Genomic DNA, 288,358 nt, shown 5'->3' with positions numbered 1-288,358 from the left:
AAAAATGCAGTATCAGGGATCTCGTTTGGAGGATGTGTTGATGAAGGAATGGGAAGGAACAGGGTCAGTTGAGTCAGTACTGGTCATCCCCAGTTGAAGGCAGGGTTCTGTTCTTATTAATTGTTTGTAACCTGAAGAGTTTGCAAGTTGGAAATGTGGTTGCAAACTGAGTTCCCAGGTGGTAGAAAATGCCTGCAGCAGCTGGCACGTCCATCCTGCTGGTCTCCCAAACAGTTAATTCGTATGGACAGCCTGTATGTAAGTCAGGTAGGTGTTTGTAAGCTGGGGAGGATCTGTCATTCTAATGTTGGTGACAGTTAAGTCCAAGAATTACTTGTCACTCTTCTTTGCAAGTCCATTACCTCTTTGCAGTTGTTGGAGAGGGGTTTAAGGGGTTGTTTGCAAAAGGCATAAAGGATGATCCAGACTTGAAAGAGGAATGAAAGTTCAGAAAGTACTAACTTTATTTTGTCTGACAATGCTGTATGATGGGGGAGTTTACTTTCATGGGTAGAGACCTTGATACAGAAACAAAACAAATTGTTTCCTTGTGTATTAGGTGTGGCCTACAAATTGTCACAGGCAGTTCCCTGGGTTCCCAGTGTTTTGGACTGAAATGAAAGTGAAAGAACGTCATTTCATGTTGTGTAATATACTGCAGTGTAAGATTCATTACTTCACTGTGAGCACTCTTGTGTAATTGCATTGGTCTGTTGGCTATGTTGACAGTACCTTGAAACTGAAAGACAGCATTTTTGTTAACATGTTTGAAAGGGTTTAAGGGGTTATTTGCAAAAGGCATAAAGGATGATCCAGACTTGAAAGAGGAATGAAAGTTCAGAAAGTACTAACTTTATTTTGTCTGACAATGCTGTATGATGGGGGAGTTTACTTTCATGGGTAGAGACCTTGATACAGAAACAAAACAAATTGTTTCCTTGTGTATTAGGTGTGGCCTACAAATTGTCACAGGCAGTTCCCTGGGTTCCCAGTGTTTTGGACTGAAACGAAAGTGAAAGAACGTCATTTCATGTTGTGTAATATACTGCAGTGTAAGATTCATTACTTCACTGTGAGCACTGTTGTGTAATTCCATTGGTCTGTTGGCTATGTTGACAGTACCTTGAAACTGAAAGACAGCACTTTTGTTAACATGTTTGAAACTGAGATTCCGTAACTCATTATATGGAGCTGAAAAACACAATGATACTGGAGTAACTCAGTAGGCCAGGCAGCCTCCGTGGAGAAAAGCAGGCGGTCAACAGTTCTGGTCAGGACTCTTCTTCAGGACTGAAGAGAGGAAAAGGGGAAGCCCAATATATAGGAGGGAAAAGCAGAGCAGTGATAGGTGGACAAAAGAGGGGAGGTGGGGTGGGCACAAGGTGGTGATAGGTAGATGCAGTTAAGAGATAGTGATAGCCAGGTGTGGGGGGGAGGGAAGAGCAGATCCACTGGAGGATGGGTCAGAGGTAAGGAGGAATATATATGGATTGAAGGAGCAGGGATTCAGTTTTCTGGATCATTGGGCCCTCTTTTGGGGCAGGTATGACCTGTTCAAAGAGGACTGGTTGCACTTGAATCCCAGAGGGTTTCAAGTGCAACCAGTCCTCTTTGAACAGGTCATACCTGGCGGGGAGGTTTGCTAAGGCTACTGGGGAGAGTTTAAACTAGAATTGTTGGGGGGTGGGATCCGTACTGGAGAGACTGGGGAAGAGGTGTTTGGCTGTCAAATAGAGGAGGCTAGGAGTAAGTAGCATAGGCAGGTGATAGAGAAGGGACATGCTCAGACAGGCTTGAGATGTGTCTATTTTAACGCAAGGAGTGTTGTGAACAAGGCAGATGAGCTTAGAGCTTGGATCGATACTTGGGAGCTATGATGTGGTGGCCATTACAGAGACGTGGATGGCTCCGGGGCTGGAATGGTTGATTCAAGTGCCGGGTTTTAGATGTTTCAGGAAGGACAGGGAGGGAGGCAAGAGAGGTGGGGGAGTGGCACTGTTGATCAGAGATAGTGTCACGGCTGCGGAAAAGGTGGACGTTGTGGAGGGATTGTCTACGGAGTCTCTGTGGGTGGAGGTTAGGAACAGGAAGGGGTTGATAATGGTGCTGGGTGTTTTTTATAGGCTGCCCAATAGTGACAGGGTTATTGAGGAGCAGGTAGGGAAACAGATCCTAGAAAGGTGTGAGAATAACAGAGTTGTTGTGATGGGGGATTTTAATTTCCCAAACATCGATTGGCATCTCCAGACAGTGAGGGGTTTAGATGGGGTGGAATTTGATAGGTGTGTTCAGGAAGGGTTGTTGACACAGTATGTAGATAGACCTACAAGAGGAGATGCTGTACTTGATTTGATATTGGGTAATGAACCTGGTCAGGTGTCAGATCTCTCAGTGGGTGAACATTTTGGTGATAGTGATCATAATTCTATCTCCTTTACGTTAGCACTGGAGAGGGATAGGAACAGACAGGCTAGAAAGGTGTTTACTTGGAGTAAAGGGAATTATGAGGCTCTCAGGCAGGAAATTGGAAGATTAAATTGGGAACAGATGTTCTCTGGGAAAAGTACAGAAGATATGTGGCAAATATTCAGGGGATATTTGTGTGGATCTTTGCATAGACATGTTCTGATGAGACGGGAGTCATGACAGGATACAGGAACCATGGTGTACGAAGGCTATAATAAATCTAGTCAAAAGGAAAAGAAAAGCATACAAAAGGTACAGAGAGCTAGGTAATGTTAGAGATCTGGAGGAATACAAGGCTAAAAGGAAGGAACTTAAGAAAGAGATTAGGAGAGCCAGAAGAGGACATGAGAAGGCCTTGGCGGGCAGGATTAAGGAAAACCCCAAGGCGTTCTACAAGTATGTGAAGAGTAAGCGGATGAAATGCAAAAGGATAGGGCCTATCAAGTGCAGCAGTGGGAAAGTGTGTATGGATCCGGAAGAAATAGCGCAGGTACTTAATGAATACTTTACGTCAGTATTCACCACGGGAAAAGATCTGGGGGATTGTAGTGGCCTGAAAAGCTTGAGCATGTAGATATTAGAAAAGAGGTGGTGCTGAAACTTTTGGAAAGCATCAAGTTAGATAAGTCGCCGGGACCGGATGAGATGTACCCCAGGTTGCTGTGGGAGGCGAGGGAGGAGATTGCAGAGCCTCTGACGATGATCTTTGTATCGTCCATGGAGACGGGAGAGGTTCCGGAAGATTGGAGGGTTGCAGATGTTGTTCCCTTATTCAAGAAAGGGAGTAGGGATAGCCCAGGAAATTATAGACCGGTGAGTCTTACCTCAGTGGTTGGTAAGCTGATGGAGAAGATCCTGAGAGGCAGGATTTATGAACATTTGAAGAGGTATAATATGATTAGGAATAGTCAGCACGGCTTTGTTAAGGGCAGGTCCTGCCTTACGAGCCTGATTGAATTTTTTGAGGGTGTGACAAAGCACATCGATGAAGGGAGAGCAGCAGATGTAGTGTATATGGATTTCAGCAAGGCGTTTGATAAGGTACCCCATGCGAGGCTTATGGAGAAGGTGAGGAGACATGGGATCCAAGGGGACATTGCAGTGTGGATCCAGAACTGGCTGGCCCACAGAGGCAAAGGGTGGTTGTTGAAGGGTCGTATTCTGAGTGGAGGTCGGTGACCAGTGGTGTACCTCAGGGATCTGTACTGGGACCCTTACTATTTGTGATTTTTATAAACGACCTGGATGAGGACGTGGAGGGGTGGGTTAGTAAGTTTGCAGATGACACGAAGGTTGGGGATGTTGTGGATAGTTTGGAGGGCTGTCAGAGGTTACAGAGGGACATAGATAGGATGCAGAGTTGAGCTGAGAAGTGGCAGATGCAGTTCAACCCAGATAAGTGTGAAGTGGTTCATTTTGGTAGGTCAAATATGTTGGCGGAATATAGTATTAATGGTAGGACACTTGGCAGTGTGGAGGATCAGAGGGATCTTGGGGTCCGAGTCCATAGGACACTCAAAGCGGCTGCGCAGGTTGACGCTGTGGTTAAGAAGGCATATGGTGTATTGTCCTTCATCAATCGGGGAATTGAATTTAGGAGCCGTGAGGTGTTGTTGCAGCTATATAGGACCCTGGTCAGACCCCACTTGGAGTCTTGTGCTCAGTTCTGGCCGCCTCACTACAGGAAAGATGTGGAAGCCATAGAGAGGGTGCAGAGGAGAGTTACAAGGATGCTGCCTGGAATGCAGAGCATGCCTTATGAAAGCAGGTTGAGGGAACTCAGCCTTTTCTCCTTGGAGAGATGGGGGATGAGGGGAGACCTGACTGAGGTGTATAAGATGATGAGAGGTACTGATAGGGTAGATAGTCAGAGGCTTTTCCCCGGGGCTGAATTGGTAGCCACAAGAGGACTTAGGTTTAAGATGCTGGGGAGTAGATATAGAGGAGATGTCAGGGGTAAGTGTTTTACTTAGAGAGTGGTGAGTGCGTGGAATGGGCTGCCGGAAATGGTGGTGGAGGCTGATACGATAGGGTCTTTCAAGAGACTGTTACATAGGTACATGGAGCTGAGAAAAATAGAGGGCTATGGGTAAGCCTAGTAATTTCTAGAGTAGGGACATATTCAGCACAGCTTTGTGGGCTGAAGGGCCTGAATTGTGCTGTAATTGTTCTATGTTCTATTTATATTGAGCCTACAGTGTTGGAGGCTTATTGCTTCCACGTGCCTATGAGTTTCAGCAACTGAGAAACAAATTATGGTTCAAGTTTTATTTTAAATGCTGAATACCCAGGAATGGCAGAGTATTTAACTGTTTAGCTTCACTTTAATGTTTAACTGAATCTAGAATCTATTTTATAGTAATTGCACTTTATAGAATATTCCTCTTATAGCCTTGGCTTAGTCTGACATTTACACCTTCACTGTTAACAAAGTGAGTCCAAGTCCATTTTAAGATTGCATGATCTAGGTTGATACTTGAATGCATTGTCATATTTTCTTCTGGACGAGACATTAAATTGAGGCATGAAGCAACAATGTTTGATTCTTACCAGAGAATATTGTTTCTATATTCTTGAATCCACCCCGTTTTAGCTGATGTGTGTATATTCCTTTCCTGTTTGATCTTAAGCTGAGCAACAGATATCAGAGCCAATTACCAACAACCTCCAAAGGTCAAGTGTACAGTATGTCCTTGCTGCAGTTTGCTTGTTTTGTTTGCTATTGTTTTTCAGTTCTAATAACTTAAACTTTGTTGTAATAAAGTCTTCACTATGTATGTTTTGGCATCCTGAATCTTTCTTCCTTCTGCAAGTCTCAACGTATAACTCATAACATTTTGGGTCACCTCCTTTAAACGTGCTTGGTAATATGGGACTATATGGGAATTTTAATTATCTTGAAAGTTATTTGAAATTCATTTCTTCCAGAATTCTTTGTGTTGTTGTTACACTAATAACATCATAGAAAAAGGCCACTTAGCCCATCAGGTCCATGCTAGCTTGCAGCGGAACATCCTTGTTCAGGAGGTTGGATTGAAAGACTTCTGCAGTGCTCTGAATAGCTCCTTTTACTTTCACAACCAATTTAGTGTCAGTTTGAAATATTTTAAGCTTCTATTGCCGCTGAATTTAAGAGTGTAAATCAGTTATGAAGGACAATGCTGGTTCTGAAAGGAAAGGATGACACAGCTATTCCAGTATCAAGTCAACCCCTGACTTGTGTTACGGACTCAGTGAAAGTCCCTTTAAGATAGAGAGTGTGTGTGTATGTGTGTGTGGGGCGTGCTTACGTCAATAGAAGATAAAGGACGTAATGACGTTGTTGAAGAAGTTAGAAGGAGAGAGAGAGAGAAGGGAGAGAGACACCAGCCTGCTTGTTTTCTCTACCGATGGATGAGTAACAATAACTGTGTTTGCCACTGAAATCCATGTATGGAAGTTGGAAGTAATCCGGTGGAGTTCACTTTGTTGCTGACCTGTAGAAGGAAACAGGTATTTGTGTGTGGACGACCACGGTTCGGATGCTTTTCGGGGTGAGGAAGTCACTACCGAGTAAACACTGAAGTGTCGTTTGGGTTCCATCGTGGAACATTTGGATTTCGTATGTACTCTCTCTATGTTTTTCTACATCTACATCTTATCTTCAGACAACGGTGGTTGTTGAAGAAGCCCTTGCTCATGTTTCACCTTATGGCTTGCGGAACTGAACTTTAAGAACCATTCAGGAACTGGGAGTTTTGGACTTTGTCACACACACACACGACGAGTTTAGTTTTGGGGTTAACGTTCGAGGTTTAACATTCTTGAATTCTAACATACTAACATTTTTTTTAACTTTTATTTTTCGTATTATCATAAGTAGTGATTAATAAAATAGTTTTTAACACTGAATCATGCTCAGTGTGTTTCTTTTGTTGCTGGTTTGTGACACTTGGATGCAGGCTGCAATATGTTATTCCAGTGATATTGAGAAGATTTTGTATTTTTCTTAATGTTGAACATGCTCTAAATGTGTATTATCTCCATTTTTTAGTAGATTGCAGTGTTTGGCCTTATTGGAGTATTCTTAAGATGTTCATTAAATTAGTTTGGTTTAATTTTTGATCTTGAGTTTAACAATGCATTTATGATAAAGAAATTATATAAAGGAAATTCTTTATCTTTTGGACAAACAAGAATATTGCCTTTTGCAGTTTTTATAACACAACACTTTGTAAAGAATGATAGAACATAGAACAGTACAGCACAATACAGGCCCTTCGGCCCACAATGTTTTGCCGACCTTGAAACCTCGCCTAAGACTATCTGACACCTTCCTCCCACATATCCCTCTATTTTAAATTCCTCCATATGCCTATCTAGTAATCTCTTGAATTGGACCAATGTACCTGCCTCCACCACCACCCCAGGCAGCGCATTCCATGCACCAACCACTCTCTGGGTAAAAAAAAACCTTCCTCTGTTATCTCCCTTGAACTTCCCACCCATTACTTTAAAGCCATGTCCTCCTGTATTGAGCATTGATGGCCTGGGAAAGAGGTGCTGGCTGTCCACTCTATCTATTCCTCTTAATATTTTGTACACATCTATCATGTCTCCCCTCATCCTGCTTCTCTCCAAAGAGTAAAGCCCTAGCTCCTTTAGTCTCTCCTCATAATCCATACTCTCTAAACCAGGCAGCATCCTGGTAAATCTCTGCACCCTTTCCAACGCTTCCACATCCTTCCTATAATGAGGCAACCAGAATTGGACACAGTACTCCCAAGTGGGGTCGAACCAGAGTTTTATAGAGCTGCATCATTACCTTGCGGCTCTTAAACTTGATCCCTGGACTTATGAAAGCTAACACCCATAAGCATTCTTAACTACCCTATCCACCTGTGAGGCAAGTTCCAGTGATCTGTGGATATGAACTCCCAGATCCTTCTTCTCCTCCACACTACCAAGAATCCTGCCATTAACTTTGTACTCCGCCTTGGAGTTTGTCCTTCTAAAGTGTACCACCTCACACTTCTCCGGATTGAATGCCATCTGCCACTTCTTAGCCCAGCTCTGCATCCTATCAATATCCCTCTGCAATTTTCGACAGTCCTCCACACTATCCACAACACCACCCACCTGTGTGTTGTCTGCAAACTTGCCAGCCAACCCACCCTTCTACCCCCTCATCTAAGTCATTAATAAAAATCACGAAAAGTAGAGGTCCCAGAACTGATCCTTGTGGGACACCACTAGTCACAGCCCTCCAATCTGAATGCACTCCCTCCTCCACAACCCTCTGCTTTCTACAGGCAAGCCAATTCTGAATCCACATGGCCAAGCTTCCCTGGATCCCATGCCCTCTGACCTTCTGAAGAAGCCTACCATGTGGAACCTTGTCAAATGCCTTACTAAAATCCATGTGGACCACATCTACTGTGCTACCCTCATCAACCTGTCTGGTCACCTCAAAGAATCCTATCAGGCTTGTGAGACATGATCTGCCCTTCGCAAAGCCATGCTGGCTGTCCCTGATCAGACCATGATTCTCTAAATGCCCCTAGATCCTATCTCTCAGAATCCTTTCCAACAGCTTGCCCACCATAGATGTAAGGCTCACTGGTCTATAATTCCCTGGACTATCCCTACTACCTTTTTTGTATAAGGGGAATACATTTGCCACCCTCCAATCCTCCAGTACCATTCCCGTGGACAATGAGGACTCAAGGATCCTAGCCAAAGGCTCGGATCTGAAATGAAAGTTATACTTTGCAATATTATATTTTAATAATAGTTATCATGGAAGTCTATTTATTGAAGACCATTTGGCAACAGAATTGACCGAATAGATGGAAGCAGATGGTAGTTATTATGGATGCTATAGCAAGATTTTGAGTGCTTTACTCATCCTAAACCTCAGTGGTGATTATAACTCCTTGTCCCTTAACTAGGGTCTTCTGGAGGTAGCATTGCATTTGTTTTAGCTGTATCCCTATCATCCTTTGCAACAAACTTGCAAGTTTTCAATATTTAAACTATAAAAGATCAAATGTGAATTTCCCACAAGATTCTATTAGATATACTTGTGTAAATCAGGAACTGAGAAGGTTTCATTATTCAATGAAATTTGAGCCATCGAAGTTCTCAAAGCTCACATAACTTTTCAATTCTCTTCTGCCATTCAGCCATTCAATATCATGGTTGATTTGTGAGTTCCCTCTGTTTCCTGTAATATCTTTCTGGTTCATAAATGTGTATCAGTCTCAGATTTTTCTAATATTATTCGAAATATTAGAAACAAACTAAATGTGGATGAGTTGCAGGCTTCTGCTACCCTGTAGATTTGTTTTGTAATTCTACTCAAGATCTAGTCTAATTTTGAGACTGACTTCTAATCCATGACTCACCAACTGGCAGAAATGGTTTGTCTCTCTTACAACTCTCCTTAATAAATTGAAAATTTTAATAAATCACTTCCTGAAATTTAGAAATTTCAGTTTGTTTATTTTCTCTTGTAATTTAACCCCAGGAGCTGAGGATAATTCTGGTGAATCCAAAGCCAATGCATCTAAACTTATTGTCTCACTCAGAACTGCACACAGTACTCCAACAAGCTATTTTAAAGAATTTTATCATAATTCTATCCATTATACTCCAGTTGTTGTACATACAAGTCTAACATCTCCTTAGACCTTTACTTTGTCCGCAACAACCATCTTGAGCTTCCGATTGTATGTCATTTCATTTCCCCTCACCATTCCCACGCCGACGTGTGTGTCCTCTGCTGTCACAGTGAGGCCAAACAGAAACTCGTATTCCACTTGGGTAGCCTACAGCCCAATGGTATGAACATGAAATTTTCAATATCAGGTAACCCACAACACCAGTGTTCCTTTCCCACTTCTACCAGTCCACCTAGGTTCTTTCTCCTATTGTTCACCTTTTCCATTCTCTGCCCATGCCACCTCCCCCTTGCCCAGCGTTACCCTCCCCAACCTGGTTCCATCTGCCCATTACCCTCGCACCCATCCATCTGGGTTTCTTCTCCCTTGGCCTACCCTTCCTATGCTGTCTTCCACAAGATTCCATCATCCCTCCCTTATCTGATACATTTATCATCTTCCTGCCTCTATTTCTACTTTCCCTTGCCCCACCTGGCTTCAACTGCCTATTTGCTTTTCCTTGTCTATTTCCACCTTCCTCTGTTTTTAACTTCCCTCTCCCCCATGTGGCTCCATCTGCCCATCATTCCCACACCTCACCTGATTCTACATATTGCCTATCAGCCCCTGTCTTACTTTTCCATCTTGCCTCTCTATACTGTCCTCAAACCTGATGCAGGGTCTTGACCTGAAATGTCAACCATCCATTTGCCCCCACAGATGCTGTTTGACCAGTTGAGTTCCTCCAGCAGTTTGTTTTTTGCTCCAGATTCCAGAATCTGCTGTATCTTGTGTCAACCTTTTAATCATGGTCAGTGGACAATGTACTGACCCACCTGCCTCCCTTTCGATAGTACCATTTTTGTATAAGTAATCCCACATATGTCCATGAATTGCTTGACCTAATTACCTATCATAAATTTTCATAGAAGTTTTGACAGCAAAGAAATAAATTTTTTTTAGCACCTTAAAGTTCTTACTCTAGTGAATGCTTATTTGTTGAGCTGAAAATTCTTTGCACCCATTGCTACAAACTCTGGAGAAACAAAAAGGTAAATTTTGTCCTGAGTTGGTCTTGTTTGTGTTTTGAAGAATAACTCTTCCTGGAGTCAGTTCAGCTCAGTCAGCTTTACAAGTTTTGTTTTAAAACTAAAATCCAGTGGGTCGAAGGGGAAATTTTGGATGACTTGGAGCTAAATGCACTTCTTGATGCAGGTTTTTGTTAGAGGAGCTGAATATATTCAAGACAGTTGGTACATTTTAGGATTCTAACGGAATTGGAAACCGTGTTGGTGCAGGAAATTGATGGTGAATTAAAAGGTGTTATTGAATGCTGGAGCAGCCACAAAGGATAAGTGCAGTCACAGCCAGGAGAAAAAGCAGGATGAGGAACAAACCTGAGCTAGTTCAGCTTAATCAGTGTTTCCCAGCAGAGAAACAATAAGTTAAGGCATGACTAACACATGGGAGACTAGATCATATGCAGCACAGCCAGTGTAGCAGGCCGCTGCAACAGTGGCAGTCACTGAAGTATGAAATTCAGGACTAAACTGGACGTGCTTTAGGAGAAAACGTATTCATGTTGAAGAATTGTATTGTGTCCCCTTCTCTCTCACTTTACGTAAATAGGGGAGTGACAATGCATTTTCCTATTCAAAAGAAATAGTTCCCATATCAGGAGGTTTGGAAGATTTTTATTGTTGCATTATAGTGTTTCCTCTTTTCAAGCCCAAGGATTAAAACATACATAACTTGTAAACTTGTCATTTCATTGCTATTTTTTTTCTTTGTTAGTTAATATTTTTACATTTCTTTTGGTGAGTTCACATCATTGAATCTGTCAGTGTTCATGGAATGTCCAGCATGCAATGCTTTATCTCAACTATAAACTATGTATCAAAGCAATTATTTAGTGTCTCCTATTTCATTATTTTCAGTATAATAATGTGGTTCATGGTTTTCAGTGTACCTAAACTGATCCCAGCTTTGCCTTTGTTTTGTCTAATATAACTGAGGGTGGGGGGAAGAAAGGGGAAGAAATCTCGTCCTTGGGTTACACCTAGAGGGCTGTTCTTTATTAGCTAGCCTTGCTAATAGTGCACATTCTTGGAATAAACTCATTTGGCAAATAAATATTTTTATCATAAGTTTTTAAATTTGCAGTTTAAAAACTTATGAACTGTTGAGATTCCCACACAACTCAAAACTTTTGTATTTTATGTATTTTGATCATTCTCTTTTTAGTGGCTGGTATTCTGCTCAAATTTTACCTCCTGGACTCTTCATTTCTTTGTTATCATTGATTCTTTTAGTCAATGCTAAGAACATGGCTGTTATGAATCTGCTCTGCCACTCAGTTACTTCCAGTTTTAAGGTGATCACTTCTAGTGTGCAATGCATAATCCTCCATCTGCCACTTTAATCTACTGGTGTATTTTTTTTTACTTTACAACTACATAACTTGTGGATTTAATTCATATTCTATTGAACCATGTCTGTTTCAGTGCTGATGTTTACATTTTATAGTGACAGACTCTGCTGCTCCAGCTCTTGTCTCATCTGTGCTAGTCCTGCATTCTTAGCTTTTTATATATAGTCACATAGCATAGAAACTTTTGGCCCACTGAGTCCATGCCAATCATCAGCTACCCATTTACACTAATTTTGCATTAATTCAAGCTTTTATTGTCCCCACATTTTCATCAACTTCCCCTTAAATTCTTCAGCTTACCTATACACTAGGGACAATTTACAGAAGCTAATTAACTTCCCCATTTTGTTAATGGTAAATTTCCTCCCACATTTTGGGATGTGGGAGGAAATGGCTGAACCTGGAGGACACCAACATGCTCACAAGGAGAACATGCAGTGTCCGTGCAAACTGTAGTCAAGATTGAACCCAAGTTTTTGGCACTGTGAGGCAGCAACTACCAGCTGTGCCACTGTGCTACTCCGCTCCTCTACTTATAAAATGTTCATTGTACTAAATTAGCTGGGGTTCCCATCTCATTCTGCTCAGTTTTCCAGTTTCCATTTACTTCTTGAGGTTGTGACTTCAGGTCCTCCAGAACAGCTCTATCGTCATCTGCTCAGTTGGCTACCTTTGCTCCCATGAGCTCTGATTGCTTTTCTTAGTTGCTTTTTTTAAACCTTGTTAGAGTATCAAGTTACAAGCTTCCAGATTTGTCTGGATCCTGTGAATTTACTGTTTACTATTCTCTAGAGTTTATTAGTCTCAGGATTTGGTTTACCTTAACTTTTCCCTTTGCACTCATTGGTTAGTGTGATGTTCTGAACATCCCAGCGCAATCCCTCTGGATGTTTCTTGACATGCTAAGTGTTTCCAGTACTTTTTGTTTTCCTTTGAGACACCTTAACAGTCTTTTTCTGTCCCATACCAGCTTCCTGTTGAATGTCTTGTAGTTTGTGTAGAGCTTCAGGATAGCAGTTTAAAGGTGACTGCCAATTTTTTTGTGAAAGTGAAATGAATAATGGCTTAAATTTTAATATCATAGCTTTCATTTAAGTTAAAATGATTTTGAGGATTTATACATGTAATACTCATTGCTTTTACATCCTGAAGAATATTTTTTGCTCTTATAAGGGTAAAAGATGTCAGAAGCAGAAAAAGACCTGGTGGCTAAGATGCTGCGAGCAGTGCTGCAGTCAAGCAAAGATGGTGTGGCTTTCACAAAGTTACAGGGCGAGTATAAGCAACTCACAGGTGAAGTGATTCCTCATAAACAGCTTGGATTTCCCACCCTTGAGAACTACTTGAAAAGTATTCCCTCAGTCGTGAAGTTTGGAGTTAATAAAAATGGAGAGGTAAGAGATGACTTGAAGGTTTAGTTGGGTATTGCTCTTTCCCTCCCCTCCCCTCCCCTTCCCCCCCCACCCCCCTCCCGCCAATGTTTCTTTATAAAACACCAGTCTTACATATTTAGTTCTGTGACACACATCTACTAATTTACAAGTAGTTCTCTAGTAATGGGCTGCTTTCCATTTGACTTGTATGTTGCTCAGATAGATACTGGATGATTTGTGGGATTGAGAATCTAGGATAAAGATTCTTTTCCATCTTTATGTATGTTTATATATGTAATTTACAGCTGTGGTCAATGAATAGCAGGAACGTCATATGATTGCTAAGGATTATGTAGTATGTCCTCTGTGTTAGTGAGATACTGTCTAACTCTATGCAACCCAGGAGTTGAATCCGTTTCTATTAATTATTATGATGTAATACAACAATATATGCTAGATTTATAGTGTTCTACTGAGAGAGTTAACTAGTGGGATTCGTTTATCAATTTGAGAAGTTAACTCTTGGGTGTATATCTGGATCTTGCGGAGTGTGGTCTGCTGCCCCCACTTGATCCTCAGATGCACCACTGCCTGCACTAAATGTGATTTGCATTTATCAGACTGAATTTGACTAAGTGCATTCTGGTCCCAATTGGTAAGACCCTGTGTGGCACATTTTGCCCTGTGAGATAGTCGTGTGCAGTGTTGTGACTGTGAGTAAGTCACTGGAGACACTGTAGAAGCTAGTCGGTCTTTATTCATCACAACAAGCAGATATTTTCTTGGAGATACTCTTATTCAAATCTCCTCAAAAGTACATGAAGATTTTCTACTCTTAGGAATAAAGATAGCAGGTGATTCAATACCATTTTAATAGCTAGAATGGCATTGTTTAATATTTTCTGTCTGACATTGGTTCCATTGAAGTACATATTTACACTGGGAACACACTGTAGCTGAGGAGATACCTCCTGAAGGTTCAAACGCCTTTGCTGGTTCAAAGTAATTTGTATGGATGGTCTAAAAGCTTGTGAGAATAGAGACCCAGACACCCAGAATGACTATTGTGAGGGCTCATTCTTGAGTACACAAATATCCCAATTATTGACAGTGGAAATATGCTTATGATCATGTTTGATGTGCTAAGTGACAAAATAACTTGGCTGGTGTCTGGTTTGATGTAGGCCAATTAACGTGGCCCCATTGTTTGGCTGATGCAGGTGAGAATGTCTCATGGTCATGTCACCTTACAAACAGTATCTCCTGAGCAGCTAACCTCCTGCTGTGGGCCAGTAGCCTGTGCTCTGTAGACAATACTGTTTGTTTACAAAGCTGTCCTTTTAATTAACAAGACTGTTTCCTGCTTGTACTTTACATTTCAACAGGTTTTTTTGAAGACTGGTTCTTATTTATATTAATGCCTGCTATCTCCATTCTGTAACCCCAAAACTATGTCCCATGTCTGACAATTCCCTAACAGTTGCCAAGCTTTTCAAATTAATACATTTTAATGCTAATTTCATTTTTAAAAAAATCATCAAAACCCCTCAATACTGCATACGTTATAACAAATAGTATTTTTTAAAAACTAAGTAACTTTATTTTCTTATGCAGCAATAAAATCTCCATTAAAATGAACTGACCATGCAGGTTCAACAGCTCAATTTCTGGGGAATCTCAGCAAGTTTGTGTTTTGCCGCTGGACTCCATGCAGTGCCAAAGTACCAAACTTGTATCCGTGCAAGTGCTTAGTGTCAGTTGATCATTGAACTGACGCTGCTAACAAGATTTGGCCCTTTTGTTTAAGAAGATGAGTTTTAATTACTAGTTTAATGTGCTTTTCATGAGAGGTCTGTAAACAATTAACTACATAATTTCATAAAGCTGTAGAAAGCAATAATTGGTTCCTATGCTGTTATATAGCTTGTGATTTTGATCCTTAAGGCAATTGATTTAATCTTTTTTAGTCCTTCTTAGAATATGTAAGGTGGATAGGTCTAGATCTGAGTTAGAATTAACTTATGGTTACAAGTTAGTCAGTTGCTACTTTCATAGTTTTCCTTTTGAGATTAAAATCTTCCTAGATGTCTTTTAGAAATGATTGGATATTATTTTATAAGGTTTTCTAATGGGTAAGTTGATTAAGGTAGTAGCGGGCTAAACTATGTGGGGTAGGAAAGTTCAAGTATTGGTGTGTCAAGTCTGTGCTGAGTTAAATGATCTTGATTAGAGTGCTACAGCAAATAATCTAGTTTGGTATCAGTAACTTAAAGCAGACAACAACAGATCTGGCTGCAAGCTATCTCCATTACAATAGCTTATAGATGTTTTGTTTGGTAGGTTTGTGTGTAAAATAGCATGAGTGAAATACTGAAGAGCATCCATCACTGTGGAATGATACCCCAGCAATGAATCTTTCAGGAGAAGGGAGTTGGATAAAGTCAAAATGAGAAGGAAAATAACAAATTAAATTCCCTCAATAACTTAAGTTAAATGTTTAGTCAGTCATAATGTCTGACCAAGTTTATCACCAGTAAGTGCTACATTAAATAAATGGAAGCATTAGCTGCAACTGTGATATACCTGTAATAGATTTTAGGAAGGGTGCTCACTTTAAGTAGTTGGATTATCGTTGCCTATTAACCTGTATAACAATAAATGATAATTATATGGCTTCTTTAACAGTTGCAGTTTGGGGTGAAGTTCCACAAAGGATCTTGAACACGCAAAATGTATTTCTGTATTACAAGAGCAGTTTCTAATGCAAGTATGGGCATAGGAATGAATAGATGGTAGGGAGGATGTTGACTCATGCTAACTAGATGTATATGGGAATGCTAGATTCAAAATATTTGTAGAAAGTATGGGCACACTTTTGGTTTTATTTCTGGAAGCATTAAGCAAATCATTAAGAGAGTCTGCTAAAACCTTTTTTGTATTTTATCCACAGATGGTTTGCTTTGCTACAATAAACAATGAGATTGCACATATTGCAAAACTAGTAGCTCGTCAGAGAAGTCCTAAGAAGAGACATGGTGGGCAAACACTGGTAAATTCCCAGTTACGATTAAAACGTGCCTTACCTGCTACTCAAGTAGGTAAGTCAACGTCAGTTATTTTAACTTTTTAGTGAGTGAAAATTGCTCCACGTAGTTTGAATCAAGGTTTTTGAAGATATTTAAGACATTTGACCGCACTAATTCCATCTTGGGATCTTAACAGGAACTTTCCAGTAATACAATGACCAAAGTTGCCTTTCGATTGTGAAAACCCATTCATTAAGAAAGATAATCCAATATGTACGTTTCATGGAAACATAGATTTAAATATTTTTAATCCAAATGTATACCTGTTGTGGGTTTAGAAAATTTAATTTTGATTGTGTTGAGGCCAGGTTTTAAAATTATCTGTTGCTGCATGCCACAGATGGATGATGATCCAACCCAAAGGACTTTGATCACTGCTTAAAACTGGAATTTGTTGTTTATGGCACAGAAGCAAATGAACTTGCATTTACAAAGTATTTTTCCCAAGTTGAGGATGTCCCAAAGTGTTCAAAGTTACTGTTGCATCTCATTTATTTTCCTGAGGTTTTTCAGGTAATTTGCTGTTGAGATTGTTAATGAATTTCTGCTGTAAACTTCTTGCCACAGGTTGTGAATTTCCGATATCCATGTATAGCTGCTAATGCTCCTCTTTGTTGGTGTTTTTGCTACACAGCGTTTGGACCCAAATGCTGTCAGCTTGCCATCTTGAACTAGAGCTGCTACCATTTGTTACGTATCGGAAGCAGCTTCCTACAAAATAGTTTTTCTTCCCTCTTTTTGTTTTATTATGGCTTGTCTCTGAGTACTGATATTCATCATTTCTCAACAGTGATCTTGGGGTTGCTGTAACTCTGATTTGTAAGGAATGAAAGAATTTATTATATTGGATAATCAAAAAAAAATGCTGGGAATCTGAAATAAGTACAGAAAATGCTGGAAAGACTCAGCAGGTCATGCTGCATCTGTGGGAAGAGAAACAGCTGATATTTCAGGTTGAAGATCCTTTGTCAGATCTCAGAAGGAGATAAAAGAAGCTTGTTAAGCTAGTAGGGCGTATAGAGCTGTTATAAGTTCTATGGGAATACATATAGCAGACGACCCATCCTGGTCAACTAACATCTCCTCCCTCGCCAAGAAGGCACAGCATCGTCTCCACTTTTTATGGCGGCTGAAAAGAGCAAACCTGCCCTCCCCCACCCTCACCACATTCTACCATTGAGAGTGTCCTGACTGGCTGCATCTCTGCCTGGTACGGTAACTGTAACATCTCTGACCATAAGTCTTTGCAGAGAATTGCGAGTACAGCAAGAAAGATCATTGGAGCACCTCTTCCCTCCATCTCGGATATTTACAATACAGGATGTACATGTAAGGTTTACAGAATCATAGACGACCCTTCTCATCCCTCCCATGACCTATCTGTCCCACTGCCGTCTGGCAAGTGGTACCAGAGCAACCAGGCCAGAACTACTAGGTTGCACGACAGTTTTTTCCCCCGGGCTGTCAGGCTTCTGAATACCCTGGTAGACAAATGCCACATCAAAAGCCCTGGTTTGCACAACGGCGTATAAGAACTTTGGCTGCTGCTGAACATGTTTAGACAATTAGTACAACATACTGAGCCTTGTATTTCTCTTTGTCCAACTCGGTTTTGCACTAAATCTGCACTAAATTTGTATTTTGTATATACCGTTTTTTGCACTATTTGTATTTGCACAATTTTTTTTGTTTTTGTTTTTTGTTTGTGTTTATTGTATGTCCTCTGTTGTGAGAGTCCGGGGGAAACAACATTTTGTTCTGCCATGTGTTTTTATAGCATGGATGAATGACAATAAAGTAACTTGAATCTTGAGGGTAACTTGAACTGGGGTGACCATGGGTGTAAACAGGAAACAAGGTTAACTGGTCAATGAGTTAAAGGAAGAATTCAATGAGTGACTTTTCCGGGCATTGCTTCACTCCTGGTGTTTTTTCCTTCCCTAAAAGATTGATGCATTTGTCAGCTTTCAGCTTTAGCTTAGCTTTTTTTTCCCCAAAGCCTCATGAAGATAATTTTTTTCGCAGACCCAACTATCATATCCTGTGTCCACCTTTGCACCTTTTATTGGTTTTCTCTGTTTTTCATGAAGCACAACTTGGTTTACTCTGAGGCCAAAAGGTAGACATTGCATCTTTTTTTCATTTTAAATATTGGCAAAGGTGAAGATATCTCTTGAAACTTCAAGATCGATTTCCAGATTAAGTTTGCTGAAAAATGCCAATGCTGTTGATTTTTTTCTCTGAAATTACAACATTTTGATCTTGGAACAAGCCAAGATATGGTTCAGCAGGAAACAGATTGAGATCTACCGAGGATGCAAAGGAGCAGTAGACTTAACAGATTACAAAGAGTACACATCATTTCCACAGAGCAGTGGATGGGACCAGAAAGTCTGGGCTCAAGCTGAATGTTGATTTAAAACTAAAGGAGAAAGATGCCATTTTCAGCAATAGTATAGATACCAGATGGGATGAAGCCAAGCCCAGAAAGATAGCTGAGATAGAAGCACCGAAGGACACATAACTAATATTTTCTTTGGCTATTATCCTTTTCTGCTCTTTGGTTCTTTTGCAAACTTTGTTTTCAGCTCAGTTGGGACTTTATGTGGATATTACTGGTTTTACTTGGATCAATTGTAATATAATATTCAATGCAGCTAATCATTTTGTGAAAGCATTCTGGATGCATAACATTTATGACAGCTTTGCTTTTTGTTGGAGGGCATTTCTGAATTGGAATGTTGCATTCAATTTTCTTTGTTGTCTTCCCCAGCTCATGGTTTACTGAGATCAGCTGTAGTTCTCAACTTCTGTTTATTTGATGTAGAATATGTAATTAACTCCTTTTCATTGTGTATCCCTTTTGATTTGGGTCATTCCAAATCGTGGAATTTTTTGGGGGAAAAAACCAGATACTGGAAATCTGAAATAAAAACAGAAAATGCTTTTAATACTCAACAGGTCAGGCAGCATTTGTGGAAAGAAGCAGGATCAATATTCCAGAATCTGATGAAGGTTCTTCAACCCGAAACATTAATCCATAGATCCTGCCTGATCTGCTGAGCATTTCCAGCATTTTCAGATTGTGAAATTTTACCACCACCCATATGCCATTAGTATGCCTTTCATTTTGTTTGAAAATATTTTCATTTTGGATGCCTATCTTCTTTCATATTTTCATGGAGAAGGTCTTTTGGTATAAGTGGAATGGCATGATGTTACTTTCCACTCCTTTAAAGTTTTAGCCTGTGGTTACCACATTTGGGCTAAACTCCTTTGAAGATGGTTACATTTAGGCTTCTGAGTTCCCAGATGTGGGTAATGAGATTGTGGGTTCATGACTGAAATTGTTTGCAATCGAGTTTTAGAACTTCATTGGGGATACTGCCTGCTCCTGAGGCCTTGTTATGCCAATAAGTATCTGCTGCACAACACTGCCCTCCACAATGAAGGAAAATGTTGACCACTACCTGAATCTCAGGTGTCATCTCTTGGCAAAGTCAGATGCAGCTTTTGCTTATGACCTCGAGATGTGCCACATAACTCATGGTCTACCATGTAGCAGTGGTCCCTACCCTCTTATCTGCTTCTGAGACTAGGCCTACTCGCCTTTGGGAAAAGCCTCCAAATTTACCGGAAGAATAAGCTAAATAATGTAATTGTCCTCTCCCAAACTAACATCCCAGTATTGATGCCTTAATTGTATTCACTTGGCTTTCTTGAGTGGCCATATTGGTTGCATGGTCAACACTAGACTCCTGAAACGAGCACTTTCGGGACAGAGCATGGAATAGAGATGAGCAGATGAAAATATTCAAGGATCATTGAGGGGAAAAATTGCAGCATCCTCAGTGACTCTTGAAATCACTGACCCAGGACTCAATGGAAAAACAATGTTTAGGTTTATATTGAGAACCTTGAGTCCATGCATCAGGAACATGCAAGCCTTGCATAAATGGCAGATCTTGTTCTACCTATGAAAGAGTCTGTAGTTCTCACAGTTAGCTTCCTTCAGTTACCTCAATCCACAAAACTAGACCCATTATTTACTTGATACTAATTTACGTTGCAGATGGCCTTTCTCTTTTAGAAAACCTACAGATTTCCTGTTTGCAAGAACTCACTTAATAATGCATGCAGTGTGATGAGTAATATTTGCTGGCTCGATGCCTACATTTGCCATGAGTATTTATCTCTTTTGGGATAATTTTGAAGTCCTTAAATTTGTACACGGTGAACTGTTTAGACAGTGGCCTGTAATCAAATTTCATTGACCCACTCAAATGTTTGAAGAGGGCTTTGTCCAATCTTTAACTTGGGTTTGAATGTCCTTTGTCCTCTTTCAGTTTTAAAATTTGTTTGGAGATCCATTATAGATGTTAAATAATGTTTAAGCTTTGATAATTCCTAGTTTGAGGGTAAATTTATTTCTTCTATACCAAGTTTGAATGGATCCAGGATCTGGACTGTGATATTGTGAGGTTTAAGAGGGTTTTTAAGAAATCTACACACAATTTACTTCATTTGCCCTTTAAAAGAAACAAAAAAGAATTTCAATTTGTGTATTATGCTATGACATGGTTGTATCACTGCAGACTTGTTTTCTTATGTGTGCTATAAGGTATGCTGCAGAGATCTGTTTCCCATCATTCTCTGATTGATTGGTGTGACTGTTCAAAGGATAACAGGGAAGTTCTCCAATGCCATGAACAACAAATTTCTTTTGACAAAAACAACCAAAAGCAGATTAATATAAATTTATCTTGGTGGATGTGGAATAATTCCTGCATAGTATTATTTACCACATTTGCCTTTTACAAAAGTATTTCAAATGTATTTCGCTGGGAGTGTCACAATTTTTGGGCTCTCTGGATGTTGGGAAAAGCACCTTATAAATGCAGGTTAGTTTCTTTCCTTCCAACTTGCTGGGTTTTAGAACTTGCAGTGGTGAAAATCGTGACAAGCATCAGGGTTAGGCTGTTAATAAATGTATTTTGTAATTCTGTGAAATTCCCTTTTTAAAATTGTTAAGCCATTTGTTTATGGCTTTTCATTGATTTTGAGCTTTTCTGTAATTGTTGCTACTGTCGGCCTTGATCAGCTTTTAAACATGGCTGCTTCATTTCAACTATTGGCTATTTTTGAATGAAATTGTTGCACGTTGAAGTGTAAATGGCTTGCAGGAACTTCCATCTGGTAGATAGAAGATTCTGTCTTTCAAACCATGTCGCGCTCTCCTTCATTGTTGAATGTTTTTTTCCCCTTGTACTACTTTATTCTTCCTGCCAATTAGACTCTCTTGGTGTTTGTGTTTATTCCTGTTTTGATGGCAGATGATTTGATGTGATGTTTGAGGAAAATTTATTTACCTATCGTAGTTTAATCTGGTAGCATTAATGTTATTCATTTTGATTGTCCTCATTTTAGTTCAGAACTTGATTCCTATTTTGACAACTAACTTTTGTACTTAATTAATCTCCCAAAAAATGAATGTATGCTGTTTGTTTCCTTTTCTATGTTGTGTCCTTCATTATAGTTTTAGTATTTTGGAAATGTTATAAACAAAGAGTTCATAACATGTATTTTAAAAGACTTGGTGCTAGTTGAGGTCCTGGATAAAAGATTCAAATTGTAATGAATTACCAGGCTATATCTGGTAATTTCATGCATCTTCACAAACTGTTTCGTCTAGTGAGCCCTCCTAATAAAACTATATAGATGGATGTGCATCATACTTAAATATAATTGAGTTATTATTTTGAAGAAGGAGTAATGGGATAAAGTCTCTCATTTTTGAAGTTATTGATTTACTGATCTTCTACTGAATATAATATTGACATTGTGACCTCATTTACATCTGGATATTACATTGATTATAATTTTCTTTATATAATTGTGATTCATATAATATGTTTGTCTAATTAAGATCCATAAATATCTTTTTGCCCTTGTATTTTCCTCAGGAAAACCTAAGGAAACTTTAAGACAACCAGATTGCTCTAACCAGCCAGGAAAGGGGACCCGGAGGACAAATAGTGTTACAAGAGGAAGAGGAAGCATTCAAGGAACAAAGACTGGCTTGGGAAGAGAGGTGCTTTCAGATTCAAAAGTACACGCACCAGCTAGTGCACCTAAAGATGCTTCAATTCGTAAACCTCTGTCTGTTGCAGTCAATAGGTAAGACCTAGGAGCAGAATTCGAGTCTGCTCTGCCATTCCATCATGGTTGATTTATTTTTCCCTCTCAACCCCATTCTCCTGCCTTCTCCCCGTAACCTTTGACACCCTTACTAATCAAAAACCTATCAACCTCCACTTTAAGTACATTCAATGACTTGGTCTCCACAGCCGTCTGTGGCAATGAGTTCCACAGATTCACCATCCTCTGGCTAAAGAAATTTCCCTTCATCTGTGTTTTAAAGGGATGTCCTTTAATTCTGAGGCTGTGCCCTCTAGTCATAGACTCTTGCACTACTGGAAACATCCTCTCCATGTCCACTCTAACCAGGCCTTTCAATATTTGGTAGGTTTCAATGAGATCCCCTCTCATCCTTCTAAACTCCAGTACAAGCCCAGAACCATCAAATACTTCTCATATATTCACCCTTTCATCCCTGGGATCATTCTTGTAAATCTCCTCTGGACCCTCTCCAATGCCAGCACATTCTTCCTCAGACACACACACACCACACACACCACACACACCACACACACCACACACACAGACCGTGCTGGAGGAACTCAACAGGTCAGGCATCGTCTATGGAGGGAAAGGGTCTTGAAGAAACGTTGACTATTTATTTCCCTCCATAGATGCTGCCTGACCTGCTGAGTTCCTCCAGCACTTTGTGTGTGTGTGTGTGTTGCTGCAGATTCTAGCATCTGGAGAATCTGGGGCTCAAAACTACTCACAATATTCCATATGTGGTGTGACCAACACCTTATAAAGCCTCAGCATTACACTCTTGCTTTTATATTCTAGTCCTCTCGAAATGAATGCTAACATTGCATTTTCCTTTCTTACTACCAACTCAACCTGCAAGTTAACCTTTAGGAAATCCTGCACTAGGACTCCCAAGTCCCTTTGCACGTCTGATTTCTGAATTCTCTCCCCATTTAGAAGATAGTCTACACTTTTATTCCTTCTACCAAAGTGCATGACCATACACTTCCCTATACTGTATTCCATCTGCCACTTCTTTGCCCATTCTTCCAATTTGTCAAAGTCCTTCTGCAGACTCCCTGCTTCCTCAACAGTACCTGCCCCTCCACGTATCTTTGTATCATCTGCAAACTTGGCCACAAAGCCATCAATTCCATCATCCTGACAATTAACATTTAACGTGAAAAATAGCAGAGCCAACACCAGTCCCTGTAGAACACCACTAGTCACTGGCAGCCAGCCTGAAAAGGCCCCCTTTATTCCCACTCTTTGCCTTCTGCCAGGCAGCCAATCTTCTATGCATGCTAGTATTTTTCCTGTAATACCATGGGCTCCTATCTTGTTTAGCAGCCTCGTGTGGCACCTTGTCAAAGGCCTTCTGAAAATCCAAGTCAACAACATGCACTGACTCTCCCTTGACTGTCCTGCCTGTTACTTCCTCAAAGAATTCCAACAGACTTGTCATGCAAGATCTCCCCTTAAGGAAACCATGCTGACTTCGGCCTATTTTATCATGTACCCCGATACCTCGTCCTTAATGATAAACATCTTACCAACCACTGAATTCAGGCTAACTGGCCTATAATTTCCTGCCTTTGCCTCCCTCCCTGTGGAAAAAGTAGAGTGACATTTGGGATTTTTTACCAGTCCTCTGGAACCATTCTCGAAAGATCACTACTAATGCCTCCATAATCTCTTCAGCTACCTCTTTCAGAATGCTGGGGTGTAGTCCATCCAGTCCAGGTGACTTATCCACCTTCAGACCTTTCAGCTACCCAAGCATTTTCTCCTTGGTAATAGTGACTACACTCACTTCTATCACCTGACTCTCTTGAATTTTTGGCACGTTGCTGGTGTCTTCCACAGTGAAGACTGACGAAAAATACTTAATCAGTTCATCCGCCATTTCCTTATTCCTTATTACTACTTCGCCAGCATCATTTTCCAGTGGTCTAATGTTCACTCTCGCCTCTTTTACTCTTGATCAACCTGGAAAAAAACTTCTGGTATCCTCTTTTATATTATTGGCTAGCTTACCTTCATATTCCATCTTTTGCTTTTTTAGTTGCCTTCTGTTGGTTTTTATCTCTGGAATCCTTCCTGACTCTAGTGATTCTTGAAAGATCACTACTAACAGGGTGTAGTCCATCCAGTCCAGGTGATTTATCCACCTTCAGACCTTTCAGCTACCCAAGCATTTTCTCCTTTATGATTTTTGAACTTTGACAAAAGTAGACTTTGGACAAAATTCAAAATTGTCAATGGCTAGTGTCTTAGACTTGCTGCTTGGGTAAATTAACTATATCACTTATGTTCTACACGTAATCTCTATTCTTTGCTGAGCGAGCTGATCTAACTGAGGCACAAAGGTGTTACAATTGGCTTCCATATTAAAGTATGTGGTTAGGAGAAGGATTTATTGCTCACGTTCTTGATTTGCTCTCTGGTGACCTTCACTGGAAATTTGCTGGAAGGAAATAATTGCTTCAGTTCTTTTCGATCATATCTATGTTTTTGTTTTTGAAAACAGTTGTATTTTTCTTCGACTCAAAACATTTATTATTTTTAGAATATATAGAGCAACTTTTTTTTCTTTTGCAACTGTGCACCAACATATAAGTGGGGGAATACATTGGAGAAAATGAATAAGTTATAACCACTGTTTAGTATAGAAGTCTATCAAGTCTGTTCTCTACTCAAAGTTGTTGTTTTCTCCTATTATTTTGTGCTTCAAGCATAATTATACTGATCAGGGTATTCTGTAGATCAGCAGATCAACTGATTACCCTGAAGAGAAAGAGATAGGTGGACACTACTTTGAAATATATAAATGACATGGGATATTAATCCAATGAGTATTCAGCTGTCACCAAGTAAAGTGCTAGCAGTGAGGGTAGATGTGACATTATTCTGGATTCTTCTTCCTGCTTGTAAAAATATTATGGCCTGAGAGCAGATAAGAGAAATAATGCCAGTGAAACTTCAAGGTGATAATAATTATAGCATGAGGCTTTCAGTCACGATTGAGAATAATCTGGAGGAGGGGAGGGCAAATTTTGAGAATGAATGGAGGGAAGGTAAATCTAAAGAATATGACTGATCAGAATGGATTAGGATTGGCAGATCATTAAGAATGTTCATTGGAATTTGGGATCATTATATCTCAGCTGAAAAAGAATTGTATTTGCAAAATACCTTGGACATAGAAAGATGAGGGTTAAGTTGAAGAAAATATATACATGATGCAATAGATCAATAATGGTATTTAAAGAAGTGCAAGAGCAAGAAAAACTGCAAAATTAAAATAATATATAAAGGTACATTTAAGGCACAAAAATAGCAAAACAAGGATAAGGTCACTAAGGGCTAAGCAATTACACATCAAAATGGAAGAATATTGAATAGTGTCTTGGATATTTATCAGGGAGACTAACAAGGTTGGTATGATATTAGAAGATGTATAAAGATATTTAAGATAAAAGGGCAAAAACTAATTGGTAAACCAATCAAACTTGGATGATAATGGAATACTTAATGGCACCTGTTACCTGCTGCTTAAAATACATTACAGAAAGAAATTAACCAAAACTCTGGCAGACAGCAAACAGGGATAGTAGTTAAGGAAACACAAAGCAGATGTTGAAAATCTGAAATCAAAGCACAAAATTGTTAAAATCTCAAGAGCTCAGGCAGTATCTGCAGAGAGAGATAAAGTGAGAGAAAAAATAACCTTTTCTTCAGAACTATCATCTTGATGAAGTATTAATTCCATTTCTCTTCCCAAGGATGATGCCTGACCTGCTGGGCATATTTTAAAGCAAACATATGAGTAGTTAACACAAACATCAAACTGTTAGGTCATAATTAACCAACCTTATTGAACTCTTTGAAGGAGTATCAAAGTGGTGGTAAGAGTGATGTTGTGGCTTTGATATATCTAGATTTGCCTAAGATTTTTGGTAGGATCAATGGTAAACTTATGCTGACTCCAAAATAAAAACTTAAGGTTTCAGGGCAACTATCCAGATCGACAAAAGGTAGGAAATAATGGTTGATAGAGTGGCACTGGGGTGACTATTGATACTTAACAGTGTCTTCGATTCAGTGATAACAAGTATTTCCAAGTTGGAAAGTGATAAAAGAAAATACAACAAAGTACAGGATGAGATTAATGCACTTGTGGTGGGCAAACTAATTTTAATATTTGTACGTGGTGGGATACTTGATAAGAATAACTTGGCCAAATGCTCTTTGGCTAATGATCTAAAAAGATTAGAAAAAAAACAAGGTTTTAGGAGGTGTAGATCTTATTATGTAATGGAAGTAAATGGGGCCATACAAAAATAACTGGGTTGTTTCCAAGATGGATGAAATTGAAAAGCAGAGAGAGAATTTTAAAACCTGGAAAGAAGCCATAATTGGAGTACTAGACATGGTTTTTGTCTCCAAACCATAAAAAGACAGTGGTGCAAGCGCAAAAAAGATCCATAATAATGATCCTTGAAAAAGGTACTAGATTGAAAAGGAACTGATGGGTGACATTCTAGAAGTCCTTAAAAATCTTATGAACATATTTCTCTGTTTATTATTTGTCTTGCTTTTCATTTCAGTTCTATCCCCACCCCACCCACCACATCCCCTACCCCCCCAAGAAAGGAACTAAAGTGCTTTAACATTTTTGTGTATTTGATTTGATAGAGAATACTTCTGCCTTATGGCAGATAATTAATGGTCTCAAAAATAAAGTAGCCACAAATAAATCCAATATAGGAATTGGTGGAAATCGTCTTTGCCCAAAAGATTGGCGAGAATTTGGAGAATGCTTCCACAAAGTAGTTGAGGCAAATAGCTTTTTTTGGGGGGAGGTTGTATGTGAAGGCAGAAAGACAGAAAATTGTGCTGATTATCAGAAAGGGCTCTTTGAAGAGGCTCAAGTGAGGATTAACACTGGAATACTCTGCTATTGAAGCCTTCTGTACTGTAGACTCTAACCCTGCTATGAGAAGAGAATCTTGATGTGGCAGACAAATTACATGAGTTCTTAGTGTCTGATTTTATTGTTGAGGATGATATTTAACCAAGATTAATAAGTTGATTAAACTGTTTAAAAAAAATTGATGCAGTACAAAAAAGCTATGGCTACTATTTACATATTACAGAAGAGAGCAGCTGGTAGATGACAAAATGGAAGCTGTAAATTGAGCATGTTCTTGGTGGCAAAGAGCAAGTTGATATAATTACTGGGTTTAGGCATTTCAAGGGAATAGTAATATCAACCATGATGAGATTTTTTATTTTTTTCCAGAATGGTAGAACCAGAGTACACAGGCTATGTTTGAAGGTGGGTAAACTCAAAACTAATCAGCAGAATCAATATTTAGTGAGTGAATTGTCCATGTCTGTACTTTAGACTCTAACTCTGCTATGAGAAGGGTTAGAGTCTACGGAAGTTTTCTTTCAGAAAATGACAATTTGGGAACAGTGCATTAGCAATCTGTAATGTGCTTGGGAGGAGCAAATGACTTTGGAACTTTGATTCTCAAAGTTATTGTGATTTTTTTTTCCTTATCTATCTGTCTTTATTGATTGGGAGGAATTGCTGTAACTAGGCAGCAATTCCATGTTTACTATTCTTCCATCTACAGGGAAGGTATGATATGAATCAGATGAATCTTGGTTGTCTTTTTATCATGCAATTCTTCTAAAAATATATGTATTATTTTGGAAAGTGTAAAGAATTTTGTGATATCAGGCTTCTGACCCAAGTGAGAGCAACCCAAGTGCCATTTCCCCCCTTTTTTTTAAAATAAAGTGTTAGTAAGCCTAAGGTGCACGTGTGTGTTCTCAAAACTAATTTGTTCCTATGGACTGAATAATGCAAGTAACTTAAAAAGATGAGGAAAAGTAATTACAAAACCATGTATTTCACATACAAACATAGAAGTTAGGAGCAGGAATTGGACATTCGGCTCCTGGAGCCTCCTCTGTCATTCAGCTCCTGGAGCCTGCTCTGTCATTTGGCACGATCACAACTAATCATCCAAATTCAGTACCCTGCTCCTGCCTTGTCCCTGTATCCCTTGAACACTTTAGCCCTGGGAATCATATCTAAGTTCTCGAATGTATTTAATGATTTTGTTTCAACTACTTTCTGTACTAGAGAATTCCACAGGTCCACCACTCGAGATGAAGAAATGTTTCCCAATTGTAGACCTACCTGGCTTAGCCCTTGCCCTGAGAGTGTGATGCTGGATTCTGGATTTCCCCACCATTGAGAACATCCTTTCTCCATCTAGGCTGCTAAAGTCATATTGGAATTTTTTTTGGGGGGGCTTCTGAGATTCCCCCCATTCTTCTGAACTGTGCAGAATACATCAGTCTAGTGAGCCTTCATTGCACTGTCTCCATAGCAAGAACATCCTCCTTCTGATAACGAGGCTAAAACTGCAAACAATACTCAAGGTGTGATTTCACCAAGGCCATGCATAATTGCAGCAAGATGTTCTTGCTCTTATACTCAAAACCCCTCATGATCTAGAGCATTATTCCATTCCACTTTTTCTGTCTGCTGCACTTGCATGCTTAATTTCAATGATTGGTGCACAAGGATACCCAGATCTCATTGCACCATTTCTTTTCCCAATCTATCAGCATTCAGATAATATGCCTTTGTTTATGCTATCACGGATGATAACCTCAAATGGATCCACTGTATGCTGCACTTGCTAGGCATTTTGCCACTCCTTCATCCCACACCTCACACTCCCACCTTTCTTTGTATTGAGTGCAAATTTGTTGCATTTAATTCCTTCATCTAACTCTATGTATATTGTCAATGGCCGAGGTCCTAGCACTGATCCCTATAATGCCCTTCAAGTCACTGTCTGCCACTTGGAAAGAGACCCATTATTTTCTGCTAACCAGTTCTATCTGTCTTGATATCTTACACCCAATCATGTGCTTTAATGTTGCACACTAATTCAATAAGGGGGACCTTATAAAAAGCCTTCTCAAAGTCCACATTAATTTTAGGAGTCCAAAAATTCCAGTGGACTTGTCATGCATAATTTTCCTTTCCTAAATTCATGTTGACTTTGTCTGATCCTGTTTTTAAGTGCTCTGCTTTTGTCTTTCATGAATTCTAGCATTTTCCTTATTACTACTGTTAATTCCTGTTTTTTTAAATCTCCTCTTGCCTTTTTTTTAATAATGGGGCTACAAAAGTACCCTCAAATTCATTGGAAGTAATTCAGAGTCTATAGAATTTCAGAAAATGACCAAGGCATCTACTGTTTCTAGGCCACTCCCTTAGAATTCAGGCATGTAGATTCTGGACCTGAGGATTTCCTTCAATCCTGTCAATTTCCCAAACACCATTTCCCTACTAATGCTGATTTCATTCTGTTCCTACCTCTTACTGAAGCCCTATGTTCCTATCATTTCTGGGGGTTATTTTTTATGTCCTTTATTTTAAAAGCCAACCAATTTACATTTAATTGGTCTGCCATTTCTTTGTTTCCTGTGATAAATTGCCCTGATTCTAAGGGACCTACACTTGTTTTTGCTAAACTTTTTCTCTTCACATATCTTTAGAAGCTTTTACAGTCATTTATTTTCTCTGCAAGCTTACTCTAACTCTTTTTCCCTTTCTTAATCAATCTCTTTGTCCTCCAGCAGTAAATTATAAACTACCCCTAATACTGAGATTTGCTGATTTCTCTGGCCATTTTATATTTTTCCTTGGATCTAATACTATCCTGAATTTCTGTAGCAAGCCACGGTTGGGTTATCTTTCCTGTTTATTCTTGTGCCAGGCACAAATGAACAATCCTTATAATTCATCCATATCCTCTTTAAATGCTCACCATCATCTGGTTGAGGAATTCTTCCTTTATAGTATTATTGGTAATTTGGTTTTTAGATCTTTATGGAGATTAAAGTAACCCATAATGCATCACATGCATCTCTAATTTCCTGTTTAATGCCAGACCCTACATCACTACTGTTTGGGGTCTGTATGTAACCCCTACCAATCTTTTCTGCTTGATGTTTATTAGCTCCACCCATACAGATGTTACAGCAGGATTTTCTGAGCTATCTCTTTGCTCACTATTTCCTATTTTACTAACAATGCCTTTCACTTTTTACCTGTCCTTTCCAAATATTGAATACCCCTCCTGCATGTTCAGTTCCTATCCTTCATCACCCTGTCACCATGTGTCTGCAATTACAACCATTATATGCACAGTCATTTCATCTACCTTACTGTGAATAGTCTGCACATTGAGACATAATGTCCTTAAGGTTGTCTTTTTTTTACATTTGTAGTTATGTTAATACTATTCCACATTATGGCCCTGTTTGTGTCCTGATTTTTATGCCTTCACCTTTTGCCGTTTGTTTCTTGTTTTTTGTTTCTATGCTTGTCTCCCCATGCAGTTTCCCATATCAAAACCATCCTCCCCAACAACATGAGCAAAAATACCACTGTGAGGGCATCAGTTCTGGTCACAAACCTGTCGTACCACCCCCAGATCTTGTCCCCAGAATCTAAATCCCTTCCTCCTGTACTAGTTCTCCAGCCTTGCAGACATGCAATCTATTTTCCTGTCCTCATCTTCACTAGGATCAACAGGATGCCAGAAGATGCCTTCTATGGCCACCTTTTAATACCTTTCAGGGATCGACTTAGTTTCTGTGCAACTGTCAACATTTATTTCCCATCACTAATTGCCCTTGAAAAGTAGGTGGTAAGCCACCACCTTGAACTGCTGCACTTCTGGTGAAAGTACTTCCTCAGTATGGTTGGGTATGGTGTTCCAGGATTTTCTCGCAATATGCTTCGAGGTCTGGACTTGGAGGGGAACCTTTAGGTAGTGATGTTCCTTGCCATTCTTGGCCCAATTGATATGTGTATCGTGGATTTGGGATGATGAGTTGGAGTGTCCTGGGAAAATAACTGCAGTGTACTTTATTGATGGTACACCATGCACTACTGGTGAAGGTAATGAATGTTTAGTATGGTTAATGGGGTGGCAGTTAAGCGAGTTGCTTTGTCCTGAATGGTACTGAGCTCTTAGAGAGCTGTAGGTACTTCACTCATCCAGATAATTGGAGTGTATTTCATCATACTCCTGAGTTGAACCTTGGAAAGGCCTTGGATATTAGAAGGAGGTCACTGTCTGCAGGATACACTGCTTCTGACCGATAATGAAGCCACAGTATTTGTGTGGCTGGGGAGGCGGATGCATTGTTTGTCTTGAAGAGTGGTTGAGGTGACCAACAGCTAAAGGGTATCCAGTTACATAAATTGGGGTTAATGTGATCTTCTCAAATTGATCACCTTAAGCTATTTTTCTTGAACTGGTCTTGAATTTTTGATCAGTAGCATACCACCTAGGCTTGATGTTGACTTAACAGTTTGTATTTAACTAGTATGATTCCTTCAGCAACAACTTGATCAACAGTTGTGATGAGAATGGTTGTCCTGGAGCCCATCAGATTTTCGCCGTGAATGAGGAGAAAATTGTGTGGGTTGAATTAGGTGTATTCACTCTTGTACCTGTCAATATTTCAATAATGCCAAGTGCAACAACAGGAAAATCAGCTAGAATTTCCTGTGCTTGGATTCCGTTGATATTTGTTTTTGCATTTATCCTCAAGGAGTTGTGTTTGTACCAAAGTTAATTTCAGTTAGACAGGCAACAAATGTTAATAGTTTTCTGGTGATTTGAAATTTAGATCATTGGTATAGGTATGCAAGCTCTGTGGGTTAAAACAAATTTGTTGAATTCATTTGTTTAGTCAGCTTGCCTTATTGACATGTTAATTGTTTTTTCTGAGAGTATTGTTGAATTTAATAGAAGCAGCAGGTTTATTGTGCGTCGGAGAGGTTGGTGTTTGACAATAAGCAGATTGACCTTGTATTTAATCAGTATGATCCAACTAAATCCATTACAATACGCTGATAAATCCTTCTTTGGAAATGTCCAGCTGCAACTGCATAAATGGCCCAACAGTCATTGAACAACATGCAACGTATGCAAGAAACACTTTTTGCCCAGTATGCATAAAGTATAATGCCATCCATTTCAAAGACATTGACTATTTTTTTTAAGGCCAGTGGCTTAATTTGGGTCCAACCAGTATCAATACCCAAATCATTCACTGGCATCTCATTGGGCTCCAAAAATACTAATCTTCCTGATCATTGCCTATTCTGCAGTACAGTCTCCTGCTCATTCCAACACAGGATCTTTTGAGTCAGTTGCATATATAGAAGATGAGGCTTGACTGCTTGTTCACTGCAAATGGGCCATAGTGTCCTTTGCGGAAAATCAAAAGTACTTAAGGTTCAATATTCAAGATTCACGAGGATGTTACTGGGACTGGAGGGCTTGAGCTGTAAGGAGAAACTGGATAGGCTAGGACTTTTTTCCTGGGGTGTAGGTAGCTGAGTGGTGACATTAAAGAGGTTTATAAAATCATGAGCAGCATGGATAAGATGAATGATCACAGTCTTTTTCCCAGACTCAGGGAGTCTAAAACTAGATGCATTGGTTTAAGATGAGATGGGAAAGATTTAAAAGAGAGGGAACAAAGAATAGTACAGCACAGGAACAGGCCATTCAGACAACAATGTTGTGCTGAACTAATTACATTAGTAAAAAAAAGCCCAACTAAACTAATCCCTTCTGGCTACACAATGTCCATATTCTACCATTTCCCTACACTCATGTGCCGATCTAAGAGCCCCTATTGTATTTGCCTGTACCACCACCCCAAGCAGAGCATTCCAGGCACCCACCACTCTGTGTAATAAAAAAAAACTTGTCCTGCACATGTCCTTTGAACTTAACCCCTAATCACCTTAAATGCATGCCCTCTGGTATTAGATACTTCAACTCTGGGGGAAAAGATACTGGCTGTCTACTTGATCTATGCTTCTCATAATCTTATAAACGTCTATCAGATCTCCCCTCAGCCTCTGCTGCTGCAGAGAGAACAACCCAAGTTTGTCCAACCTATCCTCATGGCACATGCCCTCTAATCCAGGCAGCATCTTGGTAAACCTCTTCTGCATTCTGTCCAAAGCCTCCACATCCTTCCTATAATGGGACGACCAGAACTGAATGCAGTACTCCAGATGCAGCCTAACTAAAGTTTTATAAACCTGCAGCATAACTTCCTGACTCTTGAACTCAATGCCTCGACTTATGAATGCAAGCATGCCATATGCTGCTTTCACTGCCCTATCAACCTGTGTAGCCACTTTTAGGGAGCTATGAACTTGGACCCTAAGATCCCTCTGCTCATCAACACTGTTAAGGGTCTTGCCATTAACAGTGTACTGTCTCTTTACATTTGATTTCCCAAGGTGCAACACTTCACATTTGGCCAGGTTGAACTCCATCTGCCATTTCTCCGCCTGTATCTGCAACTGATCTATATCCGGCTGTATCCTTTGCCAGTCTTATAAGCTATCCACAACACTACCAACCTTTGATTCATCTGTAAACTTACTAACCCTCCCAGCTACATTTTCATCCAGGTCATCTAGATACACCACCAACAGCAGAGGTCCCACTACAAATCCCTGAGGAACACCACTAGTCACAGACCTCCAGCTAAAATAAGTCCCATTGACCACTACCCTCTGTCTCTTCTATGGGCAAGCCAGTTCTGAATCCAAATGGCCAATTCACCATGGATCCCATGCATCTTAATCTTCTGAGTGAGCCTCCCATGAGGGACCTTGTCAAATGCCTTACTAAAATCCATGTAAGACAACATCCACAGCTCTACCTTCATCAATCACTCTTGTCACCTTGTCAAAAAACTCAATCAAGTTAGAAAGCCATGCTGACCATCCCTAATTAGGCCATGGTTTTCCAAATGCTCATAAATCCTGTCCCTAAGAATCCTCTCCAGTAATTTCATGAGACTCACCGGTCTGTAGTTACCAGGATTATCCCTGTTTCCTTTCTTGAATAATGGAACAACGTTAGCTACTCTCCAGTCCTCTGGGACCTTGCCTGTGGCTAGAGAGGACACAAAGGTATTGGTCAAGGCCCCACCAATCTCCTCTCTTGCCTCTCTCAATAACGTAGGGTATAACTCATCAGCCCCTGGGGACTTTTCCACCTTAATGCTCTTTAAGAGACCCAACACTACCTCCTCCTTTATCTCAAAATGCCCTAGCATATAAGCATGCTTCACATCTTCCCATCGTCTGCATCCTTCTCCTTGTAAATAAGAACTTCGCCCACATCCTCTACTTCCAAGCACATGTTCCCTTCCTTTTCCTTGAGTGGTCCTACCCTCTCCCTAGTTATCTTCTTGCTCTTGATGTAGGTATAGAATGCCTTGGGATTCTCTTTAATCCTACTTGCCAATGACTTTTCATGGCTTCTCCTGGCTTTCCTAATTCCTTTCTGGCTTCTTTATAATCCTCAAGTGCTCTGTTTGATCCTAGCTTCCTAAGCTTTACATACTTTTCCTTTTTCTTGACTAAATTCCCCACCTCTCGTCATCCAAGGTTCCCAATTAATTCTCCCTAGTTCCTGCCTAATGCTCTCGTAATTTGCCCTGCTCCAATTTAATACTTTCCCACAAGGTCCATACCTGTCCTTATTTATAACCATCATAAAACTTAAGGAATTGTGATCTCTGTTTCCTAAGTGTTCTCCCACTGAAAGTTCCTTCACCTGGCCAGGTTCATTACCCAACACCAAGTCCAGTATGGCCCTCCTCTCGTTGGACTATCTACACATTGATTTAAGAAGCCCTCCTGGATGCACCTAAGAAATTCTGCCCCATCTAAACCTCTTGTACTAAGGAAGTCCCAGTTTATATTAGGGAAATTGGAAGTCCCCCATGACAACAACCCTATTAGTTTTACACCTTTCCCTAAACTGTCTACATATCTGTTCCTCCATTGTGGCTACTGGGGGGTCTGTAGTAGAATCCATCATAGTGATTGCACCTTTCTTATTTTTGAGTTCTACACGTATAGACTCAGTGGACGAGCACTTCATTATGTCCCCTCTGAGTGCAGCTGTGATATTGCGCCCAGATTAGTAGTACAACCCCCACCACCACCCCCCAACCTCCTTTAGCTCCCTCTCTATCTTTTCTAAAGCATTAAAACCCTGGAACATTAAGCACCTATACCTGTCCCCCTCTCAACCAAGTCTCTGTTATGGCCACAACATCATAGTTCCATGTACTGATCCACGCTCTAAGTTCATCACCCTTACCTATAATACTCCTAGCATTCAAGTACACACACTTCAAACTGTTCGTCCCATCATATCTATTACTTTGCTCCTACCTGTTTTTACTGGCCCCGACATCTACCTCCCTCTTAATCCCTCCACTTTCTGACCCGGTGCTCTGGTTCCCACCCCCCTGCCAAACTAGTTTAAACCCTCCCGAGTAGCACGAGCGAACCTCCCAGCCAGGATATTGGTTCCTCTCCTGTTAAGGTGGAACCTGTCCTCCTTGTACTGGTCATCCCTGCCCCAGAAGAGGTTCCAATGATCCAAGAACCTGAAACACTGCCCCTGCACCAATTCCTCAGCCACTCATTCATCTGTTCTATAATCCTATTCCTGCCCTGACTAGTACATGGCACTGGGAATAATTCAGCGATTACCTTGGAGGTTCTGCTCAGCCTCTTTCCAAACTCTCTATACTCACTGCGCAGGACCTCTTCCCCCTTTCTACCCATGTCACTGGTGCCAACGTGCACCACCACCTCTGGCTGCTCACCCTCCCCCTTGAGAATATTCTGCAGCTGCTCTGAGACCTCCTCGACCCAAGCACCTGGGAGGCAACACACCATCTTGGTGTCTCTTTCACAGCCACAGAATCTCGTCTCCGTCCCCCTAACTATCAAGTCTCCTATCACTATTGCTCTGCCTGACTTTACTTTCCCTGCTGAACTGCAGAGCCAGCCACAGTGCCACTGACTTGGCTGCAGCTGCTGTACCCTGATAGGTCATCCCCTCCTCCCCACCCCCAGCAGTATCCAAAGGGGTACACTTGTTGCTGAGGGGTATGGCCACAGGGGAACCCTGCACTGACTGCTTACTCCCCTTACTTCTCCTGGTGTTCACCCATCTATCTGAAGCCTGTATCCTGGCAGTGACCACCTTGGTAAAAGTCTCATGAGGTTTTCAGCTTCCTGGATGGTCCTGAGTATATCCAACTCCAGCTCCATTTCCTTGACCTGGTAAGTCAGGAGCTGCAGCTGGGTGCACTTCCTGCAGATGTAGTCACTGGGGAGACGGTGAGGTTCCTTGACATCCTGCATCTTGGAGGAGGAGCATTCCACTGCCCTAACTGCCATCCTGCCTACACTGAATCAAGGACTAAGGATTTACAACAACAAAATGAAGACCTTACCTGTGCCTTCTTACTGAAATCTTTTTTTTAAAGAGCTGCTCCTACACCCCTCACCTAGGTCATTTACTCAGCCTCTTCTCGCTGAAGTTTCTTGAGCCAAAGCCTCAGTCCCCCACTGAACCCCTCCAACAATGGCCACTCCGCTTAACCCTAGCTGCTTTGTATTGGCTGCCCTGGCGGGCAACTTGTTCATGCAGCACGTGGTTGGTATATGGAATGAGCTGGCAGAGGAAGTGGTAGAAGTGAGTATAATTACAACATTTAAAAGGTATTTAGACAGTACATGGATAAGAAAGGTTTAGAGGGATATGGGCCAAATGTGGGGAAATGGGACTAGCGCAAGTAGACAGCTTGGTCGGCATGGACGAGTTGGACTGAAGGGTCTGTTTCTGTACTGTGTAACTCTGACTTTGAACACCACAATATTTTGAAATTTAATCAAATGATTGGTGGCCAGTTGTGTAATTAACAGTAGCAGGGCTTTTCTATTTGAGGGTCTTTTCTTTCTTATCAATAATTTTGGAGGAAGCTGCGTAAGCATGAAACTGCCAAAAAAGAGGGAGCATGGATGTTATAAAGGATTGCGTAAAAATTAATGCAGTTTAGATTGTTAACTTCACAAACCATTTATGATGAATTAATTTTGACCACATTCCCTACTCAGCCTGCCAACCATTCTCCTTGCTCTGGTTTGCTCTGGGGTTGGATTGAGGTGCTCTGCTGTAATGGAGCTGCATGCCCTTGAGTTGATAGTTTTTTTTCTCTGCTGGTCTTGCAATGGCCCACTCAGCTTGGCCTTCACCATCTCTGTGAGCTTGTAAGTAACTATGTTGGAGATGTCTTCTTGCACCAATTCTGGATGGCACAAGGATAAAGGATGATTTGCTTCCATTTTGATTTGTGGTCCCCTATAATCCTCAAGTTTCAATCTTCGGAAGAGGCCTCAGCTTCATTCCTCTGGGTGACCACCTCAATCATTTCTGGGCCCAACAAAATGTTGTGTTCCTACTGCCTCAATGCTTGTAAAAACAATCCTGAAATGAAAAAAATGTAAAACTAGTAAAATGCAAGTGTCAAGTGATTTGGATGTTTTGAAACTTGGTTCTGACAAAGGAATTTCAACCTGAAACATTAACTTTGTTTCTCTTCCCGCAGATGAGGCCTGACCTGAGTTTTTTTTCCAGCATTTTCTGTTTTCCTTTACTGTTGCCAGCAAAGTTTGGACAGTTTTTCTAATTGTATTGAAGGTTAACTGTATTAGAAACCTGCTAGCTGTTTCTTTCTCAAGTTCAAGACTACATTATCATGGGGGGGGGGGGGGGGGGGGGGGGTGGAAAAAATCTTTAGCCGGCTTTCTAACTCCTAGATTTTATAGACTTAACTTTAGAATAGATTGCAAGAAAAAGCTTCTCTTCAAATGGAGAAGATTTTTTCAAATAAGTCCACATGAGTTTCTGTTGGGAATTAAGGAATTTTAGAGAAAGCATTTAGTTTCTGCCTTTGTGCTTGTTACACAGTCAAAATTATTATTTGTTCCCTCCTTCACGGGATTAGTTTTACAATTAGCGGTATTTTAATAAAATATGCATTTTTATTTGTTTAGCATGCATTGTCTAGATTGATTTCAAATTATTTTCGATCATTTTATCTGCTTGCCCATAATTTATTTGCTTACATTGATTAGTTCCTTAAATTGTTATACTGTGAATAGTTTGGAACTACTGACAATGTGTCAATATTCCTGTGGATCCATACATTCAATGCATTTTGGTCAATAAAATTGCTAATGGAGTTAAACGAATAAAACCCGGACACTTGCTCTCAAAGCTAAAGAGAGCATCGTGCATTGTAATCACCACGCCCGACCACAAACACCATTCTTTTATTCTTTATACTTCTGACCTTCCATAAACCAGAACTTGGGGGTGGGGGGGCTGGATGGGAAAGACCCGAAACCTGATTAATTAAGATTTCCAGTCAAAGTATAAGTTTGCTTTTCTTTCATCTTTTACAGATCTGAGAAAAGACCAGCTATGACATTTCCTCCAAGATTTCAAAAGGAGCTGCAAGTGCATTTGGGAAAAAACATTTCAAGTGAACAAAATGGTACGCAGGTTTTTATGATCACAAATACTTAATGCAATTCCATATTGCAGTTTATAATGCAAGGCTCCTTTTAAACATTAAAACTGGATCCTGTACTTAGAAATAAAATGCAGACATTTTGTAATGAGTAGGCAATGTGAGTGTTTATTAACATGCTGATAGAATGTAATACAGAGCAAACTCTACACAACACTTGTATTACTGTTTCAGATATATAGTGGATATCACATTTCTTAAGGTGTTTGACTCTCTTCCTTTATTAACTGAAGTATATTATGATAGATTTACAAACAGAAATTACCAGATTAAATAATTGGGCAAAGTTGTGACGTGGATTCTAACACAGCCAAATGTGAAGTCATGAGAATCTGTGTCTGTGGGACCTGTGAGTTAATGTATGCAGGTGTGACATTCTGTATGTGGAACTGTACAGGAGTGAGCTATTGTCTGAAACCCATTTCCAAATATTGCAATGAGTTGATGTCTGTGGAGCTGAACCGTAGGGAGAATCAGTGTGGGTTTTTATTTTGGGTCACATGGAGACAATGTTCCCAGCAGATTCCCAGTAGTTTCTGTTCATCTGACACTGGCACTAGTGAGGAGGAAGGAATAGATTCTGGAAAAGGATTGGCATTCCATAGCTGGGGATCTGTTTTAAATTTTGAAGTAGTGGGATACAACAATGAAGATTGACTGGAGAGAATGGAGATAGACATTACAGAAATCTGTTCAAGTTGTGTATGTGTGTATTGTGCTTTTTTTTAGCCACCTTTTTTTATATCAGGTAAATTTTAGTTATGATGCAGGTAGCTTAAGTTGTCTTCTGACACCTACGATGTATTGGGGTTGAACTGTACAAGGGTTAAGTGTTATCTCAGTAAACAAAATTCCTAGTATCCAAACCAAGATTGATTTAAAAGGCAAAAAGTATTACATATGTTACAGTCATGTTTGTATTGTTTGTTTGTATTTTATTAGCTTTGTTAAAGTTTTTTCAATTACTTGTGGTATGTCAAAAGTCTTGGCCTTAATTTGATAATTCTTAACTTTTAGATAAAAAAATATGTTCCTGTGGTCTGCACATTTGCAGTGCACACGTTTTCAAGAATACATCAACACAATTTAAGCAAATAATTGAATATTTCTTTGCCATCCAGAATTATTTCAAGTAATAATAGTTTATAAATTGTGCAAGCGTATGCTGTTAATTTCTGAAATTACATCTGTAGTTTCAAGCAATTTGAACATTTTGGATCAAGCCTAAAGTGAGGTGTTACCAGAATTGAGAATGACAAAAGGTTGAGAGAGGAGGCAAAGGTAAAGCAGAGGAGAAGTGGGAGGGTAGTGAATATTGAAGGGTCAAAGGGAGGATGATTTCAAAAGGGCAGAAAGTAATGTTAGATGTCCATTCAATCACAGAGTACCATTCAATGAAAAGACTAACTTTCGGCTATAGTACATCAGTACATAAACAGAAAATTTTTCAAATTGTCTTGTGGCTATGTGAGACATAACTATTTTTAAAACTGCTGTGCACAACTTGCATGTTCTGTGGATGGTTAATTACGTATATGCTAGGGCATCCATTCCAAGTGTTCATTTGTTTTATCCGTAAGACACTACTTAAACATGCTCATTATTGCGCTGCATCTTTGTCTTCTGTAAACACAATGATCTTGTATCTCAAACTTTAAGCTGTCTTAAGTTGCACTTTGCATTAATGTTTCCATGTAACAAGTTATCAAGTGAATGCAATATATCAATTGTGAGGCTTTCAAAAGCTTTTCAGTTTCCCATGTTTAAGTGGATAGAAAATAAGTTTGATTTTAATGAGTACATCTACCTCCTTTCAGTGAAAGAGTAAATGTGAGGAGTGAATGAGTAATATACTCTTCTGCCTCATCCTAGGTCCAATAGCTCTGATCTGTTCTTTGGCCTTCCAAAATGATTAGTTTGCTTTGTATTTACTGATGTTATGAAAAGAAGCCTAATGGGACAATAGTACAAAAGAATAAAGTGACAGTGCTCCATTTCTCATAATGGACAACTATGACTGGTATATCTTGGTGATTAAACTTAATTCTTTAAACCTGTGCTCCAGAACTAGTTGTACCTCTAGCCAAGCTGTAGCAGTACAGTTACAACACTGGCAGCTACCAATTCATGTGGAAAATTGCCCAGGTAGATGCTGTTTACAAAAAGTAGGGCATATTCATTCCTGCTGAGTCTATTCTCAATCATCAAAGGGATCGAAGCACTCATAGACAACGCTATAAAGTAGCACCAATAATGTAATAGAACTGAAGCCCAGTTTGGGTTTTGCAGGACCACTTGGATCCAAATGTCAGCACACTGTTGGCCCAAACATGGATCAAAGAGCAGAATTCCAGAGCTGAAGTGAGAGTCACTGCCTTTGACAGCACCTGACTGAGTAATAAACTTGAAGACAATGGACATGAAAGGGAAAACACTTAAGTGGTTGGAGTCAAACCTGATGTTAAGGAATGTGGTTGTTGGAGGTTAATTATCCCAGTCCTAAGGCATCACTGTAGTTCCTCAGGGTAGTTTCCTCAGCCCAACCGTCTTCAGCTGTTTTGTTAATGACCTAATTCTCCATCATGAGGTCAAAGGCAAGGATGTTTACTTGTGCACTGTTCAGTCTTGCTGCATCTCAGCAAATGAAGTAGTCCATGACTGCATGCTGCACGACCAAGTTAACATTTGGGCATGTGCTAATGAATGACAAGTAACATTGATGCCAGAGATTTGCCTGGCAATGACCATCTGCAATAAGAGTCTGGCCATCTTTCCATGGCATTCAAAGGCATTGCTATTGCTGAGACCCCATCAATATCTTGCAAGCTGTCATTGACCAGAGCTCAACTGGACAAGTTACTCAAATACTATGGCAACAAGAACAAGTCTGGGTATCTAGCTATTGCCACTCTAGGTCATTTCTTCATCTACAAGGCACAAGTCATGAGTGTGATGGAATACTCTCCACTTGCCTGGATGAGTACAGTGCCAGCAACTCTGAAGAAGCTCAACGCCACCAGGACAAAGCAGCCTGGGTGACGGACATCCTATGAACCACCCTCAATATTCATTCCTTCCACTAGCAGCGCATGGTATCTTTTCATTTTGAAAATCACAGTGGCATCTTTTGTATCAAGTTCCAGTTTATTATTGTCATAGGCATACATATGCAGGGTATAAATGCCATGAGAAATGGCTTTTTGCAGCAGAACATGACAAGATGAGGACAAATAAGTTAACAAGCTTAATTTAACATAAATTATATATAATTTACAAAATAAATGTCATGACACCAGCACAAGATAGAATAAAAAAATACTGTCAGAGGTAATATTAAGGTTTCTCAGGTCAGTTCATGATCCTGATGGTAGTAGGGAAGAACCTCTTATTGAACCTTGAGGTGTGGGCCTTCAGGCTCCTGTACCTCCTGCCTGATGGCAACATCAAGATGAGGACATAGCCCGGATAGTGGGGGTCCCTGATGATGAATGCTGCCTTTCTGAGACATCTACCAAAAAGGCAAAAAGAGCCAACAGTTAATTTCTCACTAAAAAGATGGCCGTGCTTGCTTTGTACAGTACTGGCTTGACACCATAAGTTTTGTCCTTGTTTCCTGGGGTTGGAATTGAACCCTGTACATTTTGACTGTCTGACAAGAATTTGACCACGAGCTATGGCTGACGTGGCAAACCATGGTCAAATAATTGAATTAAGTTCCTAATTTTACATCAAAGGTGATTCTGGTGATATCAAGAAATTAAGCCTGACACCGATTTATGTAGTGTTTTCCCTGAAGTTCAAAATCTAGTGCTTATGTGGGGAGAAACCACAGATTAACACTCAAGTCCAAAGGACATGGTGTATGTCAATGGCAGGAGCATTCAGCCATCTATTTATGAATATTCCATAACCACCTGAATTGCTATCAGATGATGTCCCTCGTGACTAAACAGATCACAACTTCAGGATAGCTGCAGCTGTTTTCTGTCCTACCCCTGTGTGTCCACCAGTGTCCATCTTAAGCATGAGGAGTTTGTTGGTTTCTTTGTCAATGAGACATAAAGCAGCTCTTTAACTGCTTCCCTTTTCTACAGGTCACTGGGTCAAACCTTCCTGCAGACTCTTTGTCCTCCTTTCTTCCACAAGACCTGCACCTTCATTGGGCCCCATTTCCAATAATTTCCTTTTCTGGCCAGTGTGATGTCTGTTTTTCCCCAGTTGGCACCTTGCTTTTAGCATTGTACTACTGGTATGCACTTCTCATTAAAGTAGGGTAGGTCCCCCATATATGTAATGGGGGAATGAAGAAATAGAATTCTGCTGCTGCCCACAGGTCCTCATGATGTCCTATTTTGAGCTTCTGAATCTATCTCGTATAGTAGTGGGTAGTGCCACATAACCCAATGGAGAGTGTCTTCATTGTGAAGGTGGAACTTCATCCACATTAAGGAGTGTTGGAATGATGTGAACTAGGAATTCTGTCATGGATTGATGCATTTGTAACCGCTAGATTGAGGATGAGATCAACTGGATTTCTCCCTCGTGGTTTATGCAATACCTTTCTCGGTCTAGAGTCACTGTGCGAAGGACGTGAAGACTTTGGAGAAGGTGGTCAGGAGGTTCAGCAGGATGTTGCCTCTTCTGCAGTGCATTAGGTATAAGGAGAGGTTGGACAAGTTTGGATTGTCAGAGGCTGAAGAGTGCCCTGAAAAATGTATAAAATTGAGAGGTATAGATATGACCATGGTCAGAGTCTTCACCCAGGGTGGAAATGTCAAATACTAGAGAGCATAGGTTTAAAGTGAGAAGGGGAAAGTTTAAAGGAGAAGTGCAAGGCAAGTTTTTGTTTACAACAGGGTGGTAGATGCCTGGAAAGAGCTGACAGGGAGGCGGTAGAAGGAAATACAATAGCAACATTGAAGAGGCATTTAGGCAGGCACATGAACAGGAAGGGATTAGAGGAATACGGACCATGTGCAGGCAGATTGGATTAGTTAGATTGTCATTATGGTCAGCACAGACAAGGTGAGCTGAAGGGCTTGTTCCTGTATTGTACTATTAGGGGATAGGTGAAGGGCAATTGGAACCTAATGGTTCCCATTATCACCTTCCTGACTTATTGGATTCCAGCACTGGTAGCCTTTGTTCCTGTTTGTCACACTCCTAATGTCTCCACCTTCACTGTCCCCTCTGTGCCAACTGCCTCAATCCAACATCCACTTCTGTCTCCCAACTCTACTCCTCCCTCTTCCCTATCTGGCTTGATCTGCCAATCATCTTTCACCCCTCCTCAGTCAACCAATCACCTACTGGCCCCTCTCTCACCACCCCCCCCCCTCTTTATATTCACCTTTTTGCCCTTCTACTTTTAATGCTTTTTAGGGTTTCAACCCAAAATGTTGACAGTTTCTTCCCCACCCCCCAACAGATGCTGCTTGATCTGCTGAGTTCCTGCAACAGATTGTTGCTCCAGATTCCAGCACCTGCAGTCTCTTGTGCTATTTGGTTCGTCTGCAAGGCATCTTTCCCAATTTATGTACACCTCTCCAGATATTTAGTGAGGTTAATTTTGCAGGGTTGACAAGTTTGGGTGAGCTCTTGTCCTAGGGTTTCATTCTTTATTTTTGATGCAGTGATTTAGTGCAAATGGGTGATCTTCTGAACTGATTTGGTGTGGAGTGACATATGGGCTAATCTGACTTAAAATAGCAGATTTTCTTTTCTCAGGAACATTGAAACAAATGGGTTGTGCACCAGTCTGATAGCTTTATGATCACCATCACTAGTTAATTTAATTCCATGTTACTTAATTGAATTTAAGTTTCCTAGTTGCCATGCAAGGAATAGAATTTGTGCCCCTGAATCACTGTTTAGAGGTTTAAATCACTAGTACAAGTTCACTGTTACCTTTTTTAACTATAATTATCTCTGAAGTCCACATGATCTTTGTGACAAGATCAATGTATTTCAATGTTTAAAGTTTATTTAATACAATTATATATAATATATGCAGTTCTGGTTGCCTAGCTATAGAGGAAGGATGTCATTAAGCTGGAAAGGGTGCAGGGAAGTCTCATAAGGATGTTACCAGGACTGGACTGCTTGAGTTATAAAGAGCAAATGGACAGGCTGAACTTTCCTCCCTGGAGCAAAGGAGGCTGAGGGGTGACTTCATAGAGGTTAACAAAATAATGGAATGAATAGGGATGTCAGTCTTTTACCTAGGGTAGTGGAGTCTAAAACTAGAGGGCGTAAAATTATTGTGAGAGGGGAAAGATTTAAAGGGGACCTGGGGGGCAATGTTTTCACACAGGGTGGTGAGTATGTGGAACGAGCTGCCACATTTTTACAGGTACTTAGGAAAGGTTTAGAGGGCTATGGGCCAAATGCAGATAGGCAACTTGCTTAGCATGGACAAGTTGGGCTGAAGGGCCTGTTTCTGTGCTGTTTAACTCTGATTCTATAAAGAAATGTCCCAAAATGTATCAAAGCTGTCAAGTTGAAGAAAATTAGATGCAAGTAGCATAAGGAGATTTTGTGCATAGTGACCAAACACTTGGTGAAAGGTTTTAGAGAATTTTGTTAAAGTTAGGGTTAGCAGCTTCAGTTCAAAGAAGAATTTCCATAGATTAGGACTGCATAGCTGTAAAATTGTAATCATAAGGCATTTTTGGGAGGTTTGCCCAAGTAAATTAAAGGTTAAAGAAATGTGTAGCTCATACGTAAATCACACAAGTGCTGATGTTTTGGTTAACTGCTATCACGATTTTTGGTATGGTAGTTATCTGAAGAGATGCTGCAGAACTATGACGTTGTAAATGCTTCTTTGTTGATTAAATGTGGTATCTTTGTTATTTGCAATTGATACTTTGGAAGCAAATATACGTGCCTGTCTTCATGAAAGAAGATGCACAAAACCTCCCAGAAATGCTGAAGAACCAAGGGTCTTGTAACGAGGAAGTAAAAGGTATTAGTAGAGGAGTACTACTGGAGAAGTTAATGAGCCTGAAAACTGATGGATCTCAAGGACCTGATAAGCTTCATCACAGACCTCTGAGAGAGGTAGCTGTGGAGTTATTCTAAAATTCTGTAAATTGAGGTTTGGTTTTTGCAGATCAGAGGTAATAATTTGAGAGGGAAAGCAACCTATCCATTTGCCTGGTAGTTGATAAATGCTGAAGTGTATAATAAAGGATCATGCCAAGATAATTAGAAACCAATAACATCAATGAGCAGAGTCAACATGGATATATGAAAGGAAAATCACATTTAACTAAACTGCTGGAGCCTTGATAGATCCAGTGGGAGGAATCAGTGGAAGTGAGGGTATTTGGAATTTCTGAATGCTTACAATAAGGTTGCATAGTAGATAAGTGAATAAGTTTGAGTATATGGAATTGGTGGTTATATTAGTGTGGATTGCTTTGGTTAAGAGAAAACAGTTAGAATAAATGGATCCTTAGGGTTGGCAGGCTGTGACTAGTAGAGTACCACATGGATCAGTGCTTAAGTGAGAATGTGATTAGTGATAAGGATGCTAAGAGGCTTCAAGAGGATACAGAGATGAGTAACTGCTCAACAACATAGCAAGATGGTGCACAATGTGGAAAATAAGAGACTATCCACCTTAGAAGAAGAAAAGAGATTGCTAATTTCTCACCATTTACAAAAAAAAATGCTGATGTTCAAAAGGATCTGTGTGTCCTTGTAAACAAGTCACCATAAGAACTAATACTTAAGAAAAGACAGGTGGGTAAACAGCATGATGCAAGTTAGGATATAAGCAATGCAATTTTGGATGACCGAAAGTTTACCAAGGACACGGTGGGAAATAAGCCAGGAGAACATTGAAACAGTAAAATATAGAATTAAGTGTTGATAAACTCAGGCCTGCAGAAGTGAAAGTAGTACTTTAGGCAAAGGGAGGGATGTGGTATTGGAAGTTCTACTCAAATGGTATAGATGCAAGTATTTTAGTTTGGGGTCAAACATCTGCCATGGAATGGAATGGGACTGGAAGTTTAGGTCTGTTGTGGGAGGTGAAAATGCAGGTTTTGGTCTTTCTGATAGTAAATTGGGGGATGTTTCTGCTCAACCACAATTTGGGCAAGAAGTCTGACAAATGAGGCAGTGCAGATAACATCAAATGAATAAAAAGATGAGCAGTTCAAAGGATAGTCCTTGGATTTAAGAGAGAAGGATTTGAGAATGGGAAGAAAAGGAACTGCAACTGATTCTCCAGCAATGTGGTCTTGTAAAAATGGAACTAAGCACGCGTTGTCTTGCCCATCTTGAATAATGGACAGGATATGGAGGAGGAGGATGTGGTCAACCACGTAAAAAGTTGCAGACATTGAGAAGGAATAGTTTATTCTGCCATAAGGCACATGGAATGTAATTTATCACTTTTGACTAGAAATTGTCTCTGCCACAGCATTGAAACAGAAACTTGATTAAAGAATTCAAATATGTAGAATAGCACATTTGTGGACCTGGAAGAGAACATTTGAAGTCTTGGGATGTGAGCCTGTATTTTTTCAATCTACCTCTTCACTTCTCTTAAGCCCACTTCCCCCCTCCCATTTACCATCTCATTGGGAATGTCTCAGTCTTCATTATTTCCTTCATTTAAACTTTAGGAGGACTAAAATCATTTGCTTTGGCTCCAGCAACTGACTGCATACCATGATTATTGAATTGTCTCCCAGATCTGGAAGCATCTCCATTATGCAGCCAGCCAAGTTCTACTTCTAACATTACCTGTCTTAGTCAGCCCATTCTATGTTGAAACTCTCATGTTGGAGACAGTGGATGTTTAATTAACTTGTTCCTCATAATAATAGGGTTCCCAGCATTCATATTATAATACATATGGTGAACTTGCCTAAGAATCAACACATTCAGTGGAGTTGTTGACTACTCTGGCCTTGATGAATTTCCAAGTCTCTTCCAACAGCCACGTGTTGCTGTATATTTTTTCCTGATGTTTGTTTTAGTTGCTCTCAATGTTCCTTTCTTATTCCTTTTAAATTACATTTATATTCTGCTTAATTCCTTGGCCAAATCCTTCAGATGAAATTGGTTTCGTGGAAATTCAAGAACATTTTCACTGTTTTGTGAATGTTAGTTTTTCATCACTCTGCTTTCTTCCTTTGGCAAATGTTTACCAGGTGGCCTTTGAGCATCATTGTTTAAGTATAAATTCAACCACCCTCACCTTTGAAGACCTGTCTTTTATTTGCTGTTAGCTTCACAAATACTCTGAAAGATACTGCTCTATCTGCACCCTTGCTCTAATTTGTAAGGATTTTTGCAGGATCTGTTAATATTAATAGGATATTAGATATGTTGGCAAGATGGTTTCTGATTTTAAAAAATTAATGTAACAATAAAATAGTAGTGCAACTTGATTCATTGATCATAGCCAATGTCTTAGCCAGCCTATCATAGCCATTTCAATGTTGTTCTGAGCTTTCTATCTTCCATATTAAGCAAACTTAATTTCTTCCAAAATCCTCCTTTTCACCCATGTCATGTTTTTGCTAAATGTACATTGGCTCCCAGTCACTAATCTTTAAAGGAACATTACACTTTTATAAAGTCTTTCAGACTTCAGGATATGCGAATTCATTTTGGAGCCAATGGGTTTTCAAATCTAATAACTATTTTAAGAAATATGGCAGCTAAGTTGTGTACCGCTCTCTCCTATGAACAGCGGTTTGATAGTCTTGTTTGAGGAATGTTCAGTGAAGGTAAATACTGGCTCGGACAATGGGGGAAAAGTTCTTGATTTTCAAGAGCACCAATTGGACCTCATACATATACAAAAAAAGACTCATTGAGGAAAGGCAGTGTCACAGAACCTTCAAATCTGCATTATGGTTCTCACAGAATTCTGTGCTTGAAGTATCTGTCCCTCTGCCTGCCTCTCATCCACAGCTGTGCATGTCTGTCTTTCTAGGCCCCAGACATGGAATATGCTCTAGCCCTTCCACTTCCTAGGAGTTATAAAATCTCTGCTCGTTGACCAAACATTTGGTTGCTCCCAATTTTTCTTCCTTGGATTCAACATTTTTTTTTCCTTTTTAAATCTTAAGAATTTGCGTGACCATTCTCATGTTTCATTGCAATCATTTTTTTTGATAGGGTGGTGATCATGTCCTTAATGTAGATGTATAATGATGGATTTAGTAATTCACATTGTAGTCAGACTTTTGCACTTACTGGATGAAAATAATATTGAATTTTGAAAGGTTCATTGAATTGATGCTACACACTTTGAACCTCATTTTACTCTTGGATGAGTGGATTTTAATAATGAAGTTTCTTTTAACCTACACTTTGTTTAAACTTGTGCAGTTTTGATAAGTTGGCCAATAAAGCACTGTGTGCAAAGTTAGTTACAATCGCCCAGATTGTTGTTTCATCCCTATGGAATCGAGGCTTCTAGTGCAGACTGGCAATCAAGGTGAAGTGACTGGCCTGCACTTTGCCAGTGTAAGCCCCAATAGCTCAATATAACAATTTTATTGAATATTAATTATAACAGCCCATATCATTGGTCCTGTGATTTTTGGTTTAGTAAAGGCAGCTTATTGTGGGTTTTGATAAACTCTCTTTTTCAAATTTGTAGCTGTTTGGAGTGATGCCGTGGATACGGGAAAATATGATTCATCAGCTCTTCAGTCAAACTACAATAGTGAGTTGGTGCAGTCTCGACTGAAGGAAATCATGTGCAAATATACCAATGGAATTTGGTTCTCAAAATTGCCACAATTGTACAGAAAGATGTTCAATGAGGATCTCCAGCAAGATGTTTTAAAGCAGTTAGAACATTGGACCCATGTGTGCACAGTGAGTGGGTATTATAATATCAGACAAATCATTCCAAAAGAGAATTTTGAATGCGTTTTACAAATTTTATACTTGCTTATCTTTTTTCCTCACTCTACCTCTTTCTTATCCATCTACTATCCTTCCATGTTCTTGCCAGTTGTTATGGGCTGGGAGGAGGGAAGAATTAAAATCTTTGCATAATCTTGAGTGGTAGATTTAATAATTGAATTTTTATCATCACTAATGAGTTCATGAGAATAAGCTGACTGAGAAATGTGTACTGAAATCGGTCAATGATTGCTGCTTAATGTTTATTGGAATAGTTTTTGAATAGCAAGTTTTTAGGTCTGTAATCAGCTTGCAAATATATAGCTACTTTAATGTAAATAAGCTTACAAGGCTGTTTTGAAGGGAACTTTGTGCAATTAGCATTTGATGAGGGTTGAACTTTTTTTAAAAAATTAATTCGGTTTGGTTCTTTATCAAGATTTTTTTGTTTAGCAAAGTTTTTTTTAAATTATTAAAAGTTTAGACAATTGGTGGTGATAATAAATAACGTAAGCATATTCAATGTTATGCAGTGCCCCTCCCCCGAACTACTTGAAATCTAGTTTTTGTCTATCCCCACCTGCTCATGCTCAATACTACCTGTCACTTCAATGACCAGGCATTTTATTTTATGCAGACAAATGTGAGATTGGCTAATATTTTGTGCTTAGTCAGAGTTGTACAGCACAGGAACAGATTTTGTTGCTCATCTACACCAATTCCAAATGCTCACAAAGGTTCTTATCCTTCTATGCCTTGCCTAATCAAGTACCTGTCTAAATGACTCTTAAATGAAGTGATTTGTATTTGATTTCACTTCCTCAGAGCATTCCAGGTAACAACCGCTCTGTATAAGAGAAAAACTTGCCCCTCAGATCCCCTTTAAATCTCCTTCTCACCTTAAACCTGTGCTTTCTTGTTTTTGATACCCCTACCACGGGGAAAAGATTCTGACTGTTTACCCTATTTATGGCTCTTAATTTTATATACCTTTTGTCATGTCACCTTTTGGCCACCTTGGCTCCAGGACAAAGAAGCCCAGCCTATCCAATCTCTCTCCATAACTTGAGTCCTCCAATCCAGGCAACATCCTGGTGAATCACCTCTGCACTCTGTTCAGCACAACCACATCCTTTCTTTAGTGTGGGGACCAGAACTGCACGTAGTGTTCCCAAGTGCAGTCCAACTAGTGTTTTGTAAAAGTGCAACATAATGCCAACTTTCATATTCTATACCCTTACCTATGAATGCAAGCATGCCATATGCTGCCTTCACCACCTTGTGTACCTGTGTTGCCACTTTTGAGCACTATGGACTTGAATCCCAAGGTCCCTCTGTTCATTGACATTCCTTAGCGCCCTACCATTTATTGTATATACCCTATGCCTATTTTGACTTCACAGAATGAATCTCCTCGCACTCGTTGGGATTAAGCATCTCCCAATGCTCTGCCCAATTTTCCATTTAATCTATATCCTGCTGTAGCTTAAAACAACGATTAGTTAGTTAATGGTTTTAAAAACTGAAAGTTTCATTCTCTACATATTGAGAATAGTAAAACTCTGATAATCTGGCATCTGATTGTTCTGATGGTTTGGCATCTGGTTCATTCGTTGGTCTGGAATGTGAGCCTGGGATCCAGAGTGCGAGTGATTGTGCGGCAAGAGCTGAGGGCCTGGAGTGCGGCCGGAGACAGACGTTAGAGTCGAGAACGTGAGGGATTAGGGATGTGGAGAGGTTTTCAACTGGAGCTGGGGTCTGAAGTGTGTGTCTATTTCCCACTCCCTTTAAATTCACTGGGTTCACTGGAATGTTTATTATATTATTGTGTAACATTTAAAAAAAAATGAAGTATTCTGTATGACAATAGGAGTAACATCCAATAGTCTGGAAAATGCTAATCTGGCACTATCAATGTCCCAAAACTGCCAGATTATCAGTGATTTACTGTATTGCGAAGTCCACCAATAGGTCAGAATGTTGCTGAGTACTAATCTATGTGTAATAAAATGGAATCTTCCTGATGGACAACAAAGAAATCTTGTACTTAACATTTTCTTGGTCTTTTATAATAAGTTATTATGTTGTTTTGGTTTATTAGCAGCATGCTTGCACCTTTACAGATTGGATACATCTAGAAAAATTTTTAAGCCATTCATTCTTGTTTAGCAAATCTGAAGAAAATGTGCAGGTTAACTCCACAGCAATTCCAAAGGATCCCTCGGCAAAAATAGGCAATGGCATAACTTCAGTTATATCAAAAATCCTTCAAATATGGAGGAGAGTGGTTTGAATCCTGTAGATTGTTGCTATTAATACAACAATAATGCCCAAGGACATTTTTTTTAAAGAGCCCTGTTTTGAGGGGATTAACACAATATTTGGTTCAATGGGCAATAGGTAAACAACCAGCAATTTTTCCTTGTATTGGAGTAAAAAGTGAAAATGACTTTCAACCTTGTTACATTTAAATTACAAGAGTGAAAGTGAGATTCTTGTGTTTTGTTTGAATATAATCATGTATATAATATGTCTGACTAGAGCCTATCAGTATAAGAAATTATCATCTGCACAAGAGCATGCAACACAAAAATGACTTGCATTTATATAATCCTTGATCACATTGTCGGTGTCCCAAACTGCTTTGCTTCTGAAGTTTCAAACTTACTTTTTGCCTCAAATTATTTTAATTTAACTTGTTTGATTTAAGAGTAGTTGTATACTTTCGAACGTTTTCCACAGTCATGCTGATTTTATGCACAATGTGTTCTATTAAATGGGAAATGAATCTTTGCCCAGGAAACCATTTTTTTCATTTTAGTGGGAGGAATGGGACCTTTATCATTCTTCTGGGCATGCAGGCAATTTTACTTTAATATAATGTTTTATTCTAATGTGGTTTAAACCCACAGTGTTCTAACTTGAGTGCAACCGATGCAAACTGACTTTAAATTAGGAAAGGCAACTATATTTAGTTGACACAGTTACTGTTAGCAAACAAGTCTCCTATTGCGGATTGCTATAGATATCAAAGACAATCAGAATGTCCAGATTTGTCTAAATTTTCCATGGTTATCAATTTGGTGAGATGTAGGTTTTGTGTGCCTATTATCAGCAAGGCTATTTAAGAGTTTCTCAATATCTCTGTTTCCCCAACTGAATAATGTGTTTATTCAAATTGAATAGTGGGTTTACGTTGCATGAATGAGACTACAGTTCCTCCAACTTTAACTGCACATGTTTTACCCAGGTTACACCACCAAGGTTGCTGCTTGAAAATGCTTCTTTAAGTATCACCCTGAGAGTAAGCATCAGGTGTGACAAGTTGTACCCAGCAGGATCATGAACCACTTGATCAACAATTGACCTAACAAAAAGTATTGTAGTCAAATATTGCAAGCAGAAGTTGTTCCTTGTGAATACAGTAACTACAACTGTGCTTTTGCTATTTTCATACAAGTCAGGTGTATGGATGCATATTCTCCACTTTGCCTGGATGAGTGCAGCACCAACACTTGCAGCTTGACACTTTTTTTTCCAGGATCTGTGTATTGGTGGCAATGCCAGCATTTAGTGCCCAACCCCAATTGCCCCTTGAGCTTGTTATGACAATTGGTATTTCAGAGGGCATTTTTAAGAGTCAACCACATGAGGTTGATTTAGAGTCACATGTAGGCCAGACCAGGTGAACCAGATGGGTTTTTACGAAAATGTTTTTTTTGTGTGGTAATTAACGATGGTCACAAATTCCAAACTTAAATTCCACAACTGGCTAGAAGGGATTTGAAGTTCAATCTCTGGATTGAAAATCCAGGCCCCTGAGTTACTCGGATGATAACTCGATCACTGCGTCACCACCTAGGATAAAACCTCCTGCTTGATTGCCACATCAACAAATACCTTGTGTTTACTCCCTCCTGATTGATTTGCTGCAATGTACACAGTTTGTCTACAAAATGCACTGCAGAAATATATCAAGGTTTCTTCAATAGTACTTTCAAACATAAGCAATAGAAGCAGCAGTGTGCCATTTGGCTCCAAGCATCTGCTCTGCCATTTGGCAAGATCAGCATTTATCTTTTTATCTTTATCATTTCCTTCCACTAACCCAAATCCCTTGATGCTAAAAGATCTTGCTATGTCTACTACAAAAAAGAACAAAGGCAGCAGCCTTTGCGAAGACCATTATGTGCAAATTCCTCTCCTCTCCTGACATTGACATTTATTCATACTTTGTTCCTTGGCTGCTATTTTCCCTGTTCAGGTTGTCACAGTTCACAAAGGTGGCTTCCTACCATGTATACTCAAATAATTATGGGTGCTCACTTCCCAAAACAAAATAAAACACACTTCAAGAACACTAACATTTTTTCCAAAAAAATTAACTCCATGACCATGCACTTTTTCAAATGCCGTTCATCTCATCCTGCTACTACTCCCCTGAGCTTTAGTAGCTGTACTAATTTGTCATTTTGCATCATTCTATTGCTTGATAGTATATATTTTACTTCAGCTTTTAAGAGTGATATTCCACCAAAGATTTTGTATATATCCAGTGAAGGAAACTCTTGTGTTGAGGTATTGTGAGCAAGTATTTCATGTGAACAGGTTTCCAGCAGGCATTGCAATTTTGCCTTTAACTGTGCTGTGTGCAAAAACAACGTCACAGTGATTGACGGGAGAATCTAAGGCAATCGATTATAACAAAACCTGCATTGTACAGCTGTGAATGTAGAATCTTGCTGAAAGTGTATGAAATCTGTAAACAATGGCTACATATTTTTTGAATGTGGTGAGTTGACAAACTATTCCTGTAACAAATTTGATGGGTGTGTGTGATGTGGTATTAATTGATAGTATTTTAAGCATTTTTTTTACACATAGCTTCTTTAAATGATGCTCACATGCAATGAAGACTTTTCCGGCAATTTTCCATGAGAGTTCATGTTACAAGTAATTAAAGCAAATATTTTTCATATGTAATTTGGAAAATGAAGGAGGACTAATTTGGGGGAAAAAAAACTAGATTGGCTGCATTGTTTTTAGTCATCACCTTTTTATAAAAATATATGCTAAATCCAAGTTTTTGTTCACCATTAGTTAAATATGTAATAGATAAAAATAGTAATTGGTTCTTAGTACATTGTATTACTGTTTAAGCTGCCTACACCCTAATGGCTGAAGTGTGTTCTGCTACTGCATCCGAGTTTAAACAAGGCTATTAATCCATCTGACTGGTAGTTCTTTGTGCTTAATTACATGCTATTAATTATCCAGATTCAATGCCATTACCTGTGCAGCTTTTTTGTTACTTCATTTATATTTAGCTAGTCCTTGTCATTGATTTTATTTGTCTACATCTTAATCCTTGTCTTTGCTTCAGGGGAGCCATTTCAGTTTTAAATATTTTCAGTTCTCCAGAAGCTTCAATACTTAAATACGATAAGGAAAAGTGATGTGTTAATGTTTTCATGATGTAATATTTTAGCAAAAGAAATTTGTCCTCTTATTTTGAGAAAATGAGAAGCTCCTGATGCAATGCAAATATTGAGGAGAGTAGATATGCATGACCCCAATGATTTAGCAAATTTGTCCAGTGCGCTACTCTGCCATATCTAATTGAAATTCCCGGTGACTGATAAATTGGCTGATCTCTGCAATGGTTCTACAGTTAAATGTAGCCTTCAAGTAGGTGTCAGGGGATGAATCTGGGGACTGTGGGTAAGGGGAAAAAAGATATCAGCAGTGTTCCCATTATCAATTAACATATGCTGAAACTGCAAGTATGTGAATTTCAGGGGAGGATTGGGATCAGATTTGGATGTAATTTCAATTACTGTTTAGGTAATAAGCCCTTAAGCAATATACTAAATAGCTATGATTGTCCATAATACTCTACTCAAAAAAGACTAAGTGACATCAGAAGGGAGGGGGAAACAAAAGTAAGGAAAGAGAATAGGGAGAAGAACTGAGAGGTGTGAGATGAGTGAAATCTGGTAGTAAAGGTTAGGTTTACAATCTTTTTAAAAGCTGTAGGTCATAACAAAAAAATAAAGCACAAAGAAGATCATTTGAGTTACTGACATTTGTTACAATACGAGTAAAGAAAAACTGCAGATGCTTAATCTCCAAATATGAGAAAAGCTGGAAGTGAAAAGTCAAGTAGTATATGTGGGGGGTGCAGAAGATTAATTAAAATTCCAGGAACTGCAAGGCGAGGATATGTAGTGCCCTACTTGTGACATTGCAGTGCTTGTTCACTTCAGCTACTGATCCCTGTATTTCAAAAGGTCACCAACATGCCTTGGTGCTCTGGCCACTTGGCCCTTCACTGACTATTGCAAGTTACCACAATTAATAGAATGGAAATATTACTTTTCCACAATTTTATCAGATTTGTGTGAAAATCAGCTGCATTTTTTTTGAAGTTCATCCCATAACTAAGATGGGGCCTTAATGGTAAGCAATTAGTTTACTGTTAGGAAAGTAGAAAGATAAACAAAAGGAGAGAGATGGAGCCTCTGGATTGATTGAACTATAATGTACTTAAGAGAGAAATGTTATTTCATATAACAGTTTATTAATAGTTAAACATGTAAGGTCCAAGTAATGATATGTCATCTTCTGATGCAGATTTCTTTTCTCCATTGTTATCTGGTTAACCCTGTCTCTAAAAGTTTCTGATAGACTTGTTGATTTGAATAAGATATGCTAAAACCAAATCCTGGAAATGATGGAAATACTCAGCAGGGCAAGTTCCATCAATGGGGAAACAGTTACGATTTTGTTAAGGTGCCTTTTGTTTTAATCAGCACACAGTCATCAATTGGACTGATTAACCTGAATACACAAGAGACTGCAGATGCTGAAACCAGCAGCAAAAAAAATTGCTGGAAGGACTCTTGTTGGGCAGCATCTGTGGATGAAAAGGGGTGGTCGATGTTTCGAGTTGAGACCCTGCATCAGGACAGAGTGTAGGGGGAAGATGGTCAGTATACAGAACTGAAAGGGAGGAATGAGATGGAAGGCGATAGGTGGTCCTTCCCACTAGACCCTGCATCCAGCATATCCTTCGCCATTTCTGCCAGCTCCATTGGGATCCCACCACCAGTCACATCTTCTCCCTCTTCCCCACCCCTTTTCCCTTTCTGCTTTCCACAGGGACCACTCCTTCCCTGAAGCCCTCGTGTGCTCATCCCATCCCATGGCACTTTGTCTGCAACCACAGGAGTGCAACACTTGTCCTTTTCACCTCCTCCCTCACCACCATCTGGCAACCCTTCCAGGTGAGACAGCGATTCACATGCACCTCGGTCTGGTTTATTGCATTCGGTGCTCATGATGTAGCCAACTCTATATCAATGAGACCAAGCGTAAACTATATAGACTATTTTGCAGAGCCATCTTCAGCTTCTGGTCACATGTCACAGTTCACCTTCCCATTCCCACATTGACTTGTCTGTTCTCTGCCTTCTCCACTGCCATGATGAGGCCAAATGAAAACCAGAACAGCACCTAGTATTCCACTGGGGTAGCCTAGAATCCAATGGTATGAACATTGAGTTTTGCAATGTCGGGTATCCCACTCCTCCCACTCCCACCAATTCTCCCAGATTCCTTCCCCACTTCTGCCCCCTCTCACCCCCCCGATTACCAAGATTTATTATCCTCCCCCCACCTGATTCCATCAGCCCAACACCCACTTACCTTTTCCCTTTGGTCTCTCTACCCCCCCCCCCCCCCCCCCCCCCCCCCGGTTCAATTTTCTTATCCCCTCCTTTACCTGATTCCATTCACTCATCATCCCTCCCATATCTAGCTTCACCTTTCACCTATCACCTACCAGCCTCTGTCTCTTTTCCCCACCCCCACCCACTTCCAACTGCCTAATTTTTTTCCCTTATCTGTTCCACCTATTGCTTGCCAGCCTCTGAGTCTACACTTCCCCCTCCCCCGTCTGGTTTTATTTGCTCATCATCCCTCACCTCACTTGGTTCCACCCATCACCCACCAGCCTGTCTCACCTCTCCCTCACCTGTTTATACTGGCTCCCTTCCCTCTGCACCCTCGGTCCTGATACAAGGCCTCAACACAAAATGTCACCCATCCCTTTATCTCTACAGATGCTGTTTGACCTGCTGAGTTCTTCCAGCAGTTTTTATTTTTGGACTGATTAACTCAGTTTTTATGTCTATATTTTGCCCAATTTTTTTTCCATTGTTTTCTTTGGATAAATATCCAAATACAGAGGCTGAATAAAATTTATTAACAATGTATATATAAAAAGTTTAAGCAAATTTTACAAGATGTGTTTGAATGCCTCTTCGCTGTCCTTCAGACAGCAGTGACTTGCAAACTTCTTAAGTTTTCTAATAGTTTCATCAAGCACACCTGAAATATTTTCTGTGTGAGGTTAGTTTTTAAACTGTGTGCGATGGAAAAAAATTGTAGAACTCAACCATAGGATAAAAGGCCCAGAATTTTAGCCTCGGTGCTTTTGTTTTGCAAAACTGTCTGAAAAATCACCATCCCTTCACAACCACCATCCCCACTCCGCCCAGTGGAATACATTTGGAACATTTTTAAGTTGAGTTTTGATTCTTAAGAATTTTGGCTGTGCATTTGTGGTCTAAGTAAATTTTGTACATCTGGTGCAATGTCCTTCTCAGATGCACATCAAATGATAGTCATTTTCATGCAACGCTCCTTTTGGATGTTGTTCCAAGGAGTACCCGGCATTGGTCATGCTTGGAACATCCAGGTTTTAAGATGGCTACTTCATACTGGACACAACTTGAGTAAGTACCATTGCTTACATTTGCTCCATTTGGGTTCCTGCTCTATCCCAATCTTCCCCTTCCAACAGCCTTACCACTCACCTAATTGATCTCACATTCTGCTCAGTCTATTGCTTTCCCTTTTTCTCAATTCTCCCTGCCCCTCTTCTTCAACAACCTGACAATCTCTGACTGGGATTTTCCAATTCTGCATTTCACAACTCCTATATTCATTTGTTAATGTTCTTTTGTGTATATTCTCACTTTCTAACTGCTCCCATTCACTCATTTACCAGATAACTTTGTTTACAGGTTATCCCCATGGTCACCCCGTTTGACCATATCAGAGACACTCCCCCTCCCCCACCCTCCCTGCAGTTTATCTAGTTTTTGTTGTCTCCTTCCCACTTCTGCTGAAGAGGCTTTTGCCTGATCTGGTGAGTATTTCCAGCATTTTCTATTTATAATTTGGATTTCCAGCATCTGCAGTTTTTAAATTTTGATTCTCTGACTAGGGCCAGCCTCTTGCCCTAACTGCTCACCCCTGTGCAATATATTTTCTTTCGTGAGCACTGCAGTGTGCAAAGGTAAGAATACAAGTGGTTCAGTTTGCAGCCTCAGGTCCATAACTAAAATAGTCATTGACACTATGACCATATTATCTGAGTTTTAGAGGATACTTTAATTTCTAGAGTAAAATGTCATTTCGTTTGTTTGCTTTGAGGTGTAGAGGAACAAGGTAAAATACATTGAGAGTTGACCATAACTGGAGATTCATTGTGAATTATAATAGTTGGGTAGAGTGGTATTATTTAGGGATATTGTGGTGGAGGTGTGACAAGGAACAATATTCAGATTTGTCTTGTATGTTTGATTTGATGAGAATTAAGTTGTGCTTTGTATTTTATATTTTAATATTACGACAGGGAACAAGACCATTCAGCTCATCAAGTCTATGCTGCCAATTCAATCAATCCCTTTTCCCCCATTTATTTCCCTGTAACTTTCTCTCATAAAAGGAGATGAGAGAGGATATGTTTTTTCCCCACAGTGCTTATCATGGATTAAGGTACTGTGATGTATCAGCATGTAAACAAGCAAGTGGTGTTCTGTGAATGGAAGTTTTATTCAAAAATGCAGATATTTTTGTGCTTCCTCAGGACTTGTACACTGATTTTTAGAACGTGTTTCTAACTATCTCACCATTCATCTAGACCTTTAAGAGCTGCAGTAAATACGCAACGTATTTCCTCCATTTGGTTGACCTTGAATTGAGCACGTCACTTAGACTACAGAAAGTCAGTGTTTGGGAGAATCAAATTAGCGTTAATGCTTCATCCGTCAGCTTGGCTTTTTGTAGGATAGATCTATTGAAAGCACTCCCAGTTAACCTATTCTATTAGAGATGGGTCTCAAATTGAAATTGGAGCTGACAGAAGCATAAGAACTGATGTTTCAAGTAAAAAGAGAAAGTAACATTAGATCAACCACAAAAATCACTAAATTTTTGTTGAAATTAGGAATGTAACATCCAAGACATCCGATTATCAAGACATTTGATATTGGGTAACGAACCTGGTCAGGTGTCAGATCTCTCAGTGGGTGAACATCTTGGTGATAGTGATCATAATTCTATCTCCTTTACGTTAGCACTGGAGAGGGATAGGAACAGACAGGCTAGAAAGGTGTTTACTTGGAGTAAAGGGAATTATGAGGCTCTCAGGCAGGAGATTGGAAGATTAAATTGGGAACAGATGTTCACTGGGAAAAGTACAGAAGATATGTGGCAAATATTCAGGGGATATTTGTGTGGAGCTCTGCATAGACATGTTCTGATGAGACAGGGGAGTCATGATAGGATACAGGAACCATGGTGTACGAAGGCTATAATAAATCTAGTCAAAAGGAAAAGAAAAGCATACAAAAGGTACAGAGAGCTAGGTAATGTTAGAGATCTGGAGGAGTACAGGTAATGTTAGAGATCTGGAGGAGTACAAGGCTAAAAGGAAGGAAATTAAGAAAGAGATTAGGAGAGCCAGAAGGGGACATGAGAAGGCCTTGGCGGGCAGGATTAAGGAAAACCCCAAGGCGTTCTACAAGTATGTGAAGAGTAAGTGGATGAAATCCAAAAGGATAGGGCCTATCAAGTGCAGCAGTGGGAAAGTGTGTATGGATCCGGAAGAAATAGCGCAGGTACTTAATGAATACTTTACGTCAGTGTTCACCACGGAAAAAGATCTGGGGGATTGTAGTGGGGACTTGCAGCGGCCTGAAAAGCTTGAGCATGTAGATATTAGAAAAGAGGTGGTGCTGAAACTTTTGGAAAGCATCAAGTTAGATAAGTCGCCGGGACCAGATGAGATGTACCTCAGGTTGCTGTGGGAGGCGAGGGAGGAGATTGCAGAGCCTCTGACAATGATCTTTGTATCGTCCATGGAGACGGGAGAGGTTCCGGAAGATTGGAGGGTTGCAGATGTTGTTCCCTTATTCAAGAAAGGGAGTAGGGATAGCCCAGGAAATTATAGACCGGTGAGTCTTACCTCAGTGGTTGGTAAGCTGATGGAGAAGATCCTGAGAGGCAGGATTTATGAACATTTGGAGAGGTATAATATAATTAAGAATAGTCAGCATGGCTTTAAGGACAGGTCCTGCCTTACGAGCCTGATTGAATTTTTTGAGGATGTTACTAAGCACATTGATGAAGGGAGAGCAGCAGATGTAGTGTATATGGATTTCAGCAAGGCGTTTGATAAGGTACCCCATGCGAGGCTTATGGAGAAGGTGAAGAGACATATGGGATCCAAGGGGACATTGCAGTGTGGATCCAGAACTGGCTGGCCCACAGAAGGCAAAGAGTGGTTGTTGAGGGGTCGTATTCTGAGTGGAGGTCGGTGACCAGTGGTGTACCTCAGGGATCTGTACTGGGACACTTACTATTTGTGATTTTTATAAACGACCTGGATGAGGAAGTGGAGGGGTGGGTTAGTAAGTTTGCAGATGACACGAAGGTTGGGGATGTTGTGGATAGTTTGGAGGGCTGTCAGAGGTTACAGAGGGACATAGATAGGATGCAGAGTTGAGCTGAGAAGTGGCAGATGCAGTTCAACCCAGATAAGTGTGAAGTGGTTCATTTTGGTAGGTCAAATATGTTGGCGGAATATAGTATTAATGGTAGGACTCTTGGCAGTGTGGAGGATCAGAGGGATCTTGGGGTCCGAGTCCATAGGACGCTCAAAGTGGCTGCGCAGGTTGACTCTGTGGTTAAGAAGGCATATGGTGTATTGTCCTTCATCAATCGGGGAATTGAATTTAGGAGCCGTGAGGTATTGTTGCAGCTATATAGGACCCTGGTCAGACCCCACTTGGAGTATTGTGCTCAGTTCTGGTCGCCTCACTACAGGAAAGATGTGGAAGTCATAGAGAGGGTGCAGAGGAGATTTACAAGGATGCTGCCTGGAATGCGGAGCATGCCTTATGAAAGCAGGTTGAGGGAACTCAGCCTTTTCTCCTTGGAGAGACGGAGGATGAAGGGGGACCTGATTGAGGTGTATGAGATGATGAGACATATTCATAGGGTAGATAGTCAGAGGCTTTTCCCCAGGGCTGAATTGGTGGCCACAAGAGGACATAGGTTTAAGATTCTGGGGAGTAGATATAGAGGAGATGTCAGGGGTAAGTGTTTTACTCAGAGTGGTGAGTGCGTGGAATGGGCTGCCGGAAATGGTGGTGGAGGCTGATACGATAGGGTCTTTCAAGAGACTGTTAGATAGGTACATGGAGCTGAGTAAAATAGAGGGCTATGGGTAAGCCTAGTAATTTCTAGGGTAGGGACATGTTTGGCACAGCTTTGTGGGCCGAAGGGCCTGAATTGTGCTGTTATTGTTCTATGTTCTATCTAAATTTTACATTATTTGATTGTTAGTTGTCAACTAGATATCAGCATCATCCAGCACTCTGCTGGCTTTATGTGCATGCTTTGAACTAGTTTCTTGCTCTTTGACTATAAACAGCTAGAATAATCTAGCCCTTTGTTACATCATAATAACCTCTATCTCCCTCCTGGGTGGTGAGTTACCAGCACACACAACCTACTTGCTTTCTGCAACACAGTATCTCAGTTCAACTTGGCTTGACTCACATATCTTCTCACATTGCTGCATGTATATCCAAAGAAGGAAAGTATGTTAGTTAATCTTAGAAGTCGAATTTAGTTTGTTAGTTTGTAGACTTTACAATTTATATTTCTTCAAACGGGGTGTTAAGTGGATCATCTGCAGAAAAATCTGGGAAGGCAATAAGGCCTGTAAAACAGAAGGGCTGGAACTACGGCATGCCACTACTAAAGGGAAGATGCTGGATTCTACACAAATCCAGACTGTCAATATTGGAGCAAATTGTTGCACATATTGGCAAGTATAGGTACTAAGGGTGTTGACAGTGTAGATCTCATGTCTGAAGTTCAGACATTGTAGGGTGAATCTAACTATATTCCAAGTGCATATCTGATGAGGTGGCTTACAGTTATTAGGATTTTAGTTAAAATGGTGAGAAGTAGGGAATGGAGAGATCAATGAAGCACTTTCACAATGATTTTACTTTACTGCATTATTTTCAGTGCTGAGTTTACAATCATCTGACAGACAAAAGCAGCCTTGTAAATAGATTACAAATTTGGGAATATATTTTGAGATTTGAAGCGACAGTTCACAAGTGCAATGTTTACAGTATATGCTTTGCTCTTGAGGATATCACTGGGATCAATTGGTGTCACCACCCGGTACGTGAAACTCTATAGCACTTGTTTTTTTTTTTGCCTCCTTTTTACTCTGTGTAGATGTAACTAGAGAGCATGTATTTCTTCCATGTTTCTTGTCCTAGTGCAGTGATGATTGGCTGCTGCTTTAACTCTTGAAGGAGAGCTACCATCATGGTGTTAGGGTATTCCAGTGTATTGACTCAGAAATAATGAAGGAAGAGTTTTATACTAAGTTAGGATGGAATGTGACTTGTACGTAATGGGCTTCACATAGTTTTAATGCTGGTGTGCTTTTCAGTGGTAGAATTCATAGGCTAGAAGTTGCTGTCTGAGTAGGCTCAATGAACTGCTGAGATGAAGCCTGCAGATGGTATTGCAGCCACAGTTTGTTAGTAGTAAAGGATGTTAAATCCAATCAAGTCTTGTAGTCAAGTTTTCTGTTGCAGATGCATGCATCCAGGCAAATAATATTCCGTTATACTCCTGATGTGATCCTTCTGGCTGATGAGCTTTTGAGGGGACAAGATAGGGGTTAGTTATTATAGATCATCCAGGTTCTGTTCATTTATTGAAGTGGTTAGTCCATTTTGCTTTGGTTCATGGCAATCACCAGGATAATAATAGTGGGGGACTTTTTAAAGACAAAGGTGAAGACACAAAAAGTGATTACAAGAGGAGAAAACTGTTGTGGATTGCAGGAAAACATTAGTAGACTTATAAGGTGGGCAGAAAAGAAATTAAATTCAGTCTGGAGAAATGTAAATTGGTGAGAATGCACAAGGCAAAGGAATACAGTAAATGAGGGGGTACTAAAAACGTAAAGGAACCAAGTCCACTTAGAGTGCATGTGCACTTGTATTGGCTGAATCTCGATTTAGGCATATGGAATATTTTGCTTTCTTGGCTAGTGTATAATGAAAGAACAGGGAACTATTGCTAGAACTAAAAACATTAGACCATCGCTAAAATACTGAATACAATTTTGGTCACTGTATTACAAAATATGATGGTACAAGTATATGCTGTGAGTTATAAGACTTTCCAATGTTAGTGAGGTGTAATTTTGAGAAAAGACTGGGTTTAGGTTTTCTTTAAATGGAGAAGAGATTTGATATGTACAAAATAAATTCCCAGATATTGTGAATAAGAAGGGCACATTTCCTTTTTGGCACAGATTTAAGGTTTTAGAACAATTAGAGGGGTGGAAAATTTACTTAATCCAAAGGGTGTTGTTGGTAGTCCGCAACTTACTGTGGTTGAACCAGAAAACATCATTGCATTGAAGAAGTACTTGGATAAGTAGTTGATGTGCCAAATTCTACAAGGCAATGGACTGAGAAGTGGGACACATGCTGAGTTACTCCAGCAGACTGGTTGTGGCTAAGAAGTGTAATTAGTCTGGATGAACTAGATGGTCTTCAGTGTCATAGCTTTTTAAGAATATTTGGAGCAAATACTAACTGTTACTTTGTTGCAGAAGGAGGCCATCCACCCCATCACAGCCATGCTGGATCCTGACAGACCAATCCCATCATTCCCATTTCCCCTTCTCTTTTTTTTCTGTCTATTCTTACAACTTTCCTTCTCTCATGTGCCAATTAAATCTCCAAAAATTCTTTTGCCATATACCTACACTGAGGGGCAATTTACAGTAACCAACTGACTTAATGGCACAGCTTTGGGATGTGAAAGGAAACTGGATCGTGGGTCGTAAACCCACATAGTCACTGGGGTAATGTGCAAACTCCATACAGACACCTGGCATCAGAATTGAACCTGGATTCCTGGAGTTGTCAGGTCGTAGCATTAACTGCTGAGCGCTATGCTGACTACAAGATCAAGCCCTGCTTCTTATTTGAGGAATTTTTTTTAACAGCTGAACTGGTTGGTCAGCAGCCTTTTTGATCACATAGTAAAGCAAAAAGTTTGGCTGAGGACATTGCCATTTGTTTAATCCCACCCACTGCAGTTTTGCTTTATCAATCTGCTTGGATGTGTCAATACAGTTGCTTTTTCTTATCTGCTACTAATTACCTTTTTATTTTACTTGTTTACATTATTTTTATGGAGTTTATCTTTTATACTTAGTGGTTCCCATTCTTTTTTATTATTTCCTTTCTGAAATTTTGAAGCTAATACTCCAGCTGCTATTAGTAGCTTTTTTTTAAAGGACTGGCATGACAAACTAGAGATATCAAGATTTAAAAATCTCTATTTAAAACATTAATTTAAAAAATTTGAAGATAATCATCAGAACAACACACTGCAGGAAGCCAAATGTTCATATCCTGGAATTTGGCTTCTTCTGAGCTATTCCCTTTGTACCATAATATTTTAGAATTCTAAAAGGGGAAGGGCTAACTACGAGGCTATAAGGAGAGAACTTGGGAGTGTAAATTGGGATGTCCTTTTTGAAGGAAAATGTACCATGGGGATGTGGTCGATATTCAGGGATCTTATGCAGGATGTTAGGGATAAATATGTCCCGGTGAGGCAGAGAAGGAATGGCAGGGTGAAGGAACCGTGGGTGACGAGAGAGGTGGAACGACTTGTTAGGGAGAAGAAGGTAGCATATGTGAGGTATAAGCAGCAAGGTTCAGACAGGGCCTGTGAGGAATATAGGGTAGCGAGGAAGGAACTTAAAGAAAGGGCTGAGGAGAGCTCGAAGGGGACATGAAAAGGCTTTGGCTAGTAGGGTTAAGGAAAATCCCAAGGCCTTTTTCAAGTACGTGAAGGGTAGGAGGATGGCTAGGGTGAAGGTAGGTCCGATTAAGGACAAAGGTGGGAGAATTTGCCTGGAGGCGGCGGAAGTGGGAGAAGTTCTGAATGAGTACTTCTCTTCGGTATTCACCAGGGAGAGGGGTCTTGATGATGCGGAAGGGAGTGCTGGTAGGGGTAATGTTCTCGAGGTTGTTGATATCAAGAGAGAGGATGTGTTGAAGTTGTTAAATAATATTAAGACAGATAAATCTCCGGGGCCTGACGGGATTTTCCCCAGGCTGCTTCGAGAGGCTAGGGAGGAGATTGCTGAACCGCTGGTAAGGATCTTTGAGTCCTCGTTGTCTACGGGGGTGGTGCCGGAGGATTGGAGGATTGCGAATGTGGTCCCCTTATTCAAAAAGGGTAATAGGGATAGGCCGGGGAATTATAGACCGGTGAGTCTCACGTCTGTGGTGGGTAAGCTGTTAGAAAGGATTCTAAGGGATAGGATTTGTGAACACCTAGAGAATCATGGACTGATTAGGGACAGCCAGCATGGCTTTGTGAAGGGAAGATCTTGCCTCACAAGCCTGATAGAGTTCTTTGAGGAGGTGACCAGGAAGATTGATGAGGGCAGTGTGGTGGATGTGGTTTACATGGATTTTAGTAAGGCGTTTGATAAGGTTCCTCATGGTAGGCTTCTTCAGAAGGTCAGAGGCCAAGGGATCCAAGGAAGCTTGGCTGTGTGGATTAGGAATTGGCTTGCATGTAGAAAGCAGAGGGTTGTGGTGGAAGGAGTGCCCTCGGATTGGAAAGCAGTGACTAGTGGTGTCCCGCAGGGATCGGTTCTGGGACCTCTACTTTTTGTGATATTTATAGATGACTTAGATGAGGGCGTGGAGGGCTGGGTTAGTAAGTTTGCGGACAACACTAAGATAGGCGGTGTTGTGGATAGTGTGGAGGGCTGTCGGAGCTTACAGAGGGATATTGATAGAATGCAGAGCTGGGCTGACAAGTGGCAGATGGAGTTCAATCCGGAGAAGTGTGAGGTGGTACACTTTGGAAGGACAAACTCCAGGGCAGAGTACAGGGTAAACGGCAAGGTACTTGGCAGTGTGGAGGAGCAGAGGGATCTGGGGGTTCATATTCACAGTTCGTTGAAAGTTGCCTCACAGGTGGAAAGAGCAGTTAAGAAGGCCAATGGGATGTTGGCTTTCATAAGTCGCGGGATTGAGTTTAAGAGCTGCAAGGTTATGATGCAGCTTTACAAAACTCTAGTTAGGCCACATTTAGAGTACTGTGTTCAGTTCTGGTCGCCTCATTATAGGAAGGATGTGGAGGCATTGGAGAGGGTGCAGAGGAGATTTACCAGGATGCTGCCTGGATTGGAGGGTATTGAATATGAGGAGAGGCTTAAGGTGCTAGGGCTTTATTCACTGGAAAGGAGGAGGATGAGAGGAGACATGATAGAGCTATATAAAATATTGAGAGGAATAGATAGAGTAGACAGTCAGCGCCTCCTTCCCAGGGCACCAATGCTCAAGACGAGAGGTCATGGCTTTAAGGTTATGGGTGGGAGGTTCAGGGGAGATGTCAGAGGGAGGTTTTTCACCCAAAGAGTGGTTGGTGCATGGAATGCACTGCCTGGGGTGGTGGTGGAGGCAGATACATTGAACAGGTTCAAGAGCTTGTTGGATGGGCATATGGAGGAATGTGAGATAGAGGGATATGCGGGAGGAACGGGTTAGGTAGTGTGAGGGTGGTCTGATGGACGGCACGACACGGTGGGCCGAAGGGCCTGTTTTGTGCTGTATGGTTCTATGGTTCCAAAGAATGTGTCACTCCGTCGATCTATTCCATTTATTGTAGAGTCTGTTGTTCATTGATGATTACTGAGACAGGATATCCTTTATTGGAGGCACAAACTCTCTCAACTGAACCGTGGTGTCCAGTTATAACAATGTATCAGATTCCTACCATGTGATACAAACCAGTTCTTAAAGATGCTTTGTATACACAGATAATACACTAAAGTAGTCAAAATAATTAATTGCCTTCCCAATGTTTTTTTTAAAAAGTTAAGAATTTCCCTCTGGTTTTCAACACTTTTGTGCTTAGATAATGGCTGGATTTTTTATTTTCCCCAACCACACAACCATTTTACCACACTTCTGTCTTTAAAGCATACTGTTATGTTAATACTATGGAACTCCCATAAAGAATTGTGCAGGCTGTCTTGTTTGGGGAAGTCATTTCAATGCACAGTGAAGGTCATGTGTGAAGGTAGATGATGATTTCCTGAAAGGCACAAACCCACTACCCTACAAATTGGAGCTTTCTAGTTTTTTTTCCAGGAGCAAGCTTGAGGATTGGCAGGTGTTTATCTTCGTATCAATGCACAAAGCTGCAATGGTCATGTATGTGCAGAATGTTATGCTTGTTGGATTTGAGTGTGTTGATCTTTGGGTTTCCAGTTTAATTTCGTCTTAATGTCATTCCCAGGTGACAATTTTCCCCAGGAGTTGAACATAAGACTTAACGTAAACTTTGGCATTGAGGTAAATTTGAAAATCACATCAAAACAGTCAGTGTTTTACTTTGAAATTTAACAAGTGTGTTGGGAAAATTAACTGTTTGAAATGGGAAAATCATTAATTCACATTAAAAAAAGCAAGAGAATGAACATGGTTATTTCTATTGTCAATTGACTGACTGGAGATAATTGCTTGCTTCGCTGCTCTTCATGACACCTTTGTGTACTGACTCAGATTGGCACTGCCAGGATCCGTAATAGTAGAGACCAGATATGGATGTTTTCTGAAGAGCTTGGCATCGTGATGCAAGCACCTCAAGATCAGGGTCTGCAGTTTGGAAGGTTGGCACACCATTTAAGCACATGCCTTTGGTGGCATGCTAGTCTTCTGAGCAACTATGCCTGTAAGTGGGCTGATCACTATTGATGTGTCACAGCTCGCCCTCATTTGGCTCCCAATAGCAAACACAAGTATGCTTCTTAGACAATTTTCACAGGATGGTGGTTCTTTAATTGATAACTGGCCAAATACTTTTACCTTTTCTCAAGCACTGGAGTATTAAATCCAAATCCACTGCTGTTACCACAACTTTGGAATGGTTTATATGATGCAGACTATTGCATTAAACTGAGGCCTACGTTCCTGGTTTATCTGTGGCTCAAATCACAAAGCTGTTGCAATAGCTCATCAATTTTTATTTCAATTTATTCTTCAGTGGCATTCATCACTGAGAGACTGTTTTAAGAATTGGAATCTGGTTAGACTGTGGCTTGAATAGGGCATCTAAAAAAGGTAATTGTACATGTGCAAAATAGCCTGGAAAGTATTTTTACCAAGCCTTCTGGCTGTAGACCCTAGAGATGGGACACACTACATGTGGGGAGAGTTTTATTCTAAGGAATTTTAATCTTTTGCAAACAGCTTTTAGTGCTGAATTTCTTAAAAGTACAAGTATTTTAACTTTTATATAATTTTATGCAATAGTAAATTAATGCGGCCCCAAAGTGTAAGGTTCACTGAAAGAACTGGATATTAGTAACTTTTCAGCAGGTTGGTTTTGAGCTGATTGTGAATTGTTGTTTTCCTATTCACTTTATATTTGACTGAATAAGAATAGTTAATTATAGATATAAATTACAGTTAGCCAAGAAGTGCTCCTAAAATGATGCCTTGAACTATATAGGTATGTGCCCTAATATTTGTCTCATGTCACCTTTGTTTTGTAACTTTACAATAACCTCATAAATGCTCATAGATGAGGGATTGTGACGCTGATCTAGCTCATTACCATAGCACATGATGCACTTCCCTACTGAGCCATTAAGGCTCATCTCAAGGTGAGTTTTATCAAGTGCTAATCACCTTCATATTGGCATTTTGTAGAAAAACAGGTAGACTAATTTATTTTTTAAGTCAGATAAGTTGGCTTATATGTGTTTAAGTGTTTTGGTTAGCACTGCCTGAGAATTTTGGCACAAGGCCAATATTTAACTGGTCTTTTTGGATGTAGCTAACAGTTTATTTCAAACATTTTACATTTAAAAAAAAATAAACTTTAACTTAAATATGTTGTTCCATTGTTTCTCTTTGAGAAGAGTTTATCATTTGTTACTGTTGCAATCCTCAGAGTGCATTCATTGTTGCTGTTAATCTTTTTGTCCTTTTATGAAGTAAATGCCCCTCAATGAATTCATTACAAGTTTCCTTTTTTTTTGTTTAGGTTGAAAAGTCAGGATCTAGTAATTTGGCAGAATTGCTGCTTTATCCTCCAAAGAGTGGCCAACAGCAAAGGAAGCTGGTTTTCAACCAGAAATCAACTGACAAGAAACAAGAACCATCAGTTACTAATAAAACTGTTGCTCAAGGAAGAAAATCAGTTGCAGCTAAAAGCCTAGTGGCAAAGGATACAGAAGTGAAGCAAAAAATCACTCAGCTATTGCAAAAGTACACCAGTGGACTCTGGGCTAACGCACTTCCAAAATTGTTTGAAGAGACTTACAAGATGCAGTTCCCTCAGAATATTTTGGATGACCTTGATTGCTTGTCTGACATTTGCTCTGTGGATTATGCAGTGTCAGGTGATCGCAAAAAGGCAATTCTCTATGCAAAAACAATAAAAACTGATGAGCAAAATGCTAAACCCAAAGAGACGCTTTCTCCTGTGGTGACACCCACTGCATTGGTGAAACCAGAACCAAAAGAAGTCATTAATGAGGAGCGTACTGATGTAGGACTTCATTCAAACAAGACCTGTTTGAAAACTGAACAACTGGCATTAACTGAAAATGAAGTAACGCAGATTGCTGATGAATTTACAGAAAGTTGCTCAATGCAACCTGCTCCTCCCCCACTTTGCATTCCAGCAGACCAATTCCCATCTGTACTGGTAGTGGAGCTTCATAACACTGTCGAAGCCGTTATCAGGTGAGCCAGAATTAAAATTTAGACTAATGCAGGAAGGAGAGTTTAACTTATTCAAGTGTTTGAATATCTCACTCAAGACCAGACACTTGGGACGTTTAGACTTTGGGTTGCGGATGTTGTTCCCTTATTCAAGAAGGGGAGTAGGGATAGCCCAGGAAATTATAGACCGGTGAGTCTTACCTCAGTGGTTGGTAAGCTGATGGAGAAGATCCTGAGAGGCAGGATTTATGAACGTTTGGAGAGGTATAATATGATTAGGAATAGTCAGCACGGCTTTGTTAAGGGCAGGTCCTGCCTTACGAGCCTGATTGAATTTTTTGAGGATGTGACAAAGCACATCGATGAAGGGAGAGCAGTAGATGTAGTGTATATGGATTTCAGCAAGGCGTTTGATAAGGTACCCCATGCGAGGCTTATGGAGAAGGTGAGGAGACATGGGATCCAAGGGGACATTGCAGTGTGGATCCAGAACTGGCTGGCCCACAGAGGCAAAGAGTGGTTGTTGAGGGGTCGTATTCTGAGTGGAGGTCGGTGACCAGTGGTGTAACTCAGGGATCTGTACTGGGACCATTACTATTTGTGATTTTTATAAATGACCTGGATGAGGAAGTGGAGGGGTGGGTTAGTAAGTTTGCAGATGACACAAAGGTTGGGGTGTTGTGGATAGTTTCGAGGGCTGTCAGAGGTTACAGAGGGACATAGATAGGATGCAGAGTTGGGCTGAGAAGTGGCAGATGCAGTTCAACCCAGATAAGTGTGAAGTGCTTCATTTTGGTAGGTCAAATATGTTGGCGGAATATAGTCTTAATGGTAGGACTCTTGGCAGTTTGGAGGATCAGAGGGATCTTAGGGTCTGAGTCCATAGGACGCTCAAAGTGGCGGTGCAGGTTGACTCTGTAGTTAAGAAGGCATATGGTGTATTGTCCTTCATCAATCGGGGAATTGAATTTAGGAGCCGTGAGGTGTTGTTGCAGCTATATAGGTCCCTGGTCAGGCCCCACTTGGAGTATTGTGCTCAATTCTGGTCGCCTCACTACAGGAAAGATGTGGAAGCCATCGAGAGGGTGCAGAGGAGAGTTACAAGGATGCTGCCTGGGATGTGGAGCATGCCTTATGAAAGCAGGTTGAGGGAACTCGGCCTTTTCTCCTTGGAGAGACGGAGGATGAGGGAGGAACTGATTGAGGTGTACAAGATGATGAGACATATTGATAGGTAGATAGTCAGAGGCTTTTCCCCAGGGCTGAATTGGTGGCCACAAGAGGACATAGGTTTAAGATTCTGGGGAGTAGATATAGAGGAGATGTCAGGGGTAAGTATTTTACTCAGAGTGGTGAGTGCGTGGAATGGGCTGCTGGAAATGGTGGTGGAGGCTGATACGATAGGGTCTTTCAAGAGACTGTTAGATAGGTATGTGGAGCTGAGTAAAATAGAGGGCTATGGGTAAGCCTAGTAATTTCTAGGGTAGGGACATGTTCGGCACAGCTTTGTGGGCCGAAGGGCCTGAATAGCGCAGTAATTGTTCTATGCTCTATGTTGTAAGTCTGTTTTTTGTGAATCTCAGTTTTAAAGATTGATTTAAAGAGTCAGTATAAAATTATTAAAAGAAACAGGGTCTCGGGTAAAGTTTTTACTGAAATGCATTTAGGATTTTCTATGTACCAGATTCTACCACCCACCCATATGCGGGAGGCAATTTACTGGTGCTAATCAACTGGTAATTAGCATTTGTTTTATTATTTTCACATGTACTGAGACCTTGCCATGCAGACAAATCTTTCCGAATCATTCATACTGACCCACACATCTCGGTGATGTGGGAGGAAACTGGAACATCTGGAGGAAACCCCCATGGTCACAAAGTGTGCAAATTCCACACAGTTAATGCCTGAGGTCAGGACTAACCTGGGTCTCTGGCTCTGTGAGCAGCGGCTCTACTAACTGCACCACCATGTTGCCCAGCATTATATATATTTTAATTTACTTAACTTTTTCCAGAAGTATCTCTTCTAGCTTAGTATATGCTCTCCAAACTCTTATACAATCTTCCCCTTCATTTGTTTCTTCTAATCTTCCCTTTGCTTATTAATGTTGCTACAACATGGTTCTGTTGTATGGGGTATTTTCCTGACAGTATGCCAGCCTGTGCATTGAATGCCATATTTAATCTCAGGGGCATGGAAACCAATTTCAATTATGTCCATTCCTCTGCATTTCCACCAAGAGGTATTGGGGAATGATTGGGAGGAAGAATCTTGCCTGATTATCCCTAATCCTACAGGGCCAAGGTCAATTGTAGCATTAAAAACTACTGCTGGAATTGAGAAATGCAAATAAACTAGGAATCAAATCTGGAAACTTATTTTTTTCAGAAGAAAAACAACTTGTACAAGAGTCACATGCTTCTCCAAGGTATCTTAATTCCATTCCACTGGAAATTGATTGTGGTTAAGCAGTCTGTTTAATTTTTGAACCAGCCTTGTGGAAGCCCACCCTCACATCTCTGTATTACCTGAACTCAGCTTTTTAAGATGCTTTTCTTGATCATTGCTCACCTTACACATATCAGTCTCCCACCTTCCCTCTCTATAAGCACAAAATCCAAGCCAGCACCAATAGAGTTCAATAGTCTGGTGTTACCATCTTCTGGAAGAAACATAAATGAAGCTTGTAGCAGCTCTCTTCATGGAATACAATAAAATTCCATAATTGAAAGTAGTGTATGGGAGTGTATGGAATCACCTGAAAGAGAGCCACCCAGTCTGAGGAGTCTATGCAAGTTCTTTCAAAGAGCATTTTAGCTGGTCCAGCTCCCCCACCTTTTTTTCTCCATTGCCCTATAAATACTTGCCAACTCCCTTTTGAATGCTCTAATTGAACCCACCTCCACTACTATTCATGGTAATGCATTTCAGCTCTGCAAAGATTTTCCCACATGTTACTTTTAGTTCTTCTGACAACCACTTTCATTTCATGTCCCTTGATTCTTGACCCATACACCAATGGGAATTGTTACTCTCTGTTTATTCTGTTCATATCCTACTTGGTTTTAAATAATTCTGAGATAACAACTTCCTCTGCTCTGCAGAGAACAACTCCAGTTTATCAAGTCTATCTCAATAACTAAAGAATCTCATCCCTGGAATAATCTTGAGTCTCTTCCGAACCCTCAAGACTTTATGCTAAGATTGCGACCAAACCTGTGTATTGTAAAGTTTCGTCATGACTTGCTCTTGCCTCTTCTTGAAACTACTTATCACCTTGCCATTTTCAATGATTACTGCACAGATCTGTGTCTTAATAGCCCTTTTAAAGTTGTGCCTTTTAGTTTATATTGCCTTCTCTACCAAAATGTAATACTGCTTTTCTCAGCATTAAATTTTATCTGCCATCTATTTTCCCTTGCCTTTTTTCTGTTACTTCATCAAAAGCTCTATCAAGTTAGTTGGACACAATTTGCCTTCAACAAATCTATACTGGCTTTCTCTAATTGTGACTGTGATCTGAGTCACTGGAGAGACACTGAAATTGGTGATATAAATGGTCTTTATTCATCACAACTTTTTTATTTCAACAGTAAACTTTATTTATAATAAAAAGTATATACCAAAGAAGAAACAGTGCAAAAAAAACCCCCCAAAAACCTTAACATTCCTGGTTGTTACATTCAGTAGTGTAGTAAAGAGGGAAGAAAAAGCATCACAACAAGCTGGCATTCTTATGGAGACCCTCTCGGTAGTGTCCCAAACTCAAAGTACATCACATTTGTATAACCTTATGATCAAAGGTAACAGAAGGTGATTCAATACAACTTCAATAGCTACAATGACATTGTTTGCTTCAATATTTTGAACCCGACAATGCTTCCATCGAGTTGCTTATCTACAATGGAAGACACCTCTGAGTGTTCAAACACCTTTGCTGGGACAAAGTAATTCACACAAATGGTCTCAAAGCTTCTGAGGACAGAGATCCCAGACACCCAACATTAATGTTGTGAGGGCTGACTGAGTACACGTATATCCCAACTGTTGATCAATCAAATATGCCAATGACCATGTTTGATGTGCTAGGTGACAATATCAGTCTGGTCTGCAAGCTTCCTTGAACTCGGTCACAATGGTGCAAAATAACTTGGCCCATGTTGCCTGGTTTGATGTAAGCCAATTAACATAACCCCATAGCCTTAGGTTTGGCTGATGCATATGAGAACATCTCATGGTCACTTCATTTTGCAAACCATATCTCTGGAGCAGCCAGACCCCTACTGCGAGCCAGCAGCCTGTGCTCTGTAGGCAGTACTGTTTGTTTACAAAATTGTCCTTTTAACTTCCAGACTGATTACTGCTTGCAATTTATTTTAAGAACTGAAGATTGGTTCTTGTTTGAATTAATGTCTGCTATATTCACATACTTCTCTAACACTAATCAATACACAATGTCTGACAACTAATTCTATCCCTGATTGTTTCTACAACTCTTCCCAACACTGAAGTTAACATTTTTAATTTTCCAGTGATCAGGCACCATCCCAAATCTATTGATGTATATAAGATTATGGTCAGGGCCTTGGTAATTTTGGTGAACGTTGACTGCCTGCTTTTCTCCACAGATACTGCCTGGCCTGCTGAATTCCTCCAGCATCATTGTGTTTTTCATCTAGATTCCAGCATCTCCAGTCCTTTGTTTCTCTTTCCATTTTTTGTTTTCCCTCTACTTCCAAGGTCTTGATCACAACTAAGGCAATTGCTGATGCTTTCTTCTCCTTCTCCTTCTTCTGAACTTGTATATTTTTCTTTGTTAGTAGAGAGAATTCACTGCAGCTGCACCTTCATTCTCCAACTTTGGCTGTTGATCTGCATAATCATTCCCCCACAACTGCTGTCTTTGCATGCAGCTAAGCTGTTACACTACAGCTTTGTTGTCGGCCTCGAGTCCATCATAATCATTCTTCCTTTCACTCCCCCCTTCCCCCAAATGCCTTGCATACTGCATCCCTATCTTTCTGCCCTCCCCGATCATAGTCATTTCCTTGTTGATCAAACCTTTCCTCACAAAACTAGCTTTCCTGGCCCCATGCTGGTGGATATTCCAAATGCTGCTGTCTTTGTTCCTTTCAAAACCACAATTCTCATCTCTTCAAAGTTTCACTCTCAAAACCCTCTGAGTGCAAAGGACTGCGGTTACATGCATTTTGTTTTTAGGCATTCTTTCCATATCTCTATCAGAATCTGTCCAGTCAGGTTTTTTGTCCAATATTTCAATATTGAAATAGACCTCAATAACTCTAACCAGAATCATGGTACATTTTGTCTCCATCTTTGACATCCTTAACCATGTAGTTTGTACCAATCATACCTTTCTTCCATTCTCCAGCTTGATGTCCTTGCCATTGTTTGGTTCCAATCTTAGTTATCTGATCATAGACAAGGCACCTCATTCATGAATTAGCTTCCTAATCCATATCAGAGCCTCCCAAGGATTTATTCTTGCTGCCACTTTTCAGTTATGTTTTCCCTGTCGGTGACATCCGCAAATCCTCAATCTGAAGGAAGAACAAAAGTATTGGCAATTGTTTGGTGGGCCAAATGGTAGCTGTGAAATGAGAAACAGAGTTAACAATTCGGGTTGAAGACCTTTCAATAAGAATTGGGAAAAGTTAGTAAAACATGTTTTAAGGTGCAGAGAAGGGGCGTGGATAGGAGGGAATAAAAGGAAATGGCGGTGATAGATTGGAGATGAGGAGAGATGCATTATGCAAGAGGTGGTGTTGGTTGAAAGAAAGTAGCAGTAAAGATAAACCTGGAAGAGGGAACAATTGAAATATGAACTTAACAGGAGGGAAAAAAGAATGCTGCAAATGCATGGCAGAAGGTTGAAATAGCTGATTATGTTCAATTGTTGAAATTTCACCCCCCCCCCATCCTGTCCTAAACATGATGTTGTCATGTGATGAGTGGCAGTTTTCTCCATTTAAATATTGGGACAAGTTATTACTGTCTTGAGACCCAATCATTAACTATGTACATTGCCTTCGCATCTGGAGGGTTGATACAATCGATCAAATGCATAGCTGTATCCTAAACTATTTTAGAGCTGCCTTGGAAGTCTTTTCCAGAAATGGTACATTTTAGAGGGAAAGACTGAAATATTTAAAGACTGAAGTACATGACAAAAATTGCCTTCTTTCAGATACATCGGGCCAGAATATTCTGGAGCTCTTGAGCAAATGGAAGATTCCATGAAAGAATACTACACTTATACAGTTGACCTAATGCCATTAAGTTCACCGAATGTAGGGCAACTTGTGGCTGTCAGTGCTGAAGAGGATTCCTGGTTAAGAGCGCAGATTGTTGCTGTGGAAGCAGAAAAAGCCAAGGTACTAGGAATTACCCTGAAAGCTGCAGTTTTTATATGGAAGGAACAGTTTATTTAAATTTCCACATCTCTGCTTTCTAATGAGGGAAATTAGTTTCTACGAAGTCCCGTTTAAAGGGAAAAGTGGGTTTGGGAGAATTTTTAAATGCTTTTCCTACAGATATCATGATTTCCTGTGATAGAGTAACCAGGTGCTGATGAAACCAATTTGACATTGTAACCTCTGCTCTTTCTAATTTAAGAGTCATAGAGTAATACTCCATGGAAACAGGCCCTTCAGCCCATCTCATCCACATTAAACATGTTGCCCACCAAGCTAGCCCCATTTGCCTCTGTTTGGCCCTGTTCCCTCTAAACCCCTCCTATCCATGTACTTAAATATCTTTTAAATGTTGTTGTTCTCCCTGCCTCAACCACTTTCTCTGGCAGCTTATTTCATGTATGCACCACCCTCTGTGTGAACAAGTTGCCCTTCAGGTCCCATTTTAAATCTTTCACTTCTCACCTTAAACCTATGCTCTCCTGTTTTTAGTTCCCCTTCCCTGGGAAAAAGACTATGTGTGTTCACCCTATCTATACCCCTTATGATTTTATACACCTCTATACGGTCACCCCTCAATTTCCTACCGTCCAAGGATTAAAGTCCTAGCCTGCCCAGCCTCTCCATATAACTCAGGCCCTTGAGTCCTGACAGCATCCTCATAAATCTTCTTTGTACTCTTTTCAGTTTAGTGATGTCTTTCTTACAACAGGGTGACCAAAACTGTACACAATACTCCCCTTCTCACTGACATCTTGTACAACTGCAACATAATGTCCCAATTCTTATATTCAGTGCCCTGACTGATGAAGGCCAGAGTGCCTAAGGCCTTCTTCACCACCCTGTCTCCCTGTGATGCTGCTTTCAGTGAATTATATACTTGTACTCCTAGGTCCCTCTGTACCACAACACTCCCCAGGGCCTGACCATTCACTGCACAAGTCCTACCCTGGTTTGACTTCCCAAAATGTGACACTTTGCACTTATCTGAATTGAAAGCCATTTGCCAATCCTTGCCCTATTTACCTAGCTGATCAAGATCTCCCTGTAATTTTTGATAACCACCTTCACTGTCTATGATACCACCTATTTTAGTTTCATCTGCAAACTTGCTAACCATACCTTGTACATTTCAGATCCAAATAGTTTATATAAATAGCGAACAACAAAAGTCCCAGCACCAACCCCTGTGGCACACTTTGGGAGCGTAAATTTTGAGTTCTTTTCAAAAAGATTTTTGTTAAATGACAGTAGATTTTTGGCTACGTGGCTTTACCTTGTTTAAGAAATCTGAAGACATTCTCATCTTGCCCTGGAACTGATTGAAGAGGAAATTGTTCTTTTGATCACTCCCAAAGTGTAGTACTTGACAATGCAGGAAAAGTATTTGTTGAAGCAGGAGTTGTTTTTGTCATTGCACTTAAGTAGCACTTTAAAATTAGAAAGTGTATGTATGGTAAGGGATAGCATGCAAGAAGGAAAATGGAGAACAAGGGATAAAATGTATAATATAGCAGGTAACAGGCTAAGGTGCAAGAATTGAAAGTGCACTTGGGTTAAAAGAGAGTTTGTTTTTTTGGGTGGAAAGAACCATTAGTTTTAAAGAAAGGCCATTAGTTGAAGGTGCTGCCATCAGTGGTTGATAAGGGAAGGGTGTATACATTTCCAAACAAAATAATGAAAGATGCAAGATGAAGGCAAGGTCAGAGGCGTTTCTAAAACACAATTGTGGGCAGGATTCTAATTAGAGTATGTGTTCAAACATTGGAATGAATAGCAAACCAGAGTGTTGGCTTACTGGTTATTGTAATAAATCACACCTAGTCCTTCATTTAAATGGCATGAGATTAATATAGAACAAACAGGTTACAATGTTTTTGCACTGAGTAAATAATAACAAAGTTCAAGTGTTTCACTTCAGCTCAGTTATATTATTCTCTCCTAAGTCAGAAGATCATGGAATTGATAAGTTGTGAACGTCACAAAGGTACATTTGTACATCATCCTTCCCTGCAGAGTTTTATCAAGTTAATCGCAGCCTCCTTCACCACCACTTCATAATTACCCAGCTGGATGGAACTACAATATTCAGTTAGAGAATTCCCTTCAATAACTTCTCCCATACTTGCATACTTATCCTTGGAACCCTGCAGGGATCTATTTTTTAGGCTATTTCTATTGTCATCTAAGTTCCACATACAGTGATGACTCCAAATTCTTGCCACCACATCTCTTGATTTGCCTCATTAGCATAATATGACACTATTTATCCAACAATCTTGTCCTGAAAGTGTTAAAATTTCTCCAGTTAAATATTGTCAAGATTTCATCAGTGAGGGTAGTCGAGTATCAGAGTTGGGGTGATCTTTTGCAGTTATACAAGACATTTGAGGCTGCACCTAAAGTATTGTATACAGTTTTGGGTTATCCTGTTAAAGGCATCATTAAGCAGAAAAGAGTGAAGAAAAGATTTACGAGTATGTTGCCAGGACTTGAAGGCTTGAGTTGTAGGGAGAGATTGGGCAGAGTAGGACTTTATTCCTTGGGGTGTTTGAGACTGAGAGGTGACCTTAAAGCCGTATGAAATCATGAAGGGCATGGATAAGGTGAATGCACAGTCTCTTCCCAGAATCAAAATCTAGAGGGCATAGGTTTAAGGTGAGAAGGGAAAGACTTAAAAGGGACCTGTGAGGCAACAACAACACGCAGAGGGTGGTGCGTTTAGGAAACGAACTGCCAGAGTAAGTAGTTGAGGCAGGTACATTAACAACATTTAACAGGTGCTTGGCCAGGTACATGGACAGGAAAAGTTTAGAAGGATATCAGCCAAAAACATGGGCAAATGGACTAGCTTAGATGGGCATCTTGATCCACTGAGTAGCACTGAAGAGCCTATTTCTGTGCTATATTACACTATAACTGTAGCTCTATTACCAACTACAAAAAAAAAATCCTGAGCCATTTGTTCTGTTCCTTGTGAACTACTTAGGGAAATTTTTACTATGTTAAATGTGCTATTTGCATTGTTTTCTGTAGTTTGGAAGTAATATTCACTGAATCTGCTTGCTTGGCTGGGGTGTAAGACATCACAGGGTTCCAGGGAAAATGACGTGGGTGTGCTATTTTCTAAAGTAACAAAAAATAGGAATGCCACCATCAGTCAGCATCTGCAAAGAAATAAGGGCATTTTAATATAAAAGGAAAATGGGTGGGAATATAGGAGAAATCAGTAACAACCTATCACAAAGGATATTAATAGGTTTAAGACCTTGTTACTACTTAAAAATTCATCAGGCCATTCCATTGAGTATAGGAGTTGGGATATTATGTTGCAGTTGTATAAGTCATTGGTGAGGCCACACTTGGAGTACTGTGTACAGTTTTGGTCATCTGTTATAAGAAAGATGTGGTTAAACTGGAAAAAGCACAGAAAAGAGTTACAAGGATGTTGCCAGGACTAGAGGGCCTGAGGAAAAGGGAGAGGTTGGCCCGGCTAGGTCTTTCCTCCTTTGAATGGAGGGGAATGAAGGGCGACCTTATAGAAGTGTTTAAAATTATGAGAAGCATAGATAAGGTGGACAGTAACAGTCTTTTCCCCAGGGTAGGCAAGTCCAAAACTGGGGGTGGGGTGGGGGGGGGTAGATTTAGAGTGAGAAGGGAATGATTTTAAAAGGGGCCTGAGGGGCAACTTTTTCAAGCAGAGGGTGGTGAGTGTAAGGAATGAGCTGCCAGAAGAAGTGGTTGAGGCAGGTACAATAGTATCATTTAAGAAGCACTTGGATAGGTACATGGAGGGATGGGGCTTGGAGGGATATGGGCTGAACACAGGAAATTGGGACGAGCTGGGTGGGCACCATGGTCGGCACGGACTGGTTGGACCGAGGGGCCTGTATCCATGCTGTATTGCTTTATAGCTCTGACTCTATCTGACCTGTGTATTTCCAGCAATTGCACTTTTTTTGGAGCCATTTTCAGATAATTGCCACTCATCTATTTGTAACATCAGCATTCTTCTTTCAGGTGTTCTTTGTGGATCATGGGTTTAATGAAGTTGTTGACAAGGCAAAATTGTACAAGTTAGATCGAAGATTTTGCTCCTTGTCCTTTCAGGCTGCAAAATGCAAACTGGCAGGCAAGTAAAACTTTACGTTTTGTTTGAGACTTCATGCTTTTCATCCAGTTATGTAACTTCCAGGCCAGAATTCAAAACTGACATTTCATTCTCCTTCACTTCAGTGATAAGTTTGCAAGTTGCTCACTCACATAATGTGCTAACCATGCTAAAATGTTTATGCTGCCTTGATATCGTGACTTGAGTGTCTCAGAATATATTGCTACAGGGAAACTGGAGGCACTTTGTGAATGGTTTTGTATTGCAATTGATGTGAAAGATTAAGTAATGAAGAGGAGTTAACTTTGTTGACCTATAATAGTTGTGATTAATGGTAAATTATTTAAAAAAAATTTTATTTCTCCAGCAACAGACAGTAATTGCTTGTGAGGACAGAAAATATTTCCTGCTTTGTTCAATGTGCACATACGAATTATAATCAAACTGAAAATGGTCAGATACTGCATTCAAACTCATTAGCTATGCAAGCGTGTGTTTGGCAAAGCTAATCTATTTTCATTCTTTTGGCACCTGCAAATACTTGGTTATCAACATTGGCATTTATTTATTTCCATCCAGTTACATGAGCTCTTATTACAAGTTGTCATTTTTGCAAAGTTTTTGGCACTTCAAAAATCTAATTAACTTCTGGTTGTAAGGTGTAAGTTTATTTTCTACAAAATTGTTTTTGTGGGTTAATACTGGCTGTAGAATTCTTGCCTATCTGCAACTGGATCATCAGATTGTTCTGTGCCAGGAGCTAGATTTAAGATCTTCAACCCTGTGGTCACAACTGCAACCAACGGATTAGCTTGATTTCCACAGAGCCACTTCATGGCCACGAGATATATTTAAGGTGGCAAGATTCAAGTTCAACAATGTGAAGTAGGAACAGTGATCTTTGTGCACCCATCAACAACAGCCTGTAACAACCTGTACAGGGACATGGGATTAGTTTGGATTGGTATCATGGTTGGCGCAGACATTGTGTGCTGAAGGGCCTGTTCCTGTGCTGTACTGTTCTATGTTCTATATGTTAACACAGAAGGAGACCATTTGGTCACTTGGGTCCATGCCATCTCCCAGGGGAGTCGTCCTATTTCCCCTCATTTCCTCATACCCCCAGGGAATGTGAATAAACTGTTTACCCAAACTTGAGGCAAATATTCTCATTTCTAAACTACTACACAATACCTAACCTTAATTCTCCTTTTTGATTAACCAGTATTTTGTCAGCAGTGATATTTCCCCTCAATCCTTGGATAAATTACAATATCATAAATAACAATAACACAAGTGACTTGCTCTACTGTTGTCAAGAAAATTTTTAACCTGTTGGAAGTTGGCCGGCCAGCCTGTAGCACTGGAGTACACATGTAATCAGTTGTTGAACATCCAGCAGAGAATTTTTAGCATGTGCTGTATTCTTTTACTGGTAGTTCTTAGTAAAAGTTCTTTTACTGGCAGGTTTCTAAAATTAACCCTACATCAACAGCATTAAGGTCAATACATCATTAGATTTATTAACCTGCAGGAACAATGTATAGAAACCTAGAATCTCCATCAAATTATCAAGCAGAATCTTCCACTGAATAGCCACCAGTCCTCAATCTGCTGCCTAGAGTAAAACATCCGGCATGGTCTTCTGCTGAGAGACTCTCAGTCTATGCACAGGAACCAGTGTAGAAGGAGGCCTCTGAGTGTAAGTAACAGGTTTCCACTCCCTGGTGACTTTGATAGCTTGTGAAGTCTTGCCCCAGGTTTATTAGTTGTCGAAACTGCCTTTGGAATTGAATGTTTGTAATGTACTTCATGTTTGCAAACGTTCAAAAACACTAAAACCATTGTAAATTGTCTATAATTTTAAATTACCATTTTTAAAGAAGGGATAAATTGAGTCGTTGTAGGCCAATGGGTTTAAGTTTGTTTATATTGGAATCAATTCTAAGTAACAGTATAAATCTCCATTTTTGAAAAGGACCAATTAATTGGAGAGTCAGCATGGATTTATCAAGGGAAAGTTGTGTCTGACTTCCTTCCTCTTATCTTTTTCGGAGTTGGCCAAGAGTTGATAGACAAGATCACAGCTGGTAGGCAGAGCAGAAAAGTTAAAGTTAAAGGGATCCAAGGGATAGTGGCAAATTGGATCTAAAATTAACTGAGTAGCAGGAAGCAAAGGGTAAAAGTTGAAGTGTGTTTTGTGACTGAAGGATCCTTACCAGTGGGGTCCTAATGGCCTCGGTATATGGTCTCTTCCTGCTGTTGTTTCTTGAATTCAATGAGCCTGCTGGACTTGTGACGGGTTCAATGGACAGTTTTCTAGTCAGTGTGCTGAAAAATTCTGTCAATTTCCCCCATTGGACTCGAAAGCACAGTACAGGTATCCTGGGTTCATTGAACAGCTCAACAGGAAGCAGGACTTTGGTTAAATAGGTAAAAGTTGATGGTTTTGAGCAGAACTGTCAGCTTTTAAGCAGAAGATCCAGCCAATTAACTCAAGTTTGAATCAATGATTTCAGATGCTTCACCATATTAAAGACAATTCTGCAGATTGCAGAGTAATAATCTTGAAGTCATAGAGCAGGGAAATAAGCCCTTCAACCCACTGAATCCATGCTGACCCCAACCACCCACTGACACTAATCCTGCACGTTCCATATTACCCGTCAACTCCCTCTGGATTTTATCACTCACCTATAGACAAGGGGCAATTTATAGTGGCCAATTAGCCTACTAACCTGCATGCCTTCGATACAGGAAGAAACCAGAGCACCTGGAGGGAACCAACACAGCAGCTGTACTAGCTGTGCCACCATGCCTGCCATGTTAATTTTAAAGTTCAAGGTTGTAGAAGGATCTGTTGCAACCAACTCTTAAAATATCTAAGGATGTTTAAACAAGTATGCAATTACTCAGTAACTTCCCAGACAAAACTTTAAATCAGTGGGTCTCACAGGTTTTAAATTAACAACCCTTACACTTTTGTGTTATCACTATTCAACCTAAAAAAAACTAGCACTTTATCAAGAATCTGCACAGGATATTGTAGCATTATACAATTTCAAACCTAAAATCAACTGCTGCCATATGAAACTACAGCCTGTTTGTGATTAGTTAAATCAGCAATATCCTGAAGAGGAATTTGATGATTATTTGTTCACGTTGTTATCTTGGCACTAACTTTGAAAGTATTTACTTGAAGCATGTTTTTTTTCTAAACAAAAAATAAAAACAGAATGTTGGAAAAACTCAGCAGGTCAGGCAACATCTGTAGAATAAGAAAGTTAATGTTTCAGTCTGAGACCCTTTATCAGAACTAAGTGAGAGAAACAACTTAGTCTTGGGAGCAGAGAAAGTGGGACAGGGCATTGGGTGGTACAAAAGGAATTTTTCTGGGGTGAAATAATGTGGCAGTTAAGCTCTTTGTCTGTGTAATGTGTTGCTGATCTGTTGTCTGTGTTGTATTGTACAGTCTGGACTGCTGGGACATGCCCAGCAGGCAAAAATGGCCAGTCCTGTTACAAACAGTTAGGGAGACTGAGTTACTTAATGTTGGACAATTTGATATCCTGCAAGGCCGCAAAATGCCAAGAAAAACAATTGTTCCTTGAGCTTTCCGTTGGACCTCTGGTAATAGTACAGGAGGCCAGACGGGTCAGAATGAGAGTGGGATGATGAATGAAAGTGGCAGACAACCTGAAACTTGGGATCACTCCTGCAGATTGAGCACAAGGCGCTCTGCAACACAATTACCCAGGCTGTGTTTTTTAATGTAGACGCCACATTGTAAACACGGATTGTAGTACACTACTTTGGAAATGCCTAGAATGTTTTTTTTCTCTTCTTTGTTTTCTGTCTCTCTACTACATGTGTAAATTGAACATTTTCAACCCTTTTGTGTATGAAGGCTTGCAGAAGGGAAATGGAGAGTTCAAATGTAATTCTTAAATAGTTTAAGCATAATTTTTTTATGCTTGTGAAAATGCAGTTAATTTTTAGTGAAAATATGTTTGTGAATACAACTGATTAGATAAGATGGTGTTATTTGTGTTTTAGGTCTTGAAGCATTCTGCAAAGAGCCATGTGTGTTGGAATCCTTTGAACTCCTGGCCAGTGGAAAGATATTGCTGATGGAAATCTTAGAAAGGAGTGAAGTCCCGCTTGTTCTTTTGTATGACACTTCAGGAGATGATGATTTTAATATCAATACTGCATGTCTGAAGGCTTTGTATGACAAGACACTTGAACTGAATTTGAAGGTAAATTTTTTGACTTTCTTATATTGGCAGCTCAGTCTTCATTTGAAACAGTGTCACCAAAAGATGGAATGTTCATATAGTTATTTTCTACATTGTTCAAAAAGGCAATCTTTGTCTTTCTCAGACCTTGCACTCTACCTCCAGTTACTTTAATAATGACCTTTCTCCGGATGTGCATAGTTTTATTTCAGGGTGTTTAAATATATTATTCATCTTAAGAATGGAATCAAACTTGGTATCTTGCTTTCCTCTTATGTCATTCTGTAATTTCCTCACCCCACCCCATCCAACCCCATCTTCCTTCCTTCAACCCTATTTCTTCCCTCTAATCCTCCCTTTGCTCACGACCCTCTCCCGTGTTTTTTTTATGCCCCTTTTCTCTTTCACAATTAAAAATGAGACCATTTGTGAATTCATTTTGGATTGATTACTACATCCAGATCTGGGTTTGAACCTGCCTCTACACCCATCACTGTCTCCCTCTTGTGTTTAATGCATTGAGCTACTGCTGGTGCTGCAAACATTCATTTGTTGTATAGTTTTTGATTATTAACTTTTGGATGTTTGGGAATGAAACAAAATGCAAGTGCACATTGTTTACTAAAAATTAAATGTATGAGCAACTGTAATGAAATGAAGACGATGAGTACTGCAAAGCATTTTGATGAATGCAAATTAATTCAAAACATTAATTTGTGTTCCGAATTTCTGCTGTTACAGGAAAATGGTGTGTACCTCAATGTAGTAGTTACCAACGTCTGTTCAGATGGGACCATCTACTGTCAAGTACCCTCAAAGGGTTGGACCCAGCTCAATGCCTTACTTGATAAAGTTGAACAATATTTTAACTATCGGGTATGTTTCACTTTTAAACCCTTAAGTATATGAATATTTTATGAACATGTGAATTTAAAGATTGTTAGTGCTGTGGATTTAATTCAAATATTTAACATGAATGCTAGATATCATTATTAACTTTTTTTAAAGGAACCCTTGAAATGTTTGTTAATCAGTTACATTTTGTTTAAAATTTTCGGCTTCTGCTCATCTTTTTGACCCCCAATTTTGTCATCTCTATCTTGTTCTGTTTTATTTGTTGACTTCTTCTGCTATGTCTTCATTTTCCACTCCATAGTTTTGTTTCATTCCTTTTGGACTCTTGCTTTATTGCTGTACTCAATTTCCAACACTTAAATGAGTTTTGTGATAAGATTATAACTAATATGTACTATCTTGCATGGATAAATGTGATTGGATGGAGATTGATTGTTGGGGAAGTTGGGTAGATGACAGAGCATAACTTAAGTTGAGGATGACTTAAAAGTTATCTAAGATTTGGGGTTTAAGTGATCTCTGTACTGGATTGAATTTTTGATATCCAGACTCTGGCCCCTGTAGTTCTATGTGGAGAATGGTGGGGTAAGATACCACACCAGATATGGAAGGAGAGAAGAAACTTGATGCCCAAGAGTACAGTGAATGCCAACATCTCAACATCCACCCACTTGAGCACATAATCCCCACCCCAACCTTACCCACGCACACTCCTAAAATTTAATTTGAGCAAGAGAGCACAGCTTGTGCCATGCTAGTAAGTGTGTGATTGCAAGGATATCAGGTTGGTTATGTGAAATTGGGGAGGGAGGAGGATAGACTATCCGTATATTGTTTTGATATAATTTGGTTTGATGTGGTGACTTAAAAATAGTTGAACTTTTGTTATAAGGACTTATTTGGTTTTGTAGTTAATTTTTGAGTGAATAGCTTTTTAAAGATTTTACAGAAGCTTTAAGACACTTATTGTGTGACTTGTACATTTAGATTGCATGTTGTTCACAGGTAAGAACATGAAGCAGACTTGGCTGCTATGTAGCTATGTCACATGTTAATTTTAACTTGAAGTGGTTTGTTCTTAGCTTTATTAGGAGGTGTATTTACTGTTCAATAATGATGTTGTTTTTGCTCACCATAGGTTGGACAGTGTTGTGTTCTCTCAAGGTGTCTTTGATATTCAGTTACTTTGTGTTTTTTTTCCTCTACTTGTCAGTGGAGGACAGCCATCACTCATTCTATTTGTCCCAGAAAAATGTTTCATCTTTGGTACTTTTGGTGGGGATATTGCCCTCTGCCCTCTGGTTCTAATTCCTTTATTAGTAGAAATGCATACTGTATTAGTAATCGATTTGCTTTTATTGACAGGAAAAAGTAAAATAGTATTTATATTTTTGTGCAGTGTTTGAAACACATTGATTCAGTCAGACCATGCTACGATAAGGGCCCTTCATCCTTGCTTGAGCATTATCAGGTCAGCTTGCTCATAGGATATAAAATGTATCCCACACTTATTTGTGTATTAGCAATATTTAAATTTTGAGTTTCCATTGTGTCCAATTAGCATTTTCACTTCTAGTGTCTAACATCCACACCACTATATTGTTTTTAATTTCTCCAACTTTTCATTAAGCATTAGAGAGAATGAGATGGAGAGAAATGTCCCAATATCAGTTTAATGCTCAAAAGAAAGCTAGCAATTAACAGTTCATGCCAGATATCATGTTGGTCACATGAATACAAAGTCTGCTGCTGCATGGTACATTCTCCAGATGCAGAAACCAATTTTAAGAAAGTAAATATTTCCAATCTGTATAAAGTACCTTGACATGCTAATATATTTTTTTTTTAAAATGCACGATTCTAATACCAGTGCACATTTTTTTGGCTTCAGGACATCTTGCTCTGTGAATATGTATAGTATTTACAAGGGCTGAGTTCTAGGGATGGATATTCAGAACCTAATTGGACAAGATTTTGAAATGTAAACATTTTTATTTTAAAAAAACATGCTGGAAAAACTTGGCAAATATGGAAAGAGAAACAGAATTTTTTATTTTAGACTGAAACCAATTGAAATGCATCCTCTAATGGTGCGCCTTCCCCTGTCTTTTCCCAGTTCCCCCTCAAGGGAAGGGGTTGGTTACCACTGAACCAGTTTGTTTTTTGGAAACATTGATGTGCAATATCATGCATCTAATTGATCAGACCTGTTATCTGGCGCTCTGTCATCCCGTTGAGAAGTCAAAGTGCTTAATACAAGGATTACAGTACTTTCGGAGGGAAGTCATTGAGATATACCAAACATTAGCAATTTGCAGAAAAAATTGATTAAAGGAGGGGAATTCTGACCCCTCCTTTATGCTGCTTCCATCTTTTCCCCATCCTCTTGATGGGTAATACCTCTTTGCTTTCCTAGTTGGCAGATAGCTCTGCAGAGAACAGCAGAATCAAGCCAGGACCATCTGGTCCAAATAACAGAATAAGCACAGTTGATTACTCAATGATTAAGCAGCTCCAAATAGTTACCAGTTTTCTTTCAAAATTTTCTTTGAAAATTCTACCAATTTCTACCAGCATTCAACTACACCTGGATTTGTATACAAATTTTTACCCCATCCTCCAGCTGTGGTTAAATTATTTTGATCCGATTTCCTCATGGAGCCAGAAGTTTCTTACTGTTTCTTATTTCACGTGGGAATGTTGATTACTTGGGATTGATGTATAGTTCTTTCCTATTTCAAAGAATAGGATGAGCCTCTTTCATGTCCTCTTCCAAACATACACTGAAGATTCATTTCAGAAATTGTTTGCCCTCATCTTCCTATAAAGTAATGTTGCTATGCTGAGGCATCCAATATTTTCTGTATATTCATTTATCAATCAATATATTTCCAACTACAGTAGCTGTTTCAGGATTATTTTATTTAAGTTGGGCTAAGCAATCAAATGTTGGATGGCTTATATTTATTGTATAGTCCTCGTCACTTAAACTACCCCGGCCAAAATCAGACAAATAATGTCAATCAATTTCCATCATCATTGTTGTCAGTTGCTAAGTTGACACTTAGTTTTTAAAATAGATTATTTTGGGCGTAAACCTTTGAATAGTCAGTAGCATGCACCTTGTTCTGGTGTACTTTTTTGATAAATGATGTGGTAATAACCCAACTAAATTGTTCACGTGCAGCTCATCTACTCATCTTTAATTTGCATTTTTTTTCCAACTAACCCTACCAGGCCTCAAGTGGAGGAATTCAAATTCCCAAACTGCTCAAAGCATGGAATCATTTTTGGAGAATGAAATTACAGTAAATGCACAGATTGTGCTAAGGGTGCCATTTGTATCCAAGGGCATGATTTTCAAAGATTTTTTTTTCCATTTCATAGTTTTAATAATGTCAATGTTTTGATTTGCATAAATTATAAATAGTGGGGACTGCACAAATGAGTTAATAGGTATATTTCATTGGAGAAGTAGCACTGCATGTAGCATGAAATGGGTCATGTTTGAAATACTTTTCCAAGATCAGGAGTTCACTTTTTTTTATTGACCTTGTTTAATTACAGCAACTCACGTCAGAATATTTTGTCTCATTACCTTTTTGTGGTAAGCGCTGTTTAGCACGATGGCGAGGAAAGTGGGCACGAGTAGAGGTAAGTTCTTGTCAATTAACATGTACCTAGATTTTTGATTTTTCTCCGATATTTTTTTCTCTGGCAAATAACAAAAGTTAGCACCATTTTCAAAAATTATCCTTTCCCTCCTGATATTATGTATTATTCTGGGTTACAGCTCCCAAATGCTGATTGTGTCCATTTGTGTTATCATTTGAGTCTGAGCAATCATAGCTACTACAGATGATTTTTAAGTTGTACATCAGCATACTCCCTGCAAGGACATGGAGTAGAAGCTCTAGTTTCTGGTTACCACCCCTCTTCTTCTTTTATACCCCAGAACTCAAGAATGAGATGACATATTATAATGCTGTCATGACTGTGTGTCAACATAGGCTTATTAGACCCGGGCCACCTTACTGCACATGATGTAATTTAATTGTCCTCAATTACTCAAACAATTTGTAGTTTATTCTGTGAGAAAAGTTGATGCCAATATTGCAAATGTATCAGAGCACATGAAAATGACAGACAAGCAAAGAAGTGAACTGATCCATGATGCCTGTCCTCACCACAATTTCTCCTTCTTAATGGCTATACATGCCTTTTCTCCATCACTTTGACCACTCTCTCTCTGCTTCACAATCACAGAAAAGGCTAAAGAAAACTGAGGGTGTGAAAATGGAGGTCAAGTACTATGTTTAAAAAAAAAATTCCCTTAAACCTCAGTGATTGTGTGTATTTACCTTCTGTAAAATGTAACCTCTGCCTCAGGTGGCATATAATCCAAACCCCTCAAAGCATACAGGGAGTTGCCATCAACCATACCAGCCAGCAACAAACACATTCCTGAGGCTCTAATCTGTTGAATTATAATAATCTTTAGGAACATTATCCAGTCCTTCAATGGTTTTCTTTGTTTCTATGTCTATATTGCTCTAACATAAATAGGCTAAGGAAATTTGATTCATCTGATTAGCTGAAGCTCGATAAACTAGGAATCATTTTTATAAATCTGGATTTTTCCAAGGCTTCCATACCACTTGCCATATATAGAGCCTAAAATTACACACAGCAATGCAGTTGTGATCTGAATGCCAATTGGACTGCATCAAAGCATTCTTGAGTGGGAGGGAAAACAGCCAGAAGTCATGGTACATGTTGGTACCAACAACATAGGTAGGAAGAGAGATGAGGTCCTGAAAAGTGAGTTTAGGGAGCTAGGCAGAAGGCTGAAGAACAGGACCTCAAAGGTAGCAATCTCAGGATTGCTGCCAGTGCCACGTGATAGTGAAGGTAAGAATAGGAGATGGCAGATGAATGCATGGCTGAGGAGTTGGTGCAGGGGGCAGGGTTTTAGATTTTTGGATCATTGGCATCTCTTCTGGGGAAGCTGGGACCTGTACAGAGTGGATGGGTTATACCTGAACCCGAGGGGGACCAATATCCTTGCGAGCAGGTTTGCTAGTGTAGTTCGGGAGGGTTTAAACTAGTTTGCGAGGGGGATGGGAACCAGAGGGGTAGGTCAGAGAAAGAAGTGTGTGGGGAAAAGTCAGATCTAACATGTAGAGAGGCTTTGAGGAAGGAGAAGCAGAGTAGAGGGTATAAAAGTAGAAAGGTGGATAGGCTAAAGTGCATTTACTTGCAAGAAGTATCAGGAATGAACTGAGAGCTTGGATAAGTACATGGGACTATGATATTGTGGCTCTTGCAGAGACTGGGCTGTCACCAGGGCAGGAATGGATATTGAATATTCCTGGATTTCAGTGTTTTAAAAGGGATGGGGGGGGGGGGCTGGGGAGAGAAGAGGAGGAGGGGTGGCATTACTGGTCAGGGATAATATTACAGCTGCAGAAAGGGTGGATAATGTAGAAGGATCCTCTCTAGAGTCAGTATGGGTGGAAGTTAGGAATAAGAAAGGAGCAGTTACTCTACTGGGAGTATTCTATAGGCCCCCAGGTAGCAGCAAGGATACTGAGAGGCAGATTTTGGAAAGGTGCAAGAATAACAGGGATGTTATCATGGGAGACTTCAACTTCCCAAATATTGATTGGCACCTGCTTAGTGCCAAAGGTTTAGATGGGGCAGAGTTTAAGTGTGTCCAGGATGGATTCCTGTCACAGTATGTTGACAGGCCAACTAGAGGGAATGCCATATTAGATCTAGTATTAGGCAATGAACCGGGTCAGGTGACAGATCTCTCAGTGGGGGGACAGTGACCACAGCTCCCTAACCTTTAGCATTGTCATGGGCAAGGATAGGAGCAAAGAGGACAGGAAGATAAATAATTGGGGAAGGGCAAATTATGAGGCTATAAGGCTAGAACTTGCGAGAGTAAATTGGGATGACATTTTTGAAGGGAAATGTACTCTGGGGATGTGGTCATTGTTCAGGGATCTCTTGCAGGATGTTAGGGATAAACTTGTCCCAGTGAGGCAGAGGAAGAATGGCAGGGTGAAGAAACCATGGGTGACAAGAGAGGTGGAACAACTAGTTAGGAGGAAGAAGGCAGCCTACGTAAGTTGTAGGCAGCAAGGATCAGATAGGGCTTATGAGGAATGTAGGGTAGCAAGGAAGGAACTTAAGAAGGGGCTGAGGAGTGCAAGAAGGGGACATGAAAAGGCTTTGGCGAGTAGGGTTAAGGAAAATCCCAAGGCTTTTTTCACTTATGTGAAGAGCAGAAGGATGACGAGAGTAAAGGTAGGACCGATTAGAGACAAAGGTGGGAAGATGTGCCTGGAAGCTGTGGAAGTGGGTGAGGTTCTCAATGAATACTTCTCTTCAGTATTCACCAAGGAGAGGGGCCTTGATGACACTGAGGACAGTATTGGTAAGGTTTGTTCTAGAGCATGCAGATATCAAGAGGGGATATATTGGAGCTGTTAGAAAATATTGGGACAGATAAGTCCCTGGGGCCTGACGGAATATTCCCCAGGCTGCTCCGCGAGGCAAGGGAGGAGACTGCTGAACCGTTGGCTAGGATCTTTGAGTCCTCGTTGCCCACGGGAATGGTACCAGAGGATTGGAGGGTGGCAAATGTTGTCCCCTTATTCAAAAAAGGTTGTAGGGATAGTTCAGGGAATTACAGACCAGTGAGCCTTACGTCTGTGATGGGCAAGCTATTGGAAAGGATTCTAAGAGATAGGATCTATGAGCATTTAGAGAATCATGGACTGATTAGGGACAGCCAGCATGGATTTGTGAAGGGAAGATCTTGCCTCACTAACCTGATAGGGTTCTTTGAGGAGATGACCAGGCAGATTGATGAGGGTAGTGCAGTAGATGTGGTCTACATGGATTTTAGTAAGGTGTTTGACAAGGTTCCACATGGTAGGCTTCTTCAGAAGGTCAGCGGGCATGGGATCCAGGGAGGCTTGGCTGTGTGGATTCAAAATTGGCTTGTCTGTAGAAAGTAGAGTGTTATGGTGGAGGCAGTGCATTCAGACTGGAAGGCTGTGACTAGTGGTGTCCCACAAGGATCGGTTCTGGGACCTCTATTTTTCGTGATATTTATTAATGACTTGGATGAAGGGGTAGAAAGGTGGGTTAGCAAGTTTGCAGTTGACACAAAGGTGGGTGGTGTTGTGGATAGTGTGGAGGACTGTCGAAGATTGCGGAGGGATATTGATAGGATGCAGAACTGGGCTGAGAAGTGGCAGATGTTCAATCCGGAGAAGTGTGAGGTGGTACACTTTGGAAGGACAAACTCCAAGGCGGAGTACAAGGTTAATGGCAGGATTCTGGGTAGTGTGGAGGAGCAGAGGGATCTGAGGGTTTGTATCCACAGATCACTGAAAGTTGCCTCACAGGTGGATAAGGTAGTTAAGAAAGCTTATGGGAGGTTAGCTTTCATAAGTTGGGGGATCGCGTTTAAGAGCCACAAGGTAATGATGCAGCTCTATAAAACTCTGGTTAGACCACACTTGGGAGTACTGTGTTCAGGTCTGGTCGCCTCACTATAGGAAGGATGTGGAAGCGTTGGAAAAGGTGCAGAGGAGATTTACCAGGATGCTGCCTGGTTTGGAGAGTATGGATTATGAGGAGAGGCCCATTTTTGTGCTGTATGACTGACTCAGTCGAATGTGTTTCTTACTACATCCCTTTCCCAATTTCTATCATCCACCCCTTAACCTATTATGAACTATAGATTTAATTGCTAACCTTAAGTTTAAAAAAAATTCTATTCCAAAGATTATTTTTTAAATCCTCCAATTACTGATCGGTTTCCACCATCTCCTATCTATCATAATTAAAAATGCCCCTATTGTATCACTTTGCAGCCCCCTCTGTTGTAATAAAAATGATTTTTTTTTGCCTTATTTAAAAGCTGAAGACACTCCCCCCCCCACCCCCACCGTTTCTCCAGTTTTGCCCTGTCTTGGGTTTCACTAATATCTTAATGCATTGTGTCCCTTTATATGGGTCTCTTTAATCTACTTTAAATATAATGCCTAGCAACTGATGCCGAATGCTTGTACTAGCCTCGTGCTGAAGGAAAAATGTTAGATTTAATTTAATCTTTCAATCAAAAAGTCTTTGGTATAAGTTTGTGAGTAATCCATTTTATTTCAAATTCCTTATTTCTGGTCATCAAAAGAAATTTACCAAGTTGGAGAACCCAAGCATTTCTCCATTGTCAAAGAAGGTAAAGTAGAAAGCCGGTAATCCTGATGGAGTGGGAGGTGATCCGAGTAGAATTGCTTTCTCACACTATCAAAATTTGCACAAGAGAAATAGTAATTTTACAGCAGAACAAACTAAAGGGAATAAGGGTCTACTCCTTTTTGCTGAGTTCCTGTACTGGAAATTTTCTTGTTCCTGTGGAATTGGACCCCAGTAACAGTCAGGATGTGAAATTCAAAGTTGAAACAAGTACTCAACCGTGCTGCTTTCACCTTGGCATTTCAAAGAGTTCTTGGTCAAATACTGCAGTTCAAAATCTCCAAAATGAAGCAACTTTGAACTAATAATATTATTTCTGTAATGTTGATTAGTTGTATGGATACTGCAGATAAGGTTTTTCTCAGTTCATAGCATTTTGCATAACTTTTCTGTATGCTGATATTTATAATAACTTAAGCACCATGTATTTCAAGATTACCAATGTACATGGTACACGAGTTGTGGATATTATATTTTTGGACACTGGAATGGTTGCATCTGTTGCTGTATCGGAGCTAAGGGAAATTCCACCTCCACTTCTGCAGGACTCTGTTTCCATACCACCTCAGGTAATGATTTTCTGAAATATTTTGCTATATTACAGTGTACTTACAGAATAGCAGGACACTTAGTCAATTAAATTGTTCCTTATATTAATATTTGTATTGAACTGCCTCCTACCCTCCATTTATCTCCCAACATAGTTTTCTCTTCATTGTTATACGTCCAAGTATATTCCTAAATGCATCAAAGCTGTTTGCTTCAACCATTCCTTGTGGCAGGTAGTTATACATTCTAATTCTGGCAAGGGAACTTAGGAGAAAATTCTTTAATGATTATATTATATACATAGCCTCCAGATCTGGTTCCACTCCAAGTGGAATCAGTTTACACCAATATTCAAACTTTTGACAAGACCCTTACAGTTATTACATTTTACCCGATGGGTGTAACTTCTCAGTTCTGATTTCATTTTAGTATATCAATTTTTTTTTTACATAAAAGTGCCTTATAATGTAGAGAGCAGAATTGCATGTGTTACTCCAAAGTTGTATAACCAAGTTCCTTAAGTTTAAGTAACTTTTTGTTTGCCTTGCAGGTCTGCCTGTGTGTGGTACTGCACCAGAAGTTTTGTTTGCATCTCTTGTCAAGTCATTTATCTGTGTCACTACTTTTAAAGTTTTGTATATCTGTAGTCTCAAATCCCTCTGTTCCTGTAACTCAGTTATACACTTGTAAGATAAGTTGTTTGTGGCCACCTAATTCTTACTGGCAAAATCCTATAATCCACACTTCCCTACATTGAATTTCATTTGCCGATACTATATTGATGCTCAAAGTTAATTAATGTAAGTTAGCAAATTGGTTTATTATTGTCACATGTATCGAAGTACAGTGAAAAACCTATCCATACAAATTAATGTCTTTCCACAAACTGTCTCAGTAGAAAGGATAGTTTATATTTCAGAATTTAACTATCAGTTGTTTTATTTTAGGCTATTAAGTGCTGCTTGGCAGACCTCACATTTAACATTGGCATGTGGACACCTGATGCAGTATTGTGGCTTAGAGATACTGTGTTAAATTGCTCTGACTGCAGCATTAAGGTAAGTGTGAATGTGTTGTCTTTTCATTTGAAACCTCTGATTTGAAATCTTAAAGGTACAGTTATATTTATTTGAATTTTGTTGTATTTCAGATTGTGAAAGTTGATGATGCCAAAGGACTAGTTCACATTTACTTGTTTACTTCAAAAAATTTCCCGAATCCTGAACGTAGTATCAATCACAAAATAACAAATGCAGATCTGTGGAAGCACCGGAAAGATGTTTACCTGGGTGTTGAACGAAGTTCTACTGGCTTTCCAAGCAATAAAGGTGATGCAAACATTGCATCGGAATTTGAAACAAAAGGCCCGGTGAAGGACTTTGGTATTGCACCAATCAAAATGGTTGCTCCACACATTATACACAATGCCCTTCCATCTCCTTTTGTTTTGCCACAGCCTGGAGAGCACATGGATGTCTTCATTTCAGTAGCTTGTCATCCAGGCCACTTTGTTTTCCAGCCTTGGCAGGAACTGTATAAGTTAGAGGTTCTTATGGAAGAAATGGTTCTTTATTACAACAGTACTGAGTGGCAGTCTGTGTCAGTGGAAAAGAACAAAATATTTGTTGCTCAGCTGGATAACAAGTAAGTATTTTAGATTATTTATTTCAAGCTAAGAAATTTACCAAAGTTCATGTTATAAGGAAAATGCAGATGTTATTTATCTCTCCCCAGTTGTGATGGATGCTCCAAAGTTTACGGCATTTTTGCATCAGCTACCATTATCAGGAAAAGAAAGAAACCTTTCAAGGGATGACAGATGGCTGGTGGGCTAACATTAATACTCTTGCTACAATTGCAAATAATTTGGACAGAATTAGTTGGCTTTTAAAGAAAAGGTCACTATGGACAATCCACCATATATTTGTAACATGTTCTGGTGCCACAATGTACAAGCTGACAAAAACATCTAATAGCTTAACATTAAATTCACATTTGCCCATTAGTATCCATCTTTGTTCAATATAGTTTGGTGTTTATGTACAAAAGGACAATGGGATTGGTTTAACGGGGAAGTGAATGTAGGGAGCTACAGTTGTGACTCGAGCTGCTTAACGAAGAAGTGGCTACTTCAGAGTGAATTCTCACTTAATGTGAAGAAGTGCAAGGTTGATCTGTTTATACTATAGTTAGAGTTTGCATCTCAGTAAAGTGCCTTGGGCTACCTTTTCTACAATGATTTAAACGTAACTTGCTACTTTCATATCATCTTATCAAAATTCCTTCCAAAAATGGATCAATTCAGGCAGGTTTTGCTATAAACAATACACATCAGTAATGCTCAGGAATGCAGGATGTTTAAGGTCTTACCAGGGCAAGGTTTTAGAATAGGGATAGAAAAGGTATCAGCACAAACATGGTGTTTATCCTTTTATTTATCGAAGTGTGATACCCAAAGAAGTATTGGGACAAGCGAGATGTAAAGAGCTATGTAATTCCATTTGCCTCTTCTTTCCTCATAATTGCTAATTTTATCTTTTCAGTTGTATATCAAATTGACTGGCTGAATGGCCTCCTTCCATGCTGTTTCTTTCTGAAAATTCCCTTAATCTGTTTCAACTGCCTTTTCAAGAGTATTCTGGCTCATAACTGACTTGAGGAAAAAAAATCTCCTCTGCTCTTGCTAATGATAAATCCACATTGTCTGGAGGTTGGTGACCCACTCCAGCACAAGAACATTAGAAGACAAAGTAGGGGCAGGAGTAGGCCACCTTTAGCCTGCCCCACATTTAATATGATCATGGCTCATCTATGTTGGCCTTAATCCTTTTCTTGTGCCAGTTCTCTATTACCTTCAATTCCTCAATCTTTCAAATAATTATCCACCTTGACTTTTTTTAAAAAATCTAATGATCTGGCTGTTGCCACCTTCGGGAGCAGAGAATTCCAAAGATTCACTATCTTCTGAGAGGAGAAATTTCCACCTACTTCAATTTTAAATGACTCTTATTTTGTAGCTACATCTCCTTGTTCCTGACCCACACTAATGAGAACATCCCAACATCTACCCAGTCAAGCCCCCTTAGAATCTCGTATGTTTGAATAAGGTCACCCTTCATTCTTTTAAACTCCAAGCTATACAGACCCAAGTTGTTTAACCTCTCTCGATAGAACAATCCTCTCATCCCAAGAATATACCTTGTGTATCTCCTTTGGACTGCCTCTAATGATACTATATCCTTTGAGGTAAGGAGCCAAACCTATGTGCAGTATTCCAGGTGTGGCCTCATTGACACCCAGTACAACTGTACAAAATCTCCAAATTCTTAAACTACAACCCCTTCCCAATAATAGCTTGCATGTTTTTCACCTTCTAAATCACCTGTTGGACCTGCTGCTAGCTTTTTGTGATTTCGTGGCTTAGAACTAGATCCCTCTGAACGGCACTCATTTGCAGTCTCTCTCCATTTAGACGATCCACCTTTATGATTCCTCTTACCAAAGTGTATGACCTCACACTTCCCCACATTAAACTCCATTTGCCACTTTTTCTCTGAACCATTCAATCGATCCTATCTATTCCTTTGCAGACTCTCAATGTCCTTACCATCTATTTTCATATAATCTGCAAAATTGGAAACCTTGCATTTCATTCCCTCCTCCAGGCCATTGATGTAAATAGTAAACTTTTGAGGGCTAAGAGCCTATTCTCCCGGGATACTCTACTGGTTGCATCCTTCCAGCCTGAAAAAGACCTATTTATTCCAATTCTGTTTTCTATGTGACAGCCAGTTTTCAATCCACACTAACACTTCCTCCAATACCTTGGGCTCTTAATTTATGCTCTAGCCTCTTATGTGGCACCTTGTCAAATGCCTTTTGGAAATCTAAATACACTACATCTACAGGTTCCCCTCCATCAACTCTCCCTATCATATCCTCAGTATTTGAGAAAGATTTTAAGATTTACCCTTTTTAAAAACCCGTGGGTGCAGGCCATTGGATCCTGGTGACTTGTTTGCCTTTATCCCATGGGTTTCCCTAATACAAGTTCTTTACAAGTTCTTCCCTTTTTTTTAAAAAGCCCATCTGTTATCTTGGGGATATTTGCAGTGCCCCCAAGTGAAGACTGATGCAAAACAAAAATGATTTAACATATCAGCCATTTCTTTGTTTCCTGTTATTAATTTATCAGCCTCATTCTCTACCCTCTTCCTATTTAGATATCCATAGACACTCTTACTATTTGCTTTGATATTATATGAAAGTTTTCTCAAAATCAGTTTTCTTCCTTGAGGTTTTTAGTTTTTTTGCTGCTGCATCCTGAAACTTTTGCAGTCCTCTGGCCTACCACTGTCCTTGCCACTTTGTATTGCCTGCTTTTCAATTTAACATCCTTGGCCTTTGTTAACCACAGATTGTCTCTGTCTCTTTCTCATGGAATCCCTCTTTCTAATTAGGATAAATTCCTGCTGAGTGTTATGGACCAGCTGTTTGAATGTTTGCCACTGTTTATCTACTAACCTACCTCTTAGCTTATTTTCTCAGTCCACCTGAGTCAACTCTACCTTCAAACTGTTCTAAGTAGTAGTCCCTGACACACTCCTCAAATTCTTCTTTGATACTCTTGCCAGTTTGGTTGGTCTAATCAATATGTAGTTCAAAATCTCCCATGACAATTGCAGTTCCCTTCAAACATGCCCTAGATATTTCCCCATTTATCTTCCATGTCAACAAGAAGTCACATTTTGGGGGCCTAAAGATTACATCTGCTCATGTCTTCTATCCACTGCATCTGTGTCACAATTCAACACTATTGATTCCTTCCTTGATTCATCCTATAACCTGGATTATTGAGCATCCAGTCCTCGTCACCCTGCAACCACTTATCCATAATAGCAATTAAATAATATTAGTTTATCTGTGCTGTCAAATCATCTATGTTATTACAAATGCTATATGCATTCAAATAAAGGTCATTCAGCTTTGATTTTCTTTATATAATAGTTTTTTTTTTACTAACTCTGGAACTTTTTTTTTTGCCTATATCCATCTGTAAGTCTGTTCATTGATAACACAAGAAGTCAAGTCTGTGAAGATCCCAGACCACAGCAGATCTCATCTGGTGCTGTGAAGTTAGTAAGACTGTAATTGGTATCCTTCCAGCTTGATTGCAAAGTTGGCCAGACTCTGCACTCCACTGTTCAAGGACACCTTGCACTATCCATTACTATACTCCTGTCATTGTTGCACATGTGTGGGTAATACCTATCAAAGGAAATGGGGAAAAATAAACATGTTTTTAATGGTCATCTTTATATTGTGCACCTTTGATCTGGGCAAAAACTTGAGGGATACAAAATGCTACATTCATTTTCCACAGATGATTCCTGACCTGCTGAGTGCTTCTAGCATTTTGTTTTTATTTCAGATTTCCAGTGTCTGCAGTTTTTTTAATATTTTCAACAGACGTTAGCAGGCTTTGTGCCCGTAAAGGGCTTTTGTTGTAAAACCTGGACATTATGATACGGCTGCCTTCAGATGGCCACTTTGTCAAACTGCTTTTGTTCCTTGAGAATATATTTTTAATGGCCTCTGATTTTTTTTTTCCGTGTATCATGGTTCAGGTGAATAATCATTTATTTGTGAATGCTGAGGAGCAGTGCTGAATGATTACCAAACTGGGTGTACATTGAGACTTTGGGAACTATTTCTGCTTCCATTAATAACTAGACACAAGAGATTCTGTAGATGTTTTCCCTTATTCCCATGGCCCACTCACCCCTTCTCTTTCCCTTCCCCTGCCCTCATGACCTGCCCACCTCCTTCCCTTTTCCCCATGGTCTACTGCCCTCTCCTACTGGATTCTTCCTTCAGCTCTTTGCCTCTTCTACCTATCACCTTTTCAGCTTCTTGCATCACTCCCTTTCATTTCCCCTCCTCCCCCACCCACTTACCTTCTCCTTCTCACCTGGACTCACCTATCACCTGCCAGCTTGTGCTCCTCCCCCTCCCCGACCACCTTATTCTGGCTTCTGCCCTCTTCCTTTCCAGTCCTGTTAAAGGATCTTGACCCAAAACATCGACTGTTTATTTCCTTTCATAGATGCTGCCTGACATGAGTTCCTCCAGTACTTTTGTGTCCATAATAACTTAGTTACTTCATGCTTCATATATTTTCTTGGTGTTTTGTTGTAATTCAAGGTGGTATCGTGTGCTGGTGAAAGGGATTCTTACAAATGGTTTGGTGTCTGTGTATCAATTGGATTATGGCCGGCATGAGCTGGTGAGCTGTAGGAAGGTGCAGACACTGGTGCCACAATTCCGTCAGTTGCCTTTCCAAGCCATTACAGCGCAGTTGGCAGGTGAGTTAAGAGTATAAATGTTACTATTGTTCAGTGGCTACTTTATAACATTGCAAAGAAATAGACTAAAGTTGATAATTATCAGTCCTCATAATGGTTTAAATTGTAAAAGGTAACTTTCACTGGATGGTGTACATTTCCTGATGTGTATTGGGAGTACAGTGAGCCCTTTGTTTTTTGTCCACCATTCCTTGAAATGAAATTATTTGTAAGGGTAGTTGAATTATCATATTTCCTGACTTTAAACCAGTTTTAGATTAGTGTTCATTGTATTTTAGTGTCCTATTAAATAAAAATTGCAATCTATGATCAAAATGTAACAAGTTGAATGTAAGTGCACTGTTTTCATGAGTGGAAACTATTGTAATAATTGTCTGGAGCTGTAATTGTGCTCCATAGTAAACCCCCCCCCCCCCCAAAAAAAAAGCAGAATGTAAATTTGTTAAGGAAAGCTAATGATATGATGACTATAGGACAATAACCTCATTTAAACACTAAAAATTCTTTAAGGTTCACTACAAAACAGGCAAGTCTTACGATTGGTCCTAGGTCTTCAAAGGGTAGTTATCATATTTCCTGGTTTAAAATCAGGAAATATGATAATTCAACTACCCTTTTTTATCTGATTTTCTTTTCAACAGGTGTTGATAATGTTTATGTGCAAATGTTAAAATTAATATTTGAAAAAGATTAGGAGTGGCAAGTTTGACATTGCATTTGCTATGTTTTCACATTGGAAAATGACTCTGAATTTCTGTTGGCCAGAATCATTGACCCTTGCAATTTGTGCAGAAGCCACTTAGCTCATTGTTCCTGTGCTGGCTCTTTGAAAGATCTATCCAATTATTCCCACTTCCTTGCTCTTTACTGGTTGCTCGACAGAAGTGTCTTTTATGGTTACATCTGCATTACTAAGTCAGGATCATTTGTGACTTGGACTGGAACTGGCAGGGGATCATGTTTCAGTGAATCTCCTGTCCTTATCCATGATGCATATTGTGGGTTTGGGAAATGCTGTCGGAGTAGCCTGTGTAAATAAGCCCAGTGCATTTGTAGATGGCAGCTATTGTGCATCAGTGGTGGAGAGAATAAATGTTTAGTGTGGTCTAATAAATGTCTAATGGCATTGAACATCAAGGGTAGGTGGTTAGATTATTTCTCGTTGGATATGATCATTGCCAGGGGCTTTTGTGGCATGAATGTTACTTGCCACTTATTATCAGCCCATGCCTGAATGTTGTCTAGGTCTTGTTGCATGCAACCATGGATTGCTTCATTTCTAAGGAGCTGTAAGTGGAATTGAACATTGCATAATTGTCAGCAAACATCCCACCTCTGGCCTCATGACAGAAAGATCATTAATGAAGCAGTTGAAAATGGTTGGGCCCAGTACACTGCCCTGAGCAACACCCACAGTGATGTGCTGGGCTGGATGATTGACCTCCAACATCCCCAACCATTTTTCCTACCCACCTGGTGGTGAAAAACACCTTATCCCTTTAAATTTATCAAAAACACTCCATCTTGAATGTGCCTTAATTTTTTCTTGCTCTATACTAAGTTTAAAAAGATCTAGTTGTTCTAGTGTCTCCATGTGGCTGAGTTCTTTATCCCAGGTGTAAATTCACTGAAGACCTTGAAGTCATTTGTAAGGTGTGGCGCCCAGAATTAGACACATGCTGCGGCAGAGCCTTAACCAGTCATTAATAATGGCCAAATCTTACTATTTTTGTATTTTATGCTTCTATTTATAAAGCCAAGAATTGCATAGGCTTAAGAGCATAAAGACATGAATCCAATGAACTTTGGAAACATAAGAGTCAGAAAATATCATTCTTGGTCTTTACAACCCTTTTGAGGTAGAAAATTCCACAGATTTATAAGCCTCTGCAGAAAAGAAATTTCCCATCTATGAACTCGGGATAAGAGGGCTTGCCAATTTAGCACTGTGTTCCCTGGTTCTCAATGCTCCAGCCGGGTGTACCAGCCTCTCAGTATCCACTTTCTCAATCCCTCTTGGAATCTTATGAGATCACTTCATTCTTGTAAACTCCAATCAGCATAGGTCACTCTTCCTTAATTATTTCTGATGGGTAAATTCCTTCAAGACAAGTATACTAATTGCTAACTTCTAGGAATGTATTTCTAGTTTACATTCTAATAAGTGGGAGAGAACTTGGAATTCGTAGTTTAACATCTTGAATTTGTTGGTATTTAGTTATTTGTTCTTTGGAAAGGTTGAGTTTTTCAAAAACTAATTCTAATAAATATTTGTTGTTTTATCATGTTATTTTGCAGGTGTGAAATGTGAACAATGGTCAGAGGAAGCATCGATTGTCTTCCGTAATCATGTTGAGAGGAAGCCTCTAGTGGCCCAAATACAAACTGTTCAGGGGAGTGCAAATCCCTGGGATCGGAAAGTGGTTACTTACCTGGTGGACACATCCCTTCCAGATACAGATATCTGGATACATGATCTGCTGACAGAATATCTTGCAGAGCTGTCGAAAGTTGCATAATCATTGTTTACCTTAACACTTTCAAAGTAACTTTAATTTCTGACCATTAGCAATAACTGAAATGAGAGCACAACACATAATCTAGTTTGCTGTTATTTACAAGGGTTCAAGATAATTTGAATGGTATGTTGGTGACATGATAAGATTTGAAAGCCTCATGCTTTTTCTGTAAAAAAAAACATAACAGAATGATTTGTTTGTTCACTTAACAATGTTTGGATTACTGAAGAAATTTGTTTATTGAAATGTGCTATTGGTTTGCCATCAGCCTTTGCCATTGGCCATGTATTTGAAGTGAAGGGTTGTGTAAGAATAAAAAAACTAATTAACCATTCTTCTGGTTATTTACTTGTGCAAAGGTTAACTAGAAAAGTGCTGTTTGGGTTCTATATGCTGATTCACTTATCACTGAAATTGAATTTTCCAGTAATCTGAATTAAACAATGTGAATAAGACAGTACAGCAAGACTTGAGTTTTCTAAATAACAATTGCAGACAGTAGGCTGCTGATCCTTTGGCACTCATTTTCACCCAGATGAAATTTGAGGCAGCTCTTGGCAAGTTCAAATATCTGAATATCAAATATTCAGAATGAGACTATTATCATTAACATCTTTCACTCCTTCAGAAAGTATCCTAGTGTTTTACAGTCAATGAAATACTAGTGTAGTCACTTTGTAATGTGGACAACTTGTGGACACCAAGCACCCACAAACAGTTACGTGATGATGAGCAGATACAGGTCCTCCCCAGGTTACGAACACCTGACTTATGGACACCCTGTACATATGAACAAGTAGTGGGACAGATTTGCCAGCTGCTGTGGAATGAGGCATTTCCACATGCCTTCTCTTTTCCCCCAAAGCTGCAACTATTGGGGGTTGGGTCGCACTGAGCAGACTCACTCACTCTGTCAGTGAGGGCAGCTGCTCTTCCCACACCTGCTTGCTCTCCCATCACAATTGCTTTTGTTCACTTCCAACTTAAGAACAGTTCAGGTTATGAACAGTTCTTGGGAAAGGAACCCTGTCATAACCTGGGGGCTGCCTGTAATCAGATTGTTTTTGGTGGTTGAGGGATATAAATATGACTCTGGGGACAATTCCTCTGGTTTACCCTGAAATTTTGGCAATGCACCTTAACAGAAGTTGAGCATTTAGTTAGTTTACGAACCAGTGGTTTTCCCTCCAATGACATTGCAACCCCTGGGTCTTTCCAACCTAGGCCAAATGATCTATGCAAATACTAAATTGGAACATGAACCATGAACAGACCTGTTGCTACTGAGCTAAATTCTAGACTATGGGACTGTCTATTATGACATATTGATGCTGCACTAAAGATTTGCATTGCAGTAGAAGGCAATGGGGGATTCTGAGAAATTGATGACTTCAGTGAACCAGGTTGCTGAAAACAGCAAATCCTCTGAAGCAACTTGCCTTATTGTTGGAAAAGGACAATGTGTAGAATTGCACTATATCCTTAAATATCTAGTTAAAATTCTAGAGTTTACTCAGATTCTGCAGATATTGTCCAGTCAGCAATGGGAAAGGCCAAAACTGGTTTCACCAGCAGACTTCTGGAGTACCGTCACCCATTGTATGTTTCTGAAAGGATCTGTAATCAACAGAATCCACAATGAAACAAAACTGAATTTCACATTTATTTACAGAAACTTTCTAGCAAGGTGGTTGAGTTAAGAGAGGGAGCTGAACCTGACATTACACGTAAATATTAACATCTGATTCTCTGGGGCAGTGTAATTTATGTAGCATTTTAGAGAAAAAAAATAAATTCAAAGCTAAATGTGCCTATTGAGGATAGTTTGGAGTTCAAATTTCTTTGTGGAGTTAAACGATACATCTACAAAGAACGAAAACAAAATTGAAGTAAAACGAACATTCAATGCTATTTTGTTAATGCAGAGATTGTGCTGTAATGCTACATCAAATATCAATGGTACAATACAAATGCTGAAACCATTATCCACACAGCCTATTTCCTACTATTACAAATGATAATGTTTTATTTTCAAGACCATTAAATAATTTTGCTTGGATTAAATGTACCTGAATGCATTTATATTTTAACTGAACAAATGTCCACCTTGCTGTGGTCAGTATATTTACATAAATCTTTATCTTGTGCAAACAAATCTTTATACTGACACATCATTTTGGATCAAGCTAGCAACTTGGCTGATAGCATACAGCGTTTGTTCTTCATTACCCATAGTAGCAATTGCCAGTTAGTATCAAGTTTATAATCCCAGCAGAATTACAACATGGTTGAGTGCTGATACGAAGGTTTGCAATTTGATTCTTTTGCTCCTCTGACCTTATTTAGTTGCATTAAATGGCGTAGTTTGAAATTCTTAATTACCAATAGTTACAAGGAATTTGCAACATTTAAATATTTAATCTTGCAAACCACTGAGGTTGCACATATATAAAAATCTTATCCTGTTAGGAATAATTGATACAGATAAATATTTTTTAAATTATAATCTGTTAATTAGCCAATCCTCCATCCATGCTAGCACACTACCCCCAATGTCATGATCTCTTTCTTTGTGCAGTAACCTTTTAAGTACCTTATCAAATGTCTCCTGGAAATCCATTTATGACATCCACTATTTCCCTTCATTCATCCTGCTTGTTGCATCATCAAAAAGCACACTAATTGGGTTAAACATGAATTACTTTCATAAAACCAAACAGTCTGCTTGCTTGCATTATGATTATTCTAAATACCATGCCTATTCTAAATCTTGTTTTGGGGATCTCTTTTATTGGCAACCATATCATAATTGCTTGTACCTTAGTGCACTACAGACATTGATATGTTTAAAATACAATATAATTCCTCCTTTGCTACTGTTACCTTGCTTTCAGTTCCAATAACTTAAAAAATAATTTTTTGTGCTTCACTTGAACACCCTGGTTGTGAATATATCGATGCATAAAAGAACATATGAAACACTCAACTCCTACAATTGTTGGGTTGTCATTGTTCAATTTACTAAATGGACAATAGTATTGTAACATGTAACACATTGTTTTATTCTATTACATTGATACTAAGTTTAGTATTTTAAGACAAAATCTCACACCTAGCAGAACCCTTGAAAGCCATTCATGCTAATGGACAATTAAATAGCTATGAGGAGGTGTGTGAGATAGATACCACTCATTTTATCTCCAATCTATACCTCTTCCAATTCTCTCTCCTTTGTTCTTCTGCACCAAATCTGACTTTCTCATGGGTGCTTTTGGTGCATATGTTGACCAAGAAGGCAGCAGTTACAATTATTCAGGTGAATAGGACTAAAGTTTAAATCATCCTGCTGAATTACAGAAATAATTAACAGATATTGATTACTCCTTGGAGGAATAGAATGAAGAAAAGTAAGCTGCCAAACTGTGGTCTCTATTTTTGTTTGAATGAAAAACATCTTCACTGAATAGTCCAAGACAATCCTTGGTTGGGCATCATATTAAAAGATGGCTGCAATGAAAAGACTGCTATTGTTTCCAAGGATATAACCAATAAATCAAACTGGATTAAATCAGACAGTAACCCTCACATTTTTAAAAGCTAAAACTAGCCAAATGCTATGTTTCAACACCCATTCAGCTTTGTTTTAAATTTAATTTTAAACAAATTTGCTTCCAAGAGATAAATAATTCCATGAAGAAAATGCATTCAAAATGAACCATTCAAATTTCCCTTGGAGGCTATTTTTTTCCCTCTTCCCTTTTCCCACAATGTCTAAAGGCCACTGTAAAGAAGAGGAACAAATACTAGAAATACTCAGCTGTCAGACAACTGTGGAGAGCACAGACAAAATATTTTAACTATGTAATCTTCCTCAGAATGGAATGATACTGCAAATTATAAAGTATTTAAAGAACAAGGAGAAGAAAAGGAATATTCTGTAAAATTCTTCAATATAAGAAGTGGCGTTAGCCTGAGAATCCTCTGAATTGAGAGTAAATCTTTGATTTTTCATATTTCTTTAAATCAAATGTTAATTCTGGAAGTTCATTGGAGCAAAGGATCTGCATCTGCTGAAGATCTAAAACAAAAACAGAAAAAGCTGCAAGTTCTTGCAGAAGTGATGCGCAAAGTGACCCTGAGCTTCCAGTCACCTGGCCCTTATTCCAGTCCATTCTGACCCTCCATCTTCAGCCACTTACGTTGCTCCAATGATGACCTAAGAACATCTGAATATTCTGTTTGAATATGTTAGTGTACTTGGAATTCAACACTGAATTTAATAATGTCAGCCTCTCTATTCCTTCCCTCTGGGCAGCTGTACTTCCCTGTTTCAATTTGTTACTTTTTTTGACTCCCATTGCAGTTTTTTTTTAGTCATTGTTACTTTGACAACTTTGGTCTGTGCTCCATCACAGACATTCTCTCCACCCATCCCCCTCTCCCCAATTTAAAACGTGCTTGTTTTTTTTCAGTTCTCCACTTCTGTTGAAGGGTCCTTGATCTAAAACATTGACTCTAATGCTGTTCCATTTGCTGAGTGCTTCCAGCATTTTCTATTTTCATGACATAGTGAATGTTTCATTGACCAGTATTGTGTGCCATGACATCGTATTTGTAAAGCCCCAACCTGTGAAGATATTGAAAACAAGTCTACTGACAGGGCTTAAAATCCAGGAAACTCAGAAGACAAATATTTCCAAGGCAGAAAATTTTTGCAGAAAAGTAACAAACTAGAGTAAGTTATGGACTCTTGATAAGTTGCTTAAGGTAATGTTGACAGGGAAAAGCAGTGGAATAGTAGAAGATAATTCATTTGCACATTGGCTGCTACCCCAATTACAAGACTTAAGATCTTTGTCTCACTTGATTCCTGTCTGAGATTAGGGGAGCTGCTATTAATCTGGATAATTTAGATATGACTATCGCCATAATTAGATAGCAACTTTACAAAAGGAGTTTCATCAAACTAAGTCCCTCAGTTTCCCCCATCATCATTTCTTTCTGACATCCAGCCACGACCTTTCATTTCACTCTCAAAGGCTTGAAGCCTCTTTCCGTCAGTTGATTTCTGCCATTCTGTTTGCCTGCTGGTGTTCCAGGCTTGAGTTGCCCTAAACAAACTCACAGTCTCAATTTTTCCAAAAGGCTGCTGCCTCCTTTCAAGCTACCCATATTTTTTCCTGCTGGCCATCCAATCCAGGGTACTGCTAAAGGATAACCTCATTCTTACACTGATCATTTCACATCACTGTCACTTAAAAATCTGACCATCTCTGTCCCGCTCCACATTCCCCTGCATAATGTTAGTCTCGATGTGTACAGTGCCTGCACTTTCTTGACTTCAATGTGAATGAGGACATTCGCATTCAGGAGTTGACTAAAATTAACTCATTGATGATGTCACCACCTGACAATTAGCATCTTACGCCAACTGTGCTGCCCAAACACCCATAACGACAGTGTGGTCCTTATCAGCAAATCATACCCTGGTCTCTCCCCTTTAATTAGAACATAGACCATTACAGCACAGTACAGGCCCTTCAGCCTACGATAACGTGCCGACATTTCATCCTGCTCTAAGATCTACCTAACCCTTCCCTCCCACATAGCACTCCATTTCTCTATCATTCATGTGTCTATCTAAGAGTCTCTTAATGTCCCTAATGTATCTGCCCCCACAACCTCTGCCGGCAGTGCATTCCACGCACCCACCACTCTCTGTGTAAAAAAAAACTTACCCCTGACATCCCCCTTATATCTTCCTCCAATCACCTTAAAATTATGTACCCTTGTGTTAGCCATTGTCACCCTGGGATAAAGTCTCTGACTGTCCACTCAATCTATGCCTCTTATCGTCTTGTACACCTCTATCAAGTCACCTCTCATCCTCTTTCTCTCCAAAGACATGCTCTCCAATCCAGGCAACATCCTGGTAAATCTCCTCTGCACCCTCTCTAAAGCTTCCACATCCTTCCTATAAAGAACAGAACTGAACACAATACTCCAAGTGTGGTCTAACCAGAGTTCTATAGAGCTGCAACATTACCTCGTGGCTCTTGAACACAATACCCCGACTAATAAAGGCCAACACACCATATGCCTTCTTAACAACCCTATCGACCTGCGCAGCAACCTTGAGGGATCTATGGACGTGGACCCCAAGATCCCTCTGTTCCTCCACACTGCTAAAAGTCCTGCCATTAACCTTGTATTCTGCCTTCAAATTTGACCTCCCGAAGTGTATCATTTCACACTTTTCTGGGTTGAACTCCATCTGCCACTTCTCAGCCCAATATTCTATCAATATCCTGTTGCAACCTACAGCAACCTTCTACATTATCCACAACACCACCAACCTTTGTATCATCAGTAAACTTACTATCCCACCCTTCGACATCCTCATCCAAATCATTTATAAAAATCACAAAGAGCAGGGGTCCCAGAACAGATCCCTGCGGAACACCACTGGTCACTGACCTCCAGGCAGAATATGCTCCATCTACAACCACCCTCTGTCTTCTATGGGTGAGCCAATTCTGAATCCACACAGCCAAGTTTCCCTGGATCCCATGCCTCCTGATTTTCTGAATGAGCCTTCCATGAGGAACCTTATCAAACGCCTTACTAAAATCCATGTACACCACATCCACTGCTCTACCTTCATCAATGTGCTTTGTCACATCCTCAATGAATTCAATCAGGCTCGTGAGGCACGACCTGCCCCTCACAAAGCCATGCTGACTGTCCCTAATCAGCCTATGCTTCTCCAAATGCTCATAAATCCTGTCTCTAAGAATCTTCTCCTGTAATTTGCCCACCACTGAAGTAAGACTCACTGGTCTGTAATTCCCAGGGTTATCCCTACTCCCTTTCTTAAACAAAGGAACAACATTTGCCACCCTCCAATCATCTGGCACTACTCCAGTGAGGACGCAAAGATCATTGGCAAAGGCACAGCAATCTCTTCCTTCGCTTCCCATAATAACCTTGGATATATCCTGGCCTGCCCCGGTGACTTATCGATCCTAATGTTTTTCAAAAGTTCCAGCACATCCTCTTTCCTCATGTCAACATGCCCTAGCGTATCAGCCTTACATACACCATCCTCACGAATGTCAAGGTCTCTCTCTCTCTGGTGAATACTGAAGTAAAATATTCACTAAGGACCTCCCCTACCTCTTCCAACTCCAGACACACAGTTCCTCTTTTATCCCTGATTGTTTCTACCCTCACTCTAGTCATCCTCCTGTTCTTCACATACGTATAGAACGCCTTGGGGTTTTCCTTGATCCCACTCGCCAAATACTTCTCATGCCCCCTTTTAGCTCTCCTAAGTCCATTCTTAAGCTCCCTCCTGGCTACCTTGTAGCTCTCCAGAGCCCTGTCTGATCCATGTTTTCTAAACCTCAGAAAAGCTTCTTTCTTCCTCTTGACAAGAGATTCTACATCTCTTGTCAACCACTCTACCATCCTTACCCTGCCTCAATGGGACAAACATATACATAACACCATGCAAGTACTCCCTAAACAACCTCCACAATTCCGCTGTGCACTTTCCCAAGAACATCTGTTCCCAATTTACGCTCCCAACTTCCTGCCTAATAGCATCATAATTCCCCCTCCCCCAGTTAAATACTCTCCCATATCATCTGCTCCTATCCCTCTCCAAGGCTATGGTAAAGGTCAAGGAGTTATGGTCACTATCTCCAAAATACTCTCCCACTGAGAGATCTGAAACCTGATCAGGCTCATTGACTAGTACCAGGTCCAGTATGGCCTCTCCTCTAGTCGGCCTGTCCACATACTGTGTCAGGAATTATTCCTGGTCACTCCTAACAAACTCCGTCCCATCTATCTCCTTTACATAAGGAGGTGCCAATCAATACTGGGGAAGTTGAAATCACCCATGACAACAACCCTGTTGTTTTTGCAGCTCTCCAAAATCTGCCGCCCAATCTGCTCCTCAGCATCTCTGCTGCTATTGGGGGGTCTGTGGAATACTCCCAATAGAGTGATCGCTCCCTTCCTGTTTCTGACTTCCATTCACACTGACTCTATAGACAATCCCTCCAGGACATCCCCCCTTTCTACATCTGTGATACTGTCCCTGATCAGCAAAGCCACTCCCCCACCTCTTTTACCTCCAGTCCTGTCCCTTCTGAAACATCTAAACCCCAGAATATTCAGCAGCCATTCCTGCCTTGCGGCAGTCAAGTCTCTGAAATGGCCACCACATCATAGTTCCACGTACTTACCCATGCTCTAAGTTCATCACCCTTGTTCCTGATACTTCTTGTATTAGACACACTTCAGCCCATCCAACTGACTGCAATTTTTCTCTTTCAACTGCCTATCCTTCCTCACAGTCTTTCTACACTCTGCATCTACTTGTACACTAAATGCACCAACCTCTGACCTATCACTCTGGTTCCCATCCTCCTGCCAACCTAGTTTAAACCCTCCACAACAGTTCTAGCAAACCTGCCCACAGGAATATTGGTCCCCTTCCAGTTCAGGCGTAACCTGTTCCTTTTGTACAGGTCATGCCTTCCCCAGAAGAGATCCCAATGATCAACAAATCTGAAACCCTGCCCCCTGCACCAATTTCTCAGCCACACATTCATCTGCTAAATCAACCTATTCTTACCTTCACTGGCGTGTGGCACAGGCACCAATCCAGAAATTACTACCCTTGAGGTCCTGCTTTTCAGCTTCCTACCTGGCTCCCTATATTCCCTCTTCAGGATCTCATCTGTTTTCCTACCTATGTCATTGGTACCAATCTGTACCACGACCTCTGGCTGTTCACCCTCCCCCTTCAGAATGCTGTGGACCTGATCCAAGACGTCCCTGACCCTGGCACCCAGGAGGCAACATACCATCCGGGAGTCTCTTTCACGTCCAGAGAATCTCCTGTCTGCTTTGCTATTTAATTCTTCGAACACCTGACATTTTACCATTCTATTGCCTCTCCTTCAAAAATCGTTCCTCAGCAGCCACCCCAAGTTTTTCATCAAGATATTCTTCTTCCTTTCCTCCCTCACCCACCGCATTGGGAAATTTCGATCTCATTTCCCTCACCTCATGTCCTCTAGCACCCACAGCCTCTTAGACTCTACAACTTCATTTCTTTATGTATCCATTATTGGGAAAAACACTTACCCACCTCTGTGTATTTGTTATTCAGGCACCCCTTTCTCTTATTCTTTACAGTATATCTTTACCTATTTGTGTATAAAATGGAACAAATAGGTAAAGACATATTATAAAGAATATGGGACACATAAACTGATCAAGCCTGAAACAGTCACACTCAGAATCTTCTATTACAATACCCTAAGTCTATCCTGATCCACCAGCAGGACAGACCCATCAAAGGTGGTTGATGAGCAGTATACAATCAGGAAGGACCTCTTCTGGGAGGATTTAATATTAACTCCAGACCACATAATACCTCATGAGATCAAGTCAACCCAGGCAAGGTAAACCTCTGGCTGATTATCACCAACCACCTTTTCAGCCAATGAATCAGTGCAGTGAAACTCCAATAATCCATTACCTGACTACTCAGAAATCCCTATGGCTCAGCATTGGGCTCGCCAGGTGGTGTTGGCTTGAGCTTCCTGACCAGGGGTCCCTGGTTCCATTTAAGTAATACAAGTTGAAACTCTCTAGTTCAGCACCCTTGGGGCCTGACTGGTGACGGACCACAGAAATCCAGACCACATATATCGCCCCGCGATCATCTTCCTCTGAGCAGGAGAACTGTTTAAAGTATAGACCACCCTGGGTCATGTAAGGGTTCCATGAGCTGTCTGTAACCTGAAGTTTTGAAAGCCGGAAATGCTGTTGGCTGAGATTGTGAAAATTGCACTGGTAGGTTAATTAGCTACAGCTTCTACCCCACTGTGATAAGACTATTGAACGGTTCCCTTACATAATGAGATGGACTATGACCTCACGATCTACCTTGTTGTGACCTTGCACCTTATTGCACTGCACTTTCTCTGTAGCTGTGACACTTTACTCTGTACTGTTATTGTTTTTACCCATACTACATCAATGCACTCTGTACTGACTCAATGTAACTGCACCGTGTAATGAATTGACCTGTACGATCGGTTTGTAAGACAAGCTTTTCACTGTACCTTGGTACAAGTGACAATAATAAACCAATACCGATACCAATTAGTACACATCTGTGCTACAGATTCAAAACATGCCACACCATGGGAACTGCGGGACCACAGGATGCTGAACCAGAGAGTTACCACCTGTACTCCGATCTTCCTTCAAAAATGAACAACTTTACATTTTTCCATATTATATTCCACCAAGTTTGTTGATGCCACCGCAGTACCAAGTAACGAGAAATGCAAAATTGATTGACAAGGATTCTTAATGGCCTGGCATAGTGCTCAGTCTGCCATTAGTCTCAAGTCAGGTGACCAAAAATTGTCCAATGTAAAGCAAGTAAAAGCAATCCAGGAACTCTGAAAAATGAGATGCTACCTGGTTACACAACATCACAGCATACATGTACGCAAAATAACAGGACCACATGTTGTAGATAGCAGTAAGCCATCTCACAACTAACAGATGCCCTGAAATTTCTGTAGACTTGCCATATCCAGATGTGCATGGTGATGGACAATTCAATAGCCATGTGGAGGAGCAGACTCCATGGAAATCCCCATCCTCAGTAACCACAGAGCTCAATGCAAGAGTACAAAATCAAAGCCAAACTACATGCAAGTATCTTCAGCCAAAGTGGTTTGGCTTTTATTTTGTACTCTTGCATCGGGCTCTGTGGTCACTATAGTTAAGAGGCTTGAGCCACCATTACTGTTGGAACACTGAGTTTTGGACCAATAAAACTGTACAGTCAATGATATATTCCCAAATAAAAGTGTGTCCAGATTGCTTATGTATTTCAACTACTTAGGCTTCTTAAGTATTTTGCTTGTAGCCAAATTAATTAATAACCTATAAAGATTTTAGATTATTTATTAATTTGTAGACTTATTCATCATAATTACACAGGAATGGAGTGGAATATTAACTGAACCTGAAATTGTGTACACATTGTAATTTGTACTACATGAACCATTGGTTTACCATTTAGCCATACTCCTTTCTGAAACAGTGTATGATGAAAGCTCAATAAAAACATGCCTTTCCGATGTGTTAATACAGAATATAAACAATACAGATTACAATTCACGAACACACACACTTCCAGATCACAACCATCGTCTGAAAGTAATTTTCAAAAGTGAAATTCCCATTCATTTTTCCTTATTCCAGGCAAATGTATAAGCTTGACTCACATTTGTTGGAAAGTTTCTTACTAACACCTGTTAAAGTTCCTGTTTTGCCATCACTGCTGGTAATTTGTTCCACACGCATTCCAGTCATCTGATCACGGGGTTTTGGTAAATCAGTCACTAGAACAATGTCGACTATTTTAGGTTAACTTTTGCTTCTCAAGATGACTCCTTCTATTATCCTTCACAATAGTTTCAAACACATTCCCAACAGAGTTAAATAAAGCTATCAGTGTAACGGTCTGATGCCTTGATTTTTTGAAGAGAGGAATTACATTTTGTTTAGATGTTGTTTGACCAATCCAGAAAATAATCACAGATGGATCATATTCATTTAAATCTATTCTTTCAGAATCAGGGTGAAAACTTGTCAAAACCATCAGCTTTGTCAAATACTGCTCCTCTTGTGATTTTAAAATATTTTTGCCAGGTCAGGACAAAGATATTGAAAGATTCAGGGACATGTAGGAGGTTGCACCAGGCTCAAGGACAGCTTATATACCGCTGTTATAAGACTATTGAACGGTTCCTTTAAACAATAAGATGGACTCTGACCTCACAATCTACGTAGTGATGACCTTGCACCTTATTGTCTACCTGCATGCACTTCCTCTGTAGCTGTAACACTTTAATCTGTATTCTGTTATTGTTTTACCCTATACTACCTCAATGCACTATGTAATGAATTAATCTGTATGAACGGTATGCAAGACAAGTTTTTCACTGTACTTCGATACAAGTGACAATAATAAACCAGTAATCAATCTCAGGGGTGGGGGTTGGGGGGGAAATTAAGATGTTGGGGTGGGGCTTAGCAACTGGAAGGACCAGATCAGAGGCAGATAGTGATGATAGGGACCGATCCAATTTCAGGAGCAGGGCGGTCATCCAGCTGCTGGAGTGGTTTACAGGTAAGCTTGGTGGGTCAACGATTCACACACTCCCGTTTTTAAGTCAGAGAACAACAGCAACCTACTGGATCCAGCAGCTTTCTCCTTCCTGGGAGCCAGGAAACTCACTGGCTGGTGTAAAGCTTAAGATGAAAGGAAAGCTTGAAGCACAACTTACTGAAATATTTAAATGTAAACCTACCAGGAGTGGGTTGGTCTTTCACCTGTCAGTTAAAGGGAGTGATAAGGAAGTAGTTATTCAGATGCCTGTAGTGATCTGGAGGCATGTTGTGAAGATTAAATAATCTGAAATTTAAAAACATATAATCAAGATAACCATAAAACTGTTGGTTATCACTTACAAACCAAACATCTGGTTCTGTATTGTCCTTTAGGGAAGAAAATTTGTTGTTCTTATCCTGACCGACCCGAATCTGATTCCGGGCTCACGCCAATGTGGTTGACTGTGTAAAGTGACCCAACAGGCCATTCAGTTGTACCTAAAGGTTCAAGAACAATTCAGGATGGACAATAAATGGTGGCCTTGCCTGAGCAGTCCACATCCTGTCTATCCATAAATTTGAGGTGGGTTGGGTCCGATTTTGGGATTTTCAACACTTTTATACCCCAGCTGACTCAAAGCCACCAAGTTTTGGGAATCAAAACCCCTCCCATCATTTCTGAATCCTATTTGATATATTTACAATTTCTTTCAACATGCCTCAATGACTACCGACCAGTGGCTCTGACATCCACCACCATGAAGTGCTTTGAGAGGTTGGTCATGGCACACATCAACTCTAGCCTACCAGACAACCTGGATCCATTGCAATTCGCCTATCGCTGAGACAGGTCTACAGCGGATGCCATCTCCCTGGCCCTACACTCAGCTCTGGAGCTTCTGCACAGTAAAGACACCTACGTTAGACTATTGTTTATTGACTACAGCTCTGCCTTCAATACAATAATCCCAAGCAAGCTTGTCACCAAACTCCGAGACCTAGGACTCAACACCTCCCTCTGTAACTGGATCCTTGACTTTCTAACAAACAGACCGCAATCAGTGAGAATAGGCAGCAATACCTCCAGCACGATTATTCTCAATACTGGTGCCCCACAAGGCTGCGTCCTCAGCCCTCTACTCTACTCCCTATACACTCATGACTGTGAGGCCAGATTCTGCTCTAACTCCATCTACAGGTTTGCCGATGATACCACCGTTGTAGGCCGTATCTCAAACAGCGATGAGTCGGAGAACAGGAAGGAGAGAGGGAGCTTAGTGGAATGGTGTCATGACAACAACCTTGCTCTCAATGCCAACAAAACAAAAGAGCTGGTCATTGACTTCAGGAAAGGGGGCGGTGTACATGCACCTGTCTACATCAATGGTGCTGAGGTCGAGAGGGTTGAGAGCTTCAAGTTCCTGGGAGTGAACATCACCAACAGCCTGTCCTGGTCAAATTACGTAGAAGCCACGGCCAAGAAAGCTCACCAGCGCCTCTACTTCCTCAGGAGGCTAAAGAAATTTGGTTTGTCCCCTTTGACTCTCACCAACTTTTACAGATGCACCATAGAAAGCATCCTATCTGGATGTATCACAGCTTGGTACGGCAACTGCTCTGCCCAGGACCGCAAGAAGCTCCAGAGAGTTGTGGACACAGCCCAGCACATTACAGACACCAGCCTCCCCTCCTTGGACTCTGTCTTTACCTCTCGCTGTCTTGGTGAAGCAGCCAGCATAATCAAAGACCCCACCCACCCGGGACATTCTCTCTTCTCTCCCATCGGGTACAACAGAGGTTTTCAACCTGTGGTCCATGGACCCCTGGGGGTCCGTGGCGGGTTGCCAGGGGGTCCGCGAGCAAGCCAAGAAAAATATGGAAAAGCGACCTGTTACAAAGACATACCTTACTTGCTTGCTCCAGTTTTCCACTATTCAGAAAATCGGCCATACCTATTCTATCTTAGAGACTCAGACGGTGTTCCCTTCTGGTAAGCTGCCACTTAATATTCAATTTGTGTAGTCAGAGTAGTCAGTAGTGTTCACTACTCACTACTATTCTGTTGTGCACTGTAGTGTTAGTGAGACTGAGTGACGTTGTTGGTGTGCCTTAATAATATTGCTTACTTACCGTGCATTTACACCACAGTGACGTCACTGTTAGACGAAAAGTGCGCAAGCATGTAAATTTTAGATTGGTTTTGATAATTTTGTTTATCAGTAATAGTAATTAAACTGTCCAGCATGTATGGAGAAATTTCTGAAGAGAAAAGCTGACCAGAAACTGGAAGATTCTGATGATGAAGGGGATAAGGGTGACCGAAAGAGAAAACAACGCAAGTACGATCCAGAATACATTTCATATGGCTTCATCGCAGTGGGGACAAATGTGGACCAACCTCTCTGTGTTGTGTGTTTGCAAACACTGTCCAACGATGCAATGAAACCAGCGAAATTGAAGCACCATTTAACAACAGTGCATCCAGATATTGCCAGTAAGCCAAAGGAATATTTTGAGCGGTAAAGGGAGCTGTACCTCAAGCAGAAAGGCAAAATGACAGCCTGCGCCACTGTAAATGAGAAGGCTCTTCGCGCATCATATTTGGTAGCATTACGAATAGCATGTTCCAGAAAGCCTCACACAATTGGAGAAGAGCTTATACTGCCTGCAGCAGTAGATATGTGTGCAGTTGTACTGGGAAAAGAATCCAGTCAAAAACTGAAAGCCATTCCACTGTCTGATAACACAGTAAGCAGAAGAATTGGCGATATGGCGGAAGATATACAGAGCCAGCTGATAGCACGTCTTCAGCAAGTCAGATTTGCGATTCAGCTCGATGAAAGTACTGATGTTGCCAGTGCTGCGCAGCTGTTGGTTTATGTTCGATATTGCTGGGAAGGAGAGGCTTTGGAAGACTTTTTGTTTTGCAAGGCACTCCAAGGGCGTACAACTGGTGAAGAACTTTTCCGTGTGCTTGACACTTTTTTTGTACAATCAGCATTGGCGTGGACACAATGTATTGGAGTATGCACGGATAGTGCTGCTGCAATGACAGGACGGAAGTTGGGTCTAGTCACACGAGTGAAAGAAGTAGCGCAACATGTAGCAGCAACCCACTGCATGATTCACCGTGAGGCTTTGGCAGCAAAGGATATGGATGAAAATCTTGTGGATGGGTTTTCCACGTGCATTAAAATCGTTAATTTTATCAAAGCTAGGCTGCTCAATCATCATTTGTTTGAAAACATATGCCGTGAAATGGAAGCCGAGCATAAGCATTTGTTGCTACATACAGAAGTCAGATGGCTGTCACGAGGCTGCGTTGTGCAGCGTGTATATGAATTGCGAGATGAACTGCTCATTTTTCTAAATGAGCATAACGGGTCATTGGCACAGTTCTTGACAGATGAGATGTGGGTTGCCAGATTAGTTTATCTTGCAGATATTTTCAACATTTTGAACAGCTTAAATCTATCATTGCAAGGACCTGGCTCAAATGTTCTGAAAACGCATGACAAAATCAATGCCTTCCAGAAAAAACTCCGTATCTAGAAGGAAAGATGCGAGCAAGGCATCTATGATATGTTTCTGTTGCTGGCTGACTTTCTGACACTGAATGAGACTAAGACAGAGGCCATTGCGATCACCGTTTTGAACCATATTCAATAGCTGTCACATTATTTCCATGAGTATTTCGGCGACGATGACACGAGCATGTTTGATTGGATTCGAAATCCGTTTTGAATGCATGCTTACTGATTTAACTAGATGTGAACAAGCAGCATTGACTGAACTGTCATCTGACAGGACTTTGCGCTTGCGGTTCAACCGAATGTCACTGTTGTCGTTCTGGATAGCATGTTCCCAGGAATATCCACTGCTGTCCGGCAAAGCCGTCAATGTTCTGTTACCATTTGCAACCACTTACTTGTGCGAAATAGCATTTTCTGCAGTCACTGCCATGAAAACCAAATACAGATCAAGACTGAATATTGAAGATGACATACGCGTATGTTTGTCGCATATACCACCACATTTGGACAAATGCTGCAGTGCAAAACAGGCACAACCTTCACATTGAACTGAACTCTGAAAGAGACTGCTGGTAATTATCGGTGATTGAAATAGTCACTATTTCAATAGGGCCTATGTGCAGTAATATAAGTGTTGTATGCATGAATTATCGATTGTTTGATTTTGTGGGCTTTTGGGGGTCCGCCATCTAACAAGGACATGTTCTGGGGGGCCGCAGCATGAAAAAGGTTGAAAACCACTGGGGTAGAAGATACAGGAGCCTGAAGGCACGTACCACCAGACTTAAGGACAGCTTCTACCCCACTGTGATAAGACTATTGTACAGTTCCCTTATACAATGAGATGGACTATGACCTCATGATCTACCTTGTTGTGACCTTGCACCTTATTGCACTGCACTTTCTCTGTAGCTGTGACATTTTACTCTGTACCGTTGTTTTTACCTGTACTACATCAATGCACTCTGTACTAACTCAATGTAACTGCATTGTGTAAAGAACTGACCTGTACGATCGGTTTGTAAGACAAGCTTTTCACTGTACCTCGGTACAAGTGACAACAATAAACTAATACCAATACCAATATTATTTAATTAAATGTCAACGGTTCTGCAGGCAGACTTGACAACGGTGTATAGCTCGCTATGTCTAACCTCAATCCATAAACAGATCTGTCATGCAAAAACAAAATATTATATGTGAATTCTAACATCTCCCTGCAGCTGACAGCTCTGCCCTGCAAAAAACATGCAGGATATTGGCTGGGAGTTAAGCACTGGGGGTAACCTTCTTCAGAACTGTTCCCAGGAGTGGAGTTGTGTTTACAAGCGGGAATGTTGGAGGATGCGGTTGTTCGGTGGGCGGGGGTGGTTGAGCTCAGGGATTTAAAGTGGATGACAGTGGTAAATCTGGGAATATTAAGAGAGTGGATAGGGATGTGGGGTGGGATTGCTTTGGGAGGGATGGGGAGGGGTGAGATGTTCTGAGGGTAGGGGAGGTTGGTCTGTGGGATGGGGATATTCCGGAGAGGGGGTGGGGTTACTCAGGAGCGAGTGGAAATACTCGGGGGCTTGGAGATCTCCGGGGGGGGGGGCTACCTTCAGGACGACGGGACGGAGAATGTTGTGGCGCGATTAGTCCGGTCACCTGCCGTCCGCCCCGGGAGCCAGCTCCTTGTCACCGGAGCCCTAGCCTTGCCCAGGACAGTAAGGATGGTCACTCTCTCTCTCTCTCTGCCTCACCATATCTGGTCAAAATATTCACCGGGCGCCAAAACAGAGCAGAAGCTGAGCGACCGAGATTTTCACCAGCTCCGCCGCATCAACCGCCAAAACCCGCGCCTGTGGCCGAATTTACTTGTTCTGCAAACATTAATTTTGCTACGTTTAAAAATAGCCTCAGAAAGGCGGCGCCGCGCGTCACTTGCTTTAAATGGCCAAAAGTCTGATGCCGTGAATCGGATTGGGAACCAAAGCACGGCAGCCCGGCTCCTCTCTCTCTCTCCCCCCCTCCCTCCCCTCCTCTGTGTGTGTCTGACCCAAACCGGTGTCTCCCCAGGAGAGAGACGCAGGGCAGCAGCGCGCCAAGGCTGGGTTCGCATTAAATGACTCCAGAACGGACTTTTACGTGACCGGTAAGAGACGACACTCCTGTGTAGATTCTTCTAAATAAAATAGATTCAAATGAAGCGTTTAATGTGGGGAAGTTGTAATGAAACATGTGGCGAGGCGCCGGGGTCCTCCCTCATGGTGAGTGAGGTATCTGCCACCACCCTGTGGGTAGAGGGCTGGCCCCCCTTTCACCTTGTCCTGGTCGAGCTGCCCTACCTGCTTGGAAAACCCCTAGAGAGTTTTGTTTGTTGCTCTTGATTTGTTTAAAGATTGCCGTTAATCAAAAGAAATGCACAAAGTTTTTGTCCCATTTAAAGTCACTACTGATTTCTTATTAAACACCCCCCCCACCACAGAAGTGTGTCATTTACTTAAAACATGAGGATGAGCATTAAGTTCTCCAGTGTTTAGCCGTATGTACGGCAGTTTTAGAGTGACTCACTGGTTTCGTCAGTCCTGAGGCTGAAGGGCGTGAGTTCAAATCCCACAGGAGAGATTAGAGCACAAAGTCTAGGCTGAACCGAGGGGAGGGCATTACACTATTCGGATGAAAAACTGAACCCTTCTCCACTGGGTGGACCTAAAGTGATCCACAGCAGTAGTTCAAAAAAGAACTGGATGTCTTATTTTATATTTCTTCATCAACCAATATAGTGAAATAAAATCGTAATGCTCTGTGTGTATGACCTTGGTGTGTTGTATTTCCATTTTTGTAATAACCCCACTTCAAAATACTTTACTACTGGCCATTTGAGATTGCCTGAAGTTGCTAAAAGTGCTGCATAAATGCAGATTTTTTTTATATGGTTGTCTGATCTATTCAGGATCACACATTGTGCAGAGATATTAACTACAGTTGTGTTGACTCGACCAAAATGCACTTGGCTGCCATTTAGCTCACTATGTGTTTATTGATTTAATGTAGTTAACACCAGAGAAGGATAAAGGACTGTTAGTGTCAGTGACCTTCACAAAGTCCTGGAGCTTGTAAATGACCTCAAACTACTCTGTTGTGATCAAGGGTGAGGTTTGGCATTTTACTGATTGAATCTGCTGGATTTAAGTTTCTGGTAGGTTAACATTTGAACAGGCAGTCCTATTTTGGAGCATTTTTGGTCTGACATATTAATTCTATTGAAGGGGAAGTAACTTGCCAGCATTTCTGCATGGACAGAGGCCAGAACGAACTAACCAGTTTACTCCACAATAATGACGAACACTGTTATTGTTGGTCATTATTTTACTGGTGGCTGAGTTTGCATCTTTCCCAACTCTACTCCATCAAGCTGATTGATAATTTGCAATATCTTTCATTAGATCACCTGTAATTATTCTTTTCTAAAGAGAGACCACTAATCTGTTTGGTCTCAGATCTGTGGATCAAGAAATTCAATCTAAGAACAATGTTGGAACATCCTTCAAAAGGATGACTCCTCGCAAGGCGTCAGGCCCGGATGTTGTATCTGGCAGGGTACTGAAACTCTGTGCTGACCAACTGGCTGGAATGTTCAAAGACATCCTCAACCTCTAACTGCTACAGTCGGCGGTTCCCACCTGCTTCAAAAGGGCAGCAATCATACTGGTGCCCAAGAAGAGCAGGGTGAGCTGCCTCAATGACTATCTCCCAGTAGCACTTACATCTATTGTGATGAAGTGCTTTGAGACGTTGGTCACGGCTAGAATTAACTCCTGCCTGAGCAAGGTCCTGGACCCGTTGCAATTTGCCTACCGCCACAACAGGTCTACAGCGGATGCAATCTCACTGGCTCTCCACGCGGCTTTGGAGCACCTAGACAACAGCAAAACATATGTCAGGCTGCTGTTTATCGATTATGGATTGGCGTTCAACACCCTCATCCCTTCAGTACTAATCAACGAGCTTCAAAGCCTGGGCCTCTGTACCTCCCTCTGCAACTGGATCCTCAACTTGCTTATTGGGAGACCACAGTCAGTACGGATCAGTAATAACATCTCCTCCTCGCTGACAATCAACACAGGCACACCTCAAGGATGCGTACTTAGCCCCCTGCTCTATTCTCTCTACACTCATGACTGTGTGGCTAGGCACAGCTCAAACACCATCTATAAATTCCCGAATGACACCACTGTTGTTGGCAGAATCTCATATGGTGATGAGTAGGCATACAGGAGTGAGATAGATCGGCTGGTTGAGTGGTGTCACAACAACAACCTCTCACTGAACATCAGCAAGATCAAGGAATTGATTGTGGACTTCAGGAAGGGAAAGTTGGGAGAATATACACCTGTCCTTATTTGAGGGGTCAGCGGTGGAAAGGGTGAGCAGCTTCAAGTTCCTGGGCATCAATATCTCAGAGAATCTATCTTGGGCCCAACACATTGATGCAATCATGAAGAATTTCTACTTCATTAGGAGTTTGAGGAGATTTGGCATGTCATCAAAGACTCTTATAAATTTCTACAGATGTATGTTGGAGAGCATTCTAACTGGTTGCTTCACTGCCTGGTATGGAGGCTCCAATGCATAGAATTGAAAGAAGCTGCAGAGAGTTGTAGATTCAGCCAGCTTCATCATGGGCATAACCCTCCCCACCATCGAGGACATCTTCAAGAGGTGGTGCCTCAGGAAGGTGGCATCCATCATTAAGGACCTTCACCATCTGGGACATGCCTTCTTCTTGTTACTACCATTGGGGAGGAGGTACAGGAGTCTGAAGACCCACACTCAACGTTTTAGGAACAGCTTCTTCCCCTCCACCATCAGATTTCTGAATGGTCCATGAACACTACCTCATTATTCCTCTTTTGCACTATTTATTTATTTCTGTAATTTTTATGTCTTGCACTGTACTGCTGCTGCAAAACAACAAATTTTGCGACATACTGTATGTCAGTGATAATAAACCTGATTCTGATCTGAATTAGAGCAAAATTATGATCCTTTCTGATTCACTTAGCGTCATGTGCAAAATTTAACTCTTAACTTTCCGGCGGGATTTTCATGAGCAAGAAAAGTGATTCAAGACCCATAGAATCGTACAGGGCAGAATCGGTGGCCCAACTCATCCATGCTATCTGTGATACCCATGTACGCATTCTGCATTAGGCCCGTATCCCTCAACATCTGTCCTATCCAAGCACATGTCCAAATGCCTTTTAAACAGTATAGAGGCAGAAACAATTACAACTTCCCCTGGCAGCTTATTCCAGATAACCACCACCTTGCCTTCACCAATTTTCTTATTTACCTCCTCAAAAAACTCAGTCGGACTTGAGATACAGGATTTCCCCTGCACTGAACCATGCTGACTCCCCCTAATCAGACTCTGCCTTTTCAAGTGAACATTAGTTTTGTCCTTTAGAATTTTTTCAATAATTTCCCTATGATTGATGTGAAGTTCACCGGCCTGTAGTTTCCTGTCTTATCCCTGCTGCCTTTCTTGAATAAGGGAAGAACATTTGCTTATCCAGTGTGAAATCCTCCCCAGTGACTGGCATAAGGGGCAGAAAAGTGGCAGATGAAACTTAGTACAGAGAAAAGGTATAAGTGCTACACTTCAGCAGCTAGAACAAGAAGAAGATCATAATGACTAAATGGCCCAGTCCTAGATGATGTGCTGGGTCAGAGGGATTTGGGTATGTGTATGCGCCATACAGGATCTGGCAGGACACATTCAGTAGAAATGAATGGGATCATGGGATTCAATAATAGTTGCAGATACAACAGCAGGGAAGTAATGTTGAGTCTGTATGAAGATTGGTTTGGCCAGAACCAGAAAATTACATCCCCCTATCCTCAGGAAGGCTGTGAAAATGGGAGGGAGGGTGCAAAAAAAATATTAGAACTTATAAGAAAAGTGATTCTTGGGATGTGGGCTTTCAGCAACGAGGTTAGAATGAAGAAGCTGGCGTTCTCTTTGGAGCAAAGAAGATCGGAAGGAGATATGATAGACATGTGCAAGATCATGATGGGTATAGACGGTAAATAGAGGTGAGCTGTCTCCATTAGTAGTGGGACATGGACTTGAAGTTTTGGTAAAAGGCACAAGACAGCTGCAAGGAAAGAAGGAAAGACCTTTTTACACAGAGAGTACTTAACATCTGGAACCCATTCCCTGTAAGGGTGATGGAAGCAGAATTGATTAGTGCCTTAAAGAGTATTGGATAAGCAATGAGAGAGAATAATTTGAAAATGTGGGGGAGCGGCACAAGTGGGATTGCTGTACTAGCAGTTGGCTTAGCTTTGATGGTCGTAGTGGCCACCTGTATCATAACAATTCATTGATATAACCAGTGGTGCAGTGCCCTTTCAGCCTTCAATCAGGCAGGCATGGTAGCGTAGCGGTTAGTGTAACACTATTACAGCGTCAGCGATCCGGGTTCAATTCCAGCTGCTGTCTGTAAGGAGTTTGTATGTTCTCCCCGTGACTGTGTGGGTTTCCTCCGGTTACTCTGGTTTCCTCCCACATTCCAAAGACGTACAGGTTAGGAAGTTGCGGGCATGCTGTGTTGGCATCGGAAGTGTGGCGACACTGGCAGGCTGCCCCCAGAACACTCTATGCAAAAGGTGCATTTCGCTGTGTTTCGATGTACATGTGACTATTAAAGATATCTTACCTTCAATCTTGTTGGTCCAAAAAAATGACAGAACCAGTTTTTGATAATAGCTTCCTCTGGAACTGCACCATTTAAAGGGCCAATCCCACTCAAACTGTGTTCTTTTTTTGACAGGCTAATATAATTTAATGCTGATCCTTGCATGCATCTCTGTGCTGAAAACTGTATTTCTGTACTCAAAGTTGACTTCCAGTAGATTTTTTTCTGGACCTAACACTCAGCTTGCAGGATGACGTAGAACTAGAATGTAGTGCTTGGAGCCATCACACAGAGCTAAGGGGACAAAGTGGAAGGAGGGATAGATGGTTCATCATTTTAGAATTTATCTACCTGGGATTTCTAGGGATCGAGACTTCTATCTAGACACTCCCATAGAGCAATGTTTGCACAGGCTATGGTTCACTGAGATGACTTTGCTCCTTCTTTGTGACTTTAAATGTAGCCTCACACACACATGATTGGATCCCCTCACAATCAAATTCAAGGTAGCCATTGCTCTCGCCTTTCATTTTACTCATTCCCTCTTCTAGAGAAGCAGTGGAACTAACTTTGCTCTCCCTTAGCAACAGAGATTTCTAAATGTGGTCTCACCAAGACCCTGTATAATGGCATCAAGCTTTGTTACCAAATTACTCCTACTCCTTTGCAGTTAAGTCCAACATACCATTTGCCTGCTTGCTGTGCCTGCATCATTACTTGGTGCACCAGTGTACTTAGATTCTACTGTGTTACTAGTTTATCATCATTTAAAATATAACCTGCTTTTCTATTCATTCTACCAGCATGAATAACGTAACATTTATATATTATATTTCATCTGTTAATTTCTTATTTACTCACTTATCTACATCCTTTTACAAACATTTTGTGTATTCCTTGGAACTTACTTTTACCTTCAGCTTTTGACAGAAAACATAGGAAATGACAATTGGCTCTTCATCTTGTAGTTGATACAGATTGTGAGCAGCTGAGATCCCAGTTGTGATCTTTGAGGCAATTTATCAGTTACAGCCTGCCAACTAATAATGAGCGACTTATCCCTCCACTCTTTTCTCTGTCCTTCAAACAATCCTTTGTCTGTGACATCCCAGCACCACAAACATTTTGGTGGCAGGCTCTCATGTTGCATATAATGCATTTTGAAAATTCTGGTATGTTACATTGACTGGTTACCCTTTTCCCTGCTAGTTAATCCCCAAAACAGATTAATTTTAGTAATGATGACCATGAAAGACCACCAGATTATCTGCCTAACCCACTGAGATCCTCCAGCAGTTTGTTTTTTGTCCCAAAGATGTGTTGGTAGGTTGATTCGCTACAGCGATTTTTTTTTTTCCCTAGTGTAGGTGGGTGGCAAGAATATCAGGGTGGAAATTATGTGCATGTATGAGAGGATAGTTTACAGGGAAAAAACTGCGGAAATGGGATTGATGGTTTTGGTCTGAGAGCTGGCAAAGACTCTCTGAAGAGTAGCTGTGCATGATTACAGCAAAACTGTGTCAAAACTCAGGCTTAGGCTGTTATTGGGAAGTAATGTTCATGCTACACAAGTGTCAAGTAATGACCACTTACAATAACAGTTTTTGCTTAACTTGCAATAGAGAGAATGCAGTGAAGGTTCACTGGATTGATTGTTGGGATTATAGATCTGTCCTGTAAAGAGAGATTAAGCAGCCAAGGTGTGTACCTTCTTCAGTTATGAAGGCAGCCTACTGCTTCCATTTCTTATGTTCTTATAATCTGACAATCAGTGGCTCTCCTTTCCCAGAATCAAAATTTAGAGATTGACTGATGATCAGAATCCTAGAATGTTTACTGCATCTGGCCCATCATGTCTGTACCAGTTCAAACCTTGCAAATTCTTCTTCACCGTATATATCAACCGTACACTTGTTTTTTAAAGAAGTTTTTCCTCATGTCACTCAGTTCTTTTCCCCCTCAATGTATATCTGTGAACTTCCTAGTCCTCAACCCCTCCATCAATATGGACAGCTTCCCATTATACACTCTATCTAGACCCTTTATCATTTCTATCAAATCTCCCCTTGCCCTTCTCTTCTCCAAAGAAAAGTCTCAACCTCTCTTATCCTTGCTCTCCTTTTTGGACATGAGAGTAACATTTGTTACACTCCATTTCTCTGACACCAGCCCCATATCCAAAGAGAATTAAAAGATTACTGTCAGCGTCCCCACAATTTCCTCAAAATCCAGAGATGCATCCCATCCATCCTTACCTACTTTAAATTCGGCCAACTTTTCTAGTGCCTCAATGGTATCACTTTTTAAGGTACCCAGTATATCAGATATCTACTCCTTTGGGAGTATTCTCCTCCCTGGCGAAGACAAATGCAAAGTACTCATTCATTACCTGTACAGTGACCTTATTTGCAAGTTTCTATTTTTGTCCTTACTGGGCCCACATCTCAATGTACTATACCTTTATTACTTACAGGCCTTCGGAAAACTTTTAGGTTCCCATTTATGTTATATTTTTCTCATACACCCTTATTGTCTTTCTTATTTAATTTTCACTTCCCTTCTGATTCTTGTGTATTCAGCCTGTTTCTTGCTGCTATTTGGAATCCCGTCCTTGACAGACAGCCTTTTGTTTTCCTTTCTCTCTCAACTTAATTGTATCAGCCACAAAAATACTGGAGCAAATGAGAGGCTGGGCTTTTGCCCGTTGATCCCAATCCTTTCCACCAACAAGGTAAATGAGTGTGAGGCAATAATTGTCCTGGCTGGATAATTGCAGCTATAAGAGTTCTCATGAAGGAAGCAGCTAATTTAATTGGTGTTTTTCCACTCTTTCCTCTACCACTGCCCTGAGGCTGCAGTGTGTGATGACCTACAAGCTACATGCAGGTATCTGCTACAGCTACTTGGTCAGTACCTTCCAAACACGACCTTTACTAGCTGGGAGAGCATAAAAGCAGGCACGTAGGAATGCCACTATTTATATTTCCCTCCAAGTGGTACACCATCTTGATTTGAAAATGTATTGCCATTCCTTCTTTTGTTGCTTGTCCAAAATTTTGGAACAGTAGGAGTATCTCAACTGCATGGATTGAAGTGGTTAATGCACCTTGAGCACACACAAAACTCATTAATTAATTTTTAAAAAATCAAGTACATGAAGGTTTGCAGGGCTAGAATTAGAAATGGAGACGAGATTCTGCAGATGCTGGGATCTGGAGCAACACACACAAAATGCTGGAGGAACTCATCAGGTCAAGCAACATCTATGGAGGGAAATAAGTAGTCAATGTTTCGGGTTGAGACCCTTCATCAGAATTAGAAATGTCATGTAGGCTTGATGGGATACATCCTAAATTGGTGACCAATGTAAAGATCGAAATTGTGGAGGCTCTGGCCACAACCTTCCAATCTTCCTTGGATATCAGGTAATCCTGAAGGACTGGAGGGTGGCAAATGTTTTGGCACCTTCATAAAGGGAAAAGGGTCAAACCCAGCAAATTAAAGACCACTTGATCTAAAATCAGTGGTGGAAATGTTTAAGAAAAAATGATTTGGGACGGGATTATATGGGAAAACAATTGCCAAGTAAATGACGGCAAAGATGACTTTGACTAATTTGATTGATTTGTGTAATGGAGAGAAGGATGGGGATAAAGTGGTTGATACTAAGCACATGACATTCCTGAAGATGTTGAATGAAGTATAGTGAAACATACTTCTAGCAAGCTAGAAGATGGTGAGATGTTTCTGGGCAATAGCCCATCATCGGAACACACGAGATATTTCTTTTCAATCCATTGTAAGGTGCAATGGTGCATTCAGGGTCCAATGTTGGGATTATTGCTCTTTTTGATATAAATTAATGACCTGGATTTGAATATATAGATTACAGTTTCAGAGTCTGCAGTTGTGATAAAACTCAGAAATATAGTGAGGCAATAGTATCAGGCTGTTGGTGAAGTTGGCAGACTTGAGACAGACAAAATCTAATATGTGAAAATCTGATGTGATTCACTGCATTTATTGTGCACTGATGGTGGGGTGAATAAATGTTTAGAGTGGTGGATGAGGTTTGAAGAAAGTTCGCTGTTTTGCCTGGTGGTAGCAAGCATCTTAAGAGTTGTTTATGTTGCACTCATCCATGTAGATGATGGAAAGGTTTTGGGATGATAGGAAGTGCATTACTCACTGCAGGATACTCAGCATCCAGGATGTATGTGGCTAGTGCAGTTGAGTTTCTGATCAGTGGTTATGCAGAAAATGGGGATTCAGCAATGGTATTGCCATTGAATGTTAAGAACAAGTGGTTAGACTCTCTCTTGTATTGGAGATGGCCATTGCCTTGCACTTTGTGGAGTGAATGCTACCTGCCACTTATTGGCCTGTGTTGAATGTTGTGTAGGTCTTGTTGAAGTCAGGCATGGACTGCTTCATTTGCTGAAGAACTGCAAATGGAATTGAAAATTGTGCAATCCTCAGCGAACATCCCACTTCTGACCTTTATGATTGAAGGAAGGCTGAAGATGGTTGAGCCTAGGACACTGTCTTGCAGTGATGACTTGGGGTTGGAATTAATTGATATACTTATGATGGAAGGAAGCAGCAGAAGATGGTTGGACCTAGGACACTGCCCTTCAGTGATGTCCTGGGTTGGGATGATTGACCTACAACAGCCATCTTCCTTTTTGTAAGGTGTACTCTACCAATTAGAGTTATTTCCTTTTGATGCCGATTGACTTCATTTGTACCAGAGCTCCTTCATGCCACACTCAGTCAAATGCTGTCTTGATGTCTTTAATGCTGTTTGCCCAGAGATTACCTTTTACTTTGGAATTTTGTTTTTATTTGACACACTTTTATTTGGAAACTCCATTAACTATAGACTAAATTACATCAGATTCCCTTGTACTTCTCCTTTACCAAGTACCCTTAATCTTAAACTGTTCATTATCTTTTTCTATTTTTGCATGAGCAAATGATTATTTTTTAAAATTGTTTTTCTATTTTCACATCAGGTCATTAGTCCACTTCAGTTAGCAGAACTAAATTAAGTGATGCTGCTTTCTTTGTCAGACTTGAAGAAAGCATTCAATCAAGACCTTTCACAAATTCGGTCATCCCAAAGATCTTTGAGTCAATGAATTACTTTTGAAACATTGTTATTGATGCAAAGTAAGAAATTTGGTAGCTAATATACAGCGAGGGTCCACGATCCGCAATGTAATAATGACCAGATAATCTGTTTCTAATGATGATGTTTGGGGGATAACCATTGTAAGATCTAGGGGAGAATGGTTCTCCTCTTCTTTGACTAGTACCTTGAAATTGTTTACATTCACTCAAGAAAACAAATAGGGCCTTAATTTAACATCTTGTTCTCTTATGTTGCAGCACCTCTTCAGTACTATACTTGCATATCAGACTAAGTTTTGTATGCAAGTCTTGGAAATGGATTTAAATCCACAACCACCTTATTATAGGCGGGAGTACCAATTGACTCAGGGTTAATACACTGTTCAAGCAAACTATCCTGGGTGCTTTGCAGAGCTATTTCTTTATTCCAGGTGATTTTTCTGGACAATTATAATCACCCATTATTGTTCTAGTCTTGAAAATCAGAACTCTCTTACCTGCTTGCTGATCATTTCTATTTCATTTCCTTGTTTTTATGAATCCATGTTTAAGTATTGTGTCATTTTGCTTTCTGTTTCTTTAGTCTACCAATGTGGTTTCAGTTTTAATAAACCTAAAATGCAATGCTTTTGTTCTAGATAATTCCAGTAGAATTTTTCCTAACACTGCTGGCGTTATTTTTGCTGCATCCCTCTTTTGAAAATATTGCAGTTGGAAATATTAAGTTCCAAGATCAGTCCAAATCTGACTCTTGTAGCTGCTACATTAAATTGTTCCATTTTTAGTAATGCTTGCAACACTCCTATTTTGTTTTGAATACTTTGCCCACACCAAAAAAATTCTTCACTCCAAATTTTGGAATAATTGACCCCAGCTTTCTTATTTAATTTTCTTCTTTTTCCCCAATAGTGATTTTTTTTTAAAACCTCTCACTACCTCCAATGATGTTATAATGACTGAAATTTTGCCGTCAGTATTTGTCAAGATATGACAATGTATCGTTGGATTGAATCATCGCTGCCGGAGAAAAGTGCTGTCGACAGTCCAAAATAACTTTTTACCAGCTGTCTATGTATCAGTATATTATGTACTTATTTTATAAATGTTTAACATGTCATAAATTTCAACAACTGCAGCATTTTAACGAACACTATAAACTTGCTGCCATTTGATTTGTCCCTCTGTTGTACTTTTGGGTTTATCTCCCGCCAGGGAAATATAAATTATGGTGGATCCTCTTGTCTTTGAAGTGGGTAGAAGCAATCATTACTGCCTTGCAGTAGCCTGGACTACATGTTTACTTTGTATCTTGCAGTTCTTATCCTGGCAAATGTTTGCTGGAAGCAGTTAAATACTACTTTTTTAAATTGAAAAAAATGTTTATATTTTTAAGTATTCTGTAATATTGGCTCAGCTCTGAGATTTCTCCTATTTCTTTGTGACATAGAAGGAGGTAATTGAATCTGTCAAATCTATTTGTTATTTCAAAAATAAACTTTATTCCTAAATATATATACAGGAAATATACAGTCAGTATATGTCTTCCTTTACATTCATAGTGTTATCAAATCAATACATTCATAGTGTCATCAGATCAATATATTCTGTATACAAAGCACCAAAGCCATTCATGTTGCCTCTTTGAACAGTACACCCATCAAATCTTTGGGAAGCTGTTACACAGGAGCCAACCCCTCAGTGTCCAATGGCAGCAGGACCTTAGCCTGTAATCCTTCCCCATAAAGCCTTTGTGTTGGCTGCACTGAGCTTCAGTGCATCCCTTAACATGTACTCCTGCAGTCTGGAATGTGCCAGGCAGCAGCATTCGCTTACAGACATCACATTGTACTGGAAGACCAACAGGTTTGGTGCAGACCAAATTTGTCTTTCACTGAGTTGATGATATTCCAGCAGTCCCAGTATGCATCTCTTGGAACTGTGCATAGATTAGACAGTCCTCTGTTACACAGCTGCTCAGGATGAGTCTTGACAAGGACTCTTGCATCCTCTTCCAGACCTTCTTGCACTGTCCACAAAGAGATGGACAATCATCTTTTCCTCATTGCAGCTGTCTCAAGGGCAGCGTGCATTGGGAGTGAGACTTTGGCAGTGCAGGGGGGACCTGACGGGGAGGGCCATTCTCACTGCTGGTCAAATGAGGTCTGGGTGCTTGTTGGTTAGTTCTGTAATGAGGCAGTCTACTAAATGGTTTTAACCGTCTGCTTGGGAAACCATCCCACAGGATCCATTGTGTCATTACCCTGCAGGGCCTGCAAGACATTCTATGCTATGGTCAAAAGTGCTTTTGTGCAGAAATTTTTCTACAAAGAACAGATAGTATGGTAAGGTCTAACTGAATGGAACATTGCATGGCAATAAGGCCAGGTCCATGCTTCACAACACCGGGGAGAGGTAGAATAATCAGCATGTAGGTGCTCGAGTACTTCGATTCTATGCACAGCTTGATGCAGCCACACACAAAGGTGGTCGTCAGAACAAGGACAACATTGGGTACACTTTACTCCCCTGTTCTCTGAAAACCTGTGCATTGTGACCCATCAGACATGCTCCATCATGGATCAAGCTGCTAACAATAGTAGTTTAACCCAATAAAATTAGATAATTTTGGAGGATTGCTTTAAAACTGACATCAACATGTGCTAAGCCTGGTCACATGGTCTTCAATGCTAGTAAGGCCAGTGACACCCCCTCCCCCCCCTCCCCACCCCCATGGATGCCTCTCAAGCCAACTGCCTAGGTCCATCGGGAATTCGGCAAGGACAACGGCTGAGAGACTAGCAGTGATGTGGCTATAAATATGAGAAAGCCAGCAATCGCTATTCCTGGAAATCTGGTCCAATGGGGTGTTGTTGATGGACACTATTTATTAACGTGAAAAACTGGTAACAGTTTCAGGGGATTAAGAGATGTGCAGTAAATTGCAAATCTCCAGAAGTTGCTTGGAAATGATATCTCACGTCACCTTCCTTATTTAACTGCCACGGAAAGTTAAGCCTAGTAATTTACTCTGCAAGTCCCCTTTTATAGTGATTTTTTTAATGTCATGCCGTTCTTCCTCTCTGGCCCATAATGGGATGAATAAAAGTGTTTAATCTAATTCCTGTACAGGTTAACGTATTAGAGATTTTAAAAAATTCATTTTTAATGTCACGTTTTATTCCCTTTTTCTTTCGCTCTTTCTCTTTCAATGCCTAGTTTGTCTCATTCACCTTCCTACTACATCACTCCTGGTTTTTTTCACTCCTTATTTCTCATGGTCTTGCAGTCAGTCTTGATATTCACCAAGGATCAAGTGCCTGTTGCCCTTGGATTGGTGTCATTAGCTCCCCCTTTCAGCAAATTACAGCACAACAGGATTTTTAAACTGAAGAGTACAAAATAAAGCCAAACAAATGATGTGCCAAGATGCTCTGCTTCAGTAAGACTCAATCTGATATTTATCTAACGTCTACCAAATTTCCCCTGGGCTTATGTGAAAGTTGAACACATGGATACGTGTAATTGAAATAAAATATGAACTGGATTATGTATGTTGATACTCAAGTAAATAAATCTTTCTTTTTCAATCTTTTTATTAATTTTCAAATTAATACAGAATAATACATAAAACATTGGTAATTATACACGTAATACAAAGAGATCGGGAGGACAATCATGACGTATATAGTGATAAAGAATAAAAAAAGATATATTCTAAGCCCACGGTTTCTTAGTAAATGAATATATTACAAAAAAAATCAAAACGAGAAAGAAAAACATTTATTATATAAAAAAAACAAATTGAAAAAAAATTGTAATAAAACAAAACAAACCAGAAATAAATTTCAAAAGAAAAAAAACTGAACTGACATTTCTTGATAAACAAAGAGCATTATTATGTCGTCAACTCCGCTCCTCTAAGTTCAAAGATTATTGAAAAGGGATCTATATCATATGAAAATATTGAATGAATGGACTTCAAACTTCCTCAAATTTAAGCGAAGAATCCACAGTACCACTCCTAATTTTTTCTGAGTTTAAACATAGTTTGAGAAAACCATTGAAAAGTAGTGGGAGGTATTGGATCCTTCCATTTAAACAAAATGGTTTGCTTGGCCATTAATGTAACAAAGGCAATCATACGACAAGCAGCAGCAGATAAGTGGCCAGATTCCATCACTGGTAGCCCAAAAATTGCAGTGATTGGGTGAGGTTGTAAATCAGTATTCAATACAGTTGAAATAATATTAAAAATGTCTTTCCAATATTTTTCCAAAAGAGGACAGGACCAAAACATATGTGTCAGGGAAGCCACCTCCGAATTACAGCTATCATATATAGGATTTATATGGTGATTAAAAACGGGCTAACTTGTCCTTCGACATATGGGTCCTGTGAACCACCTTAAATTGTATCAAAGAGTGTCTGGCACACATTGAAGATGTATTAACTAATTGAAGAATTTTCTTCCATGTCTCTCTGGAGTTCTCTTTCCCATTCATTCTTAATTTTATCAAGTGTCTCTGGACGTATTTTCATAATTACATCATAAATTATTGCTATCAAGCCCTTCTGATAGGAATTAAAGCCTAAAATTTTTTCCATAATTTCAATTTTATATGGAGTTGGAAAAGAAGGCATAGTAACTTCTAAAAAATTTCTAGTCTGTAAGTATCGAAATAAGTCTGATCTAGGCAAATTGTATTTATTAGACAACTGTTTGAAAGGTAAAAAATAGTTATCAATGAATAAATCACGAAAACATGTTATTCCCTTCATATTCCGTAAAGAAAAAGCTGAGTTGATTCTGGATGGTTGAAAGAAAAATATTAGATTGAATAGGGCTTGATAAGTTAAATTTATTCAGTCCAAAGAATTTACGGAATTGAAACCATACTCGTATTGTATGTTTAACTATTGAGTTAGTCATATGTTTACTCAATTTAGTAAGTGCAAAAGGGAGTGGGGCTCCTAAAATAGAAACTAATGAAAATCCTTGCACTGATTCATACTCAAGGTATGCCCATTTGGGACATTGAATTACATCTAAATCTTGTGCCCAAAAAATTAAATATCTGATATTAATTGCCCAGTAATATAATCTAAGGTTAGGCAAAGCCATGCCACCATCCTTTTTTTAATTTTTGTAAATATTTCTTACTTAACCTTGGGTTTTTATTCTGCCATGTATATGAAAGAATTTTTGAATCAATAGTGTCAAAAAAGGATTTCGGGATGAAAGTTGGAATCGAGTAAACAAATCTATTTTGTTTTGTGCTGATATTGTAGATTGTACTTCCTTATAAAATACACCATCATTTTAAGTGACATCTTCATTCTAATGATCCCTTTTGTTTATTCAAATTATAGGTACACTGAGGTATTGCAAAGGAAGTGCAAGAAAAGATTGATTTAACATGTCTACACCATTTAGAAAAGAATTAGAAAAGTATAGAGATGTTGATGAAGATGACCTCCTCCGAAAATTATCAGAAGAGGAGATACAACAGTTGGAAGATGAGTTGGAAGAACTAGACCCAGACGTATGTATAGTTATTGCTTATACGTGCACCCATATAGTTAGTTTCCAGTACAAATTGCTGCAAAGCCCTGTAAATCAGCTGTCAACCTCAACCAGACCAATTTTCATTTGACTTTCTTCTTTTCCAAATATGACTGCAACTAACTAAACACCTATTACTTTTATGAATTACAGCCTTAATCTGTAAAGCTCAGCTTCATGAACTTAGTTAAGCCATCAAGGAAATAAAACAAATGGAAATTGATGATCTATTGCTTCATGATCATTGTTGATTATGCATGACCTCCATACTCACAATAGTAGCATTCTGGATCGTCTTGCAAAGATCATTTCTGAATAGATAGTGGAATAACTACTCTGAGGTCCTCAGTTTAAATGTTACTTTGAATAATTATTAGTCATATTTGTTGTCCACAACTTTTGAGTCTGCTGTTTATGAAGCTTTGCTAAAATACAAAATGGAGGATTGTTCTATCTTTACTCCATTTTTCTGAAAATTCTGAGGTACATCTTGTCAGATGCAGGGACACAGTTGTCTTTTGAGTTGATCTTCTACTTGCCCATTAAAGAGGATATGACACATTTGAAATCTGAAATATATTCAGATCCGAAGCAGTTGAGCTTGGTTGGAAGGTTCAGATATATTTCTATACCAATGACAAAATGAATGGTAGTCTGTGCAATTGCTGATTCAAATATACCTAAATCAACAATACTTTTAGTTCCAAAATCCACTAATTGCTTATATTACATCATTACTACACTTTGAGGCAAGAGAGCAAAATTGTGGCAAGCGAGCAGTGCAGTGACTGGGGCACTGATTGGGGCACAGTTTGGACTTATTTAAGGAAGGGTTACACAGAGTTTCTTTTGAATGTTCTTCATTGGTAACATTTCAAAGAAAAGGGTGATAAATGCATAACACGAAGATGTTGGCAGCCAATCCCTACTGTTAACAGTAATCTTTTATAGCTAACTGGAACATCAAAAGTATCATCAGTACAGAAAGTACAATAATCCACGTTCTGGACCAAGTGTTATATAATGCACAGAGCAGGGTAGTATCCTGCTAAAGAGTTACATTAAAGATGCTTGGGCCATCATTGACCTGAGGAATTTCATGCACATGCTCTAGGACTGAGATGATTGGCTTCCAACCACAGCCATCTTCCTGTGTGCTAGATGTGACTACATGTTGAGGTGCCCTCTCCTCAAATTCCTTTTTGAAGTAGGATGTATAAAACTAACACTAACCTTTTGGGTAATGGCCCAGAATTCACAGGAGTCATAACTCGTCACACTGATACTTTTCTCTTAGATAGGGAATTCTAGGATTTTGCTCCAAGATGAAAGAATGTGAATCCAAGATAGGAATGTATGTGATTCGAATGGGAATTTGGAGTCATTTGTATTTCCATATGCCTACTGATCATGTGCCTCTCAGTGGTAGATTGGGAATGCTTAATTGAAGCAGCTGAGCTAAGTTGCTGCAGTGAATCTTGTGGAAGATACAAGCTGCAGCCACAGTGCAAAGATGATTGAGGTATTGGCTGTTTAAGGTGGTGAATAATCATTGGGCTAATTTGTTCTGGATGGTTTGATGTTCTTATATTTTTGAGACTGCATTCAATCCAGGCAAGTTGAGATCACACTCTTGATGTACCTATGACAAATGGTGGAAACACTTTGGAGAGGTGAGTCACTCGTGCAGAATATCAATCTCTGACTCATTCTTGTGCTCACAGTATCTATGTGCTGAACAGTTTAAGTTTCTGGTTATAGGTGACCCTCAAGCAGATTGATATTGTGGGATTTGACAGAATTAATTCTGTTGAATTTGTTGGACATTTTTTGATATGGTCGCTGCCTGGAACATAAATGGCTCATCATAGCATCACCATATATGTGCCTAAAGCTGAATGTTGTCTGGTTTTGTAATAAGAAGGAGGTAGTATGGCTGGGGAAATGGTTGTAACTCAATGTCGAGGTTAGCAATCTATTCAGTGGCATTGGGTAAGTTGGCACAAATGGTTTTGATGCCACCAGAAATGGATCTCATGGGGCAGGAGTTCATTATGGACCCTGGTGTTTTTTGGGTGGCTATCGCCACAGTTTGAGCTGTTCTTCATGTTCCATTTATGGGTCAGGTGGCCTTGTATTCCCTGGAGACACAAGGGACTACAGATGCCACAGAAAACAAACTGCTGAAAGAATTCGGTGGGTCAAGCAGCATCTGTGGAGGCTGAGGGATAGTGGAAGTTTTGGGTCAAGACCCAACAGTTTGTTATTGTCCCAGATTCCAGCATCTGTAGTCTCTTGTGTCTCCATTTTACAACTCCACTGCAAATTCTCTTCAAGGTTTGCTAACTTTGAAGAGGTTCTCCTGGTGTCTTTGATGGGAGTTCTGTGAGACCCTCTCTTACTGTTCTCCCACTGTCGTTTCTTCTGCTATTTCCACCTATCACCTACCGGCCTGTGTCCCACCTCTGCTTCTCATCTCTTTATACTGGCTATCCTCCCTCTAACTTACAGCAGCCAAAGTACCAATCAGCACATCCTGGGATGTGGAAGGAAACTGGAGTGTCTGGGGGAAACCCACATAGTCAAGTGGCGAATGTGTGCAGACTCCACACAGACATTACCAAAGACCAGGATTGATCCCGGTGGTTTGGAAGACAGCAAATGTCATGCCACTGTTTAAAAAAGGATGTAGGCAAAAGGCAGGTAACTATTAGTTACCTTAATGTCTGTAATTCGGAAAATGTTTGAAGCTATCATTAAGGAAGAAATAGCGAGACATCTGGGTAGAAATGGTTCCATCAGGCAGAAGCAGCATGGATTCAGGAAGGGCAGGTCCTGTTTGATAAACTTACTGGAGTTCTTTGAGGATATAATGAGCACAGTGGATAGAGGGGAACAGTTGGATGTTGTATACTTAGATTTCCAGAAGGTACTCGATGAGGTGCTGCATAAAAGACTTATCCATAACATAAGGACACATGGAGTTGAGGGTAATGTATTGGCATGGATAGAGGATTTGTTAACCAACAGAAGGCAGAGAGTTAGGATAAATGGGTGTTTCTCTGGTTGGCAATCACTGGTGAGCGGAGTGCCACAGGGGTCAGTGCTGGACCCGCAACTGTTCACGGTATACATTAACAGTTTGGAAGAGGGGACTGAGTGTAACGTATCTAAATTTGCTGATGACACTAAACTGAGTGGAAAAGCAAATTGTGCAAAGGATGGGGAGAGTCTGCAGAGAGATATAGATAGGTTAAGTGAGTGGGCAAGGGTCTGGCAGTTGGAGTACAATGTTGGTAGATGCGAGGTCTTTCACTTTGATAGAAGATCTATCAGAAGATAGAAGATCAAAAATAGAAGATCAGATTATTATTTAAATGGTGAAAGATTGCTGCATGCTGTTGTGCAGAGGGACTTGGGAGTGGTTGTACATGAATCACAAAAGGTTGGTTTGCAGGTGCAACAGGTTATCAAGAAGGCAAATGGAATGCTGGCCTTCATTGCCAGAGGGATTGAATTTAAGAGCAGGGAGGTTATACTGCAACTGTACAAGGTACTGGTGAGGCCGCACCTGGAGTTCTGGTCTCCTTCCTTGAGAAAAGATGTACTGGATTTGGAGGCGGTGCAGAGGAGGTTCACCGGGTTGACTCTGGGGATGAGGGGCTTAGCTTATAGGGAGAGATTGAGTCACCTGGGACTATATTCACTGGAATTCAGAAGAATGAGAGGGAATTGGAATTGGTTTATTATTGTCACTTGTACTGAGGTACAGTGAAAAATTTGTCTTGTGTACTGTTCCTACAGATAAATTCATTACACAGTGCATTGAGGTAGTACTAAGTAAAACAATACAGAATGCAAAGTGTCACAGCTATAGTGAAAGTGCAGTGTAGGTAGACAATAAGGTGCAAGGTCATAACGAAGTAGATTGTGAAGTCAAGAATCCATCTTATCCTACTGGGGAACCATTCAGTAGTCTTACAACAGCTGGATACAAACTGTCCTTGAGCCTGGTGGTACATGCTTTCAGGCTTTTGTATCTTCTGTCTGATGGGAGAGGGGAGAAGAGAGAATGTCCCAGGTGTATGAGGTCTTTGATTATGCTGGCTGCTTCACCGAGGTGAGAAGTATAGACGAGCCCATGGAGGGGAGGCTGGTTTTCGTGATGTGCTGATCTGTGTCCACAACTCACTGCAGTTTCTTATGGTCCTGGGCAGAGCAGTTTCCATGCCAAGCCGTGATGCATCACATAGGATGCTTTCTATGGAGCATTAGTAAAAGTTGGTGAGTGTCAAGGGAGACATGCCAAATTTCTTTAGCCTCTTGAGGAAGTAGAGGTGCTGGTGAGCTTTCTTGGCTGTGGCGTCTACGTGGTTGGACCAGGATAAGCTATTGGTGAATTGGTGAAAGCTCCTAGGAACTTGTAGCTTTCAACCCTCGCAACCTCGCCACCATTGATGTAGACAGGTGCATGTGCACCACCCCCCTTCCTGAAGTCAATGACCAGCTCTTTTGTTTTGCTGACATTGAGGGAAAGGTTGTTGTCATGACACCATGTCACTAAGCTCTCTACCTCCTTCCTGTACTCCAACTCATCGTTATTTGAGATATGGCTCACTCTGATGGTATCATCTGCATAGAAACATACAAGATTATGAAAGGAATAAATAAGATAGAGCCAGGAAGATTGTTTCCATTGGTAGGTGAGACTAGAACTGGGAGACATAGCCTCAAGATTCGGGGGAGTGGATTTAGGATGGAGATGAGGAGGAACTGCTTTTCCCAGAGAGTATTGAAGCTGTGGAATTCTCTGCCCATGGAAGCAGTGGACGTTACCTCATTAAATATATTTAAGACACAGTTAGATTGATTTTTGCATAGTAGGGGAATTAAGGATTTTGGGGAAAAGGCAGGTAGGTGGAGCTGAGTCCATGTTCAGATCAACCATGATCTTAATGAATGGCAGAGCAGGCTCGATGAGCCAGTTGTCCTACTCCTGCTCCTATTTCTTATGTTCTTATGAACCCAGGTACCAGAGCTGTGAGGCAGCATCACTTCCTGCTGTGCCACTGTAACACCCATTTCCCTATATCCTTCCAGGAGCTGGTCACTTTCTGGGGTACAGCAAGGGATGAAGGTTTTTTTTAAAACATGGGGAACAAATGTGAGTGCTAGTTTGGGAAGCTGAATGAAGCAGTTGTAGTTTTAAGGAGTGGAAGGTTTTGGTTAACAATGCTTTCTATGTGTTTGCTGTAGGCATCTAATTGCCCTTCTGCTGATTTTAGCGTAGTTTTGCCTTTGACTGTATGGATGGTAATTTGGGGCCAATGTGAATGAAACCTGGTCAATGTCAAGAATGGGAGAAGATGGGTTGTACAGGTGGAGAGTATATCAACAGTCGGCACTTAGTATTGTGAGTCATGAAGCAAAAATCAGGTATGGAAGATGCCAGGCTGCTTTGCATGGTGCATGAGTCTTAGGTTGTACATAATGGCCTAATCTAACAGCTCTTCTCCGTGTGCTGTTGTTGTAGTGGCCGCACAAGAGAAGTGGGCTGTTGAGATTGCTTTTAAAGGTGGTTGGGTGGGCTGAAAGCTGTAATATGATGTTAGGCTATTAGTCATATGTAGGCTTATGGATGTTTCTGATGGTCATCTTGTTTATTTGGATGGAGATGCAGAAGACCTTTGTGCTCTCCCCTCCTTCCCGCACCTGCCTATCACTGTCTCTTACCTGCATCTACCTATCACCACCCTGTGCCCACCCCGCCTCCCCTCTTTTGTCCACCTATCACTGCACTGCTTTTCCCTCCTATGTATTGGGCTTCCCCTTTTCCATTCTTTGGGCTAGGAACTCCGTGGTCAGCGTTCAGTTGACAGTACTAATTCATGGGGTTTCAAAGTTGAAATCTTGCTTTAACAGGAGGACCATGTGAAAATCGCAGCCTCCCTACAAGCAGACAGCATGACCATTGCTTTATCTGAGGAATAACAAATGGAGCCCAACACTCAGCGGTCATCAGTGAACATGCCCACTTTTGACCTGATGGAGGAGAGGCCATTAATAAACCAGTTGAAGGAGCTTGGGCTGAGGACATTGCCTTAAGGAACTTTGCAGTGAACTCCTGGAATTCAAATGATTGCCGTCCAATAATCACAACTATTTTCCATTGTGTTCTGTATGACTCTAGCCAGTGAAGAACTTTTCCCCTGATTCCTATTGATACCAGTTTCCAAATTTCTCCTTGATGCCAGACTCTCCAATGTTGCCTTGTGTCAAGAGTATTCACTCTTACTTCATCTCCTTGAATTCAGCTATTTTGTTCATGGTGTCAAGTAGTTTGGATAGAAACCCAAACTGATCATCCAGTTACCAGGTTACTGATGAAAGGCATCAACTGAAATGTTATTTTTTTCTTTCTCACTCCTGAGGATTTTCAGCACTTTTCTATTTTTATTTCAGATTATTAGTATCTGCAGTCTTGCAGTTTTGTGACCATCTTATTGATGAGTAAACTTATCACTGGAGCTGCACTCATCCAGGCGAGTGGCAAGAATTCCACATGCTTCTGACTCGTGCCTTGTGGATGACAAACTTTGAGATGTCGGGAAGTCAGACACTCACCGCAGAATACCCATGCTCTCACCTCTTGTAGCCATAGTGTCTATGTGACTCGACCAGCTGAATTTCTGACCCCAGGTTATTGATAGTGAGGAACTGTACAATGTTGGGACTTTCTCTTGTTGGAGATGGTGATTTGTGTAGCCTTTACATGAGTTATTTACAAAAGTTATTAGTCACTGCCTGAATCTGGTCTTGTTGCATGTAGGCATTGACTGTTTCATTTTCTGAGTTGTTGAAGGAATCGACTGTTGTGCAATCATCAGCAAACACTCCCATTCATTCTAGGGTTGAAGCAGTTGAAGGCAGTTGGGCTGGATACTGCCCTGTGGAGCTGCTGCAGTGATGTGCCAGGACTAGAATAAATGACGTAGAACATAGCTAATCCCTCCTACCTGCAGGATGCCCATATCCCTCTATTTTCCTCTCATTCATGTGCCCATCCAAGACCCTCTTAAAAGTCACCAATGAATTTGCCTCCACTACCCTATCAGGCAACGCATTCCAGGCATCCGCCACTCTCTGAGTAAAAAATGTACCCCTCACGTCTGTTCTGAACCTACCCCCCTCACCTTAAATGCATGACCTCAAATAGCTGCTTCCATTTTGCAAGGTATGATTCCAACCACTGAATTATTTTCATTTTTACTCTCACCAGTTTTACCAAGGCTTCTTCATGCCATACTTTGTCAACTACTACTCTGATATCAAGGGAAGTCACTCACTTTCCTTTTGTGGACCTTACCTCTTTGGTCCACTCTTGCTTGTGCTGTTGAACATGCATGTTGTGCTATATTGCAGTTTTACAGGTTGGGATGTCATGTTTAGGCATGCCTGGTGCTGCTCTTCTGCACTCTCATTGAACCAGGATGGATCCCCTAGCTTGAAAGTAGTGGTGGAGTGATGGATATTGTAGGGGAACACAGTTCTGCTGCTGCTGCTGTAGAACGTTTATAATGTCTCACTTGTTTTGAGCTGCCAGATTCAAATCATCCCAATTGGCATAGTGTAGTAGAAGGATAACATGAACAATAACTCGTGGATTTGCATGTTTAACTGCCAGTGTGTGGTCTCCAGAAGATGGAACCTGATGTACTTCATAACAGAACTGCTGTTGAGCTTGGTGCTCTGATCTAGGCCCATGTCAATTACCGATTTATAGCCACAAGCAATGTTATGTATTTCTAGCACTTGGTTATGCTTGAGAATTATTTTCCTGGATGCAGAAGTTCTAAGATTATTTCATATTTTGTATATTTTCTGCAGAATTTTCTTTAAAAAACACATGGAAACAAGTGTCTCCCAGCATGTCATTGTTGAAGTTAAGTGGTTCTCTTTCTTAATAAGAATTTAAGCTAAGAATAACTGGATGAAAAGGGAGCCAGTATGTCTTCTGTTTTTGTCACCTTGCTGTCCAATCTGTTGGGTGTAGGCAGCAAGTTAACTTGCACAAGTTCCATGTATTGTTCTTTATTGAAATTGCAAGGAAAAGCCATGTAACCAAGTACATGTGGACACGTGAAAGTTGTATAGTGACATTCTTGGGCACTGTGTCTAGGGCTTTGAGGAATACTGCCAGTTTTTCTGTTACATTTCTAGCCTTTATTGCCCAAAGTGCAGTACTGCACATGTAAGTATTGTTATTTCCCATGCTAGTCACAATTAACCCCATACAGAGTCTAACCAAACTAGGAATTTGTCATTAAATGAACTTTCGCAGAATGTTGATATCAAGAGGTTAAAATTCTAGCCCCGTATGTCTGTGGAATCCATCCCAAAGTTAACTCTCTCCATGACTCACTGCTCAACACCTCTACTCATTATCCTGTCACTGTCTTATTTTAAAACCAGCAGTTATATGGTGTAAGTGACTTGAGTCTAATTAGAAAGACTGCACTGTGGTGGAGCTCTCACTGATAATGCTCTGAGCTGTAGAGTACTCAGTGATTGAACCTTACACATGTGCCTCAAGGAAAATTCAACATAATGCAAGAAAACTGCTAATGTTCTGGCATTTAAATATTTTGTCAGGAGACAATGCAGAGTAAATATTTTGTTACAACATAAATACTGACACTTGCTGTTCACAAGATGTTAAATATTTACTCAAATTGGAAACTTCAATTCCCGCCACTGTCTGTAAAGAGTTTGTATGTTCTCCCCGTGTCTGTGTGGGTTTCCTCCGCGTGCTCCGGTTTCCTCCCACATTCCAAGGACGTATGGGTTAGGAAGTTGTGGGCATGCTATGTTGGTGCCGGAAGTGTGGCAACACTTGCGGGCTGCCCCCAGAACACTATATGCAAAAAGATGCATTTCACTGTATGTTTTGATGTACATGTGACTAATATCAAAGGAAAAACACTCCACAGAAAAGGAAATCTATTACAAAGGATCAGATTGTTTGAAGCAGTTTCTGGTTGCTAAGGAATTGATTCTGGTTGCAGTTTTGCTACTTTACATCCAAGATATGCTAATGTACCCAGACTGATTGGACAGAAGCTAACAGTAGGTGTTAAGATTTGCAGTTACCAAATAAGAGAATGTATTTTTTTAAAGAATAAACTTTATTTATACAAAGAATACAGTACGTGGCATTTTTTTACATTCACAGTGTTGTCAAATCAATACACTTGTAGTGTTATCAAGTTAATACATTCTTTGTACAAACCACCAATGTTACTCCTGTGGTCTCTTTAGATAATATACCGTTAAGTGTTTGTGGGAGAATGTAATTGCTTCCTTTTGTTGCGCTTCTGCATTTTAATGCATGAGAGTTTTTAAAGATGTTCGGAGACAGTTAAGAGTTGTACCTCAAACTACTTGTGATCCTTCAGACCATGAAAATCCTTAAACTGATTCTGCTTCAGTCAGAGACTTTAGCAGCTAACATTCTGTTTTAGGAGGATGTTAAATCCAGGATATGATGACATAATGGATATAGATGTAGTGAGATCTTTGTATCTTTATGTGCTGTGCTTTATGTACTGAACAAGAGAAGAAGCAGATAGCTACAAATTTAACACCTTTCATGTGGGTAAAAATAACAATGTATTGAAAATCTAGATCAAGTATTTCTGAGCTACTTAAAAAATATTGACTGAAAGGTTGGGGTGTGGGTCACTAAAATCATGGTGTGTTGCTAGTTTCCCTGCAAGAGTTGCCTGCCTAAAGTTAGTAAAAAATCTTAAAAGTTTTCCTCAGAATTTAGCTTTCTGGCTGATTTCTTATTTCTCTCTAATTATTTTAAGCTCGGCCTGTTTCCAGTTTTAGGCCCAACCAGTTCTCCTCCACCAGCACACTTATTCACTGGGCCAAACTTGTCCTCACATTGAACAACTTCTCCTCCTTCAACTCCACTCACTTTCTCCCAATCAAAGGTATGGCATTGGGCACTGACGTGCTCTTTTTGTGGGAAGATGGAAAAGTCTTTGTTTCAGCTATACTCGGGGTCATTCCCTTAACTCTTTTTCCAATATATTGATAACTTCATTGGTGTTGCTTCATGCACTCGTACAGAAATCGAATTTCATCACTTTTGTTGTCAATTTACACCCTGCTCTCAACTTCATATGGTTGGTCTCTGGCTCTTCCCTGCCCTTTTTGGATCTCTCTGTCTCCATCTCAGGGGATAGGCTAGCCACAGACATCCATTACACACCCAAAGAATCTCATGGCTAACATGACTGATCTTCCTCCCACCTTGCCTCCTGTATGGACTCCATTCCATTCTCCCTGATTTCCTCATCTCCAACACATTTGTCCAACACCTTCTTCCTGAACTGTGGCTTCCCCTTTAGCGTAGTGGACAGAGCCCTTGACTGTGTCTCTTGTTTCCTGCTCTTCTGCTCTTGCCACTCTCCTGGACAGAGCAAGAACATAGTTCTCTGCTCCTTGCCTTCCACCCCACCAACCAATGCATCCATTGGATTATCCCAAGTAATGTCTGTCAGCTCCAACAAGATTCCACCACCAGATACATATTCCCCTCTCCCCTCAACATCTTAAAGCAATCACTCCCTATGCAACTCCTGGTTTGCTCTTTTATTCCCTCTTACCACCCCCATATTATGGCACTTTCCCAAGGAACTGCATGAGATGCAATACTTGCCTTTTCAATTGGAATTGGTTTATTATTGTCACATGTACTGGGGTACAGTGAACAACCTGTCTTGCATACCATTCGTACAGATTAATTCATTACATAGTGCATTGAGGTAGTAAAATGATACAGAATGCAGAGTAAAGTGTCACAGCTAAAGAGGAAATGCAGTGCAAGTAGCCAATAAGGTGTAAGGTCATAACAAGGTAGATTGTGAGGTCAAGAGTCCATCTTGTCATATAAAGGAACCATTCAATAGTCTTAACAGTGGGATAGAAGCTGTCCTTGAGCGTGATGGTACATGTTTTCAGGCTTTTGTATCTTCTGCCCAGTGGGAGAGGGGAGAGGGGAGAAGAGAGAACATTTGGGGTGGGTAGGATCTTTGATTATGTTGGCTGCTTTACCAAGGCAGCGAGAAATTTAAATAGAGTCCATGGAGGGGAGGCTGGTTTCTGTGGTCTGCTGAACTGTGTCCACAATTCTGCAGTTCCTTACGGTCACGGGCTGAGCAGTTGCCATACCAAGCCATGAAGCATCTGTACAGTATGCTTTCTAAGGTGCATCAATAAAAATTGGTGAGTGTCAAAGGGGACATGACTAATTTCTTTAGCCTCCTGAGGAAGTAGAGGTGCTGGTGAGCTTTCTTGGCTGTGGCATCTATGTGGTTGGACCGGGATAGGCTATTGGTAATGTTCATTCTTAGGAACTCAACTCTCTCAACTTCAGCACAGTTGATGTAGACAGGAGCATGTCCATCACCCCACTTCCTGAAGTCAATGACCAGCTCTTTTGTTTTGCTGACATTGAGGGAAAGGTTGTTGTCATGACACTATGTCACTAAGCTCTCTATCTCCTTCCTGTACTCTGACTCATCGTTATTTGAGATATGGCTCTCTCCGGTGGTATCACCTGCATAGAAACATATAAAATTATGAAAGGAATAAATAAGATAGAGCCAGGAAAGTTGTTTCCACTAGTAGGTGAGACTGGGACAGGGGGACATAGCTTCAAGATTTGGGGGAGTAGATTTAGGATGGAGATGAGGAGGAACTGCTTTTCCCAGAGAGTAGTGAATCTGTGGAATTCACCTCTTCCCTACATCTACTGACTCAACAGTCTCTCCAGGTAAGGCAACAATTCACTTGTACTTCTTCTAATCTACTGCATTCAGTGTTTACAATTTGGCTTCCTCTACATTTGGGAAACTGAATGCACATAAGGTTATCGCTTGGCAGAGCACCTGCATTCCATCCACAGGAGTGCCGACGAGCTTCTAGTTGCCTGCCACTTTAAGGCACCGTCCGACTCCCACTTTGACCTTTTCTGTATGTGACCTCCTTCACTGTTGTAACAAGGCCCAATACAAGCTTGAACAAAACCTTGTCTTCCATCTGGGCACATTACAGCCTGCAGGACTCGATATTGAATTCTCCCACTCTTTCTTTCAGAACTAGCTATTTGTGCCTGTCATCATTTTTGTTCTGATTTTCTTTTTCTTATTTATGTAGTCTGGCCTGCTGGGCCTGTCGTGCAGCATTGCAACTAACAACACATTACATGGACAAAGAAGCTTAATCTGATCCTCACTGCTACTGCGATATTTATTCATTTGGTCTCAACCTATCAGAGATGCTCTCTTTAACCCAATCATTCCTCCCCCACCTTCTCTGCTACTGAAAACTGACTTGTTTTCTCTCTTTTCCAATTCTGATGAAGGGTCCTGCACCTGAAGTGTTAACTGTTTCTCTCGCCACAGATGCTGCTTGACTAGCTGAATGTTCGCAGTATTTTTCTTTTCATTTCAGATTTCCAGCATTGCAGTCTTTTGATATTCTCTTAGATTTACTTTTGATGCAACTATTTTTTCCAAGAACAGTCTACTTTTCTCAACATTACATTTAGCAGCCCTGTCAGTTGCTATCAGTGTCACTCATAAACAGTAGAAACCAGGCACACTTGCAAAGTCAAAATAAATCTGATTGATTTGCACATCTTTAAATTGAATCTAATTGAACTGCTAAAATTATCACCAAGATATGAGCATTTTTTTTTAAAGAAGTAGTAGAATCTCATGCTTTCATTTAAAGAAAACAGTAAACATGCTGCTGATTTACTGCAACCATCTGATGTAACACATGTCCAGAAGAATATCTAATATATTACATATTGGCAATTCAGTGGCTGTGGGTGTGTGAAATAGAGTTAAATAGAACTTAAAAAGACTAAAGTATACTGCTGTATTTTGGATTACATATTTTGTGTTAGAGGAAAGAATTTGCACAAAAAAGGAAACATAGTATTTCTGTATTATCTGCCTACAAGTTGAACCTTTCTGTCCCATTTTAGTATATTTGTGATGAATGTTTTGTATAAAAGGGATAAGATAGATTCCTGTTCCTGACATTCCTTGCAAGTCAAGACAATTTATTGGTGGACAAATGATGCATATAATTACATAAATGTTATTCTTAATGATTAAAGGCACATATTCCATACAGCAGTACTGTCGGTAAAGTTCCATTAGCGATTTTGCATTTTATTTGGTAGTTCAGTGTACAGAGATGCAAGCCTTGATTCTAACTAAACCAAACTGGTAGAATCTCAGTCTGGGTGGGATTGGTGGATTAAAATAATTGGTGTCATTTTCCTCCTTCTGTTTTCCCTCTTCTATCCTGTGGTGCGTATACATAAATATAAGTTTTTAATAACTCTTGGCCAACAACAGTGTCTGGTGCAGTGATGTATCAAAAGTCATACCACACAGCTTTTAAAGAATGTTCTTCTCATAGCTCTACCCTTATCATTTGCCATTATGATCAGCAAAGCTACAGAGACTTCACTTCCAGTCCTATTCCTGTATTGTGTTTTTTTTTCTCCTGCACAAGAGAGCAGTTCACCTGCAGGAAGGAATCAGGCCTGCCAGGACTTGACTAAAACAGCCAGACTTGGAGTTGGACAGAGAGGCAGAGAAATAGCGCCAGTTCCTCAGGTCAAAACCATCTTTTCTCACAGACCGGGAAGAGCAGGAGAGCTTTTCTGATCTCAGAAGGGAACCTTAAACCTCTTTTAAATGAGGCTACCCAATCCTTTCCTCAGTCTGATTCTATTCCAAGCCCTACACTGTCCTCAGGCCCAATGGCAGTCTTGATCTTAGCACTGAGTTTTTCCTGACTTCCCTAACTAGCTGCAGTAGCTTCTGATTTCCTCTCTTGTACTCCTGGCCCACCTACTGGACTGAGATCAGGCCAGCTGTCAGGCAGGGCAAGGTAGCATCCTATTTAAATGAGGCCCTGTTATTAAGGCTCCACACCCTGTACCTGGCTGGTTTTGCATCCAGTTATGGGTTCCCCTGAACCGTCTGCCCTTCCTATTATCAGAACTGTAAAAGATAGTCACAGAGATAATTGATTTTTTAAAAAAAATAAACAATAGTGCCCTTGGTGTCACATTGACTAAAAATGGGTAATTGTCAGATTACATGAAAATGTGATATTTTCCTGGACAGTAAGGCTTCAGGCTTCCTCATACAGGCAATTTTGTGAAATTATTGCCAGTGCTAATGGCATTTGGGGGTACTCATGTCTAACAAGGGGTGGATGGGCATGGAAACTGGCAAAGTGACAATTTGTGTGCAATTGAACTGAATCTTGGAATGCACAATGTCAAATACAAGATGAAACTACAATGACCAGTGTCAACAACACAAGATCACCAGCACCTTAGGTTATTTTTCTGTGATCAAGGCAGAGCATGAACACAAGTTGCTGCAGATACTAATAAAATCCATTGTGAGCTGGCACATGAGTTGTCCCTTTAGAGCATTTCACCTTTGGAGATCTATGAAGGAGACTGACAATATCTTAACCAAAGGGTCTGATTTTTGATAATAACCATAACAAACACCATTCTGAGAAAAGCCCATGATTAATTCAATTTGTTCTCTCTGCTAGCATGGCCTTTGGCCATCTGAGAAAAAGGACATTTTGAAAATTGCAACCTGAAACCTGGCCCAATACTCATTGCCTATCAGTGGTCCCAGAGGCAGGGACTACCTACAGTGATCACCCTAAAGCACTGGAGGGATCCCTCTATTGCTGCCTTTGTGAAATCCTCCAAATATACTGGACCTAACAGCCCTAGCACTAAGTCTCTACTTAATGTTCAGTCAGCTCTGATAGGCATGCCGTATTATTCCTGTGTCCTCAGGCACTCTACTGTTATCACATGAGATCTCCATGAGAACAGAAGCATTGATTCAGGGATGTCCTCAATGTATCCTTAGGGGTTAAGGGAGTGTAACTTTCCCGGCAATCAGAGGAGATCATCACCAAACTACGAGACGAGACCTGGGACTCAACACCTCCCTCTGCAACTGGATCCTTGACTTTCTGAACAATAGACCGCAATCAGTGATGATAGGCAGCAACACCTCCAGCATGATTATTCTCAACACTGGTGCCCCACAAGGCTGCATCCTCAGCCCTCTACTCTACTCCCTATATACTCAAGACTGTGTGGCCAGATTCTGCTCTAACTCCATCTACAAGTTTGCTGATGATACCACCATAGTAGCTGTATCTCAAATAATGATGAGTTGAAGTACAGGAAGGAGATAGAGACCTTAATGGCATGGTGTCATGACAACAACCTTGCCCGCAATGTCAGCAAAACAAAAGAGCTGGTCATTGACTTCAGGAAAGGGGCGGTGTACATGCACCTGTCTACATCAATGGTGCTAAGGTCGAGAGGGTTGAGAGCTTCAAGTTCCTGGGAGTGAACATCACCAACAGCCTGTCCTGGTCCAACCACGTAGATGCTATGGCCAAGGAAGCTCACCAGCACCTTTACTTCCTCAGGAGGCTAAAGAAATTTGGCATGTCTCTTTTGACACTCGCCAATTTTAATCAATGCACCATAGAAAGCATCCTAATTGGATGCATCACGGCTTGGTATGGCAACTGCTCTGCCGGGGACCACAAGAAACTGCAGAGAGTTGTGGACACAGCCCAGCAACATCACGGAAACCAGCCTCCCCTCCATGGACTCTGTCTATACCTCTCACTGCCTTGGTGAAGCAGCCAGCATGAGAAAAGACCCCACCCACCTGGGTCATTCTCTCTTTTCTCCTCTCCCATCAGGCAGAAGGTACAGGATCTTGAGGGCACATACCACCAGGCTCAAGGACAGTTTCTATTCCACTGTGATAAGACTATTGAATGGTTCCCTTATAAGATGAGATGGACCCTTGACGTCACAACCTACCTTGTCATGACTTTGCACCTTATTGTCTACCTGCAATTTCCCTGTAGCTATGAAACTTTATTCTGTATTCTGTTATTGTTTTTACCCTGTACTACCTCAGTACACTGTGTAATGAATTGATCTGTATGGATGGTATGCAAGACAAGTTTTTCACTGTACCTTGGTACAAGTGATAATAATAAACCAATACCGATACCAAGATCCCTGGCCTACGACTGCTTAAAATCAAGAAGGAGCAACTGGGATGGCATTGAGAACCTTGTGGCATTGAAACCAAACAAATGGAATTTACAGATAACAGGCTGCCAAAACCAGGCAGGAGCCATGAAATGGAGCTGAGCACATACCCACTCCATTTCGTGTCTAATCTGGTTGACTGCAATTTCAAATAGTAGTCAACATTCACTCCTGATCCCAACCAGCAGAGTAATCAGTAACTATACAGATTGGGCTCAGTGATGTCAGCAAAGTCATTCTTCTCCTTCAGTGAGTGGAGCAGCATTGGTGGGTTCCCTTCAGGAAACTGCTGGAAACTGCATTTCAACCAAAATGGACCCAGTGATTGAAGTTGTCACATGCTTTTAGATGTTTGTGTGGGCCCCATAAGAAAATCTGAGGCTGGCTTATATCCAGTTTTAATTGGAGACCACTGCTTCCTGATTATTTCCTTGCTACTTTGGTCAGGAAGTCGCCAAGCACCGTGTCAATGAGGTTTGGCACTAAAATTAGTTGATCCTCCTCACATCATCTCTGGACAGGCCAGTTCCCTGATTTGCCATGCTCATGCCAAGGAATTAAATTTGATACTTCCAAAATTTCCAAAATCCTGCATACTTAATTTAAATTTGAACTTCTGGATCTGACTTTATCCAAGTTTGGTCACTTACTGAAACTAACCAAAAAAAAATAGAAGAGTCCCGGCTTCACACTGAGGACCCTCTCCATTCTGTAGTTTGGCACTATAATCATGCTGAATGGGATGGACTCAGTTGATCCAACAGGTGAAAATGGGTATCCATTAGGCACTGTGGACCATCAGGAGCAGCAGAGATGTACACAACTTATAACTTCATGGCTCAGCATGTCCCTCACTCTACCGTTACTCTCAAGCCTGGCGATTAACTTTAGTTCAATGACGTGTGCAGAAGGGCATCCTGGGAGCAGTGCCAGCACCTAAAATTGAACAGGTGCCAATCTGGTGAAGTTATAACAAAGGACTATATGTATGCTCAATGGGAAAAAAAAATGCAATGGACAAGGCTAAGCAATCTCACAGCAAACAGGTCAGGCTAAAGCTCTCCAGTCTTACCACATCTTGTTGTGGACACAGCCCAGTACATCATGGTGGTGGACTATTAAACAACTAATGGAAGTTGGAGGCTCCAAGAACATCTCAATCCTCAGCAGTGGCAGAGCTTAGCAAATGAATGTTAAAGAGAAGGCTGAATTTTTAAAAGCATTCACTCAGGAATACCGAATAAGTAATCCACCTTGACTTCTTCCTGAGAACACCACTTATCACAGAAACCAGTCTCCAGCCAATTCAATGCACCTGGATGAGACCAAGAGATGATCGACAACTTCAAGTTCCTTGGCATCCATATTACCAGCAACCTCAGCTGGTCCCTCTGATACTGTGATCTCTGATACTCTGATGCAGTGATCAAGAAAGCACATCTGCGTATGTACTTTAAGTGTCTGAGAAGATTTGGCTTGTCCACGAGGATTCTTTCAAACTTCTACAGATGCGCTATTAGAAGGTATCCTGACAGGTTGCATCTCAGCTTGGTGTGGCAACCACTTTACTCTGGAACGATGGAGCTTGCAGAGTTGTAAACACTGCCCAGTCCATCACAGGCTCATCACTTCCTTCACCATTCTATTGTTTTGCACTCGTTGCTGAATTTATTGTTGTATTTGTGATTACCATGTGTACTTTTTACTCTGTGAGCTTCATGTGAGCAAGGAATTTCATCCACTCTGATCTATATAATAATAAACTAATCTGAATCTGAAACTAATGTGATTCTCAGTCTGAAATGGCTGAGTGCACTGGATACGGCAGAGGTATTGGGAACAAGCAAATTTCTTCACTGTAATACTGAAGACCTGGACTCTAGAACTAGTTCCACCTCTAGCTATTGCTACAACACCAGCGTCTACCTGACAAATGGAAAATTGCCCAGGTATGCCTGTTCCCAACAAGCTGTACAAATTCAATCCAGTGAATAATATCCACTCTCAATCATCAGCAAAGTAACGAAAGATGTAACTGACAGTGTTATCAAGCGACACTAACTCACCAATAAGCTGCTCACCATTGCCCAGTCTGAGTTTCGGAGAAGGACCAAAGAGCAGAATTCCAGAAGTGAGATAAGAGTGACTACCCTTGACATCAAGGCACCATTTGATTGAGGTGTGGCATCAAGGCATATGGTGAAACTGAATTCAGTGGGCATTAAAGGGCTTGGTGGAGTTCTACCTCGCGCAAAAGAAGGTTCTGGTTGTTGGAAGTCTTTTATCCCAATCTCAGGACATCACTGCAGGAGTTCCTTGGGATGTTGTACTAGTTCCAACCATCTTCAGCTGAATCCTCAATGATCTCCCTTCCATCATACAGTCAGAGTGGGGATGTTCGCTGACGATTGCACAATATTTAATTCTATTTGCAGCTTCTCGGCAAATGAAACAGTCAATGCCTCAATGTAGCAAGATGTAGACAACAGTGGGGCATGGGCTGATAAGTGGCAAGTAACATTCACACCACAAGAGTTGCAGGTAATAAGCAACCCCGATAAAAGAATGTCTAAGCACCTACTTTGACATTTAATGGCATTACCTTCACTGAATTCCCCACTATCAACATCCAGGGGATCACTAATAACTGAAAACTCACTGGTCCAGCCACATAAGTACAATGGCTACCTGAGCAGATCAGAGATTGGCATACTGTAACAAGTGAGTTGTCTCCTGGCACTGCAACCCTTTCTACAATCAACAATGCACATTTCACAAACATGATGGAAAACCCTCCGCTTGCCTGGATGAGTGCAGCTCCAACAGCTCTCAAGAAACTCAACATTATCCCAGACCATGTGGCCCAACTTTTGGGCACCCCTTCCAGCACTCGAAGCATACACTGCCTTTGTGACCAGCATACAGTGGCTGCAGTTACTCACCAGGGTACTGTGAAAGCACCTTCCAAGCTCTACCACTAAGGAGAACAATAACCCCAGATGTATGAAAACAATATTGGCAGATTCCCCTCCAAGCCATACACCAGATTGACCTGGAAAATTATCACTAGACCTTCACCGTTGCTGGGACCTTGGAACCCCCTATCCATCCACAAGGATAACAGGACCTAAAGAATGGGCTGACATCTACATATTTATCTATCCAGATCCCTTCTAGCATCAGCTGATGGAGCATAAACTATTGAAGTGTAAATAACCTTGGTCACTTGGGTTCAGTTATTAGTTGCACTAACCAGGTTGGTAGCTATTTTCCTTGTTCCACCAAAATCAGAGATCTGTAGGAAACTAATCTTGTACTTGCCAGGGCTAATGCAGTTCTGTGTTCATCAGCTGACACCATGGTGATAACTGACAACTGCTCTGAGAACAACCAGTCTGAATTGTAAAAATAATTTTTATATATAAAATTGTTTTTAAATAAATCTATGATTTGAGCATTTCAATTAATCCATGAGGTATCAATTGTGTTCTTTTGCTGAAGTGGGAAGTCACATCAAAGTGTTAATGGCACCTGCTAACACATGCTCACATTTGAATCCACATGAGCTCATACCTGAGCTTGGGTTATGGTTGACCAAACTGAGATTTCACACAGATGAAAAGCAGTATATAACAGTGAGTAAATGAGATTGACTGTGCATTTAGGGAAGGTCCATGCACTGATAAAACTCTCCTATAAGAAAATTGTGAGGATATTTTCAACAGCATTGAAGGTTTAATGTCTTGGGTTAATTTCATAGGTCTGACAACTACTGCTTCCTATTTTGTGAACAGTTAGAAGGGCAGGCATTACAAAGGGTTTCCAGTTCTGATTTCATGGGGTCAGCTGGCAATTGTTAAATGTTCAAGAGCATTTGGAATAGATTATTCAATTTTTGAGAAAATAGTACTTTCCTCTGATGCCTTTATGTGTTTTTGAATTTGAACACAAATCCTTTTCACTAACTGAAGAGACAAAGGCTTAGACAAATGTATGTTTGATGATGGAATCACAGTGCCCCAAATGATGACCTTCTCTTGGTGAATCAGACCACACAGTTTCCCACTGAATATCAAGAAGCTTTAGAATAAAGTTCCAAAGAAATTGATGCCAACAATTTCAACAAATTTAATCCAGTGAATAATATCTAAGAAGATATTCACTTGTTAATTGTGAAGAAAAGATGGAATGTTGGTTTGAGTCTTCAGTAAGTGAAGAGGACTAACAATGAATTCCTGGTGTGATTGTAATAAGCTGATGAAGCCATTGGATCTGTCTCTTTCATGCCTAATGGGGAAAAGATAAAATTATAGTTTTGTGCAGTCTCATCCTGCTCTTCTAGGAACACTGACACATTTCTCGTTGATTAGCTTCCATTACTTCACATTAATGCAGGGTGAGATCAGGTTTGTGAGATTAATCATTGCAACTGTATACTTCTGCTCCAACTGAAGCATTTAAAATGGAGCTCTTATCCTGCACCTTGCATTGCTCATTATTTTTTTTATTTCCATTTTAGAATGACCTTCTACCTGCAGGACTAAGACAAAAAGATCAGACAAAAAAGGCGCCCACAGGTCCATTAAATAGAGATCAACTTCTGGATCACTTGGAGAAACAAGCAAAAGAATGCAAGGACAGAGAGGACTTGGTTCCATATACAGGAGAAAAGAGAGGTATGTGATATTTTTATGCAATTACAGAGGTAGCATAAAATATCTCGCTAAGTTTTTCTTTGAGTCATTGCCTTCTGTTTAATAACTCATGTTATAAATTATCATGGATAGATTTACACAACAGTTATTTTCTGAGTCACGTGTTAATACTGTAAAGATTTTGCATGCAAAGTCCATTAGATACACATGCATCTGATCTTTTTCTCTTACTCTGCCATTCCCTTTCTCTGTAGAAACATCCCATTTACTCAGGTCTGGAGGATTTATGTGATACTTAGTTGAGCCATAGCTTCAGCACTCCATGGGTATTGTACACTTTATCAGAAAAGATTTCTGATAAATTTCCCCATTGTTTGTGTAGATATTTTCTTTGAGGATACTCTTATTCTTCCCTGCCAAGAAGATATTCACTTGTTAATTATGAGGAAAAGACGGAATGTTGGTTTGATCTTCAGTAAGTGAAGAGTACAGACAATGAACTCCTGGTGTGATTGTAATAAGTGGATGAAGCCATTGGATCTGTCTCTTGCATGCAGCGGTATTCTCTTACTGCATTTCTAATTACCTATTGTTCACCAGATCCTGTCTAGTTCTTGAAGTTTTAAATAATCACCAAAATCAAATGGCAATTAGTAATCTATATGCAGACTATGTGACATAGTTGGAAACCAGAAAGTAAGATAGCATAATTACATCAGCTGTCAAATATCTTTGTGTGAGTATTTACATTTTGATGCAACAGAATAAGTTATTCTATGTCTAAACTGAAATGTTGATCCTTTTAATTTCATTGTAATGTTTGCAACAAAATCATGGGCAAAGTTGTGAATTATTTTTCAGCTATTTGTACTACCTATTGTGGAATTTAAATTTGTTCTCTGAATTACCCCAGTATAAAGTGTAATAATTATGTTATTGGATAACCTAGGTGCCTGGATTGATAACTTGAATTTGGTTGCTTTTAATTTGTAAAATGACCACGAAGTTATTGCATTATCATAAAAGATCCATTTGTTTCACAAATATTACTGAAACAGAAAATTCCTTCTTCAATAGGCAAGTCAAGTTCCACAATGTGGTTGACTATTAGCTGCCCACCGAAGTGACTTAGAAAGCCACTAGTTCTTAACACTTTCCCAGGGCAATTGGACAACACAGTGGCGCCTCAAAGCGCTAGAGTCCCTGGGTTTAATCCTGACCCTTGGTGTTGTCTGTGTGGAGTTTGCATATTCTCCCTATGACCATGTGGGTTTCCTCTGGATGCTTTAGTTTTCTCCCACCTCCCAAACATGTACTTGTTGGTAGGTTAATTGGCCACTGTAAAATTGCCCTTCATGAGAAGGTGAGTCGTAGAATCTGGGTGGAGTTGACAAGACTATAAGGAGAATGAAAAAATAGGGTTAATGTAGGATTAGTGTAAATGGGTGGTTGATGGTCAATGCAGTCTTGGCGGCTTGAAGTGACTGTTTCTATGCTCTGTCTTAATTAAAAAAAGTGCCAGTCTTGCTGTCAAGGTCTGCATATGAAGAATGAATAAACAAAAACTGCAGCTAGCACAATCTGAAGCTTTGAAGTTTTTTTGGACAGGGTTTCACTTGATATGGGGTTTATTTTAATTTTTTCCTGAGAAAATATCATACGGATTTATATTTTGTCTTTGATTCCCTAAAAGATAAAGTAATTGTTTTACACTTTATACAAACCTATGCTGTGTAAACAGTTTATAGTTTCTTTTAAAATTGAGTGCCTGTCAGTCACTTACTGTAATCTGGGTCCATTTGCCAATTTAACTATGACTATTGATGGCAATGCTATTTATTCACATAGTGACTCTGAAAGAAGTCATAGACTTCTACTCTTAGAAAGGTATGAGGGCTTGCGGGGAGAAAAATAAACATTTTTATTAACTTTTCCAAAGCACCATCTGTTATCGCTATCAAATGATAGTTTTTCCATCATAAGTAAATGTGGTTTCCATCAGATACCACATAATTGTTTTTAGAAAATACAAACTATCTTGTTTTGCTCTCAAACACACCCCTTAATTGCCTTTGGCTCTCTGCCTCCTCTTTGCTGCCTTTAGAAGCTCTCTCAAAACCAATCTCTCTATCTAAGCTTTTGGAACGTCTCTCATTTCTCCCACTTGAGGATCTGCTTCAGTTCCTTTCTTTCTCTGAAGCCTCTTGAGATTTCATTCTGCAGTAGAGATCCTCTACAAATGTAGATTGTTTAGCAGTTTAGTGAGCCGTTGGTGATCTCATACCAATATTTCATTGGAGTTAGGCAATTAGTTTGTTTAGTTTAATCTGACTGATTGGAGATTACAGTTTTGGGAATTTTATAAAACTGGTATATTTGGGGAAAACTATATCAGTGTTCAGAATTTTTTGGGACTATTAATGAAAACCTTTCACCTTCAGTCACCTTGTGTGCTGGTGACATTAGAAGGGATAACTTATCTTCTTATTGTTCTCCAATCAACTACCAGCAGCTCCACTGCCTTGACAAAAATAGCGGTGACTGCATTCCGTCCTCAGCTGTGTATTTATTTCTTGAAGAGATCTGCCAGCCAGTTGTCAAGAGGTGTTATATTGCACATTGCTCCAGGAGAGCCTCTGTTTCAGTGTAACCACCAGCCCCAACCAACCCTCTTGCTCCTATTCTCAAATTACTCACAATTTCCTGGTAACTGACAGATCATCTTGCTAAATTTAGTCTCAGCATGGAATGCCTGCCTGATTGGAGCTGAATTTTCACATTTGTTGGACTGAAAATGTTTACACTTTTCCCCCACCTCCATTCCAACACCACTCTCCCTCCGCTGCCTTCCCCGACTACAGCCCTCAACATCACCTCAGCTCCAAAGGCTGGAAAATTGAGCTTGTATGATATCAAGTACTTCACTCTTCTCTGTTAAAAAAACACCTCTTCAGGAAAAGCATTTTCCTCTACAACCATCATTTCTTCAAATTCCTTCATCCTCACCTGCAGGAAAAAAGGAGCTTATGGGCCCCTCTGATCTTAGGATTGAGACCATCCATTCAGCTGTGTCTGCCACATATCTCTCTTGTGACAAAATAAACCCCCACCCTGCTGCCTGACTCTGAATCCTCATTTTGCTCCAGTTTCTTTCATGTCTCCCTTTGGTATCTTCAAGCACATTTTGTTAATGATTATCTCAGTTAATCTCTACCCGATTTCCACTAAATTGATTGTCATTCTACTTCGTATTCCTGGTCCCTATGCAAGGTGATGCTTAGCAATTTCCTTACACAGATGGACTGACAAACTTCCTCAGTGCCAACAGTTCCAATCCCTACACTGTTTCTGTGTTGTCAGTCCTGAATCAGACTAGTGTTTAGAATCATTGAGTCACACAGCTTGGAAGTGGGCCTTTACGCCCACCAAGTCTGCACCCACCATCAAGCATCCATTTTCATCCTACATGAATCTCACTTTATTCTCACCACAATGAGGAGATCCCCTCAACTCGCCGCAGATTCACCTACACACAAGAGGCAATTTACTTACTAATCTTACTAATCCACGTGTCTTTGGGATGTGGGAGGAAGCCTGTGTGGTCACAGAGAAAACATGAAAGCTCCACACAGACAGAACAATGTAACATGCTTTAATTAGAACCTCAACCACCACCCTGAATTTTCACTTCCTCTCCCATCAGCACACAGTTACAGTGTATACCATCTATAAAATTCACCACAGTTTCTTGCCTAGGCTGTTCCACCTATACTCCCCTAACCACAACCTGTATCACTGCTTAAATTAAACAAAAGATGAAGGTGGGAAAGGGAAAGATATTGCTGTTCATCCATCATTGCTTGGTCTAAATCCTAAAAGTCCATCCCCAACAGCATTGTGTTGCATAGGGACCAACCTTCACTTAAAGGCTACAGTAGTTCCAGAAAGCATCTCAGCACCACCTTCTCAATGCAAATTTGGATAGGCAATAAATGCTGACCTTGCCAATGATGCCTAGATCCTGAAAAAATAAATGAATTAAAAATAAACACCACCTGATGTTGGTTGAAATTATCCCAGGCAGTGGTTGTTCCAATGACTGCAGCAGACAATAAGTAGTCTAGAATTGCCTGCATTCACAGTAACAAAAAATTTGTAAATCCTAACTTTTGTGATACCTATTTATGGGTAATAAAGAATCTTGCATCAGTCCTCCCTTTTTAATTTTTTAATCATGATACCCAACTTTATAATTTAATCTGCATCTGTACATTTGTCATACTGTAGTATTTAGCTGCTATACTCATTGGCAGGAGGCTGTATTACTGCATTACATGTTTACAGATAGCGTCCATTATTAAAGTGGAATATAGGAATTTATAATAGAATTACAAATAAATGAGAGAATTAAGATTAAGATCTGGACTGACTTCCTGATTGTTCCCACTCTAAGTTCTATTGAAGTCTAATCTTTTATTTTGACTCTCTGAAATTAGCTGGTAAATTGTAAAAAGTAACGCAAAACAGGGGGGAAAGAATCTGGTGATTTCAGACCTGAAGCTGATTTTTCCAAACCCTTGCCAATCTACAAATTTCCTGGTGAAAGTATCCTGACTGGTTGTGTCATGGTCTGGTATGGCAATTCAAATGCGCAGGAACGCAAGAAGCTGCAGGGAGTAGTGGACTCAGTTCAATGCATCATGAGCACATCCCTCCCCACCATTAAAAGTACCTACATGAGGCACTGTGTCAAGAAGGCAACATCTGTCATCAAAGATCCCCATCATCTGGGCCATGCCATCTTCTCGCAGCTACCATCAGACAGGAGGTAGAGAAGCCTGAAGTCCCACACCACCAAGTTCAAGAACAGCTACTTCCCTTCAACCATTTGGTTCTTGAACCAAATGGCACAACCCTAATCACCACAGTATAGCAACACTGACTACTTTGCACTAAAATGGACTTTGGTTTTTTTTGTTCTATTTGTGTTCTTTCTTGTAAAAATTGTATATAAATTATGTTTTTCTTGTGAATGCTGCTTATATGATGCTATGTGCCTGTGATGCTGCTGCAAGTAAGTTTTTCATTGCATCTGTGCATACATGTACTTGTGCATATGGCAGTAAACTCAATTTTGACCTTGACATTTTTCCTCAGCAGCAGTTGAAAGCATAAACCTATTTACAATAATTAGCCTTAGTGATCATTCAAAGGACAAGGCATTAAACATGGGAGAATGTTACATCATCCAACAAGCATGCCAAGACTATGGAAGAGAGTAGGGCCGTAGGATTAGATTTAATAATCATCAAGCACGGTCAAACAAGGGGAGGGCCATCTGTCTTTTGAAAATTTTAAAGTAAGGCAAGAGCTACTGAAAAGTGTTGTCACTTTTTGTAAGGTTGGTTTCCATGTTTGAATCTTGCACAACCAAACAAATGCTAATCCACTCTAAATGGATGTCACACCACTTCATATTCCACAAGAAGGGAGTAATTAAAGTTTAAAAAAATCTATGAAATCAACCATTTTCTTTATCATCCTATGGATTTGGGCATTTCTGATAATGTCAGTGTTCATTGCCCGTCCTTTGCTGCTCTGCAAAGGTGCTATTGAATCTTTTCCTTACTGTAGCCCTTGTAGTGGCGGAGTGCAGACTGTGGTGTTAGGGAGGGAACAGAAGTTCATCTTGATTATTTTTCTTAAATTGATTTCCTGTTCTGTTATGAACTTATTGTTGTAGGGAAGCCTTTTATCCCCAAAGAGAAGCCTGTCCAGACGGTAATGGATAGTGTTACCCTGGAGCCAGAGCTGGAGGAGGCCTTGGTCAATGCTACTGATGCTGAACTTTGTGACATTGCAGGTAAGGGAAACTCCGCCTACAGAAAGGATTCACTTCACACCACCACTCACTGCAATAGAGATAGAAATACATCTGCACTAAATGGGGTAGATAGTAACATACGTGCTTGCAATTCTGCTCAAATAATGGAATGGTATCTTAGTGGCAGAGTTCACTCGACATCTTAGATTGTCATGCATTTAGCACAAACAACAGAATAAATTACTGCTCTAAAATTTTAATTTTAATGCTGTTGCACTGTTTCTTTTGTGTTTATATTGTTCTCAATTTCAATGTGCCAGATTAGTCTCTTTTAGCCTTCCCAACTGCTTTAGTTCCTTCATCAGTAACGCCAGGTGTAAAAATTGTTTACATTGAGATTTTCTAAGTAGGCATGTTAGATTAAGTGGAAATTACAATATGAAGACAGACTTGTTGGCCCAATCAGACTGTGTTAGTTGCTGTACTCCATTCAAACCCCAGTGCTAATTCCAGGTTCCCACTGTGTTTCCATAGCCATTTGTCCCACTTTTCTTCAACAGCCAATCTAACCCATCCTTCAGTGTTGACAAGGTCTCTGCTTCATTCAGTTTCCCTGAAAACGCACTTCAGTTAAATCACTCATTGTACAGAAATTTCTCATCCCTGCTGAGTTCCATTTAATCTTTCATACGTACTTCTCATGTTTGGAAAAAATTGTATCACCACTTGTTATTCTGCCATTAATTATATAAGATTATCTGCACGGTCAAATCCACTCATTTTTCTGCTGTTCAAATGGATCTTCAATTAGAAAAGGTCCAAGTTATGATTGTGGATCAGTCATACACCACACCTGGCTATGGAGCATACTTCAGTTTAGAACTGTAATCTAATATTGTTAGTAGAATTAACATTGATCACAATAGAATGAGAGAGGAAGCAGGTCTCCATTTGTCTTTCAGCAGAATCTCTACAGAGGCTGGTAGACAGAAAGTTAAACCAGTGAAGTACTTGAAGAAGGACTAAGTGGCAAATGAATAGTGGAGGAGACCGAGTATCACATTGGAGTCCCACAACACCACTTACTGCAGTTTGGGTGGGGCAGGTGATAGAACATACATCAAGCTTAAGGAAGATCCAAGACCTCAAGCTTCAGTCGAATGTTAATGGTTATGTATAATAAGGCTGAAGAAGGAACATATTTTGGTGATGAGTTAACAAGATTTTTGAGAGGATTGCGCTGAGTGGGTGATTTTCTTAAATCTGTTGGCCGTGAAGGTTTGACAAGATGAGTGGGCTTGAGTGGAGATTGGGTAGGATATACAACCTTGGTGAATATTCCAGGCAGACAATTTGTGAAGGCAGAGGAGGGCGCAGTTGGTGGTGAAACAAAACGATATATATGTAGAAACAATTTCAAAATCAATCAAGTAGATTAAATTAAAAATGGATTTTCAGTTATCTTAATTAGGAATAAATGTTAAAATTTGGACTGTTCATTAAGCTTCACTGTTTATTTTTCAGCATTCATTCTGTTCTTTCGCAAATCCATATCATCATTCATTTCATTCGCAGTGTTCCATGGAGTGTAAGATCATCATCAGCCAGAGAAATTATTTACATTTGCTGTCATTTTGTTGCTGTTTAATGTGAGATTGTAGTAGCTGCCAAATTTGAGACTGTATACTTTAGTGTGAATGTGAGCTTGTACCAGCTGAGCAACAGGAGACTATTGCAGGCTATGGTGTTTTATAAGTTGCTACGTTCTGGCCTGACTGCTGTGTGCTGTGGAAAAGTGCTATTGCTGCCTGTATGACCAATAGGCAAGTTTTCTTTTGAGATCCTTCTGCTTGGCTTATAAGCTTCAACGTGCTGGTGAGAATGTTGACACAACTGCATGGTAGGGTAAAGTTCCTCTCTGCTAATTTACTAGTAGAGTAAGCACAAATGTAAAATTAGCACAGGCAGGAATTTGACCCTCTATTTTTATCATGTGCAGCATCTTGTTACCAGAGAAGAAATTTTAGTTTGAGCAAGCTGAAGTATAAATTTGTTACCAACAATTCAGTGACATAAAGAAATGTGAACTACGCACTCTGCTTTGTGATTTTAATTATTCCCAGTTTCTTTTGGATCTCTCCTCTTCAGGTGATAGGATGTTGTTTAGCAGTCTTTAGTACTTCCCACAAGTTGTCACAAATAAACAATTTGACAACAGAGCACACATTACAGCCACATCCAATACTGTGCTCATCCAATTAAATATATTTCCCAGCAGGAGTTCAATGCATTGGGAAAACCACACATGCACGCACACGCGCGCACACACACACACACACACACACACACACACACACACACACACACACACACACACACACACACACACACACACACACACACACACACACACACACACACACACACACACACACCCTCTTAGTGGGGCATTGAGGCTAAATGTAGCCAATAATTTCTAAAGTGAAGTTAGCTGAATTGTTACAGGCCAATTCATAGCTGTGAACATTTGATCTATATATTTTCATAAAAAAACATGATTCCTTAATTTCCCTGGACTTTGAAGGCGCTTTCTTCAAGGCTTAAAGAATATTGTACACCGGGGAATTACTAAATGATTCAACAAGGATTCATAGGCTGATTAACAATCTGACAGGCCATAACCAGAATAGTTCTTCATGACCATAATCATCTTTATTCTGGTTCAGGAAGTAAGATTTTATGGGTTCCTGCAACTTATGCATCTTAAGGGACCAACCATATCAACAGGTTGCAAAAATTCTGATAGGTTTATAAGGGCCTTCTGCAGTGGGTTCAAACCCTGGACCCTGTACTATTGCCACAGGGACAAAAGCTTGCTCCCCTGCCAGTAATGTTAGTAATGGAATGCTAATGACATTGAAAGAATTCAGAAGATTTTCTCATTCCAGCAGTCTCTGATCCAGAGATTTAGACAGCATTCATCAGTCGGGATCCACAATAATTTTAACTACAAGTGTAAGCCACAGCATGTATTTCCTAATCTCAACCTAGGCAATAGCTGGTCACTGCTTTTGACAGGTAGGAAAGACTGGGCAGAATTCACATTCCTAACTCCTGTCCACTGATACCTTTGTGTAAACCTAGAGCTGGAAGAAAAATCATTGTATGTTTGTGAGAATTATGTGGTCAGTAAAGCTGCTACCACCTATCATCTAGACTCAAACATTTTGATGTTTGGACAATGTGGTGGTGCAGCAGATGGAGCTTCAGTGTCTCTGCATCAGGAACCTGGGTTTGATTCTGACCCCTGATGGTGACTGTACGGAGCTTGCATGTTCCCCCTGTGACTGCATGGGTTTCCCCTGGGCACGCGGGTTTCCTCCCACGTCTCAAAGACATGCTAGTTGAAGAATCTCGGGGAATCGATGGGCATGTGAGAAAGAATAGGTTGCAGGGAAATAAGTGTGGGGGAATGGGATTGATGGGGTTGCTCTCAGAGCTGGCATAGACTCAATAGGTCAAACGATCTCCACCTTTGCTGTAAGGAAATATAAATGTGAGAAATATGGCCATTCATGGAAGGAATTAAGGGATGACCATGCATCTGTACAATCAGACGTGTTTCATACCAGAGTCTGTAAATGGAATTATGTTAAAAGTGAATAAATCCAATAGAGATAATTCCCTTAGGTGTATGAAGGAGTAAAATGCCAGTGGTTTTACCTGGAGGGGAGATGGGACTTAACAGAACACTTTGCCAGAGACTCATCATTGAAAAGAATGTTGCCCTGTTTCAGTAACATAGTGCTTCTGAGTTATCTGGTTGTACACTCAAATGACATTGGGGGCCAATAATATAAGCAAATGTTTTTATCCAGTTCAGAGTGCTGCACAATTCTTTAAGATAAGACATCCAATATTGATCCTAAAAAGATTCTGTCGCACTTTCTGAAAAAGAACATGGGTTTGTTTTGGAGGTTGTGGCTAATATTCGTTTCTCAAACAAATACAAAGTCCCTGTTGATCTATTTCATTTGCTGGGGTTTTTGGGAACTTGCTGTATGCAGATTGTTTGCTGTGTTTGCAAAGAAGTAATCCGTTGCTGTAGAAATGCCAATACTATATTTTGCTTTACACTAATCAGTATATAACGGAAGTACAGAAAAGAACATTTTAAAAACCCTTTTCTCAAAAATGTTGATTGATTCATTTAAAATAACAAAAATGGTTGGTTGATATTTCATGATGAATTTTATGTAGCTGCTTTCTGCACTTTGGATCAAACTGTTGTCAAAAATTATATTTCACAGTTTATAACCTTTTTGAGAATGTAAGTGGTTCTCTGATTTCAAATTTTGAAAAACAATATCCTCCAGGTTATCCAGGTGATAGCCCACCTCTCTCACTGACTAGTAAGCTGAGAGGAGTTCACATATTTGCATGTCATTAAGCAGAATATCTGCCATGAAGCAAATGAACACTGTTTTAAAACATAATTCAAAAATGTACATTTTTAAAAAATTAATAAGTATGATTCTTATATATGTAATGGGAAGAAGAGAATCACCTGCTCTTACTCCATTTCCTCTTGAATTCCCCAAGGATTTACTCTGTTGCTTTTTGTTTCTCACCTTTGTGCTGTCCTTTTGCTACACCATCCAAAACAAAAACATTATTTATTACTTACTATCATATAATGATACTGCCCTGCTCCAACGCACTACCACTTTTGATGACCTCTCTAATGCCTCTGAGTTTAATATTTCTTATCTGTTATCCAGTATTGGCTACAGTGAAATTTCTCCAATTTCGAAGAACAAAGTAATTGGCTTTGGTTCCCACCACACACCGTGTCCTAACCATCAACTTCATTCCTCTCCCTCATTGCAGTCTGAGTCTGGACTGGGCCATTTGCACCTTTGGTGCCCTAATTGAGACGAACTTCCAAATCCATGGCAAAATATGTCACCAAGATCTTCTACTTCCATCTCCTAAATATTATTTCTATCTGCTTTGCTTAGGCTCAACTACTGCTGAAACCATCATTAGTGCTTTTATCATCTTCTGACGATGATTCCTGTTTCTCTTGGCCAGCCTCCCATCTTCCATAAACCAATGACTTTAGAACTCTTCTGTTTGAATCCAGTCACCCTTGTGTTCACTGCCCAGCAATGGCTTAATTTTAAATTGTTCATTCTTGTTTTCAAATCCCTCCATTGCTTGCAATTCCCTTTCTCCGTAATGTCCTCCAGCCCTAATAATCTCTCCTCTACTTTCCTGCAACTCTGGAGCCTTGCACATCCCTGATTTTAATTGCTCCACTATTGGAGGCCATGCTACAACTGTCACAACCCTAACTTTTGTAAGCCCTTTCCAAAACCCCTCCTTCTCTCAATTGGGACACACCTCAAACTTGCCTCGCGACCTGACTTGAGTGTGAAATTTACTTCCATGAAGCATATTGAAACATTTTACTATGTAAGAGGCATTGCATAAAGCTAAGTTGTAATTGTAGAACGCAAGATAGCAGATGCATTGGAAGTGCTTTACCTCAAATTTCCCTCCAAGTCACATGGCTTCCCAGCTTAAACAAGTTGTTTCTTTTTCATGGCTGTCCCAGTATCCTTATATTTCCTAATCAACCTTATTGGTAAAAAGGAAGCTCAAGGCTGCCACTGAGATTTATGAATAAGTGGGTGGCACAGTGGTGCAGCTAGCGGAGCTGCTGCCTCGTAGCTCCAGCCAGGTGCTGCCTGTGTGGAGTTTGTACGTTCTCACTGTGAATGCGTGGGTTTTCCCCAGGAGCTTCGGTTTCTTTCCACATGCCAAAGACAAGTGGGTTGGTAGGTTAATTAGTTACTGTAAATTGCCTCTTGGGTGTAAGTGAGTCGGACCATCTGGAGAGAGTTGATGGGATTGTGGGGAGAATAAGAAAGCTTATGGTAAGATTTGTGTAAATAGGTGCTTGGTGGTTAGCATGGATTCAATGGGCTGAAGGGTTGTTTCTGTGCTGTATTTCTCTGACTTTATGATTAAATGCTGGCCTTGCCAGCAATGCTGTAACCTGAGAATTAACCATTTTAAAATTGCGTTTGTGAACTGGCTGGAAGTTTTGGGCTAACAGTATGTATCATGACCTGCACATTAGATTGGTCATTTGGGAGTTATTGTGTATGAAGCTCAGCACTCTGGTTATTTTGCTTTTTGAACTGCAGTGTAGTTTCAAAGTGCCTGCTTTTTCTGCATCAAATGCAAGTGTCTGCAACTGAAATACTTTAGTTTCTGGTTCTATGAATACTGTGCTTTTTTTTAGCCATCCTTGGTATGCACACACTGATGAGCAACCAACAATATTATGAAGCCCTTGCCAGTAGTACCATCGTTAACAAGGAAGGCCTTAACAGTAAGTAAAATCTGAAATAATGTTGAGCATAAGAACATGTGCATTGTAAGGGCTGGACTATTCTGTCCCAGACTGGCACATATGTTGAATATGTGGTAATATAGAAAAAGTGACCTGGTTTTTTTAGTACAATGCTAGTTCAATGTGTATAGGCTTTTAACTGTTTTTGTCTGTTAATTATTCAAATGTTACAGATTCAATATGTGGATTGGGGTTGATGAGCCATTATTTAAAACACTTACCTTTAGGATGGAAGGAGGAATCTATATCTAACTCCCTTTTACAGCAGTTTTCAGAAGGGAGCTGCCCACAATTGGAAGGGAAAACTTGAATGGTTTCTGAACTATTGTCATCTTTCCAATGCCTCTGGATTTGCTTTTAAAATTGTATTTGGTATTTAAGTGAGCTGGGTTATTCCTGTTAACATTCCCCATTATCACATAGGTTCTGTTTTGTGCTATATGGAATATTTTTTACTTTGTAGACCATTCATTTTGAGGATTATCATGTTACTAAATGATTATTTTGCAGTATTCACATCAACGCTCACTTTGTTTCTCTTGTGCAGGTGTCATACAACCAACTCAGTATAAGCCAGTCCCTGATGAACTGCCGAACTCCACAGATGTTGAAGAAACCCTAAAGCAAGTTATAAGAAATGACCCTGAACTTGAGGAGATTAACCTCAATAACATAAAGGTGAGTGTAGATGGTTTGTTGTTCTTCCCCATTAGCTATCCTCCAATCTTCTGGTACCTCGCCCGTAGCTAATGAAGAAGCAAAAATCCATATAGAAAAAGCTTAGTCAACTCTGGATGGTTGAAAAAAAAATTACATTGAATGGGACTTGACAAGTTAAATTTATTCAATCCAAAAAATTTATGAAATTGAAACCATATTCGTATTGTATGTTTAACTATTGGGTTAATCATATGTTTACTTAATTTGGTAAGTGCAAAAGGGAGTGAAGCTCCTAAAATAGAAACTAATGAAAATCCAAGTACGGATTGATGCTCAAGGTGTATCCATTTGGGACATTGAATTACATCTAAATCTTGTATCCAAAAAATTAAATATCTGATATTAATTGCCCAATAAAATAATCTAAAGTTAGGCAGGGCCATACCACCATCCTTTTTTAGTTCTTGTAAATATTTCTTACTTAACCATGGGTTTTTATTCTGCCAAATATATGAAAGCTTTTTCCATATGGAAAAGGAAGGGAATAGTATGTTTTCATGATTTATTCATTGATAACTGTTTTTCATCTTTTGAATAACTGTTTAACAAATACAATTTGTCTAGATCACACTTCTTTCGATATTTGCAGATTATGTAGCGGTTGCTACCGCGGAATAAAACAAGACTCACTCGGAGGATTGCCAAACAGAACTGGTTTATTTTCCCGCCTTGCGCGGGCCCTTTAAGGGAGAAAACTCCCGCCCAAAAAACCGGCAATGACGTAAGCCCTACGTCATCAGGACTTTCCCGCGCGCGGGTTCTCCCCCTCGCTCGGAAAGACGAGGCCCGCCGCCATCTTGGGCCTCGTTGCTCCGACACCGCGCGACCCGACTGCCGAGCCGGTTCGCCCGACTAGACGGTGAGTCGCCACACAACCCCCCCCCAGAACCGGCGAGACGGTCCCCAAGGTCCGTGGGCTGTGCCAGCTGCCGCTTAGGGGGGCGGCCTCTGCGTCGCGGCGTGGCAACCTCGACAGGCTGTTGCAGATCCAAATGGGCCGGTTTGAGGCGGTCCGCCGTGAAAACCTGTTCCCTGCCTCCAATGTCCAAAATAAAAGTGGATCCATTATTCCCTATGACTCGGAACGGTCCCTCATATGGTCGTTGCAATGGCGCCCAAGGTGTGCCCCTGCGAACGAAAACAAACTTACAGTCCCGTAGTTCCTTGGGCTGGCAGGATGGGGCTTGACCGTGCCATGAGGTGGGAATCGGGGCCAAGGCGCCAAGCTTCTCGCGCAGTCTGTGTAGGACTGCTGGGGGTTGTTCCCCTTGGTCCCGAAGGGCAGGTATGAAATCCCCGGGGACAACTAGTGGCGCCCCGTATACAAGCTCAGCTGACGAAGTGCGGAGGTCTTCTTTGGGGGCAGTGCATATGCCGAACAGGACCCAAGGCAGCTCATCAACCCAGTTAGGACCCTTCAGGCGGGCCATCAAGGCCGATTTTAGACGGCGGTGAAAACGTTCCACCAACCCGTTTGATTGAGGATGGTAGGCCGTGGTGGTGTGCAGCTGCGTCCCTAGCAGGTTCGCTAATGCAGCCCAGAGACTGGAAGTGAATTGGGTGCCTCTGTCTGAAGTGATGTGGGCCGGAACGCCAAAACGTGAGACCCAAGTTGTGAGCAGCGCTCGGGCGCAGGAATCAGTTGTGATGTCAGTCAGGGGGGTTGCCTCAGGCCACCTCGTGAACCGGTCCACGATAGTAAGGAGGTACCGGGCTCCTCTTGAAACCGGCAGAGGGCCCACGAGGTCGACGTGTATGTGGTCAAACCTCCTACAGGTAGGCTCGAACTGCTGTGGTGGGACCTTGGTGTGTCGCTGGATTTTTGACGTCTGGCAGTGCAGACAAGTCCTGGCCCACTCACTGACCTGTTTGCGCAGGCCATGCCAGACAAACTTGCTGGCGACCAGTCGGTCAGTAGATCTGATGGACGGGTGCGCCAACCCATGTACCGAGTCAAAAACGCGTCTCCGCCAGGCTGCAGGGACTATAGGGCGGGGCTGACCAGTCGCAACGTCGCAAAGTAGGGTCCGCTGACCTGGACCAACCAAGAAATCTCGGAGCTGTAGACCCGAGACTGCAGTTCTGTAGCTGGGCAGTTCGTCGTCGGCTTGCTGTGCGTCAGCCAGGGCCGTGTAGTCGACACCCAAGGATAGGTTGTGGATGGTTGGTCTGGAAAGTGCATCAGCAACAACATTATCCTTTCCGGAGACATGTTGGATGTCAGTTGTGAACTCGGAAATGTGGGATAATTGTCTCTGCTGACGAGCTGACCAGGGATCAGAGACTTTGGAGAAGGCAAAGGACAGAGGCTTATGATCGGTGAAAGCGGTGAAAGGCCTGCCTTCTAGAAAGTATCGGAAATGCCGGACCGCCAGATACAGCGCTAGAAGTTCCCGATCAAAAGTGCTGTACTTCAGTTCGGGCAGTCTAAGGTGTTTGCTGAAAAATGCCAAGGGTTGCCAGCGGCCTTCGAGTAGCTGTTCCAGTACCCCACCCACCGTGGTGTTGGACGCGTCTACCGTGAGGGCAGTCGGGACGTCAGTCCTGGGGTGTACCAGCATCGTGGCGTCTGCCAGGGCGTCTTTGGCCTTAACGAAAGCAGCCGCAGCCTCGTCAGTCCAGATGATGTCCTTGCCCTTACCAGCCAGCAGCGAGAACAGAGGGCGCATGATACGGGCTGCTGCAGGGATGAAACGATGGTAAAAGTTGACCATCCCAAGGAATTCCTGTAGGCCTTTGACTGTGTCGGGGTGGGCAAAATGGCGGATAGCATCCACCTTGGCGGGTAGGGGTGTTGCCCCGTCGCTGGTGATTTTGTGGCCGAGGAAATCGATAGAGTCAAGTCCGAATTGGCACTTGGACGGGTTAATCGTGAGGCCGAAATCGTGGAGGCGGGAATACAGCTGGCGGAGGTGGGAAAGGTGTTCCTGGCGGTTACGGCTGGCGATCAGTATGTCGTCCAAGTAAATGAACACAAAGTCCAGGTCTCGGCCTACCGCGTCCATCAGCCGCTGGAAGGTCTGCGCGGCGTCCTTAAGGCCGAACGGCATCCGAAGGAATTCGAACAGGCCGAATGGGGTGATAATCGCAGTTTTGGGGACGTCATCCGGATGGACCGGGATTTGGTGGTATCCCCTAACGAGGTCCACTTTGGAAAAGATGCGGGCCCCGTGTAAGTTCGCTGCGAAGTCCTGGATGTGAGGGATGGGATAGCGGTCCGGGGTGGTGGCGTCATTCAGCCTGCGGTAGTCGCCGCAGGGCCTCCACCCTCCGGTGGCTTTGGGGACCATGTGCAGGGGGGAGGCCCAGGGGCTGTCTGACCTGCGAACAATCCCCAGCTCCTCCATGTGACGGAACTCTTCCTTTGCCAGGCGGAGCTTGTCTGGAGGTAATCGTCGTGCTCGGGCATGAAGGGGTGGCCCTGTGGTAATGATGTGGTGTCGTACCCCATGTGTGGGCCTAGAATTTGTAAACGAAGGTGCCAAAATCGATGGGAATTCGGCTAGGAGCTTGGCGAAATCGTCGCCAGAAAGGGAAATGGAGTCCAGGCGCGGGGCTGGTGGGCTGATTTCTCCCAGGGGATAGGTCTGGAGAGTGCTAGAGTGGACTAACCGCTTCCTTCGCAGGTCAACTAACAGGTTGTGGGCCCGAAGGAAATCGGCTCCTAGGAGTGGTCGGGCGACGGTGGCAAGGGTAAAGGTCCAGGTAAAACGGCCGCCGCCAAAGTGTAATTGAAGGGTACGGGTGCCGAAAGACCGTATCGTTGTACCGTTGGCGGCATTGAGTAGAGGACCTGGTGGCCTCTCACGAGTGTCGCGGCCTGTCGGGGGCAAAATCCTGACCTCCGCTCCAGTATCAACGAGGAAACGCCGTCCAGATTTCTTGTCCTGAACGAAGAGGAGGCTCTGTCGGCGGCCAGCCGCCATAGCCATCAGCGGCGGCTGGCCCTGGCGTTTCCCTGAAACTTGCAGGGTGGGCGGCATCGACGGGCCTCCGCACCCCACCTCTGATGGTAGAAGCACAGCTGGTCACCCGTGTCGTCGTCTGCGTTCCTGGGGCGTGGCTGCTCGGTTGCTGGGGCCGGGCGAGGCGGGCGTAGGGCTCGCGGCCTGGTAATTTGACTGACGGACGAACCGCTCTCGCGCTTGGCCCTCCACAGGACATCTGCCCGGGCGGCCACCTCACGGGGGTTGCTGAAGTCGGCGTCAGCTAACAACAAGTGGATGTCATCGGGGAGCTGTTCGAGGAAGGCCTGTTCGAACATCAGGCATGGCTTGTGTCCCTCGGCCAATGCCAGCATCTCATTCATTAGGGTGGATGGGGATCTGTCCCCCAGGCCATCCAGATGAAGCAGGCAGGCGGCGCGCTCACGACGGGAGAGGCCGAAGGTCCGGATCAAAAGGTCTTTGAAAGCCGGGTACTTATCTTCCTCCGGAGGCGACTGGATGAAGTCTCCAACCTGGGCGGCTGTCTCCTGGTCCAGAGAGCTAACCACATGGTAGTACTTCGTGGAGTCGGAGGTGATCTGCCGAAGGTGGAATTGCGCTTCGGCCTGGTCAAACCAGACGCTGGGCCGAAGTGTCCAAAAGGTGGGCAGCTTGAGGGCCACTGCGTTGGCTGCTGCGCTGTCGTCCATTTCGCGGGTCCAAAAGTCGTTTGGACCGTCGGGGTCACCAATGTAGCGGTTGCTACCGCAGAATAAAACAAGACTCACTTGGAGGATTGCCAAACAGAACTGGTTTATTTTCCCGCCTTGCGCGGGCCCTTTAAGGGAGAAAACTCCCGCCCAAAAAACCAGCAATGACGTAAGTCCTACGTCATCAGGACTTTCCCGCGTGCGGGTTCTCCCTGTCGCTCGGAAAGACGAGGCCCGCCGCCATCTTGGGCCTCGTCGCTCCGACACCGCGCGACCCGACTGCCGAGCCGGTTCGCCCGACTAGACAGTGAGTCGCCACAATTAGAAATTTTTTAAAAGCTACTATACCCTCTTTTCCAACAGCATACAAAACTGAAATTTCAGAAAAGATTTTAGGTCTTAATCCTTATCAGAAAGGCTTGATAGCAACAATCTATGATTTAATTATGAAAATACGTCCAGAATCACTGGACAAAGTTAAGAATGAATGGGAAAGTGAACTCCAGACATCTTTACCTACAGAGACCTGGAAGAAAATTCTTCATTTAGTTAATACATCTTCAATGTGTGCCAGACACTCTTTGATACAGTTTAAGGTAGTTCACAGGACCCATATGTCAAAAGATAAGCTAGCCCGTTTTTATCACCATATAAATCCTGTATGTGACAGATGTAAATCAAATGTGGCTTCTCTGACACATATGTTTTGGTCCTGTCCTCTTTTGGAAAAATATTGGAAAGACACTTTTAACATTATTTCAACTGTATTGAATATTGATTTACAACCTCACCCTATCACTGCAATTTTTAGATTACCAAGGATAGAGTCTAGCCATTTATCTGCTTCCGCTAACCGTATGATTGCCTTTGTTACATTAGTGGCCAAACGATCCATTTTGCTTAAATGGAAGGATCCAATACCCCCTACTACTTTTCAATGGTTCTCTCAAACTATATCATGTATAAACTTAGAAAAAATTAGGAGTGGTACTGTTGATCCTTCGCTTAAATTTGAAGATATTTGGAGTCTATTTATTCAATATTTTCACATGATATAGATCCCTCTTCAATAACTTTCCAATTTAGAGGAACGGAGTTGATGACATAATATTGCTCTGTTTCTATTGAGAAATTTCAGTCCAGTCTTTTTTTTTCTTTTTTTTTTCTTTTGAAATTTTTCTTTTTAGTTTGGTTTGATATATTGTTTATAATTTTTCTTATTGATTTGGGGATTTTTTTTTCTTTTCTTTTATATACACAATAAATCTTTTCCTTTCTTTTATATTATATTCATTTACTAAGAGATCGTGGGATCTACAGATTTTTAAAAATATTTTATTGTTCTTTATGATTATCTATGCCATGATTGTTCTCCTGATCTCTTTGTATTACATGTATAAACATTGTTTTTATACAGTAATCTGTATTAATTTGGAAACTAATAAAAAGATTGAAAAAAAAGAAGCAAAAATCTCTGTCAGAGCCCCAGCTTCCTCCTTCCTTGTTTTCTGTAGAATTCTGGGATGGTTCTCCTCTGGCTCTGGGAACTTATCCACACTTATGTGTTCCAAGACAACTAACACCTCCACCTTCTTAATGCTGACGTGCTCCAGACTATCAACATTGGTCAGGCCACATTTGAAGCTCTGGTCATCGCATTACAGGAATGATGTGGAGGCTTTGGAGAGGGTGCGGAAGAGGTTCACCAGGATGTTACCTGGATTAAAGGTTATTAGCTCTAAGGAAAGGTTGGACAAACTTGGATTGTTTTCCCTGGAGCATTGGAGGCTGAGGGGAGACCTGGTAGAAGTATATAGAATTGTGTAGGGCATAGATAGGATAGATAGAGTCTTTTTCCCAGGGTAGAAATGTCAAATTATAGAGGGTATAGCTTTAAGGTGAGAGAGGTAAAGTTTTAAGGAGATTTACAAGGCAATTGTTTTTACACAGAGAGTGGTAGGTGCCTGGAAACTGGTGGAAGTAGAAATGCAGGCACATGAACAGGCAGGGAATGGAGGAATATAGACTGTGTGCAGGTAGATGGAATTAATTTGGATCGGCATCATGATCGACACAGATGTTGTGGGCCGAAGGGCCTGTTCCTGTGCTGTACTCTTCTATGTTCTATGCTCTAATCTGGGTTGCTATCTTCAATATAATTGAAAAATAGAGAAAAAAGACAAGAGTACTAGATATGGGGGAAATTAAGAGAAATTTTATTTCATGTGTTTGAGATAATGAGATGCATTGAGTTATGCTAAGAAGTTATGTAAGGGAGGGAGCCAAATTAATACAATCTAACTAATTATATATAAAGCTATTCATGAGGTCAGGGGGTTAGATTTTTAGCTTTGCTCCACCTTCACTTGTTTCTATATGTTCGGTCATTTAATTTGCTATCTATACATCTAACAACAGAAATGCATTGTAGTGTGGGCTTTAATAATTGGGTTGAAGTTTGAAGGGCATCTTCCAGGCACATCCACCCACTCCCAAATCACTTTTTCATTTAATTGAGTTGGAACACTTAAATAATACTGGTCAAATTTTATATAATTTCAACTTTTAATAGACAGCGTTATGGGACATCACAGAGGTGCAGCTGGTGGAGCTACTGTCTTGCAGCTCCAGTAACTCGGGTTCAATCCTGACCTCAGGTGCTCCCTGTCACTGCATGGGTTTCTACTGGGTGCTCCAGTTTTCTTCCACATGCCAAAGATTGCAGGTCAGTAGGTCATTTGGCCACTGCAAATTGCCCCTAGTATGTAGGTAACTGTACTTATTGGCAGGATCTGAGGAGAATTGATGGGAATGTGGGGAGAATAAAATGGAATTAGTGTAGGGTTATTGTAAATGGGTGCTTTATAGAACGGATTTGGTGGGCTGAAGGGCCTAGTACCATGCTGTATGACTAATAGGGAGGCAGTCTTTTGTGTTCGTTTTGGGCTGGATCTTCCCAATGCTGCAGACGAACTTTTCATTTTCCTTTTCAGATGTGTGTTATTTTCATACTTGAGTAGTTCTTGCTGAGTAACTAACCTAGCATATGAGTTGTGTTTTTGCCATTGACATTGCTTAATACTTAACACCAATTTCTTCCCATTATCTGTGGGTATATTCCAGAACTAGTTAAACCTGCATAGAAGATCTGTTTTCAGACTGCCTTTAAGACAATAATTGGGGAGGTAGGGTTGAAGGAAGGCAGCATTACAAAGGTGGAATTTGGAATTCTTTGCTATAGGAAGGATATGTGGTTGGAAGGTCAGCTTGAGGTCTAACAGTGCAAGGATGTTCTCTACCTGATAGGGATGAAGTCAGTGGGTGTTTGTGGTGGTAACGAAAGGCCATGTGTTTAATTGGAGGAATTCCAGTTCATCTAAGACTGTACATTGGAGAAGCTGACTCAAAGTACAGAGCTAGTGAAAAAGTTGAGAAAGGTTATGATGAGGTAGAGTTGAGTATCGTAAATGTATGTGTGGAATCTGCCCAACTTTTCAATTCAATGTGGGCAGCATGCAAGTTAGAAGAGAACAACCAAAGGATACTTGGGGGACTCCAGAGCAAACAGCAGGAAGATATTGAAGTCACTGCTGGAGATGCTTTAGCTGCCAGTGGATAAATAAGTTTGAAATTGGGCAAGGACAGTTACACTCAAACAAGGAATGGAGGAGATCTATCAGAGGAGGAAGTAAATGTCGGAGGCTGCAGGCAGGTCAAGAAGGATCAGAAAGGAATAAAGTGTCACGTTCACTGTCACAGAGGACAAGATTTGTGACTTTAATTAGGCTTATTTCAATGTGGTGGCAGGTGGAAAAATCTGACCACCAAGGTTTAAAATGAAATTGTAGAAAAGGTTACCAAAGAACTTACAATGCAGTCTTGGATCTTGGAGAGGAACAAAAAGCTCAAGAAGAATGCAGGTCTGTAATAATCTTCATTAGCTAAAGTTGTTCTGCCTTGCACCATTTACTGTTCATTGGCAGTTAATAGTTACACTATCTCTCAATTTCTGTGTATATGGTGGGGTAGTTGATGAGGGGAGGAGGAGGTGAATCATTTGGAATCTCACAGGTATACAGATACATGAAAAAAATAAAAAGTAGAAGGATATAAACTGAATATAAGTTAAGATGCCCAAGGACATAAAATTGGTTAAAGAATCCTAGAGGTATGTAGTTTTTGGTGAATACATGATCCAAATAAATGGGTGGTAAATATTTTGAAACAATAGAATGGATCAGATTTAAGCTGCAAAAAATGATCCCGTTTGATATTTTTATCATATTTGTAATTATTCTGAGTAAACTTTATTTCTAGAACATTCCCCTTGCCACACTGAAAGCATATGCTGAAGCTTTGAAGGAAAATACACATGTAAAGAAGTTCAGCATTGTTGGAACCCGAAGTAATGATCCTGTTGCTATTGTAAGTATGATTAATAATTAAAGATCAATGGATGATTATTCTTATTAAAATACATATGTAGAAAATGATATTAATTTAGCACAACAGTACTAAAAAGTGATAATAATTCAACATTAAATTGCTTGAGGAATGAGGGATGCTGCAGTTGATGCAGAAGAGGCTGTGGCAAAATATAAGAAACTGTATACAAACGCAGAATATGAAACTGCAAATGCGTTAAAATAAAGACAATATAAGGCAAGACAATTTTACCAGAAGGAATAAGGATGTCATGTATTGCTTGGAAAATAGAGTCCAAATAAGGTAGATGATCACAGTGGCCAAATTCATAAACCATTACAAGCAGCAATTCAAATTGAAAATGTTATAAAAATCAAAGCATTGGTTTATCAGAGGAATGGCACGGAAAAGCAGAGAAGTTATATTGAACCAATATATTATCCTCATTTGCTAGCATTTGGAATACTGTCACTTTGTAACAAACTGAAAAAGAGCCACTGGAGAAGGTAGAAAATGAATTTACTAAAAAGGAATCCATTGCTCTGAAAATGTAATTGTCAGAAATGGCCAAATAAACTGACAATAGAATTGATATTGTGAAAGTGTTTGTTTCCACTTCAGAGAATACAAAGTGCAATAAATCCAATAAGGAATTCTTTCTCAGCAAGTGGTTATAATTTGGAAGTTGCAAGGGATAGTGAGGTTAATAGTACAGATGCTTTAAGGAGGAGGTTATATGAGGAAGAAATGAATAGAGGGGTGTTGATGGGCTGAGAAGAAAGAAGGTCGGAGGAGGCTGCTACTGCATATTAGAAACTTGCAAATGCATGAAGTGTATGTATAATACATGTAAGTTATAATGATTTACAGCCATTCTCTACCTTTATCTACCCAGCCATCTTTTATCATTATACGATTATGTGCCCACATTTATAGTGGCCACTGAAATACAGACAATGCTGGAAATAGTCAGGAGGTATTAATGTTGGTTAATAGTCATTGTTTAGGGTTGGGGATCTTTGCTTGTATTAAGTAGCCAGCATTGTCGAAACTTTGACTCCATTTTGGCAAGTCCATGGTATCTTGTCTCGTATAATAGGATCTGGGCTGACCATGTAACCCTCCACATTGTTTACAGCCCAGGTGACCATGTAGCCCAGCTGAACTTCTCCCCATTCCTCAGCCTGTACTAGAAAGAATTTCCTGTGTTTCACTCTATTCAGCTTCCAGATTGCTATAAAATTGCTATTTAACCACAACAACATGAAATTAAAATATATCAAAATAGAATGTGAGACTTTGAAATGGGTACGCAATAACTTTTAAGGAGCTTAGTGCAATAACTTTTGGCCTTTTAACACAAACGACTGCACCTGTATTTGGCTCTCCTACTGTGATAATTTGGCAAATTGTAATATATTAAAAATATTGTGTTTAATGTTTGTTTGACACCTTAAATGCCACTAGTGCAAAAGGTTTGTTTTGCTTTTCTGAATGGTTAATTTCCTCAGTAGCAATTTAAAAAAACTTCATTTTCACGCTTGGATCCATTACTTCTCTCACAGCAATGCCCCTCTAAATCCCCTTCTCATCCTCATATGCATACTCATATTTCCAATAGCATGCACGTACCCCACATTTCAGAAGTGGAGATAATAATCTGGGTACTTTGAAGTCTTTGGATTCATCTTGATTTAAAACCTTAGTTTGAATGACCTGTTTCCTGTACTCTTGTCCCCTTCGCCTCCTGATCTCTTTTCATTTCTTTTACCAATTAGCTGTTATTTCTGGATGAGCTCGAAGCAAAATTATCCTGGCCTTTACTCAGAAGCTGTGTGTCTTCTCCTGCTTCTTTCCTGGTTTTTAACTATCTACTTTTTCTATGCATAAAGCTGCAGAGAAAAACAACAGAGCCTTAGCAAGTGTCTTCAGAACTGATTAGTTTCTGTTCTGCCAAATCTCAGGAAAACTAACTGAGTACAGGATGTTACTAACTGAGTACAGGATGTGGGAAGGATATATATGAATAGGCAAAGGATTGCTAAGAGAATTTTAAGACAGAGCAGACAGATGAGAAAGGGGAAAATTAAAGAATAAGTTGAGGTAAATTAAGATGTGCAAGTGGTAAAAGAGAATGATGCTGAAGGGGTTGTAGATTTATTACAAAACACATACTAAAAGTGGGAGACCAGAAGTGACAAGTGTTACAGGAAATCAATCAGAATTCGTCTCTAACTAGGAAACTTTTCAGATTTTCTCCACTGACTATACTGCTGAAAACTTATTTCTAACCAAAATGTCACTGGGAATTCCTGCCCAACTTCAATATCACTAGAATTTTATGAGATTTTATAATAATATTACAGGCTCAAAGCAACTCTTCACATTAAAAACTGTTAAATGTTATTACAGGAATAAAAATGTCACATAAACATTACAGGAAACAATGGATCTTGGAACCTGGAATTCCATTGGATTGACAGTGCGATAACAGAGTTATTAAATTCCAGAATTAATGTTATGTAGAACAGTTTGCTGTAGTAGGCACTTGCAAACAGTTTTCGTCATGGAAATGAACAATTGATATTTAAAGCAGATGTTGTTCAGTGTATGGTATTCAACAGTATCATCTATGATGATTGATATCTTTATAAGTGTTTTACTCCCTCTCAAGTCTTTTGCAGAAATGCTGAAAGTTAACAAGACATTGAAAAGTTTGAATGTGGAGTCCAACTTTATCACTGGTAATGGAATTCTGGCTCTAGTGAAAGCCCTCCAATACAATCACTCGTTGGTTGAACTTAAAATTGATAATCAGGTCAGATGTGTTCTGTTTTGGCTTCAAAATTGTTTTAACTAATTTCATTTGTAAATTTTATATGGTTTGAAAATATACAGCGGGGATCCTTTTGTGGGCTAATCCCAAATGAAACAATTGGCTATATTTAGCTTTTGGCCTGTATAAGGAAAATCGGTGCCATTTATTGCATCCAGTGCTCCTGGAGTGGCCTCCTCTACATTGGTGAGACCCAACGCAGATTGGGGGATCCCTTCGTCGAGCAACTTCGCTCCGATCTCCCAGTGGCCAGCCATTTTAATTCCACTTCCCATTCCAACACTGACATGTCTGTCCATGGCCTCCTTAACTGCCAAGTTGAGGCAGGACGCAGATTAGAGGAACAGCCCCTCATATTCCGGCTTGGTAGTCTCCAACCTGACGGTATGAACTTCGATTTCTCTAACCTCCGGTAACTATTCCCCTCTGTCCCACCTTTGTTTTCCCTTATCCCACAGGTCCCCATCACCCCTTCTCTTTCCCCTCCCCCGCCCTCTCGATCTGCCCATCACCCACACATTCTTCTCTCTGGTTCCCCTCCCCACCTCCTTCCCTTTATTCAATGGTCCACTGTCCTCTCTTAGCAGATTCCATCTTCATCGGCCCTTTGTCACATCCACCTATCACCTCCCAGCTTCTTACATCATTCCCATTCTCCCCCTCCCTCACCTGCCTATAATCCCCCTCTCACCTGGATCTGCCTATCACCTGCCAGCTTTTGTTCTGCCCCTTTCCCCAACCTTTTTATACTGGCTATCTCCCCACTTCCTTTCCAGTCCTGATGAAGGGCCTCGACCTGAAACGTTGACTGGCCATTTCCCTCCATCGATGCTGCCTGACCTGCTGAGTTCCTCCAGCAATTTGTGTGTTGCACAAGGAAAAGACGATTGTGTTATCTGTCAATGCTTCTTTACTGTGCTCTTTTAAAGTGCCTTGGGACATTTCCTATGTTAGGGTTATCATATAAATGCAGTTTATGGAAGTATATGATGCATCTCTTTTCTTTATTCTTAGTGCCAGCAGCTGGGTAATAAAGTAGAAATGGAAATTGCGGATATGTTGGAACAAAATCCAGTCCTTCTGAAGTTTGGCTATCATTTCACCCAGCAAGGCCCAAGGCTTCGAGCTTCCAACGCAGTGATGAGCAACAATGACCTTGGTAAGAAGACTTCCTTTGTTGCCACAATGTTGTTGTTAGATGAGTTCAGGTATCATGTATAATTTTAGTTTTATTTCATTTTAGTATTCAGACTAACATAAAATACCAAGGAATCTTTATATTTGCCATTTATAAATTGGAGTATTGGAACAGTTGTAATATTTAATGTAATGCTATAACTGTTATGGACCAACATTTTTTTTATTTTGTTGTGAGAATTTCAAATACATTTTGCTATATTAGAGCTCCAGGCTCTCATTGTAAACTACCTGATTAATATAGCTGTTCCAATTCTTACTGATAAAGTGCATATTGTCTTTTTTCACAAATAAAACCCAATTATTGTTGACATATGATTGCCATGTAATTTATATAAAAGAATCATCCTGCTTAAAATGTTTTCACAGTCGTTGAGCTCAGAATTCCAGCTCCAGTTCCCCTCCTGTTGGATTTCCACTTCCAACTGTGCTGTTCTTCAGAGTACTGGGTAGAGAAGTTATTTTACATAAGAAGGGAGACAACATCAAAATGGAGTTCATTACATGATGCATTCTCATATTTCTGTATAATTGCTATAAAGCAGCACTTGCATTGAGCAGTAGGTCTTCCAGCTTGTCCTGAGAGACAGATGTAACGCATAATATGGGAAACCTTTACAAATAACAAACGACACTTGTACATATGTAGCAGCCTAACCTTGGGAATGCAACATAGAAATGACTCAAACCAAAGTGGGGAAAAATGGAAGAAAAACCCAAAGCATAGATAGATTTGTAAAAATGTTTATAGGCTTAAGCAGTGGAAGTGGGGTGGGTGGTTTTCAGGAAGAACTTCACTGAATTCAATTTAGCTGAGGGTTGAAGTGAAAATAAACTGACTGATCAGAGCTACAAAATCAGAGCTGGTTACTATTTATGTACTTATGACAATAATGCTCCACTACTTATTTCATTATTGGGGTGGAACATGTCTACAACTCTGCTGAATGGGACTATGTATGAATCTTAGTACCTTCAATATGTTGATTTAAAGCTGGATTTAATCCATAATGGAAGTAAATTGGCTTAATGGCAAAATATAATAAAGGCAATTTAAGTCCATGATGTTTGAATAAAACAGAATCTGATGGTTGCTGCTAGTCCAATATATTAATATCCATTATATGTGGGAGTTCCAAAAGTTGTTATAAAGCATTCTTAATGAGTTTGAAGCAAAAGCAGAAAGTACTGAGGATGCTCAGCAGGTCAGGCAGCATCTGTGGAAAGAGAAACAGAATTAATGTTTCAACTTGATGATCTTTCACCAGAACTTTCACAGATACTGTTTGACTTCTAAGTATTTTGAGCATTTTCTGTTTTCTTATTTCAAATTTGCAGCATCAGTGGATTTTTTGCTTTCTTAATGAATTTCTTAGATTCCCTACAGCGTCTTGTTTCGCAGGAGTTCTTAACAATCCAATTTTTGTTGCAGCTCGCATTAACAGAGCAGATGGTTCCTGGCCTAGATTCTCAGCTTTGGAACTGGAGGAGATATAAGTATATAGTATTTTTTGGTCATAGCCTCCCTAATTGAATTGGCAGTGCTTTACACTGCCTTTCTGCTGGACTACACCAACTTTCCCTTCTCTGAGTGCAGATTTATTCCCTTCCTTTCTCCTCCACTGCTTCTTCCTGCTTTTCTTGCTGACACAATTATTTTTTCTGATTAATAATTCTGGATATCCTTTTTTTATATAAATATTGATTGCATTAATTAGCAAATCTGTGTCTGCTGCAGTGAGATTTCTTCCTTTATAATACCTTTTTCTTAGCTGAGAGTTTTTTAAAATTTCTGTATGTCATCACTTTTTTAAAGAACTGCAAAATGCCACTTGGAAGCAATTTCTCACATAGAGCATGTAGTGGAGTCAAAGAATGTTGCAATAACCTCCATTCAGAATTACCACGCCTTTCCTTAATCATTTTGTTTCTAAGCCTTATCTCAAAATTGGACAGTGCTGTTTTTACTAAATAATTCTCTGCTTTTTAAGATGTGCATTATTTCTGAGATAATTCCTGGAAACTCAGCTTCTGTGATTGACTGTCATTGAAAAGGGCATTAAGCTGAGAATCTGAGATTAGTGAAGTCTCTGATCATTTGAATTGGGCTGCACACATGTCCCAGTGGACAACGTTCTTTGCCAGGATGGACTCTCAAAAAGTTCATGCTGTGATAAAACACAGAACTTGGTACTTCACACATTTTCAAACAGAAATCAGCAATGCTGTATAATTTATTTTATTCTCAGCAGTTAGAGATTATAATGACATTTCACCATCTATTTCATAAAAAAATGATTGACTAAAATAGATTTCAGCTGTAGATTAATTATAATAATTTTTGGATACTGTTTGATTCTCCAGTATTCACACCCAAGTTGATGGAAAGTGTCAATACTATGCTGGGCCCAGGTGAAATTGGTTTGTGCAGACATGATTAAAAAAAACATTTACATTGTTTCATTAATTTGAATTTTGGTAGCTCTAGTATCAAATGGTTAAACACATTTTATAGACGAATGGCAGAACTTATTCAAGTGTATGACATGGAAACCAAAAACTGAGTTACATAAAGCTCAGGTGCTGGTTCCCCAATGCCAGCCACCTGGAATCTAGTTACAGTAAGGCCAAAACAGGTGTAGCTTTAGTAAGAAAAGATGTACAGCAAAAAATTGACCACAGTTGGAGAGGATTCTAAGAATGGCTTGTGTAGTTCATAGGGGATCTTTTATAGGGAGGAGGAGGAGAGGAGAATGAGTGAGACTAAGTAACTGTAATTCCTGACCTAAGAGCAGTGCTACCAGTTGCAGAAATGTCTGTTCTCTTGCATGGATATGCCTCATACAGCTTTACATGTAGAATTTTTAAAAGTAAATATTAATTTCATTTGAGATTAATGCAGAAGAGATTTACAAAAGAAAATGCAAAGTGAGTAAAGAATTAGCATTTGAGAGGATGCAGAAGAGAGTTCGAATCCTTGAATGATGCAGAACAGAAAGAATCTATTTTACTGGCTTCTGTCGGTTCTTTGACTGAGCTATCCAGAACCAGCAGTGGATTTGAACAGGCAGACAAGAGAAGAACGTAGACAGAAGGCTGAAAATGCTCTTGATCACTTTCATAGATTGCTTTAAAACTAGCACTTCAGAATGCTGCAATTTCAAATGTTCACTGCTTTTTAAACTAAAAGAATACATTTCTTAAGACTTTTATGCCTGCACTTTAGAACACATGCAACTATTTTGCATGCATGATAGTATATTTATGGTATGATCTTTGTTTTTGTTTTGGAGATAATGACACACAGTTGAGATTACCTCATTGAAAGCACTTTGAAACTTCATTCAAAGGGTTACATGAGCATATAGGATTGTTGGCTTTAGAGACACCAAGAACAAAATCAGGTAGTTATGATTAACCTGTATAGAGTGGAGTATTTTGTCAGGCATGTCACTTTAGGAATGACATTAAGGCCTTGAGATGATGCAGAAGAGAGTTAGAATCCTTGAATGGTGCAGAACAGGAAGAAGCTATTTTACCATTGTCCTTCTGCCGGATCGTTGACTGAGCTATCCAGTTAGCCCCATTGCTTTACTCATTTTCTATAGACTTGTAAATCATTCCTTTGCAGATGTAGTAATTGAATATGCTTCCCTCACCCAATGCAGTGCACACATTGCATTCTAGATCATAACTTGCTGCAGAAATATCATTTTCCTCATTTACTTCAGGTTCTTTTCTGGAGGACATTAAATCTGTGACCTCAGGCACTGAAAACAATTTATCCTTGTTTACTACACCAAAGCCATCCAAGATTTTGAACATCTGTCTTAATCTTCTTTGCTATAAGGAATACCAATTTGTCTAATAAAACCAATACTCAGCAGGTCAGGGAGTATCTGTGGAAAGAGAAACAGATGCTGCAATGACCTTTCATCAAAGCTGGAAAATGTTATAAAACAAGTATGTTTTACGTTGCAGAAAAGGGATAGGATGGAACGATGCAAGGGAATGTCTGTGAAAAGGTGGAGACCAAGAGAGACTGAAACATGTGGTGAGAGAGGACGGTGAAGGCTTGTAATCACAGGTCATCTGTCTGAATGGAGTCAGATAAATGAATACTGAGGAGACAGGGAAAAAACGATGCTAAAACTGTGGGACTTACCGTAGCTGCTAAAGTTCTTAAATAAAAGAGAATGCTGAAAATACCCAGCAGGTCAGGCAGCATTTGTGAATTGACAAAAACTGAGTTAACATCAGAGGCTGATGCCTTTTCATCAAAGCTGGACAGTTCTGTCACTAACTAGAAATACTGGTTAACTGAGATTCTTGCCTTGTTAAGGATGAGATGCTACTCCTTGAGGTGATGTTGGACTTCATTGGAACAGTGTAACATGCCAAAGGTTAGAGTGGAGAATTAAAGTAACAGGCAACTGGAAGGTCAGGGTCATCCTCACCCAGGGTCATTCACACACATCCACCCTCTAGTACTTCATCAAATAACTACAAAAAATGTTTAGTCGCACAACATTTGCCTGGCATTTTTTCCATGTGTCGATTTGTAATCCTCAAATCCACTGCTGCATTCAAGCAGATTGCAAAATCATAGCCAAATCCTCTCCAGTTTTTTCCTTTTGAATTTCTCAGCAAATTGGGCAGCATTTTCCCCTTTCCCCAAACACTGGACTGACTTTTCTAATTTTGTGTACTGGCAACATGTTTAAGCACTTCATATTTACTTATTTTTATCCTATCCAATTTGTCTATACTTCCTCCTTTTACGAGAATGATTCCTGCATTGAGGGACATCAGTTATATGGAGAGATTAGAATAGTTGAGATTGTTCTTCATAAACTAGAGAAGGTTAGGGAAAGATGTAACAGAGGGGTTTAAGATTGAAGGATTTTGATAATTGCTAATGACAATCTGTTCCACTGATGAGGGAACACAGAAAATAATAGAATATTATTTAGTGTGGCCTAAAGGTACAGAGCATGTAACAGCAACAAATGAGATCAGAATAGGGAAAAATGGTTCAAAATTATGGGCTCTATCTGAATGCACAAAACACTCATAAAAAGACAGACAAATCAATTGCAGGAATAGAGATGAATGATATAATCTAATAACCAGCATTGAAACAAGTTTGCAAGATGGCCAAGACTGAATATTCCAGGGTACTTGGAATGCTTCAGGATAGGCAGAATGGAAAAGGAAGTGGGTAACTCTGATAATAAAAGAACACACTAGGACAGTGGTGAGAAATGATATTGGCTCTGAAAATTCTGAAGTAGAATTAGTTTGGATTCCAGATTAAAAAGAAAATTTGCCCAAAAGGAATTATTGGTGAGAGTCGTCTTTAGATCCTGAAAAATGACAATATTTTTGGACACATTATCGACCAAAAAATAAAGGGGACTTCCAACAAAGGTGGTGGTGGTGGGGAGGAGGGAGTCTGCAGGGACTTATAGGCCAGGTGTATTTCCCCTTGTATTCCCAGAAGATATTTGATTAGATGCCACATAGGAAGTTACTCCACAAGATAAGGTCTCATGATGTTGTGGATAGCATGTTAGCATGTTGGTTAACTGACAACAATGGATCATTTGCAGATTATCAAACTGTAACAAATGAAGTGCCGGAGAGTTCATTGCCTGGACCTCAACTATTTAGAATTTATATTAATGACTTATTTGAAGGAACCAAGTGTACTGTGCCAAGTTTGCTGACAATAAAAAATGTGAGAAAATTCTATCGTGAAGAGGACACAAAATTTCTGCAAAGAAATAGTAACAGGCTTTGAGTGATCAAACAGATGGCAGGTGGAGTATAATTTGAGGAAAGGTATGGCTATTTACCAAAGAATAGAAAAGCAGAACATTATTTAACTTGTGTGAGATTAATGAATGCTAGTGTTCTGATTGAATTAGGTGTCTTCATGCGTGACACACTGTTTTGATATAGGTACGTTAAGTAATTAGGAAGACAAATGAAATATTGACCTTTATTGCAATAATGATGAAGTACCAAGGCCAGGAAGTTTTACTACAATTACACAGGACTTTGGTGAGACATCAGAGTACCCTGTACAGTTTTTCAGATTCATATTTCCATACAACATCGGAAGCCATTAGGACCATTCAGCCTATGCCTGTTCTCAAAGCAATTCCATGCCTCCACTTACTTTGCTGTAACCTATTTTTTTCACACGTCAATTAACACCTCCCAATATTCCTAGTGTAGAAGGATGGTGGGAGAAATTTACAATAGCCAACTAACAACCAGTACATCTTTAGGATGTGGGAGGAAACTAGAATGCCCAGGAGAAGCCCACCCAGTCAGTGGGAGAATATGCATAGACAGCACCAGAGATTCGAATGGGACCCAGGTTGCTGGAGCTATGAGGCAGCAGTGCCAATTGAAGCACCACTATATTGTCCACATCATTAACTTATGTAGGGAAGGATGTACTAGGACACAGTGCAAAAGATGTAGGTTGAAGGGATTGTATCATGAGGAAAGGTTGGGTAGATGGGCCTTTAATCTAGACTTTAGAACAAGGTACTTATCCTCATTGGAAACTCAGGATTAAGGAGCCAATTGCATTATCAAAAGGACAAATCTCACCAATACAGGAAAATTCCATGACTGTGTTCCTGAATTTTTATCAAATAATTCACGTTGTTCATTTGTTCAGGGAACTATTCTCTATTGATTATGCTCAGGCAAAAGTACTTTTAGTTCGTAGAAGCTGATGTTTAAGAGTATGAGGTGAAGAAGTGTTAATTGGGAAAACTATGAGTGAAAGACTGTTGAGTTTTAAAATTGAAGAAAATAAGGAAGTGATAAAATTAGCATATATCTCCCATTAGGCTACATGTATTTGTTAATGAGGACTACAGTTTACAGTATAGTGAAGCTTATAAATTGTCTGCAAATTAAAGGTAGTGCAAGTTAAATACTTCTCATTATGAGTACATCTTGGCAATCCAGTTTTCTATCAAAAAATTAATTGTTGGTCTGTTGATCTATTTTAGTGAGGCAAAGCCGACTTCAGGGCCTCAATGGCCCCATCTTCCCCAGGTGCCGGACGACAGTCTAATCTCTTTGTGAAGACTTCATGCCTCTACAGAGCACACTCTATGCTGATGATTTTTATGTACAGCCAGAAGTGCCTTCTCAGTTCTCTGTTGTGTTTCCATTTTCTTTTTAGTGTTGTATAATGGGAGAATGTACCAAACTGAAGTTTAGCAGGAAGTTCAATGGCAGTAGCTTGTACAGATTGTGGTGTGCTTTGTACTACTAATAGCACTCTGTACTACCGATTAATTTTTCAATCCAATTAGTGCTGTGTGCAAATAAACCAAAATCATCAATTCTAAATCCATTCATTAGTTGATGTGTATGTCCCTGAATGGATTATTGAGTGAAACTATAGCTATACTGTGCATGAAAGAGACTGCTATTCTAACATTTACTGTAGAAGCATAAGTATTCATTTTATTTATATTATTTGATGCCAGAGAATTACCTCGAGTAAGCTGCTGTTCTGTTCTTGGAGGAACTCATTCTTCATTTATTGACATTGTGACAAAAAAGTACTGCTTGGGAATTGTGTGCGTCACCCTTATGTTTGCTGATTTACAGAGCTTTCATGTAATCCAGCACCTCCACTGATTTGTGTTACTTATGACAGAGAAATTCAAAAGGTGCCGAATAGTTTTGAGTTTAAATCAACATATCTAAATACATTTAAAATTGTGGAAATTCATACAGTTGGCTTCTCTTTTTTCATTAGAGAACCTCCAGATATCCTTCATTTTACTGCTTATGTCCTTGCCTTGGATTAATTATAGGGCAGGAAATAAAATTACAATTATTTATATTCATTTTTTGGCTGTATTTCCATTGTTCGCTGAAACAAAGTATTTTTAACGATCCAAAATAACTTTTCAAGGGTTTTTATTTAATCGTGCAGTGTCTGTTCTAAAGTCACAAAAGATTTGTCAAATTATATTAATTCATTGACAAACTCCATCTAGACTGCTTGCACCATTGAACTATATATAGCAGTCCATGGACACCAGGCTTCTACTTACCATGAACTAATTTTATTTCTTCAGCCAAGGGATTTGGCCAAAAACGAAAATGAATAACTGAAAACTTTCGGGTGGTTTGAGGAACAGAACTGTGATGATTAACAGAGCATGCTCTAAACAAAGCAGGTCAAAAAACTCTGTTTTAAATCTACACTGTTGTGGTTTCCAAAAAAAAAGGATGTGTTTGATTGTTGCACTTTATGATAAATAAAACATTACAGTTTTGGGCATTCTATAGCCTCACATGCTTTGACAAAATCAGTAGAACTTCCTGATGTACCATTGTACAATAAAAGTTGTGACATTTTGCTTATCTTGGAGTAGTTGTAACTGTCTGATTCAGTTGCTGTCCTATCCTTGAAGGAACACAGAGTTCATTTACTGTGGCAAAAAATAGAGAATGAAGGAAGGTTTGAGAAATGTGAAACTTTCAGATTCAACTGGAGTGTGCCTTCCACTTCCACACTATTAATTCCGAATTGAACAATATGATGCAGAGAATTCTCTTTACCTAATCTATGGTTTCAGTATGTGAATTCACTAAGATATCCCGCGTTAAATGGTCCCAGGGTTGGGAACAAGGAAATCTACATTTATTGAGTACAAAATGGTCTGTAGGTAAAGACGTTAATTAGGAAAGTAAGAAGTGAATGGTTACTTTTGGGTGAAGAAATTTATTCTTATCTGAAAGGCTGATCCGTTATTTTAAGACCAAGCCTTGTCACTAAACCCAACCCAGGAAACATCCCAGCATCCACCTGTAAAGCCACATAAGCATTTTGTACATTTCAGTGAGTTCACTTTATTCTTCTTAACTCGATAGCATAGGTCCAGTCTGCTCACCTTCATACCACTGACCTACCATACAGGAATACATCTGGTAAACCTTCACCATACTCCCTCAATTGCAAGTATATTCCTCCTGGGGTAAGGAGACCAGATATGTACACAATATATTGGAACAAGTCATTTGTACTTACTGTAGGTGAAATGCAACAAAGATTCAACAGATTGATTCATGGGCTGGCAGAACTGGGATGAGGAAAGAATAGGTTTTCAAATAAGATTTTATGGTCTTCAGTCTCCTTGATAATCAAATTGATCTATTTACTTTGAGTGAATCTCAATGAATTTCAATAGCCAGAGACAGGTGACTAATTTGAAAGTCTTCGAACTTTTTACCTCTTCTGAGTTTTTTTTTGAAAACTTGCCACTTTTCAGAATTCTTGGATTAGTACAAGCCTACTGAACTGATGACTTTAACTAGAGGAGTCATCTCCCATGGTTGTTATTCTATGAAGTGTTTATTCCTGTGAAGAACTGTACCTGCTTGTGCGTGTGTGGAGATAGTGAATGAAGTACACATTCATTTGAAATTGCTTTGATGGGACTCTAAAGTTTCCTGTAAAAATAACTTTTGCTCCACATGTATTTTGCCTTGACTACAGTGAAAAACAATATTTTGATCAGAAAGTGAATTAGATTTTTTAAAAAATATATTACGCCACAGAAAAGCCACCTTTCAGTTCCAAGAACCCATACGTAGGTTCTAAAAAACACAGAACCTGAATAACACTAAAGCATTTCTGAATAGTTGGATTGGATGTGAAAAAAATAGTTCAATCACAATTTGAATTCAGATTTTTAAATTAATTCCTCAAATGGGAAATTGTTTAACCTAAATTATATTATTTAATTTTTCTTTAAAATGCACAGAATGAATTATCACAAATTGCAGAGCACTCCATTTCCTAGCTCATTATTTTTTGTTGAACATTAGAACACCACCATAAATTGAAAATGTCTTCATCTTAAAACACTGGAAATGGAACAAACAGATTATGTAGTAGTTGTCATAAAGACTTGTGGTCCTGAAATTAATGGTAAATTTGGACTGAAGTCTCAGCAACTACCACTTAAGATTGACCTCAAGTGAGCTCATGTGAATCATAATTTATGAAAGACTTGATTCCTGCCAGACTGCTGAATTTTTCATGGGAGATGCAATTGGATATTTGGAGCCAAGCCATGTGAAATAAGTTGATCTATCTACAGGCTTTTGAATAGCTAATATGGGCATAATCATAATCTCAATTCATGATACACAAACATTTCAAAATAGAATGAATATGAAAACAGAAAATGTTATTGATTGAATGCATTTTAATTCAATTGATTTAAAACATGATTGTTCTCAACTAAAGTAGCATGCTGATGAAAAGATACACTTATATTAATAAGTTTTAATAGACTCTTTTAAAGGATTAATATAAAATGAACCTATTTTGTGTAACAGAACTTAAATCTTTAAAACATATGATCTAGTCATTTATCTCATTATTGGATATGGGAACTTACTGTGTACAAACTGATTGCAGTGTTCCCAATATTACAGTGCAGACAACTAAATATCAAAAGAACTTAATTGGCTGTTAAGAATTTTGGGACATCCTGAAACTGTGTAGGTTTTTATAGAAATTCAAGTCCTTTTTCTGATCTGATTTAATCCTTCTGGTTTGAGATGTTGGATAGCTTGAACAAATTATCTAATGTGGAAGCATAACAGGGATTCGTACCCGTTTCTCAGTACATTCACATTGCTCTTTTCGTAGAGGTCGTGATTGAGTTTCAGATGAAGCCTTTCCTTTTTCTTGGCACACAGCACAACAGGCTACAAGGCCTTTTTCTCTACAGTGAAGACAGGACAAAACAAGCTGACAGCAAGAAGCAGTACTGCAGAGTTTGTATTCATCCCAAGGGGCACCACAATATCTGCACTCTGGAAGGAGAAACACCAGATTAGTTTCATTAGCATTAGAGCACAAAGGCAGAATAATTTAAAACAGTGACAACACTCTTAGTACAAGTAATCAATGTGCTGAAGCCTGCATTTGTGTATCAGCAGGATACCTTAATCATTGAAGGTCATGAGACAGATTGAATAACTTGGAAAGTAACGCTGAAGGAGGCTATGCATGTCCCAGTGGACAAAGACATTTCTTTCCATTTAAGTGAGGCTATGTGGAATATTGTGTATATGTGTGGTTTGATTAGAGAAAGCCAGCAGGGACTTGTTAAAGACAAATAGAGGTTTCTTTGGATGGAACAGAGCGGGTTGATTGAATTCCAAAAAGTATTTGATGAGGGGGCCACACAATAAGCTCGTCATTAAGACTGGAGCCATGGAATAAAAGTAGCTTAGCAGCATGGATAGAAAATTGGCAGAGTAACAGGAAACAAAGGAGAATAGTGGAAGGTTAATGGTCAGTGTAGAGTTCACCAGAGATTGGTACTCGGACTATTACTTTTCTTAATATATATCAATGACTTGGATATACAGGGCACAATTTCCAAATGTGCAGATGACACAAAACTTGGAGGCATAATTAGCTACGAGGAGGATAGTAACAGACTTCAAGGAGATATTGTCAGGCTAGTGCAATGGGTGGTTAGGTGACAGATGAAATTTTATGCTAAGAAATGTGATGTGGTACATTTTGATAGGAAGAATGAAGAAAGGCAAGTAACCAAAAGACAATTCCATTGGTGATACAGAAACAGAAATCTGGGGCTCTGTGTGCACAGTCCATTGAAAGTGACAGAGCAGGTTGAGAAAGTGGTTAAAAATCATCTGGGATCTTGGGCACAGATTACAAGAACAAGGAAGTCATGATGAACCTTGATAAAACATTGCCTTGGCCACAGCTGGAATATAGTCTCCACTTCTGAGCACCATACAGAAAAATGTGATTGCTTAGGAGAGATTTACTAAATAATTCAAAGGATGAGAGACTTTAGTTATGTGGCTCGATTGGAAAAGATGGACTTATTCTCCATGGGACAGAGGAAGCTGTGAGGAGATCTGATAGAGGTACTTAAAATCACAAAGGTACAGACAGCAGTGAGAGTCTGTTCCCATTGGCAGAGAGGCCAAGAACTAGGGAACATAAAGATGACCTACAAAAGAGCCAAAAGTGACATTAACACAGCAGTGGTTACGGTCTGGAATGCAGTGCCAGGTGTGGAGGTGGAGACAAATTCAAATGCAGTGTTCAAAATGGAGCCAGCAAGGAGTGGAATTAGCTGGATTGCTCTTGCATGAACCCAGCATGGACCCAATGGACAAAATGATCTTCTGTAGTGTTGTAACCATTGTAATTCTGTGTGGGAGGGGAAGTAGGAAGAGGAGGAGAGGGTGGGCTTTCAGGCCAGGGATGTCCCAGCCAACATTCCACCCTCTCAAAAAACATCAAAAACATCTGTCTAGCTACTCTTTTCGATTACTCTTATGAAGTCTGCTTGTTCACAAATCAGTTACCACTTTTAACATCACAAAAGCAGTGACTTTGGTTGTAAATTTTGAATTGCCTGCTGTACAGAAATGCAAACTTTCATTCTTTGCTGCTTAAACCAAATTCCCTTTCTTCTTGTTTGTGTAGAATATTGCTTAGGAAATTTCTAGTGAAACTAACAGTGGAGGTCTAGCTGCAAATGAATTTTTTTTAAAAACTGGACTGGAACATTTGCATCAGTACTGGAGTTCTGTGCTTGGAAGGCACCATACTTCTGAAATGCATATTCCACTATGAGGAGTCAGAGAATAATCACTGAAAACCAATAGAAATCTTTTAATCTAAACCTTAAACCTGGAATTGGCATTAACTGCATGTTGATAATAATTTGAGCCAGCCAGTTCTGACAATGGCCTCCGTAAGGCAGTAACATATCTAATTCAATGAGACAGTGTTAGTAACCTCCAAGCAGAAAGTAACTTATGCCTTCTAAACCAATTTATAAGATTGCAACATATTGCTTGGATTGCAAATATTCTATTTTACAACACAGAAAAAATATTAAGCAAGACCTTTTCACTCTGTGTGAATAACATATTTGCCACTGGCAATAATAGCATCAAGAGAAAACAGAACTTAATTCACAACTGGTCTCAGGATTAATATCTAATTCTGTAAGACCTATGTAAAGTTGGAAAAACAGTTAGCAAGTTTGAATTTTGTTTTGATTTAAACTAATAACACAAAAATAATATTTTTGATGCTGACAATCAGCTCAGTGAATATGGGAAATAACTCTTCCACAGCCTTGCAAAGTCAAACATACAAAGTGCCAAAACACCCATCCACATTGTATGCCGGCGAGGATAAAAGGTAACACTTCCAACTTATTTTCTTAGCTAGGAAGGTTTCATACCCAAAAGAATACCAAATAAAACAGTTGTCATAGTAGTGATTTTAACCTTCCTAATATAGACTGGGACTGCCATAGTGCTATGGGCTTAGATGGGGTGGAATTCATTAAATGTGTTCAGGAAAGTTTCCTCAGGCAACGTATAGAGGGCCCTGCTAGGGAGAGGGCAAAGAGTGACCTACTCTTGGGAAATAGGGCAGGACATATGACTGAGATGCCAGTGGGAGAGCACTTTGGAACCAGTTACCATAGTTCTATTAATTTTAAATTAGTTATGGAAACGGACAGATCTGGTCCATAAGCTAAAGTTCTAAATTGGGGCAAGGCAAATTTTTACTGCATTACACAGGAACTTGCAAAATTTGATTGGAGTGGGTTGTTTGCAGGCAAAGTGAAGTCCAGCAAGTGGGAGGCTTTTAAACATAAAACAAAACAGTACAGCACAGGAACAGGCCTTTTGGCCCATGATGTTGTGCTGAACTAGCAATTAAACACCTAACTAAACTAATCCCTTTTGCCTACACAATGTACATATCCCTCCATTCTCCCCACATTCATGTGCTATCTAGGAGTCTCTTAAACACCTCTGTCTCCATATTTATAAGATTTATAAAAATCATATTTGCCTCCACTAGCACCCCTGGCAGTGCATTCCAGGCACCCACCAATCTCTGTGCAAAAAACATACCCCGCACATATCCTTTGAACTTATGCCCTCTCACCTTAAATAAATGCCTCAAGTATTAGACTTTTCGACCCTTGGATAAAGATACCAGCTGTTTATCGATACCTCTCATAATCTTATAAACTTCTATCAGGTTTACCCTCAGCCTCCGCCACTCCACAGAAAACAACCCTGGTTTGTCCAACCTCTCCTTATATCACATACCCTCTAATCCAGGCAGCATCCTGGTAAACTTCTTCTGCACCCTCTCCAAAGCCTTCACATCCTTCCTATAACTGGGCAACCAGAATTGAATGCAATACTTCAGATGTGGCCTAACCAGAGTTTTATAAAGCTGCAACATAACTTCCTGACTCTTGAACTCAATGCCTCGACTAATAAAGGCAAGCACACCATAAATGCCTTCTTTACCACCCTATCAACCTGTGCAGCCACTTTCAGAGAACTAGGGACTTGGAACTCATCCATCCACATTTTCATCCAAGTCATTTCTTTTATATATAATATATATCACAAAGAGCAGAGGTCCTCCAGTACGCATCCCTGTGGAACACCATCAGTCACAGACCTCCAACCAGCAAAAGTCCCATCAACCACTACCCTCCATCTTCCATGGACAAGTCAATTCTGAATCCAAATGGCCAAGTCAGCATGGATTCCATGCATTTTAATCTTCTAGATAAGCTTACCAGGAGGGACCTTGTCAAATGCCTTACTAAAATCCACGTAGGCAGCATTCACAGCTCAAACTTCATCAATCACTTTTGTCACCTCCTCGAAAAACCCAGTTGTTAGTAAGGCACGACTTACCCCACACAAAACCATGCTGACTACCCCTAATTAGGCCATGGTTTTCATAAATCCTATCCCTAAGAATCCCCTCCAGTAGCTTCCCTACAACTGATGGGAGACTCACTGGTTTATAGTTTCCAGGATTATCCCTATTTCTCTTCTTGAATAACAGAACAACATTAGCTATTTGCCAGTCCTCCGGGACCTCACCCGTGGCTAGAGAGGACACAAAGGTCTTGGTCATGGCCCCAGCAATCTCATCTCTTGCCTCTCTCAATAACCTGGGGTATATTCCATCAGGCCCTGAGGACTTATCCAGCTTAATGTTCCTCAAGAGACCGAACGCTACTTCTTTCTTTATCTCAAAATACCCTAGCATATTTGCAAGCTCCGCACTGATCTCACTATCCTCCACGTCCTTATCCTTGTTAAATGCAAAGTACACATTTAGGACCTCATCCATGTCTTCTGCCTCCAAGCACATTCCCTCCTTTATCCTTGAGTGGTCCTACCCTCTCCCCAGTTCTCCTCTTGCTCTTGATGTATGTATAGAATGCCTTGGGATTACCGTTAATCCTAATTGCCAAGGACTTTTCATGGCCCCTCCTGGCCCTTCTAATTCCTGTCTTGAGTTCTTTTCTAACTTCTTTATAATCCTGTTTGATTTTAGCTTCCTAAACCTTACATACGCTTCCTCTTTCTTCTTGACTAAATTCACCACCTCTCTCGTCATCCAACGTTCCCTTACTTTGCCATCCTCGTCCTTCCTTCTTACTAGAACATACCTGTCCTGAACTCCATGCAGTTGGCCTTTAAACACCCTCCACACGTCAGATGTGGACTTGCCCAAAGACTGCTGTTCCCAATTAACTCTCCCTAGTTCCTGCTTAATGCTCTCATAATTTGCCCTGCTCCAATTTAATATTCACCTGCAAGAATCATACTTAAGCATTAAGATATCTATGAATAAGGATTAAGGAATTGTGATCACAGTTCCTGAAATGTCCTCCCAGAAGTGAGATAATGAGAATTCAAGATCTGCATATTCCTGTTAGAGTGAAGGGCAAGACTGGCACGAGTAGGGAACCCTGGCTGACGAGGGATATTGAGGTTCTGGTCAGGAAAAAGGAGGCATGGGTCAGGTACAGGCAGCTGGCATCAAGTCAATAGGTGATGCAGGAGTATGCCAAAGTGGAAGCTTTTTGTGGACTTGTGGGAGATGGGCAAGGTCCACAATGAATATTTCTCAGTGAATATTTCTCAAATGTTTTTACTGTGGAGAAAGACATGAAGACTTCGAAACTTGACATAGTTAATGAAGATGTCTGGGGAACAGGCCACATTACAGCAGAGGAAGTACTAGATGTCTTAAAATGTATGAAGATAGATAAATCTCCAGGGCTTGATCAGGTATATCCAAGAACACTGTGGGAAGCTAGAGAAGAAATTGCAGAAGCCCTGACTGAGATATATGCATCATCATTAGCGACAGCAGAAGTACCAGCAGACTGGAGGATGGCTAATATTGTGCCTTTATTTAAGGAGGGCTGCAAAGAAAAAGCCTGGGAACTATAGACCAGTTAAGCTGTGGTAGGTAATTTACTGGAGGGGATTCTGAGGGATAAGATATACATGCACTTGGAAAGACAGGGATTGATTAGGGATAGTCAGCACAGCTTTGTGCATGGGAAATCATGTCTCACAAATTTGATTGGGTGTTTTTGAAGAAGTAACCAAGAAGGTCAATAAGGCCAGGGTGGTAGATATAGTCTATATGGAATTGCCTTTGATAAGGTTCCGCATGGTAGGCTGCTATTGAAAGTTAGATCGCATGGGATCCAGGGTGAGCCAGCTAATTGGATACATAATTAGCTTGATGGTAGGAAGAAGAGGGTGATGGTGGAAGGTTGTTTCTCGGACTGAAAGCCCGTGACTCATGGTGTTCCCCAGAGGTTGGTGCTAAGCCTATTGCTATTTGTCATCTATATCAATGATTTGGATGAGAATTCACAAGGCATGGTTAGTAAGTTTTTGGATGACAATAAAATAGGTGTTGTAGACAGTGAAGATGGTTATCAGGAATTACAGAGGGATCTTGATCAGCTGGGTAAGTGGGCTGACGAATGGCAAACGGAGTTTAAGTTGGATGTGCAAGGTGTTGCATTTTGGGAAGACAAATCAGGGTAGGACTTTCACAGTGAACGGAAGGGCCCTGGGGAGTGTTGTAGAACAGAAGAACCTTGGAGTACAAGTACATGGTTCCCTGAAATTGGTGTCACAGGTGGACAGATTGGTGAAGGTGGCATTCATTGGCACATAGGAGAGTGAGGGTGATATTACAGAGGTGTATAAAATCTCTAGGCGCACAGATTGTGCGCATTCACTGTCTTTTACCCAGGATTAGGGAATCAAGAACTAGAAGACATAGGTTTACTGTGAGAGGGGAGAGATTTAATAGGAACCTGAGAGGAAACCTTTTCACCCAGAGGGTGGTCAGTATATGGAATGAGCTGCCAGAGGAAGTGGTGGAGGCATTAACAACATTTAAAAGGCACTTAGACAGCTACATGGATAGGAAATATTTAAAAAGATATGGGCCAAACCTGGGTAAATGGAACTAGCTTAGATGGGAATCTTAGTCGGCATGAACCAGTTGAGCCGAAGGGCCCATTTCCATTCTGTATGACTATATGAGAGTATGTTCTCAAGTCTTATGACATTCCACCATGCTATTAGATGTGTTCACATCTCCGTTGATAAATGTACTCAGAAAATCTGGATCACTTTCAACAGTTTCAATCACCTAATATTCTAGCTTGTTGGGGATAAAGTTCTGGATTTTCACTACCTTGTGATGTGAAAGCAATTTTTGAATAGCTTCCCTTATTTTACCATTGTGGCTCTTTGTTCTGAATTCCCACAAAGACTAAGGTAAAACAATTCATTCACTATTATCTGCTGCAGAGATACTTACCTGAAATGATGTCATCATTAACAGAAATAGCATAGCGATTGTCAAACACAAACAGTTTTCCCCTGTAAAAACCACTTGGGAATTGTTCAAGATATTTGTGAATTCCACCTTTAAGTTGGTAAACTTCCTTACATACATCCTGAAAAGCAAGCATGATAATAGTATTCAACAAATAAACTGAGGATATACTCAATGTTAAATATTAACACAGGATACGCTCCCCAAAGTTTTGTTCTTTGTGGGTTGTTTTGGTAAATTCATTTAGGTTATATATACATGCAGGATGCAAGCTCCTTCACCACAAAATAGAAGACATCCCAAAAGAGAGTACCTAAAAGGACCAGGAATATAGCAGCGTGGTTCTATGAGTGCAACATTTCATGATGAGTATTTGAGAATGTTGAATTCTGTGTTCAAATCAATATTTTCAATAATCTGACAACAATCTTAGCAGAAATACGCTTAAATACTTGAGCAGGATTTTCTCACCAATCAGACGACAACATGAAAAATAACCCTTTCTATATCAACAGGTCTATGTAAATCAGAAATGGGATAATTCCATAGAAAAGAAATCCAAGTACAAATAGATGTTAGCTGTTTCAATTTCATGGGTTGGATTACAGCAGTCCAAAACCCACAGGTCATAATCTAGACAGTGTTTAAAAAATGTTTTTTTTTGTTTTGGTTGCTTGGTATTTGTTAAGCCAAAAATATTTAAACAGTAACAACATTATCCATGGATGGACCAATTAGACTAATATTGGGAAATTACTTTCACAGCCTTAGTGACCTTTACCAATAAATTACAACTTTGTATGAATTGTATTGACAGTTTTAGTGAGGAGCTTTATGTGAAATTATCCACAGGGAACACAGAAAATTCACACCTCTTTAAAAACTGCATGCTCCTGATTGCCAAGGGAGTACTCTAAATTCTTACAGATTTATATTTTCTCTTAATAGAGAAAATTTGTGAAATCCCTTAGACTTCAATAATTTAATTTTACATCAACAAGATATTTTTGCATTTTGACAGTCAGCAATGAAATTAATCAGATAGGTTTCATGTTACTAAGCATCTCACCTTTGACCTCAGATAGGCTGAGCCTCGTTCACAGCGGATTCCTCCTGTGCAATACATAAGGACCTGTTTGCCCTTAAAGCAATCCAAATTTGTATCAATGTAATCTGGAAAGTAGCTGAATTTCCGGATATTGGGAGCAAGACAGTGTTGAAAACTTCCCTAAACACAAACTACAGTTCAGCAAATGAATCTTAAAAAAGAGTAAAAGAATTACAAAACAAGTAAATTTTCTGTCATTTTTCAATAGAGAGCTAATTTTAAAAGAATGGTACAAGAAGTTTTATTCATTAACTATATTTGGTAGATCAAACACAAGCTGAAGACACTGCACATTCATAGAATAATGACATAAATTTTGATTAATTAGCCCAAGCTTTGTAGAATATGCAAAATTAGCAGAAGGTAACCCACTTCACATTGTTGCTATTTAGTTTCATGAAGCTGAATGGCCTGTTCTCACTGTGCCTATACAGTGATTACCCACCTGGTTCACCCAAACCAGATCATGAATAGACTTTGGCCCAGTTGAGACCACTTTCACATCTGAGAATGCATTCAAGCCCCTTCCTAAAGTTGAACATTGGCTGACAATTCCAAGTGGTGTAGAGGAAGTGACACATTGAATAGAGTACACTTCTGACAATGAGACATTAAATTAAGATCTCATCTACTTGTTCAAAATGCATTTAAACAAACCAGTCTCACTTGAAGAGAACCAAAGAGGTCTCCTGCATTTAGGTGAAAATTCTTTAGTTAACATGACTATCATCTTATTGGTGGCTTTGTATACAGGCAACCCCTGTGTTTCGGGGGAGAGGAGTTGCGTTCCTAGAAAACAGTTGGTATTGTGATTTGCAACAACATGAAGCCATCTGATACCAACTGTGCTGATTTATTTACCTCCCTCCCCACACACAAATTCTGTGAGAGCAGATTTTATTCTGTATTTCAAATTTTTGAGTAGTGATTTCTTCAAGGGTGAATTTCCGTAACCTAGAAGGGCAAAATGCAGAGGTCGCCTGAGTAGTTTAAAGTTTGCTTACAGTTTTATGGCTGTAAGAGTCTCTATACTGTGACAGAAACTCATTTTTTAAAATTTTAATGTCTAAGGTAGGGTATTCTTTAAAGCAACAGAAATGATCTCCAAATGCAAAATAAAAACCTGGAAATCTGAGAATAAAAGCAGAAAGCACTTAAGATGCTCAGTAAATCAGCAACAACTGTGGAGACAGAAAAGTTGATGACCTTTCATCAGAAGAACAAAAGTGAGATAACACCCGAGTTTTAAATTGCAGAGAAGGGGAGGGATGGAGAGAACAAAAGGTGTGATAGTGGAGACGAAGGGTGGAGACCAAGATTGTACGTGTGATGTAAAACTGAAGGTGCCATCCAAGAGAACAATGAATGGGTGTTAATTATAGCTGATCTCTCTGGAAAAATGTAAATGCAGGACAAAAGAGAGAAGAACAACACTGGATTGTAATCTGCAGAACACAGCATCTGGCAGAAATCTGAAATAAAAGAATGCTGGAAGTACTCAGCAGATCAGGTAGGATCTGTGGGGAGAGAAAAATTGAGTTAATCTTACAGGTGAATAACTTTAAATCAGAACTGACACATAGTCAAAAGGCTGGTTAACTGAAATTATTCAATTCATTATTCAGTCCGGAGGATTGGAATCTGCCTAAATGGAAGATGATGTTCTCCAGACTTATTTTGGCTTTTATTGGAACAGGGTAGGCACTGTTCTGCAATATAGTCTGCATTTGGTTTCTCAAATGTAGAGACCATTTAGTGATTACCAAATGCAATACATTAAATTGGAGGAAGTGCAAATGAATTGTTGCTTCATCTGTAAAGGAGAAACCAAATGCAGATAGGCTTTGCCAATCACCTGCTTTCAGTCCACAAAGATGACCCCAAGTTTCCTTGTCACTTTAACTCTTCATCCTCTTCCCACTCTGTCCTCCCTTATTATTGGCCTTCTAAACGGACTTTTATTTCAGATTTCCAGCAACTGCAGTATTCTGCATCTCACAATTCCATTAGATAGCACCAATGTCTTTTATGCCACCTGCATGATCTTGGTCTCCACCCTACCACAGATGTTCCCTTTGTTCTTTCGACCTTTCCCCACTATCTGCAACTTAAAGATGCTCGTTTTCTCACTGTTCCAATTTTGATGAAAGGTCATTAATCTGAAATGTAAACTCTGTTTCTCTCTTCACAAAGGCTGTCAGAATTGATTTTCCACCACTTCAGCTGGATCCCACTGAAGAACCTATATCAATACAATCCCTAACGTGAGTGGAATGAGAGATATTGCACTTCTCACTTAAAAAGTAACAGCACATTAATGGATGTTGTTACTAATAAGCAAATTTAACAGCAAATGTAGGACAATGAAAAATATCTGACGAGCTTTAAATTTCCAGAATCTGTATGTGAAAGTTTGTGTATGTGAACAGGTATTTGAGAGAGATTACGTTACGGGGAAAAAAGTCAGGAAATAGGATTGCTATGAAAGCCAGCACAGACTCGATAAGCCAAATGGCCTCCTATTAGTAAGGAAATATGAAATAATATAAATATGAACTTGTTGAATGATATATGCTGCTCTGCTACTTATTTTCCACAGGCTACATCTCACTAATATACTGCCCAATACTTCTCTGAATTTCAAGATTTTCTCATTAATTATCGTTACCTATTTAAATATGCCACAGTAAGTTAGGGTTGGAACTTAACAGCATAGTAAGCAAGGTAACATGCCTTAATGACTACTGACCAGTGGCTTGACATCCACCACCATGAAGTGCTTTGAGAGGTTGGTCATGGCATGCATCAACTCTAGCCTACCAGACAACCTGGACCCATTGCAATTCGCCTATTGCCAAAACAGGTCTACAGCAGATGCCATCTCCCTAGCCCTACACTCAGCTCTGGAGCATCTGGACAGTAAAGACACCTACGTTAGACTATTGACTACAGCTCTGCCTTCAATACAATAATCCCAAGCAAGCTTGTCATCAAACTCCAAGACCTAGGACTCAACACCTCCCTCTGTAACCGGATCCTTGACTTTCTAACAAACAGACCGCAATCAGTGAGGATAGGCAGCAATACCTCCGACATGATTATTCTCAACACTGGTGCCCCACAAGGCTGCGTCCTCAGCCCTCTACTCTACTCCCTATACACTCATGACTGTGTGGCCAGATTCTGCTCTAACTCCATTTACAAGTTGGCAGGTGATACCACCGTTGTAGGCCATATCTCAAACAGCAATGAGTCGGAGTACAGGAAGGAGAGAGAGAGAGCTTAGTGGAATGGTGTCATGACAACAACCTTGCCCTCAATGTCAACAAAACAAAAGAGCTGGTCATTGACTTCAGGAAAGGGGGTGGTGTACATGCACCTGTCTACATCAATGGTGCCGAGGTCGAGAGGGTTGAGAGCTTCAAGTTCCTGGGAGTGAACATCACCAACAGCCTGTCCTGGTCAAATCACGTAGAAACCACGGCCAAGAAAGCTCACCAGCGCCTCTACTTCCTCAGGAGGCTAAAGAAATTTGGTTTGTCCCCTTTGACTCTCACCAACTTTTACAGATGCACCATAGAAAGCATCTTATCTGGATGTATCACAGCTTGGTACGGCAACTACTCTGCCTAGGACCGCAAGAAACCGCAGAGAGTTGTGGACACAGCCCAGAGCATTACGGACACTAGCCTCCCCTCCTTGGGCTCTGTCTTTACCTCTCGTTATCTTGGTGAAGCAGCCAGCATAATCAAAGACCCCACCCACCCGGGATATTCTCTCTTTTCTCCTCTTCCATCAGGTAGAAGATACAGGAGCCTGAAGGCACGTACCACCAGACTTAAGGACAGCTTCTACCCTGCTGTGATAAGACTATTGAACAATTCCCTTATACAATGAGATGGACTATAACCTCATGATCTACCTTGTCGTGACCTCGCACCTTATTGCACTGCACTTTCTCTGTAGCTGTGACACTTTACTCTGTACTGTTACTGTTTTTACCTGTACTACATCAATGCACTCTGTACTGACTCAATGTAACTGCACTGTGTAATGAATTGACCTGTATGATCGTTTTGTAAGACAAGTTTTTCACTGTACCTTGGTACAAGTGACAATAATAAACCAATACGAATATATATCTTTTTTTTACGATTTGATAATTATTTATGCAATAGCAACAAACCTCTGGCCAGTCCTCTTACAATAAATTCCACATTTTGAAGATTCTAAATTTGTTGTTACTTTCCTTTCTAATCCATTCCTTCGCTCTGTTCCTGTACCTGATTCAACTTTAATTCACCCTCTTTTTCTAGTCATTCCTGTTTTATTCTCAATCCCAAAATCCCAATGGTTAAGTCAATGCACTTTAGCTCCTTGTTGCTTTTGCAATGGCATTACAAGCCTTACTCAGCATGTTAGATTGCAAAATATTATCAAATGAAGACTGCAGGAGAAAGCTGTTATATTATTGCTCCAACAAGTGCTGGTTCAATAACTTTCAACACAACTCCTAATTAATTTAATCCTCTTGCATACATTGATGCTTAAGGTGAAACTGGTATTCTAAACAACAACAATAAAGTCTGCAAAATCACACAGCTCATAGATCTGTTGCCATACAGTGGCAGAAATCTGATCTCAGGTGTTGTCTCTGTGGAGTTTGCATGTGCAACTCTGGAGACCAATTGATTGCTGGCTATTCACTGTGGTACCATTACAGACACACAAGCAGATTTTCAAGTAGGGGATCATTGTGTATTCCAGACTAACCATCCTCATTGAATCCAACTACAATATCCACAACATCGTGGTTGCAATCAACAAAGTTGGAGAACAGAGCACGAATCTGGGCCCTCCAATAAGTTTAGCTTAGTTACACAATGATCGCACCAAATGAACTAAGACTAAAGTTTAATAACATTTCATGTTTCAGTTCACTACCAGGTTCAAAACAATTGTTGCCATTACTCAATCATTTTTAAGTCACCTGGAAAAAAGTATAGTTAATGCAGTAGACATGTACAAAACTTCCATGTACTCTTGCCATACTGGGAACAAATCAACTCAGCTATTTATTAGTACAAAATGTTTAAATAGAATACCAGCATTAAAATTTCATGGAATTTTTTCACTACTTGCGGCACTATGGTTTATCTGCAGTTAGTAAATACTTAAACATGTCCGTACACATAGTTTCAAACTAAATAACCGATTGGAAAAGCAAAACTATCTGAATAAAACTCACTATTTTGCTCTCATAGAAGTTCCTACAATCTAGTAAAATGGTGTCCTTTCGAATTTGGGCATTGTTGGACAACACTTCCAATTTTCTGTGAAATTCTTCTGGAGTTAAATGAATTCCTACAATATATAAAATGAACCGTAAAACAAAATAAGTTGTAGTCGCACACCACATTAACGTTGCCACAACATCATTCAAGCAAATGTGCTTTTAATTATACAGGGTTGGTTAAAATGCCAAATAAATCCACTGCTCCAGCTAAATAAAGCTCATGTTTATTCAAGACCCTGTCTAACACAAAAAAATTGGAAACCAAAAAGTTATCCTTCTAAATTACTGATGTTAATAAGATGTTAATAAATAGTTCATTGCTTGTAAATTAGTAGTCAGGCCATTTATGAACAGATTTTTAGTTACTCCAACGTACTAGTACCTAGTCCCACGTACTTTTTCACTTACCTGCATCTTTATAAGAGATCTTTTCAGGATCCACTCCCATGGGAACAACCTCTTTAAAAACTCCAACTCGCAGATCTTGAAAACAGTGGGCTCCTCCAGCACTCCGCTTAGCCAAAAATATTTATTGTAAGAATTGTTTTATAGTTCTCAGAGATGCAAATAGATTTGCGTACCAATGCACTGTATGCACATTGCACTTTAAATTGACCAGAATCAATTAAAATGTCACATAGAACAAAATGTGAATATGAAGAACAAGAATGTAATCAAAACTGTGTACTGTAATATAAACTGAGGCTCATGTGATTAAAAGGGGCAGTGGCTTTTAGTTGTAGTAATCCCAACACATGTCAAGAAGTTGGGTGCAGACGAGAAAGTAAATTCAATAATACTTTCAAAAGATAATTGAGTAAATACAAGGAAAGGAAAAATTGACTGTGTTGCAGAAAGCAAAGGAGAATATTAGTCATAAGCTCTTGTAAAGAGGTCTTTTTAAAGGCCATGAAGTAATATCTTGTGCTGTTGCTGCTTCTGGCCTAAACACACTTTACAATATCCAGTTTTAAATTGCTACATTTATTCTGAACCTGTTTCATTTACAACAGCATGGATTTATTAAGGGTAAATTGTATTTAACCAATTTGATAGAATTTTTCTATAAGGTAATGGATGGAATTGATGAGAGTAAAGCAGAAGGCTTTTGATAAGGTGCTGAACAATAGGCCTATTATACGAAAGTTGAAAAACATGGGATAAAAGGGACATTGATGGATACAAATTTAGCTAAACAACAAGCAAGAGGTTTGTGACAAATGGTTGTTTCTTGGATTGGAGCAAGGTAAATAGTGGTGTTCATCAGGGATCAGTTTTAATGTCTTTGCTCATTTGATCTACATTAATGACTTGGATTTGGGTGCAAGACATAACTTCTTACTTTAAAGATGACACAAAACTTAGCAGTATTGTGAACTATAAAGAGGATAGTGATAAGCTGCAGCGAGATATAAACAAGCTGGGAATGGGCAACTGTGCGGCAAATAAAGTTTAATGTGGAGAAATGAGAGTTGATACATTTTGACAGGAACGACACTGTTCTAATAGAGGTGCAGGAGCTGAGGGATCTGAAGTAAGAGTGCAAAAGTGACTGCAAGAGGCTGGACAGGTTGAGAAAGTGATTAATAAGGCATACACAATTCTGAGTTTTTCAATAAAGCCAGAGAGCATAAAAGTAAGGAAGTCATGCTGAACCTTTATGAAACAATGGTGCGGCTTCAACTGAAGTATTGTGTTCAATTCTGATTGACACATTTGTTGGAAGAATATGAAGACATTAGAGAAGGTCCCGAAAAGAATTATGAGAATGGTTACTGGGATGACGAACTACAGTTACAAAGGAATATTAGAGAGGCTGGGATTGTTTTCTTCAGAGAAGCATAGGGGGAGATTTGATATAAATATATAAAATGATGAGGATTTCAGACAGAGTTGATAATAGGAATTTGTTCTGTTTGTTAGAAGGGACTCGAAGTTCCAGGTATACACAAACACTTTCTGCTTGGGCTTCTTTGATGTTATATGGAAGTTTAACCAAGAACTTCAATAAAAAAAAACTGGGAGACATTGACAGAAGCTGTCGCACGAAATTACCTAAGGAAATGAGAAAAGTTTTCTTACAAATTTCATTTTAACCATAGTTATGGAACTTTTGTTAAATTTACACTGAATTATTCTTTAATGTAGCAGACAACCAGTTTCTCCTTTACCTTAAAGTCCTCCATGGACATACTTTGAAAGAGCGGATGGGAAAGCATAGTTTGAACATATAGCTCGGTTGCCATTTTGCATCCACCAACTGTTCCATTAATTCCTTCCTTAGAGATGCGCACCTGAAAGAAAAGTTGCTGGTTGAATAATTCATTTTATACTCAATGCAAACTATTGGTCAACCTTGTACAAGAGTGATAAGCTCTTTATCCTAACTTTGCCAAAATTTATGATGGAACCACTGATGTACTTCTACCACCAGAAATCTGCTAAACAAAAAATATGTTTCAGCACAAAAAACAAAAATGGTACAATCAGCTAAAATGTTAGCATCTATGGAGAGAAGAATTAATCCTTTAATTGTCTTAAAACATAGAACATTACAGCACAGTACAGGCCCTTCGGCCCATGATATATAGTAAAAACACCTACTCCCTGATCAATCTAACCCTTCTCTCCTACATAGCCCATGACCCTCCATTTTACCTACTTTAATATGCCTATCTAAGAGTCTTTTAAATGTCTCTACTGTATAATCCTCTACCACCAGCCCTTGCAGTGTATTGTAGGCACCCATCACTCTCTGTGTAAAAAAACCTACATCTGACATCTCCCCTAAACTCTCCTCCTCTGACCATAAACTGATGTCCTCTTGGTATTGGCCATTGCCGCCCTGGGGAAAAGGTGCTGGCTGTACACTCTATCTATGCCCCTCATAACCTTATACAGCTCTATCAAGTCATTCTCATCCAGTGTTGCTCCAAGGGGAAAAGCTCTAGCTCGCTCAACCTCTTCTCATAAGACATGTTCTCTAATCCAGGCAGCATTCTGGTAAATCTCCTCTGCACCCTCTCTAAAGCTTCCACATCCTTCTTATGAGGTGATCAGAACTGAACACAATACTCTAACCAGTTTTATAGAGCTGCAACATTACCTTATAGATCTTGAACTCAATTCCCCAACTAATGAAGACCAGCACACCATACGCCTTCTTAACTACCCTATCAATTTTCGCGGCAACTTTGAGGGATCTATGGACTTGGACCCCAAGATCGCCCTGTTCCTCCACACTGCTAAGAATCCTGCCATTAACCTTGTACTCCGCCTTCAAGGTCATTCTTCAAAGTGTATCACTTCACATGTTTCCAGATTGAACTCCATCTGCTACTTCTCCACCTAACTCTATATTTCGTTGTAACCTACGACAATCTTCTGCACTATTCATAACACATCCAACCTTCATGTCATCTGCAAACTTACTAACCTTCTTCATCCACTTCCTCATCCAAGTCATTTACAAATAACATAAAGAGCAGGAGTCCCAGAACAGATCCCTGCGGAACAACTCTAGTCACCGACCTCCAGGCAGAATACTCTCCATCTACTACGGCCCTCCGCCTTCTGTGGGCAAGCCAATTCCGACTGCGGCTTTCTAAATCAATAATCCTCTGTCTTTGCTGTTCCAGTCTTTGTTTGGTCACCATTAAATCTTTTTCCAGTAAGTCCAGCCTGCGATCTCTCTCCTTGCCAGCTTGATCCAGTTCAGCAATTAATTGCTGTTGTTTAGCACTCTCCTGTATGAGTGTGGTCTGTCTTCCATATCTTTTAACAGCGTTTCCAAAGTGGCAAATCTCTGGTCAAGCTTTTTATCCAGTTTAGAGATAGCTTCCAAAGTGAGTTGAGGGTCTCCATTACCCTTGCCATCAGCTCCAGCCTTAGCTCTGGTATTCATTCTGACACTTAGAAGTCAGTATCAGTCTTGTAAAAGTATTATAAAAGTCTTAGTAAAGGGTGGTGCATAAGGAGTTAAAAATGGAGCAAAGCCAAGATACGACCTACTCCATGTAGCGCCACCAAAAGACTCCCAAGCCAATTCCAAATCCACGCAGCCAAGTCTACACGGATCCCATGCCTCCTGACTTTATGGATGAGCCTACCACGAGGAATCTTGTCAAATGCCTTATTAAAGTCCATATGCACCACATCCACCTCTCTACCTTCATCAATTTGTTTTGTCACCTCCTCAAGAAACCCAATTAGGCTCATGAGGCACGACCCGCCCCCGGCAAAGCCATGCTGACTATCCCTAATAAGCTTCTCAAAATGCTCATGAATCCTGTCGCTAAAAATCCTCTCGAATAGCTTGCCCACCACTGACACAAGACTCACTGGTCTGCAATTCTCAGGATTATCATCCCTATTACCTTTCTTGAACAAGGGAACAACATTTGCCATCTTCCAATCCTCTGGTACCACTCCTGTGGCTACGAAGGATGCAAGTATCATCATCAACGCCCCAATCTGTTTCCTCGCCTCCCATAGTAACCTGGGGTATATCACGTCCGGCCCCGGGGACTTATCTATCCTTATGTTTTTCAGAAGCTCCAACACTACCTCTTTCTTAACCTCAACGTGCTCCAGCACATTAGCCTGTTCTATGCTGATCTCACATTCGTCAAGGTCCCTCTCCCTAGTGAACACTGAAGCAAAGTATTCATTAAGGACCTCCCCTACCTCCTCCACCTCCAGGCACGTTTCCCCCTTTATCCCCGAGCAGTCCTACCCTCACTCTATTCCTATTCTGTAAGTACATGTAGAATGTCATGATGTTTTCCTTGATTCTACTTGCCAAGGCCTTCTCATGTCCCCTTCCAGCTCTCCCAAGTCCCTTCTTAAGCTCCTTCCTGGCTACCTTATAATTCTCAAGAGCCCTGCCTGGTTTTTGCTTCCTAGACCTTAACTATGCTTCCTTCTTACTTTTGACTAAATGTTTCACCCCTCTTGTCAACCGTGGTTCCTTTACCCTGCCATCCTTTCCCTGTCTCAGTGGAGCAAACCTATCCAGAACCCCATGCAAGTGTTCCCTAAACAGCCTCCACATTTCTTCTGTGCATTTCCCTGAGAACATCTGTTCCCAATTTATGTTCCAAAGCTTCTGCCTAATACCATTGTAATTTGACCTCCCCCAATTAAAACTTTCCCATTTCGTCTGCTCCTATCCCTGTCCATGGCTATGCTAAAGGTCAGGGAGTTGTGGTCACTATATCTGAAATGCTTGCCCACCGAGAGGTCTGTCACCTGACCAGGTTCATTGCCTAGTACTAGATCCAGTATGGCCTCAGCTCTAGTCAGCCTGTCCACATACTGTGTCAGGAATCCTTCCTGGACACACCTAACAAATTCTGCTCCATCTAAACCTTTTCACTAAAGGAGGTGCCAATCAATATCAGGGAAGTTGAAGTCTCCCATGACAACAACCCCGTTATTTTTGCACCTTTCCAAAATCTGCCTACTTATCTGCTCCTCAGTGTCCCGGTGGCTATTGGGAGGCCTATAGAATACTCCCAGGAATGCTCCCTTCCTGTTTCTGACTTCCACCCACACTGATTCAGTAGACGACCCCTCCAGGACATCCTCCCTTTCTACAGCTGTGATACTATCTCTGATTAACAATGCCACTCCCCCACCTTTTTTTTACCTCCGCCCCTATCCCTTTTGAAACATCTGAACCCCAGAACAGCAAACAACTAATCCTGCCCTTGCGACAGCCAAGTCTCTGTAATGGCCACATCATAATTCCACGTACTGATCCATGCTCTAAGTTCATTACCCTTATTCTTAATACTTCTCACATTAAAGTAAACACATTTCAACCCATCCAACTGACTGTGTTTATACCCTATCCATTACCTATCCTTCCTTACAGTCTATCTGCACATTGTATCTACCTTTACACCAACCGCTCCATCATTTGACCTAACACTCTGGTTCCCACCCCCCTGCCAACCTATTTTAAACCCTGCCCAACAGCTCTAGCAAAACTGCCTGCAAGGACATTGGTCCGTCTCGAGTTCAGGTGTAACCCATCCCTTTTGTACAGGTCATAGCTTCCTCAGAAGAGATCCCAGTGATCCAGAAATCTGAAACCCTGCTCCATGCACCAACTCTTCAGCCATGCATTTGTCTGCCATATCTTCCTATTCTTACCCTCACTGGTGTGTGGCACAGGCAGCAATCCAGTTACCACACTTGAGGTCCTGCTTTTTAGCTTTCAGTGCCAATCTTAACAGTCTATCCTATTCTCAGAGATTTTCAGCTGACATTTCAGTGCAATACTGTCAGAATTGCCATCTTTCAGAGACAAACTGAGAGATTACGTGTTCAAATGGACACCATTCTTATTTCAAATTAATTCATGCCAAGACACATTTATGTTATGTAAAATACATGGCTTATAACCAAGTAGTTTAGTATACCTTTAAGGGGTTTTCCTAGTTTACAATAGCATTACTTATAAAATTTAAAATAAACTTAATTACTATTTTTTATTCCTAACATGCAGCAATTTAAGGAATGCTTTTCAATTTCACTTTCTATAATACAGCATTAAATATGCATGCACCTTTCTTCAGTTATAGCATGAAAGAAGAGTTATAAAGGTAAAATACCTTTATCAGACTTGAGACAGAAACACAACGTACAAACAGTTAAGCAGAACTTTTTACATTGAGTTGCATGACTGAATTGGCAGGAGGCACCATCATAAGGTTGTTAACATTGTTATAAAGCATCTAGTCAAAAGATGAAGTGCTGCCTTTAACTGTCTGTTAAATATTACTGAAATAGTGTAGGAGGCTAGGAACAAGCAAGAGGATGACATTTGGCCCTTTGCATCTATTTCATCGTTCAACAAGATCCTGGCTGATCTTTTACCACAGCACCAATATCATGTATTTTCTACTTATCATGCTCAAATACTTTCAGCTTTCTCAAAAGAAACTTGAAGGACAGAATCTCAGTTTGATTGGACATATAACAATGTCAATAATGTTATGGTGGTCTTTCCTACCAATCCAGTCATACAAAGAATTAATCAGAATTTGTAATTAATTGTACAGTCTTTCTGTCTCAAGTCCAGTCAAGGCATTCTACCTTCTAAGCTTGTTGCATCTTTTTTTCAATCTACAACTACAAAATATACATCTATATTTAATGCTGTATATTAGTAAGTGAAATTGGAAAGCATTCCCTAAATTATCAGGTGCTAGTAACAGAAAACTAAATTGGATTTAAATTTTGCTCTCAAAATAAAACTCCAGTAAGGGAGAAAAGTGTGTTGATAAACAATCTATTTTATTTAATGTAATTGCATTTTAGGAATGACATGAGTTAATCTGAATAATAGAGTGGATCCATTTGAACAAACAACCTTTCAGTTTGTCTCTGAAAGTCAGCAATGCCGATAGTACTGCTCTGAAATGTGGGCTTTCATATTTTATTTTAATAACCAGCAGCTTTTTGCTCCAGTCAATTAATTCAAGTTTCACTTTGTGACAATCATAATAGCCCAGATACTCTGAAACATTGCTTAAACATAGAATCATGGAGAAGTTATGACTCAGGGGGCCCATCACTAAGCTCACTGTATCCGTGTTGGTCAGAAAAGAGCTACCCAACCTAATCCTATCTTTCTGCACATGGACCATAGCCTTGCAGGTCATGAGTCTTCAAGTGCAGATGAATGTAACGTTCAATGTAATTAGAGGTTCTGTCTGAAAGGATGGTGAAGGCAATGGTTTCCAGACCCCAGCAGCTTATCTCCCCTCTATTCCTTCTAACAATTGCTTTAATTCTATACTCCCTGGTCTTTTGACTTATCTGCCAGGGGAAATAGATCTTTGCAATTTACTCTCCCAGTCACTAAATTTTATACACCTCAATTAAGTCTTTCCCAAGTTTCCTGTGTTCCAAAGTAAACGACCCTAGCTTATCCAATCTTTCCATAAAACTACAATATTCCGGTCCTGGCAAGTACCTTCATAGATCTCCTTTGAAACCCCTCTGATGCAATCACATCTGTCCTGTATTATGGTGGCTATATTTAGTATTTCAAGCTGTGATCCAATTGGTGTTGTGTATACTCCAGCATAACCTCCCTACATTTATATTCAATGCCTCAGCTAAGGAAAGAAAACAACTCGTGCCCTTTTAACCACCTTACTGAACAGTCCTGTTATCTTAGTGCAGATAATCCAAGGTCCCCCTGTTCCTCACATCATTCAATACATTCCCATTTATTGTATATTCCATCGTATTGTTGCACCTTCCCAAATGCACTCTCTCACAGTTAGAGAGAAAGAGAGATACAGAAGCAGGCCTTTCATTCCACCAAGCTCACGCCAACCATCAAGCACCCATTTTTAGACTGATCCTACCCTACCATATTTCTCTGCACATCCCCAACAACTCCCCACCACATTCCCCGCTCATCTACATGCTAGGTGTAATTTACAGTGGCCAAAGAACCAACCAACTTGCAAATTTTTGGGATGTGGGAGGAAACCAGAGCACCCAGAGGAAATTCCATTTGCCATTTTTCTGCCCAACTCGCCAATCAATCTACATCTTCCTGCAGCCTAAAGCTTTTCTCCTTACTGTCAACCACATGTCCAACTTTTCTATCATTGACAAACTTCTTTATCACCACAATCCCCACATGCAAGGGAATAAGTACTGAACGCTGTGGAACTTCATTGACGATACCCCTCCAGTCATGAAAATACCCGAACATTACCCTTTGCTTCCAGCCACGGCTAATTTTAGATCCAAATTGCCAGTCTCCCCTCGATGCCACAGATTTTTTTTTGACCAGCCTGCCTGCTGATAATCCTTGTGAGATCGTATTTCATTGGGTCACATCAGACAGATTAGGCATACAAAAGCTGGATGTAAAAGATATCCATCACCTACTTTGCCTGTAAAATGCAGCTGACGACACAAGGCTTTTTGCCATTCACAGATCACTTGTGGCTCCTCAATGTCACAGTAGGAATAATATAACAGCACTTCACCTGCTGCACTAGGAACAAGCACAATAAGACTTTCTAAATGCAATAACCAAAATGACATTATCAGAAAAAAAAAGAAATTGATGCGAATACTCAGGTCAGGCAACATCTATGGAGAGCCACAAGGTAAACAGTTCAAGTTGACCTTTCATCACAACTAGAAAATGTTGGAGATGTATAATAGAAAGCTTTGGGCTGTGGGGATCAGGGGAGGGGAGGAAAGCACAGAGGTAAATGACTATGATAGAAAAGATTAAATGATTAAAGAGAATGATGGTGTAATCAAGAAGGGAGCAGAAATGGGACAAGTAAAGAAACAGGAAGATTCACGGGAAGTGAAAGTATAGGTTGAACTCTTTTGTTACGTCCAGAAAAAGTTTCATGCAGGAACACAAAATGCTATCCTTCAAATTCTTGTTGAGCATTACTGAACAGTGCAAGAAGCCAAGAACAATATTCTTGAGACAGTGAAATTAAAGTGACACGAGTTATTTTAGGGGATTGAATGGAGGTGTGCCACAAAGCAGTCACCCAATCAGTGTCTGGTCTCCCAGATTAACAAGGGATTGCTGCATGAGCAAAGAATGCACTATATCAAATTGGAAAAACAAGTACAAGTAAATTGCTGTATTACTTGGAGTAACAGAATTTGAAGTCATGGATGGTGGGCAGAGCAGAGGTAAAAATGCAGGTGTTACATCTCCTGTGATTGTATAGAAAGGTGCTATGGGAAATGGAAAAGGGTACCAGACATGGCAAAGGGCTAGATGAGAGTGTCAGAGAGGGAACACTTCCTCTGACGGAGGGTTTAGGTCCTGAAACGTTAACTGTTTCTCTTTCCACAGATGCTACCTTACCTGCTGAGTGTTTCCATCATTTTCTATTTTCTGTTTACTCCTTTCTGAGCTGAAAGAGGAAGGGAAAGATGTTTTGGTGAAAGCATCAGGCTACAGCTGGCACTAATGGTTTAGGGTAGTCTGTTAAATGTGGAGGCTTGGACAGTTGAAAGCAAAGACAAGAGGAACCTTATCATAGTTTGCAGAAGGAAAGGCAGGAGAAGTGAGGGAAATGAACCAGCCATTATTTAGCACCCTGTCATTCATGCTGCAGGGGAATCCTAAGTTAAGGAAAAATGGAAGCAGCAGTTCAGGAAGTGGCATGATAGCACTCAAATGAGATAGAACCAGTGCAATTGACAAAGTCCTTCAAGGAAGCAGGGTGGGAGGAAGTGTAATCAAGTTAGCTGTGAGAATCAATGGGGTTAGAGTGCATGCTGAACAATTATTCGCTTTACTTCAAGTTCAACAGTATTAGAAAATGATTCTGCTGCTCTCATTTACACCTTCACTTTTCCTCCTTACATTATTCCTTTGACCATTTAATCACTCCTGCATTATGACCCATTATTTTTCTGTTAATGCCTTCCCTTCTCTGCATCTTAAAACTTAATCATCCTATTTTTTTTCCAGCTCTGATGAAAAGGTCATTAAACTAAAATGCAAGACCAACTTTGGTCCCAAAATGCAAGGGTAAACATTTCAACAGAAAAGAATGGATGCAAGAGGTTATGGTAAAGTGTTACTATTTTTAATTTTTTATTTAGTTATTTGAACCCAAACATTGATGATGTGAAAATTGTTGATATTGATAGCAAAGAGCATATTCTTTGGCTACAGAATGATATTGACATGTTGGTAAAATGAGCAGAGCAATGGCAAATGGAACTTAATCCACAAATATGTGAGATGAAGCATTTTGGGAGGACTAATAAGGCTAGGATATGCACAGTGAATTAAAGGACCCAGGAAGTATGGAGGAACAGCAGGACATTGGCATAGATACCCCATGATCCCTAAAGGCAGCAGACAAGGAGGTTAAGAAGGTATTTTGGATATCTGCCTTCATTAGTTGGGGCATAAAACATAAGAGCAAGGACTGTATTAAACATCAGTTAGACCACAGCTGTGGTACCGAGTACAGTTCCAGTCACGGCTCTTAAGAAAGATGTGATTGCAAAGAAGAGAGTGCAGAGGAAATTCACCATGATGTTCCTGGGATGGAGTGTTTCAGCTATGAAGAGAACTTGAACAAGCTGGGTTTGTTTTCCTTGGAATTAGAAGGCTGAATGGGACCTGGGTGACGTCTACAAAATTGAGAGGCATAGAGAGAAAAAATAATTATGTTTCCCCTTAGCAGAGGCATCTAAAACTGAAGGGGATATCTTTAAGGGGTAGTAGATCTAGAAGGAAGAATATTTTTCCACCCAGAGGGTGGTTGAAATCTAGAATGCACACCCTGAGGGGATGTTGGAGACAGGTATGCTCAATTTAAGTTTTTAGATGAACACTTGAAAGACCAGAGCAGAGAAGGCTACAGGCTGAATGTTGGGAAATGGATTAGTACAGATAGGTAATTGATGTCTGGCACGGATGTAGTGGGCTGAAGGGACTGTTTCCATGCTGTTTGACTCTACGACCCTATGATTGGCAAACAAAAAGTGAAAGCCTGCAAAAATTAATTATAATACTGTAAAACAAATTTAAAAAGTGAATTAAAAATGTGTTGGTGTATTAATAGAAATAATGCCCAAAGTCTGCTAGTCCAGCAAAGTACTGAGCTCCAGATTAATGGAGTTTTATTGTACCAATATATGGTCAAATATTCGACACAGAAGCTAAAAGATTGTGAACCAAGTTAAGAATGTCCAAACTTGCAGTACATTAAAAAGGACCATGAAGTAATATGCATTCTTCCCATCACAGGAGATGGATTTGAGCAGGATGCAAAATACTAAACACAGTGAATCTCACTAACCTGTATTTTCATTCAGCTCAGAAGACGGTGAATATTTATATCTTAGACTGTCAAGTCCTCATTAATATAGTAAAGTTCTCTTCTACATCACTGCAATTTTTGGTAGTATTCTTATTGCCAGTACCATATATCAGAGGTAAGTATCTTCTATTTTCAATTGTTCTACACATTTACAGATTTATGTAATAATCTATCACTAGTGCTTTTGTTCTTTTTAATTTGAAAATGTTGAGGCCAAGTTCCAGAATTAGGGGTAAAAAACTTGTCCCATTCTTTCATGCTAGTGAAAGATGGTGGATGTTTGGATACTTTAATGCTCATTTTAAGAGATTCTGGACAGCACTATTGAAATTGTAAATAAGAAAACACAAAGGTTTAATTTCAATGTGTTTACTTCACAAATAAGACAAACATTGTTTTCAACACAAGGAATTGCTAACTCAATTCAGAAAAACACTTTGAAATTCTGATTCAAATCTTTTCAAATTATTAGGATAATTTTATTCAAAGTTACAACAGCATTTTCTGAGCTTAAAAACACTGTTTTTCTTAAAAAGGGATGCCTGAAAATCAGAATTCAAAGAAAAATAAGTTTTCCCATGACTATTTCATTGCAGCAAAGAAAAATAAAAAAAAAATAAAATTCTTACCTTGCTAGATCAAAGTTAATGTCACTTGTATCAGGTAACCATGTAGATATGTCAAATTCTTCCTTCATTTTATTGTGTTGTGATAACGCAATTTTATTATCTGTGGAATCATGCTTTCTTGTTAGCTTGGATTTCTTTTGTCCTAATAACTTGAAAATAGCTTCAGTTTCTTGTAGGACCTCAGACATATGTTCATTTCCCACATGCTTGTGAATGCATACTTCTTTATCAAACTGCTGTCCACAGCATTCCCAATGTATATTTTCCTCATCCAATTCTGGGTTGCTGCTTTTAGATACTTGTCTTGATTTGATAAAAAGTGCAAATGCCTGAAACAAGAAAAAAGTGTGTGTGAAAGGAAAACCATAGGATTACATTTAATGCACTATCATATCTAAATTACAAGAAAGTGCAAAGTACGAGCTTTATGGTCCACTAAGTTAGTAGATTACTTGGTTCATTATATTTATCAATACTCCTTTTATATAAGATAACTTATATAATTAAAAAGGCATTTACTACTTTATAAAATAAATTATATTATAAAATCTATTACTCCTTTGGAATATCATCTGATCTGTGAAACTTGTTTGCACAATATCAAAAGTATCAGGCTCCAAGTATTTGGCATCAGTAGGTGCACTCTAGGAATGGATTATTGCAACTGCACTTATGTTAATGAACATGCATCATGACAATCAAAACAATGGTTTGTTTAACTGCACGCAGCAAGTGACATCTATCATCAAAACAAGGTGTGAAAATTTTCCAGTGAGAACTAGGTCAATGAGCAAGCACTATTTTCAAACCAGTTAATGCACAATACAGGTACGAAAGGCTTGCCTTGTATATTGCAATTACATTTCTAAAAATATCAGGTGACCCAATAGATTACAGCAACAGCCAATAACATCATCTAGTGAATTTTGATCACAGACAAATCAGAGGTTCTACAGATTCCAAAAATGTGATTAAGGCATGCACTAAAAAAAATCTATAATCTTATGCATGAATTTAGGAGATCCAATACAAAAAAAACAAGATCCAAACAAAAACAGAAAATACTTGAAAAACTCAGATAAAGCATGTGTGAAACAATATTAGTTTCAGATCAATGACCTTCCATCGTGTCTGGGAATGCTTAAGAGATAAATCAAGTTACAAAATGCAGAGAAAGGGAGAAGAAAAGTTTAGGTCAAAATGGAAGGATTGTGATGGGATAGAAGGCTAGAGAGACAAAAGGAATGATAGTGCAAGGTAGCAAAAGTTTACAGATGGCATAAAACTAGACCTGCCTTCTACCATCCTGGAAGCTGCATAAAACAATGACAATCAAGTTGTTTACTATCATAACAATTAATCTCTGCTAGTCTAAGAAACAGATCCAGACATCTGTTCTTTTGAAGTATGCTACACCTACCATACTTTATGTCTCAAATTACATAACTAACATACAGTAGTTCAGAAAGAAACTTTGTCTTTGCTAAAGATATTTTTTGGAAACTTTCTGAATGGTACAGAATGAAATAGCATGCTGAGAATACTCACGCTAGTCAGAACTTGTGGGTAGAGAATCAAAGTTCTGCATCGATGACCTTTCAGAGCCTTACTTGAGCCAGGTAAATACAAGACAATGAAAAAAACTGCAAACTCCGGAAATCTGAAATCAAATCAGAAAATGGTGGAAACAGGTCAGGCAGCATCTGTAGAAATATTTCAGGCCAAAAACCTTTTGTCTTTGACCCAAAAGATTAATACTGTTTCTCTTTCCACAAATGCTGCCAGATCTGAGTGTTTCCAGCATTTTCTGTTTTCATTTCAGAATACCAGGCAAGGTAAGAGTGACAGGCTTACTTCCCTCAGGAACGGGCAATGGTGAAGCAGATCAAATTGTTTTATCAGGTTACCCAACTTAAGTCAAAAGACCATGGAAAAGGGCCCTTCAGTCTATTGTGATACCGTCAGCCGTCTGTAATTATCCCATCCAGTACTTGGGTTGTAGTCTTTTATGTCATGGTATTTCAAGTACTCATCTAAATACTTCTTAAATGTGAGAGTCTCCGCCTCCACCGCTCCTTCAGGCAGCGAGTTCCACGTCTCACCAAGCTCGTGAAAAAGAAATCCTCCTCAGGATTCCCTCTAAATCTCCTACTCCTTACCTTCAACCTATGCCCCCTGGACAAAGGCCACCTCTGCTGAGGAGAAATGTTTCTCACTACCTACCCGATGCGCCTGATAATTTTGCATCCTCAAATCAGGTCTCTCTCTCCCCCCCCCCCCCCCCCCCCCCCACGTCTTGGTCCCATATTTAATACCAGCACCAGAACTACCAACACAGGGCATTGAATATCTCAAACAAAACTGCGGGAAATGTTCAGCACTTCGGACAGTACAGATGAGTCAATATTTCAAGAACCAAGTATTGGAACTGGAAGTAAATTTCAAGTTAAGCTTTCAGAAGAAACTCGGATGAAGAGGCGGAGCAGAGGCTGCGAGAGACAAAATGGCCCGAAAACGCTTCGATGGGGGTGGAGGAAGAAACCTGAGATAAGTAAACGGCCATGAAGCCCGATTGCTCTGCCTAAAGCCCCCGTTCGGTTTCGTTGCGCTGCGGCCTGGGCGGCTCCTCACCCATTTGCGCGCCGGTCCTCGGTGCCTGCGGCCCGGGTGCGCGCGCGGGCCGCCCCCGCCGCCGCGCGCCGGGACACCGCCGGGGCCGCGCCCCGCGTCACAACTCTCCACGTCCAGCTCGGGCTGAAGCAGCGTCTCCATGGCAGCGGGGCACGGGCACCGAGCGGCCTGGGACCAGACGCCTGAGGTGAACGGACGCACCGATCGGAGGAGCAAACAGCGGCAGAAATCCCGCCGGCTGCGGACACACCGGGCCGGAGGGAGGGAAACCACCCGGCGCTGCGGCACGGCCGGAAGGAGTTAGCGCGCCCCCGGAAGAGCTTGTGAGGAGAGGCGGCCATTAGTTGGGGACTGCTGCTGTAGCAGGCCGTTCTGGAGGGAGGTAGTGAGTGGACAGTCAACTTAAATCGGCCAGCGCCTCACTTGTTCTTCGCCACTGACCCGGCGACCATCCCGAAATGTCGAGGAGACGGCACAGCGACGATAATGACGGTGGGTGAAACCGGAACAAGACGAGTGCACGATGTCTGTGCGGTGGGACTGGCGCCTCTCGGCCGGTTTCCGTGACGACACCCGGTTTGCCTGGTTGTTCTCTTTACCTGGTGCACTTACGTGGCCGGAGGGTCTTATCCCTGGCCAAAGGCGGTCCGTTAACCCCGGCTCCCTCCCTTGCTGGTTCACCAGGGCGACATTACCGCGGGACCCGTGTTCGTTCCAACCTCGTCCCCCTCCAGGACGGTACTAAGGGAGCGCTGAACTGGCGGACTTGCCGCCTTTTGATTGAGATTTTAAAACGAGGCAGCATCTCTCGGTTAACGTAAAAGGTCCTATGGATCTACTTTGAACAAACTAGAGAATCATCCGTGTCCTGGCCAGAAGAGCCCTCCGTTCTGATGAAGGGTCATTGACCTGAAACGTTAATTCTGTTTTTCTTTTCATAAACGTTCCTTAATCGCCTGAGTATTCCCAATATATATTTTTTCCTTTTACTTTATAATTCTGCATTTAGCCACTAAAACATCCATCCATTGTCTCAATGCTGTTTGTGCAAGCTTATGTGCAAATTGACTGCTCCATTTTCTACTTTGCAGCAGTGCTTGCACTTGGAAAAGTGGAAGTAAAATGTTGTGGGGAATCCTCAGCTTGTGAAAGTTGTTACATAAATATGTCCTCCATTATTCTGTTGCCCCACATCAATCCAGAATTAATCCCAGTTTCTTTATGCTGCTCTGTAACCTAGTTATCATAGCTGTATATAATTTTCAGACGAATCATGTTATTTTGACTTCTCTTTTCCTTTGCACGAGCATTTATCCTAGTTCTAACTCTAGATTCCTCAAGCAGGGAATTTTCTTCATGTATACCTTGTCAACCCCACTTTCCTGTTCTCTAACCTTGTATCAATACAGAAGTGATCCTATAGACTACAATCTTTGGTCACTTGTGGACAAATCCATTATCTTATTCTCTCCAGATATTTGCATTAATTAGAAATTAGTCAATTGACTTGGTTTTTCCCCTTCGTCCAAAGAACCAAATCTACTGCAACTGCCCTGTTCCTGTAAGAGGTAGTAGGAGGAGTCCATGCAGCCCTTAAAGGTTGTTCTAACATACAATAAAATCATGACTGGTCCTCTATATCAAGTTCCAGTGCTCTGCTGTACTCAATACACAACTCATCTCACAAAAGCATCCTATCTGGATGCATCATGGCTTGGTATGGCAACCGCTCTGCCCATGACCACAAGAAACTGCAGAGTGTTGTGGACGCAGCTCAGCACATCACGGAAACCAGCCTCCCCTCCAGGGACTCTGTTTATACTTCTATACTAAGACCCCACCCACCCCAGACATTCTCTCTTCTCCCATTGAACAGAAAATACAAAAGCCTGAAAGCACGTACCACCAGGCTCAGGGACAGCTTCCATCCTGCTGTCATAATGAATGGTTCCCTAGTATGATAAAGATGGGCTCTTGATTTCACAATTACCTTATTATGGCCTTGCACCTTATTGTCTGCCTGCACTGCACTTTCTCTGTAGCTGTTATACTTTATTCTGCATTCTGTTATTGTTTTACCTTCTAATACCTCAAAGCATTGTGTAAAGTATTGATCTGTATGAACAGTATGTAAGACAAGTTTTTCACTATACCTTGGTACATGTGACAATAACAAACCAATTCCAGTATCCCTTTTCTCTGTTGTACTAATCCCACTAACCTGCACTCTCTGCATATTAATGTAAAATCCCATGTATTTTCTAATTACCAAGCATTAATTTCAAACTAATTTAGGGCCCTTGTGATATCACACCTGGATTTTTATGAACAATCTTTATATTCTTATCTAAAAAATTATATATGTGTCATAGAGTAGTGCTGCAGGGTAGATATGAGGAGAGATTGAGCAGGCTAGGTCTCTATTCTCTACAGTTCAGAAGAATGAGAGGGCGTGACAAGGTAGATATGGGGAGAATTCCCCTGTCTGAGGAATCTAGAACTAAGAGTCATGGTTACATAATAAGAGTTAGGCTATTTGGAACTGAATTGAGGAGATATTTCTTTACATGGAGTAAATCTAGAATTTGTTGCTCCAGAGGACTCTAGAGGTTCAGTCATTGATTGCATTCAAAACAGAGACTAATTGATCTCTGGATAGTGAAGGAATCAAGATGTAAGGGGATAGGGCAGGAAAATGATGTTTGAGGTAGGTCAGCCATGATCTTATTGAGTTGCAGAGCTGGCTCAAGGGACTGATTGGCCTAATCCTGCTCCTATTACTTTTGTTCTTTGGGTATGTAATGCCACTGCTTTCTTCATGGCCCATTATACTCCAAACCATTACTAATCTCACCATTCCATATCCCAGCAGCAATTCCACTGACTTGTACCATAATTCTGTATCAATTACAAACTAATCTTGTTCTTGATCTTTCTTTAATGCTTCATTAATCCAGTATTAATCCCCCAACTCCATATTGTAAATCTGATTGTGCTCACTCTACAATCATAACTCTGCATTGTTCCTAAACTAATTCTACTGCTCAGCTCTTTCACCATGATACTTCCACCAACTCATTCTTTTCCCATTAGCCCTATATCAATCCAAAAATAATCCCAGTGTCCTGTTCTCTCCCTACAGTCCTGCAAAAATCCTAAACCAATACTGCTACATTGTCATATTCTCACAATCCTATATCAATCCAGTCTAATTTCAACAATTGTGGTTTTCTTTTTTCACCTTATTAAAGCTTTCCTTGCTGCAGTGTTAAAAAGTCCCTATCTCTTTGAATCTCTGATCCACCAGATTCTTTCCCATTGTATCTATATTGCATGCTCTCTGGCTTGCAATCCATTCTCACACCCAAAACTGCAAACAGCACTTTGGTCTCATTAAACTTTCCTGAACATTTTTTTACATGTTTCCATCAAATTTTAACTTAATTTGTTCATTTTTAAAAAGCCTTTATGTAAACATTATTTCTTACTCCATTTTGGAGACTAAGCTTCGAAGATTTCAGTGTAAGGAAGCTGTTAGATTTCACAGGACATGTTTTTTGTGTTTGAAATGAAAATGAAATTACTTTTTAATAACATAATAGTTGGAATATTTACAGACTAATAATAATTTGGGATCTGTATACATTAAAAGCTAATAATCAAATGTATTGACTGAATTACAGTAAATGCTATGAAAAAAGTGGAGTAGTTTTGAAAAATCCCATATTTTAAATATAACTAATTTCTATTTGTAGCATATGGATCTGGTCACTTTTTTAACTAGCAGTTCATAAACCAAAAGTGACCTTTCAGTTTGAGGGTGTTGTCAGATGGATTAAAAAAATTATTAATTGAAAATTGGCTATGTTGGCGCTGGAAGCGTGGTGACACTTGCGGCCTGCCCCCAGAACACACTACGCAAAAAGATGCATTTCATTATGTGTTTCGATGTACATATGAAAAGAATGTCATAATGTATTAATTCAATCATTAAGGAAACATGCAGCAAAATTGGAAACTTCAATTTGTCTGAAAGTTTGGAGGAGCAGAGTAGTTCAGGTTAGAAAGGTGGTAAATTTATTGAGTATATTTTAAAATCAATAGTGCAATATTCTAGAATAAACAAGAGGACATGCCATACTAGGTCAGTTAACCTCACAAGGGATCATTTATCTAACAGATGATCAAATACAATGGGCCAGATCTTTGCTGACTCAGTTATCATGCCCAGAATCACTGCCCATGGTTATCACTGTGACAAATCAAGTTGATTTTAGAGGAAGAGGAGGATCATGATGTCTATGTAATTTGAAGATCATAGGACATGTACAATTTGAAATCTACATGTTGCATATTAGCACAACTTTCAGTCAAATGACTAGATTGAATTAATGACGGATCTCTTGTTTTGCATAGGGCAACCTCACAAGAGGAGGAGGACATCTGAACCAATCGAAATTGAAGATCGATTGGAGTCTTTGATATGTCGCGTAGGAGAAAAGGTACAGTTCATTTCACTCATTTTTAAATATTTTCTAAAATTTAAAAATGATGGACTCATTTTTATCATTGAATGAAAATTGAGGCCTTGGAAACAACATTTTTGAAAATCAAATTATTAAGAGTACCTGCTGTACGTTTGATGTTTACAGACATACCTTTTTTTTCACTTCCTGGTTTAATCACAAACATATGATGAATAATGGAAAAGAAACATTTATTACTGCCTACAATATCTCCAAAATCATAGAAGTGATCTGGCATCTTGCATATGTCATCAAGATAGCCACTTTGTTTGTCTTATGATAGGTACTATATAAATGCAAGTTTTCTTTGTTGTAATTATCTTCATTTAATACTTTGTTAGTAGTAATTTGAATGTATTCATTCCAGAGATTTTTGGCATTTACTGTGGCTCATTGTATCATCAACATGTATGTTTGGTTTGCAGAGCACTTCTTCATTGGAGAGCAATCTAGAAGGTCTAGCGGGTGTTTTGGAAGCTGATCTGCCAAACTATAAAAGTAAAATCTTGAGAATACTTTGTGCAGTGTAAGTTGGATGATGCATAGGATTGTATATAAGGCATTTTTAAAAATTATTTGTGTGTTATAAATTGTCGTACATTAATATCTGTGTAACTAACTAATTAGAAATTATTATGTGGATTTGAAAATTATTATTTATGTTCATCCACAGAACATGGACATCAGTGGTAAGACGAGCAGTTAATGCTCGTCTCAAATTATCTTTGAACCAAGTGGCTTGCTGAGGTATTTCGCTGGCCATTAAGTGTCAGCTTCATTGCTGCAAAATTGCATATAGAACAAATCAATTAATGGGAATGATGAACAAATCAATTAAGGACTGCTGGATTTTCTCTTAAAGGGCATTAGTGAATTAGTGTAACCTTTTTTCTGACAATCTGATGGTTTTATATTCACCATTACCATTATTAGCATAACTGCTGTTACCATTCCAAAACCCATTTAATCAACTGAATTTAAATTCCCCATCTGTTTTGGTGGGATTTGAGCATGCCTGCAGATCATTAGTCCATTGACTTAACCTTTCTATTACCAGTCCTCTCAATTGCATACATTGTCTCCATAAGTTGCTGCTGGTAAGTGGTTACAAAAGTGAGGGATAAAGGTTTAAAAAAACTGTAGATTCTGGAAATCTGAAATCAAATCAGAAGATGCTGGAGCACTCAGCAGCTTGGGCAACATCTGTGGAAAGAGAGAGAGTTAATAGGTTGCAACCCTTCATCAGAAGCGGGAAAGTAATGAAAAAGATGGTTTTAAGTTGTCTAGAAGATGATGGGATGGTTAGTACGAAGGGAATAACTGTGATAGGATGAGGTCAGGTCATATGGGTAAATGCAGCAGTTGGAAGGAATTATGCTTCTTTGTCTTGGAGATTTTGCCTCATTTACCCATTTAAATTGTTCTCACCTCGTCACAGGTATTAACTTTGTCCTGTCTATCCTTTCTGCCACCTTCTCTGCAACTTCAAATTATATTTTTTTAATGTCTTCCAGTTCTGACAATGGGTGTAGGATCTGAAACATTAACTCTGCATCTGTTTCCATGGATTCTGCCTAAGTGTTTCCATCATTTTCTGTTTTTACAATAGGAGGAATAGTTTCAATAAAAGAAAATAGTATTGGGGAAAATAAGCTGTTTATTGTGGTATGCTGGATGTCCATTTTCTGGATTACAATATATAAATAAAATGCTTTTAGTTTTGCTTGAGGCAGGATTGGGGCATGGATTGAATCACTGGGTAAATGAATGGGCAGGCACAGTAGTGTAGCAGTTAGTGCAATGCATTACAGTGCCAGCGACCTGGGTTTAATTCCGGCCACTGTCTGTAAGAAGTTTGTACGTTCTCCCTGTATCTGCGTGGGTTTCCTCCGGGTGCTCCGGTTTCCTCCCACATTCCAAAGACGTATGGGTTAGAAAGTTGTGGGCATGCTATGTTGGCGCTGGAAGTGTAGCGACACTTGTGGGCTGCCCCCAGAACACTATGCAACAAAGATGCATTTCACTGTGTGTTTCAATGTAAGTGCGACTAATTTAATGGAAGGAAGTAATTTTGATTGGAAAAAGGTGCCTGTAATTTTGATTGGAAAAAGTTGCCTGTTACTTTGCCAATAGTATGTAGTCTGGGTAAAGGTGACTGCAGATATTTTAACATCAACTCGTGTCATGACACCTTGGTCCTAGCTTTTCAAACTCATTCCTAATGGTAGGTGTAGAACTATAAGGGTATGTTGGCAATGAGACCAGTTTGGCAAGTAATCACTGTATACAAAACCATTACTTATATGTTTTATATTAAGGTTCCACCCTTCATCTTAGAAAATAATTCTTCTCTTCAGAGATCAAGGCTGAAGAACATTGTTGGAGCAGAGGAAGTTGAAGTATAATCTGGGCTATACTGGGTGGCATTTTAAAGTGTCAAAAATACTGAACAAATTGCATTTGCTGATATCAAAATCTCCTTTTCAAATGAAGTGCTAAAGCTAGTTGTTTAACACTATGGAGTCATTCCAATTTCTAATGCAATCATTGTGGTGGATGTCCTTAATGTAAATGGCATCATGACTTTTTAATCATTCATTCCAGGGAGAATTTTACCAGTTTTGGAACTCTTTCTGCTCTCTACAGTCTTTTGTCTGAGTATACTTAAAGTTTTTTCGTTAAGTAAATAAATTTGCTGGTTATTGGAGCATTGTACTAATTACTCTTAATGCAATCTCACTAAATGCTTAACAATTCTTGCTATGTTGGCAATAAATAATTTTCTATCACAGTAATAAAATACTTGGTGGATTATTTGACATGATATTTTCCTTCTAGAGCAAGACAGCTTCCTGAAAAATTACCTGTATACACAACACTGGTGGGTCTGCTAAATGCCAGGAATTACAACTTTGGTGGTGAATTTGTCGAAGCTATGATCAGACAGCTTAAAGAAACTTTGAAAGCCAATTTGTACAATGAGGCAGTTTTTGCTGTAAGTCTCACCTTTTTGTGTTGTAATGGGTTAGAATGATCTGCTCTAAAAATCTTGATAGCACTACCATGTCTGCAATTGGATAAGTTTGGGTTGAAGTAAAACAAAGCTATATGAAACTTTTTCTTTGCATCCTTTATTTTAATAAAAACAACAATCACTGTGAGTTAATGCTGTTGGCAATGTGATGATTGTAATGTTGTCGATGATGACGTGAATGATAATGACTTGCAGCATTATATAAGTTAACAGCACCCCAGTTTGTGGCTGTTGTTCTTCATATCCCTATTAAACAACAGTTCTTCCTTTCTCTGATGATTGAGGCTTCTTTAACTTAGTTATATTATCTGGAACATTGTCTAAATACTGCTGTTTCTCATTTTCATAAGCCTTTTCCAAAAATTTTGAGCTATACTTTTAGTACTTTTTTAAAAAAAAGCTTGCTGTCTATAATATGTTAATAATGTTCTTTAAGTACAACTATTATGGTGGCATGTAACTTGAAACGGTGCATCAGTCATGAATGGGAGGGCATTGTTGCATTTTAGTAAAGGTTTTGAGGTACTTTAATAGCAGAGAAAGAAATATGATTGATAAAACTGGGGGAAAGAATAACATTGATATCAGAGAAAGTGGGAAAGTTGTTTTCCATTTCCAAAACTGACAAAAGTAACTTATATTTTGAGCAGAAATTAAATGCTTAGAATTTCTATGAAATACAGTCTGCTATTTTTAAAATTAGATAAATAGAGTAAAAGGATAATTCTGTTTGTTGAAATTAAGCTGTGCTACTTGTGTAGGTTCGTTTTCTGTCTGATCTTGTGAATTGTCATGTGATTGCTGCTCCATCAATGGTGGCAATGTTTGAAAACTTTATCAGCGTAACTCAAGAGGAGGATATACCACAGGTAAGAAATCAAGCGATTGATTGGAGTTTTCTGATGGGTTTTCTTTCCCTGTGTGACGAGACATGGATTTTTTTTGGAAGTTTTCTTTGCTCTCAAGGTTCACTGCATGACACTTGTGACATTGCTTTTAAAAATCCTTCTTAAGCCCTTCTGTTTCTTCATTTGGAAATCCTTTTAAAATACTACATAACTTTTATCTTTATTGGTATTCTTTGATATTACCTTGTGGATTAATACCTAAGCAGTGAGGTCAAAATATTTGTTATACAACTTGTAAGATATTTTGCCAAATGAGAAACCTATTACTCTTAATGGTTCTTCCGTGACCATTGACAAGAATCCTTCAGATGTAAGTTTCATTTATCCCTCTTAATGTCTTTAGACCAATTCCTCAACACTATTTGAGAAGTACCTTGGAATTTTTTTTTTGATTGAAGTGTCATACAAATTCAAGTTGTTGTTTATAGCTATCCTAAACTAGAATATTTAACCAAGAGAAACTCACATTTTCCTTTTGTTGTTTCATTGTAAACAGTGTAGTTGTTTCAATGGAAATTGCATGGCTTTTCTATTTTGCATATTAAGGAAATGGTGCTTTCTATAGGTATTTTAGGCAGTAAATGTTAATTTGTATTGTAAAACCTTTTAAATATTTGTCATATTTTTACTTTGCTGTAGGTACGCTCTGACTGGTATGTGTATTCGGTGCTTTCTTCTCTTCCCTGGGTTGGAAAGGAGCTGTATGAGAAAAAGGATGTAGAGATGGATCGAATTCTTTTGCAAATTGAAAGTTATCTAAAGTAAGTGAATATTTTAACCAATCTATCAATTCTTCTTACAATTGTGAATTAAATTAAGTGCTTAAGATAGTCAAATATACAATTTAGTATTTGATTTTCTTGTGGGCATTCACATTATAGCTCTGAGAGGAAAAAAAATCTCCTCATCTGCCTTAAATGAAGAATCTCTTTATGTTTAAATGGCACCCCTAGTTCTATATTTGCTCACAATAGGAAACATCCTTTCCAGATCCACCATGTCAAGGTCCTTCACAATCTTAGACGATCTTATATGATTCAATCGAGTCACTTCTCTTTCTTTTAAACTCTTATCAGATACAAGCCTAGTCTGTCTAACCTTTTGTCAGATGTCAGTCCTGTAGAGCTTTATTCAACTAGAGCCATAGAACAATACAGCATAGATACAGGCCCTTTGGCCCAACCAGTACATGCCGACCATGGTGCCCACCCATCTAGTCCCAATTTCCTGCCTTCAGCCCATATCCCTCCAAGCCTCACCCCTGCAGGTACCTATCCAAATGCTTCCTAAATGATACTACTGTACCTGCCTCAACCACTTACTCTGGCAGCTCATTACATATACTCACCATCCTTTGCATGAAAAAGTTGCCCTTAAGCCCCTTTTAAATCTTTCCCCTCTCACCCTAAATCTATGCTGCCTAGTTTTGAACTCCCCTACCCTGGGGAAAAGTCTGCTACCATCCACCCTTATCTATGCCCCTCACAATCTTATAAACCTCTATAATTTCACCCCTCATTCTCCTACGCTCCAAGGAATAAAGACCTAGCCTGACCAACCTCTCCCTATAACTCGGGCCTGGCAACATCCTTGTAAATCTTTTCTGCACTCTTTGCAGTTTAACCACATCTTTCCTGTAACAGGGTGACCAAAACTGTACACAGTACTCCAAGTGCAGCCTCACCAATGACTTATACAACTGCAACATAATGTCCCAACTCCTATACTCAATGTCCTGACTGATGAAGGCCAGCGTGCTAAATGCCTTTTTCACCACCCTGTCTACCTGTCATGCTGCTTTCAATGAACTATGCGTTTGTACTACTAGGTCCCTTTGTTCCATTATACTCCCTAGTGTCCTACCATTCATAGTATGTCCTATGCTGGTTTGACTTTCCAAAATACATTACCTCACGCTCATCTGTATTGAAATCTATTTGACATTTCTCGGTCCTCTTCCCTCCTGATCAAGATCCCCTGTAATCTACGATAATCTTCTTCACTATCAACAACGCCTCCTAATTTTGTGTCATCTGCAGTCTTAGTGATCAAGCCTTGTACATTCACATCTAAATCATTTATATAAATAACAAATAGCAAGGGTCCCAACACCAACCCCTGCAGTACACCACTCGTCACCAGCCTCCATTCCGAGAAACAACCTTCAACTACCACCCTCTGCTTCCTACCTCCGAGCCAATTTTGAATCCACCTAACTAGCTCTTCTTGAATTCAATGGGACCTAACCTTCTAGACCAGACTATAATGCGGGACCTTGTTGAAAGCCTCGCCAAAGTCCAAATAGATAACATCCACTGCCCTACCCTCATCTACCTTTTTGGTTACCTCTTCAAAAAAAAAACTCTAAAAGGTTCCATAAGACATAGGAGCAGAATTAGGTCATTCAGCCCTTCGAGTCTGCTTCGCCATTCAATCATGGCTGATTTATTTTTTCCCTCTCAACCCCATTCTCCTACCTTCTCCCTGTAACCTTTGACGCCCTTACTAATCAAGAACCTATCAACCTCCACTTTAAATATACCCAGTGACTTGGCCTCCACAGCCGTCTGTGGCAATGAATTCCACAGATTCACCACCCTCTGGCTAAAGAAATTCCTCCTCATCTTTATAGGCTAACTGGCCTATAATTTCCTGTCTTTTGCCTCCCTCCCTTCTTAAAGAATGGAGTGACATTTGCGATTTTCCGGTCCTCTGGAACCATTCCTGACTCTAGTGATTCTTGAAAGATCACTACTAATGCCTCCACAGTCTCTTCAGCTACCACTTACAGAACCCTGGGGTGTAGTCCATCTGCTCCAGGTGACTTATCTGCCTTCAACCCTTTCAGTTTCCCAAGCATCTTCTCCTTAGTAATAGTGACTACACTCACTTCTGCCCCCGACTCTCGAATTTCAGGCATGTTGCTGGTGTCTTCCACAGTTAAGACTGACGCAAGATACTTATTCAGTTCGTCCGCCATTTCTTTGTTTCCCATTACTATCTCTCCAACGTCATTTTCCAGCAGTCTGATGTCCACTCTTGCCTCTCTTTTACATTTGCTTTTTCTGATATTACTTTTGGTATCCTCTTTTATACTATTGGCTAGTTTGCCTTCATATTTTATCTTTTCTCCCCTCATTGCTTTTTTTTTGTTGCCTTCTGTTGGTTTTTAAAAGCTTCCCAATCCTCGAGCTTCCTGCTAATTTTTGCAATATTGTATGCCCTCTCTTTTGCTTCTATGCTGTCTTTGACTTCCCTCGTCAGCCACGGTTGCTTCATCCTCCCTTTAGAATGCTGCTGCTTCTTTTGGGATGAACTAATCATGCGTCTTCCAAGTTACTCCCAGAAACTCCTGCCTTTGCTGCTCGACCGTCATCCCTGCTAGGGTCCCCCTCCAATCAACTGTGTCCAGCTCCTCTCTCATGCCTCTGTAGTTACCTTTACTCAACTGTAATACAGATACATCCGATTTTAGCTTTTCCCTCTCAAACTGCAGGGTGAATTCTATCATATTATGGTCACTGCGTCCTATGGGTTCCTTTACCTTGAGTTCCATAATCAAATCTAGTTTATTGCACAACACCAAATCCAGAATTGCCTTCTCCTTAGTGGGCTCAACCACAAGCTGCTCTAAAAAGCCATCTTGTAGGCATTCTACAAACTCCTTCTCTTGGAATCCAGTACCAACCTGATTTTCCCAATCTACCTGCATATTGAAATCCCCCATGACCACCGTAACATTGCCCTTTTTACATGCTTTTTCTATCTCCTGTTGTAATTTGTACCCCACATCCTGGCTACTATTCAGAGGCCTGTATATAATTCCCATCAGTGTCTTTTTACCCTTCCAGTTTCTTAACTCTACCCACAAGGATTCTACATCTTCTGATCCTATGTCACTTCTTGCTAAGGATTTGATTTCATTTTTTTACCAACAGAGCCACCCCACCCCCTCTGCTCCCCTGCCTGTCTTTTCAATCGGATGAGTATCCTTGGATGTTTAGCTCCCAGCTGTGACCTTCTTTCAACCACGACTCTGCAATGCCCACAATGTCATATCTGCCAATTTCTAACTGCGCTGTGAGCTCGTCTACCTTGTATACTGTGTGCATTCAAATATAACACCTTCAGTCCTGTATTCAACACCCTTCTTCTCCAATTTGTCTCCATGTTGCCTGAAGTTAAATTCTTATCCCTTTCTAAACTTTGTCTTATTCTGTATTCTGGAGACTTCAGTAACCTCTCCTGCACTCTCCTTCCCTTTTACTTTATCCATACTTTTCCAATTTGTTGAACCCCCCCCCCCCAACTATTAGTTTAAAGCCCTAGTTATGTGATTCACCAGGACCCTGGTCCCAGCATGGTTCAGGTGGAGCCCATCTCATTGGAACAGCCCCCTCCTTCCCCAATAATGGTGCCAATGTCCCATGAATTCAAACCTACTTCTCCCACACCAATCTTTGAGCCACGCATTTAACTCCGATCTTATTTTACCCTGTGCCAGTTTGTATGTGGCTCAGGTTCGTCAAGCACAAAGCCATGCTGATGACTCCTAATCAGACTCTGTCTATCCTAATCAGAGTCCCTCAGAATTTTCTCCAGTAACCTCCCCACTGCTGATATCAGGCTGACTGACCTGTAGTTCCCCGGTTTGTCTTTGCTACCCTTCTTAAACAATGGAACAACATTAGCCACCTTCCAGTCGTCAAGAAGTTCACCAGTGGTCCACGATGAAGCAAATATCTCTGCAAGGGCCTCCACAATTTCTCCTCTAGCTTCCCACAAAGTCCAAGGGTGCACTTGGTCAGGCCCTGGGGATTTATCCACCTTAATGTGCTGTCAGGCTGCATCTCCCTCCTCCCTGGTAATACGAATTTCCTCCAAAAGATCTCCACTTGTTTCCCTTATCTCTTTAGCAACCACGATTTTCTCCGCAGCAAACACAGGTGAAATATTCATTAAAAATCCCACCCATCCCCTGCTAATCTCTAAGGGGACCTACTCTCTCCCTAGCCACCCTTTTACTCTTAATGAAGCTATAGGTTCTACTGTTTCAAATACACATGCACCCTTCATTTAATGAGGAGACTGATACTGTGTATAGTACTCCAGAAATGGTCTCACCAATGTCAAACATAACCTCAAATGTAACATTGAAACATAATTTAATTTTCAATTTCTCCTAGTAGTAAGTAATAACATTCTGTTAGTTTCCTAATCACTTGCAGTATCTACTGATTAGCCTTCTGTGAACTGTCTACTAGGGCACTCAGATCCCTTTATCTCTTAAACCTCTGCATTCCCTCACCACTTAGGTGATGATTTTTATTCTTCCACCCAAAATGAACAATTTCACATTTTTCCAAAAGTATGCTCCATTTGCCAGATTTGTCAAGTCAACTTGCCTATATCCCTTTAGTAACTGCTTTATCTCCTGTTTACAACTTACTTTCCTATCCATCTTTGAGTCATCAGCAAATTTAGCAACTGTACCTTTTTTTTAAATCCAAATCATTTATATAAATTGTAAAGAAGTTGTGGGTTCAGCATCAATGCCAACCAGTAAAAGACCCATTTGTGCCTCCTCTCAATTTCCTGTCAATCTTCTATTCATTGCTAATATGTTACTCTTACACTGTAAACTTTTGTTTTCTACAATAGCTGTTGATTTGAAATCTTATCAAATGCCTTCTGGAAATCTTACTGTATCAACTAGTTCCCCTTCATTTATCAAATGTTCATTCTTCAGAAAATTCCAATAAATTGGTGAAACACACTTTCCCAGATTTTCCCATTGCAGATGTTGAGCTAACTCTCCTGTAGTTCCCTGCTTTCTGTTCCCCTCTCATTTTAATTAAAGGATGTCACAAACCAGCAACAAAAGAAACACACTGAGCATGATTCAGTGTTAAAAACTATTTTATTAATCACTACTTATGATAATACGTAAAATAAAAGTAAAAATGTTAGTATGTTAGAATTCAAGAATGTTAAACCTCGAACGTTAACCCCAAAACTAAACTCTTCGTGTGTGTGTGTGTGTGTGTGACACAGTCCAAAACTCCCAGTTCCGGAATGGTTCTTAAAGTTCAGTTCCGCAAGCCATAAGGTGAAACATGAGCAAGGGCTTCTTCAACAACCACCGTTGTCTGAAGATAAGATGTAGAGGTAGAAAAACATAGAGAGAGTACATACGAAATCCAAATGTTCCAGGATGGAACCCAAACGACACTCCAGTGTTTACTCGGTAGTGACTTCCTCACCCCGAAAAGCATCCGAACCGTGGTCGTCCACATACAAATACCTGTTTCCTTCTACAGGTCAGCAACAAAGTGAACTCCACCGGATTACTTCCAACTTCCATACATGGATTTCAGTGGCAAACACAGTTATTGTTTCTCATCCATCGATAGAGAAAACAAGCAGGCTGGTGTCTCTCTCCCTTCTCTCTCTCTCTCCTTCTTCTTCTTCTTACTTCTTCAACAACGTCATTACGTCCTTTATCTTCTATTGACGTAAGCACGCCCCACACACACATACACACACACTCTCTATCTTAAAGGGACTTTCACTGAGTCCGTAACAAGGAGTTTAATGGAACCTTCCCCTAATCTAAGGAATTTTATCTCAGTAGCCTTTTTTTAAGATGTGGGATGAAGTCCTTCAGGACTTGTCAACCCACAGTTTGTTCAGTACCACCTCTCTGGTAATTGTAATTTTCGTGTGTTTCTTCCTGCCTTCTAATTCCTGGTTTAAAGATATTTCTGTATGTTACTCGTATCCTCTATCTTGAAGGCTGACTTGTTGATTGCACATCAATAAATTGGCTGACCTAGTACCCTAACTTTGGTTCCAAGTACCTTCCTCCTTTTATTCTGTCTGGGTAGCCTATAACCCAATGGCATGAACATGGACTTCTCCAATTTCAGGTAAATTGCTCGCCCTCTTCTCTCGCTTCCTGTTCCACCCAGTTCCTCCTACACCCACCCGATCACCCTGTTTCTTTCCCCTTCTTTCTCATCTTCCACCCACTCCATCTGCCCATCACCCACACCCTCTTCCCACTGGGTACCCTCTCCCTACTGTTCCCATCTGCCTATCCCACCTCTGTTATTTGGATCCATGCTCCATCTTCCTCTCCTATCAGATTCCATCATCTGCTGCCCTTTGTCACTTCCACCTATCACCTCTCAATCTGTCGTTGTTTCCACTCTTTCCTCCTCCGTCTGCCTATCACCCCTCCTCATTTGGATCCACCTACTGTTTGCCACCTCTTTCTCCATCCCTTCCCTTATCTCTTTATACTGACTATCTCCCCACCATTCTTCAGTCCTGATGAAGGGTCTCGACCCGAACCGTTGCCTTTCCATTTCCCTCCATAGATGCTGCCCTGACTGCATCCCTCCAGCATTTTGTCTGTTGCTTGGGAATGAATTCAAAATTGGGCACCTATTGTGATATTTACTTGCACTCTGCCCCCTTCCCAAAATTCTGGAGGCCAAGGTGCAAAAGCACTTTGAGGAGAGCATAAGAGAGTTCAGGCAGACATGGAGAAACAATGTGATGCCCGTGGTTGATATAAGATTTGTGTAGACTTGTCTTAAAAGTGTGAGGTATGTGTGAACTGTTTCCTGGAGATGACACTGAAATATGTTTTGTGTGTTGGTTCTCGGATTCCTTGCTCAAATATAAGCACCAATGATGGATGTTACAGAGGTTCTACAACCATTGTTAAATCTGGTTACTGCCAACTGACAAAGAATTTGTCCACTTTTATTTTTTGTTTTCCTTTCCCAAATCCAAGTGCATTGAAGGACAATGTTATTATTGACTAAGCAACTTACTTGCAATAAGCTAGGGCTTTTTCCAGGTTTAGGTTCAATGTTTAAAACATTTCCAAGAAATGTGTTTGGATTATTGCATATAGCTGAGCAGTCTATGCTCATGCTATTGCATACCTGCTTAGTACAAAATTATTGTTCAGGGCAGTCTACCTTCTACCATAAGAAAGCAGTCTACATTTAGCATTCACCAGCAAGGTAAGCTAGAGTCAACCTGAATGAAGGCCTTAGAAATGCTGACTTTTTTTAAAAAATGAGAGTGCAATCTATTAGTGTTGGCTGGAAGTAATTTTAAGAATATATATAAAAGGATGCTGCCAATTTTGTTTTCCCTCCAGATCATTTCACAGGGAGATGTGGCATTGTTCATTCTTTTAATAAGGTGCTTAAGTTATTAAGTTTCACTGTTTATATTTTAATTTCTTGGATAGTAACTGTTCAACTTTCAATATACATTCCTAATAGAAATTATTGATATTTATTTTATCGGTGCAGCAAATCTATCTATAATTGTGGTGTTTATATATTTTTAAACTATTTTGTCAGAAGTTAGAGTTTGCTCTTTCTTCCTGAAATTTTCGGAATTAAAGTACGGTTTCCTCCTCGTATTAGCAGAGTACAGTTGAAAATTGCATGGTGATGAGTATTTTAATTATATAATTTTGCTAGCATTCTTTAACTCTTTCGATAGACAAAAGTGGGAGCTCTACTAATTTCCAGAAAGGCTTTCAAAGTCATGCTTTTTGTTCAGATTAAGTACTGGCTTGGGTGGTGTTGGACAAAAAACTGGCCTTTCCCATATTGTTTTGAATTATGATGATATATTTTCTCATGCCTCTAAGCTCTCCTAGGATTATTCAAAATACCTTAATGTATCTCAGTGGAAGTGTCTCAAAAGCATTCGAGCTAATTTTAGATTTGCAAATTTGATGCAGAATTTTCCCCTCTAACACTGTAGTCTTTTGTACATGGGGCCAAGGCTTATATTTGACATTTACTCTATCTGCTTGTAGGAAACGCCAAAAACATCATGTCCCAATGCTACAATGCTGGACTGCCGAACAACCGCATGTACAGGAAGAGGTGAGAAATCTAGTTGAAAACTCATACATTTCCTTTCAAAATGGGCATGAGGTTTTGTGTATGTTTTTGTTGAGCTGTTATTCAATGTTGATCTGTCTGAGGAAAGGTCTTCCTGTTGAATGGGCTTTGACAAATACTTGTTCCCATCTTACTGCACCAATTTTAGGATCCATGATATCATTTGAACTTTTTTTTCACTGGATAAGAATTAACATGCTGGCTTTAATTTGAATTACGTGAGTGAATCTAAAGTCAGATGTTACATTTGGAGGTCTGGTGCAAAAGCTAATAGAGTAAAAAGCATACTGCAAGGAACTTGGCTCTGTTGGTATGATATTGCTTAATATGGTTTGGGCTGTGCCTTTATTCACAACCAACAGACTGCAATCTTTTTAAAACTTTCATTGTTAAGCAATGCTAACAATTCTTCTGCTCCTTATCTTTTAAAAATGCCCATTTCTCCAAAGCTGCTAAAGATTTCTGCTTTTTATTTGTTCTGTCCTGAGTGGAGGCATATGGACAGGTGGACTTGAGACCCTCCACAAAGGAAAAAGGAAATGGTAATGAGAAACAAGGCAAGATCCAGAGGGTCGAGGAAAAGAGGGGATTTAGAACATGATTATATATAGGTCAAAGTTTTTGATAATACTAAAAATGTGCTGCAGCTTGACAGCACAGTCATGCTTGGATTATGAAGACCCAATGATCTGTTGCCGTATGTTTGGCAGATGATGTAGTACACCATAGTTTAGGAGGCTAGAGGTTCAAGTCATAGCTCCCTGTGTAATGAGCCTTCAGTCCCAGCATGAATTTAAGTGGAGGAGCCAATTGGAAGCCTGGTACTTCTTAGCAAGTGAAATCTGAGTTTAAGTAATTACTCCATGCCACACTTCTCAATCACAAACATAGAAAAAAAACTGACAAATTACATTGGGGTGATCAAATGACCTGGAAAAGCTTTGGGAAGGGGACATTGTGGATTCTTTTCTTCCTATCCAGCAACAAGACAGATGGAGATCTTGTATTCATTCTAAAGTGCAAGACAATTCATGCAATTATCCCAATGAAGTGAGAAAAATGGCACTTGGATTAGAAAAACTGAAAGCAGTAACAATTCAACACTGATGTCTTGGAAGTGACCAGAAATAACTTCATAATTTATTTTGTATGGGCATTGCTTTGGGTATTTACATAAAGTTATTTGAAATGAGATTTTTCAAATAATTGCATACTACTTGTATGTGTTCCTTTTCACAGGTTACTACTCTACAGTATATGAGTGTTATCTGTTTAGGAGTGCATTAAGTGGTTTTGGAAATATTGATTAATGTTGTCTGTACAATTTAGTTGATAGCAGTATTCTTTAAGTTGGTTTTCTAAAATTAATTATGTATCAGAACTCTGGTTGCATGACATGTAAACAACAATTTCTAAAGTCCAGAATGTAACCCTCCCCTTAACAGACATTCTAAGTTCCCATATTATTCTGTATTTTCTTTCATTAAATCTTATTCAAGCTTTTTAATGTTTAGTCAAGTTTTGGAAATGATAACTACTTCTTCAACAAATTAGTAATCAGGTTTTCTGTGCTATTACTTTGGTAAGGGACATTGCATCATATGATCAAATAACATCAATGGCCACTTGCTGCCTTCTGTACACTGCACATCAAATGATGCTGCTGCTGCTGCATCTTAATCTGCACATTCACATTCACCATCTTTCCTTCTCCTCACTGGCTACCATTGATTTCTGGTACCACAAAACTGTTAAGGCCCCATCCTAATGGATAAATAGAGTCAGAGAGTCGTACTACACAGAAATGGGTCCTTTGGCCCATCCCATCCATGCCGAACCTTTTGCCCATCTAGACTAATTTTGCCCTACTTGACTTTCTTTTCATCTTGCCCGGTGCCTTTTTTTTACCTACTGCAACTTTATAATTTGAATAGTTTGGTTGTAGTGTCTTTTTCAGCATTGATTTGAGGTTTTGCTATAGCATTTATTAGTAAAATAAAGTTTAGATCAAAATGAAGTAATTCTTGCTCATACTACATTTCTGATTAAGCATTGAAGAATATTTTCTTTTTCTGCAGTATTTGGACTGTCTATGGGCACAAATTCAGAAGTTGAAAAAGGATCGTTGGCAGGAGAAACATATCTTGAGACCATATTTGGCTTTTGATAGCGTACTCTGTGAAGCCTTGCAGCACAATCTGCCGCCTTTTACTCCACCACCTCATACAAAGGACTCTATCTACCCTGTGCCACATGTCATTTTCAGAATGTTTGACTACACAGATGCCCCTGAGGTATGCAGTAGCTTATTTTTTGCACAGTTGTTGGTCAACCAGTATATGAACTGCAATTAGGATCATTTGCTGAATAGCAGCAGACTCTTATGCTGACTGTACTTCTGTGCAGTGCCTAGAACATTCTTCAGCATTAAAATCGTGATACAAATGCAAGTTGTTGGATATGAAAATGCTGGGGTAAACACAGAATATTAATGAGTTCAAATATTCAATGCATGATCAACTACTAAAAAAATTGAGTAGAATAACTGAATATTTGTGCCCAGATTTTGCAATAGTAATGATGGCAAAACTACTTGCCTTTTGCCATTGTTACTCAGTGATATTCATAGTGACTTTGTGATTTCCTTGCTTGCAAATGTACTTCAGTCTGGAAATCCTGAAGTTGCTGTTAGTGATTCAAACATACTTGATGGGCTGTTCTGTTGCAGCCTTCACGTTTGAGAGAATTTAACCAATGTATGAAATACTTCCCCTGAAAAATACTCTGAAGTCTTATGTTTTATTGTATGAGATTTAAGAGTTTTTAATGGCATATTATGCCACAATTATTTCTTAACAAGCTATTGGGTCCTAAACAATTATGTAAATGTGTTATCATTCCCTTAAATATTTCAAAATATGATTGATTTTAAAAAATGTGGTATTTCAGATGCTACCTTAATCACATGTTACATATTTCTTACATTAGAACATTGACTACACTTCAAACGTACTTCATTGGCTGTAAAGCGATTTGGGACGTTATGAAAGAGACATGAAAGATGCTATATAAATGCAAGTCTTTCTTTCTTTTATGTGTATGTTCCAATTTTTTATTTAGCAATCTGTATAATGTTTAAAAAGTTAATTAAAAATTGTGCTTTATTTTATGCTGTCTTTGAGAAATCTTTAATGTGATTGGCTGCTTAGCTAGCTTAATAATGCCACAGTTGCTGGATTTCAGGGGTTCCTTTGAATTAATGCTTAACAGCAACGGGTAGCTGAATTTTTAGGGCAGCTTTCTTCAAGTTCAGCATAAGCGCCATTGTTTCGCTGCTGACTGCAAATTCTGGGCCTTTGTTCATGTATGTGCATCAGTTATATAATTTGTGTAATATATGATTTTTAATAGTTTTAATGGTGATCATTGTACAGACATTTTAATAGTTAAATCATTTGTTAATTTTTGAAAGCTAACAGGCTGGCACCTTTAGAATCAAACATGGGCCATTTGAACATCAGACATCTTTAACATAAGTAATAAATAAAGCAAAACACTCTGCCGTAATAATTCCTGGGAGAATGTAGAGATGGAAATGGGTTCTCTGCCTTGAGTTCTATGAGATGTGCTACTAAAGTATTGGTTTGCACATATTAAGGACCACAACAATTTTTGACACTTGTTACCAATCCACCAGCAGAAACGGTCATTATCTATCTTTTTTCTCCCTCACACTCACTTGCCCCTCATTAGTTCACAACACATTTTAGGGATATTGCTTTATCTTCATAAAATATAATCTCCTTTGGAAAAGTGTTTTCCTCTGTGAACAGAACTAGTACAGTAGATATGCCTGGGCACAATCACAGTGGAAGGGAAATGTAAGAAGTTGGAGCAAAGGAAGTTGTGGGCATTGTCTTGATTGCAGTTTCACAATTTCAGGGTACATTTGTACCATTTTCTATTTAATACGAGGGGAACAATCTGTTTTTAATATTTTTTATTGTGTTATGACAGCTAATTCAGGGTAATACTTCTCCCATTGCCTCCTCAATCCCTTATTTGTTTTGGTACAGTTTTATGGAACTCTGAGTTTGGCTTGGTGGTCAAATTTACTCTGTGATCTAGTGCCTAACAACAGACCTCGCTTCATTCTATATCTGTAATAAACTGCCTGATCTGAATAGGGTCTTTGGTTCAGGAGTGAAATCAGCAAGTCTTTCTACTAATTATTTGCTAGCTCCAACTTCCAGTGGCCCAAAACCCAAAGGCCTCACCTGACATTTGCCTTCCAGGCTTCTGTGAAGAATTACTAACAGGCTAACATATAGGAGGGAAGCAAAATGGTGCAATATGTTTTGAACAGAGGAATGAAAACTTCTTAGCAGTATTCACACCCGGAGACTCAGTCTAAATGTAAATGGTGTGTCAGCAAGAGTGTTTTTTAAGTGCTTTTGTTCATTCATTTTTATGAATGCCCTACAACAACAACTTGCATTTATATCATGCTTTTAATGTAGTAAAATGTCACATGGGTACTTCACAGAATTGTACTTGGGGAAAACTAGACAGAACCAAAGACATAAGAAGGGCAACTAAAAGCTTGGTCATAGAGAGGTGGGCTTAGAGGGGAGAGAAGTAGAGAGAAAAAATTCCGGAGATTCAGCCATAGAAAGAATCATACAGCATGTAAAAAAAATGACAGCCATTTGGTGGCTTTAAGTATGTAGGAGTTGTGCAGGAGTCCAGAATAGGAGGAATGGGAAGTTCTTGGAGGGTTATAGGCTGAGAGAAGGTGGTCAAGTAGTACAGGAGGAGTGAGGCAGATAAAGAACTTAAATAAGTATGAAAACTTTAAACTGGGACATCGGTGAAATGGGAGTTGATGTAGGTTAGTGAGCATATGAGATGATGTGCACATTAGGATGTGGGCAGTGGTATTATGTGACAGCTGCTGTAGAATTGTTGGTCAGGATATTTTATCAAAGCAGGAATTTGCTAGTTATTATTTTATCATTGCCTAGATTGGATACTGTTTCTCAATTTATCTATTGTTACTCAAAGTATGCATAGTTAACATGCTCCTTTACTGGGTGTATTTTGAGATCCTGAGCATAAGTTGTCTGACTGCTAATGATGTGCTCTTCCTGGCCTTCACCCACTTAAACTTGTTCTTTAAGTTATTCTTTTACCTCCTTCTCCCTCTTTTTGTTTGTTAAACTAATATTGGATTGAAATATCATTATTTTCTAATCAGTTCAGTTATTTGGATTGTTTCCATTATTGAAACATATTTGTTTTGAAACCTTTGTCGATAGTTAATATCTGGCAACCTTAAAGTAGTTTAATCTAGGAGATGTTCAGATCTTGGACTGCAGTTTTGTTGGACTTCAGTTGCCTTGGTTAGTTATTGTTTCAAGCATGATATTTTGATTTATGTTCAGTTGTCTTTATTTCATTTGGTTGCCTGGATACTGTGAAAATTATCTAAATTAAAAAATACCAGTTTAAAAAAAAATCACATTCATATTGTAATCTCTTGCTTTAGGGTCCAGTCATGCCTGGCAGCCACTCTGTTGAAAGATTTGTAATTGAGGAGAATCTCCGTTGTATTATCAAATCTCATTGGAGGGAAAGAAAAACATGGTAATGTCTGGACTTTTTAATTCCTGCAATAATAATTTCTTATTGTTGAGGAGAGTGTGAGTGTGTGTTTGTGTATATGTGTTTGTGTGTGTATACAGTAAACTCCATTAATCTAACATACACAGGAGTTTGGTGCTGGGACTGGCAGTTTTGCCAGTCATTCTAACAGGCTAACATATAGGAGGGAATGACATTTGGATGTCATTCTAATTAAGACTTCAACACAATTGTAATTCACTTTTTCTAGATGTTACACTGTAGTATAATACATTTTCCAGCAAACCCTGTGAATTTCAAGGGAGCGTGGGAAAGCGACCATGGTGAGTTTCAGTGGAGCCTGATGCTGAACCATTTGGATTTCCAAATAATGGGTTAACAGATCATTGGAGTTTTACTGTATTTTAATGCGTATGCGCAAAATACTACAAAATTAAAGAAAAGTTCAAATGTATTGGTGCAGTCAGCAATAAACAGAGCACCAATTAATTTAATTATTGGTGATGGTGTTCATTTATTGTAAGTCCATTCTTCAGTGTCTAATGATTAATCTTGAAAGTACAGACTAGATTTAACAAGACAGATTTGAACTTTGCACAAGAATATCAACTATTTTCTGGGTCATGTTTGAATTTGTATTTCTGTAGTCTAATTTGCTTTGCCTGTTTTTTTTTCTTCACTGACAGTGCTGCACAGCTGCTTAGCTATCCAGGAAAGAACAAGATTCCTCTGAATTACCATATAGTAGAGGTATGTGCCTTTCATAATGGAACTTGGTAACTTGCATTTTATTCACCAAAAATTTTGTTTATCTAATGAAGAAACTGAAGAAAAGATAGGTCAGGTTATAAAATTCTCCAGACATTGGTACATAGTATAGTTTATAAAACCTTGGACTGTGGAAGTTTCTTTTTAAATTAAGGTATTAATATAAATTTCCTTTAAAAAAGGACAGTGGAAGTGAATGCTTATTTAGACGGAAGGAAAGCAAGCAATGGTTTCCTGGGACTGCAATGAAAACGCTACATTTTCTGATGTAGTTTGAAGTTCAGGACAATTATACAGAGCATTATTTTGTTATTGACATAAAACTAGGAAGTATCATTTAATAATGAAGGTGATTGTAGTAAACCTGAGAGCATAGACTGATGACGTAGGCAGATGTGTTGGCTTTAAAATTTGATGCAGACCAGTGTGAGGGGATACATTTTGATTAAAAAAAAAGGACAAGGTGAAGCAATATAAATTACAAAATTTCAATTTGATTTTTGGGAATAGAGACACTGACAGTACAAATCGAGAAGGTCTTCAACAAAACATGTATGTGATCATTGGTTTAATGAAAGAATAATGTTAAGGAAGCCATTATGTTATAGGATGTTTGTTAGTAATCTGGAGTATTATTAAACTCTGGCCTCCAAACTTTAGGAACAGTATTAAGGTTTTGGAGAGGATGCAGAAGAAATTTATTGGAATGGTACTACGAGTTCAATTATGCACAGTAATTAAGTGCTCTCTTGGGAGTAGAAAAGGTTAAGAGGCAAGTTAACGTTCAGATTCATAGAAGGTTATGATCGGAATCTTATCACAAAGCAAAAAATTCAGTGGTCTTTACAAGTATAAGGTAATTGGCAAGAGATCCAGAGATGAAATCAAGATTTTATTTACTTCATCCATTATCTTAAATGTTCATTTGCTTCACTACCAGTGCAACTAGACTGGTATCTACTGACTCCAAAATCCATTGCAATTACTCGTCCAGTTTACTCCATCAGTACCTTCCAAACCCTTGACTTTTCTTAGGCAGTCCCTCTGGATTGAGGATGACTTGTTTCTACTTGATTTTGTGGATTCTGAGGCGACTGTCTGAGGTGAGGCCTATGTGGGAACCACAGAGTCTTCTGCAATAGAGCAGGAGGTGCCTGATGGAGTGGGCAGGTGGGTAGTTTGTGTGGAGGGGAGTTTATCATGATTTCTACCACCTCTAAGAAGGACAAGGGTAGCACCTGCATGGAAATACCACTCAAGTTATCCTGCAAGTCACACACTATCCAACGTGCAGAGAAATATATTGCCGTTCCCTTTTTCGTTACTTGGTCTTAATGTTGTAACATCCTACTCAATAATAATGTGGGAACAACATCACCAAATAACTGTAGTGGTTCAAGAAAGTGGCTTGCAACATCCGCCTCAAAGACAAGTACAGATGAGCAATGAATGTTACATGAATAAAAAGTCATAAGCTGCTGAAATGCTATGCATCCTCTAGCCTTCAATAAAATGGAAAAAGGAATGTAAGAAAAGTGATGCTTTGAGGGAGAACGACAATAAAAATAATTTCAAACTGTATGGTTCAAGTTGACTGTGAATGTGAAATTGACATTTTGACACGCAGTTTTTTCTGACATTTCAGCACTTGTTTTAGCTGAATTTGGAGTTTTTAGGATACCCAATAGAGTGTTGTCATTGTGGTTCTACAAACATTTTAATGCACTTGTATTTTTGTTTGCTTCCAGTAAACTATAAGGAGAAGTGTTTTATAATAATGCTACTAATTGTTTCATAGGTTGTCTTTGGAGAACTTTTTCGGTTGCCCCTACCTCCTCATATTGAAGTCATGTATACAACATTGTTGATTGAACTCTGCAAACTACAGCCTGGCTCTTTGCCACAAGTTGTATCCTTTTAGAAATATTAGTTAAGGTCATCTCCATGCTAAAAAGTCAGGAGAAAGCATAGGGGAAACACTTTGAATATCATGTGGTGTAATAATTTTCATATTCTTCACAGATCATTTTCTTTGTTTTCTCACTCATTCTCATCTTTTCTTGCATCAAACACCTTTAGTTATTGCAAAAGAGAAAAATCCGATGTTGACGTTTGGATATTGGTTTGAGAAGAATAGTTCATGCTTTATTTTAATGATACAAATTTGCCTTTACTGCATGTGTGCAATGCTTAAATATCTACACTCTATTATGAAGCACAACTTTTTAAAAAAAAGAATCTGAAGTTGAAACTTGTCTTCCTTATCCAACAACTAGAGAAGTAGTCTTGAGATTGTTTTTCAGTCTCTAATACTTCTGGTTTTGCTTGTTGGATTCATGCACTTCAAATTAAGGGCTATAAGGCAAACTCAAGATGTTTTTAAACTATTGTAAGTTGCAAAATGTGCAGCACCGACAGTTTTTCTTTGCTCTGTTCCTTCTTCTGCTTACCATCTAATCCTCTGTAAATGTTGGATCGGTACATTAATGAGAATAGTAATAAAAGTTAAGAAAGAAAGGTAGAGGCAGTCAGCAAGTCAGGCTGCATTTGTGAAGAGAAATAGATTTGAGTTTTCTGAGCTATTGATCTGTCATAGCTACAGTGGCATGCAAAAATGTGGGCACCCCTGGTCAAAATTTCTGTTACTGTGAATAGCTAAGTGCATAAAAAATGACCTGATTTCCAAAAGGCATAAAGTTAAAGATGACACATTTCTTTAATATTTTAAGCAAGATTACTTTTTTATTTCCATCTTTTACAGTTTCAAAATAACAAAAAAGGAAAAGGGCCCGAAGCAAAAGTTTGGGCACCCTGCATGGTCAGTACTTAGTAACACCCCCTTTGGCAAGTATCACAGCTTGTAAACACTTTCTGTAGCCAGCTAAGAGTCTTTCAATTCTTGTTTGGGGGATTTTCACCCATTCTTCCTTGCAAAAGGCTTCTAGTTCTGTGAGATTCTTGGGCTTTCTTGCATGCACTGCTCTTTTGAGGTGTATCCACAGATTTTTGATGATGTTTAGGTTGTGGGACTGAGGGCCATGGCAAAACCTTCAGCTGTGCCTCTTGGGGTAGTCCATTGTGGATTTTGAGGTGTGTTTAGGATCGTTATCCTGTTGCAGAAGCCATCCTCTTCTCATCTTAAGCTTCTTTACAGATGGTGTGATGTTTACTTCCAGAATTTGCTGGTATTTAATTGAATTCATTCTTCCCTCTACCAGTGAAATGTTCCCCGAGCCACTGGCTGCAACGCAAGCCCAAAGCATGATCGATCCACCCCTGTCCTTAACAGTTGGAGAGGTGTTCTTTTCATGAAATTCTGCACCCTTATTTCTCCAAACATACCTTTGCTCAATGCGGCCAAAAAGTTCTTTTTTAACTTATCAGTCCACAGGATTTGTTTCCAAAATGCATTAGGCTTGTTTAGATGTTCCTTTGCAAACTTCTGACGCTGAATTTTATGGTGAGGACACAGGAAAGATTTTCTTCTGATGACTCTTCCATGAAAGTCATATTTGTGCAGGTGTCGCAGCACAGTAGAACAGTGCACCACCACTCCAGAGTCTGCTAAATCTTCCTGAAGGTCTTTTGCAGTCAAATGGGGGCTTTGATTTGCCTTTCTAGCAATCCTATGAGCAGTTCTCTGGGAAAGTTTTCTTGGTCTTCCAGACCTCAACTTGACCTCCACCGTTCTTGTTAACTGCCATTTCTTAATTACATTACGAACTGAGGAAATGGCTACCTGAAAATGCTATCTTCTTGTTAACTGCCATTTCTTAATTACATTACGAACTGAGGAAATGGCTACCTGAAAAAACTATCTTCTTATAGCCTTCTCCTGCTTTGTGGGCATCATTTATTTTAATTTGCAGAGTGCTAGGCAGCTGCTTAGAGGAGCCCATGGCTGCTGATTGTTGGGACAAGGTTTGAGGAGTCAGGGTATTTATAAAGCTTTGAAATTTGCATCACCTGGCCTTTCCTAACGGTGACTGTGAACAAGCCATAGCCCTAACAAGCTAATGAAGGTCTGGGACCTTGGTAAAAGTTATCTGAGAGCTCAAACCTCTTGGGGTGCCCAAACTTTTGCATGGTGCTCCTTTCCTTTTTTCACTCTAAAATTGTACAGAACAAAAATAATACACTAATCTTGCTTAAAATGTTGAAACGAATGTTTCGTCTTTATGACTTTTGGAGATCAGTTCATCTTCTACTCACTTAACTATGCACAGTAACAGAAATTTTGATCAGGGGTGCCCAAACTTTTGCATGCCACTGTATAGGTATATTCATTTGCCTTCAAAAGTTGTGCTGTTTTAAAAATAAATCTCGTTTCTCTTTGCCTTTTCTAGTCACTAATTTTCTACCCCACAGCCCAGCCAACAATTATGTCTGTAGTTCTGCCAATATCTAGCTTTCAATATTTTCCCTTTTTATTATTGTATTGGGTATTTTACTATAGTGGTTGTTGAGGACAAACTTATTTTTGTGGGTATATGCGCACACTTACAGCAGAAAGCACTGGCTGCCCATTGGTTCTAGGACCATATCCAATTTATCTGTGATAGTGATGAAGCAAATTTTCATCGTTTTTGTTGCAAGTCTTTGGACTTGATTTGTGATTGAGACTTTGGTTTTCTCTTCACAGATTGGTAACTGTTACCATTCTCCCTTTCAAACTATTGTTTTAAGATAAACAGATTTCATGGCATATTTGACTTAACTGGTTAATCAGCTTGCACAAGCCACAGAGATGTTATACATGCGGATCGATTCAATGAATACAATTTGTGTGGACAGGTGACTTTATATTCAGCTTAATGTTTTAATAGTGGTTTTGGATGATTTAATAATTCTTGCTTTAAACTAGAATTTTAATATAAACATGATCCAGGACAAGATTTAAAAAGTAGTTGTTAGTGAGAATATCATAGTACAGAACCATCACAATTAATCATGTATATTTTCTCCCCATTGGCATAATTGCTTTACAGAGAGGAACAATTGCTATCTCCCCCTCCCCCTTTCCCCCTCTCGTTACTGTGCTTTATATTTTAACACAGCTCTTAAGGAATCCTTTAGATGTCACAATGATAAATGTCAACTGTGTGATCTGCTGTAGTACCACACATACCTGGAATTTCTTAGTTTCAATTGCATCTTCTGTGTTAGTGGGTTCATGTGATTGGTCTCAGATATGCTTGGGTTAAAGGGGAGGAAATTACTTACAATTCCTTGGTAGTTACATGAGTGCAGATCAGAGTTAAAGTTGTATGTGAGGTTTGAGAACTTGTATTAAATATTTGCCTGTCAGACATTAACCATTGGACTTCCACAATAAAAATATTCACTTCTGCCAATGTGATGGAACCATAACTGTATTGTTGAAGTGTTTCTCAGAAGAGCAGAGAAAATTTGAAATCAACCTTGTGTTAATAAGGGCCTGGATTCAATGGCAGCAGAACGGAAAAGTGATTGTGTTTGGCTGTTAGCATTGTGACATTTCAAACCTGGAAATAGTCTGTGTAGGGAGTGAGCAAAAATCCACATTGCTGCTCTTTGTAAGTGTACTGAGTCAATTCAGCCCAGAGTGACCAACAGAGTGAAATTCTCCAGATAGAAAATGTTTCTTCCTCCTTTTCTTCCAATTTGTTCTCTTTCCCCTTCCTGTTCAATTCCCTCTCTTTCCCCCCCCCCCCCACTTCCTTCACCTTGATGTTGTTAACTTCATTCCTCCAAATTTAATATTTCTTCCATTTTCAGATTTATCAACTGGTTTTCTCATCATTTGAGTAACTTTCAATTCAGATGGAGCTGGGATGATTGGTAGGTATTGCTTATTTTGTATCACAGATATTAATCTGGAGTCTTTAAATTAGCCCTCACTATCCAAGTAGATTTATAATTAGGATGCTTTGCATGTTTTAACTTGATATGAAAGGGCAGCACAAATGAACTAGTCAAACCAATTGGTGCAGGAGGGTAGAGGCAGGTATGATTCCATTGCTCTGACATTTAGCCTTTCCATATTGATTAGAGGCTGCTGGAAGAGGAACAGAGGAGCTGGGGATCTGCAGTAAATCATTGCTGAATAGTTCTTCTGCACCCCCAAGTGGCAGATCAATAAATGACAGAACTTGACATTTTGATTATCAGCTTGGGAATTTTGCTGCAGTTTAGGCATGCTTCAAGTGTGCTTCAATTGAAGTAGTCAGTACTTCCTCTTCTAGTGAGGAGAAGGAAAGCTATATATTCAAAATTAGTGGTTCAATTCCTTTGCAGACCATTAAGGGTGGTACTGATTAGAACTAGCAGGTAGGATCAAAGGAGGACAGAATTGTGTTTATTGCTACAATTGAATATTTCACTCATGAATAAAGTCAAGGAAAACATTGGTTTAAAGGTAAAGCTAGCTATTTAAACCTGGTCAGCTGTACCAGTGGCTGTAACTGGTTATGTAGTAGGTATATAGTGATGTTGCTTTACATTAGATGTACATTGTCACTATTTGTGAATTCTAATTGACATGGCTAATAGTAATTTTTTTTAAAAAAATGTAATCCAAGTAAGATTGCACAAATGTAAATGTGGAAAACAATTTATAAATGGCCTGAACTTGGCAAAAGGTTTTAACAGTGCTGTACCCCAGTTTTGGAAAGGCAAGCATCAGCCTTGCAGGAAAAATCTGTACTTTTTTAAAAATCAAAATGAGTTGTGTCTCAAAAGAGAAACCTAAATCTTGTCCTGTGTCTGAGTGAAGTCTAGTACTTAAGAATGTGGGTTCCTGCAACTCTGGGTATTGTGGTACAAGACTATGGGACATGGGTTCATGTATCTCTTGGAAATTTGCCATGACATCAAAACATCTGCATTATGTGCTTCGGCAATATAGAATCTGGGTTCCTGTTTCTGAGTAACGTACTGCATCAATGCAGGTCATGAGTTCCTGTGTCTCTGGGTCCTGTGCTGCAATACTGTAGCATGCATGTTCCTATACACCTGTGCTATGTGATCTGGCACTTAAGTATGAGAGTTCCTGTGTCCCTTGGTAACGTGCTGCAACATTGTAGGTCATGTGTTTCTGTGTCTCTGGGATTAGTACTATATCAATATATGTTCAAGGTTCCATCATCTCTGGGTAGTATGCAGTAGCAATGCATAGCAGCTTCAATATGTCTCTGTACAATCCTGTGATATTGTATGACTCATTGCATATGTCCCTGAATTGCATGCTAAAATTGTGATTTGAGACTGGATTCTGGCATTGAAATTTTGGGGTATTTTTTCGATAGCTTCCTTATCTAGGGCCGTACTGAAGAATGGATTTTGGGGCCAGCTTGACACTGTTCAATTGAAAATTTTATTGGCGGACATTGGAATTTACTACTATTTGTTGATGTTAAAGGAATTAAGATTTCTGAATAAACAAATGGGGTAGATGGAAACTCGGAGGAACAAGGAGGAGCTTACTATAATAATGGATCATACATTGTGTAGCCTTTGGACACCATGTGCACTTTTAGTAATTGGTTCATTTGGGTCTGAAGTTGTTACCAATATTGATACTGGTGTTGCTTGACTGTGGTATTGTGGCAATGCTAAAATGAATGCAGCAAGCCTTTGGGCACACAAGCCAGTGACTACAATGTATGATTATGAATTTTACTAAGGTCCAGATTATTAGAGCTTAAGGGACTACATGTTTTTCATAAACACTCCAATGGAATGGCAGGCCATGCAATGAGTGCATGTTTCTTTACTTTATCTAGTGTTGCATTAATAACATGCTGTCTTTTTCTCTGTATTACAAACACATCCATACGCTCTCTCCTTGCCAATGCGCACCCCATGCCAACGTGACCTTCCATCAATGGTGCCCACGTGGTCCCTTCTTCTCTCTCCCTACCTCACCCTTACCAACGTGCTTACACACTCCCTTCTCTCAACACTTACTCTCACTCACTCTCACATGCAGGTCTGATTGTTTGGCTCTGGATCCTGACAAAGCCAAACCGAAGTTTTTGCGTGAAGTGTTGGAGAAATGTATGAGGTAAGTAAACTTTGATTTATTAGCCCTGCTATTTTTGTGTGGTGGATTTTGCATTTATCAAAAATAGCAATGCCCAATTTGCAATAAGAGGAATTGGGTTATCCAGACACTTGTTTTGTGCCTTGCATCACGAGGTGTTAAAATGAAAATGCTCATCTTCATATACAAATCCCATTCTGATGAGTAAGTTTGAGTTGTATTTTTCAAGGAGACTTTAAGGACATTCTTAAATCTTTTCTCTGTCCTTTTGCAATGACGGAACCTGGAGTGCCTGCTTTGGGAGACTGGTTTCTGGCATTGAAAACAACATGGCCTACTAATTGGAGCTGGCCAATTGTAAGTAGAGCCTCGGTGCTGCAGGGTTTGGGAGAAGATGCTAACTTTGGTTTGCTATCATGTCAGTGATTAGGAAAATTTTGCTGCAGCAGCATTGCTGGTGCCTCTCTGGTGCTTTGAGGTGTGGGTTGTCTGTGTCTCAAGCAGACAGAAAGGTGTGGATCACTGCAGGTTTGGGATCTTGATTTTCAAATATTCTCTTCCTCAGATGACAAAAAACTGTACTCGACTAGTGAATGTGGTAATGAATTTTGTTATTAACATCCATCTTCACTCAGAGTTGGTTCCTGAGATAGAGGAAGTGGCCCATGTTTTGCTGGGTTTCACCATGGATCTTTCTTGTCAAGGGCTGATTTGTACAGTTGGAGGCACATTGATAGAGGAGCTTTGCTTTGTAGATACTGCCAGACCCGTTTGCTTGTCTGCTTCATTTAAATAATGGAAAGCGACTTGGAGCTGAGCCTCCTAATGTGTTGTCTGTGTATTACAGCTCTGACTAAAGGTAAAGAAGATTTCCCATTTATCCTGTAGATTGGCTCCACTTGAGCAGAAAATTTGTTGGAGATAAGGTGTAGTATTGCAGCAAGAAAAATGTTAGGGTGATGACGTAGCCTTGCTTGATGCCAGTCTGCACTCATTATTTAAAATCACAGCTTGTGTGCCATCATGAAGTAGATACAGCATAGAGACAAATTTCTGAAAGCAGCCAAATTTGGGATGGATACTCCACAGTCCCTGTTGATTGACAGAGTCAAAGGTATTTGTGAAGGTGAGGAAGGGTGTGCACAGAGGCTGCCCTCTGCTTTGGTGTTGTGGTGAAGCTCATGCTCATTATGCCTCCAGATGGATTGAATCCACACTGCAGTTCTTCGGGAGGAAGCAGTTGAGGAAGTCTTGTGCAATGATCTTCTCTGCAGCAGACAGCAGGGAGATCCCTCTGCAGTTACTGCAATTCCTTTAACAGTGTATTGTCAGTGTGCTAGAGTAGAATGAAGCATCAAAGAAGAACTTATCTTTATTTCATCAGCCTTTTTTTTAATTTATGTCCTGTTAAGCAGCTCAATTAAATTAATTTTAAATGAAGGAGAATGCAGATCAAGTCAATGTGATCTACCCTCTTAATTTAGTCCTCTAAGTAAGATTCATTCTTAGATATCTGTACTGTGCTCCCTCCAAAGCCTGTAAGGTGATGTAAAGAACTGAGTGCAGTGCTCCAAAAGGAATTTGAGAATTTGACCAGGAAACAACTCCAACTGCAGTATCTACATAGGGATCTCTCTGCTGTCTGCCATGGGGAAAGTCATTGCATAGGACATCCTCAACTGCCTCCTACTAAAGAGATGCTCCCTTAATTGCAATGTTTGCACACAAGGCATAACTTCCACTCTTTTGTAGTCCAAAGGCCAACATCCTGCTGCCCTTTTGATTACTTCTAGCATTCATCCACAAGTTGTTAGTGAGCTGCGTACACAGGCACAAATCCCTTTGCTGTCTCACAGTTCCTAGTTTCTCACCGGTAAGAAAATAAGATTTCCCAGTAGGACGTGTGGAGATTTCCACTGTAATTTTAAACAGTTCTGTTAAAATAGAGAACAATGTCCTTGAAACCCATTGACTTTCTCAAGCGATCTGTGAAAACCAATTCTTGAAGCGTGTACTCCAGCTTCCATCTTTGTACACATATGGATATTCTACGCTGTAGTGTATACTTATAGCTTTCTCACCTTTCTTCAAGGTAATGAGGTAGAATCCAGAGCACTGCATGATTTCACTAAGATCTATTTTCTATAGTGGTTTTATTGCCTTTATTGTGTAAGCAGTTGCATATATTTAAATTGTTATTGGTTATCTTTAGCAACTATATAATTGAACTTATCTTGCTCATAGGCTTTCCTATTATCAAAGAATAGTGGACATTGTGCCGGAGAACTTTGCTGCCCTATTGCCAGCAAATCCCTTGTGTGTTTACAAGTATGGTGATGAGAGCAACAGTAAGTAATGATTGTAATTTTTTATCTTATGAACTAAGAAGGTAATTTATGATTTCATTAACTTCTGTGTCATACAGAAATATTAGAAATTGAATTTTATCCATTCACTTCATACTACATGAGAAATGCTGTATAATCCTAACAAGAATTAAAGTTCTTTAATGATGCTGCCCTGTACATAAATTGAAAGGAGATAGGCTGATCTGGAGGCTTTGGTATATTGGTATTTTTTATTTAGCAAGTTGTGAAATTTTGTCTTACCAACTATGCAGTTCAAATTTAATTTTGATTTTGACGTAGGAGTTGAAGATTGAGCATGAAGGGACTAAGTTGCTGTTGCTTACTAGTTTAAGCCTGAATGATCTGTTAATTCTACTTGTTGTGTAGTGCAACACTTCCTTTAAAACGGGTTGGAATTTTACAGCATTTTGGTGTGTTTAATTCTTGCTGGCACATTCTCATTTTCTTACATGCAACATGTCTCTCAGAAATGCATGCTGTATCCCTCTTGGTACACACTCACTCTAATTCATGCATACATCGGTAGCAACTCACTCATCTCGTGCATGTGCGTTTGAATGTGCCTCCTTTTAACCTCTCTTTCATTTGAATGTCAGTGAGTTAAAACTACTGTATACTTTAAAGTACAATAAGCAAGGTAATGGTGCTAAAAGGATGAATGCAGTTTGCTTAAACAGATCCACAAAGTGGCCAGTTGAAATTTCACAGTGGTCATGAACTTTGAGGGCATTTAGATTATTTTTGTTTACTGTTTTAGGTTCTCTGCCTGGCTATGCTGTGGCTGTCAGTGTATGCAGTGCTATTAAAAGCAAAGCAAGTAATGATGAAATCTTGAGCATACTAAAAGATCTCCCAAATCCTAATCAAGAGGATGATGATGATGGTAAGAAATCCTTTTAATTTTGATGTGGAAACTATTAGAGGCCACTATAAAAGTCAGAATTGTGTCCCACTTGCAGAAGCACAAGTTGCATGCAAATTAAGTCTGTCTAACCTGATTTGAGTTCTTTCATGAAGTTACGAAGAGGAAGGATATGTATTAACTGTAATGTGAACTTTCAACAAATATTTGATAAACCATTGCAGATGTTTCTCCTGGCTTAAGTATTTGGAATAAAGGGTCAGCCATTATAAATGGAGATGAGAAGGAATTTCTTCACCTAGAGGGCAGTGAATATTTGGAATTCTCTGCCCAAAAGGGCTCTGGAGGCTCATTTGCTGAGTATATTCAAGGTAGAGATGGATACATTTTTGGATAGTAAGAAAACTGAGGATGTGGAAATAGTGCTGGAAGATGGGGCTGAAGTAAAAGATCAGCTTTGACCTTATTGAAAGATGGCAGGAGCAGATGAATGGTTTACTTACACTTCTGTTTCTAATGTTCTTATAAAAATATGTTCATAGATGTTCAGAACATAGAAACACATGGTGTTCGATAGATGTGGGTTATATGTGTAAGTGGACAGTTGACTAGGGAAAGGAGGCATAGAAAAGTGGTAAAGGTGATTTATTCACTAGAGAGAAATATGATGTCCTCCGGAGTAATTAATTGAGATTATTGCTTTTCATATTTCAAAGACCTGAGTATAGCAAGTAGAATTGTGAAATTTGATCCAAAGCTTGGTAGTGTCACAAATAGGAACAGACTTCAGGGGGGTCTATGATGGACAATACTGATGATGCCCTTCTAACATTCCATAATCAAGTAGAGAGAATATTATTTGGCACACTGTGCAGACTGCTTTTCGATCAATTTCTTGCCAGTGATGCCAGAAATGTATTGATTTTTAGAAACACTGATTTTTGATAATTTTTCTCATAATCCCAAAATGCTTGCACTCATTCTTCAATATCCTGCCATTGAAGCCATAGGAGGACAGGGATTATTCCTAGAGTATACCTGGGATTCTTTTTAAAGTTCTGTTTGAAACTCAACGTGGAGTTGGTTCACTGAACCATACTGCAATTTTGCCATACCTGAAAGCAGCAAGATTTTAATTTCATTGATTGAGTTTTTTGACCTCTGCAATTGTACTCAAATTTAATTGTTCCAGTGGAGGAGACCATTTGACTCGATACATCTATGCAGTATCCTAGCAGAGTGATTATCTGAGACCCATTGCCTTGTTTACTCCACAGAGCTTACCACATTTTCACTCTTAGTTCCTACCTGATTCCCTTTTGAAGGCACGGATTGTGATTCCATCCCCTTACTGACAGTGAATTCTAGATCATAAATAATGTCTGAGTAAAAGTGTCTTTTTTTCCTTGCATCCCACTTGTATTTTCATTTAGAATTTAAAATCTATCTTTCCTATCCCTACTGCTCATGGGAATAGCTTACCTCTACATCTAAACCAGTTGTGATCTTGTATAGAGACACAAGAGACTGCGGGTGCTGGGACCTGGAGTAACAAATAAGATGCAGGAGGAACTCAGTGGGTCGGACAGTATCTGTGGAGGGAAATGGATAATCTGCATTTTGGGTCGAGACCCTTAATCTGGACTGATGAAGGGTCTAGATTCGAAACATCGATTGTCCATTTCCCTCCACAGATGCTGCTTGACCTGCTGAGTTCCTCCAGCATCTTGTTTGTATGATCTTCTATAGTTCTGCCACATCTCAACATTTTTTGTTCTAAAGAGAGCAATGTCATGTTCTGAGTTCTGGTCTTTACAGCTGAAATTCCTCATCCCCATTACCACTCTAGTAAATCTTTTCTGGATTTGTCCAGAACCTTCACATTCTTCTTTAAAGTGTGGATGCTATACTCCAGTTATGGCCCAAGAATATCATTGGTATTCATTTGTATGAACTTTTTTTTCCTCACCATTTAGGTAAAGGTTTTAGTAAATTTCTTTTAAGTACTGGAAAGACCCAATCTATTTAAGAACGAAATCAAAAAGTAGTAATTACCTGGAATTCTTTTTCTTCTCCTTCTCACCACTACCTCGGTGGCAACAAAAATGCTGAGACAGTTGAAGCCTCTAAGACTGAAAGATGTAGGTTTTGATTAGAAAAGGGTATCTGAGGTGGAGAGAAAATCTGGGTAAACAGTTGAAGTGCAGATCAGGCATAATTGAATTCAAGACACAAGAAACTGCAGATGCTGAAATTGGAAGTAAAACTGGAAGAATTGAGTCAGGCAGCATCTATGGAGGGAAATGGAGATGTTCATCTCGTCCAGATGAAGGGTCTCAACCCAACAATCAAATTCAGTTCAGAGTGGTATGGCATGGAAATGGGCCTTCAGCTCAACTTGTCTAAGGTGCTAGTCCCATTTCCTGAATTTGGCCCATATCCCTCTAAACATTTCCTATCCATGTACCTATCCAAATGTCTCTTAACCGTTGTAATTGTACCCACTTCTACCACTTCATCTGGCAGCTCATTCCATATACCCACCACCCTCTGTGTGGGGAAAAAAACTTGCTCCTCAGTGAATCTTTCCCTTACCTTGAACCTATGCCCTCTAGTTTTAAACTCTCCTACCCTGGGAGAAGGACTGTGACGATCCACCTTATCTATGTCCCTCATGATTTTATAAACCTCTGTAAGGTCACCCTCCAGCCTCCTTCACTCCAGGGAAACCATCCCAACCTGTCCAGTCTCTCCACTCAAGCCCTCCAGTCCCAGCAACATCCTTGCAAATTTTTTCTGCACCTTTTCTAGCTTAATCACATCCTTCCTATAGTATGGCGACCAGAACTGCACCTTGTGTGGTCTGTCCAACGTCTTGTAGAGCTGTAACATGATATCCTGACTCTTGTATTCAATTCAGTGGAACAGTTTCAAGAACAACCTGCTTCTGTTCTTGTGTTCATATTTTTTTGTCTATCACAAAAGAAATGGGAGAAATATCAGAATTGGGATACAGTTTAAAGATGCTAAATATTTTTTTAAATAACAGGCAATCATATTGAGGGGTTGTTAAGTTTTACATGGGTAATGTTCTCAACTGCTCTCATTCTGAGATTCGGAAGGAATTTACTCAAAGATTTTGATCCTCTTCTGAATATACACTGTTCAAGTTCTTTATTGTCATTCATCCATGCTATAAAAACACATGGTGGAACAAAATGTCATTTTCCCCCAGACTCTCAGAACAGAGGACGTACGTAGAACAGAAGACATACAATAAACACAAACAAAAATCAAAAAATCAACAAAAAATAGTGCAAGTGCAAATAGTGCAAAAACAAACGGTATATACAAAATACAAATTTAGTGCAGAGTTAGTGCAAAACCAAGTTGGACAAGAGAAATACAAGCTCAGTGTGTTGTACTCATTGTGTAAACATGTTCAGCGGCAGCCAAAGTTCTTGTATGCCGTTGTGTGAACCAGAGCTTTTGATGTGGCATTTGTCTACCAGGGTATTACAACTGCATTAGAATTAAAGCTGAACAATTTGGTAAATTGCAAAGGAGACTCCAATCTTCAACAAACAGCATGGAATGCACTCTCAGATTATAGGCCCAAATTCTAATATTGAGAAAGTATATGAAACTATTATGAGAGAGAATATTAAGGGACTTATTGTGGGGCAAACAGTAACCTGCAATGGCATGGCTTAGACGTAGTAGGTTCTGCTTGATTTATTTACTGGATTATTTGGAGGCTGCAGACTTAGCAGAAAGGAGAGAGACAATATTATCCACCTGAAAAAATAGTTGATATTGACTTCTACATAAAAGTCAAGCCTGTGGCGTAGATGGGAATAACTTAAAATGGGTTGGTAACCAATTGTTTGATAGATAGTGGAGAGGGACTTTTACATGAGTACTGCATTTTTGCACACAGATATGCTGTCTTGTCTTGTGAGAATGAACACAACCTAGGATATCAAAACTGGTATTAGTCATTTGTTGTTCTTTGGTCCTAACAATGAGGACCAATTAGTCAATACAAGTTGCTCATCATTTAGAGGGAGTTGTGTAAATACTTCAAAAGGAATAAATATTGAAGGATACAGGAAAAGAACAATAAGTGGATGAATGTGCAGCCAGGTTGTCTGTCAAACGATTACCTCTAATGTACTTTTTGTGAGCTAAAGTGGGATTTGCTAAGGTTACGTTTATATTACCGAGTCGCACTTTGGATTTGGATTTTGATTGTTGCCTGTTTTGAAACAACATAATTTTAAGTATTTACTTCATGTTTATTTTCCCCATTTAAAACACAATCATACAGCTAGGAGCACTTTCCATGAATCTCAGAAGTCCCTCAACTTTATCAGGAAAGAATTCTACTGTGATGAAATAATTGACATTTGAGATTCACTCTTTCAGATGAAGGTTTCAGCTTTAATCCTCTGAAGATTGAAGTTTTTGTACAGACCTTACTTTACCTGGCATCCAAGTCCTTCAGCCATTCCTTCAGTGCTTTGGCAAAGTAAGTTTATCCCATTCCCAATAGCAAAAATTGGAAAAGTATGATAACACATTGTCAGTTTGTTTGTTGATAGGGTGATCAACTCAGCAAATATTTGGATTCCACATATTGGATCTACTAAATTATAAAATTTTGTTTTGCTGGTTTACTGAACTTAATTATTAACCAATGCAACTAAAGTGTTGTTGGTATTGTTATTCCTCCATTTTCGAAAGGGACACATCCCTGGAAAATGTTTTGTAAAGCAAAATCTTGTAAATCAAAATGGCTGGGTAAAATGCATATGGGGTATTTTGGCACATTGTCCTTCTTGTAGGTGGAGAGTGCTGCACTTTTATTTGCAGGGAGAAAACAGTTTCCTTAATCAAGGACATGTATCCTTAAAAAAAATCAATGCTGTCAAGCAAAATTTGTAAATTGAATGTTTGTTAATTGAGAAATACATACACAGCTCAGTAAATGTGGTAACTGGTTCAGAAATGGAGTAACTGATGCTCTAAGTGCCAGTTAAAACATTAGAATACAGGAACACACGTCTGCAATGATCTGGCCTCTGCAACCCTCTTGCATAGAGAATTACAAAGGTTCACCACATTCTGCGAGAAGAAATTCCCATGACTTCCCCCCCCCCTCCCCCCCCCCCACCCCCACTGCCACCACCAGCATCTTGTAACTATGTTCCTTTGCTTGAGACTCTCCCACTAGTGGAAGCAGCTCAGCATGTACACTGCCATGCAGTTTAAAATACTTAATAACCAGTTTTGGACACTTTCTTCTTGTATATGAACGTGGGCAGTTGTATTGGTGTCTTTCCTGCAAGTAAATAGAAAAAGACAGGAGCAAATGTAATGCCACAATTCAAAAGGAGGAGGGAGTCAGAAAGCAGGAAGCAATACAGCAATTAGCCTGAAATCTGTCATTGGGAAAATTTTGGAATCCATTACTTTTGATGTCATAAGATATCATAAAAATATCTAAGACAATTGGGCAGAATCAATGTGAGAGAGAAATTGCTTGACAAATCTGCTAGAATTCTTTAAAGGTGTAACATGACAGGTGGATAAGTGGGAACCAGCAAAAATAGTGTGTTTGGATTTCCAGTAGGCAGGTATTCAATTAAGGTGCCACATAAAAAGTTATTACAGTAAATAAAAGTGCACAGGGATGGGGCAATATATTGGTACGAATAGGGGATTGACTGAGAGAAAGCAGTGATTTGCGATAAATTGGTCACTTTCAGATCAGCAATCACTAACGTGTCGGGGCTATGGAGCTGGGGCATCAATTATTTACGATCTATATTATGACTTGGATGAAGGGGCTGGGTGTTGATGCTTAAAACAAAATTAATGGGTTAACAAGCTGTGACACAGCTTGCAAAGGATATAGATAGGTTAGGTCAGTGGGCAAGAAGCTGGCAGGTGGAGTAAAATACAGAAAAATGTGAGAATATCCAATTAGGAAAGAAGAATGATAAAGCAAATTATTATTTAAATGGAATAAGACTACAAAATGTTGCAGTACAAAGGGATCCGGTGGTCCTAGAAATTCAAAGGGTGACCTATGGGTACAACAAGTAATTAGAAAGGCAAAGGAATGTTGGACTTTATGTATGGAGCATAAAGGCAGGGGAGCTTAGATGCAACTTTTCAGGGTTTCTGGTAGGACAACTCCTGTAAAACAATGTATAGCTTTCATTTTTATGGAAGAAGGCACTGCAGAGAGATTTCACTGGGTTGATCCCTGGGATAAAGGAGTTGGGTGTTCCAAGAGATGTTGAGAAGGTTGGGCCAGTGCTCATTTAGGAAAATAAGAGGTGATCTTATTGAAACATATAAGCTTCTGAGGGGGGTTGGGGGGATTGACGTGATGGATGCTGAGAGGGTGTTTGTCCTAGTGGGGTTATATGTAAGTAGGGTCATTGTTTCAGAATAAGGCATTGCCCATTAAAGATGCATATTAGGAATTTCTTCTCTTGGGGTGGGGAAGAGACTCTTCGGAATTCTCTGCCTCGGAGGACATGGTCATTAAAGGCAACAATCGACAGACATTTGAACTACTGTGAGAGTCGAGGATTATAGGGAGAGAGTGGGAAAGTGGTGAAACCAAGATTAAATCAACTGAGATCTTATTGAATGGTGGAGCAGGCTCAGGAGCCATTTGGCTTGCATCTGTATTCTATGTCTGGTATCCTCAATTAGTTGATGAGGTGCTGAGTAGAAATCAGCCACTTCACTGAAGGAAAAGGAAATTATCATGCAAGCATTTGCAGCACCTTCAGGGATCTAGCTCAAAGAAAGCATAATAAAGCAGTGGAAGGAAATATACATGTAGCCTGGGATTAAGGAGGGTTGTAGGGCCTCCCATCTTCAAACCTGCACTTTGGTGACGGATCTTGTGCATTTAATTGCATGGGTTCACAAACTGGTTTGTTTTTGTAGGTTTCATGAGATTTTTAAGACTTTGGCTGAAGGTGATGAGGGCAAGTTACATGTACTAAGAGTCATGTATGACGTTTGGAAGTGCCATCCTCAGGTAATGATTGTTCCTCACCCTTCGCCCCTCCTCTTCCCTTCAAATGAAAGAAAATAGAGATTGCAGTGCTAGTTGAAAGGAAAAACATGTCTTTCCTCAGTATTTGTCAATGCTGTCTTTTTTAAATGTGACCTAATGGTTGTTATTTCTATGCCTGAAATATTTTCTAGCATTTGAATGTGGGCTCATATTTGAAGGATGTGAGATAGTGTTGAATTGTGACCTTGTAAGAGATCTTGTCTGATCCATGCTGCCGTTACAGCTGCACTTCAATTTACAAAAGTGAAATGCTGTAAATTGAAGAGGATAGATGAAATATTTTATGGGACTTGTGGTACAATAGAGTCCCACACACAGAGAGTAGCGTGCTATTCATTACAACAAAATATAGTTTTGTCAAAGATGGATACCCCAAAAATTCAATGGTGCTAAATTCAAAAATTGATTATTTTCAAATCATTTTAGAGACTTGTATGGCACAAACATGGGCCCTTCGCCCAACTTGTCCAAGCTGATTGTGATGCCTATCTACGCCAATCCTATTTACCTGCATTCCTCCCATATCGCTCTACTCCTTTCCTATCCAAGTAGCTGTCCAAATGCCCCTACCACCTCTGCTAACAGCTCGTTACATATAACCTCCACCCCTTATGTGGAAAAACCTGTCCCTCACATCTCCTTTAAATTTCTTCCCTCTCATCTTAAACCTAGCCCTCTAGTTTTAGGCTCCGCTACCCTAGGAAAAAGACTGTGACTATCTACCCTATCTATACCATAGAACCATACAGCACAAAACAGGCCCTTCGGCCCACCATGTTGTGCTGTCCATCAAACCACCCTCACACTATCTAACCCTTTCCTCCCGCATATCCCTCTATCTCACATTCCTCCATGTGCCTATCCAACAAACCCTTGAACCTGTCCAATGTATCTGCCTCCATCACCACCCTAGGCAATGCATTCCATGCACCAACCAGTCTCTGGGTGAAAAACCTCCCCCTGACATCTCCCCTGAACCTCCCACCCATAACCTTAAAGCCATGCCCTCTCGTCTTGAGCATTGGTGCCCTGGGAAGGAGGCGCTGGCTGTCTACTCTATCTATTCCTCTCAATATTTTATATTGCAATCTAGGCCCCTCATAATTTTATAAACATTAAATGGTCACCCCTCAGCCTCCTAATTTCCTTTGAAAGTAAACCCAGCCTGTCCAATCTCTTATTAGTAAAGCTCTCCATCCCACAAAGGACTCTGGTGAATCTCTTCTGCACTCTTTCAAATGCTACCCCATCCTGTAGTGTGGCAACCAGAACCGTATACAATATGCTGTCTGACCAACGTTTTGAACAGCTATAACCTTACATCCCAAATCTTATACTGAAGTCCTTGACCTACGAAGGCAAACATGCCAAATGCTGTCTTCGCAACCCTATCCATCTGTGTCGCTGTTTTCTGGGAACTATGAACCTCCACTGTAAAGTCCCTCTGTACATTAGCACTCCTGATGTCCTTGCAATTTACTGTATGTATCCTGTTATTATTTGATGTCCCAAGATGTGTTACCTTACACTTGTCTGGAATAAAATACATCTGCCACTGCTCTGCTCAACTTTACAACTGATCAACGTCCTTCTTCACAACCTTTTTCGCTATCACCAATTTTTGTGTCATCAGCAAACTTACTAATCAGTCCACTTGGATGAGAATGAAGGTATTCGTATTGGTTTATTATTGTCACTTGTAACCGAGGTACAGTGAAAAACTTGTCTTGCATACTGTACAAATGGTACAAGTGACAATAATAAACCAATACCAATTCTTACATTCTCATCCAAGTCATTTTTATATACATGTATACAACAAACAACGATCGTCCCAGCACCAATCCTTGCGGTACACCACTGGTTACAGGCTTCCAGTCAGAAAATCAACTCTCAACCACTACCCTCTGCCTCCTATCATCAAGCTAATTTTGGATCCTCTTTGTGAATGCATTTTGGATACCATGTACCCTAACCTTCTGGACCAGTCTGTAATGCAGGTCTTTGTCAAAAGCTTTACTGAAGTCCATGTAAACCATATCTACTACACTACTTTCACCAGTTTTCTTAGGTACCTCCTCAAATAAACTCCATCAGATTTGTGAGACAAGTCCTCACCCGCACAAAACCATGTTGACTCCTCCTAATCAGTCCCTGCCTTTCCAAGTAAACATAAATCCTGTCCATTAGATTTCTTCCAATAATTTCCCTACTATTGATAGAAGGCTCTTTGGCCTATAGCTTCTTGGCTTATCCATACCGCTCTCTTGAATGGAAAACCAACATTAGCTATCCTCCAGGTGCTTTGCCCCTGGCTAACAAAGATGCAGAAATCTCTGTTAGAGCCCCAGCAATCTCCTCCCTTGTTTCCAATAGCATCTTGGGATAGATCCTATCAGGCACTGAGGATTTATCCACCTTAATGTGTGCCAATTATCTCTAATACTTACTCCTTTCTGACATGCACATGTTCCAGAATATCAGCGTACCCCTCCCCTAATTTTCCATCCTCCAAAGCCTTCTCCCTGAAGAATTCATTTAGGATCTTGCTCATATCCCTTGCCTGCACACATTTTCCCTTCGGGCCGCGGAGGGGACCTACTCTTTCCCCATCTACCCGTTTGCTATAATATTATACAAGTTTGTGGGATTCTCCTTACTCCTGCTTGCCAAGGTCATTTCATGTCCTCCTTTTGCCATCTTAATTTCTTTTCCTAAATTCTCTCCTACATCCTCAATAAACCTCAGAACTCACTCGACAGCAAATGCCTATACCTGATGTATATTTCTTTCTGACTTTTTATCAAACCTTCCATGTTCTGTCTCTGTCTGCTCTGCCCACTGGACTTGGCTGTTCTATTTTCTACAGATGATTCTGACTCCACGCCTGTCGCATCATCATTCTAGCTCCCACCCACCTGCCTCACTAAACCCACCTGAATAGCACTGGCAAACCTCCCTGCAAGGATTGGTCCCCCTCCAGTTTAGGTGATCTGTCCTTCTTGTATAGGTCACCCCTGCCCAGGAAGAGATCCCAGTGATCCAAATATCTGAAGCCCTCCCCCCTGCACCAGCTCCTTAGATACAGCTCCTTAGGTGCCTTATCTTCCTATTCCTATGCTCACTACATATGGCACAGGATGTAATCTAAAGGTTACAACCCTAGAGATCCTGCTTTTCAACTTTCTACCTAACCCCTAAATTCTCTTTGCAGGACCTCCTCTCCATATCTATGTCGATAGTACCAAATGGATTACGACTGTTGGCTGCTTACTCTCCCCTTTTCAAATTGTTCTCTACCCACTCCAAGACATCCTTTACCCTGGCACCAGGGAGGCAACACACCATCCTAGAGTCTCGTTCATGGCCACAAAAACTATTGTCTGTTCCCCAATTATCTAGCCCCCTATCACTACTGTTTGTCTAGACTTGTCCTTCAGTGTTGTACAACAGAGTCTGTCATGGTGCCACTGATTTGGCTGCTGCTTTCCCCTGTGAGGCCCCCCCTAATAATATGTAAAATGGTATACCTGTGAGAGAGGGGAATAGCCACAGGGAACTCTTGCACTGCCTGACTGCCCCTCCTGATGGTTACCCACCGTCTGGCTGAACCTTTGGTGTGACCACCTCCCTGAAGCTCCTGTATATTTCTATAACACTCTCTGGCTCCTGTATGCTCTTCGGTGAGTCCAACTACTGCTCCAACCGATCCCTGTGGTTCGAGAGAAGCTGTGGTTGGACACACTTCCTGCACACATAGTTGCTGGGGTCACTTGACTTTTCCCTGATCTCCCACGTTTCATAAGAGGAGCACACCACTCCTTTGACTGCCATTTCTACCCCTGAATTTACTACTGGGCTTATAAGAAAAGGAAAGATCTTACTTTGTCACCACTCGGCCTTCTCACTGAAGCCTCCCTCGTCACAGCCTCCATTGTCAAAGCCTCTGCACTTAGACCTCAAGCTCGGTACTTTGACCTCAAAACAACCTTTCTTAAAATGGTCACTCCCCCCTTGAGCTTGCCTTTATATGCTGTTCCTTGATGCTAGGCCTCTGGGTAAGAAAAATGTAAATCCAGGAATAGCTATATACATTTCCTCAATTCCTCAATTGAATGCAAGGAATCAATGAATTAACTCTCCAGTGTTAAGACATAAATATTAACTAGGTCTATTAGACCTAATTTTTCCCAGTTGTGTTGCAGATGATGGCTATGTTGGTTGATAAAATGATCCGAACACAGATTGTAGATTGTGCAGCAGTGGCAAATTGGATCTTCTCTTCAGAGATGGCACATGATTTCACCAGGTAATGTTCTGAATATTGGCTAGATAAAATTTCAGTACATTGTGCTTATGTCAATGGAATTCTATGAGGCTAAATTTACTCTGATATTTTAGGTTGTATGTCTGGGAGATTTTACACTCAACCATCCGAAAGATGAACAAGCATGTACAAAAGGTGCAAAAAGAACTTGAAGAAACTAAAGACAAACTGGATAAGCAGCACAAAAGGGTAAGTTAGTTTTGTGTTATTATCAACTAACGGGTTGATTAGGGTTAGTCCCCATGGCTTTGTCTGTGGGAGATCATGACTCACGAATTTGCTTTGAGTTTTTTGAAGAAGTAACCAAGAAGGTGGTTGAGGGCATGGCAATAGACATAGTCTATATGGACTTCAGTAAGGCCTTTGATAAGGTTTCACATGGTAGGCTGCTGTGGAAAGTTAGATGGGAATCTTGGTCGGCATGGGCCAAAGGGCCTGTTTCCATGCTCTGTGACTCTATAACCAATTGTAGGCTGGTGGTGTTACAGTCAAAAGCATATGGTGGAGAGTATTTTCAAAGCAAGGTGTTTGCTTCCATTCCAATTTAAATAAAACACCATTCTGCATCACTATCATTTTATTAAGTTATTTAACAGGATTCCCAGGTTATAACCTGAACTGCTTGCTTTCTCCATTGGAAATGGTGCTTTACAGTGGCCTGGAATTTGGTCTATCAATGTTAAAGGCAGGGAGTTCTGTTACCAATGCTGTGAGACTAGGTACAATCTTTGACCACATGTTTGTGGGTCTAAAGTTGGAGAGCATTATATAGTATCAAGGCACTTGCAAAACATATCTCCTTGAACAGCCTGTGAAATTATTTGGAATTTGAGTCTGGTTTATCAAGAACAACAATTTCAGCATGTGGCACCTTGTAATTGTAAACAGCTTTTCTCTTTCACATATTTACCAATATTATGCTTGTTCAACCATCTTGAATGAACCACATTTAGATGCAATGATGAGGTCCCTTGAACTTTCTCCCTCAAATTCTACCAGGGTAAAGTATCATGATAAATCCCAATGTAAACATTCATCTCTGCCATGTCTCCTTACTAGGAACCAATGCTATGGTGCGCTTAATACAAAAAACATCTTTAAGACACCAAAATGACAAAAAAGCATCTTGTGTCCTCTATCTGTCCTTGCAAGGCTTGAGGTGGAACTTGTTCCATCTCTTATCTAATTGCATTGAAAGTTTCAGGTTCTGTTCTTTAATTGGGCATTGGCATCACATATGCTACTGAAATTGGTATTTGTTGTAGGGAGTAGGAATCAAACAATCACATCGTCAGAAGCACAGTGCAGATGTTCCTAAACTCTTTTCATAGCAAGATATACCAATCTTTTTTTTAATTATTGGTTTAGGTTATTTAATATTTTTGGTGATTAAACCATGAAAAACTTTCAATAATTTGAATTTGTTGAACTGCATAGCAAAATGTATATTTACTTTCCTTTTCCTGAGTCATGCAGACTTCTAGAAACCCAGTGTAATAAACATATTGGCATTGTGATGCCTTGGGTTGATCATGACGCAAAAGGTTTTCTGAGTTAGTTCAATGTTTACACATGAAGGTCAAAAGAAAACTGTTATTTCATCACCTGTAGATGTGTTCTTCGTAATTTTGTATTGCATTTGAAGTTCGTCCTTTATATTTACTACTTTTCTTTCCTAAGTGTGTTTATTGCTCCATATTTGTGCCTTTTGGTTGGTCTGGTATCAGCTTTCAAAAGACCAGATGCAAAGGTAAACTGGGCGAAAAGGCATGGATAGCTTACAACATCCTTAATGAGACCAAAATGAATTCTAAAAATCATGACTTGATTTTTTTTTGAATAGGACACCCTGAGTGAGGTTGTTCTTTGATAGCTATTGTTAGGATTTGCTCTGCAGCAATTTCCAAGTAGAATCTAAGTAAAACTGGAATCCTGTAGCAACAATCTAGGAGTAGAGCAGTGAATACAAACAGTGTTAGCTCCACCTCTGGGAGAAGTATGTTTTTGATTTAATTGTTAAGTTTTCAATGTAATTAGAATATAAGTGATCCATTAATGTTTCAATGTTAAGGGTATGGACTTTTATATATAATTGATTTGCAGGTTGTGGGCACTGCTGGCAAAGCCAACATGTATTGCCCATCTCTAATTGCCTTTGAGGTGATAATCCACCTTCATGACTGCCACGATCCTCCTCCAGGTGCTATTTTGTCAGCAAATCCAAAATTTCAACCCAACAACAAAGGAATGGTGATATATTTCCAAGTCAGGATAATGCGATTAGGAGGGGAAGCCTTCTGGTACTACTTAGTGTAGTTGTAGAGGTGCTATCTAAGTAGCCTTGGTGAGTAACCGAAGTGCATTTAGAAGATGATAAACATTGCAACCATGCTGCATGGTTGGTGGAGCCTTTGTTCTGGATATGAGAGAGAGGGAGAGATCATAAATCTTGTAAAGAATTGGGATAGTGATACTGTTGGAGGATGAGATTTTTGACTAACTGTGGTTTAATGTGCCTTTTCTAAAGCGAGACAGTGATGATGACTATGACCAGAATAGTGATGACGATGAGGATGGTCCTTTGGAAGAACAAATTGAACGTCTTCAGGAGAAAGTTGAGTCTGCTCAGAGTGAACAGAAAAACCTCTTTCTTGTAATTTTCCAGGTAAGGTTGTAGGTGGCATTCCTCTATTCTAAATCATTTTTTAAAATTGTTCCATGGCATTTTCCATTTACGTACTCAAGATTCTTTATTCTTTATAGCGTTTTATAATGATTTTGACAGAACATCTTGCAAGGTGTGAAACTGGTGGGATTGATTTTAACACACCCTGGTATAAGAACTGCATTGAACGATTGCAGCAAATCTTCCTCCAGGTTAGTAACGTGACCTGAAGTGGACCGTGTGTACATTTCATTTCCGGGAGACCATCTTAGGTCAAATCTTAAACAGGATCAATAATATTAATGTCTGTGTGTAAAATATTGCCTGTTTAAATACAAAACAAAATGTTTCTGATTCAAACCACGACGAATGAATTAAATTTTTGGTTAAATTTCTTGCCACCTTTTCAAGATATCCTAAAGCACATCAGTCTTTGTTTTTCAAGTGATGATAAATGCAGCAACCCTGAAGCATTCAACAAGGTTCCATATAAAACAAGATAAATACTAGCTAATCTGTCTTGCTTTGAATGAGGAATGAATGTTGGCAAGGATGAATATTATAGTGCCATGAAATCATTTGCCAAAACATAAAGGGCCTCAATTTAATGGAACAGATCATGCTCAACCCACCCTACACCTTGCATTCACCTGCTACAGAATTCCCCTAATAACACAATTCTAAAAAAAAAGTTGATGATTTAAAAATATATAAAATAATTTAAAACATGGTTAGAGTTACAAGTATTAATATTTATTTTTTTTAAAAGACCTTTTGCTTCATTTTAAGTATTCCATGCAGATCAGTGTTCCAATGAGTAAGGCCACAGTAGATATGCTAGCCATTGCTGGCAAAGTGCTGAGAGGCCATAATGTATTTGGCCCCTCAGTTCAGCTCATTATGGACTCATCGCACCTGCATCTGACCTCCAGTGTGTTCTGTATTTCCATGTTGCAGTTCATTACTTGGAAGTGAGGAACATGCTGACACGTGCATTAGAGTTAGCTGATGAGTTCTCCACAAAATCGCAGGCACAAAATCCATTGTCTCATCAAAAGGGAAAACCTTCAATGTTGTAACACTCAGCACAATACCATGTGTGCTCAAGTGGTAGACTGAAATTTGAGTCCAATACCTTTGACCTCAAGAGGCCAAAATTAGGACCACAAACAACGTCTGCTAGTTTTATATGAGCACTCTGAATATGGTGGACTGTTTCCACATTTGTGCAAACCTGCGTTGGTGCTCTGCTAGCATTTGTTTATGTCATTTTTGTCTGGTGCTCTGCTTTTAATTGTAGATAGCCTTGATACTCTTTTGACTATTTGCAGAGCCTCCAAAATATGCAGTTTACTTAATGCTATATTTTCATTTTATGTAGTCCCTCAAACTTTTTCATAGGAAGTGCTAGTTCCTCAGATGTGACTATGAATTAGCCTGAGAAATTCTGTACATTTAATAGCCATTTGAGTCAATTTTTAGATTGCTTAGGCAGCTTTATGTTTTGGCAAGAAAAGAATATATGTTTGAACAGAAAATGGTCAAAGAACTGGTTAGCATTAGAAATTTGTAAGTAGAAGCTCCAAGTAAGCAACTATTATGGCTGTACTCAAGTTTGGCATGTTTCTATGTTACAGCATCACCAGATCATTCAACAGTACATGGTCACTCTGGAGAACCTGCTCTTCACGGCTGAGCTGGACCACCACATACTGGCTGTCTTCCAACAGTTCTGTGCCCTTCAGTAATGGCGATTGTATTACAGCTCAATGAACGTTTTCAAATCCTCAGTGTTTTTTGACACCTCTTTTAATCCTGCATTGGTGAAAACTGACTCAAACAAGCAACATTCTTGTATTAATAATATCCCTTTTGCCTAATTATCAGTGAAACCATGGAGCATGAAGAAAGTTGCCATTCACATTAGAAAGGATTTTTCTTCTAAAAGAATAGATCTTATGGAATAGTTAGAAGCTTTAGAGGCTCAAGAGATGAATATATATAGTTTGATTCAAATTTTGGTATTCACCCAAATTTTAAATTTGCTTTGTTCTCCTTGGTTTGGTTGTTTGATACAGTGTTTTCTGCATCTAACTAATACCTGCTCTTATCCTCATGATCTATCTTACAGTTTGTAAATTAAGTTGCATGTTGTAACTTGTCTGAGATTGTGCTCCTTATTAGTAGACCAAAGTTTTGAATTTAGATGTTGTATTGTGTTCTTTTGAGCTTCGTAACGGCAAATAGGCATTTCTACTGATATCATTGGGGATACTGTCACTTTTTATAAAAAGAAAAAGGTTTGTTATTTTTTAAACTTTACACTTCCATACAAGCCTCATGCAGAAAGTGGGAAATGGAGAGATGAAGTTCTCACTATCTCACTATTGGAAAAGTAATATTTTTTTACAGATTTAATGAAAATGCATTGATTCTAGGATAATAGCAATCTTATTAGTTATTGGGTCCACTCACTTTCAAACCTGACTGTTTACAAAAACATTTCAAGACCTGTGTTTTTTGGACTGGGTGGGGGGTGGGGGTGGTGGTGCTGACTGACCTGTGTGTGTGTGTGTGTGTGTGTGTGTGTGTGTGTGTGTGTGTGTGTGTGTGTGTGTGTGTGTGTGTGACAGAGAGATGGAGAGCAATGAGTCTGAAAGAACCATGCTGTCTACAGTAGCAGAGTGCCAAAGTTTTTGATTGCATTCATTGTGATCCAGCACCCATGGCTGCATCATCTCTAAACCCAGAGGATCCCAACTGTTCCCAAATAAATGACAATACGACTTGCTGGGAAATGTGGGTTTCGGACTTTGAGTCTTCCAACTTCAGGAAAATTACATCTACAAAACAGAGGCAAATGGGAAAACATTTTTAGGGTCCCAGCTTTGTTATCCAATTAAATCATTCTTTCCAAACCACTTTTTATCCCATCCATCGGATTGTATATAAAACAAGATATCATTTCTAAGGTTCGTTATTTTAAAAGAAACCTTGACATGTCTTATTCTACATGGAGAAATTCTGGCAATACCTGTACTCAGAGACATTTTAGATAAGTAAAGTTTGAATACTGCAAAGTTACAGATGATGCTACAATTTTGATTAAATTTTTAAAATATTTTACAGAACCTTAAACTCGCCATATTCTCTCTTGGATGCTGACGACTGAGTTGTTTAAAAACTTTGTCGTCTGAATCCATTTTGTTTCCATTGACACTCTGATACATCTTTTGTATAAATCTCCAATTACATTACTTCCAGGAAATTGTATGTTGAATTTCATATCATCCATGATATAGTAAACCATTTTCCATCCATTATTAACCCCTCCACTAAACAGAGTGTTAATGCAAGTTCTTCCTGTAGTCCTGTCTTTGTAAAGTACAGATGGGAAGAATCAATTGATTATTGTGATGAAAAGTTATGTTGCATATAAACCCATCTTTTCACAATATTATTTTCCTGACAGCTGACAGACATGACAATGACATTTTTCAAACCCAGTTTATTTCAAATCATGTGGTGGGTGATGTGGCCTTTTCAGGGAATACTCAATTTTCCATCTTCATATACCTCTGCTAGCCATCAAGACTATGGGACTTTGTGACCACAGCTTTCTATGTTCAAGAATGCCACTCTTGGGTTTGTTTTCCTCCTCCTTCAGCTGTTTTTTTTTCCATCCAGTTCAAACACTGTTTTTCCCCTTCCCTATCTCCTTTGTGTCTGCCTAAACCCTTTTCACCAATGTATAATTCTCTTTTAACATGTCTATAGTCTCAAGTCATTCTGTATAGATTTCAACCAAATTCCAACCTTCTGCTTATGGTTTGATTCCTTACCACCAATATATGCTAGGTCATGTGTGACCTCTGACTACTGCTCTCAGCATTTTATGCAACCCATTTTTAGCCAACCAACAATGACCCTTCCATTCTTCATGTGGCTGGTTTGAGAGAAACAAAGAAAGGTGCGAAATTTACTGATCAGAGATTTTAAGCAACAGCAAGTTATTCAAATGGTGTTCAGTAATTGTCTTACCTTGGAAACTAACTAGCAATATGTACTTCTGATTTGAAGTCTATGGTGTAGGAGTTAGAACATAGAAAACCTAAAGCACAATACAAGCCCTTTGGCCCACAAAGTTGTGCCAAGCATGTCCCTACCTTAGAAATTACTAGGCTTACCCATAGCCCTCTATTTTTCTAAGCTCCATGTACCTATCCAAAAGTCTCATAAGACCCTATCGTCTCCGCCTCCACCACCGTTGCTGGCAGCCCGTTCCATGCACTCACCGCACTCTGAGTATAAAAAAAACTTATACCTGACTTCTCCTCTGTACCTACTCCCCAGCACCTTAAACCTGTGTCCTCTTGTGGCAACCATTTCAGCCCTGGGAAAAAGCCTCTGATTATCCACACGATCAATACCTCTCATCATCTTATAACCTCTATCAGGTCACCTCTCATCCTCCGTCACTCCAAGGAGAAAAGGCCAAGTTCACTCAACCTGCTTTCATAAGGCATACTCCCCAATCCAGGCAACATTCTTGTAAATCTCTGCACCCTTTCTATGGCTACCACATCCTTCCTGTAGTGAGGTGACCAGAACTGAGCACAGTACTCCAAGTGGGGTCTGACCAGGGTCGTATATACTGTAGCTGCAACATTACCTCTCAGCTCCTAAATTTAATTCCACGATTGATGAATGACAATACACCGTATGCCGCCTTAACCACAGAGTCAACCTGTGCGGCTGCTTTGAGCTTCCTATGGACTTGGACCCCAAGATCCCTCTGATCCTCCACGCTGCCAAGAGTCTTACCATTAATACTATATTCTGCCATCATATTTGACCTACCAAAATGAACCACTTTACACTTACTTGGGATGAACTCCATCTGCCACTTCTCAGCCCAGTTTTGCATCCTATCTATGTCCTGCTGTAACTTCTGACAGCCCTCCACACTATCCACAACACTTCCAAGCTTTGTGTCATCAGCAAACTTACTAACCCATCCCTCCACTTCCTCATCCAGGTCATTTATAAAAGTCATTAAGAGTAAGGGTCCCAGAACAGATCCCTGAGGCACACCACTGGTCACTGACCTCCATGCAGAATATGATCCTTCAACAACCACTCTTTGCCTTCTGTGGGCCAGCCAGTTCTGGGTCCATAAAGCAATGTCCCCTTGGATCCCATACCTCCTTACTTTCTCAATAAGACTCGCATGGGGTACCTTATCAAACGCCTTGCTGAAATCCACATACACTACATCTACTGCTCTTCCTTCATCAATATGTTTAGTCACATCCTCAAAAAATTCAATCAGGCTTGTAAGTCAGGACCTGCCCTTAACAAAGTCATGCTGACTATTCCTAATCATATTATACCTCTCCAAATGTTCATAAATCCTGCCTCTCAGGATCTTCTCTATCAACTTATCAACCACGGAAGTAAGACTCACTGGTCTATAATTTCATGGGCTATCTCTACTCCCTTTCCTCAGTAAAGGAACAACATCCGCAACCCTCCAATCCTCTGGAACCTCTCCCATCGCCATTGATGCAAAGATCATCGCCAGAGGCTCAGTAATCTCCTCCCTCGCCTCCCACAGTAGCCTGGGGTACATCTCATCCGGTCCCAGTGACTTATCCAATTTGATGCTTTCCAAAAGCTCCAGCACATCCTCTCTCTTAATATCTACGTGCTCAAGCTTTTCAGTCTGCTGCAAGTCATCACTACAATCACCAAGACCTTTTCCATAATGAATACTTTACTTCAGTATTCACTAAGTACCTCTGCTATTTCCTCCGGATCCATACACACTTTCCCACTGTTACACTTGATAGGTCATATTCTTTCACATCTTATCCTCTTGCTCTTTGCATATTTGTAGAATGCCTTGGGGTTTTCCTTAATCCTGCCTACCAAGGCCTTCTCATGGCCCCTTCTGGCTCTCCTAATTTCCTTCTTAAGCTCCTTCCTGTTAGCTTTACAATCTACCTAGCTCTCTGAACCTTTTGTAAGCTTTTCTTCTTGACTAGACTTATTATAGCCTTTGTACACCATGGTTCCTGTACCCTATCATAACTTCCCTGTCTCATTGGAACGTACCTATGCAGAACTCCACACAAATATCCCCTGAACATCTGCCACATTTCTTCTGTACTTTTCCCTGAGAACATCTGTTCCCAATTTAAGCTTCCAATTTCCTGCCTGAGAGCCTCATAATTCCCCTTACTCCAATAAAACACTTTTCTAACTTGTCTGTTCCTATCTCTCTCCAATGCTATTGTAAAGGAGATAGAATTATGATCACTATCTCCAAAATGCTCTTCCACTGAGATCTGACACCTGACCAGGTTAATTTCCCAATACCAAATCAAGTACAGTCTCCCCTCTTGTAGACTTATCTACATATTGTGTCAAGAAACCTTCCTGAACACACTTAACAAACTCCACCCCATCTAAACCCCTTGCTCTAGGGAGATGCCAATCGATATTTGGGAAATTAAAATCTCCCATCACGACAACTCTTATTACACCTTTCCAGGATCTGTATCCCTATCTACTCCTTGATATCCCTGTTACTATTGGGTGGCCTATAAAAAACACCAAGTAAAGTTATTGACCCCTTCCTGTTCTTAACCTCCACCCACAGAGACTCCGTAGACAGTCCCTCCATGACGTCCACCTTTTCTGCAGCCGTAACACTATCTCTGATCAACAGTGCCACTCCCCACCTCTTTTGCCTCCCTCCCTGTCCTTTCTGAAACATCTAAAACCCGGCACTTGAAGTAACCATTCCTGCCCTTGAGCCATCCAAGTCTCTATAATGGCCACCACATCGTAGCTCCAAGCTCTATTTATCCAAGCTCTAACATCATCTGCTTTGTTCACAATACTCCTGCGTTAAAATAGACACATCTCAAACTGTCGGTCTGAACACGTCCCTTCTTTATCACCTGCCTATCCCTCTCGCACTGTCTACAAGCTTTCTCTATTTGAGAGTCAAACACCTTTTCCCCAGTCTCTTCAGTTTGGTTCCCACCCCCCAATAATTCTAGTTTAATCTCCCCCCAGTAGCCTTAGCCAACCTCCCCGCCAGGATATTGGTCCCCCTGTAATTCAAGTGCAACCCATCCTTTTTGTACAGGTCACACCTGCCCAAAAAGAGGTCCCAATGATCCAGAAATCTTAATCCCTGCCCCCTGCTCCAATCCCTCAGCCACGCATTTAACCTCCACCTCATTCTATTCCTATACTCACTGTCGCGTGGCACAGGCAGTAATCCTGAAATTACAACCTTTGTGGTCCTGCTTCTCAACTTCCTTCCTAACTCCCTATAGTCTTTTTTCAGAACCTCATCCCTTTCCCTACCTATGTCGTTGGTACCAATATGTACCACGACCTCTGGCTGTTCTCCCTCCCACTGCAGCATATCTTGGACGCGATCTGAAACATCCCGGACCCTGGCACCTGGGAGGCAAACTACCATCCGAGTTTCTTTCCTGCGTCCACAGAATCGCATGTCTGACCCCCTAACTATAGAGTCCCCTATCACTACTGCCTTCTTTTTCCTTTCCCTACCCTTCTGAGCCACAGGACCGGACTCTGTGCTAGAGGCACTGCCACTGTTGCTTCCCCCAGGTAGGCTGTCCCCCCCCCCAACAGCACTCAAACAGGAGTACTTATTGTCAAGGGGTACAGCCACTGGGGTACTCTCTAGTACCTGATTCTTCCCCTTCCCCCTCCTGACTGTGACCCACTTGTCTGTCTCCTGTGGCCCCGGTGTGACCACCTGCCTATAACTCCTTTCTATTATGTCCTCACTCTCCCTGACCAGATGAAGGTCATCGAGCTGCATCTCTAGTTCCCTAATGCGGTCCCTTAGGAGCTGCAGCTCGACACACCGGGTGCATATGTGGCTGTCCAGGAGGCTGGAAGACTCTAGGACCTCCCACATCTGACACCGAGCACAAAAAACCTGTCTCACACACATAATACTTCCTTTCTGCAATTAGCACAGGTAAACCTACCTTGCCTCGTCCTGTTAACGCCTAAGCCTGTTGAGCCAAAGCCCTATCACTCTGCTACCTCTCACTCCGCTGCCCGCTCCGAACACTGTCCGCTGGATATGGTGGTTTTTTTAAACCTTTCCCACTCTACTGGCTGACGTCACGTGCCTGCGCAGTCTTGCCTCTCTTTTACCCCGAGTAGTAAAACTGCCTTCGCTCTGGAAATCCTTAGCTGTTCCACTCAGAGCCTTCTTGCTCTTGTGACATTTCATTACAATGTGATCAGGTTTAATTGAGAAAGAAAACCACATTATAACACTCTTAACTCGTCTGGCGTGGGCATGAAGTGAGAGGGTGCATAAAGCTGCTTAATGTTACCATACGGAGAAAGTTCTGAGCCTCTATATTCAGCCATTCTCTCATACTTTGCAGATTCTAGTGTTAGACTGTGTTTGCCTATAAAATTTTGCTTTTTCTACCAGACTGGCTATAGCTACAGTAACTTGTGTTGTTTTGGTTTTATGAGAAGTCATTAATTTGAGCATAGCAGCAGTGATTTCTTTGGCCTTTGCAACAATGACTATTTTAATTTATATATTTGCTTTTTTGTATTCCTTGAGAGACATATTAGATTTGGAAATAGAGACCATTGGAGTTCTGTTCAGGCCAGTGCTTCATACCAAATGTTTTTTGTTAGCCTAGTCTTGAAGATCCAATTGGTTAAATAAACCACTTCTGTCCATAATGCCTATGACTTTCACCTGCATAAAATTGAACACAATGGGCCAAATCTTCCACAGATGGGCTATATCCCCATACTCACACTTGCCCACTGAACCACCTCTTCCTTTCTGGAAGATGTCTCCAGCCTTATAGCCAAGTCTTTCTGATTATAAATGCCAAATCCAACCCTTGAAATATATAGCAGAATGGTTACGTTACTGGACTAGTAGCTGGAGAATTTAAATTCAAATCTAGAATGCAAATCTTGTATTGGTAACAATGACCCAAAAAAAAATCCATCCAGTTCACTCAGACATTCAGGAAAAGTAATTTGTCGTCCTGACTTGGAATGCATGGAGTTATGAATGCACAGGAAAGGCTTGTCCACACATCCACATTCCAGGAACGAATAAATGAATAAAACAGATGATATGCATTGACATCCAGCTCCAGGCTAACTGACTGTGGAAACTGTCAGAAATTGAATGTGAATGACATTCAAAAATTACTAAAAACAAAACATAATTTAAAATTGTTTAAATATTTTGGGAAATAAAACTAAAATAACAGAAACAATTTTATTTTTTGAAGTAATCATTTCAGTGATTCTGTTGGCTGCAATGGTCTGTGTAGAAGTTTGGGACTTCCTGTGCATGCATGTATGGGCAAATATGAAATCCAAAACTTGGGGATGCATGGTTTGAGTGGAACATTTAGGCCTTTATCAATTCCCCCATCAACACCATCTGGAGCAAATGCAGTTATGGTTGTTGCTGGCCTGTGCTCACAATGTTCTCGCTCACAAAATTAACTCTGTTCCTTAGTGAACTTTCAATGTACCTGAATGTATCAAATTGCAAAATCAAAAAAAACTTTAAATTATCTCCACATAACACTGGATGACTACTTTGTTAGAAAGTGCAAATATGAAACCTACTTCCCTTAACAGTTCACTGATGACTTGCTGCTGTTTGTTGGTCATGAACATTGATTAACAATGATCAAAGGATTTTTTAAATAAATTAAATGGGTAACCTGGTCAATATCACACTTCTGTTTTGGGAACTTGCTGTGGACAAATTGGCTTCTGTATTTCCTACATTACCACATTGAAGGTGCATCACATTGGTTGTGAAGCACATGGACATCTTGAAAAGGCTGTGAAAGGTACTATCTCTATCTGCGACTCAAGTGCAACTCCCAATGTGGCTTGTCAATGGTGACCCTCAGAATATTGGTGATTGGGGACTTGGTGATGGTAATGCTGTTGAGTATCGAGGGTAGGTGGTAAGGCAGTCTTATTGGGAGTGGTGATTATCTGGAACTTGTACATTGCAAGGTTTCCTTGCCTTCACTGAAGCAATGAGAGGCTGGGCTAGACATTGAGCATCCAGAAGACAAAGGCCTACCCTTGAGGTGAGGCCCTGGAAAGTGTGGATCACCTTCCTCACCTCAAGATCCACTTGTTAATGAAGACAGACATCAGTGACAAATTTCACTGCCCTCTCCAGATGCCAACAAAGCCTTCAGCCAACTGAGCAAATATTTTTAAAGATGAAATCCTTGAAATCATTACCAAGCCCATGGTCAATGGGGCAGTCAATGCACTGGAGAAGATCTGCCAACTCTGTCTCGACAAATCCTCCAAATCATTAGCAGCATCCTCTTGCAGGCCAATATCCCCAGCACTGAGGCTCTGAACATGCTCAACCAGTGCTGGTGAGTAGGTCACATACTAGATTCCTAAAACAAGCACTCTACCCTGAGCTGCATGAGACTGAGAGATTCCCAGGAAAAATGCATCAGGGCAAGTGCTGAACACCTGGAGTATTTACAATGGGAACCTGTGAAGGCCATGTGCATACTGCAAAAGGAGCACACAACATTGCATAATAACCATGCAACCTGTGGCAGAGTTTGTGGATCTTGCATTGGACTCTTCGGCCACCTAGAAGCAAGTGACCTTAGCTTTCAGGGACCCCCTGAGCAGAAGTGCAAAGGGAAGTAGACAGGGAGTTGGCAATAATGTGGGGAAAATGTTAAGATAAATAACCTAACAAGAAGACTCAAAAATCTTTTTTTAAATGCTGAGAAACTAGTGAATATTAGTGCACTGGCACATGAAAATTGATCATGGCAGGTACAGTGAGCAATGAAGATGGCAATGAAGATGTTAGTCTTTATTGGAAGGAGATCAGAGTACAAGAATGTAGAAATATTGTAACTATATAAGCCTCAATGAGACACCTGTATATTCAGTGTTTGAAAAAAACATAGGACTCTTCAGCCACCATAGAACCAGTGTGGAAACGAGTAATCATCAACCCTGAAGGACTGTCTATGAAGATGTTTAAAAGGATACAGACAACCAACATGAGTGAGCAATATTGTGGGAAAATGTTAGGCAGGTAGAGAAGAATCTACAAAAAAAAGGCAAGAAACAGAAGACAAGTTACCAGTGAGTCAGAGTAGGGACGATTTTATCCTTGGCTGATTCATCATAATGCAGCGATCTATTAGCTCTGTCTGCACCAGTCCATCAACCTGAAATATTAATTCTGCATATCTCCTCAGATGCTGTCTGATATGCTGAGTACTTCCAGGATTTGCTGCTTTAATTTCATTTGCAGTTTTGGTCTCCATATCCAAGAAAGATTATACCTGCCTTGAAGTCTGGGCAGTGTAGATTTGCAAGATTCCTGGGAAGAGGAATTTGATCATTGACAAGAAATTTGAGTAGGATGGGTTTAAACTTGCTGGACTGGGAAATGATCTCATTGAGACATGTGAAATTCAGACCGACAATTGAAAGGGTAGATTCTGAAAGGGGCACTTTCCTCTAGCTGGAGAGGAAACAGGTGGACTTGGTGAGGGTTGGCAGTCTGGAAATCTATTTTGCTGTGGATGCTCAGTCAGGGTGTAACTTCAAAACTGAGATCGGTAGAAAGTTAGGAAAGGATCAAGAGATGAGACGATTGGGCAGAAATGTAGACTTGAGAGAGAGAGATTGGCCATGATCATTGAATGACAGAAGCTTTGAGGGTTTGTCTGTACTGTTGTCATTTTTATTTAGGTTTTTAATGTATTTTGCCTCTTCAGGTAACTCAGCTGCTGACCATTTGAGGGTTCAAGTGCTTAGCTGCATAACGGTGGACTGAAGTGAATTTGAAGGGACAGCTGTTTTTCTTCTGGGCATCTTTTTTAGTAATAGATCTTCTCTAAGATGAGATCCAGGGCAATGCCACAACAGTCCAATTACTGTCTGTCAAGGAGACTCTTGATTTTATGGTGACACCCAGGTTGCAGAAGGAAAAGAAGGCTTGATAAGAGAATTAACTACATTCTGCATGGTAATGTATGGAAATAATAGTTGAATTAACTTTATCCAGCAATTTCAATTCTGCAATAGATCAATTGATTTAATTTTGATGGGGGGGGGAGGGGAGAAAGGTGAATGTAGAACATTTTCAATGCCATAAATTATTTAATGTTCCATAGAACCATGGAACAATACAGCACAATACAGGCCCTTCGGCCCATCATGTTGTGCCGACCTTTAAACCACGCCTAAGACTATCTAACCCCTTCCTCCCACATATCCCCCTATTTTAACTTCCTCCATATGCTTATTTAACAATCTTTTGAACCCGACCAACGTACCTGCCTCCACCACTACCCCAGGTAGTGCATTCCATGCACCTAACACTCTCCGGGTAAAAAACCTCCCTCTGATATCTCCCTTGAACATCCCACCCATTACTTTAAAGCCATGCCCTCTTGTATTGAGTATTGGTGCCCTGGGAAAAAGGTGCTGGCTGTCCACTCTATCTATTCCTCTTAATATTTTGTATACCTCTATCATGTCTCCCCTCATCCTCCTTCTCTCCTAGGAGTAAAGCCCTAGCTCCCTTAGTCTCTCCTCATAATCCATACCCTCCAAACCAGGCAGCATCCTGGTAAATCTCCTCTGCACCCTTTCCAATGCTTCCACATCCTTCCTATAATGAGGTGAACAGAACTGGACACAGTACTCCAAGTGTGGTCTAATCAGAGTTTTGTAGAGCTGCATCATTACCTCATGGCTCTTAAATTTGATCCCACGACTTATGAAAGCTAACATCCCATAAGCTTTCTTAACTACCCTATCCACCTGTGAGGCAACTTTCAGTGATCTGTGGATATGAACCCCCAGATCCCTCCGCTCCTCCACACTACCCAGAATCCTACCATTAACCTTGTACTCCGCCTTGGAGTTTGTCCTTCCAAAGTGTACCACCTCACACTTCTCTGGATTGAACGTCATCTGCCACTTCTCAGCCCAGCTCTGCATCCTATCAATATCCCTCTGCAAGCTTCTACAGTCCTCCACACTATCCACAACACCACCCACCTTTGTGTCATCTGCAAACTTGCTAACCCACCGTTCTACCCCCTCATCCAAGTCATTAATAAATATCATGAAAAGTAGAGGTCCCAGAACCGATCCTTGTGGGACACCGCTAGTCACAGCCCTCCAATCTGAATGCACTCCCTCCATCACAACCCTCTGCTTTCTACCGGCAAGCCAATTCTGAATCCACACGGCCAAGCCTCCCTGGATCCCATGCCTGCTGACCTTCTGAAGAAGCCTACCATGTGGAACCTTGTCAAACACCTTACTAAAATCCATGTAGACCACATCCACCGCACTACCCTCATCAATCTGCCTGGTCACCTCCTCAAAGAATCTTATCAGGCTTGTGAGACATGATCTTCCCTTCACAAAGCCATACTATCTGTCCCTAATCAGTCCATGATTCTCTAAATGCTCATAGATCCTATCTCTAAGAATCTTTTCCAACAGCTTGCCCACCACAGACGTAAGGCTCACTGGTTTGTAATTCCCTGGACTATCCCTACTACTTTTTTGAATAAGGGGACGACATTTGCCACCTTCCAATCCTGTGGACAACAAGGACTCAAAGATCCTAGCCAATGGTTCAGCAATCTCCTCCCTCGCCTTGTGGAGCAGGCTGGTGAACATTCCGTCAGGCCCTGGGGACTTATCTGTCCTAATATTTTCTAACAGCTCCAACACATCCTCTCTCTTGATATTGTTACGGACTCAGTGAATGTCCCTTTAAGATAGAGAGTGTTTGTGTGTGTGTGTGTGTGTGTGGCGTGCTTACGTCAATAGAAGATAAAGGACGTAATGACGATGTTGAAGAAGCAGAAGAAGAAGAAGAAGAAAGAGAGAGAGAGAGAGAGAGAGAGAGAGAGAGAGAGAAGGGGGAGAGACACCAGCCTGCTAGTTCTCTCTATCAATAGATGAGAAACAATAACTGTGTCTGCCACTGAAATCCATGTATGAAAATTGGAAGTAATCCGGTGGAGTTCACTTTGTTGCTGACCTGCAGAAGGAAACAGGTATTTGTGTGTGGACGACCACGATTCGGATGCTTTTCGGGGTGAGGAAGTCACTACCGAGTAAACACTGAAGTGTCGTTTGGGTTCCATCGTGGAACATTTGGATTTCGTATTTACTCTCTCTATGTTTCTCTACGTCTACGTCTTATCTTCAGACAACGGTGGTTGTTGAAGAAGCCCTTGCTCATGTTTCACCTTATGGCTTGTGGAACTGAACTTTAAGAACCATTCCTGAACTTGGAGTTTGGGACTTCGCCACACACACACACACACGAAGAGTTTAGTCTTAGGGGTTAACGTTCAAGGTTTAACATTTCTGAATTCTAACATACTAACATTTTTACTTTTATTTTACGTATGGTCATAAGTAGTGATTAATAGTTTTTAACACTGAATCATGCTCGGTGTGTTTCTTTTGATACTGGTTCGTGACAATATCTGCATGCTTCAGAACATTAATCTTACCAACACCGTCCTCAGCGTCATCTAGGCCCCTCTCCTTGGTGAATACTGAAGAGAAGTATTCATTGAGAACCTCACCCACTTCCACAGCTTTCAGGCACCTCTTCCCACCTTTGTCGCTAATTGATCCTACCTTTACTCTCGTCGTCCTTCTGCTCTTCACATGTGAAAAAAGCCTTGGGATTTTCCTTAACCGTACTCGCCAAGGCCTTTTCATGTCCCCTTCTTGCTCTCCTCAGCCCCTTCTTAAGTTCCTTCCTTGCTACCTCATATTCCTCATGAGCCCTTATCTGATCCTTGCTGACTGCACTTTATGTGCCCCAAACCTTATCCTGGTTTTGATTCTTCTGACCTGTTCTTTAACCACTCCACCTTACTCTACCACTCAAAACTGTCCTTTGCATTTATGGAAGGCTTTATGCCTTGGGAAACATCTTTCCTTGGGAAATATCTTTACTTACCCTCTGGTTCCTTCACAGTAGGCAGTTATTTCCTATTAACTGGTGTATTCTTGGAAGTGTTTATTCCCACTGTATTTTTTTTTCCTTTAAGATGATGACCCAGTCTACACCCATTAGCAAACAAAATCAAAATTCACCTTCTAAAATTGAGTTTAGGTAATGCTCCTCTCTCCTATAATATTTACCCTTCTATTTCCAAAGTATTATAAGATATCAGATATGATCAGGGACACATTTCAAATTTGGGGCACAAGATGCAGTGGGTATCTGAGCAGAAGTCCCTTTTCCTTGAAATTCACTCCTTGTGGTGGTGGTAGGAATGGAATCAATCAGTGCATTTGCAGTGGAATTGTTAGGCACCGGAGAGATTTTGCAGGGCCATGGTGAAAGATTGGTATTGCTCTACAGGACCTCTGTAAACTCAGTTGATTGAATAAGCTCCTTCTGCGGTGTAACAATTTTATGTTGCTGTCACCTTGCCTGGTCATTCAGGTGCATGGCAGTTCGCCAACACATCCAAGAACATGTTTATGTGTAAGTAATATGTGTTTCTTTCTTTTCCGGCTAAGACCTGTTTTCATCTTCTTGATATAATGTTAACTGAGCTTTCATCACTCCAGGACGTGTCAATGTAGT

General features: G+C 40.1%; 4 protein-coding genes across 12 annotated transcripts in view; 3 read left to right on the top strand and 1 right to left on the bottom strand.

Annotated features, from left to right (window-relative positions):
* The window catches only part of LOC127572373 (tudor domain-containing protein 7-like), a 107,116-nt gene extending 2,667 nt beyond the window's left edge, over positions 1 to 104,449 (top strand). The window contains exons 2-18 of one of the 3 annotated variants that reach the window (XM_052019557.1): positions 12,712 to 12,932; positions 15,862 to 16,009; positions 21,961 to 22,174; positions 38,583 to 38,674; positions 49,344 to 49,564; positions 70,082 to 70,785; positions 76,976 to 77,162; positions 81,222 to 81,333; positions 85,369 to 85,571; positions 86,292 to 86,426; positions 87,805 to 87,876; positions 89,973 to 90,059; positions 95,117 to 95,251; positions 96,179 to 96,289; positions 96,382 to 96,875; positions 101,436 to 101,596; positions 103,895 to 104,449. In XM_052019557.1, coding sequence (XP_051875517.1) covers positions 12,720 to 12,932; positions 15,862 to 16,009; positions 21,961 to 22,174; positions 38,583 to 38,674; positions 49,344 to 49,564; positions 70,082 to 70,785; positions 76,976 to 77,162; positions 81,222 to 81,333; positions 85,369 to 85,571; positions 86,292 to 86,426; positions 87,805 to 87,876; positions 89,973 to 90,059; positions 95,117 to 95,251; positions 96,179 to 96,289; positions 96,382 to 96,875; positions 101,436 to 101,596; positions 103,895 to 104,115 — 3,510 coding nt within the window. In that variant the 5' untranslated portion in view covers positions 12,712 to 12,719 and the 3' untranslated portion in view covers positions 104,116 to 104,449. The remainder of the gene's footprint in view (positions 1 to 12,711; positions 12,933 to 15,861; positions 16,010 to 21,960; positions 22,175 to 38,582; positions 38,675 to 49,343; positions 49,565 to 70,081; positions 70,786 to 76,975; positions 77,163 to 81,221; positions 81,334 to 85,368; positions 85,572 to 86,291; positions 86,427 to 87,804; positions 87,877 to 89,972; positions 90,060 to 95,116; positions 95,252 to 96,178; positions 96,290 to 96,381; positions 96,876 to 101,435; positions 101,597 to 103,894) is intronic. The other 2 variants (XM_052019556.1, XM_052019558.1) reach the window with 2 other exon arrangements.
* Positions 104,450 to 116,331: 11,882 nt separating this feature from the next.
* tmod1 (tropomodulin 1) lies at positions 116,332 to 192,597 on the top strand. 2 transcript variants are annotated; one of them, XM_052019838.1, is made up of 11 exons: positions 116,332 to 116,353; positions 137,057 to 137,229; positions 157,988 to 158,144; positions 163,867 to 163,986; positions 170,261 to 170,350; positions 170,919 to 171,049; positions 180,045 to 180,152; positions 182,827 to 182,970; positions 184,003 to 184,147; positions 185,618 to 185,682; positions 191,223 to 192,597. In XM_052019838.1, exons 2-10 carry the CDS (start codon positions 137,104 to 137,106, stop codon positions 185,680 to 185,682), a joined length of 1,086 nt encoding a protein of 361 aa, XP_051875798.1. In that variant the 5' UTR covers positions 116,332 to 116,353; positions 137,057 to 137,103; the 3' UTR covers positions 191,223 to 192,597. The 2 variants fall into 2 exon arrangements, with proteins under 2 accessions (XP_051875798.1, XP_051875797.1); XM_052019837.1 differs by lacking the exon at positions 116,332 to 116,353 and adding an exon at positions 121,518 to 122,001.
* A 1,838-nt stretch (positions 192,598 to 194,435) lies between these two features.
* Positions 194,436 to 223,818, bottom strand: LOC127572498 (thiosulfate sulfurtransferase/rhodanese-like domain-containing protein 2). Of its 4 annotated transcripts, none has more exons than XM_052019847.1 (10): positions 223,478 to 223,818; positions 222,395 to 222,506; positions 220,847 to 221,175; positions 217,285 to 217,393; positions 210,534 to 210,656; positions 208,771 to 208,876; positions 208,315 to 208,430; positions 203,028 to 203,186; positions 201,941 to 202,079; positions 194,436 to 195,063 (listed from the first exon to the last, which is right to left on the bottom strand). In XM_052019847.1, exons 1-10 carry the CDS (start codon positions 223,816 to 223,818, stop codon positions 194,831 to 194,833), a joined length of 1,767 nt encoding a protein of 588 aa, XP_051875807.1. In that variant the 3' UTR covers positions 194,436 to 194,830. The 4 variants fall into 4 exon arrangements, with proteins under 4 accessions (XP_051875807.1, XP_051875808.1, XP_051875809.1 ...); XM_052019848.1 differs by having other exon boundaries at positions 223,389 to 223,755; XM_052019849.1 differs by lacking the exon at positions 222,395 to 222,506 and having other exon boundaries at positions 223,478 to 223,755.
* Positions 223,819 to 223,820: 2 nt separating this feature from the next.
* LOC127572496 (nuclear cap-binding protein subunit 1) lies at positions 223,821 to 275,801 on the top strand. Of its 3 annotated transcripts, XM_052019843.1 has the most exons (23): positions 223,821 to 223,969; positions 227,894 to 227,979; positions 228,429 to 228,529; positions 230,842 to 230,998; positions 231,799 to 231,906; positions 232,585 to 232,706; positions 240,800 to 240,869; positions 242,966 to 243,181; positions 246,436 to 246,533; positions 247,217 to 247,280; positions 249,097 to 249,207; positions 252,028 to 252,092; positions 253,056 to 253,118; positions 255,268 to 255,342; positions 257,566 to 257,669; positions 258,448 to 258,573; positions 262,981 to 263,083; positions 265,525 to 265,618; positions 269,863 to 269,966; positions 270,059 to 270,173; positions 272,512 to 272,649; positions 272,748 to 272,861; positions 274,287 to 275,800. In XM_052019843.1, the coding sequence occupies exons 1-23, from the start codon at positions 223,936 to 223,938 to the stop codon at positions 274,395 to 274,397; spliced, it is 2,379 nt and encodes a 792-aa protein (XP_051875803.1). In that variant the 5' UTR covers positions 223,821 to 223,935; the 3' UTR covers positions 274,398 to 275,800. The 3 variants fall into 3 exon arrangements, with proteins under 3 accessions (XP_051875803.1, XP_051875805.1, XP_051875804.1); XM_052019845.1 differs by lacking the exons at positions 223,821 to 223,969; positions 227,894 to 227,979; positions 228,429 to 228,529; ... (2 more) ...; positions 232,585 to 232,706; positions 240,800 to 240,869 and adding an exon at positions 243,876 to 243,961 and having other exon boundaries at positions 243,130 to 243,181; positions 274,287 to 275,801; XM_052019844.1 differs by lacking the exons at positions 223,821 to 223,969; positions 227,894 to 227,979; positions 228,429 to 228,529; ... (2 more) ...; positions 232,585 to 232,706; positions 240,800 to 240,869 and adding an exon at positions 243,876 to 243,984 and having other exon boundaries at positions 243,143 to 243,181; positions 274,287 to 275,801.
* The last annotated feature ends 12,557 nt before the right edge of the window (positions 275,802 to 288,358 follow it).

Source organism: Pristis pectinata, chromosome 7 (genome assembly GCF_009764475.1).
Source record: "Pristis pectinata isolate sPriPec2 chromosome 7, sPriPec2.1.pri, whole genome shotgun sequence".
NCBI classification, from domain to species: Eukaryota; Metazoa; Chordata; class Chondrichthyes; order Rhinopristiformes; family Pristidae; genus Pristis; species Pristis pectinata.
This window is presented reverse-complemented; position numbering and strand designations above follow the sequence as displayed.

Bases quoted from the DNA above. Each gene is read 5' to 3' on its own strand.
- LOC127572498 (XM_052019847.1), bottom strand. From the start codon at position 223,818: ATGGCCGCCTCTCCTCACAAGCTCTTCCGGGGGCGCGCTAACTCCTTC. The intron at 222,507-223,477 runs GTGAGGAGCCGC...ATTTGATTTCAG, and splicing joins GAGGACCGGCGCGCAAATGG to ATTTCCGGAGTTTGCAGTTT. The intron at 203,187-208,314 runs GTGAGTTTTATT...GTTTGTGTTTAG, and splicing joins ACTTCTATGAGAGCAAAATA to GGAAGTTTTCAACACTGTCT.
- tmod1 (XM_052019838.1), top strand. From the start codon at position 137,104: ATGTCTACACCATTTAGAAAAGAATTAGAAAAGTATAGAGATGTTGAT. The intron at 163,987-170,260 runs GTAAGGGAAACT...GCTTTTTTTTAG, and splicing joins TGAACTTTGTGACATTGCAG to CCATCCTTGGTATGCACACA. The intron at 182,971-184,002 runs GTCAGATGTGTT...CTTTATTCTTAG, and splicing joins AACTTAAAATTGATAATCAG to TGCCAGCAGCTGGGTAATAA.
- LOC127572496 (XM_052019843.1), top strand. From the start codon at position 223,936: ATGTCGAGGAGACGGCACAGCGACGATAATGACG. The intron at 257,670-258,447 runs GTAAGTAATGAT...TTACTGTTTTAG, and splicing joins GTATGGTGATGAGAGCAACA to GTTCTCTGCCTGGCTATGCT. The intron at 272,650-272,747 runs GTAAGGTTGTAG...TATTCTTTATAG, and splicing joins TCTTTCTTGTAATTTTCCAG to CGTTTTATAATGATTTTGAC.